This window comes from Pseudorasbora parva, chromosome 6 (genome assembly GCF_024679245.1).
Source record: "Pseudorasbora parva isolate DD20220531a chromosome 6, ASM2467924v1, whole genome shotgun sequence".
Taxonomy (NCBI): domain Eukaryota; kingdom Metazoa; phylum Chordata; class Actinopteri; order Cypriniformes; family Gobionidae; genus Pseudorasbora; species Pseudorasbora parva.
This window is the reverse complement of record NC_090177.1, coordinates 39,770,421-40,058,778: the sequence shown is the minus strand read 5'-3', so window position 1 is coordinate 40,058,778 and position 288,358 is coordinate 39,770,421. Positions and strand designations below refer to the sequence as shown.

Here is a 288,358-nt window from a genome sequence, read left to right as displayed (position 1 = left end):
CAACAACCACGTCAGTGAATTACTGTCCGCCCCCCTTTTTAGCATTTTTCCTTTTAATTTCTCCCATAGGAATTAGCGTTATAAGCCATGAAGCGAGCCAATCAGCTGTGAGGTGAATCACATTACATGTTTCATTTGAAGCAAAAAAGTATGGGGACAAAAAGACAAAGGAACAAGTATTGTTAAGAGCATAGAGAGCGCGACTCGATTATTGGAGCTGTTTTGAATAATGTTGTTAACTTAACAGCTGCTGGACTTCCATCGCATGGAGTAAGAGAGAGAGAGAAAACATTTTTTTAATAAGGAAGTCAATGGAGCTCATCAACTGTTTGGTTACCGAAAACCTTTAAAATCCCTTCTTTTGTGCTCAGCAGAAGAAAGAAACTCATTCAGGTTTGAAACAACTTGAGGGCGAGTAAATGATGACAATTTTTATTTTTGGCTGAACTGTCCCTTTACCTTTCAATGCAAACAGACCCACAATGGGTACAAGACACCTGTTCAAACCAGAGGCTAACCCGCAGACAGTGAGTTTAAATACAGACCCCACATATAATGGACAAGACCCTCGACTTAGCATAAAAAAAAGACACTATGTACACACGCCGTCTATATACGGCACACACTTCTTCTGAGATGAATCTTGCTCTGTACACACAGAGGTTGTTTTTTTCCTAGAGTTACAACCTCATTCACATCTGAAAAAAATAAATTCAGGCAGTGATTGAATTGCATTTGCATTTACTTTTAAGAATGATACATGAAAGATTGACTGTATGTTTACATGTCCAATAGTCCATGTGTGTGTTTGACACCGTAACCAAATACAACAATAAGAAACATACACTAGTGTTTAAATGTTTGGGGTCGGTACGATTGTTTTGCTCACCAAGGCTGCATTTATTTGATCAAAACTACAGTAAAAACAGTATTATTGTGATTTATTATTTAAATTTAAAACAAACATTTATAATTATTATCAATGTTGAAAACAGTTGTGGTGCTTCATATTTTAGTTGAAACAGTGATACTTTTTTTTTGTATTCAATTACATTGTAGACGTCTTTACTGTCACTTTTGATCAGTATAATGTGTCCTTGCTAAATAAAAGTATTAATTTCTTTAAATCCTAATACTGACCCCAAACATTTAAACGATACAGATTATTATTAAAGAATTTAAAATGTATATATTTTAGAAATTAAGAATATTTTTGCAGCTCTTTTTATCCGGTGATAGTCGCCAAGCTCCAAAAAGCACAACAAGTCCTTTCAAAGTCATGAAAGGGGAACAACTCTGTTAAAAGCATTTCTGTTTAGAAGAAAACTGACATGTTTGGAATGATATGTGGTCAAGTAACTATTATATGATTTAGATTATGCCTGTGCAATATATTGAAATTGAAATATCGCAAATGTACATATCGCAATATGCATATCGAAACAGCACGCATTATCGGAATGACTTTAATACGCTACTACATTATGAAAAGTGTATGTTTTAGGTCGACGCATATAGCAGAGAATAGACTGGGCAAACGACTGACTTGCTTGATATTAAAGGAAGTGTGTGTAAGATTGTGGCGAAAACTGGTACTGCAGTCACTTTTAAATGACTGTAGATCGGTGTAGCCCCCTCCCCCTGACTCGAGGCTGCCAGATTGGCTGCAGGATCAGCAGGAACGTTTGTAGATCTGCAGCTGTGGTAACCTGAGCAGATCTGGCAACACGGAACACTACTGACTTCGGGATTGGTCGATGGGTGGAGGGCGGAGCTTCAGCCCAAAACACAACATGACATCATCAATGTCAGTTGAGCGCTGCAACAACTTTTAAATGACAATATCCTGGCCGGACTACTGTTGTCAGTGATATAAATATTTGAAAATAACAATTTCTTAATGTCTAGTGACCATTTTATGATTAATTGAAATACATTTCTTAAATACAGTTCCTTTGAAAAGAGTTATTAAAGGCAATAACTTGCGAAAACAACACATTGCAGTCTCGCGCTGTCTGACACACACACACACACACACACACACACACACACACACACACACACACACACACACACACACACACACACACACACACACACACACACACACACACACACAAAGAAACGTGCGCACAAGTCGCCGCTCTGAAAGCGTGATCTCTTCAGTTCCGTTTCTTGTTACACACTTCAACTGTCAAATACACACTCAGTTATGTCAAAATGGCTGTCTTGACGATTATCGATAAACACAATAAGTTATGCTTTAAGTGAACGATATCAGTTGGGGAAAGAAAGCAAATGCATGCCAATAATGATCTTAAAGTGACAGCCGGCTAATACAGTAAACCTGCTGCTATCTGTCAAACAACAAGAGAAAAATCACTGTGCTCTTGGCTGAATAACCTTTGTAGATTTATGCTGCATCCGTGTATATTTAATTCATATGAAGCCTACAGTTTTTAAATCTTATGTTTAATAAAGATAAATTAAAATAACACAACAAATCAGGAGTCTTTGTTTATGTTCTTGATGTTAAGTTTTACCTTGATATAACTATACATTACCGAGTCAATAGGGGTGGGAATCTTAAGGCACTTAAAGATCCGATCCGATTCTGGGAGTAACGATCCGATTCCCAAAACGTTTCCAAACATTCTTTTTTGGTAACTAAATATCCTGCTGTGCAAATACATTAACTTTACATTTTAACCTAAATTGGAGTTACTATGCTTTTTGTTTATAGTTAGAATATCTGTTTGGCAGTATTGCCATATTAAAAATAATTATGAAGATTTCTTTTAATATTTTTATTTTATTCACAAAGTTATATCAGGATTAAAAAGCTCTGAATGAAACATGGTAAGCCAATCATTGCAAAGAACAGTCATTAAGAATAAACAGTTCTAAATTTACAACTAAAGCCCCTTTCACACTGCGATTCCGGCAAATACACGGATAATGCGACCCGGCATTTGTTCCCGGGCCGCTAGATTTGGTCCATTCACACTGCCAGCGAAATACCGTAATATGTGCGCTTTCACACACAACCCGTAACGGTCCCGGGTCGAGTTGACACGTGACATCCGGATGTGACGTATAATGGCGAGCGATCTCAGCTTCAGCGCGGATAGTAAGGAGCTCCGTGGTCTCGACTTGTGTCCAGTTTGTACACGTTTCTGCTTGTTTAATCTTAGTTTCTTTTGTATACGAACACTCTCTGCGTTTAAAACACCGACGAGCTCTTCTGGCACTGCAGGGTTGTATTATTGAAAAAACAAGCTCTAGGAGTCGCACGATAACTACGTACACGTTGCGGCGTTAGTTTCGGCTTTTGTTCACACAGCGCTCGTCCCGGGTCAAACCCTGCAATGTTACTAGGTCCCCGACCCGGGTTTAGTTTGGTAATCAATTCCGGGACGTGGTGCTTTCACACAGAAGGCGACCCGGGAATATTGCGGGTCCGATTTGCAGTGTGAAAGGGGCTTAAGTGTGACTAGTCCTTAGTCTAAGTCTTTAAACAAAACAAAAAAACGTTATTTCAAGTCAAGTCAAATTTGATTTATATAGCACATTTAAAAGCAACAGAGTTACGCCAGGTAAGCAGGTCATAGTTTGTCCATTTTATCTTCAAATTCACCCTTCACAGCATTTTTTTTAGTGTTCAATCATGTTTATTTCATGCTACATCACCGTACTTGAGTTTTTGGTATTTAAATATTTGCATTACATTTTTTGTTTATTTACATTGATGTTAAAGTGATATTGTCAGATTTGTGACATAATTTTTTGTTGTAGTGATGCTTTCTTTTCCCAGAATGAATGTTAAAGACATAAATGGTATCATTCTCAGTTTTTAAGTCATTTTATAAAATATAATTGAAGCAGATTTTACACACTAATAGCAATATCATATCACAAATCGAATATCACATATTTCTTCAGAATTGCACAGCCCTAATTCAGATGTGTGTGCGTATGTCTGTGGGATAGGGAACGCGAGAGAGAGAGAGAGAGAGAGAGAGAGAGAGAGAGAGAGAGAGAGAGAGAGAGAGAGAGAGAGAGAGAGAGAGAGAGAGAGAGAGAGAGAGAGAGAGAGAGAGAGAGAGAGAGAGAGAGAGAGAGAGAGAGAGAGAGAGAGAGAGAGAGAGAGAGAGAGAGAGAGAGAGAGAGAGAGATTTGCATAACACCTGGCTGGTTAGCAGACTTGAGGCAGGTGGTGACCTAACTGACAGACAAACAGGTCAAACCAGATAGGGAAGAGAGAAAGAAAGAAAAACACTGAAAGAAAGAAACCAAGTGGGAAATATAGAAACAGGAACAGTTTAAAGAGTGAGAAATCGACAGTGCCACTGACAGTATGAGAGAGATGAAAATAAACCGCAGGGAGAAAAGCAGCCGTGACTGTAAACACATGACAATCGGTGCTGAGGAAGAGCTGGACGTTCACAGCTCATGTCCTGAGATTTACAGCGAGTGAGACGAGCTGAATAATGCGGGATATATGAGCAGGAGAAGCCAGATTAAGAATAACTGACAGTTCTGGGCTAAAGGAAACTGCAGTTTTGACAGGACAATTTCTGAGGACTCATGCTAGGATTTCATGTTATTTACGCACAAACGGTCGTCCCTCAACCCTGACATTAGCAGAATGAGAAGATGCTTACCCATACGGCCTCTGGATCAGGGCTGGATGAACCTGCTGAACTCCAGTGGAGTATCCTGTGACAACAAGAGAGGAAAAAACAGTGTTTTAAGAGTTAAATGGACAGTTCACATAAAAATGAGGGTGTGTAAATAATGGCAGAGTTGAATGTCGCTCCAAACCGAAGGACTTTCTTTTTTCAGTGGAACACAAAGTTCAATTTTCAAAAATATCTAGTGAAAAAAAGTTGTCCCATTGACTTGATTTTGTGGACGAAACAATGGTTTATAGTCTGTCAAGATCCATATTTCCTTCCAGGTGGGGTAAGGGCTTTCTGGTAACCGTTGTTTATATTTTAAATCACCAAAACAAGCACGCCCCTACCCCCAAAAGGGTCTAGGCCCTTTTTTGATAGCTCCGGCCCACTAGGGATGGGCATTTTCCCAAAATATTGTATTAGAATATTTGGGCTCATAAAAATCGAATATTCGAATATTCGTTTATTTAAATTAGGTATTTTAAGAAAATGAGAGAGATGTTTCTTTTTTTTCCTCGATATGTCGTCACCATTTCTGAACAAGCTTATGATTAGGCAATGTACACAACACGCTTACTTTATATCTTAAGGTTTTTAAAACATTAAACAGTGTGTAAAAAATGCCTAAAGAACAAAAGCATTATAAGATCAAGGAGCGCGAGCAGAAAGAAAAACGTATAAAGCAGAGCGTGTTTGTTTGCGTGCAGAACGTACACACACACACACAAACACTTTGGTAGGATAGAGAAAATGCGCCACTGATAGGCGTTGATGAGACATAGACAACTAAACGGTTAAGTGAAGTTTGAGTGTAGCACTTTGCGTTTTCTGTTCACAAACCCTCAAATAACTTTAAAGGAAGCATTTGTCTCGAGATCATTTTGCTATCATAAGTTATCGCGCCCTCACTCGGGGTACACATGGGCTTACCTGCACTATAACCTGCACTCCTGATCGCTCATCCACTGGTGTTTGGATGTCAGGGATTCTCGTTTGTGGTGGTGATATTATGATAACTCATTTTCAGTAATTGATTTCATCAAAAGTAACTCCATTTTGTAACATAATTTTCAATTTTCATCTAAGTAATTCCAAACATTGCGAGGCAGACAACAACATTGTTATCATATGCACTAAACGTATGAACCCGCTCCACAGCGCCACCCAGTGGATTGAGTTATAACGGCAAGATTTAGAGGGATTTCTCATGGATTCACTGCATTTAAAGCCAGCAAATCAACACAATAACATTCGAATAGTATTTTTAGTTTTCGAATGTTAATTACAGATCGAATATTCGACTATTCAAATATTCGTGCACACCCTTACGCCCCACACATACGTAACCCAGGCAACAATAATTTGTGTTACAAATCCAGGTCGAATATTCAATGAAAAAGTCAAAAACACAAACCGTTCTCATGAACAACTCAATGCACGAGCACGACAGCCCAACTAACGACATAATTACAATTATTTCCCGGATAAGGGTTATATAGATGAAAAGAGGACATATAACAAACATATATTACTGCGCGCGACTGCTCCTCCAAGTCAGTGACGGACAGTAATTATTTTTGTGTGTACCGATTGAAAGATTTAGTGGACTGTTTACATGAGACGTTATCTAAACCGATCTGGTGTTTACATGTGATGACTTTCAATCGCAATCATTTTGTCAGATGCAGTTTGTCTGCCGCATCAAAGATGTCAACGCTGTTTTCTCCAGCAGCTGGAGTGTGATTACTGTAGCCATAGCAACTCTTAACGGCCACCAGGACTAATACAGTATTATATAATAAGCTATTTATTTGTTGTAAAGTGTAATAATCATCATCTCAGAAAAAAAAAAAGTAAAAGTAAAAACTGCCTGGGGCAATATACTCTGTGTCATTATTCCAACATTATCTTCATAACTTACGAAATAAAAAGTTTCCCCGTTTCCCCGTGAGCTTTCCTCTCTTGTCAACATGAGCGCGGCGCGCGCGGTCACGTCATGTAAGGACGCACACTTAAAAGTAATCGGTCAGGTCGTTTACCTGGTAAAAAATATAGACTGTAAAAAAATAATAATAACGAGTATGGAAGAGATTCAAGCGGTGCTGCTTTTGCTGGTTATGTATAGGTTTACTAAAGAGGTAATTAACAACGACAGAATAGAGCACTAATATGCAGATTCAGCAGCATGCAGCATATTCAGAAAGCTTGTAAAGCTAGATTTAAAATGACAATGTATATTATCAGCTATTACTGCACGTGAGATGGCTGAGATGAACGCGCGCCATCAGACAGAGAGCAAGACTGATATTTACTGAACGCAGACCGAACCTCGCAAAAGACTTTTAAAAATGCAGAGTTGAAATAAAATGCTGCGTGAGCTCAACCAATCAGCATGTTCAGCACCCGAGTCCCGCCCTCGAAAGTTCCTGAACTTTAAAAAAGTACTACCTCGCGAGCAGGGCCGTTTGGAGGGGGAAATATTTACCCGGAATTTCATTCAGACCCTGGTTCCTGCGGTCTAAACACACAGAGTACCACCCCAAAGTTCCTGGGTAAAGTTCCTGTGGTGGAAACGGGGCTTTAGTGTGGGTTTTTTTGGTAATTTTTTGATTGTGTTGGATAGCCTAGAAATCTAGACGCACCCTAGCGGCAGCAAATTTAATCTGCCCGCAAGTGTCGTCTAGGAACTCTCAATACCCTTCTGAGCTGTATTACTCACAATCTGGACGGGCCAATCACATCGTGTATAGAGTCGGTGGGCGGGGCCATAATGACGACGGCCGAGTTGCGTTTGCGTGCTTCTAGTAAACACAGAAACTGGCGAACGGCGGTCTTTCGAATCAGCTTTGACCACGACTCTGGAAGACTTGGAGTTAAGCTTTTCTCTGAGAAAAGAACAAAGAGCGGCACTGAAGTCATTCTTAAAAAGGGAAGATGTGTTCAGAGTTTTGCCGAGCGGATACGGCGAATGTTTAATCTATCAGCGAGCTCTGCTTCACCTTCGTTGCTCTGGTTGGTGTAGCGCTATCCTATCGCGTGCAGAGCGAGTTTGAAAGACAACCGTTTATCCGCCCCTCGGATTGAGCTGTCAATGGTGAGTTTCCAGACCAAACATCTTGATGTGTTGGACAGAAAAGAACTGAATCCCCTTTTCGTGTTTCACTGATAAACAGCATACAAAGTTTGGAAAGGTGAGTAAATTATTTTCTTTTCCGTGAGAACTATTCCTTTACGGCCCTGACACACCAAGCTGACGGTTGGCCAACGTCGAGCTGTTGTTGAGAGTTGGCCGAACTTTGCCGGCCCGGTTTTTTGCGCTGTGTACCTCACCATCGGCACTAGCTGGACATTGTCGGGGGTATTTTTTCCGATTGAATCGATGTTGAATCGCCGTTGCGATGTCGTGAGAGAGTGAACTCTAATTGGCTGTTCAGTTTAGCGAATAAGTCAGTGTACAAGAATACAAACAAAAGTGATAAAAGCGAGCAAAGAAGTCAAGACGGCTGTTATAAGTCATCTTACTGAAGCATTTAAATATTGAGCATAAATATGAGCCGGCTGGGATGAAGAAAATCATTTGTTTGAGCTTTGTTTAAGAGTTGTCTATCTGCAGTCCTAGTTTTGATTTTCCTTTTTGAATGGCGAATATAGACTATTGATACCTGCTAGACAGTTTTTTACTTACACACAGATGGAGAATGGACATGCAGCTGGCAGTCGCCTGTAGTCCTTTTGGTGTGCTCAAGCACGCTTTTCAGTTGAGACGCAGCCGACATGAGACAAAACAACCGGCTTTGGTCGACATTCGCTCTTGTGTGTCAGCTTGGTGTGTCACGGACTTTACCGTAATGATCCAGATTCCACATTAACTAGGTCAGCCGAACCGGGAACACTTCCCGTAACACCTGATGTACTCGTTACATCATAAGAAGAGCGGCATCTACACTAATGTTAGTTTCTCTGTTTATCCTGATGTTTACAGCAGTCGGCCGGATCTGGGCCGTGTCCGGATCGGATGGTGGACCTCTGTCTGGATATGACCAATGCATTCCTGGAGTGTCTGCAGAGAGCGTCTCAATTAAACTCCCCTGTAAATGCCGCATCGACATGACATCCTCAATAAACCCGTCTCCGGAGTGACGACTCCAATCTTTCCAATAATCTTACGAATATCTGTTGATCTAATATGATTTCTGACCTGTAAGGTTGCCAGAATAATAATCATACACTGTTTGTTCATTGGCCAGATGAGAACTGGCACCCCGACTGAGCCTGGTTTCTCCCAAGGTTTATTTCTCCATTCTGGCTCTGAAGGAGTTTTGGTTCTTTGCCGACGTTGCCTTTGGCTTTTGGCTTGCTCAGTTGGGGACACTAAATATTCAACTAGATTACTGATCTGCCCGCATTGACACTACATGATAAATTTAAAATAAGCTGATAACGTCACCATTTTCTCCAGAGCGGCTGTACAGCCAAATCAAATTCTGCCAAATCTTCCTGTTAACATTGTGAAGCTGCTTTGAAACAATCGGCATTGTAAAAAGTGCTATATAAATAAAGTCAACATGACTTGAAGTTAAGCTCTTTCAATGGCATCCTGTCGATTACCACAGAAAATACTTTCACCTCATTCTTCAGTTTGTAAAAATTAACAAATATTGTTTGTACAGTAAAAGCGGAGTCCTGCACGGGTCCATTTTTGGAGACCCGCCCCCATCCATACCCGCAAGGTTTAGCACCAGATCCAACCCGTGAAAAAATAAAAATTAAATCCCCACCTAACCAGACCCGTTAATATTTGGCCCATTACCCGACCTGACCCGCGATAAAATCACACACGCTAAAATCATTCCAATTAAAAAAAAACCCATTTAATCATTGTTCAAATTATTTATAAATGTCACAATCCACCCGTTTTAGCAACTTTTATGCGGGTACCTGACCCGTTGCAGGACTCTACAGTAAAGCACTTATAATGGGAGTTTATGGGACAAGACATTGACAGGCATGTTAAAATACACACTATTTGGAAAATACAGCCACAAGACCTAATTATTATGTGTTAACATGAAACTAGTGTGATAAAATCACTTCAAAATCTGCCATGACCACATAGAATTAAATTGTATATTAAATTTTAGTGCAGTATGTGTTATTTACTATCTTTAATTAAATGACATGATATCATTTACATCAGCCATTGGCCACCCTGGCCTGATATCAGCATTGGCCCTGAAAAAATACATATTGGTTGACCATTAATAAGTACTATAACACAAATACAAGTTGCACATTTGTGCTTTTAAACCCTCTGAAATGTCTTGCCCGTGTCAGTCCAGTACTATATATGTGTTTTTTGCTGTCTCTGCTGTCGAAAGAGCTTCATTTAACATTGAGCCCAGAACACTAGACATCTTGGCAGTGAATTAAGCTTTATGTTTTGTTAAATCGCAGAAATTCAATGAAACAGATGACAAAATCTATAATTGTTTCACTATCATCTCTGGACATTTGTCCTTCGAGTCCTCCATTTTTGCATTTTCTACTTGCCCTGTATTTGACATTCATGATGCACTTTTATAATTCTGCGTCCTGCACAAACGCACAGTCTTTAGGCTTTAATTGGCACTCTTTCTCTCCATTCACCCAATATGCACTTCTGTTTTTTTCCGTTCTATTTTTCCGCTCTTCCTGTCTGTAAGCTCTTGAAGTCACTCATGTGAAAAACTCCAGGCTGTCTGTTCTCCAGCGTAACGGTGCATCTGCCCAGACACAGATCAGAAACATCTCTCGCCTGGATGCCCATTCCACACACACACACACACACACACACACACACACACACACACACACTTTACCTTTTACACAAAGCTTATGATTCAACTTGTGTTTTTATATCTCTAAGAAAAAAATCTCTAAATTATGTCCATTAAACATGGGTGAATGACTTAACCATTTTTTTTTTTTGCTGTCTGGACTGGTTATTGAAAAATACATAAACTACATAAAAAATGCAATCCATACAGAGCATGGCTTGAATGCACCTCTCTTATGAACTCTATCCCTGCCAGCATTTTTTTTTTAAGTTGCCAGCCAGCACCAGCATTTTATATTATTTTCACAAAACTTTCATAGCCCCCAGATTATAATTTTTTTGTATGCATATCTGAACGTTTCATTCAGTAACATGAAGCAGTTTTGATTTATACACGTTTAATGTCTGATGCTGATAGCGTTAACTTGTGTGTGGAAGTAGTACTTCGATCACTCGTCTCTGCATCTTCTTCACTTGTTTTTGGATCAGGAGATTCTGTAATCCTTCAGAAGATGTGTAATAGCATCCCAATAGTTTATTTTAAAAAAATAATGTTTTTTAATAATATGAAAAAAAATTGGTATACTCAACATGAGTGTTAAATAAAACTTAAAGGTCCCATGGCATGGATTTTTTACAATTATTTTATGATGTTTCCTGGGGTGTACTTAAAGGAAAATAAAAGGCATTTTTTCTGTACTGATACTAGCCCTCTGGCTTGAATGCTCTGTTTTAAGGGGCGTGTCTGCTACGAGTCTTCAGTGAAAACACCCACTGCTGTGATTGGCTGACATCTTTGCATTTGAAATGAGATTATGTGCTAAGGGGGCGTGGCTTAGGGAGGCACGAGCAGCACTGCCAGACGGAGAGCTGAGAAAGATTGCTGAGGAAGTGTTATTGTACCGAGTTTTTGAGAGCGCGAGTTTATTTTGTTTGTATCTGAGAGCTCTGAATAAACACGAGTGAACTTTGTAACGTTATTTCTCTGTTTTAAATAACATTAGTTTCATGCTGCTTACAGAAATGACATGAAGTTGATGGTTTTAGTCACTGGCTTGATTCACTGATGCATCGAGACGGCCAGCGGCGGGACGGACAGTTTTAATCTAGAAAGAAAGTCTGTGTGAACTTGAATGATTAGCTACACATCAGAACTCACTGATCCCAGATCAGGCATTAATGAACACTGCTACTTACTGTTTGTGGCGGTGCTGTCGAATCCGTGTGGTAAAGCCTGTGATGAGGCGACTGATAAACTGACTCCATTCTCTACTAATTCTCTGGGCGGGCAAAGCAGAAGAAGGGGAGGAAACCTTTGCTGGTATGACGTCATAATAGGGATGCGCGGTATACCGGTACTGGAAAAATACCGGTATATATTTTATTTCAAACGGTACGATATCATGATTTTGCACATTTCGGTATATGCTGCTGTTCCGAAGTTCACCGCTAGATGGCAGCGCGCTACCCAAACTGACCCGAAACAACCGGCAAATGTGACAACAACATAGACGGACAAAATGGATAAAGCAGTTGAATCTCAGAAGTGGAATTTGTAAATACTTTGCTTATAAAACTGATGAAGAACCATCAAACCTAGCCAAGAAGCATCTGTCACTATCCTGACTTTAAGACTTCTAAAGAGAACGACAGGTTAGTGAATCAAACCATCTCATTTAGACATTTATTTTCTTTTTACACTGATCAACGCACACACACAGCCTAACATAAGATCGAATATCACAATCTCCAGCTTTTGTTTCAACCAATGACATTTAGATCTCATTATATTTGCACGCGTACTATTGCACTATTTACATTCACGTTAGACACAACCGACTGTGTTTATGTGAATATTTACTAAAGACGGACATTTGTACATAATTCTGTGTATTTGACTGTTTAAGGAATTTTTTTTGTAATGTGCGAGCTCTACGTTACACGAGTGTGTGTGTCGTTGTTATGAGCTCATATCTCGTGTAACTTATTACGAAATGCTATATAATCACTTGCATGTTCAAATGATTTCCGTTCTCCATCCCGAGACGAGCGTGAAATGTTGAATCGGATTATGCAGATAGCTTTAGTGTAGTGCGATTTCTTTTGAACCCAGAAGCAATTTGCTAATTTTAAGAGATTTTTGCTGCAATTATTTCTCACAAGAAAGTTTTCAAATGACTGATTTGATGTGATAAGCTTTGCTGATTAATTTACTAATAAACATTTGTGGTGATTTTCCACTTTATAAACTCAAAACTTGTATAATTGTACTTATTCTTGTGCAATATACCCTGCGCTAATATCAGACCGTGTGGTATCGATTTAATATCGGTACTTCGGTATTAGATTGTGGTACCGTACCGAAGCCAAAATTGTGGTATCGAGCCATCCCTACGTCATAACAGGAGAATTCAGGATCAGTTCGTCTGAGCTCTCATTTTCTCAAAGGCAGAGAAAGACAGCCTGAACTCGATTACACCGATCAACATTTATAGCCACTTGGGGACAACATTCAGGCTAGGGGAACTCATATTAATTTTGAAAACCTCAAAATAAAAATGTCATGCCATGGGACCTTTAAACAATTTAAAAAAAAAAATCCTTTCATAGAAGCAAACCTGAAACTAAATAAAATATAAATATTATATGCAAATATGTAACTTGAAATAATAAAAGAATTATCATTCATTGACCTTTATACAAAAAAAAGGTGCATGAACAATATGTTTCCCAGAGTAACATATTAGTCAATGGAAACCAGCAGAGAAGAGAGCGAGAGACAGAGCGATACAGGACTGCCTATCAGACACGTTTGGATGAGAAGAGGCCAAAATATCCTCTGTTCCTGTGTGAATATGGTGTGTTAGGACAGGTGCACTCTTGACAATACCCTTCCTCTTTCCTGACATATTAGCCACAACACACACACACACACACAGAGGTTGAACGCACAGACAGACATGCTGAGTGAACATATATCACTTTCTGCCAACACGTTCACACAAATGCATAGATGCAAATGTAGGATTAGCAAAACATTCTTGACAGTCTTAAACCGTCAAACAACCTGATAAAGTAAAGGTGAATCTGCTTGTGTGTGAGTAGTATATTTGAGCAGAGAACAAACTATTATGATACTGAGGGCATGATTTGATTAAAACATACACCAGTTTTACCAATACGAGTCATTACAGAGAAACTGGCAACAACTGCTTTACCAAATAAGGGCAGAAGAACTTCAAACCACTTTAGAAATCATTTCTGAAAGGGGAAGTGTATCATTTCTTATACAGCAGAAGAGAATAAATCACTTTCAAAATGTTCATTTAAATATCCTGACCAGCCCAACATGGCAACACTCTCTGTGCCAATGGTGTGAGTTTGGGGCAGACTTATCTGTTTGACAGACCAATGGCAGAGAGGGAGAGGAAAACCAGTTTGAAAACAGACGTTATTTTAGCATTTCTATGGTACATAAATTACACACATTTCGCTTTTCAAAGTGACAGAACAATAGTTAACTAGAAGACTTAAAAGATAAGTACCCTACTTTGAACAAGTTTAAGGCTTATTACCTGTCAGTGGGCTGCGTGGTTTGGCCCCGAGGTACGCTAGGTTGACATTAGCTTTACGTCCATCAATAATAGGGTTGGGATCTTTACAAGCTCTCTCGGCTGCACTTTTATCTATCATAGTGACCTGAAAAGAAAAGAGAGATTAAAATACAGACACAAGTTTATGAATGAGTGTAATTTATTTATTGGCCATACAAGTCCTATCATTCATCATTCATGCTGACTGCTGAGTGAATGTGCAAATTCAGTAGTTTCCGGCACACAAGGTGGTGCTGCGCCACTTTACGCTTCTGACACTCGCTTGTCACACAGAAGAAGAGAGGCAGTATTTACGCGTTTGCCAAAACAATTCACACACTTTTTGCTCACTGTCAATTTTAGGGGCATTAAAAATGTAAAAATCGATGTACCTACAATAACAGACTAACTCTTGGACATATTTTAAAGCGGTGGAGGGTGCTATTTCATTCGGATTTGAACAAGTTTGTTTTTCGAGTATTGACCTCTGTATGAGGTCAAAATAGGGAGAATTGCTTGTATGGGCACTTCTCCCGGATCAGCGAGAGCAAGAGTGTGTCCATCGGCGAGCTGGGTTCGGTTTATGGGAGCAGCCGGCAAAGCTTTACTTTTATATCACAACATCAATAATGTCACTAAAGAACAGTGATGGGAATATAAATCACTGTCGCCTTTGGAGACACTATAATTATGATCAAAGTTAATCAACTAAATCAAATTAATTAATGAGGACATATTTAATTATATAAACTAGCCAAATCAAATTTTGTTGCAATATTGTCCTGTTTAACACTGTGAAGCTGCTTTAAAACAATCATACTTGTAAAAGCGCTATATAAATAAAGTGGATTGATTTATTGAATAAAGGCGTTATAGATAAATGGCATTACAAGCGGCGTTCACTTTTCAGTAATGAGTAATCAAACGAATTACCGTCTCCCCCGTTACCGTTACTGAGAATAAAATGCGGCATTACTGTAATTGAGCTCGCTGAAGCGGTTTTAATCCGAACAGGCACACTCTCTGTCAGCAGACCTGCAACCTGAGTGTGTGTGTGTGTGTGTGTGTGTGTGTGTGTGTGTGTGTGTGTGTGTGTGTGTGTGTGTGTGTGTGTGTGTGTGTGTGTGTGTATAAAATAAAAATCCACAATATGGGACCTTTAATTCTCAAAGAACGAAATAAAACTAGAAAAAACTCACTTCTCATCACTGAATAACTTTTTATAGCTTTAACACTGATTAATATACATGATAATTTATACAGTATATGCACTGTTATTTTACATTTGATTACTTTAATTTCTGTAGTATTGTTTACCTGAACACTGTTAGACAAACCTGAAAATCTTAAAGCCCTCAGGGTTTTTCCTACATTTGTTTGTCCCACCAAAGCCTTATTTGATGAGTTATTGTGATTTATAATTGATGTGGATGACTAATGCACATGACTGGCACAGGTTAACTGAGTGACGGAGAACGAGCAGAGCCCGCGCGCACTCTCTGTCTTCACTCGCACATATCAATCAAAATCAACTGAACTGACCCAATGGTAAAAGGTCGGAAGACTGACTCCATGCTACACGTGGCGCGTTCACACAATATTTTCCCTAAATTAATGCTGGACGCGAATTGTGATCAAAAAAACGCACCTCTTTTGACATACGTTTTGCACACGCAGCTGACATAAACCATATTTTCAAATACATGCAAAAATATCCTTATGAAGTGTTTTCTGTGATCGATCTTTTGCGTTGTTTTAAGAGTCTGGGTTCACACATCTGCTTTTGTCCGATTCGCGAACTAATGACTCATTTGAACCGATTCATTTGAATGAACTGATCTGTCCAACACTGAACTCACGAATCGGTGTGTAATGATTTACTCACAACAACTCTGACATGAGAACGCAAGCGTGATTACCCCATTAAACAAGACGGGTTAGTAAGAATTAGTCTTAATAATCCACAGTATTTTCCTGTATTTATTTTGAGTATTTATATTGATAATGTGTAGTAAATTACCCAAAATATTAGTTTAGACTGGAATAAGGTGAAAGCAGAACAACGCAAGTTGTTGATAGCCTATATTTTTACTAAATTGTATATGGTAGAGAATTAGACTATTTATTAAATTTTTAATGCTACTTTTTAATGATTGCTGCCAAAATAATGAATCAGTAAACCATGCAAATGTGTAAAAACGAGGAACTAAATAAACAAACATCAAGACATCATACATAATGAGATATCAAAATTAGATGAGCAACAACAAAACAAAAAAAATACATTCATTGTCAGTATTGGGCTCACAGATCAGGCGGGTAGGCACTTTTACTGTTGGTGTGTGCGTGTATGCGTGTGTGTGTGTGTGTGTGTGTGTGTGTGTGTGGATGACCATTTCTGACCCAGGCAAACCCCTGACTGATTGTTTTATTTGCATCTTCGTTCTGTTGTGTTTATTTAAACCATCATTTGGAATACATTCATTTCACTGGCATGTAAAATGTTGGCTTCATAACCTTATTTATCAAAATATGTAAAGAAAAGATTACATGGGTCAAAAACAATAAGAACAACAAAAATATATATCAAGATTTGTAATATTAGGTGCAATTAATTGTGATTAATTACAGAAAAAAAGTGTGATTAATTAGTTTATATGGAAGAGAAATCCTTTTCCACATTTCATTTTTTTCATATAGTTTATATTTTCCATTTTAAACGTCATGTCACTCTTAAAAACCTCCATAAATTCAGCCTTGATGAGATCTTATGTCATCCTTGAGCTATAATAAGAAGTAGGCTATCCTTAAGCTATAGCGAAATACTTCCTGATTGTAACATGAAACATGCTTTTCTGTTAAGCTGCTTTGAAACAATGTCTGTGTTGTGAAAAGTGCTATACAAAAAAACTGAATTAAAAAGAAAGAATAACCGCTTGGAAATGACTTTATAGAAACTCTGACATGACTGACCAATGTTGAGTTAATGCTTTTATCTTCTCGACGGATCACAAATCCGGTTTATTGTTCTACTGTCTACATTTAACTCATGTGGCTTTAATAGCATGTCAGTTTGCCTCAAAGTGTGTTTTAGTGAGGCACTGAGCAGCCTTTACTGCTGACTTCACAGCTCGAGTCTCTGTGCTGCTCATAGCTGGTCATGACTGTGCACGCACACACACACACACACACACACACACACACACACACACACACACACACACACACACACACAGACACAGACACAGACACAGACAGCTACTCTCACACGGCACAGACTCTCACACACACACACACATACACACAGATTCTCACACACACACAGACTCTCACTCTCACACACATGCACAGACACAAACTCACACATACTCAGAAACACAGACTCTCACACACAGACAAACGCGCAGACTCTCACACACGTACAGATGGCGCAGACTCTCACACACGTACAGACACACAGACTCTCACACACAGACAAACGCGCAGACTCTCACACACGTACAGACACACAGACTCTCACACACAGACTCTCACACACAGACAAACGCGCAGACTCTCACACACGTACAGATGCGCAGACTCTCACACACGTACAGACACACAGACTCTCACACACGTACAGACACACAGACTCTCACACACGTACAGACACAGACTCTCAGACACGTACAGACACACATACTCTCACACACATACACAGACTCTCACACATGTACAGACACGCAGACTCTCACACACGTACAGACACACAGACTCTCACACACATACAGACACACAGACTCTCACACACGTACAGACACACAGACTCTCACACACATACAGACACACAGACTCTCACACACATACAGACACACAGACTCTCACACACGTACAGACACACAGACTCTCACACACATACAGACACACAGACTCTCACACACGTACAGACACACAGACTCTCACACACATACACGGACACAGACTCTCACACACGTACAGACACACAGACTCTCACACACGTACAGACTCTCACACACGTACAGACACGCAGACTCTCACACACGTACAGACACACAGACTCTCACACACATACACGGACACAGACTCTCACACACGTACAGACACGCAGACTCTCACACACGTACAGACACACAGACTCTCACACACATACAGACACACAGACTCTCACACACGTACAGACACACAGACTCTCACACACGTACAGACACGCAGACTCACACACGTACAGACACACAGACTCTCACACACATACACGGACACAGACTCTCACACACGTACAGACGCGCAGACTCTCACACACGTACAGACGCGCAGACTCTCACACACGTACAGACACACAGACTCTCACACACGTACAGACACACAGACTCTCACACACGTACAGACACACAGACTCTCACACACGTACAGACTCTCTCACACACACACGGACACAGACTCTCACACACGTACAGACACGCAGACTCTCACACACGTACAGACACACAGACTCTCACACACATACACGGACACAGACTCTCACACACGTACAGACACGCAGACTCTCACACACGTACAGACACACAGACTCTCACACACGTACAGACTCTCACACACATACACGGACACAGACTCTCACACACGTACAGACTCTCACACACATACACGGACACAGACTCTCACACACGTACAGACACGCAGACTCTCACACACGTACAGACACGCAGACTCTCACACACGTACAGACACGCAGACTCTCACACACGTACAGACACGCAGACTCTCACACACGTACAGACACGCAGACTCTCACACACGTACAGACACACAGACTCTCACACACATACACGGACACAGACTCTCACACACGTACAGACGCGCAGACTCTCACACACGTACAGACACGCAGACTCTCTCACACGTACAGACACGCAGACTCTCACACACGTACAGACACACAGACTCTCACACACGTACAGACACACAGACTCTCACACACGTACAGACTCTCACACACACACACAGAAACACAGACTCTCACACACATACATGGACACACAGACTCGGACACACAGACTCTCACACACACACACAGACACACAGACTCTCACACACCTACAGACACACAGACTCTCACACACGTACAGACTCTCACACACACACACAGACACACAGACTCTCACACACATACACAGACACACAGACTCTCACACACATACACGGACACACAGACTCTCACACACCTACAGACACACAGACTCTCACACACGTACACGTACACACAGACTCTCACACACATACACGGACACACAGACTCTCACACACACACACAGACTCTCACACACGTACACGTACACACAGACTCTCACACACGTACACGTACACACAGACTCTCACACACACACACGGACACACAGACTCTCACACACACACACGGACACACAGACTCTCACACACGTACAGACACACAGACTCTCACACACGTACAGACACACAGACTCTCACACACGTACAGACACACAGACTCTCACACACGTACAGACACACAGACTCTCACACACGTACAGACACACAGACTCACACACACGTACAGACACACAGACTCTCACACACATACACAGACTCTCACACATACACAGACTCTCACACACATACACAGACTCTCACACACATACACAGACTCTCACACACATACACAGACTCTCACACACATACACAGACACACAGAGTCTCACACACAAACACAGACTCTCTCTCTCTCTCTCTCTCTCTCTCTCTCTCTCTCTCTCTCTCTCTCTCTCTCTCTCTCTCTCTCTCTCTCTCTCTCTCTCTCTCTCTCTCTCTCTCTCTCTCTCTCTCTCTCTCTCTCTCTCTCACACACACACACACACACACACACACACACACACGCCCCACCCAGTGGAGCCCCAGTGGCAGCTGTGATCCCCAGGGCCGGTGGAACTAGAAATACAGCCAGAGCAGCAGCGGAGCCGTTAGGAAGAGAATTCATGGGATCTGGTTTCTGTCAGGTAAACACCACAGTGTGCTTCACTTCTGAAGAGCCCTTAAGTGGAGCGCGACTCAGACTGAACACCAACAACACACACACACAGCTAAGACCATGTTATTATCTCAGTAGTCACAAAACGAGGATAGCAAATGAGCCGACAAGCCTCAGTGAGCGTGTTGGGAAAACATTAGGGTTGTGCTGTAATCTTCTGGGAACTCTTCTGGGAACCTCCCTCTTTCTGTCTTATCCAGAGTCCAGCTATTAAGACCTTCAGGCCTCCCACACAGGGAGTGAATCAGCCGGCATATTAAAGACGATCATTCACGACAAAACCACCCAAATGTGCTGCTCGCTCTCATACGGTTTCCTTCCCTTTCTCACTCCCTTGCTTTATCTAATGAGCATGTTTACACCTTAGCAGATGACGTGCCAAAAAAAGAAAGAAAAAAAAAGCCTGAAGTGAAACTGTGCGGCCTTATCTGTGCTCTCCAAATGCTTTTGAAGGCAAACCACGACACAGTTCTGTCCCAGTGAACGCAGACGCTAGTAGAGATCTCACAAAACCTGTTGACATGCGTCACATTTCACACACAAAACCCAAAAGAAAACAAGAACAAACTATATTTTACTTTTTTTTTTAAATGTTTTTTTTTAATTATACAAAAAAATGATTGAAAAAGAACTTGTAATGAGTTTAATGTCAAATGTTTAGATAATATATTTTAACCTCCTGGTGCCGCTGTCCTTGTATGAGGACATTATTTTGTAGCGAGTTTCTCTGACAGCACACACACGTCACAGTTTTAAGGCTGGGTGTCCTGTAAAGAGCACATTCAGGGCTTCAGAGATACCACATGTCCAATGTTTGGAGGTTTCACCCCAAGACAACATCTTCTTGGTCATTAAAAATGACTGAATTAAAGTTGGGTTGAAAATTGACAACTTGGGTTGTTTTTAACCCAGCATTTTTTTTTAGAGTGCATCACTCTTTTGGAAATATGATCATGTTAGTAATATTTAATCATTATTTAGATCTGACCATTTAAAAATATATATACAAACATCTCAGGAAAATATGATGGGGTTTGTAATCAAAATATGACTTTCTGTTACAAAACAGAGCATTGATTTCATACTCTAAAAAATGCCAGGTTAAAACAACTCAAGTTGGGTTAAAAATGGACAAACCCAGTGATTGGGTTGTTTTAACCCATCGTTTGGGTTAAATATTTGCTTAAAAATAACCAATTTTTCCAATTTCAACCCAACTTGTTTTTGGGGGTTTTTTTTAACCCGGCATTTTTTAAAGTGCATTCATGTCCACTGTAGAGGCCCCAGGACTTAAAGGGTTATTAACCAAGGGGGTAATCTTGCACTCAGAAAGCGTTCCACCCCTAGGCCATTGCTAACCAAGCCATCACCTGCTGTTAGCATCCCATTGACTCCCATTCATTTTTGAGTCACTTTGACAGTGAATAACTTTACATCTGAGGCGTTTAAAGACTCCATTTGTCCATTGTTTATTTATAAAGAAACGTCGTCAAGCTCAGTCTGAGCCTGCGCAGTTCGCTCAGCCATCAGGAAGTGAGTGCTCCTAACTGACCTCACTTTCCGCCGTTGAAGACTATGGGAATGCTCTGTCTTTTACTGTCTATGGTTAGTTCACCCAATAAGGAAATTTCTTTCATTAACTCCTCACCCTAATGTCGTTCCACACCCGGAAGACCTCCGTTCATCTTCACACACAGTTTAAGATATTTTAGTCCGAGGCCTTTCTGTCCTTTGAATGCAAGTGTATGCACACTATACTGTCCACGTCCAGAAGGGGAATGAAAACATCACAGTAGTCCATATGAGACATCAGTGGGTTAATTAGAGTCTCTTGAAGCGTCGACAATACATTTTGGCCCAAAAATATCAAAAACTGCGACTTTATTCAGCATTGTCTTCTCTTCCGCGTTTGTTTTTCAAACCTCAACTAAAGATTCAAACGGTTATGAATCAGCGGATTGATTCGTATCGCCAATGTCACGTGATTTCAGCAGTTTGACACGCGGACCCGAATCCTGAATCATGACCGTTTGATTCTTTATTTGAGGAACGCGGAAGAGAAGACAATGCTGAATAAAGTCGTAGTTTTTGTTATTTTTGGACCAAAATGTATTGTCGACGCTTCAAAAGAGTCTAACTAACCCACTGATGTCTCATATGGACGACTTTGATTGATGTTTTTATTCCCTTTCTGGACATGGACAGTATAGTGTGCATACACTTGCATTCAAAGGACAGAAAGGCCTCGGACTAAATCTAAAATATCTTAAACTGTGTGTGAAGATGAACGGAGGTCTTCCGGGTGTGGAACGACATTAGGGTGAGGAGTTAATGACATACATTTCCTTTTTGGGTGAACTAACCGTTTAAATCATGTGCATCAGGAGAAACAACAAGTGAGTGTAAGGGAAAGATATAGGCCATAAAATATTCAAAATTATTATGAAAATGTTGCCAGTTATTACACGTCTTTTTTTCACTACATGTGGCTCCAAGAACACATTAATATGCAAATTAGATCCAGAATAGACATGACATTGTATGAGAAACCCCATGCAAGGCCATTTTACCCACACATTGCATAAAGTAATGGTATATAAATTAAATCTGTTATCTATTTCATAACATAGTTGAGAATAATCTTTATACAAAGTTTGGTTTAAAAAATCCTGACACCTAAACAATGATTGGTTAATGGAGAAAAGCAAACAAACACTATTGTTTTTGTCTATACACACTCTTAAAAAAATGCTGGGTTAAAAACAACCCAAGTTGGGTTGAAAATGGACAAACCCAGCAACTGAGTCCTGGTGAGTTAAACCAGGTTCAACTGAGTTAAACATATGAGTCCTGGTCTCCACTTACGAGGACATATCATAACATGAATAACACATCATTTCCAAATAAAAGCGACATAATGCATGACAGGGAAAGCCACTCATCTGACGTTATAAATGTGGTCAGATACGCTGAAAGGACGGTCATTAGGGTCACTCAGCAGATAAACCCTTAGACCGGCCTATGCTTTCCACTTACAAAGCTCAAAAGAAGCATTTAAAGGGGACTCTTGACAGAAATCTGAGACCCTGCCTTCAAAAACTTCACCCAAGAGGCTAAGAAGATAATTGATGATTGATTTTAGAAATAATCCACTTATGCTGCCACATGTGACTCTCACCATCACACACACTTGTGGAGCAATGCAATGTAAGAACATATTGTGCTTCTGAAAAGCTCTCAATATCTAAGGATTACATTTAAGATCCTTCAGCACTAAATCGGACTGGGTGGAAAACCATTTAGGCCTATTAAAAAGGGCTCATAATAAGCCCACAGATCATCATTTGTTACTGGGATATGCTTTGCGGCAATTTAGAGCTCAAACGCGCAGTTCATTGAGTTTCTCCTACAGGTCTACGGGGGCTTTTGTTCCGCAAAACTGCAACAAAAGACATGCGCCCAACGGCACGCGACGGTTGCATTGTCACCTGGAGACCGCACGCGCACGAGCGATACATTCTAGTGAAGTTCGAACCAAATCTGCGAATCGGTTCGTTTGGACAGCTCGTGTTAAAAAGAGTCGGTTGAAAGAACAAATTCAGCTTTCATGTAACACCGCGCGCTCGTTATTATGATGCAATTTAAATGCGTGTTGATAAAAAGCGGCCAAGCACAAGTAAAAAAACAAACGAGGTACTGTACTAGTAAAAACTTAACTTCTTGCTTGGCTCATGTTCTTGCTTGACATGTCCTTTAGAGACGTTAAACGGTTCATTGAGTCAGTGAGTAGCCTAAGTTACGTTTGAAACGATTCGACTCATTCAAGAGTCGGTTCGCAACCGCTCAAGCACAACTGATGTCCACAACAGCTCAAATTCTCGTTTATTATTCTTTATTCGATTAAATGGGGTTTCTAAACTTCCATAACAATAACGTACACGGTCGGTATAACACACGCTTGCCCAGTTGTTAAACGTTGCGCGGAGTACATTATCGTTAAAATTTAAGCGAACTGAGCAGCTAAAACCCAACAAAGGCAAAGTGTTGTTCTTCGCGTTCATTTTACAAGCTGTTGAGAGTTAGCCCACACAAACATTCATACCAGCAACAACAAATTATACACGTAGCCTTCTTGCAAAAATATCTATTTATGTACTTACAAAGCCGTATCCTCTGGATTTGCCCGTTTGTCGGTCCGTTATTACCACGGCTTCGTCGATGTCGCCGAAAGTCTCGAAGTATTTTCGGAGCGAAGCGTCCGTCGTGTGATACGGCAGACCGCCGACAAAGATCTTGGTGAAAGTCGTGTCTTTCTGAATACTGGGATACATTGTTTCCAACGTCCCATTCACGAACTGATGTAAAAGCATCGGGCGCGAAATTCAGTGCAGTGTAGAGACGAAACGCGCGGGTTATAAATAACTATAAATAAACATAAATAGCGAACGCTTCTTCAGCTACTCTAACGATGTTTGCGACGGCAGTGAGGTAGATAGTCCTTTGGCTTGGGAAAACAACTGTGGCTCCCGTTGCTCTCCGTCATGTGCCAAACTACTCCACTAGTCCATGACCGGAGAAACAATGACGGCAGCAGGTGACCGACAGACCGACGCACGCTCGCGCTCAACTACAGCAACACACACCAGCGCGCGCGCGCAGCCTCACACACCTTCCTGCCTCCACATCCAATGCGATGCTCATCTCGTCAAACACACTCCTCCTCCTATTCCTGACGCCCATAGACCCTTCCTCTGCCTCACCTTGTTTCTAAACTGCACCTGTCTTTGTTCTGGACCTCTGAAGAAATAGTGGCTTTGCCCTCGAGTCTTCCGGTGTGGGTTTGAAGACAGACTCGTCTTCTTTTTTACAACCTGGCGCATTAGTAACCTGGCTATTTCTTTATGCAATTACCAACAGATAGTGGTCCATTTACATGCGTTAGAACCATACAATCTTTACATGAAAATATTGCTCTAGCATTCTGATGAAAAGAAAAACAAACGACAAATTATAACAAAATCATAATAAAAAATGACATTTCAGATTCAGATCAAAAGCAACTATGCTGATTTTAACATTGGCTTTTTTTTTATTGATGCAATACAAAATAATTTTCATTTAGGCCTACAGAAAAGACATTTTGCTGCATTATTTATTGAAAAGGCTGTCTAAAACAAAACCCAAAAAACATATTGGCCTAAACTTAGGATTTATTTATTTGAAAAACATATAAACAAACTAATTAACTTATGTGATGCATATTCATAAGGTAAACCGGTAATGTTTCTGCGCTCAAAAAAATAAAATAATAATCATGGCATATTTTATTATTAACTATTTGCATCTATTTGATTGTATTTAAATAATCACATTTTAAAAATAAATTTATTCAAATTGCTTAGAGAGACAGAATAAATCTGTTGTGTAAACATTTATTAATTTATAAAGTGTGAACATGATTAAAATATAACTACATGTGGAACAAGCAATATTCAATTAGACGGCAAAAAAAAAAAAAGTTTTATTGATGATAAATATCGAAACCGGGTTATTGTGCATTTCAAACTACAACCCCAAATCAGAAAAAGTTGGGACAGTATGGAATGGGCAAATAAAATAAAAAAGAAGTGATTTCTAAAATTACTTTGACTTGTATTTCAATGCAGACAATATGAACACAAAATATTTCATGTTTTGTCTGGTCAACTTCATGTCATTTGTAAATATGCATCCTTTCCTGTCATTCAGACCTGCAACACATTTCAAAAAAAGTTGGGACAGTAAAGCATTTACCACTTTGTAATGTTGCCATTCCTTTTCACAACACTTAAAAGACGTTTAGGGACTGAAGACACCAAGTGATGAAGTGTTTCAGGTGTAATTTTGTCCCATTCTTCCTGCAAACAAGTCTTAAGGTGGGCAACAGTACGGGGTCTTCGTTGTCGCATTTTGCGCTTCAAAATGCGCCACACATTCTCTATTGGAGACAGGTCGGGACTGCAGGCAGGCCAGTCAAGTACCCGTACCCTCTTCCTCCGCAGCCAGGACTTTGTAATGTGTGCAGAATGTGGTTTTGAAATATGCATGGACGTCCCTGGAAAAGATATCTTCTTGAAGGCAGCATATTATGCTCCAAAATCTCTATGTACCTTTCAGCATTAATGGTGCCTTCACAGAAGTGCAAGTTACCTTTGCCAAGGGCACTGACACAACCCCATACCATGACAGACCCTGGCTTTTGGACTTGTTGCTGGTAACAATCTGGATGATCCTTTTCTTCTTTGGTCCGGAGCACACGGCGTCCATTCCTCCCAAAAAATACTGATTCATCTGACCACAGTACACATTTCCACTGTGTGATGGTCCATCCCAGATGCCTCCGAGCCCAGAGAAGTCGACGGCGCTTCTGGACACTGTTAACATAAGGCTTCCTTTTGGCACAGTACAGTTTTAACTGGCATTTGTGGATGTAACTACGTATTGTGGTACTTGACAAAGGTTTGCCAAAGTAGTCCTGAGCCCATGTGGTGATATCGCTTATAGATGAATGACGATTCTTGATGCAGTGCCGCCTGAGGGATCGGAGATCACGGTTGTTCAGCTTAGGCCAACTTTTTCTGATTTGGGGTTGTAATTCAGTTTATTAGTACTACAAAAATCTGTATGTATGACACAGATATACATCATGTCACGTTTACTAGTTTATGCTAAAACTGTATAATCTAAACTGATGGAAATTTTATATGCATTTTTTTTTTTTTTTGGAGTGACTATTTTAAAATGATCACTAGGGGGAATCTCTCTAAACCGCAGTTAATCGATCATTTGTTTAGTTTATTTGAAGACCATCTCAAAATGGCTAAACATCGGCCTAGGTATAATCAAGCTATAGGTCTGTCAGAAAACTAACAATACGATTTAAATCCACAGTCTTTGCCTGGTTGGTGGCAGGTCGGCCAGTGAGTGTGACGAGGGCTCTGTTTAGGAGCTGATTTGCCAGTGGTCATGCGTCATCCATCTGTGCCAGCAGTGACCGTCCAGCCGTAAGTGAGTGCAGGAAGTGGCCTCAGGTGACCTACTGCCAGCCACAAGAGCCAGCATGCTGACCTGCCACACACACACTTACTAGTTGAAGAAAAAACAACCATTGCACTTTATTACAATGTCCACTTTAGACATTTTCCTAACTATAAGCAACTTTGCAACTACATGTCAACTAACTCTCATTAGAGTATTAGACTGTGTTCTGGTTATAGTTGACATGTAGTTGGAAAGTTATTTATAGCAGAATGTCTGTTGGAGGACCAATAAAATAAAGTGTTAGCAGATATTAAGTTGGGTTAGTTCACCCCCAACCAAAAAAAAAAAATATGTCAATAATTACTTATCCTAATGTCGTTCGACACCCGTCAGACCTCCGTTCATCTTCGGAACACAAATTAAGATTGAAATTTGTGAAATCCGACGTCTTTAGTGCCTTTATGGGTCTTGAGAGAGGAAATGACATTGGTGATAATGAAGGCCTTTCTGAGCCATCGGATCTCAACACTAATATCTTAGCTTTTGTTTTCAATCCTCAAAGATTCAAACGGTTATGAATCAGTGGATTGATTCATGATTCAGATCGCGTGTCAAACTGCTGAAATCACGTGACATTGGCGATCCGAATCATGAATCAATCCGCTGATTCATAACCGTTTGAATCTTTATTTGAGGATTGAAAACAAACGCGGAAGAGAAGACAATGCTGAATAAAGTCGTAATTTTTGATATTTTTGGACCAAAATGTATTTTCGATGCTTCAAGAGACTCTGATTAACCCACTGATGTCTCATATGGACTACTGTGATGATGTTTTTATTCCCTTTCTGGACATGGACAGTATAGTGTGCATACACTTGCATACACTCTCAGACTAAATATAAAACATCTTAAACTGTGTGTGAAGATGAACGGAGGTCTTACGGGTGTGGAACGACATTAGGGTGAGTCATTAATGACATACATTTCCTTTTTGGGTGAACTAACCCTTTAAATGTCAGAAGTAATGTCTTAAAGTGAGTATGTGTTGCCAAAGGTCAGCAGATCATGCAGTAGAGGAGTAATGTGAGCAGAAGGCCTGGTGGAGCTGAGAAGTCTTGAGCTGAGTTTTGAACATACCGTAACCTTGCAAAATGTTTTTTAGTAAGACCAAGAAATAGAGCATAGGGGTTGCTTATTCAGAACAAAGGCATAGTTTGACGACGCCTCGATTTCGCAGAGCTTTTATTATTTTGACGACGCCTCGATTTCGCAGAGCTTTTATTATTTTGCACTCGATGTGTATGTGTGGTAACGCAGCGCTGCTTCTTAGTGTGTTGAAATTTGTGTTATAATGCTACCCATGCGTTTGCTTGGCGACTGCTATGGGACTATGAGCTCGATTCAGGCACAGAACACATAATATATTAAAGCATTTTTGGTGTTTCCATGGTTTCGACATATTAAACCGGAAATCGACGGTAATCGTATGGTGTCATTATAGGCGACACACGGACACGGTCTGTATCCTGGTTAAAAACGCTTTTTTCTCTAGATTTTTTCTCAAACATTCTTGAAAAACATTTGGGATAATTTAAGTACACAAGTCAACAAAATATATAACATTGTTCAAGTGGCTTTTGGATATTTTAATCCAAAAATCGTACATAATGCGCCTTTAAACTAATACTCCAAATACTTCTAGTTACAAAGTTACTTATAGTTAGCAGACTGTCAAAAGTGCACCATCAAAATAAAGTGTTACCAAAACAAGATAACAGATTGTTAATGAATTTTGGTTTGGGAAAATATATAAATATGTATAGATCAAGGTGCACTTTTTTTGTGCTATAGGGACCTATGTGTGTTGTTCCTTAATCTAGGTGACAGTTTTATATGATGCTTGATCAAGGGGTCAAACGACATCAAAGAACTCAACACCAATCTGTCAGTCACTCGCATACTGTCATTTACATTTACAGTGTAGCCTCATGTGGGAACATTAACACCCTTGACACCCTCGGTCACATGAACTACAGCTCTGGCCTGAAGGCTAGTGGGGGAAACGTTTCTCACGCCTGCAGCCAGCAAGTCTGAAGGAGAGAGTGATGAAAGAAAGAGGAAACGTTTGAAGATAGTCGCAGGGAGGACAGATATGAGACGTTAGAACAGTCCCTTTTGACATTTTTGCATTCAGCATCTGTATATGGGTATATTCTTGTCATATCAGGAAGACATTTTTCTTAGCAACTAAAAATAAAAGTACTAAATGTTTAGCTTTTTTTTGGGCCTTTACCATTTTGATTCCTCTATTTTTTTGCATTATTTATATGCTGTTATTGTATTTCTTAATATTTTGAATGAGACATTATTTAAGATAATCCATTTAGAAATGTAATTTTTAGTAATTTAGCTTTTGTAATTTTTTTATTCGTTTTCTACACTGTAAAAAATTATTGTTGTTTTTTGTTGGTTTCACTTAAAAAAGTAAGTAACCTGGTTGCCTTAAAATTGTGAGTTTATTGAAATAAAAAATTTGAGTTGATACAATGAAGGAAATTTGTTTAATAAATAGAAAATCAAAATATTTTTGTATCTGAACCACATAAGAAATTTGATAAATCATGAAAATAGCACTATTTGGTATGTTTCACTGCGTCATCACAAATAAAACACACAATTACCCAATAAGCTTACAAAATCTTTTAATAAAGGTTGTCGAATCTCAAAAAAATTTCATTATATTAACTCACAATTTTAATTTCAATGAACTCAAAATTTTACGGCAACCAGGTAACTTTTTTTTCTAAATATTTTTTTTTACAGTGTAATGATATTTCTATTTGGCTAGTTTTATCTAACTCGAACTCCGTTTTCAGCTTTATTGAACGATCCCTTTGATATGCAGTTTTTAATGTACTTTTTGTGCACTGTGTGTACTTTTGTAGGCTACTTGTCTTGTGTACTTTTTGTATACATCAGATTAAACGTCAAGCACAATGCCAAGTGCCAGTGTCCAACACATCAGTCTAATATGCCACAGCAACAATGGTGCAAGTCACAGCGAGGCGCAGACAGGCTCCACACAGCATTGTGCAGCTTTCAGCCTCTCTCTCTTGCCTGAGCAATTGTGTCTTACAGTCCAGTTGTTTTGGCCTTAACGCTCTTGGCCAGACAGGGTGACAAGTAATTCATATTGAGAGGTTATATGCCCAGTATACAGTAAGGCTTCTGACAAATATGTTGAGAATAACAGAATAGTGAGATGTAAGAGTGACTTTATCAGCACATCTTTGCCAAGTATTAAGGCTTTGGTGTTAGAACATTGATCTATATTTCACACCTCCTCCAGTCTCAAAGACTGTAACGTGCAGATGTTCACACCTCTGAAACCTGAAAGGGATTGAAAGACCCTTTGTCTGCAGACAAACGCCTCTGTCCAATTACTTTAACCTCCAACTTAATAGTACTCCAGAAATCTTCTAATTTATAGGATTGCGGATTTTAAAATAGTGGTTAGTAAGTGTTACGACCCAAAATTTTGGCATCAATCTTGGAGTATGAAGTAGGCATTCTCATTTTGGTTAATTTTCCTGACCGAACAAACAATGCTCATTAATCGATTATTAACGATTAACTGATAAGATTATAATATTGGATTGTCGAGTGTCTGTGACCCGTTAAAAATACTTTTTTTCACACATTCACATGTTTATTTTATCGTGCAAACAGCATACATACAGAACTGCTCAACAAAAGAACCTGGATTCACATTAGCAAATGTTCGCGCACCTCCAGTATTTCTGACAATAGAGAACCATATAAATAAAAAGCATAAAATTAATAGCCCTACACTAAATATTTTCACTTAAAGAATTACCAAATTAAAATGACAAAACGTAAATACATTGAATCCGTTTGAAGCTTTGAATAACCGGAATAGTTTTTCATCAAATAAAAATAGCAGGCCTACCTCAATCCACACCTTGACTGGTTTTTATTTTGTAAAAAGTAACATGTCTACCTTATGAGGGTTAGTCTGGAGCACAGCCTGTTGACCGTTAGACCCGCAGCATAAAGCCTTGTTTATAATTTCGTCTGTCTCCGCAGCGCGAGCGCTTCTGAAGACTATTGGGAGCATTTATACTCGACGTGTTTGCCGTTGAGCTGTTCTTTGAAACAACAGAGAGGCGACTCTGAATAATTGTTCTAAAAACAATCAAGAAACTAGCCTAGAAATATAGACGCACCCTAACGGCAGCAAATCTAATCTGCCGTCTAGCAACTCTCAATACCCTTCTGAGCTGTAAAAGCCAAACTTTGGTCGGGCCAATCACATCGTGTATACAGTCGGTGAGCGGGGCTTAACATAACATCTTGATGTGGGTCTGGCTTGTCAGGCTATCAAGAAACAGCAGCGAGAAGAACATGCGTGACGATGTTTACTTTAGCAAACTTGACAAAAACCACACTACGAAACGCCTTAAACAAGGCTTCAGATGGCACTGCCTGGTGCCCAGGGAATACAGAGATAACGCCTTGCTAGAGCGGCCAGCCTCGGGAAGCGCCTTTCATTAGCTTTCCACCAGTCAAGAGTTTGTTCTACTGCTCTTAATACTATAATAGCAATTAAATAATAGCATATTTGCTATTAACTTAATCGCTATTTCTGTCAAAATGGTCCCTTACAGTAGGCTTCTTCTTTCTCATTAATTCATTTTCTGAAATATGTCTGTGTCGGCACGTGTGTTAACAAATACAGCATATTTTTTATTAACCATGCAGCAAACAAACAAACAAAATCTTGATGGTTAATCGGTCAATATGAGCATCCCTAGTATGAAGGAAAGGTAACATTTACAAACTGAGCTTCAGTACAAGACAGATTTACTGGTACAGTCCTGTCTTATATCCTTGGCCATGTCTTGTAGACTCTTATCTTGATGGATAGTATTGTTCCCGTTGTTCATGTATTCTCACTTTTTGTGTTTAGTTTGTGCCTTTTTTTCCCCATTGTTTACTTCATCTGTTACAATGGCAACTCGTTGCCTTCACCATTCTCTTGTTAGCCCCTTGTTACCTTGTACATTTAGGCCACATCCACACAAAGCCAGAGCTTTCCCTATTCGATCTTTATATTTCCTTGTCTCAAGAATAGTAGTGGTTTCCACTACAGCTCCTCCCAAAATTGTGGTGTTCGCTACAGCTCCTTCCGAGATTGTGGTGTCCGCTACAGCTTCTCCCGAGATTGTGGTGTCCAATACAGCTCCTCCCGAGATTGTGGTGTCCAATACAGCTCCTCCCGAGATTGTAATGTCCACTACATCTCCTCCCGAGTGGTGTCCGCTACAGCTCCTACCGAGATTGATGTGTCCAATACAGCTCCTCCCGAGATTGTAATGTCCACTACATCTCCTCCCAAGTGGTGTCCGCTACAGCTCCTCCCGAGATTGTGGTGTCCGCTACAGCTCCTCCCGAGATTGTGGTGTCCGCTACAGCTCCTCTCTAGTGGTGTTCGCTACAGATCCTCCTAAAATTGTGGTGTCCAATACAGCTCCTCTCGAGTGGTGTCCGCTACAGCTCCTCCTGAGATTGTGGTGTCCGCTACAGCTCCTCCTGAGGTTATGGTGTCCGCTACAGCTCATCCCGAGATTGTGGTGTCCGCTACAGCTCCTCCCGAGATTGTGGTGTCCGCTACAGCTTCCCCCGGGATTGTGGTGTCCGCTACAGCTCCTCCCGAGATTGTGGTGTCCGCTACAGCTCCTCCCGAGATTGTGGTGTCCGCTACAGCTCCTCCTGAGATTGTGGTGTCCGCTACAGCTCCTCCTGAGATTGTAGTATCCGCTACAGCTCCTCCTGAGATTGTAGTATCCGCTACAGCTCCTCCCAAAGTGGTGTCCGCTACAGGTCCTCCCGAGATTGTAGTGTCCGCTACAGCTCCTCCCGAGATTGTAGTGTCCGCTATAGCTCCTCCCAAGTGGTGTCCGCTACAGGTCCTCCCGAGATTGTAGTGTCCGCTACAGGTCCTCCCGAAATTGTAGTGTCCGCTATAGCTCCTCCCGAGATTGTGGTGTCCGCTACAGCTCCTCCCGAGATTGTGGTGTCCGCTACAGCTCCTCCTGAGATTGTAGTATCCGCTACAGCTCCTCCCAAGTGGTGTCCGCTACAGGTCCTCCCGAGATTGTAGTGTCCGCTACAGCTCCTCCCGAGATGTAGTGTCCGCTACAGGTCCTCCCGAGATTGTAGTGTCCGCTATAGCTCCTCCCAAGTGGTGTCCGCTACAGGTCCTCCCGAGATTGTAGTGTCCGCTACAGGTCCTCCCGAGATTGTAGTGTCCGCTATAGCTCCTCCTGAGATTATAGTGTCCGCTATAGCTCCTCCTGAGATTGTGGTGTCCGCTACAGCTCCTCCCAAGTGATGTCCGCTACAGCTCCTCCCGAGATTGTAGTGTCCGCTACAGCTCCTCCCGAGATTGTGGTGTCCGCTACAGCTCCTCTCGAGATTGTGGTGTCCGCAACAGCTCCTCTCGAGATTGTGGTGTCCGCTACAGCTCCTCTCGAGATTGTGGTGTCTGCTACAGCTCCTCTCGAGATTGTGGTGTCCGCAACAGCTCCTCTCGAGATTGTGGTGTCCGCTACAGCTCCTCTCGAGATTGTGGTGTCTGCTACAGCTCCTCCCGAGATTGTGGTGTCCGCTACAGCTCCTCCCAAGTGGTGTCCGCTACAGCTCCTCCCAAGTGGTGTCCGCAATAGCTCCTCCCGAGATTGTGATGTCCGATACAGCTCTTCTCGAGATTATGGTGTCCGCTACAGCTCCTCCCAAGATTGGGGTGTCCGCAACAGCTCCTCCCGAGATTGTGATGTCCGATACAGCTCTTCTCGAGATTATGGTGTCCGCTACAGCTCCTCCCAAGATTGGGGTGTCCAATACAGTTCCTCCCGAGGTTATGGTGTCCACTACAGTTCCACCCGAGGTTATGGTGTCCGCTACAGTTCCTTCCGAGATTGTGGTGTCTGCTACAGCTCCTCCCGAGATTGTGGTGTCCGCTACAGCTCCTCCCAAGTGGTGTCCGCTACAGCTCCTCCCGAGATTGTGATGTCCGCTACAGCTCCTCCCGAGATTGTGGTGTCGGCTACAGCTCCTCCCAAGTGGTGTCCGCAACAGCTCCTCCCGAGATTGTGATGTCCGATACAGCTCTTCTCGAGATTATGGTGTCCGCTACAGCTCTTCTCGAGATTATGGTGTCCGCTACAGCTCCTCCCAAGATTGGGGTGTCCAATACAGCTCCTCCCGAGGTTATGGTGTCCGCTACAGTTCCTCCCGAGGTTATGGTGTCCGCTACAGTTCCACCCGAGGTTATGGTGTCCGCTACAGTTCCTTCCGAGATTGTGGTGTCCAATACAGCTCCTCTCAAAATTATGGTGTCCGCTACAGTTCCTCCCGAGATTGTGGTGTCCGCTACAGTTCCTTCCGAGATTGTGGTGTCCAATACAGCTCCTCCCGAGGTTATGGTGTCCGCTACAGTTCCTCCCGAGGTTATGGTGTCCGCTACAGTTCCTCCCGAGGTTATGGTGTCCGCTACAGTTCCTCCCGAGGTTATGGTGTCCGCTACAGTTCCACCCGAGATTGTGGTGTCCGCTACAGTTCCACCCGAGGTTATGGTGTCCGCTACAGTTCCTTCCGAGATTGTGGTGTCCAATACAGCTCCTCTCAAGATTATGGTGTCCGCTACAGTTCCTCCCGAGATTGTGGTGTCCGCTACAGTTCCTTCCGAGATTGTGGTGTCCGCTACAGTTCCTCCCGAGATTGTGGTGTCCAATACAGCTCCTTCCGAGATTGTGGTGTCCAATACAGCTCCTCTCAAAATTATGGTGTCCGCTACAGTTCCTTCCGAGATTGTGGTGTCCAATACAGCTCCTCTCAAGATTATGGTGTCCGCTACAGTTCCTCCCGAGATTGTGGTGTCCGCTACAGTTCCTTCCGAGATTGTGGTGTCCGCTACAGTTCCTCCCGAGATTGTGGTGTCCGCTACAGTTCCTCCAGAGATTGTGGTGTCCAATACAGCTCCTCCCGGGTGGTGTCCGCTACAGCTCCCCCCGTGATTGTGGTGTCCAATACAGCTCCTCCCGGGTGGTGTCCGGCGCTACAGCTCCTCATGAGGTAGTGACATCCCTTCCTAAACCCTTTGCCTGTCCTGTTATGGCCAAGAAGGCTGTCTCTGAATTCTTTGACTGCCATGTCAGCCCAAATTCACCCAAGACAAGTGAGCAAAGTACATGGACACACAACACATTCAAAACTCAACGCAACCACTTATAAAGAAATTTCACCTGTCAACTTAATCATGCTGTCGCTGGTCCAAAAGATTCCTGATTATCAGATTGTTATAAACAGTAATAGGCAACACTTTATATTACAGTGTAATTTTTTGTTACATGAGGTTACTATAACGTTTGACTTGTGCACATTGTTTGTATAAAGTGTCATTTATTTCTTTAATCACATCACAATGAGGAAGTTTTCAGGCCACTGATGTCATCTGACCTCAACGTCTGAAAATGAGTCAAATAACAATATTAAAGACAAAAGACGATGCATGTCTTTACATTTACAAGCATTTCATAAGTCTGACATACTGCATAACATTTCAGAATCTACTTTTCTGAAATGGTACCTTTTAGTTTTTGCTGAGTATAAGAGTTGGCTTTTTTAAGGCACATAGTAAGATATAGTGAGGATATGAAACTCATACATGAGTTGTAAAACTCCTGAATTTCAATCAAAGGCCCAAACTGAGCAAAAATATGCAATTTGCTGCAGTTGCTGATATTTATATAGCAAATGTATTGTAAATCAATAAGGTCTTTATAACAGTATAGATACTTTCATAAAATGCATATAAATATCAATTATTACTCTATATCTCTCAATGTCTCCTAAAAGATATTTTACTTGCTAACAAAGTCTAAATGATCAATCACATGTAAGAAGGCATGTGGATTGTGTATAGCGTTTTCAGTAAAAACTGATTAGGTTGAGTTTGAGACATTTGAAATCAAATATGATCCTGTAGTAGACATTATTTTGTAGCGAGTTTCTCTGACAGCACACACGTCAGTTTTAAGGCTGGGTGTCCTGTAAAAAGCACAGTCAGGGCTTCAGAGATACCAAATGTTTGGAGGTTTCACCCAAAGACAACTTCTTCTTCTTTGTCTTTAACAATGACTGACATTAGTGATTCAATTTAGCACATTGATATTTTTTTCTTCAAATTGCTTGTTATAAATCAATATCTCAGGAAAATGTTTTGGGGTTTATAATCAAAATATGATTTTGATACAAAACACGGCACCAGGACTTAAATCATGTTTATCAGGCATTTATCAGGAGACACAACAAGTGAGTAGGGATATATATATGTCTTTTTTCACTACATGTGGCTCCAAGAACACATAAATATGCAAATTGGATCCAGTATAGACATGAAATTTAATGGGAGGCCATTTTACCCACATATTGCATAAAGTAATGGTATATAAATTATTTCCATTATATCTTTCATAACATAGTTGAGAATAATATTTATACAATGTTTGGTTAAAAAAATACTGAAATCACAAAAATTGGTGAATGAAAAAAGCCACATCTTTTCATTTAGCCATTTGTTTCTTATGCTCTAAACAGTGTAATGACAAAAAAATTGCTAAATTTAAAAAACAACCTGTCTCAAGAGGATATAGGCCTACAAGTTAAACTTGTTTTCTGAATAAATGGCGCCCCCTCATGCTAAATCAGCGTCATTACATTCATGACCTTATGATGCACAGGTCGGACGACTGACTGTCAACAAACAAGCGCTGCAGCGACTCATTTAAAATGAACAAACCACCCGTTTGGCCATTACATGTAAGAATCCAGTTTTTCTCAATTGCATTGGCACATTTTTCGAAACATTATCTAAACGGTACCTAGGTGTAATTGGCATTAATGTTCGCTGGAATATCAGTCTATGTTTGCAGAATGTAGTAACTTACCCAAAACATTTAATTCATTCTTCAAACTCTATTTTTGTGTCGTAAATTGCTGGGTTTTTGTCATCTCGTGAGCTACGTTGTACGATTTTGGAATCGGTTTGGGAATCCTGAAAGATTCTTCTAATCATAAGCCAAAAATCTTTTGATCGCTAATTTGACATGATCGCCAACAGCCGATTAATGATTATTGAAATCAAATTTTACCTCAGATGAAAATTCTGCCAGTGTCAGAAGTTTTGATGCACAGTCCTGTGCGACAAATTATTACTTGATCTACACACAACTTTGCTTTTTTCAGGCTTAAATGCCTACTATTCTTCTTGTTGTGTGCGTAGGGCAAAAAGGCTCCCGAAATGAACCGATTTGTACAGTTGTGTCTTTCTTTTAGCTGCGTTTACAGTTTTGGCACGATTCTGTCACTGACTTGAGTTTATAAAGCGCGAGGAGGAAGGCGGGTCCACCTTCTTCTGGAGCCAATCAAATGAGCTGCTCACTTACTCTCGATTTACTCTTATCTGATTGGTTTAAGAAAACCCTCAGTACCCTCAGTTTTCAATTCATCACCCCTTTAAATGAATGGCCGCAACAATACAATATTTGTGAATATGGCATATGTATGTGCATATTGTGAGTTTGTGTTTGAGCATGTCTGTATGTGCACATTCATATAGGTGTGTGTGTGTGTGTGAGCATTAGACTGGGGCTAAAATTCGCCTCTTGCAAACCCAGCCCAACCGGCCCATGAGTTTCCTGTGAATGTTTTTGCTGGAGTTGGGGCCTTAAATTTGAGCAAATAAATAAAACTATGGCAGGGACAAATAATTATGAATATTATCAAATTTACTGCAAATGCAGATAAACTTAATATTGCACGTTTGTCACACATAAATGCACTTGACAGTAAAGCACTGATTTTGAGCAAGGATGCAGTAAATATATAGCCTGACAACCCAGAACCACATCAAGATGTTTTTTTGTCAAGATGTTTGTCAATCTGAGGGGCGGATAAACGGCTGTCTGTCAAACTCCCTCTGCACGCGATAGGATAGCGCTACACCAACCAGAGCAACGACGGTGAAGCAGAGCTTGTTGACAGATTAAACATTCGCCGTATCCGGTCGGCAAAACTCTGAACACATCTTCCCTTCTTAAGAATGACTTCAGTGCCGTTCTTTGTTCTTTTCTCAGAGAAAAGCTTAACTCCAAGTCTTCCAGAGTCGCGGCCAAAACTGATTCGAAAGACCGCCGTTCGCCAGTTTCTGTGTTTACTAGAAACACGCAAACGCAACTCGGCCGTCATTATGGCCCCGCCCACCGACTTTATACACGATGTGATTGGCCCGACCAAAGTTAGGCGAATACAGCTCAGAAGGGTACTGAGAGTTGCTAGATGACACTCGCAGGCAGATTAGATTTGCTGCCGCTAGGATGCGCCTAGATTTCTAGGCTAGTAAATGTACTGCTTTTAAATAAATACTATCAACATTTACTCAATCTCATGTCCTTCCAAACCTGTATAACTTTCTCTCTTCCCTGAAACACAAAAGAAGATATTTGGAAGAATGCTGGAAACCAAGCCATTTTGTTTAGGCTACCATTGAATATTATATGGACAAAAAACAGACTTACATTTTTAATTTTTTATGTTACACAGAAATAAAATCATTTAGGTTTGCAATGACATTAGGATGAGTAAATGGTCACATTGGGTTGAACTACCCCTTTAAAAACAAGCATATTTTTCACGAGTAAACAGCTAATTTATGTAAGACAATGATCTTTCAAGAGGTTCTCATGAAAATAACATTTAGTTAAATGTCATTAGATATATTAAAAAGCTTTGTCCTTAATTTGTGGGATCCAGGCTTTAAAGCAATTTTATTGCATTATAATGACATTTTAACTGAGTTTAACTCTAGGCCAATTTCATTTAACTATAAGAGCATGGTAGTCGCAGGTAAAACCATGCTCCTCATATTCTAAAATATATAAACCATATATAATAAACTATTGAATTTGTAATTAAAAATATTGTAAATACATGTAGAAAATACGAAAACAGCCTCTAGGTATAAAAGTGATTTTTTCCCCCGCAATATTAATGTAAGTAATAATAGCAATTTTTTTAATAAATAAGTTTCTTCCAAAACACCATATTTCCTCACTGTTAGCTGCGAGGTTGTGCATTGTGGCTTTGCTAAAGTGACATGTTTGTAGTGTAAACTATTGCAGTTTTCCACTTTACCTCGTCATGCATTTTAAATAGGTTACTCGCGGTTGTTTCCAGCTAGATTCACCACAGAACCTGTAATGTTCCCATTTCACTCGATTATATAAAACAAAATTCGGAGTCAAAAAAGGTCAAAATTCGGAGTTCATCACTTTATAGAGCAGCAGAAACGCAGCATACGTTCGTCAGCGGCTGCGAGTGCTGATATTCAGTTTGCAGTTCCATGCGGCATGCGCTCAAATAATCATCATTTTTTTTAAACTTGTATCAAAGTGCGTCAGCCCATCGGGAAAATGCCCCGTATGCCAGATTACCAGTCCAGCCCTGGTGTGAGCGAGAGCAGATTAACATAAACATAGGCATTATGTAGAAGTATTAAAATAACATAAATGCTCTTAGTTGTATGTAAGTGAATGATTGTTTTACAACTCGTGTTACAACCTCGCCCGCCACTGTCACTCATTGTTTATCTGTATTAGCATGGGGCTTTGAAATTAACACGAGGTCGAGGCACCATTCTTTACTAGAGAAACTACACTTTAACCTGATATAACTCATACAACAATATTATCTGTTTGTTGTTTTTACTTTCTTACCTCAGAATTAGATTGTCTGCTGTAGCTTCAGGAGAGATCGCACCACAGACTGGAAAACCTCCATGTGGGATCGTAAAGTAAGCCAGAGGGAACTGATTCATGGAATTGGCGGTGTTACAACGATACCCAGTCTCCCCTACTATACAAGAATGTCAGTTTTGTCTATAGCTACAACAGTGTTGACAGAAGGTAAACATTTACTGGGAACAGTCAATAATGTAGGACACAAAAAAGATAACCAACATTTGTATTTATACAGTAAATTTATCGAAAACTGAAATTTGTGGCAGGGTGAAGCAGATGCTTGAGGTTGTCACTACAGGTCAACATTTAATATACAAGATGCCAAATGGCCCCAACACTCGACATAACATCAACACTCAACACAGGAAAAAAAAACACACAGAAGCAACATCAATTTTAAAATGTTTTATTTAGCATATTACTAGTTATTTATTTTTCAAAAGTAGCATATTTATTATATTATTATTTACATGTATTATTAAAATTGTATTATAATAGCCTGAGGTGTCAAAAGTTACCCTAAACAAATTGCAGGGAGTTTAAAATTCGGTTGCTAGAATCCTCACAAGGACTTTGATGAGATCATATCACTCCTGTTTTGGAGTCTTTGCTTTGGCTCCCGGTTAGGTTTAGGGTCGGCGTTACATGAGTTGGCATTGAGCTTTTAATTCCCTATACTCCGACGCGTAACCTCCGTTCATCAAGTTTTTCATTAACCGTTAACCGAGGCCCTTAGCGGTTAATACTCGGTTAAAGGACAACTCCGGTGAGAAATGCCCCTAGGGGTAATTAACAGATGGTTTCCGAGTAGATCCTTCTCTGGGATGAGTTTTCTTGAAAATCGAATGTAAAGAGTTTTATCTCTAAGAACAGATTAGCTTATAACGCTTGTCTATGGGGCACAGAGTAGTGAAATTAAATCGCTACTTAATACCACTAACAAGGCTCAAAATAGCCCCACACTAACACGGTAGCATAATGAGGGTCCCTACATGCAGACCGAAGCATTGAGAACTTTGTAAGAGTACAAACAGTTTAATAAGAAGATACGTTGTAAACATAGTGCCTTACGCGTTCACGGACAGGCACCATCTCGAAAAACAGTCTTGATGAATCGATCTACGAGCGCTGTTCTAAGTGAGCTGGCTGTCTGTAAACACATCATGTCTATAAAGTGTCTTCTTATTAAACTGTTTGTACTCTTACAAAGTTCTCAATGCTTCGGTTTGCATGTAGGGACCCTCATTATGCTACTGTGTTAGTGTGAGGCTATTTTGAGCCTTGTTAGTGGTATTAACTAGCCATTTAATTTCACTACTGTGTGCCCCATAGACTAGAGTTATAAGCTAATCTGTTCTTAGAGATAAAACTCTTTTCATTCGATTTCCATGAAAACGCATCCCAGAGAACGATCCACTCTGTAACCATCTGTTAATTACCCCTAGGGGCATTTCTCACCAGAGTTGTCCTTTAACCATAGTGTGCGCCAGGGTTATTATTTTTAGTTTATTAATTTGACGACCACCATCTCCGTAGTGAACGCGCCTATAGAGAGAAATGCACATCTTGGATTACATAATCAGAGAGTAGCCTATTTCTTTTCGTTTTAAATTGTTAAGACACTTCAAGCTTTTTCGGCAGAGAGTTCAAGCATCTGTGGACTCGTCCCTTCAGCTCTGGCCATCTTGCTTTCAGTCCGCGATTAGCTTTTTTGTTTTCTTCATTACAGTTAAAGTAACGTCTGCTTTTCTCTAGTCCCTCACAAGTTTCTCACTTCAAACTTTCTTTCTTCTGATCCGTTATGCACAGCGCGCGCGGCTCCCGCTCTGCTTCTGCCCTAATGCGACTTTTAGTCCAGTGCGACTTATGATATTTTCCTCTTCATGACGCATTTTTTGACTGATGCGACTCATACTCCGGAGCGACTTACAGCCTGAAAAATGCGGTGAGCACTGCATTGCAATACTTACATTTTGCCCCATCACTCTCATTTTTAAAGTGCTCCCACGCTTTGCCCGCTTAGAAAGCTGGTCTTCTTGTGGATATTACAAATGTCTGGGAGCGCTCTGGCAGTTTCTAGGGGTGCAAAAATATACTACAACTAAATTCAAAGCACTACATAGACGCCACTTAACCGAGCAAAATGTTTCACTCGGTTCCGCAATTTTTAACGGTTAATCGGTTAACCATGGACACCCCTACTCAATAGCTCCAAAATTATGGCGTTCCTTTCCGATTGAGATAAGGCAAGCTCAATCACTCTCGTCTTAAAACTGATTTTTATAGGGTAGCTTTTTTTTAAAGGTCCTGTTCTTCGCGTGTTTTCGAAGCTTTATGTTTACAGTGTGCAATATAACATGAGTACACAATTGACTTATCTGTACAGCGCTGTTTCCTCGGTCCTAAAAACGGCCTGAGGATTTCCTTGTTCTATGAAGTCCCTCCTTCAGAAATACGTAACGAGTTCTGATTGGGCCAGCGCTTCCCGTGTTGTGATTGGACAGCAGCTTAGCGACTTTGCCCCGTAATTGTCCCGCCTCTTACCATAACAAGCACTCTTCTCCACGTGAGAGAGCAACGAGACCACGCCCCCTGTTTTGCGTGTTCTTGTGGGCGGAGGGTTAGTCAACAAGCGGTTCTGGTGACGTCATTCCTGAAGGAAGTGCAGGGCTGTAGTCCAAACCGGCCGTTCGCTGTAGGCTTTGGAAGGGAACTTCTGTTAAATAAAATATTTCGCTTGGCATTGAACTTTGAGCTTTATAATTTTACAGGTATTATTTATGCTCTAACAGCAACATTTCACACTAACTAAAGTTTGAAAGATGGAATCGCGAAGAACGGGACCTTTACACATTTGTATCAATTTTATCTGTTTTGATTGCACATTCTTTTACTCGTATTAATTTTCCTCTTTTGTGTATTTGTTTTGTCCGTTTCTGTAAAGCGCTTTGGGATGTACATTAAAAGGCGATATAGAAACTAAAGATTTAATATTTATCATTTTAGTTGTAATTTTAATACTTTCTATCATAATGTATTCTTATTACTATTGTTTGTCACTCATCACAGCACGGGCAGATGTCGGCCTCCTTCCAGCTCCACCAAGCGGTCTGAGAACTGAGAAGCCTCTGATGCTGATCCTCTGTGAGGTCGAAACCCCAAGAGGACCAGCACCAAACCCCCCCCAGACAACCGGTTCACACTGGCCCTCAGCACAACAGCTCCCGAACGCGAGTCAGCCATCCCGCGAGAAGCTGCGCTGAACCCCATCCGTCACCCACCATGGAAGCTTCACTGTTGATCTTCACTGCTGTGAGAGAAATAAAGCAGCGTCTCGCTGTGGTAAGAGTGCTTCACTTGGGCGAAGAGTGGGTGCGAGTGTCACCCCACCTGACGCCGCGGGTCATTCCCATACATATGGTGCAGAGGGACACACACACCACCAACACCGTCCCACACAGACATCCCGCGAGAGGCTGAACACAGAGGCCCGTCACCTGCCACAGAGGTGCTTCATCCAGCTCTGTGATGAGTGAAGCTGCCAAATATTATTAAGGGCACATCCATCCATCCATATGTCTAGCCCATCCATCGCATACTTGTGCATGAGATACGTTTAATTTTTAAAAAAGCAACATTTTGAACAAATTTTTTCTCAAAATGTTGCTTTTTTATAAATTAAACGTATCCATTTTCCAAGTGTTGATAAAAAAGAATGCATAAAGCTAGAATAAAACTTTTTTGTTGTTTAAAAGAAGAGGGTCAGCTCTTTCTTTTGATATATTACATGCTCAGATATATTAATTAAACTAAATATTCAATGTGCCCTATTACATTTTGAAAATGGTCAAGAACCATGGCAGTGGCTGGCAACATAAGCTCATACACTACACAGTTCAGTACATAGCGCATAAGTGCATAGGACATGTTAGCATGCAATATGCTTAAATATGCAATTTTTGCAATTTGTAGATTTTTTTCCCCTTCCATTTTCTACTCACCACACCTCACGAGAGGAGCCGACCTCCTTCCAACAATCCCGCGCGAATCTGAACACACAGAGGCCCATCAGTCACCAGCGATTAAATCACGAATATCGCCCGCGGGATCACGTTCTGTGCTCTCAACGATAGTTTCCGCGGCGCTCAGTCGGTTGCGTTTCGCTCGTGGCGGAGAGAGGAGGAACTCGCGACGAGTCGACTACAGCGAGCACAGATTATATAGCAGTCCGGCGCGTGACGTCACAGAGGATAGTAGAAGAACACGCGTCACACGCATCACTGCTCATTTAATATTCATAAATAGCCTACGTATCTCGCGAATGTTGATTGGATGAAGAGAACGGCATCTTTTAAACAGCTCTGAGAGCTGTGCTGGGGTCCGTTGTCGTAGCAACAGATCCGCGATCAAACCTGCTAGCGAGCTGCTTATTTCATGTAAACAGGACTAGACTGCATCTGTCCCAGCCACTGCTACTTTATTACAAGAATGCCTTACTGGACCTGGGTTAATAATAACTTTAAATAATAATAATATAAACGTTTATTTTGAAATTAATATTATAATCTTGTGTAAAAGGTGCGTATAATACTTGATTGAGATATTTATTTGGGATGGAATTATTACTTTATAATTATATTGGAGGTTTACACACGTTGTGCAGCTAATCTGTGTCGGGCATCAATTTGAGTGATGACGGATATTATGGGATGGCTTTATGCAGCGCAAGAGATGCAGATAATTTGATCTCGACTGTTAAACTTAAGGGGGGTCAAAAAGGGCACTTTAACTTTAAAGTCCTCATGAAATCAAATCGATCTATTTACTTTGTTAGCACATATTACAGGTCTTATAGGGTGAATAATTAATCTGTGCAAGTCAATCAATACACAGAAAAAAAATTTGTTTGCTGTAGTAATCTTTAATCAGAATCTGAAGTTACTTAACGGTCTGAAAATGTCGTTCCTTCTCAGGTGATGTCAGTTGGCTTGCGGTTTAAAATGCGTAACCACTCTCCTCTACCGTTCGTCTGCTATGAGAGAGAGAGATGGAGAGGAGGAGCGCTGAGGTAAAAACTCTGCCCTCTGTTCAATATTCTGTTTCACTTGGAAATACAGAGCACTGAAGAAAACTCACTCGCTACTTCCGGTTCAGTATGACTTTAAAAGGACTTTTTTCACTTTCCAAATCCTATCTGTACAGTCGATACGGCTAATTTTGCCCTTCATGACAACTGTGTGGGGCAATTTTTTTATAACTAATTTGTTTGCATCAGGGGTCCCCAGACTCGGTCATGTAGGGCCGCTGTCCGGCAGAGTTTTGCTCCAACTCCAATCAAACACACCTGAAGCAGCTAAACAATGTCTTACTAGGGCCTATAAAGGCATTGATTAGCTGTTTCAGGTGTGTTTGATTGGGGTTGGAGCTGAACTCTGCAGGACAGCGGCCCTCCAGGACCGAGTTTGGGAACCCCTGGTTTACATTATATAAAGCCTTAAAGTTCTGCATAATTAAGGGCGTGGCCACTTTGATTGACAGGTGGATTGCCGTTTGTCCGCTGTCTGTTAGTAATCATGTCACCTCAGCTCCGCCCACGTCCCGCCTCTTTGCCCATTTTCTGTTATCCAGGCGATGATGTGCTGCCAAGATGGCGACGGCCAGCTCGTCTCTACTTTACACTTTAGAGCGGCTCTTCAGAATCCTATGGGTGACGTCACTACGTCCATGTTTTTTACAGTCTATGATGAATACCTGTTGGCTCACTCTGTTCTTCTTACGAGTAAAAACACGGATTGTTTTCTTGTGTTTATGTGGTGGCTGTTGTCACGGAAAAGGTAAACACTGTATAAGCCATGCTAGTGCAAATAATGATTTTTCAAATGAGCTGAAACGGATGTAAAGATGTTTCTGCCTTCATTTGTGCATTAAACTACAGGTATAACAATCTCTTTTTGCTATGCCTGTGATCTTTAAACAGATATTCACGGTCTCCCTCTTTCATTCCACACTTTATTCACATCATCAAACCTGAGCTGGGAACTGGATATCATAACTTGCCACAACCAATATAGAACTTGTTTATTTTTTTTAATGTAACCATATGTATATACACAACATATGTAGGCTAAATATGAAAAATATAAGGAAATATGTTTCTAATACAATGTAAACAGAAGAATACATACACACACTAACATAAACATAAGGGCCAGGTTGTATTATAAATGTATGTGTTTTCAACTAAGCAAAAAGCTAATGTAATACTTTGAATTAATCAAAAGTTCTGTAGGCCTTTTGAGAAATGAAGCGATAACCTTTAAAAGTGTAGCCTATAAAACATGGCAAGGGTTGTAGTTCCTCTGCCATGCCAGTTCACAGGCATATAGCTACTGATCTATATGATGACTTATTTCTAACATAATCATTTATATAGATCAGCGCATATGTCTCAAAAGGGCCAGCCGGTCGTCATGGTAACACAGGGTCTTCTCATATGCACATCAGTCTAAGAGGGCTGGTCAGAACCTCGTAACGCAGGGCATTTCCTGGAATAAAGAAACACTGTCAAATCAGATATGGGGCAATACAGTCTTGTATTAACAGTTAAAGGTAGGGTAGGCAATGTTTTTCATAAACACCTTTTGTTATACTGGTTAAAAATCTCTTCACATCCAGAATAGAAGTGGTCAAAATATTTAAACATGTATACAGTCGTGCTCAATTTTACATACAGGTTATCCTGGTGTATTTTCATGTTGATATGAAATATCATGTACATTTAGCAATATAGTTGGGTGTATTATTGTGGCAAGCAGCGAGGTGAGGGGCCGTGAGAGCGGGCCGGTGGCGAGTGATAAGGAGCGCCAGCTGCGCGACACACCGGTCTCATCTCACGGCGGAGTGACGGGAGTATAAAAGGAGGAGCGAAGACAGTGGAAGACGAGAGAGGACCAGGCCTGGACTTAACGTTGAGTTTTGTTATGTGTAGGGTTGGGCATCGAGAACCAGTTCTAACTTGGAACCGTTTAAAAAATAACGATTCCATTGGAATTGTTTAGAAAATTTGTTTTCGGTTCCGATCTTCGGTTCCAAACGCGCAAGTTTTGGTTTCCATGGCCACCTGATTTCCGGTGCTTGCGCGCCCGCTTGTTCTTTTAGCCATGGAAGCCCATTAAGCGGCTCTGAAGTGTGGATTTATTTCACTTTTAAAAGCCTGGGTCGGCACAGTGCAACTAGTGTCAGAAATATCGTTACTGAAATATCTGAAAATATACAATAGCCTGCTCAGTTTCTACAGTATCGATCCCAGCTGCGCTCTCCTCTCCTCTCCTCTCCTCTCCTCTCCTCTCCTCTCCTCTCCTCTCCGACCAACAGAGAGTTGACACGCAGCCGCATATTCTCATTCAGCCCGGTTAACCCTCTGAGCACGGTGGACGCGCGTTCTGCTGGACTTCTCCTTACGACAGCGTGTTAGTGTTAGTGTGTGTGATCTGTCTGAATTTCGCACGGGATTGCACATAATTCTACGAATCCCCGCAGATTTCAAGCTCACATCTGAAGCGCACACACACACATACCGTAATAAAGCCGCCTCTGAGATACAAGTGGAAATATTCGCTTCTTTTTCCAGCTTATTATTGGTCAAATACACTCAAACTAATTCTCAGAGCACATTTTGAAGAGTATTAATGTAAACACCGTCATAAACAATTCAGGAAGAAATGAAGAATGAGTAACAGGAGCAGTGTTCAGGATCCATGAGTGCGGCAGGTCTTAAAGGGGCCGCAGTTATTTGTTATTTAAAGTCAAACTACAAAAAGACAAACGATCACACTGCTCTTGACTGATCAACTTGTCTAACTTTAATGGTTTTATATGAAACTATTTAATTTTTTGCAAAAAACATTATCCAATGTTATTTTAAATTTAATTAGCCACTTTGCATTTTTTTATTCAGTTTCTTACCTGGATGTTAGACCTACCTGAAAAAATAAAGCAGTCTATTTCATTTATATCTTTTATTCTATTTTATTTATTTGCACTATTTTTTTGTAATCTGTTTATTTGTTCTTATTTTATGACTGTTTAGTTGTCTTTTTTAATTCAATTTACCATTCGAAATCAAGCTTACATGTGCTGTGTGTAAACTATTGCAACACAATGACCCCGTTGTAAAAAATACATTGAGTCAGGGGCGTAGCCATCTTTTCAGAAGTGAGGGGGACAGAAATTATTTTTTTTTTTTGGACCAATATAATTTATCGCATCTCTTGCTTTTAATTGGGCAAGATATCAAATACACTGCTGAACAATAACCACTAATAAATATCTATAATATTATTCTCCTGTTTTTTGTGCCAATTTTATGATTGGTTTATATACTAGCCTACAAACACTTGTGCATTAAGACTCCATAGATGTTATGCAATGTAAAAAAATATGTATATTATAATGTAAACCATGCTGTTCTCTATGTGAATATAGAAAAGTGTGATTTATTCCTGTGATCAAAGCTGAATTTATCCTCATTACCCCAGTCTTCAGTGTCACATGATCCTTCACTAATCACTCTCATATGAGGATCTGATGATCAACACACATTTATGATTATTATCAGTTGTGCTGCTCATGGTGATGCTTAATTTTTGTGGAAACCATCTAAACATTTGTGGTAAAATTAAAAAAGAGAAATTAATACTTTTGTTGATCAGAAATGCATTAAATTGATCACAAGTATTTAATATTACAAAAGATAATAATTTATTTAATGAATGCAAATAAATGCTGTCCATTGAACTTTTTATTCATTAAAGAATCCTGAAAAATAACATGTAGGCTATCATGGTTTCCACAACATTTTTAAGCAGCACAACTGTTTTCAACACAGATAATAATCATAAATGTTTCTTGATTATAAAATCATCATATGAGAATGATTAGTGAAGGATCATGTGACACTGAAGACTGGAGTAATGATAAATTCAGCTTTGATCACAGGAATAAATTACTATATTCACATAGGAAAAAACGTCCCCCGCGTAATCTACGCCCATGCATTGAGTTAGCAAATATTTGTGAGATAATTTTAATAGTAATTGATCAATATTTATATAGGAGAAAAAGCTTAAAAACTTTATCATATAAAGTGATCTCTTCAGAAGAAATGTTTGATTGCCTAGACTTTCAAAAGACTGACAAAAAAAAAAAAAATTAAAGCTGCGAGCAGCGATGACGGGCCCAAGCCGGTGGCACCACCACCCCGGTGGCTTCAGGCAAATTGTGCAAGACAGGCAATATGCATTTAAACAGGAGAGTATTTTAAAATCGCTCAAATATGCCACATTTACTGCAGCAGCTGGTGCCGCTATGACCACAAGCCACACCCATGATGTAATTTAAATATAGATGAATTCTAATGTAATATGATATAATAGGTAATTTTCAAATATGTGCAAAGTTATCTTTTGCAGCTCAAAATTTTGTAAGTCCAGAAGGCCAGTATTTAATTCATGGTCTTTTTATTTTATTAACACAATTGTTAAACGAATTATATAAAACTATATTGTTAGTGCCCTACAAATGAAGTTGGATTCACCACATTAACTGCAGCAGTTGGTGCTGCTATGACTACGAACCACAACAGCCACATCTATGAGATCAATTCAATTTAATGAATCAGTTTCATGTCAGATGATGTCACATCAATTTTAAATGAGCGCAGAATACCGTCCGAATGGTGATATTGTATTATCCTAACACTTCTCTACATGTGTTTTTGACCTATCTTAGCTATTTACAATCTTATGCAATTAAGCATGCTTTCATTTCAATATTTGTAGCATCCAATAAAAAAAATGTTAATTACAAAATTACCAATTGGAGCCAAATCACAGAAACTGCAGCAATGATTTTAATATTAGTGTCAGGTAAGAGTAAGATGCGCGTCTAAATTTTATGGAAGTTTATTATAAACTTTATTATAAAATTTACTTAGACTGACTGGGTAAACCCAGCCTGATCTGCCAGCGATTTGACTTCGCCCTGCAACACAGTCTGAAAACCCGTACATTCATTTCTACTGCTTCTGTTACACTTTTGCGGGAACAAATCACAGACTAACTTATTCACCTGGCACGCTATTGGCGAGTTTAGTAGTCTGTTTAGTTGACTATCCAATTGCATACAGAGTCATTCAAATAATGCTCATTGATCAAATCTTAAATTGAGCTTGGTCTGGTGATACCCAGACAACTTATAAACTAGAAAATCATGTGAAATTTACTTTTTAAATCAATTTGATTTTTATCAGTAAATAATTAATTTTAAGACATGTGTCTTTTCAAAAACAGAATGACCTTCTGTAAAGCCCATGTATAGAAAACACGCGCACGCGCACGCACACACACACACAAATACAAACACACACACACACAATTTCAAGCATGCTAAGTCTCAAAAACACCCAAAAAAATAATTAAAATGACACTTTGCCATAGCAACAGTTTATAAAATATCAGGAATCCATTCGTATGTCTATATCTGTCATGTTTTCACATTATACTGATGAAGTTTGAAGTAAATCGGGTGAAAGTAAGACAGTGATTTAAATTTTTTTCAAAAAGTGACACATCCTGCTGGTGGCGCTATAACTTTGACTGAATATTGGAATGTAGATGTCTTCAGGCCAGGACTCTTGTCAAACATGTGAAGTTTGAGGCAGATCGGACATTGTATGCCTGAGGTACAACAAATTCCTGTGTCATGGCGAAACATCAACATTTGTGAGGCCGCCACAGACACACCCTTCAGGGAAAACTCAAGATCTTCCCAATTTAACACCACAAAGGCCTTTAGATTAGACTGTGCAAATACAATGTTGATATGATTAAATCTCTAGGAGGAGTTTGTTAAAATACAACGTCTGGCAATGGCAAAAACTGCACCAATTTACCAAAGAAAATTCAAAATATCTCACTTCCTGTTGGTTTTTCAGATTTGGCGCCTCGGGTCTTTTTTGTAGGTATTGGGCTGCTGAATGCGTCTACCGAATTTTCATACTCATACATGAAACATAGTGCGAATGACGCTTAATTGAAATTTTGTAGGCGGCGCTATCGAACCATTTTGCCACACCTAATTCTGAAACCCATATCAGATGTATGTTTTCACCACTTCTGATGCGTGTGCAAAGTTTCATGAGTTTTCATGCGTGTTTAGGCCCTCAAAAATGTAATTCATTTGGGAAAAGAAAAATGATGGTTTTAGCAATTACAATAAGGTCCTCACACCTTAAGCCTTAAATATCTGAGTTCCTGTTCGTCGGAGCTAATGACTGTAAATTAGAAAGTTGTTCGGCTCAAAGAGAACAATATATATACAGAGTTTGATGACTGAAGATAAAACTAACCCCCCCACTTTTGACAAAAGATTGCATTACTTTTGTCAAAAGATGGCGCTACTGAGCTCCTCCACCATGCCCGTTTTTAAGTCTTTGCCCATATCTACTGGACAGCATGTCTGATGTGTGTGTTGAGTTTCATGTAATTTGAAGCATTTAAAGAGTCTCAAAAGCAGCGAAAAAGAATGTTATAGTTTGATGTGTTGCCGAAGAAAATTCAAAATATCTCACTTCCTGTTGGTTTTTCAGATTTGGCGCCTCGGGTCTTTTTTGTAGGTATTGGGCTGTTGAATGCGTCTACTGAATTTTCATACTCATACATGAAACGTAGCGCGAATGACGCTTAATTTAAATTTTGTAGGTGGCGCTATCGAACCATTTTGCCACACCTAATTCTGAAACCCATATCAGATGTATGTTTTCACCACTTCTGATGCGTGTGCAAAGTTTCATGAGTTTTCATGCGTGTTTAGGCCCTCAAAAATGTAATTCATTTGGGAAAAGAAAAATGATGGTTTTAGCAATTACAATAAGGTCCTCACACCTTAAGCCTTAAATATCTGAGTTCCTGTTCGTCGGAGCTAATGACTGTAAATTACAAAGTTGTTCGGCTCAAAGAGAACAATATATATACAGAGTTTGATGACTGAAGATAAAACTAACCCCCCCACTTTTGACAAAAGATTGCATTACTTTTGTTAAAAGATGGCGCTACTGAGCTCCTCCACCACGCCCGTTTTTAAGTCTTTGCCCATATCTACTGGACAGCATGTCTGATGTGTGTGTTGAGTTTCATGTAATTTGAAGCATTTAAAGAGTCTCAAAAGCAGCGAAAAAGAATGTTATAGTTTGATGTGTTGCCGAAGAAAATTCAAAATATCTCACTTCCTGTTGGTTTTTCAGATTTGGCGCCTCGGGTCTTTTTTGTAGGTATTGGGCTGTTGAATGCGTCTACTGAATTTTCATACTCATACATGAAACGTAGCGCGAATGACGCTTAATTTAAATTTTGTAGGTGGCGCTATCGAACCATTTTGCCACACCTAATTCTGAAACCCATATCAGATGTATGTTTTCACCACTTCTGATGCGTGTGCAAAGTTTCATGAGTTTTCATGCGTGTTTAGGCCCTCAAAAATGTAATTCATTTGGGAAAAGAAAAATGATGGTTTTAGCAATTACAATAAGGTCCTCACACCTTAAGCCTTAAATATCTGAGTTCCTGTTCGTCGGAGCTAATGACTGTAAATTACAAAGTTGTTCGGCTCAAAAAGAAAAATATATATACAGAGTTTGATGACTGAAGATAAAACTAACCCCCCCACTTTTGACAAAAGATTGCATTACTTTTGTTAAAAGATGGCGCTACTGAGCTCCTCCACCACGCCCGTTTTTAAGTCTTTGCCCATATCTACTGGACAGCATGTCTGATGTGTGTGTTGAGTTTCATGTAATTTGAAGCATTTTAAGAATCTCAAAAGGAGCGAAAAAGAATTTTATAGTTTGATGTGTTGCCGTGGCAACAGTATATACAATATCAGGAAGTGCTTACCAGCTTTATATCTGCTATGGTTTGACATTATACTGATGAAGTTTGAAGTAAATCGGGTAAAAATAAGATGGTGATTTCAAAGCATTTTGAAAGTGACACACTTCCTGCTGCCAGTTGGTGGCGCTATAACTTTGACTCACAAAAGTCATATCCATGTGATCAGCCTCTTACAACGAACACACAGCTGAAGTTTCATCAAAATGAATTAATGAATGCAGAAGTTATAACACACTTCCTGTTTCCCTTTTCTCGCCATAAATTTGTCTCCTCGCCACAGCCTAACCGTTTGAGATATCAAAAAGTTGCTCGCAATTTAGCATCCTCAGTGTCTTGACTTAATGCTGACTGAGTTTGGTGCTGATCGGGTTAATCGTCTAGGAGGAGTATCGCAAAATCCAGAGCATGCGTTTTCCGAACAACCCATAATAGCTCACTTCCTGTTGGGCTGACACATAATTTAGAGCACGAAAGTTGTTCGGCCCGATGAGCTCTATATGTGTACCGAGTTTCATATATGTACGTGCAAGTGTGTTTGATTTATAGACCATGTTTTCAGACCCCACTTTAGGGGGCGCTGTCGAGCCCCCCTGCCACGCCCAGGTACCAGCCTCAGCCCGGCCCTGATGGCCGCAGATTCCGATGTGTGTGCAAAGTTTCAAGAGTTTTCGAGCATGATAAGGGCCCCGAAAGTGCCCGAATAGTCGAAAAAGCTAAATTGTCCTTAGAAGAACAATAGGGCTCTGCGCCCTTTCAGGGCTTGGGCCCTAATTATATAAAAGATATCTAATTGACAGTATATGCAGTGTTTCCCCCCCGTGGTATTGAAAAGAGCATTGAATATCCATGTGACATGTTTTGACTCCACCTCTCAAAGAATCGGAATCGAAACTAAGAATCGGAATCAGAATCGTTCAAATCAAAACGATGCCCAACCCTAGTTATGTGTGTGCGGGCGGGCAGTCGTCAGTGAGGGGCTGCCTGTGTTTAGGTGTGTGTGTGTGTGGGCAGTCGTCAGTGAGGGGCTGCCCGTGTTTAGGTGTGTGTGTGTGCGGGCAGTCGTCAGTGAGGGGCTGCCTGTGTTTAGGTGTGTGTGCGGGCGGGCAGTCGTCAGTGAGGGGCTGCCCGTGTTTAGGTGTGTGTGTGTGTGCGGGCAGTCGTCAGTGAGGGGCTGCCTGTGTTTAGGTGTGTGTGTGTGCGGGCAGTCCTCCGTGAGGGGCCTGCCCGTGTTTAGGTGTGTGTGTGTGTGTGTGCGGGCAGTCCTTCGTGAGGGGCTGCCCATGTTTAGGTGTGTGTGTGTGCAGGCAGTCCTCCGTGAGGGGCTGCGCGTGTTTAGGTGTGTGTGTGTGTGCAGGCAGTCCTCCGTGAGGGGCTGCCCGTGTTTAGGTGTGTGTGTGTGTGCAGGCAGTCCTCCCTGAGGGGCTGCCCGTGTTTAGGTGTGTGTGTGTGTGCAGGCAGTCCTTCGTGAGGGGCTGCCCGTGTTTAGGTGTGTGTGTGTGCAGGCAGTCCTCCGTGAGGGGCTGCCCATGTTTAGGTGTGTGTGTGTGCAGGCAGTCCTCCGTGAGGGGCTGCCCGTGTTTAGGTTGTGTGTGTGTGTGCGGGCAGTCGTCAGTGAGGGGCTGCCCGTGTTTAGGTGTGTGTGTGTGCAGGCAGTCCTCCGTGAGGGGCTGCCCATGTTTAGGTGTGTGTGTGTGCAGGCAGTCCTCCGTGAGGGGCTGCCCGTGTTTAGGTTGTGTGTGTGTGTGCGGGCAGTCGTCAGTGAGGGGCAGTCGTCAGTGAGGATAAATGCTGTGTTTGTGGTTTGCAACAGCGGATCAGTTGCGGACTACAAACGCAGCATATGTAAAAGCACAACAGGGCGTGCAGATCCTGTACCGCAACGCGCACCTCACACGCACTGCAGACGGAGTATGACATGACATCAAAGCAACAAGAGGTCAACGAGATGTGCATTTATTAAATTGTTCGTTTTTGTTAATTTTCCTTTTTTGCTACAGTACTTGTTTTGTACTAGGCCTCAGTTACTAATACGTTTATTTAATTTATTTTAAAGAACGAATTTTATTTTATATTATTCAAAACAGTTTTTTTTTACATGTAACTGTTACAGTTTGTATTTTTGATAATAAATTAGTCTTATTGCTGTTTTTATGTTATTTTTAGCCTATAACGTTCCGGCCACTGATTTTTGTGTCCGTAAGCGCTGTATACTTTAAACGCTTTACTGTTTTAAAGCACTTCATTTTTATTTTGAACGTGCTAATATCATGCGTTAGCATTTTCTGTCATATGGAAGTGTTAAACTTCAACTTGGACTATACCTTTCCTTGTATATACGCAAGATTTATATTAATATCATAAATGAATGATTATTCGACTAATCGCTAAAATGCAGGAGTGTTAGTCGACTAGGAATATCTTTAGTCGGGGGCAGCCCTAGAGGAGAAAGAATGCTGCACCATCCCTACTGTAAAGCATGGGGGTGGAAACATCATGCTTTGGAGCTGATTTTCTGCCAAGGGACCAGGACGACTGATCCATGTAAAGGAAAAAAATAATGGTGCCATGTATCGTGAGATTTTGAGTAAAAGCCTTCCATCAGCAAGGACATTGAAGATTAAATGTGGCTGGGTCTTTCAGCATGACAATGATCCCAAAGACATCGTCCGGGCAACGAAGGAGTGGCTTCGTAAGAAGCATTTCAAAGACCTGGAGTGGCCTAGCCAGTCTCCAGATCTCAACCCCATAGAAAATCTTTGAAAATCCGTGTTGCCCCGAGACAGCCCCAGAACATCACTGCTCTGGAGGAGATCTGCATGGAGGAATGGGCCAAACTAACAGAAACAGTGAGTAAAAACTTTGTGGAGAACATTTGAGCTCTGTCAATGCCAACAAAGGGTATATGACAAAGTATTGAACTGTTGTTATTGACCAAATACTAAAATAAATTAGACAATGGGATTTTCTGGACTTTTTTTTTCTTATTCTGTCTCTTATAGTTGAAGTGTACCTATGATGACGATTACAGGCCTCTCTCATCTTTTTAAGTGGGAAAACTTGCACAATTTTTGGTGGCTGACTAAATTCTTTTTTGCCCCAATGTATACTTAGCTAATATTTTAGACTTTGTCTCTTTAATGTGGTATGTTGTTTGTATTATATTCTTGCAGTTCTGTAAAAACATTAGGTGATCAGATGCTGAAGTACTGCGCATACACATTACAAAACATGGGTCGGAATATCATGACACTTTTTTCTTTGTACCCGAGGTTGGTGTTTTTAGAACTGTCTGTCAAAAGATTGTTTTGCTTATTTATTCCATTATATTCACAGCCAATGCAAACATGACAGTCCAGAGCAGCTTCAACATAACAGCTCAGATGATGTATGACATATTCAAGCTCATAACTCATAGTCGACAGTGACGGTAAGCCAACATAACTGCACAGTATTAAATCATGCACTTCATGCTGCGTGTGTGACATACATATTCCAGTAGAGGGCGGCAGATGCTCATATCCAGCCTCCATAGCGCAGTTTGTTTGGCAGGTAGACTCGAGTGAGGAAATGAGGGGCGATAGATGCCAGGGACTGGATCTCAGCTTTCTGCTTCAGTCTCTGCATCGTTTCTACCTGAAAAATCACACAACACACATGGATTAGGTGACATCATACACATTCTTGGCCACTGTCACAATAACATCTTTGGTCATATCGTCTGTTCATTGCATATAGCCTTTGTCATATATTAAATTCACAGAAGCATGCATGAGGCACCTCTTTCTCCCATGCAGGTTGGCAGGTGATGCAGCTTCGCATCCTCAAGCTGTTGATTTTCTTCTCATCCGCTTGAGAAAAAGGAATGATCGCTTCCTCTGGCACTTTGTACCTGTGAGCCATTCACAGAGACACCGTGAGTCCTTATGCATTCATTATGTACACACACACACACATGATCTCAGCTATTTACTCTTATATATAGTTGCTGGGCACTTTATTTAGTACTAGTGTTAGTTGATACAGATGCTCAAGTGATCTGGGTTCAATACAGCAGCACATAATGATTTGTGCAAGATCATTTCTTTAAGCATTCAGACAGGATCATGAAGTTTTGTAGTTGGGAAGGAGTGTTATGTGAGGTTGGAAGTAGCACCAATCCTGAGAAACACCTGCCGTATTCACATTTTATCAAGCAGAAAAAGCAAGGCATTGTTCATAAGAGCATCTCTGAATACATAATCGTAATCAGTTCTGATCAGCTATCATACTACCAGATTAAATCAGAGAACTGAAAAACACAAGTCCATTTTAATTCAATACTTCTGTGAGCTGTAATCTTAATTTCCTGTAGATTTTAAGGATAGTGTGATGTTCTACAAATCCTGCTTTTACAAACATGACATCAGGGCACTGCAAAAGCGTGCACATGTGCAGGATCTCAGTCCGGCAGTGTTTTTGGGATGAGGTGGAGCAGGAAGCTGGCCGCATGAATTTGCTGATGCTGTCGGAATCAGAACGAAAATACCTGAGGATGTTTCCAGTGCTTTTTTCAATGCATGCTGTCATTCAGACGGGTGAATTCACTAAGCAGCTGACCACTTTTACATGCAGTTGTTTGTGCATTTCAATTCAAACACCTACAATCCAGGATCAGAATCTAAATTTGAACACAGTAGCTATGTTTCAATCCACCTATTTTTTCCCCCTCAAAATTTTGGTGGCATTAAAAAAAAATTGATGGAAACGCCAAGTTGTACATAAATTCTAAAAATGCACATCCCCTCACTCACATAAGCTAAGATGGAAAAACATTTACCAAACAAATCCCTCAATGCGGAACAACAACAAAAAACTTTGCCTCAACAGTGGATGAGATTAGATAACTGGACTAACCAGAGGAACAATTACATTGCACAGCATCTCAAATGTTTTAGTGATTCTGGAATGCCAGAGTCAAAGTTTATCATCAGAATGATTTGGTATAATGGTCTTAAACGACTGCGTTCCCAAACACCAGGCATCTGCTTTCCGAACCGGAGGCAATATCACATGACAGCGTTTATTACGTTTAGTCACAAGTAATTTATGATGTAGAAAAAAGAGTCAGTGGCTTTTCCAATTGTAACAACTACCATTTTTATAACAAATATTTTGAGAAAATTTCCCAGAAGTGAAATTTGCAACTTTTGAAAGGAAACGTACGTATAGTCGTTATTTTTGGTGCAAACACTGCACTTTGCTATAAAAATTAGGTATTTTATTAGGTATTTAATTATATGGAATTATGTCAGTGCATTTGTTTCTGCCAAAATTAAAGTTGCGCTGACTTGTCTACATTTTCTATGAATCATGGCAGCAGTTTTTTTAGGGGTGTGATGATACACTTGGCTCACAAGACGATGCACGATATTGTGTTCATTAATCTTCAATATTTGGCCACTTTTTTACGATAAAAATTGTCCAAAGAACATATGGACATCAAAACATGCAAACTCAGAGCGAGGGTTTAAACTTTTATTTTGACATAACTTGCAGCGCATACATTGCTTCCGGAAAGTTTTCACAGCACTTCACTTTGTCCACATTTTGTTATGTTTCTGTCTTATTCCAAAATTAAATAATTGTATTATTTTCCTCAAAATTCTACAAACAATACCCAATAATGACAATGTGAAAGAAGTTTGTTTAAAATCTTAGCAATCCATTTTCAGATCTCTCCAGAGTCGTTCAATCGGGTTCAAGTCTGGGCTCTGGCTGGGCCACTCAAGGACATTCACATTCATGTCCCGTAGCCACTCCTTTGTTATCTTGGCTTTGTGCTTAAGGTCCTTGTTCTGGTGGAAGAGGAACATTCACCCCCCAAATGAGGTCCAGAGCGCACTGGAGCAGGTTTTCATCAAGGGTGTCTCTGTACATTGCTGCATTAATCTTTTCCTTGATCCTGACTAGTCTCCCAGTTACTGCCGCTGAAAAACATCCCCACAGCATGATGCTGCCACCGCCATGCTTAAATGTAGAGATGGTATTGGCCAGGTGATGAGTGGTGCCTGGTTTCCTCTAGACATCATGCTTGCCATTCTTGCCAAAGAGTTCAATCTTTGTTTAATCAGACCAGAGAATTGTATTTCTCATGGTCTGAGAGTCCTTCAGGTGCCTTTTGGCAAACTTCAGGTGGGCTGTCATGTGCCTCTCACTGAGGAGTGGCTTCCATCTGGCCACTCTATCATACAGGCCTGATTGGTGGAGGACTGCAGAGATGGCTGTTCTTCTGGTTGGTTCTCCTTTCTCCACAAAGAAACGCTAGAGCTCTGTCAGAGTGACCATCAGATTTTTGGTCACCTTTCTGATTAAGGCTCTTCTCCCCCAATCACTCATTTTGACCGGTCGGCCAGCTCTAGGAGGAGGTTCCAAACTTCTCCGATTTATGGATGATGAAGGCCACTGAGCTCATTGGGACCTTCAATGCTGCAGAAATGTTTCTGTCTCCTTCCCCAGATATGTGCCTCGATGCAATCCTGTCTCGTAGGTCTACAGACAATTCTTTGGAGTTCATGGCTAGGGGTGTCGAAATTAATTGTTTCTTCGATGCAGATGTGGACGATTCGGTATCGGTTCAGTAATAGTTCATGACCGGTTATAATGTACTGATTATTTTCTGATGTCATTTGTCACACACGTGTATTGTCGCGGTAGCATACAATGGCAGAAGGAGGCGAGACGCGAGTGAGAGTGATTAAAAATGCTCCAACTAATTTAAAAGTAGACATCTGGTCACAATTTGAGCTTGTATGAACCTGCATTACCTGGAGAACACACGTGCTGTGTGTAAATCAAGCTATCTGATTTATCAAAACTATTTCATTTACACTAGGGCACATAAATGTTTCTCCGCAAAACAGATATGAATCTGTTCAATTCCCACACTATATGCAGATTTAATGGCATTTATGTCACCGAAAACAACAGATAAGCTGCGTTTTATTGATCCTCAGATAATTTCAAAATCAAAGACCGCAATATAAGTGACCACAGTCACAGCACTGGCAAGATCATTCAGTTTCTTTACTTTTAATGAATATGATTGCATGTTGAGCACCTACGACTTTACTTTTAGTTTAATGTGCATTTTTTTGCATTGGCTTAATGAAGATATACTCATCTGTGGCGATGCGTGCTACATAGCGCTGTCATAACTGGCTATAATGTCATATAGCCTATATAACACGGTCTCATACGGTGTTTTTCTTTTTTACATATACAACCAGATGCATTTAGACTTTCGTTTTGGCTGTAAGGTGGCCCAAAACCACCTCTTAAAGTGGCTTTTAGTATTTACTTCTGTGTATTTGATCTAAATGCTCCTGTTATCTTCTGTGCCCTGAGTTTTGTTTGATACATTTAAGAAGCTTCTTTTCTTTGAGCAGGTAAAATTAAAGGTTCAGTTCATATAACTGACTGCTTGTATTTATTGACAAAATTGTATACATGAGGATGCGGTGCATCGTCAATGCATCGTGATATTGAATTGAACTGAATCAATGACATGGTAATCGTAATCGAACCATGAGACCAGTGTAGGTTCACACCCCTATTCATGGCTGGGTTTGTGCTCTGACATGCAGAGTTAACTGTGGGACCTTATATAGACAGGTGTGTGCCTTTCCAAATCATGTCCAATCAACTGAATTTACCACAGGGGGACTCCAATCAAGTTGTAGAAACATCTCAAGGACGATCAGTGGAAACAGGAGAACCTGAGCTCAATTTTGAGTGTCATGGCAAATGCTGTAAATACTTATGTATAGGGATGTCAATTTTCACAAATTCCCATGATCGATCGTCATTTAAATTAACAATCAATTAATCGATTAATCGTTAACCATAATACTAAAATATGCGTGCACAGCAGTGGCTTACAGCCGACAGCATGACAGGATGTGCAAATGCTGCTCAAAACGCCATGTTCACCAAATGAATGAGAGGGATTTTTTATCTAAACAAAGAGCTATGGGATTGTAAAACTAGTCGATGTTATTTATAATTTAATTAAATGACTTATTTAATAACCAAATATAACACGAACGCCGCCTCAGATCTGATTATTCAGAATGTGTGGACGCTCTTCCAAGAGCAACGTGCTGAAACGTCACCTAAACCCAATTAATTCAAAACGATTTATTAAAATATTGTTTTCATTAATGTTATGTAATGTGACAGTCCCAATCATAGTTATTATTAGTCGTGCGTTGCTGTTTGAACTGCGCGAGCTGAAGCGGATGCGCTGAATCAACACCGGTAGTTAAACTGAAGCTCTTTGTTAGCGCATTATTTAACTCAACAAAAAGCTTCCTATATGAGATTAATCAGATTTATATAAAGTCACCAAAATATTACAAATTATATATCTTCACAAAATGATGCGAATGCACTAGTGAACTTGAATTGAGTTGCTGATATTCATATTCAGAATGGGAGACGCGCTTCCTGGAACAACGCTCTGAACACGGCACCTAAACCCAATGACTTTACAACCATTTATTAAAATAGTGTTCTCATTTCTGGTATATAATATGATCGTCCCAATCATCGTTATTATGCATTGCTCTGTATGCGCTAAAGCCGAAACACTGAATGAAAACCGGTAGCCATCACTGACTGAAGCAATTTGTTAGTGCGTTTTATTTCGCTGAAAGAAACGCATCCTATATGATTGATCACATATATAACGTTACAAAATAAATGTAATATTACAAATTACTTCTGCACAATCTGATGATAATGCACAAGTGAACTTTAACCAAGTTACATGCGCGAGTCAGAGTGCGTGACCGAGAACCATGTTGTGCACGCGCTCTTCCTGGATCAACGCAATGAAACACACAGCAAATAAACCCAAATACTTAACAATCAGAATGTTTTATTACAATAGTGTTCTCATTAATGCTGTGTAATAGCCTATGACAGTCCCACTCATAGTCATTATTAGCTGTGCATTGCTGTTGGAGCTGCACACTGAAGCTGATCACCGCCACGCTTTTACTACCGCTCGCCTCTGACGTTAATTATTAACCAAATGCATCCTTATGAGATAAATCAGCTATAGATAGGCCTGCACAAAATAAACACAATATTACAACTTACATTTGTACAAAACAAAAGGCTGCGAATGCACATGCAAGCTTGCGGTCATGATGAAGGTGTGACTCCAGCTGTAAAATGGTCCCAAACAGAACTCGGGCACGCTCGCTTCATTTTTCCTCCCGTTTCACGGTTGAGCCGCACGTACGCGCATGACCCTGCTTAATCGATGATCGATAAGTCTTATCGATCAAATGTCTTATCGACAATTAATCGATCATCGATTAATCGTTGACATCCCTACTTATGTACCTGTGATTTTTTTTGTTTTTTAAATAACTTTGCAAAGATTTCAAACAAACTTCTTTCACGTTGTCACTATGGGGCTTTATTTGTAGAATTATAAGGAAAATAATGATTTTAATCCAATTTGTATTAAGACAAAATGTGGAAAAAGTGGAGCACTGTGAATATTTCCCGGATGCACTGTATATTTATTTTCACAATAACACTACGAAATGGTTTTAATATATCGTGCAGCAGCTGCAGCCCAAAAATAATAATAATTTCGGTCTAATAATGCAGTCCTTTGAGTCTCGTCTGTGGAATGCACCACTTTCGGTATTTTGATGGTTAAACAACATGGATGAATTACAATCAAGGATTTTTTATTTTTATTTGAGTACTCAAATTTAATTGAGGAACTGTAACAGCCCTATCTTGTTATGAATATAATTTCAGTTCTACTTTCTGAGAATGACAACATAATACAAGCACTAATTTCTACTCATTTTGTCAGCACGGGGTCACATATAATGTCTTTACTGATATCATGAGCTTTTCACCTCGATGAGAAATATCGTTACATTTTAATATCGCGAGATCTCATAGCACGAGATCTAGTCACACCCCAATTTTTCTCAAATAATGACCTTGATTAAACAAAAGTCATCAAAATGTAGTCTTAACTGGTTCTATATCCAGACATGCAGTATAATCAAGTGCACTTTCTGCATTTAAAAAAACTGGGTTGATGTTGTGCAGATCCTGTAAAGTCTGCCAGATCATGGTGGTCTGCTGAATTCTTCAGAACTGGGCTGAAAGACGGGAAATTGCCAATTTATGATAGTGTGGCATTAATTAGTCTCCTAAAAGCACAAAAGAAAAGTAAGTGATACTAAATAGTGTACCTTGTAAAGTGGTCAGTGTTTAACATATCATGTACATGGTTAACATTTCCTTCTTCTGTAGTTTACGCTATTTTCCTAAAAAGAGGTTCTGATTTCTGAAGTCCATGACAGTTGACACATCCACTTAAAAATAGCTTCCAAGAGGAAGGAAATAAAAAACAGCAACAGCAACAAAAACCAAAACAAAAAAACCCCCAGAAAACGGAAACCAGAGCAAGCCCAGCCTCAATCACAAACCACAGAGCAGAGTAATGAGTTGACTTTCCCAAACCTCTGGATGTCTGAAGGCAGGAGGCCCAACCACAGCACACTGGGGACAGTCAGACTGTGGGCCTCGAAGGACATGGACTGCGGAAAAATCACAGTTAGAGTTCCTAAAGCTGGACGGCCAACAGACATTAAACAAGCCGACATGATTTAATAAGAGTATGCGTTCAGGCTTAAGTATATGAAATGTTACAGTCACTGCATGTGTACGTTTGAATGCGCTGGATGCTTTGAAACCCCCGCGAATATAACTTGCTTCTCAATATCAAATTTAATAATAAAATTGTAACTGAGAAGCAAAACTGTTTAAGATAAGTATTGTTTTCAGTGACATTTTGAATTAAAGGGGTGCCCTAGAATGAAAAATTGAATTAACCTTGCCATAGTGAAATAATAAGAGTTCAGTACATGGACGTCACATACTGTGAGTCTCAAACACCATTGCCTCCTCCTTCTTATGTAAATCTCGTGCATGAAAAACGCCACGAAAAAATAGGCGAATCTCAGCATATAACGTCAACTGTGATGCAATTGCTGGGATCATTAATATGAACGCCCCCAACATTTGCATATGGCAGCACATGTTCATTGTCAGGCGGAACTGCGCAACTTCTATCAGGTAAATAAGTGAGACTCGAGGATAGCGAAAACAGCTGATCATGGAAAAAAAAAGTGTTATGATCCAGGCTGTGCAGGGGATGTGAGGACTTTTCATAGACATCTCACAGATAAAAAATGTCAACAGTCATTTATTTACAATCGGATACCGCAACAGTTAAAATTAAAGTTGTTTGTTTGCTCAGCCCATTTCACCACAGAGTTTTTCTAACAATGGACAATATCAAGCTTTGCTCAGCGTCTAAAACTGAAGAAAGGGGCAATTCCAGCTATATTCCTGCAAGCAGTAAGTAGTTAGCCTGACAAGCCAGACCCACATCAAGATGTTTGGTCTGGAAACTCACCATAGACAGCTCAATCCGAGGGGCGGGATAAACGGTTGTCTATCAAACTCCCTCTGTATGGCGTGCACGCAATTGGATAGCGCTACAACCAACCAGAGCAACGAAGGTGAAGCAGAGCTCGTTGACAGATTAAACTTTCGCCGTATCCGGTCGGCAAAACTGATAACACATCTTCCCTTTTTAAGAATGACTTCAGTGCCGTTCTTTGTTCTTTTCTCAGAGAAAAGCTTAACTCCAAGTCTTCCAGAGTCGCGGTCAAAGCTGATTCGAAAGAACGCCGTTCGCCAGCTTCTGTGTTTACTAGAAGCACGCAAGCGCAACTCTGGCTTCATTATGTTAAGCCCCGCCCACCGACTCTATACACGATGTGATTGGCCCGACCAGAGTTTGGCGTTTACAGCTCAAAAGTGTATTGAGAGTTGCTAGACGACACTCGCGGCAAATTAGATTTGCTGCCGCTAGGGTGCGTCTAGATTTCTAGGCTAGTAAGTAGCGATTTTATCCACTTACAGTAACAATAGGAAACACCAAGTACCATGCAAAACTAAATAGTGTGTCTAATGACAAAGGTCAATATTATTTTGTATTGCAAAATACAACCGTAGATACGCATTTCATACTATGTTAGTTTAGTTGTAAATCTATGTAAGTTAAAACGATAGTCATTTCACAAGGCTTCTATTCATTTTGTAAAAATATATATACATTAAAAACCGGGACTGTCCCCGGGAAACGGGACGTCTGGTCACCCTATCTTTGATCCAAGTGATTGACAGGTAATGCCAGGCGGCAAATGAAAGGTTGGGTCAAACTATCTTGGTATAGGGGAGATTCAGGGTTTTAAGGATAATGAAATTGAATAGCCTACTGAACATAAAATTCATTTTATGAACTTATATTTTCCTGAAATATTTATGAAATTATTATTTTTAAAGGATTTTTGCATTGATGCTACTTTTTAAATATATGTAGGCTATATTTTAAAATCTCATGTACCCCCTGGAGTGCCTTCTTGTTAGAGGTCTTTACGGGGGACCCGTGGACCCAGGATCCGAACGGGTTTGGGTCTATATTTAAAATGGTCAGCCAGGTCCGGGTCGGGTCCCAATATATTGCTTCGTGTCCCGGGTCTGTTTAACGTTGTAGCCTATGTAATCGATAGGACCCGGAGAACACCTGGCCGTGAGAGTCAGCACGGCTTGTGAGTTTTGTGTAACTTGCAAAATGCTAAATTAGAAAGATACAACAAAAACACAAGCTCTCTCTCTCTCTCCCTTTTGCTCGCTCTCTCTCAGCCATTTAGAAAGCGGGCAGATTTAATGCATGCGCGCGGTAATAATGTACTCAAGAATATATTTCAAATCAGCAACAAGACCTCAGGTGAACTGTCACATAAATGTATTCTGTGATGCTCAAATTGGGTAAAAAAAGCTCATATTTCAGGTGCTCCAGCTGACGCATGAGTGCAGTCTCAAGCGCGTGTCATGTTTCTATAGCAACCCGAGCTTCCGCAGTGACTGTAATGACTTTAAAAATAATATGAATGAACCGTCTTGTTTAATCTCAAAGTTCTGCTCGTCAGACTCGGCTCAGAGAGATTATGGTAAATAAATAATGCTAACGCAAGCGGCCATGGCACTAAACGAGCAATAGTTATTAGTTCAAAAGGGCAAACAGTCAAAGTTATTATGTGAGTTAACTCATAAATCCGTCGCTGTGAAATAAAGTTGACTTTTACAGCTGAAATGATGAGTGAATTAAGCATGCTTGGAACAATTACAGAGGAATATTGTAATACATCACAATCAGGTACAAGGAAGGGAGACAACGGCTATAGTTAGGTAGGCTGACTGAGACAAAGTTATTTGTTTGAAGTTTGAAATAATAGACGGGTCCGGGTCAGTTCTGCGTAGAACATCGCGGGTCTCTTCGGGTCCTGTCAAGACCTCTACTTCACGTACCCCCATTTGAGAACCACTGGTCTAGATGACGCAAGATGCTTACAGTAACAATAGGAAACACCAAGTACCATACTGTGGTGTGACTGGCAGCGGGGCGAGGGACCGCGAGAGCGGGCCGGTGATTAGTTTTGACAAGTGCCAGCTGCATGACACACCGGTCTCGTCTCGCGGCCATGTGACCGGAGCATAAAAGGAGAAGCAAGGACAGCGGAAGACGAGAGAGGACCAGGCCTGGATTTTATGTTATGTTTTGTTTATGTGTTTGTGGGCAGTCGTCCGTGAGGGGCTGCCCCCGTTTTATTTTGTGTGTTCGCGGGCAGTCGTCCGTGAGGGGCTGCCCGCGGTTTATTTTGTTGTAAATTGTTTCGTTTTGTTTATTTATTTTGAATTAATAAATGTTGAACGTTCGCCGGTTCCCGCCTCCTTCCTTTCCAGCTACTAACTGCGTTACACTGGTGCCAAAACCCGGGGGGAAGGAGGGACATGCTGTCGAAGACCCCTCCCTCTCTCCCCTCTCTCGTCCGCGGGGTCCTCGTGCTCCCGTCTACATTTCTCTCGCCTCTCTGTCCTTACCCCCAGGTGCCGCGGCCGCCGTGATCGGCCCCCCCGGGAGAGGGGGTGGGGGGGAGTAGAGCGCAGTTTCGGGAGTGCCCCCCGGCCTGCGAGGGGCGATGGGGGTATGTGGTGTGACAGGCAGCGGGGCGAGGGACCGCGAGAGCGGGCCGGTGATTAGTTTTGACAAGTGCCAGCTGCATGACACACCGGTCTCGTCTCGTGGCCATGTGACGGGAGCATAAAAGGAGGAGCAAGGACAGCGGAAGACGAGAGAGGACCAGGCCTGGATTTTATGTTATGTTTTGTTGTACGTGTTATTATGTGTTTGTGGGCAGTCATCCGTGAGGGGCTGCCCACGGTTTTACTTTCGTTTTGTTTATTTATTTTGAACTAAATAGTGTGTCTAATGACAGGTTAATATTATTTTGTATTAACCAAAATACAACCGTAGATACGTTGCTTACAGATCGTTCACTCGATCCTTCCAGCAAACGCCACCTTTTCCACCATATAAGTTAAAACGACAGTCATTTGACAAGGCTATTCATTTAGTAAATATATGTATATTTATATTTTTGAGAACTGAAGTATGATGTTTTTTCATACTTGTATTAAGAGTACATCCCAGTCACTGCGTAGCCTTACATTGTGACTAACGTTATATAAATATCGTTGACGAAAAAAGACGAGTCTAAAATGTACTTTAAAAAATAAAAAATAGAACAAAAACCACTGGTTTTGGTTTTGTCGGGGGGAAAGAAGTGTGTTCGTGCTTGCGGTTGCCAGATTTCAGTTATTTAAATCCCCCAATCAGAGCTTTTCTGTGAAAAGAACCTGTATGCTATGTTTTACCTAAACATGTCCAATCTGGCAACCACAAGCACGCAAGCTCTCTCGCGCACGGGTGATCTGAAAACACCAATAAACAAGTAAGCTGCATTTCAGCAATTTCCATTTGAGATGTTCTGCTTAAAGTGTCATTCAGTCGGTCTGTGTTCTGTCAGGACGGTCAGGACTCACGAGCCGCTTCGCTGAACAACTGAACTGCTGTGAGCAGCTGAAATAAGCCAATCAGAGCAGAGCTCAGCATTAATATTCATGACTCTTCCAAATAAGGCATAGGGTTGTAAATGGACCTGAAAAACTGTATCTGGACAATTTTTGCCCTTAACCCTCTAGGCGCCACGGTTGAGTTTACTCAACAAGATGCGTCACTGAATAAAACGGCTGATTTTGTCAAATAGGGTGTCAAATTTCATTCAACCTCCCCTCTACTAGATGGTAGACATGTCGTACTTCATCCCTGACCCATACAAACATCATGATTCTATACAAAACATACGAACAAGAGCGCATTGAGTCAGTGCAAACAAAAGCGGAGCTGGTGTACGAGTGAGCCGTTTTATCAGAGCATTGTCAACGTCAGCGAGTATTTGCATTAGATTATTATTGCTATTATTATTTTCGAATGGCATCAATAAAGCTTTCCCGCAATGAAGTGTTGGGTCTTCCATTCGCGGACCCTGATTCTGAAGGGAAATTAACCCTAATGTTACACTAAGCACAAACGGTGGATCATTTGCCCAATGTAGATGGTCCTTTGCCCAATGTCAGTGGTGGGAGCAATGTTTCCCGGGGTCAGAGTGTTCATCGTGAAGCAGGTGTGTTAGTGTTGGGAACGTGTCGAGAACGAGGATTTTTGCCTCGCTCATAATAAAGCACATCTTCTGACCGCGTGCCTCTCCATGATCGCGACGACAGTATTGTGGTGGAGACTTTATCTAACGCCACTGGGTATTTTAGACGTGGTCGAAGTATTCATAGGGCAATTTGGGGGCAACGTGGAGGCAGGGTGGGGAGTCAAAATGACGATGATATTGGTCGTGGCTGTGCACACTTGGCGCGCGCGAGGCAGATCTGGACGCGCTGCTCATAGCAGGAGCAGATGCGGTGTGACACGGCAGAGGGGCTATTATTCATAATATATAATATATATGTGCCCCATATATGCAATCAGTGCCTACTGTATATTGTAAATGGAAAATCTCTACAGCAAAAGGCAAACCACTAAATGCTTTCAGTTTGTTTCTACCAATTAGTAATGATTTATACAGTTTGTTTACAATTTTCTATTTACCTGAACATTCAGTATTGTGCAATATAGCACACAGAAGGTGAGGGACATTTTGGGGGAAACATGGGGGAAACATTTAAACATGTGGCTTTTCATGAAAATTTGTTTGTTTTGAAACATCTGTAAATGTTTCTAATTTACAGAATGTTTCTATCTTTTATCACTTTTAAGATATAGCCTTTTGAAATGAAGATGTCAAAAAATGAACCTTTTAGGAAAAAACCTCTGCTGCCTAAAGGGTTAAATAAGCCACATACCCTCTATGGAGATATCAGAGAACAATTTAACATATTGTTTCAACTCATTCTAGGGCACCTTTAAAGCTTTGTTTTATCTTGTCGTGAATACAAACCTCAAAATTTTGTAAGACTTTTTTTTATTATTAAGAAACGCTAATAGTTTGGTGTCAGGTTATTATTTACTGTCAATTATATATTTGACAGTAAATTGACAGTAAATTAATTTATATTTTAAATTAATACATTATTCAGGAAAGGCTGCTTTGTGGAAATTGATTAAAAGGGACAATGAACTCATTTTACAATGTTACAAACAATTTATATTTCAAATAAATGATGTTCTTATGAACTTTCAAAGAATCCCCTTGTATTATGGTTTCCACAAAAAACATTTCTACCCCAAACTTTTGAATGTGTTTATTGTCCAAGAACTTAATAGAGAGCTTCTCAAGTAAATATGTAATATTATGTATATCATCAAAAACAATTAATATATGTTTTATATTATTTCTTAATTTAAATTATATATTTTAAACTGGAAAATGACCTTGAAGATTTGTGCACTGCAGGATCCTGTATCTGAAAGCGAGTTCAACAGCCAAAATGTAGCCACATACTCTGCAGATGTGTCACACACACACACACACACATGTAGAAACGCTTTACTTTTTCCACAGGCTAAATTTTAAGTTCATGAATGAGTGCTTCCTCTTTTTTGTCTTGCCACAAAGAGAGAAGAATAATTACATGTCGCCGCAATGCAAAAGTCTCTGCAGGCCTCACTGGAAATTGCACAGAAATAGTAGGAAACAAAACTTACCAGTGAGCCATACTTGTAGTTGCACATGATCTCGATGCCTGGGGGAGAGAGAGAGAAAGACTGATTCTGCAATCACCACCATACCCTTGCAATTATCTTTTGGGACAACTTAATTCACCCAAGAACAAAGTAAAGCATTACACATGTACAGAGAGCGCTGGAGTCATTGATAATGACAGTGTCAGAAATAGCAGGGGCCTTCATGTTCACGCTAAACTACCACGAATGGAAATCACTGCAGGATTGGTTAATCTCAGGGAGCGATCAACTCTGAGCATGCCTGTGTTTGTTGTCTTTGCGTTAAATGCATTTGTGTTCGTAGTTCAATGATTTAACTGAGTATAAATTACATTTACCAAGGAACGTGACATCTTTGAAGTGACCTTAACACTAAATAATATAAACCTTTTCATTGACACCTAGAGATATTTAATATAATGTAATGTCATTTCGATTGAAACTTCATGCATTTACATATATTTGTAATTACACATTTTTAAGGAGGAAGCAATTTAGAACATTAAAAATATATTAACTTTAATTGTAATATTGAACAATACTCTTCAGTTAAAGTGATAATCAAGTACTTTACACATGCTTGAGTATGTTAGTCAACACATTAAAATAGATTTAAAGCATGACATTATTAAAACAATTATTTGAAATGTGTTTAAAATAAAACATCAGACTTCTTTATAAATTTAAAAGTGTATTTCAGTGTGTTATGAAAAAAAGTCATGACCATCAGTGTACCCTCTTTAAGTGCACTTATCAGGTGTCTTATTTCATTCATATTATATTACCTGCAAATAACAATTACAAAAAAAAGTAATAAAGTACACTACAAGTGCACATTTAATACAATTAAGCACAAGGATGCTAAGGGTATTGTGGGTATTACAACGCAAGCTACATAATCAGATTACTTTTTCAAGCAACCAGTGAAGTAAAATTACTTTTAAATTTACAACAAAATATCTGAGATTTCAAATAAATGATGCAAGTTTTTCCATGTATTGACCGACAGTTCTCCTGTCCTCATGTCGAGAGAAATCATGAGTAAGTTCAGAGGCGTTGTGTTAACATGATGCTTATTGTAGTTCTAGACTAAATGTGAGCATTTACTCGTCTCACTTGCTCAAAAACAGATTCAGTATTCCTCTAAATTAATAAAAACAGTGAAATATAAACTCAGAAAATTCAAACTGTAAAAATGAAATACCTTAAATAACAAATATACTTTATGTATTTAATCTCACTTTATTAACCAATGCCTTTGCTGCTGGCTTGTAATGAATCAATTCAACCATAAGAATAAGCAAAAATGACTTTAGATAAACATCTTTTTTTATTCATTTATTGCTGAAGTACTTTCTTCTGCTTTGTCCTATCCTTCCATTATCCAGAATGGCAGCACAGCTGAAAGGTTTGAGCGGCGCCCTCTACTGTACAGATGTGAATTTACATTTCCTTCAGCCTGAGGCTTATTCATCTCAATTTTGGTGTAAAAAAGGTTTTTACATTTGACCAAAATCACAACGTAACACATTCATTTACATACAAACTAAGTAACGCAATGAGTTACTTTTTTAGGGAGTAACACAATGGGTCCTATCATACACCCGGCGCAATGAGACACCAGCTGTGACGGAAGTGTTTTTTTGCTTGTTTCAACCCAACACCTTTATCATTTTCTCATCCAGTGCCATGTTGTTTAAATAGCAAATGCTCTCGCGCACGTCTGTTCACCCATGGTCTGAAGACCAGGAGTGTTCAACCGCATTGTTGGTGTGTTGCTATTTTAAGGGGCTGAAAAACGGCTGACCATTGACAAACAAAAACCTGCTCTAAAGTCAATATCGCATTTTGTTTTTTTTGTTGGAGTACGTTAGTAATATGCACCTATAGGCGGGTCCACAACGTGCGTACACTCCTCATGATACACACACAGGGTTGCGCAGCAGCCTGTTTGTTAAAAACAAACATTTTTAAATTTTAAAAATAAAAAGATTCAATCTTTCCACTCGTAAATTCCAACATGTAAATAGTGAATCCACCATGGTGCGAGGGCAATTGGCTTTTAAAGGGAATGGGAGACGAGACTGATTGGTATATTACACGTTACGCTCAAAACCCATGACTCATTAAAGGGTTAGTTCACCCAAAAATGAAATTGATGTCATTAACTCCTCACCCTAATGTCGTTCCTCACCCGGAAGACCTCCGTTCATCTTCACACACAGTTTAAGATATTTTATATTTAGTCCGAGAGTGTATGCAAGTGTATGCACACTATACTGTCCATGTCCAGAAAGGTAATAAAAACAACACAACAAAAACTGACTTTATTCAGCGGTGTCATCTCTTCTATCGGCATTGTCTTCTCTTCCGTGTTCCTCAAAAAAGATTAAAACGGCTATGAATCAATGAATTGATCAATGATTCGGATCGCTTGTCAAACTGCCAAACTGCTTGACATTGGTCGATTAATTGATTAATGGCCATTTGAATCGTTTTTTGAGGAACATGGAAGAGAAGACGATGCTGAATAAAGTCGTGGTTTTTGTTATTTTTGGACCAAAATGTATTTTCGATGCTTCAAGAGACTCTAACTAACCAACTGATGTCTCATATGGTGACATCAATTTCATTTTTGGGTGAACTAACCCTTTAAGAGATTAGGCACAACCATTTTAGACCATGCGCCTGGCACGCAGACCGTTTTTTTCTGCCATTAAACTAGCAAAAGTGGATTCCATGCCCCAATATGTTACACATTACATATAACTTTCCCCCCTAAAATCCCTCACTCTTGAATGAGCAACATGATGCTTGACCTAATAAGCATTATAATTAAACGTGTGTGTGTGTGTGTTTGTACCATAAGGATCTGCATCCACCAGAGCAAAAACTGGGATGTGTAGTGCGTCCCACAGTTTCCTCACCATCAATCTGCTGTTGACATCAGGCACACCTTTACCCTGATAATCACACAAGATCAAACATTCAGGCCTTGAAAACAAAGACTAGCGTTGATCTAACCAAGACACTTACAGTTATTATGATGCAGGGTGAAAGTCTGGTACAAAAATCATCGTCCAGTAGTCTCTGGAAAGTTGCATCTTTCTCCACTATCAGAATGAATTTTGCAGATGATACAATGTCTTGTATGTTGCTAAGGAATGTAACTCAAAATATCTTATTTTGTGCTCAGCCAAAGAAATAAATCTTCTACAGGTTTAGAACAACTTGAGGGTGAGTAAATGATGACAGAATGTTTATTTTTGGGTGACCTATCCTTTTAAAAGCTCCAATTAACTTTGGTGGAGCAGTGAAAACTATATTAATGTGCATATTTTCAAACATTTCAGTGATTTAAACGCCTCCATTGTGCCAGAAATCCCACACATTATCATGCAGCACAACCATGAGGAAATTAGCAGAGGTCAGAAAGGATCTCCAAAACGACTCCTGCTTTAATTCTGCCTTTTATGTAATTGAATTGTCATTTAACTGGTGTTTATCTGATAACAGTATAGGCCAGGAGTTTTGTTTGTGGGTGGTGAGAGAAAAACACAGATTCAGACAGGACTAAAATCACTAGCCCCTGTAATCACTACCAGCTACCAGTTTTTAGGATGACAATTTTTTTAAAAGTAAAATGTATATGCTGATTAATTTTTTTAACTGCTCTGCCCTCAGTGGTCTAAAAGAGCTCATTAGGGCTGTCAAAATTGCTCAAAAATGACGTTCGAATATTCCCTGTAAAACAAACACGAATATTCGAACTATTCGAACACCTGGGCGCGCATTTTGTCAATGGCGCGCATTACGTCAATAACAGGACAAATGAATGCAAAGAGACATTAACTACTTGTATAGTTTGTCTATTTAAGTTTATACATATTTGACAACATATTACTTACACAAAAACAAGTAGATTGTTATTAAAAATTATATAATTATTATTATATATTATTAAATTAACTAATGGCCAAGACCGCAGAGGGCAGACCTCTCTCTCTCTCGCCCTCACTGCGGATAGCGGTTTAAATGAACACACTTTGAGTGCTGATCAAGAGTTTTGTGCAAGCATTTTAAGGTCGCGAGACTCACGACTCTTGTCCCAAATATAGCGGGCTTCATTCAGTGATTGAAACAAATATTATTAATATTAATTGAAGTTTTACAGCATATTGAGCGCTCCGAGTGAGCTGTGCTGTGCTAAACATGGAGCTTTTCCTTGACATGGTAAATAATCTCACCAGTGGAAGCAGTGCATTTATCCTTTATTCATGCGATATCTCTTCAGTCAGTACAGTAGCCTACACCAAGGTTATTTTCGTAAACGAAAACTGAAACTAAGACTAAAACTATTGGTCAAAAAACATTTTCGTAAACTGAAATAACATTTAAAAATCTGAATAAATTAAAAACTAAAACTAAACGAAACTAACTACTCTTACTAAAAAACTAACTGAAATAAAATAATAATTAGCAAAAATAAATATTCGTTTTCGTTATTAATAAGCCCTATTTAATGTGATGGAAAATCTGACTGTGGCGGTTGAGGGAGTGTCTGCGGGTGAAGTGATCTGAGGAGGAGATTAACCGCTGTCCTGTGACGGACGCGTGCAGACAGGCAACACATCGCTAGTCCTAAACGGCAGTTCACAAAGAATCAATGCGTCCGTGGCAGTGAAATGGGAAATAACACAAGGTAATGAGATGCACGTTGAACTTCTTTTAACTTAAGCTCACTGTTTTAGAATGCCGTTTCTTACGCGACGAGAGACGCAGGCACAAAAGTCAGCAACTAGTAGCAAGTACTAGCCTACTGTGCGTTTGAGATTTCATGTTTGCATAATATTGACAGGCTCAAAGGTGTTATCATAATCATTTACTGCTAATAAAATTATTATCTGTGTGGAGACATTTCCCCACAAAGTAGGGAATACCAGGACACACACACACACACACACGTTTGTTTCACTATATAAGTGAGGACATTGCGTGGACTTCCATTGATTTTATATCAGGTTAATGATATTTTATATCCCCTAACCCAATCCCTATCCCTAAACGTGCAAAACAATAGATTTAAATAAAAACATGTTTTGGCCGATTTATAAGCCTTTTTAACTAGTGAGGACATTTGACTGGTCCTCACTAGTTAAAAAGGCTTATAAATAATAATAAAGTTATTATAGTTTAATTATATATATATATATATATATATATATATATATATATATATATATATATATATATATATATATATATATATATATATATATATATATATTACTAGATAAATGAGGACACTGGTCCCCTTTACAATTATAGCACAACAAACACACACACACACACACCCACACCCACACACACACCAGTGTGTGTTGGCTGTATTCAGATGACTTAAGCTGTGGTCTTACACTGCTAGCCTACATTGTACTACTGAAGAAATTAAAATAAGCTTTTAATTGTTTAACAATATTTAATCTTTGTTATGAATGAGTTTGTCTGGAATTTATAATTTTTACTTTTATATTTTACGTTGCATTTATTTGGTTCTTTAAGATAGATCCTCTGAGTATTAGCCTATGTCAAAAATATAAAATATAATTTTTTAATATCAAAATATAATTTATTTCATTTTTAATCTCCAGATCGTTGTTTGTATAGGTCATAGTTTGACTCAAGCTTTTTTGCTCAAAGGTGAAGACCCAACTTTACGCATGTTTTGTAAGACCTTCCTGGGTTTAAACAATAAGGCTTGTTTATCAAGTTATTTCACTTAAGGATGTTTAGTAAGAATAAACTCTAATCTGTGCAAACATTAAACTTTGCTGAAATTAAAAACCCTGATTTGGTCTTTACACTTCATTATGGTAACTCTGCTAAACTATAATTACTAAAACTAAAACTGAAACTAAATAAATAAAAACTAAATAGAAATGTATTTTTAAAATAAAAACTAAACTAAAACTAGCAAAACCATTTGTAAAACTAACTAAAACTAAACTGAAATTTGTAGCAAAATTGAAAACGATACTAAAATAAAAACTAATTTCAAAAAGCAAAACTATAATAACCTTGGCCTACACTTTAGTAATGTTTCTGTTTAACGTTAAGTAAAATGAGGCATGGTATGCTAACTGTATCTTACATAGCTTGCATATAACTTTATATCGTGGCTCAACAATTTTACCTCCTACCAACCAAAATCCAACGGCCTTCCAGACATGGCTTTTTAGATTATGGAAATCTCTTTCTCTGCTGCGGTCGAGTTGGGCTCTGCATTTTCTGCCGTCTTCACTGCAAGACGCGTCCACTTTCAGCAGTGACAGTGCGACTCCTGTGACCTGTCCCTGAACCCCCATGCGCGCGCTCACTCGCAAAGCAGACAGCCACGCCTCCACTACCGCAGCAGGTGTTTTTTCCGCTTTTGAATATTTTTTTTTTAATTCGAATATTAATTTTCACCTTCGAAATTTGTTTTTTAAAAACTATTCGAATAAATATTCGAATTTGGAATATTAGTTGACAGCCCTAGAGCTCATACTCGTCAATGTCAAAATGATGGAGATGGCCAATCAAATTAAAGAAGGCGGGGCTTACTGTCATACTGTCACAACGCAATGAGTTTGTGGAAAGATGTAAGTAGATGTAAGTCTTAGACAACTGTGATGGAAATGTTCAGCTACCGACATCAAGAGACTAGCTAGTGATGCAAAATACGCAGATTTTTATGCAATTTCGCCGTTTTGAATCGAAAAATTGAGACCATGATGCATGTTATGCATTTTCTACATTACACACGAGTAAGAATGAATTTGTGCACATTTTGAAATAAAATATTATTTGCAAATTTAAATTGAAGACTTCATTAGCCTCCTAGAATTAGACCTCAGCTTCTTTTACCATCTTATTTATTTATTCTCTTAAACATTTAATTATTCAATTCCTTTATTATTAATAATAATGTAAATATGTGCCTCCCCAAGCACAGAATTGAAACTCCACCTATGAGTTGTTAAGTTTAGGTATTGGGTATGATTAAGAGATGTAGAATATGATTATGCAGAATAAGGCATTAATATGTGCTTTATACGTGCTAATAAACAGCCAATATCCTAGTAATATGCATGCTAATAAGTAACTAGTTAATAGTAAGAATTGAATCCTAAACTAAAGTGTCACCAAAATTGTTTTTAGTCATTTTAAATAAAGCTTAAATAGAAGAGCAATATTAAACATTTAATTATTTTTTAAATGTTAAAAAATGAAACGTAAAAAAATAGACAAAATATGAAAAGTTGCATCTACCTGAAATTAGGTTTAAGTTGTACTAAAGTGACTAAAACTTGATGACTATAGTCTTATGTAGAGTTGCTTATAGCTGAATTGAACTCAGTTTTGCAGCATTGACACTTATTGAACTGGCTCAAGCTGAATGATGACTGAAAGCCTTTAAGTTTCTTCACAGCTGAATTTGAATTTGCCTCATATTGGACGAAGTCTGATTCTGTTATTTTCCTTATTGTGAAGCTATTTTGAAACCATCTGTATTGTATAAAGCACTAAATAAATAAGGGCGACTTGACCTGACAAGGGATTAGGGTGGCATTCCTTTGACATGGTTTACATAAGCAGGAAGGATACTTCTGATCCCCTTAACATTGGAAGACACTGGGGCAGCCTAATGAGAAAAAAAAAAGACATTTCAAATCATTTCACAGCAAAAATAGTCTCGTACGGAAAAAACAAAGTCATTACTTCAAAGAGACCAAATGATTCAGAATGGTGCGTCAGACCAGTGGTCAAGTGGAACAGCGTTTGAGTTATACTGATGTGAATGTTTGACAGATACAGTCTAAAAATGTTGCCAGTCGAATTACAGATGAATGGCTTTGGGCAGAAGAGGATTATATAAATCACGCTCTGTCATACAGTACGCATTAAGTGAGCTTTACAGGAAGGTTGGCTGGCGATCTGGACTCACTCTGGAGCTGGAATTGCAGTCCACCTTTGTGCCATCTTCCTCCAAATAACACAGATCACCTGAGATGAAGCCTTTGGATGTTGCAAGCTGTGAGGAGTATTAAAATAAATGATTTACATTCTCTTTAAGTGCATTTGCAACCTATGCAAATGAGGCTTTAATCATACATGACACCGACTTTATTCGTTTTGCCTTTGTGTGAGTGTGTAAAAATCTCAGAAATGCTAATATTAGACTATGTGCACGTACAACATGAAGACTCCTACGAGGAACCTTGAGCATGCACGAAATGCAATCCACGATGACATCCAAGGTCCTCTGTGACCCAAACAGCTGTGGATCATTATAGTATATGTCCCTGACGGATAGAAGAGAAAACATTTCAGCGCACAGGTGCACTTGACAAATCACGTCATAAAAAAATCAAAGGTTCCACCTGCTCCCTATATCAGATGATTTATGATGCTGTTTGCTGATTTATAATCACTTCATCACTCATATACACAGGTGGTTTGAATGAAACGGTCTGCAAAAGCTGACAAAAATGTTAAATATTTAGACATGAAACGGATCATATCTAAAAGGCGCCAGAGAAAAACTTGCCAAAATGTAGACCTGCAGTATTACATGCTGTTCTTCATCTAAAACTATTGTAAACACCATTTTACTTTTATCATTTTTATGCATGCAAGCAATTTTTTTTTACTTCTTTTTACAAATGTATATGTCTTAACACAAGTTAACCATGTACATGATCTTGTGAAGGTAAAAAGTTTACCACATTACAGCCTATAGAGTTTGTGGACGTTTTTATACACCAATCAGGCATAACATTGACATAACCTAATGTTGTATTGATCACACTTTTTCTGCCAAAACAGCCCTGACCTGAAGGTGTGCTGTGGTATCTGGCACCAAGATGTTAGCAGTAGATCCTTTAAGACCTGTAAGTGGCAAGGAGGGGGGGGGGGGGGGGCCTCCATGGATCGGACATCCCACAGACGCTTGATTGGTTTGAGATCTGGGGAATGTGAAGGCCAATTTAACGCCTCAAACTCGTCCTTGTGCTCCTCAAACCATTCCTGAACCATTTTTGTTTTGTGTCAGGAGCATTATCTGCTGAAAGAGCCACAGCCACAGGGAATACCGTTTCCATTAAAGGATGAACATGATCTGCAGCAATGCTTAGGTAGGTGGAGCGTGTCAAAGTAACATCCACATGGATGGAGGACCCAAGGTTTCCCAGCAGAACATTGCCCAAAGCATCACACTGCCTCCGCCGGCTCGCCTTCTTCCCATAGTGCATCCTGGGGCCATGTGTTCCCCAGGTAAGAGACACACACACCCGGCCATCTACATGATGTAAAAGAAAACGTGATTCCTCAGACCAGGCCTCCTCCTTCCATTGCTCTGTGGTCCAGATCTGATGCTCACGTGCCACTGTTGGTGCTTTCGGCGGGGTCAGGGGTCAGCACGGGCACCCTGACTGGTCTATGCCGCCCCATACTCAACAAACTGCGATGCTCTGTGTATTCTGACACCTTTCTATCAGAACCAGCATTAACTTCTGGAGCAGTTTGAGCTCCAGTAGCTCGTCTGTTTGATCGGACCACAAGGGTCAGCCTTCGCTCCACACGTGCATCAATGAGCCGTGGCCGCCCATGACCCTGTGGCCGGTTCTCCACTGTTCCTCTTGGAGCACTTTTGATAGAGACTGACCACTGCAGACCGGGAACAGCCCACAAGAGCTGCAGTTTTGGAGATGCTCTGACCCAGTCGTCTGGCCCTAGTCAAACTCGCTCAAATCCTTACGCTTGCCCATTATTCCTGCTTCTAACGCACCAACTTTGAGGACAAAATGTTCACTTGCTGCCTAATATATCCCACCCACTAACAGGTGCCGTGATGAAGAGTTTATTCACTTCACATGTCAGTGGTAATAATGTTATGCCTGATACATGTATATATCCTAATCATTTGTTAACAATATGCATTCATTGCTTCAATAAGCTCATTGTTTCTGCCTTAAATTAATACATTGTTTAAATTAATAAATTGTCTAACTGTGTGATCTTCTTCTTTCGGCTTTTCACTTCAGGGGTCGCCACAGCGAATCATCTGCCTCCATCTAGTCCTATCCTCTGTATCCTCTTCTCTCAGACCGACTACCTTCATGTCCTCCTTCACTACATCCATAAACCTCCATTTTGGTCTTCCTCTTGACCTCCTGTCTGGCAGCTCTAACCTCAGCATCCTTTTACTGAGATTATCACTCTCCCTCTGAACATGTCCAAACCATCTCAACCTGCTGGCCTCTCTAACTTTGTCTCCAAAACATCTCACATGTGCTGTCCCTCTGATGTACTCATTCCTGATCCTATCCATCCTCGTCACTCCCAAAGAGTCTAACTGTGTGATATATTATGTATATGCACATTTCTAAATACATAACTTGGACACAGCCACCTCTGATAACGTAGTCATGTAGAGGCATGCATTTTTGAAAAGGTAATTGAAATATGTATTGTGCAAAGTGCTATACAAATAGGGGTGTAAGAAAATATCGATACACGTGAATATCGCGATATTATGTTTGGCGATACTGTATCGATTCTCAAAAACACTGTATCAATATTTATATATTTATTTATTTACATCCAAGATTCGTGGCTTTGTGTTGGGTTTAAACCACAGACTGTATAACACCCAACCGCTAGATGGCAGTGTGTTATCTCAGAACGCATAACTGACGCGGAGCCGGAGAAGCGCAAGGTGAAAGTGCGTGCATTGCTAGTGTTTGCATTAGCAAACCCAGCTCTCAAGACGATAGCATTATTCCGCTACTGCAGTATACAGAGCTGAAGTGTGGACTCCTTTTGGCTTCAGCTAAAAACAAGTCACTAAGGAAATCGACAAGAATCATTTTGTTTGCAAAATAGGCCAAGCTAAAATCTAATACTTGGGAAACACATTGAAACAGAGAGCTCGCTTAACATCCTGACGTCACCCGCGCTGCTGAGAAGTGTTTCGATAGAATGTCCTGCACGTTTTCCTCTCAGTAACAAAATAAACACACGCCAAAACTGACAGCGGTGGCAGGAGAACGAAAGATAATAGTGATGCGGATATGATGACCAGCTCTGCAGTTCAGTAATGTTACTTGAAATAGCACTTTATACAATAGACTGCTTTATAGAAAATAGCTTAACTGTATTAAATATATAACAAACAGTCATTCAGTCATGAAATGGACTGCACTTTCTGTTGTTAAATAGCCACTGTTATACTGTGAACCTTTAAAACATTAAAGGCCCTATTTTAATTAGGCCGTAGTTTTCCCTCTTTGAAATCTGCAATTGCAGTTATTCACAGAATGATAAACTTTACGTGAGTTGTGCCTCGGCTTGACTAGGGATGGGACGAAATATCGTTTGACAAAATATCGCGATACAAAACGTGACGAAACGCATCGAGGTCGAAAAAAATGTATCGCGAAATAAAGATAGATGGCACTGCTGCATGATTTGCGTAGAATGAGGTTGGGGTGCAGCAGCAAACATTAATAGGGAAAGAAAAGGGTTGACATTAGCATTAATATTCTAAACCAAAAATGCAGTTATTGCCTACATAAACTACCATATTTTCTGTTTAACTTTTATTAGACTCCAGAAAGAAAAGGGCGTTTTTTCACTGAGCACATTCTCTGCAGTCTGAGCGCGATGCACTGCAGCTCACTCTCGCTCATGTCTGAGGTAAATCATTAACACCATCACCCCGCTTACAGTACACGTGTTTTATTGAACTAAATACATTACAATCGGCTAAAACGAATGCACAGGTTACTTTCCTGAACAAGCGCGCTCCCGAGTCATCCGTGTTCTTCACACTGTCCACGTGAATCGCGGCACAGTTCGGCGCGCACGCGCAAAATACCGGCAGTTCAACAGGAAATGCGGATCTCTTAAAGGGGCCGCACTATATTCCTACTCGTGTAATATGGACCTCCTCCAGGTATGGTGTGGTTCTGGTTCGCTCACTGGTACACATTAACAATTTTTCATACGAACTTTGCCCTGTTCTGAATTAAACTGCCCCTGTAAAAACTCCCTTTATATTCTTAAAATGAGAGAAATCACTAACAGTTACTTACTCATTATTTTTAAGTTTAGGCTTAAGAGAACAATTTCTTAGATAAACATATCTATGACCTTTGATATGTCTAGTCTTCATACTGTATTGATTTATTATTGAATAAGTATGGTTTCACTAATAATAAATGTACATTTGCATAAAGCATGCATATTTGTCCATACCTATGTTGATTAGAGTATTAAAAACTTAATTTAAACTTAATTTAAGATACATTTACAATTGCTAAAAAGGTGCGATTTAAAATCGAGTTAACTCATGACAATCATGCAGTTAATCGCGATTCAATATTTTAATCGATTGACATCCCTACAGTGCCCTCCACAATTATTGGCACCCCTGTTTAAGATGTGGTCGCGGACTTCTAAAAATTCTCCTTTTTTTAAACAACATAGAACCAAAATGCAAAAAAAGAGAAAAATCCTACCGTTCGTTTAAGTACATTACTTTGGTGGTAAAAAAATCACAGATTTGAAAAAAATAAACATAAAAATTGATATCGTATCGTGACGTATCGTATCGTAACCCTGGCATATCGAGGTGTATCGTATCGTGAGTTTAAGTGTATCGTCCCATCCCTAGGCTTGACAGTATGACCTAGCGTAGAAATCTAGACGTTGTGTATAGAGTCGGTGGGCGGGGCCATAATGACGACGGCCGAGTTGCGTTTGTGTGCTTCTAGTAAACACAGAAACTAGCGAACGGCGGTCTTTCGAATCAGCTTTGACCACGACTCTGGAAGACTTGGGGCCCTATTTTAACGATCTGAAACGCAAGTGTCAAAGCGCGGAGCGCAAGTAACTTTGTGGGCGGGTCTCGGCGCTGTTGCTATTTTCCCTGCGGGATAAATGGCTCTTGCGCCCGGCACAAATCTAAAATGGATTGGTCTGAAGTAGCTTCATTATTCATAGGTGTGGTTTGGGCGTAACGTGAATAAACCAATCAGAGCGGCATCCAACATTCCCTTTAAAAGCAGGTGCGCAAGTTCCCTTATGGATCGCTATTATTATGGCGTATTTACCAGACGCATGCCAGGAGCGGTTCACAGCCGAGGAGACTGATGTTCTTGTAAGAGCAGTGAAAGACAGAGAAGTTGTGTTGTATGGGGATGGGAGAAACCCACCCAAAATAGCGTCGGTTAAACAGTTTTTTCAGTTTTTCAGTCGATTTTTTTTCCTGGTTCTTGACGGACAAACCAATTTGTCAGATGTCCTTATATACATATATGTCTTCCCACTATTGGGCAAACAGGTCTGACCCTTAATTACTACAATTAGCCTGAATAATTTGTAAGCTAGATTTATGCCTATTTTTTCACATCTTCTAGGCACACCACAATGATTTCCGTCATCTCATGTGTTAATATATTTTTTTAGTGTAACAATTTATGATTTGCAAAAAAAACTGTTGCATCTGTGTAGATTACATGAGCAAAGTGTATGCGCGTTGTGCACGCTATACATTATGGTCAAGCACGCCCCCTTAAAATAGCATAATGAACAATGCGCCGCTGACTTTAGACTAGGTTTTTTTCTGGTCAGTGGCGCAATTGTTTAATGGAACAGCAAAATAGCACCAGGGATTGTTTGCGCCGGAACACGCCTCCTTTTTTGCGCTGAACCGCCCAGGGAGCGCAAGTTCATTCACTAGTTTAGCGACGTGCTTCTGTGGAGGAAAAAGCGTGCTTTGCGCGGGTGCAAAATAGGAATGACACATGCGTCGGTGTACAAAGTCAATTGCGCTGAGTGCAAGATAGGGCCCATACACATAAAGAATATTGCAGTCCCTTTACTCAGACTGCACAAAATAGTGATGAGTGATATAAATTATACTGTATTAATTAAATAAAATACTTTGTCTCGTGTTTTAGGCATATGGTTGTGTTCTTTATTCTTTTAAATTATTTAAATAAAATAAAATAAAAACACACAAAAAATAAACATCGCAATATATTGCCTCTCTTACAATATCGCAATATATTACAATATATCGTATCGTAACCACTGTATCGTGATACGTATTGTATCGCCAGAGTCTTGGCAATACACAGCCCTATATACAAATAATATAAATTTAAGTAAACGTTCTGTGTGTTGACATGACTATTACTTACCTTTTAGTAGCATAGGAGTCACTTTGTACAAGTTTGTAAATAACAGAGAAGACCTTCAGAAACAGGGCTGCAAAACAACAAAAACATACCAGTTGAGTAATGGTAATTTTACATCACCACCACATTTCTATGTGCGGCTAGTTGCCAGGGTGTTACTACAGTATATGGTTTCTAAGATGTTTTTAGTGTGTTGCTATGATGTTCTGGGTTGTTATTTACTAGCCCAAGTCGAGAGAGCCTCTATGATGGTAAATGGACTGCATTTATATAGCGCTTTTAACAGACCCTATGGCCATCCAAAGCGCTTTACATTTTGCCTCACATCCACCCATTCATACACCGACGGCGGTGTCAGCCATGTAAGGCACCATCCAGCTCATCGGGAGCTGGGGTTAGGTGTCTTGCTCATGGACACTTCAACACTTGGTCAGGTGGAACCGGGGATTGAACCACCAACCTTTCGGTTTGTTTGTAGACAACCTACATGAACCACTGAGCCACTGCCGCCCCTATGATATGCTGGTCTCTATATACGGCTTGGTTTCCTGTATTATTGCAAGTCTATTTGCATGTCTGATTGTTCCCCAGGCAGAAAATGTATGTTAGATTACTTTGTGGGATGACTTACAAGTTGTCAAAAACAGATTTGTGTATTTGTATGGTAATTACTATTTTATTATTTGTAAATATGTATATGCAAAAGCAAATAACTCAGGGAGATCTTACCAAACCTCGGGGCTGTTATAGGGCAGTCACATCGGAGAGTCGTGTGAGAGGCATCTTCCTTCAGTACAAAACCAACAGACTTCTGAAATCTGAGAACGAAAGCAATGTCACTTTTGCTCGTTGCCATTTCCTTTTCCTCTTTATTCGCTTTGGTCGACTAATATTCAGAAAGTCATAACATGCCCTGATATATGCAGAGAAATGAAGATGACTTCAGGAGTTACTTCATGTCTGGCTGTACGGGTGAAATGTTTTGGGGAAAAACATCTCAATGCCTCATCTAAGAAATCTTATGATGATCATAACCAAATGTTGCTCTGGGAAATCTAAGTACTGAGAGGTTTTATAGTTGCAGGGGATGAAATTATTCACTTAAATTACTGTTTCATTCTCCTATCTGATATTAAAACTATCAGTCATTTTGCTTGCCTTTATAACAGCCATAAGCCAAAATCCAAGTCCTTATCCAAGTTGTCAGGCCCCTGGCCTTAAAGGGGCCCAGATGAAACGGGCTTTAAGCTTTAGGGAGGTTTGATGTCGATCTGAGCAGACAGTTTTCTTTGTTGTGCACAAGAGCTATTACAATGTGCACAGTGAAAACCCCTTCAGAGGATTATAAGAGTGTACGAGAGAGAGAGAGAGAGAGAGAGAGAGAGAGAGAGAGAGAGAGAGAGAGAGAGAGAGAGAGAGAGAGAGCTATTTAGGGTCAGTAAGTTACTTCATTTGAAAGGATCAAGGTCCAGACAAATAGGGAGACAAACAGGCACAGACAGACGGACTGACTGACAGACAAACAACAAGATGGATGGATAAATGGATGGATGGATGGATGGATGGATGGATAGATAGACAAACGACAAATAGATAGACACACGACAGATAGATAGATAGATAGATAGATAGATAGATAGATAGATAGATAGATAGATAGATGATAGATAGATAGATAGATAGATAGATAGATAGATAGATAGAGAGAGAGAGAGAGAGAGAGAGAGAGAGAGAGAGAGAGAGAGAGAGAGAGAGAGAGAGCTATTTAGGGTCAGTATGTTACTTCATTTGAAAGGATCAAGGTCCAGACAAATAGGGAGACAAACAGGCACAGACAGACGGACTGACTGACAGACAAACAAACAACAAGATGGATGGATAAATGGATGGATGGATGGATAGATAGACAAACGACAAACAGATAGACACACGACAGATAGATAGATAGATAGATAGATAGATAGATAGATAGATAGATAGATAGATAGATAGATAGATAGATAGATAGATAGATAGATAGATAGATAGATAGATAGATAGACAAACGACAGATAGATAGACAGACAGTTAGACAGACAGATAGATAGATAGATAGATAGATAGATAGATAGATAGATAGATAGATAGATAGATAGATAGACCTATTTAAATAAATGACTATAATAATAATAATAATAATAATAATAATAATAATAAATTTTATTTATAATGCACTTTATATCAAACAAAATCTCAAAGTGCTAAAATTGCTTCAAAGAGCTCAAAGTGCTTTATGACTATACACATGAATTAGGCTGTATAGACAAACATGAGGCACACACACACACACCTGGCATTCTCCCATGTGGATCTGTTCATCACTCTCAGCACAGGTGCTTCACCTTTAGATACACTGACGACCATCGTCTGAATGACACTCTCAATGCGCGACAAAACATCCTGTCTGTGGATGGGAGCGGAAGTTACATTCAATTATAACAGGCAAGAATGGAGGCAAACTTTAAATTAATCAGCAAAGCATCATATTCCTGCTCGCGGTCTCACCTGCTGATGTCCTCCTGGTGGTGAATGACGGCCGTTTCCAGACTCTCGCGCAGCGTCTCCGTTAAACGATCTACCTCAGTAAACTGGGCAGCCATTTAAATAAGTGGTCTAGTCGATTACAATCGAAATAGTTACAAATGTTTTGCTTTGCTGCTGTTGTAGATGTCGTTTGTATTTGTGTAACGTAAGTTAACGTTAAGAGGGAAACAGTTTAACGTTTGGAGCGAGTTAACCTAGCAGATTAGCGTCAGAAAAGGCGAAGGCTAGCGGGTGTCACCTTTATGGACGTTAACGTTGACGGTGATGAAATACTCGAAGATTATAACCGCGGAATATGTTAATCAAGGTTTTAGTTTGTATTTTGTTAAAATAATCAACTAAGTTAGTCAACACGTCATACGTAAGCAGATAACGGCTGTGCGCGCGCGCCTGCGCAGATATCAACCGCGCGCTTGTAAAGATTCTCTAGTTTAAAGCTTAACGCACGACTGAAAAAAAATACAAAATACCACAAAAAATAAATATTCTTAAAAAGTTCACCGTTTGTGTTATACAGCCGAAAGAAAGCCACGTGGAAGATAGAATACATGTTTAGAACATCATGCAGTTTGAAAAAGTAACTTTAGCAGCATATTAGGCTAAATATTTGAATATGCTACTTACAAAAATAATAGGCTATAGTTTAAAAGAATATAGCCTCAAGTGTGAACAAAATGTTTTGGACACTTAATTTTATGTTAATTGCAACTCAATTAATTGAACTACAGTGTTTCTGACCAGCATCTTAAAGGCACAATATGTAGGATTTTTGGATTAAAATATAAAAAAAAACACTAGAACAATGTTATGTATTTTTTTATTTGTGTACTTATCCCAAATGTTATAAAGAATGTTTAAATCCAGAGAAATAAGCTATTTTAACCAGAACATGGACCGTGTGCGTAGCCTATCAATGACATCCTCCCCGCGTTACTCTCGATTTCTGTATTTTGTTGAAAGACGGGTCAGCAGCTGTTTGGGTCATTCATCTTCAGTAAACTAATGCTTGTTCTCCAGCTCAACACAGTTAGTCTTATTGTTTAAATCTGCTGTTCTTGATTGACCGCGAGTACCATGTTTAACCATGTTTCCTAATATCCGAGCTCACTGCAGGGAACAAGAGTCTCACATTAGCGCTGAGTGAACTTAACTTCCAACACACTCAAATCTGTGTCATATGATAAAACAGCACTGCGTTACCGCACATGAGTGGAAGAAACAGAAGAGTTGCCTGTGGCAGAATAAAAGCAATTTGAATTCATTACAATTGTTTTTTTGTTTTTTTTTTACATATGGGTTTAAGTAATATTCAATTTCATAATTACGTCTATTGTCTTTAAAGTGCACTGGTGAAATGTACTGTATGTCATGATGAAACTAGTATATTAACAATGACAAAGTTGCAATATAGGCCATAACTAAATATATTTATCTAGATAACTTCAAATTATAAGCAAATACTTTACTTGTCCTTTAGTATGTTAGTCAACACATCAAAATAAGTGGACTCTTCTTGACAATTAAATCATGTTGGTGTAAAATGAAATGTTTGATTTGAAATGATCACATGCATTTAAAAAAAAGTTCTTAAGTGTTAAAAAGTCTCTTTAAATACGCAGTCATTTCTTTAATATATTATCTGTACGTTTTTTTGTTTGTTTTTTTACAAATATAGAATTTACGAGTAATAATAGTTATCTGTTAATTAGTAATATTTCAAGTAAAATACATTATAATCTGTGATTTTCTCTATATATATATATATATATATGGCTGCTCAGCAAGCACTGAGCGATGTATAAAGCTAGTTTGAAGTGAGTTTCAGAATTGAAATGTTAATTAGGTCGTCAAGAGAGGGATCTGATCTTGCTGACAATGTGTGGAAAAATTGTGCGACTAAGGGAGACAGAAGGTCCTTGCCCCTGACCTGACCTGAAAACCTCCACACGGCTCCTCACGGTGCATCTGGGCATCTTCTCCTCTTTTCTTGAGTGACATTGACAAGCCGTTTCCGTAACACTTGAGTTTAATCTGCAGATAATTGCTATCTCACCAAAACCAACACAGCAACACCTCACGGCCTGCTCTAATAGACTGTGAAAGGGTACAAAGAGGCAGACTATGCCACTGTCGCCTTTGCCTTGGCCTGCTCAGTTGGGGACACTACAATTATGATCCGTTATTCAACTAAATATACAAATACAATAAATTCATTAGGTTTTATTTAATTCTATAAACTATAATACCGATCTGCCAACATTGTCGCTCTATGATAAATGAAAATAAGCTGATAACATCACTGTTTTCTCCAGAACGACTGTATAGCCAAATCTAATTTTGTTGCATTATTGTCCTGTGTGAAGCTGCTTTGACACAATCGTCATTGTAAAAGCGCTATATAAATAAAGTTGATTGATTGATCTCTCTTCCTCTGGGCTGAGGTAGTCAACCTGACGTAGTGTGAGGCTCACGTCTCAGGGTGAGTGTTTGCTTTATTGGGCCGAAGTGCAGGGTTATAAGGCCGCAGAAGGGGGAGTTGGAGACTTTTTGAAGGGAGGGGGGTTGCAGGTGATGAGGATTAGCTGAAGCCAGAGGCCCCTACGAAACCAAATACAGATCTGTCAGTCTAATCCCCACAAATAGAAAACAGAGCTGCCTCGGCTCTGCCTCTCTCCTTCTCATTTGGCACATAACTCACCACTGCTTCATCTCTTTCACATCTGCCCTTTGCCAAACACTGCTTGCCCTCAGCCTGTTAATGGGACCCAGAGAAGCATCCCAAAGGAGGAAGTGACTGATCGGCCCTGGCAGTAATGGACAGCTCTGCATAACCTCAGAGTGATGAGATAAAGAATGGAGGAGGGCTTTGTCTCTAGTGATGAGAGCTGTGCTAAGGTCCTTGCTGAGTAGTTTACTACCAACCTACTCTTTCCACTGTATATAGTATAGTTGCGGTCAGTGTTGAAGTAACGCCTTACAATATTACTTTACACTCTAAAAAATTAACTAAAATATTGTTGATTTAACTTAAAAAAAAGTAAGTAACCTGGTTGCCTTCAAAATTGTAGTTTATTGAAATTTAAAAATTTGATCTGATACAATGAAGGAAATTTATTTAATAAATAGAAACTCAAAATATTCTTGTATCTGAACCACATAAAAAATTTGATAAGTCATGAAAATTTGGCATGTTTCACTGCATCTTCACAAATAAAACACACAATTACACAGTATGCTTAAAACAAATCTTTTAATAATATTTGAATAAAGGTTGCACTGTAAAAAAATATTTAGAAAAAAAGTTTCTTGAGTTCATTGAAATTTTGAGTTAATACAATGAACATTTTTTGAGATTCGACAACCTTTATTAAAATATTATTAAAAGATTTTGTAAGCATATTGGGTAATTGTGTGTGTTTTATTTGTGATGACGCAGTGAAACATACCAAATAGTGCTCTTTTCATCATTTATCACATTTTTATGTGGTTCAGATACAATAATATTTTGAGTTTCTATTTATTAAACCAATTTCTTTCATTGTATCAACTCAAATTTTTAATTTCAATAAACTCAAAATTTTAAGGCAACCAGGTTACTTACTTTTTTAAGTTAAACCAACAAAAAACAACAACATTTTTTTTACAGTGTCAATTCTCAAAAATGTTCATTGTATTAGCTCAAAATTTTAATGTCAATGAACTCAAAAATTTAAGGCAACCAGGTAACTTATTTTTTTAAATATTTTTTTTTACGGTGTAACTGCGTTACTTGGGCTGGCCAGAAAAAAAAAGGGGGGGGGGGATCACATCTGTAGAGGGCGCTGCTCAAAGAAACCTTTTAGCTGCTGCCATTCAGGAGGATTGCAGAAGAATAGGACGCATGAGAAGAAAGTTCAACACATTGCTGCATCTGAAATCACACTCAAAGTGATTTCTTCTAGACAGCTAAAAAAGTACATTTAATATTTAAGTGTGTGCAGTGTGAATGTTTTTAGGACGTACTATATTCGCCATGTTGTCATTATCGTGTGACCTACCAGCATCAGTTGCGTCGCTTCACTGCCATTCACTCAAAAAAATTATAATATTCAGGCCCTTCTTAGATATGACACATTTAAATTATGTTCACTTTACTTAAACATATCTAATTTTGACAGAACTTAATTGAATTGTGTTCAATCAACCTAATATATTTAAAACTGCTAAAAAGTTTACTTAATTAATTTGTGTTAAACTACATGAAATATTTGTGTTGACATAAAATGGGCAGTGGATCTGTAGTTCCCAGCATGCTTTGCAAGGGACTACATTATTTGTACATTTAAGGAAATGTTATTTTGTGTTTTTCTGTAAAGTGAAAGATCTTGTTAGTGTTTAATATTCAGTTGTGTTGGACATTTAGAAGAGTTTGTGTAATGTTTTTGAATTCTGTGGTTACCATTATGCTGAAGAGTGGCGTCTGTGCTTCGGCTGTGGGCACTCAGTGATCTATGCCAATGTCAAGAGTTACACTAGCCTTTTCTTAAATTTTCATTAAATACATTATGTATGATGATAAAAGTTTGACATGTTCAAAAAAGTCATATAAGTATGTAAATATTATTGAAATTGTATTTGATAAAATTGAGTTGGTCCAACTCAATTACATTTCATTGCATTAATTAGATTTGTATGCTTTAAGGGCTACACATACTATGGTTTTATTATGGTTTAAAATTAATTATTGGATGGAAAACCTGCCCTCAATTGAGTTTGTCCAAATGAGTTATTTTGTGTGTGTGTGTGTTCATAATCCTCTCCTGTGGCCTCAGGGGAGAGCAAAGTGTCCATATGCACACTACAGAATCTCACCGGAATAAGTCATCAGGATACATTTTGCCTACTCTTTTATGAGTACTGTGAATTCGGACATACTTCTTTTGTCACATACGGTTTTGTGAAGAAGGGAAGTATGTGATTTCGGATGCAGCCTCTTACTTACCTCTTATTAAATGCAAATTTGATGTTTAACATAAAGCCATTTTTGTTGTATGGTTTATTTGCTCAAAGGTCAAAGGCTTTTAAAGGACAACTCCGGTGAGAAATGAACCTAGGGGTAAATAGCAGATGGTTACAGAGTAGATCGTTCTCTGGGATGCGTTTTCATGGAAATCGAATGTAAAGAGTTTTATCTCTAAGAACAGATTAGCTTATAACACTAGTCTATGGGGCACAGAGTAGTGAAATTAAATCGCTAGTTAATACCACTAACAAGGCTCAAAATAGCCTCACACTAACACGGCAGCATAATGACGGTCCCTACATGCAGACCGAAGCATTGAGAACTTTGTAAGAGTACAAACAGTTTAATAAGAAGACACTTAATAAACATAGTACATTACGCGTTCACGGACAGGCGCCATCTTGGAAAACAGTCTCGACTCATCGAGCGACGAGAGCTCTGCTAAGTGATGAACTGTGACTTGGAATATCATATGGTCCGTTGTTTCCGGAAGAAAACACTGAACACAACAGAGAAAATAAATAAATAAAACTAAAAATGTCCATGTTATTACATTTCACAAACTTAATTCCTATCGACCAGCTCACTTAGAACAGCGCTCGTGGATTGATTTGTTGAGACTGTTTTCCAAGATGGTGCCTGTCCGTGAACGCGTAAGGCACTATGTTTAAAAAGTATCTTCTTATTAAACTGTTTGTACACTTACACAGTTCTCAATGCTTCGGTTTGCATGTAGGGACCCTCATTATGCTGCCGTGTTAGTGTGAGGCTATTTCGAGCCTTCCCAGCAAACATTGGTCCGACGGCAACGTCGTGTCCCTGGCCAAAAATAGTCGCGGTAGGACGGCATGAATCAGTAAAAATGTGTAATACAGAAACATTTCTTAAAAATGTATTCAGATACGTTTGTTCATGTCTACAGTTCTCTGGAGTTGTATGTATAATTATTACTTTGACTTTTAGCTCCGTGTAGTTCAATATACATCCTGTTGTGATTCGGTTGTGAGAGGACGTCACCTGGCGACGTCTTTTACACGTGCAATTATAGTCCAACCTGACCCGTTATGAAATCCTTGTGAAATATGCAAAAGCTGTGCTTACCTTATACATTGGTTAATACTGCAATAATTCATTTAAGTGCACCAAGTATTTTTTAAGAGGTTGTGAATAAGACGTCCACTGACGTCAAGCGAGATAGCAGGAAAAAAACTGAAATTATCTTTATGAAATACACAGTTTGCATGCAAAATAAATATATTTACTTGATCTCATTTAATTAATTATAATCACAAAGTGCCCATGTGGTTAAGTGATTGTAAAGCTGCATTTTAGTAATTTTTTTCCAAGGCTATTCGTTTTTATTTTTATGTAAAACAGATACATTTCCATTCACCATTTAGGTCTGAGTTGGATGAAGATAGCCAAAACTGTGCTGCCAAGATGTAGTAACAATATATAGTAATAGTGCGTTATAAATAAAATCTATTATTATTAATACATCTTGCGATATTACAAAATCCCGCGATAGGATATTATCTCGCGAGATATGCTCTCCCGGAAGGCCGGACAGGACCGTTGAACAACCACGAGGAGAGGAATTGAGGAGTTGTATCGATATATTATTAAAAATCTACTGTTGGGTAAGTACATTTTGTGTTATTTAATTAACATGCTTGAGTGTTACTTTTTTTTACACGAATGAAATGGAAGAAATTATGCTACATTGAACGTATACATAGAATACCGTTGTATAAGTATGTTAAATGATACAGTCAAAGTTATTACTGTAACTTATTAATGTATCCTTTATATGATGTACTTTATATGATGTACTTATATTGATGGGCCATATGCCAATCAAAAAAATATTTTTTTCCTTAATATAATTTTTATTGGTACCATTTATCTATTTAGGGGACATCTCAGCCCACCTGTCTTTCACTTTCTCACAGACACAAACCTAGTTAAGGGTATTTCTCACAGACACACACCCAGTTAAGGGTCCTTCTCACAGACACACACCTAGTTAAGGGTCTTTCTCACAGACACACACCTAGTTAAGGGTATTTCTCACAGACACACACCCAGTTAAGGGTCCTTCTCACAGACACACACCTAGTTAAGGGTCCTTCTCACAGACACACACCTAGTTAAGGGTCTTTCTCACAGACACACACCTAGTTAAGGGTCTTTCTCACAGACACACACCCAGTTAAGGGTCCTTCTCACAGACACAAACCTAGTTAAGGGTCCTTCTCACAGACACACACCTAGTTAAGGGTCCTTCTCACAGACACACACCTAATTAAGGGTCTTTCTCACAGACACACACCTAGTTAAGGGTCCTTCTCACAGACACACACCTAGTTAAGGGTCCTTCTCACAGACACACACCTAGTTAAGGGTCTTTCTCACAGACACACACCTAGTTAAGGGTCCTTCTCACAGACACACACCTAGTTAAGGGTCTTTCTCACAGACACACACCTAGTTAAGGGTCTTTCTCACAGACACACACCTAGTTAAGGGTCCTTCTCACAGACACACACCTAGTTAAGGGTCCTTCTCACAGACACACACCTAGTTAAGGGTCTTTCTCACAGACACAAACCTAAGTTTTTTTTTTAGGGCAGCACAGTGGTATTGAAGAGGGAGCGGACAGATGCTGATCCCCCAACTGATGGACCCATCTAACACCCATTTAAAGCAGAGCATCTTTTATACAATAAAATAAAATGTAATGCTTTTATGTGTTGATTGTTTTTATTATTATATCATTTTACTTATTTTTATTGATTTTTGTCATTTTCCCATGTAGCACTTTTGAGATTCTTCGGAATGAAGTGCGTTATAAATAAAATGTATTATTATTATTATTATTATTTTTATTATACATGTTGTTCCATTGTTTTTTTATTTTGCTGTACTCCATTAAGCTATTTTGAGAATAAATGCATGTAACTTACCTCACATTTTCCCTTTTATTCATTAAAAATATATATATATATATATTCTCTTCCCTCAGATGCTGTGAAGAGGTGGAACCCGAATGCTCCAGACTCTGAGATTGATGCAGCGATGGAGGAACACCTGAAGCCCTATACAGGAAGAGCTGGGGTGGTGCTTACAAAAATGAGCCAAAAAACTTTAATGTGTTTAAGCCAGGGATAGTTCACCCAAAAATGAAAATTCATTGTTATCCCTTTCAATGTTCTGCTGTACACAAATATGTTTGGAAGCCAGTTTGTAACCAAGCAGATATAACCTCCCATTAACTAACATTATATTATTTGCCTACTTTAGTAGTTAATGTGTTGAGATCTGTTCGGTTTCAAATGTTCTTCCAAATATCTTTGTGTTCAGCAGAACATAGAAAGGTATACAGGTTTGAAACATGACAGAATTTTCATTTTTGGGTGAACTATCCCTTTATATAGGCAGTAACACTTTACAATAAGGTTGTATCAGTTAACATTAGTTAATGCATTAGTTAACATGAAACGAGCAATACATTTGTTACTGTGTATTTGTTAATCTTTGTTAACGTTAGTTAATAAAAAATACAGCTGTTCATGTTAGTTCACAGTGCATTAACTAATGTTAACAAGATTTTAATTATGCATTAGTAAATGCTGAAATTAACATTAACAAAAATAAATAAATTCTTTATAAGTGCAGTTCATTATTAGTTAATGTTAACTTTGAACCTTATTGTAAAATGTTATCTTAAAGGCTAATAATTCAGTATTTTGAATTTGGTATTTTAGTTTGGTTAACAGATGTTAAACAATGATGCAAAATAAATAAAGAGGAAAAGTTGTGGCTGTTCAAAACAATAAAATGTTGTGGTAAATCAGAACATGCTGTTTTTTTTCTTATGTCCTCAATGTGTTCTTGTTTGTGATGCACGTGATTAAAACGTTGTATGGAGGTTCAGGTCTGACTGGACCTATTTTGGACCTTTTTTGAACCTTTGTCAAGATGTGTTAAACCTCACGCCATAACTGATTGCTTTTCACGATGTTACATAATGGGTGTGTAATTATTTTATATATGCAGGCTTATAAATACACGTAAATTATGTAGCAACACATTTAAACAGCCAGAAGACGTCGCATTTAGACGTCCAGGGACGCGCAGAAGAGACGTGCAGTTCACGGCCAGATGACGTCAAAGACGTCGGTTCAACTTTCATTTTGGAACTATTTTTCAACCGTGACGGGACGTGTAGGATTGACGTCTTTTCAACGGTCATTAAACGTCCAAATGTTTGCTGGGTTGTTAGTGGCATTAACTAGCGATTTAATTTTACCACCCTGTGTCTACCCGGTGCCCCATAGACTAGCGTTATAAGCTAATCTGTTTTTAGAGATAAAACTCTTTACGTTCGATTTTCATTAAAACGCATCCCAGAGAACGATCTACTTGGTAACCATCTGTTAATTACCCCTAGGTTCATTTCTCACCGGAGTTGTCCTTTAATAAAGTGAGTGATGTGTTTGTGCTTTACATAAATAAAGTATATTTTGTATTATATAGATGTTCATTGCAGGTTTGCAGAATGTTGTTTGCATTTCTCTGTTTTTTATCATCACACTGATGTTCACACAGCGCACACAGCACCTCTGCACTTACTCACGATTCGCTTAACTTGGTGACAGGAGAGCTGTAGTCAATAAACAGGAAAGCAGAGTAACGTGCATTACTTATTTGAAAAAGTAACTTTTGAACTTATTTGAAAAAGTAAAGATATTTTGTTGTAAATTTAAAAGTAATGCACTGCTAGTTACTTGAAAAAAGTACAACTCACATTAGGTATACTCACAGCGAAAATCTTTTCTTTCTCACAAAGAAATGCTTTCACATCTCTAGTTCGGTTCATTTGGTCCGAACCAAGGGCAAACAAATATACATTGTTGCATTTTTCAGCTTTTCTGGTTCCTTTTCACACCACACTGATTGCTTTGGTCCGAACCAGTTGAAACAAACCCAAACGCAGGCACGTGACAACATCCACATCACTCATTGGCCGTGCCGTATTTCCTAAACTGCTTTTGATTGGTCAGAATTGACCTGTGGGAAAATTCCAACAGAAGAGGAAAAGTCAGCAAACTACACACCTATGGAGAGACGACTGCGGGCTGGTTTTGTCCCTGGCCATAATCATCTACATTGTGTGTATTTACCACAGTATGCACACAATACCTTTCTATAATGAAGCGTGGATGCGACTTGAAAACAACGTTAATGCACTGCAGATGGCGAACGCGCATCTCTCGTCACTTCTAGCGGAGGCGTGCATTCATTATTATTAACTCTGACATGCGCATCTACCGGAAATATTGCCAGCGATCAATCAGGTAATGTCAAGCACGTAATGTCAGCGCAGCTGACTACGGCAGCTGGGTTAGTCCAAAAATGATCAGTACTTTTGCAGTTGGTTCTGTTTGAGGTCGGATCACGTTCTCACCACAAACGAACCGCTCCAGAGTTTGTTTGAAAGCGTACCAAGACCAACTTTTCACGGTGCGAATGCTGCTTTCACACCTGACCAAACGAACCGCACCAAAGACGGAAACGAACTCTAGTATGATTCAGCCGAACTAAATGAGGCAGGTGTGAAGCACCCTGCATTCCCACTTGTCATGTTTGGTTGGATTAAAACAAACCCCGGTGCGATTGCTCGGTTAGTGCGGTTTATTTAAACATATGTGAACGCTGCCATCCGAACCCTGGAGCGCACCAAACAAGCGGGCCGAGACCGCTAAAAAGATGGGTCCCGGTCCGCTTCCAAACGAACTCTGGTGCGGTTCAATTGATACATGAAAGCAACAATCAATCAACTTTATTTATATAGCGCTTTTACAATCATGATTGTGTCAAAGCAGCTTCACAGTGTCAAACAGGACAATATTGCAACAAAATTAGATTTGGCTGTACAGTCGTTCTGGAGAAAACAGTGATGTTATCAGCTTATTTTAATTTATCATAGAGCGACAATGTTGGCAGATCAGTATTATAGTTTATATAATTAATTAAAACCTTATTCATAAATTTTATTTGTATAATTAGTTGAATAACTTTGATCATAATTTTAGTGTCCCCAACTGAGCAAGCCAAGCCAAAGGCAACAGTAGCAAGGAACCCAAACTCCATATGAACATGCATAAAATGATGGCGTTTAATCCGCACACAGCATTGGTTTAAATGTTCAGTAAGCGAGCTCCTACGTCATATAAACCGACCAATCAGGTTGTGACCGTATCCCTATGCTATTGGGTCGGCAACTTTAGGTTCGCTGTTAAAAATGCCAGTGTGAACACTAAGCGGACCAGGACTATATGTTTTTTTTGTTTTTTGGTCCGGACCAAATGAACCAAACTAACCCAACTACAAGTGTGAACTGTTTACCTAAGAGGTAAAACGAAGTTCAAAATGCATGAGCAGCGATATAGCGAACATCTGACGCCGCCCACATTGCTGAGAATGATGTTCAGAAATATAAAAATATGTTGTTGGGATGAACAGGAGTAATGAAGTCTCCACCCACACCTACCTATTATGTAATCGCCATGGACCAATGGGAGTACAAAGGTATTTACCAGCCAAAGGGGACTTTTACGGAAAGTTCGCTTTGGCAAGATTTTTTGAACTCCCAACACAAACTCCAAAAACGTTCATTCTTCGATTTCGCTTGAAGCCTTAACACTGGTTATGGTTGTGCAGGCTAATTATAACCACAATGAAAATACAGGGGGCAAGTCCATAAAACATGACCAACACTCATAGATGGTGAACAGGGGCACTCACATTAAAGTGCAAAGGGTGACGAACACTAAAAGTGTTACAAGGTTACATTTCACAATTCTCATTTATATAGCCTCAGAATGGCATGATATAGTGTCGCAAATACGATTTAAAAGTCAGATTTGAGAGATACTGTCAGGACACACGCACTGGACGAGGTTAATGCTGAACACAAGAAGACTTTATTTGGATCACAGGACAGTGAATGGTGAATTAGAGAAGAGCTGAGACAGTCTTACGGCCGGAGAGGGAACACAGGTGAAATGGAAAAGCCAGCGGCTGTAGTCTTTGACGATGGGAAGGTAGGTAACCAACACTTTGGTAAAAGTTGTAAGATCACTCAGGAAGATTCGGAGAACAGGTAAGTGGGCCTTTCCTAGTTCGAGGCCAGACACTGACTGAGGGTGAGGACTGGTGTTTTTTGGTGAGTGGGGATGAAGTGATTTGAAACAGGTGTGTGATCGTGATCGCTGTGTGAAGGAGGTGAGGGAATCAGAACACAATGTCTGAATTGTGTGAAATAAAGTCAAAATGTGACTTTGGTTAAGTGTTAACAGTTTAACATTGCAAATGAAATGTTAAACTATTGTATGTTATATTTTACTGTCAAATATGCATTGTTTTTGAAAGTAAAAACTATGAATTACAATAGAATTCACAGTGAAAAATAGTTCAAAGTAATCCCCAAAATTCCCTGCATGACACATCTATTTTTTTTTTTTACAGATCTTTAGAAGCTAAAAAAAAAAATGTATTTTTGTACCATGAACATAGTTTTAGCTCTGAGTCTTTGGGGAGTGATCTCAGAGGTAAAAGTGTAGGAGATTTCATATGAATCCATACAATGTGAATCACGCAAATACATTAAATGCTTATTAGAAGAAAGGAAAGCATGAAGGTCCGGCCCTTACCCCTAAGCCTACCGTCACAAAGGCATATAATCATATGAAAATGTATTAATGAGATTGTATGAATACGACTAAATGCAAAATAGTTATGAATTGCCATGAAACTGTGCTGGAAGTAACAAGGACAATTATGTGGCTGATTGATTCACTACATTTGGGCAAACGCTTTCAAAACCCAACGTGAATGAGGAACACACTGTAAGCATTAAGCGGTCATGTAAAGAGTAAGAATGTTTAAAATACTGCAAAACAAAGTTAGAGGAAGTGCAGGACTCAAGAATAAGTGCACAAAGTTAAAATCGTTTTGTAAAACATGTCAAAAGCATGGGAAACTAAAGATCAGAGAGCTAATGCAATAACACACAAACACATGAGCGGAAACAAGCATCTCTCCAAGCTTTTAAACATCTGCCTGAGTGGCCATCTTGCACAAATATGTAAAACACAAGGCAGAAATGCAGTGCTACAGTTGTTGCATGTGAGAAAGGACAGAGATCTGAAGCCGCCTTCTCTTTTTTCTTGCTTCGCCTTTTCACAGCTGTGTCTCATATGTTCGCGCGGCCTCTCGCAGTGTCAACTTTTGCTATTGCTCAGTCCCACCTGGGCGCCAGTGTTTTAACAGCCTGCCGTGATGCTGGGTGCTCACACCCAGGGTGTCCCGAAAGCCTAGACGAGGCGTAACGGGTGGAGGAACACGCTTTGCCCTACTCGACCCTCCCCAAATCTCCACTGCTTCATTTGAGGGTCCGTTTACCCTCAAAGAGTTTTACTGTAACCTTCACAGGGCCGCCAACTGTTTCCCATCCCGCTGCCTTCAAAAGGCCGCCCCCCGCCTTGAACCAGACAACATGCGAAATAAATATTACTCTGACCCATGTCTCCAACTCTTGGTGCCAGAGTCAAACAGAGCGAGTGAAAGGGGGAAAAAAAGAGAGAAGATGTAGAAGGTCTTTGAGGTGGTGTGGGAGAGTGTCCGTGTGTGTCAGTTATTTCATGCTGGAATTAAAATATATTTTGGATCTTTTGAATCTTTTCCATTTCAATTGTAATCTTTTGAGTCTCTCTGTAAGATGATTATGACTAATGCCTGGCTCGCACTACAGGAGTTTTAGGCCGATTTATGCCCGATTTTCCCCTCCCGAGACTCTGAGACAACATCTTTTCCAGGACTCGATCGGTTCCGATGTTCGGCGCAGATCATCTGGTAATGTGAGGCGTTCACAGATCAAATCTTGCACCTCTCGTTCTGCTCTCACGCAAATCGGGCTCGTCCCGATCATATCAAACATGTTTGATATTTATCGGGATGAGCAAGATTGTAATAACGTCAGTACTGTCACAATAGCCAATAGGAAACAAGTCTACAACGGACGGACATTTCGAAATGGCGACCGCGAGAGCATTTCTTGCTTTTCATTTGACAGCACAAATCTACACTGTAACAGGTGACGATCGCTTTTGAACTAGGCAGCGTAAACATAACGGTAAACATTGTAGCACACTAGTGTGACCTAGCGTTCGTGCTGGGTTCGCCTCAAATACTCAGAAATAAGAAACCAATAAATGACAGTCGTTTGAACGTTCCTTCACTTTATTCTCGATCACACGCGTAATAACCAGCCTGAAAAAGTACAGTATGTGCGCATGCTCCACCTTTATACGGCAAGCCCCGAGGGGAAAAATGCATTGTAAACACACACAACAAGCTCCAGAACGACAGGATCAAATAAGGTCAATAAAATGACCTCACTGAAGAACTGACAATCCATGTTGAGCCCGTCTCCCCAACCATTGTCTAATCCACACTGGTTTATTCTCACGCTTTTAGTTTTTTCTCACAGCAAATGATCATTATTGATACAGCAGGTTTTCATGCTACAGTAGGCCTTTCCATTTAGTTTTCCCGCTCACGATCTGCTGCGTAGATCACGTGACGCACTTCCTCTGGCATGATGATCTTAATAATATTTTGTATTGTATGATGCTCCTCGATTTTCGAATCTTGTAGTGTGAGCAAGATTTGAGTAAAGAAAATCTGCAAAGATTCTCCTGAAGTGTGTGCTGCAACCAGACTTTACAGTCGGAGAGGATTTTAAAACTCCTGTAGTGTGAGCCAGGCATTAGGAAGAGAGATTCATGCAGCACAAATCCCTAACGCTTTTTTTCTTCCAAGCTTACAGTACTGATTTATTTTTAAGTAAACTGAACTGTTTTCATTGTTTTGAGTTTTAAAAATGGATTTATTTGAACTTAACTTAAATTAAGTGTAACTGAAACTGGGATTTCTGTTTCCCAGCATGCTCTACCATGACACTGGGAAGGAAGAGAAAATGCTAAAATTAAGTGTTATATAGGGGGTGAGGTCAGCTAAAATGGGCCACATTTTGGTAAATGACTTATAATACCATCAAATAAGCTATGTATGAGATCTAATGATATTTTTTATAAACTTGCATGGGTCTCTGAAATATGTATATACATTTTAAATGTGAAAAAAGTATAATTGTTTTATGAGATTAAATTATGAGAGTTAGAGTATAAGCTGGTACCTTCTCGAGCCACGGTATAACATTCAGGTAAAATGGGCCAATATAAAAAGAGAACAAAACACTTAATTTTGGCTGAAATAATTACATTTTTAACAGTGAAGTGACACTACTGTCTAAGCACCATAAAAAGCATTTAATTAAACAGAAAGTCGAACAAATATTTCATTTAAAATATGCAATTAAAAATGAACTGATCATATTGTATAGGTTTGTGTTTCTGTGCATTAGTGTCTTTTGTATGCATGTATGCTTGTCAAATATTTTTCAAACATTTTGTTAAAGATTAGAACATCTTTGACAAAAAAATAAAATAATAATTCTGAGTAAAAGTGTATGCGTGTCTATGCAGCCCATAGCTGAATACTGTGGCCCATTTTAGCCTAGCCAGCCATTTCTGCATAAAAGGATCCCTTTCACAAAAATCGAAGTTTCTTTTTTAAATTAAACTTTTTTATTTGAAAGAGCATGTCAAAACATTGTTCATAAACCTTTGCTTTGTTGGTAGGCTTACTTATAATTGCTTTAGTACCCTTATTTATGATGGATGAAATGTACCATGTCAGGCTCACTTACCTTACTATTTCTCTGACAAGCTTCATGTAACTCTCTGCTCTGCCTACCATAAAAAACTCAGACCAATCAAAACTATTGTTACATGTCAACAAGTGTTGAAGTAACAATGCAAGATCAGTTACTGTGATTGGCTGTAAAGGTTTTAAGAGATATGATGCTACAATCTTATTTGGCCCATTTTACCTGATGGCCCATTTTAGCTGAGTTCACCTAATGTTTTTTTTCTTTTCTTTTTTTGCTTCTTTTTTGTGTGCAAGATTAATGTTAAGTTGGAGATTTAGTAGTGATCAATGTTTTGTTAAAAGAGTTTCTGTTAATATGGTTTTTTGGAGAGTTACCATCTTGGTGGTGCATGCAGCTTTGTTTGAGAGCAAGAATGTGCTTTATATTACTGCACTCATTTAGCAAGTGCTATACCATGCTATTGTTAACATGTTAGCTAATTCATTCTGAAAGAGGGTTTGCGTGGAAGAAGAGCTGCTGCATGACTGGAGTTAATAGGGGAAAATGAGAGTAAAACAAACGGTTATCATCTAAAGGTTGGACGCGATATAGCGTTCCTTGCAATTTACCAAAGATCCATGAAAATTGACATGCAGCCAGTAATCGTGTTTTCCTGACATGAGCCGGATTTCGATACATATATATATTTATCACTGTCAGTCATCACAGTTTCGAGAGCGAATCCCGCATGCGGATGGGCCTGTGTATTGAAGTGTGTAGGTGGCCACTTGCCAAGAATGCAAAACTCTTATTTATGTTACGTCTACACGCTGTTAGAGAAGGTTTGCGTGCGTGCAGAACTCAGCACTGGACAAAAACTCGAGCGGTCATTCTAACTCCAACACCTGTGATTGGCCATTGCGTTCAAGAAATCAACAAACATGTCCGTGATTGGCTAAATTACTCTCCAAATCAAAAACGGGCAAAAATGAGCGCAAATACAGCTACGCACTGGATCTTTTGCAAACTCTCTCTCTCTCTTTTTTTTGTTGTTGCTAATAATATATTATAATTATGAAAATGACAGATCCTAGACCAGCAGTTATTTTTCCTAGACCGGCAGCTTTTCCCTCTAAAAGCAATCAGTAGCAGAAGCAGCCGGCGGCAGAGGTTTGAGGGGGAAAAATTCACGCTATAAGTCCGTCGGCCAGAGCTCCCAAGCCCGAACACCTCAGCCCCCAGGATTTTTGGATCAATGTATAAATAAGTGTACTAAAACATTTCAAGTTAAGAACGATTAAAATAAATACATACATACAAAAAAATCTGCCAGTTCTGCGCACTTGAACTTTAATTTCTTAACTTAAAAAATATGAGGCAACTGATTGAGGAACTGACCAACTTAGTTGGGTTTACAGTGCAGCAATGGATGGAGTTCGAAATAAATGTCTTTTTAAAAATAGATTTGACTGCAAAGACTATCCTTCTTTCTTCACTTGATTACTCAAATTTACATCACTCAGCAGTTTGAGCTTGTTTAGACTGAGGAGAACTGTGACCTTTTTATCTTGCTTTTAAGACATGATGCAATGCGAGTCCTCCATAGTGTGTAAACAATCAGGAAAGCTTCATTATTTTTGCTTCATGTGATCAGAGTGTTGGCTAACCATGGACAGTCAGGGAAATGCTTGGCATGTAATCACATTTGTATTCCAGTGTCCAGATATATTAGACATAATGTCTAATGTATTGAAATTTTGACCTTATTGAATCCCTCCCATGTATTTCCAGCTGTCTAAGCATCTGTTTTTAATACAAGGAGAGTGGATTGTAACAAGATATATTCCTGAAGACACACGAAAGCTTTTTATAAAGTAAAGACTGAAATCTAAGCTAATTTTTTAAGCTATCATTCAATTATCATGCCCTCTGTTGTAGGTCTTATATCCCATTTGTGGCTAAATTTTAATAATTGTCATGTCGCATTTGGTCAAGTGACATGAAGGAAACAAAGTACCTTTATGCACTATTAGTCATAAAAAATAAAAATGTATATACTTTTTAACCTAAATTGCTCATCTTGCACCGCCCCAAGCGAACATGCGAAGACAAGCGGTCTTTATCAACAGTGTTGTTTTACCTTTTTTTGCTAAAGGATCTTTGTGTTAAACACGCCGTTGGCACTTCTGCCTACGTCTAGCGTGACTTCATAGTTTTAAAGTTTTATATTATTGCGACAAGTAAACATCCATCCGTGTTAGATCTACATCCGGGTCGCTAAAGACCCAAGAATGTAATAATGATTGGCGACGCATTCACACATTCAAGGGTTAAACATTATTGAGAACATGCGTGAATTTTACCACAAGCTTAAACACTCATGCATTGCAATCTTTTTTTCCTCATCTCCTTTGCGTAAATGGCTGGCTTTTGTGTACATTCCCTGCTAATAAAAGTCTGTTTTCAAGAGGGTGAGTGAGGCTGAGAGAGAGAGAGACTGTGCTTGAAAGAGAGAGAGAGTCATTGGGAGATATCAGGGTGCTGTTCTGCTTAACTTCCCCCGGTCAAAAGCTCCTCAGTGTGGCTATCCAGGCCGGCAAATCAGCCTGTGCCCGCTGTTTACTGTGCTGGTCACAAGGGCCACCGGAGCTGGAACAAAGGGGGGTCTGTTCCTATTGTCCTTCCCCAGAATGACAGCTCTCTGTTGGGCCGAGAGGGGGACCGGGGGGCCCTGTCTCCCACATACAGGAGGGAGGACAGTTTTAACTGAAACCATGTCCCTTCCTTTTAAGTCCCCAATCAGATGCTGCCTCAACATAAACACCTGCAGCCATTCCCTGATTCTATCTAATGCAACCGGAAAGCGCTGTTGACATGGTTCAGGCTATTTCTAATAGGCATTTAGCACTGATCGAGGTATAAACGGATGCTAAGTGCAAGAAAACCCAATGCAGATGGATTAACCACATTTATTTTCATTGCAAATCAAAGGACTGAAAGCATTCCTAAATAAGAAATGAACACAATAAGGGGCGTAAGGCAAAGAGTGACTTCCTCTCCATCCATCTTCCCAAAAGCTAAATCAAAGCAGCTGTTGTTTCACATCTGGGACTGCCCTGTTCCCCTGGCGCTGAATCCACTTTAATGAGTGTACCTGACACCTGTGCTTAAGGCAAAGCCGATTATGAAAACAACAGGCCTATCTCTCCAACTGTACATGGCTCTTAACTGTACGGGGGTTAATGTGGCCGGGTGACAGAATAAACCGCACAGGCGTGCTTCAGAACCATCGCGTTAAAACGAGTGTTTAAGAGGTGCTGAGCCATAAGGGGCAGGTAGGATTGGCCTCACACAACAGCTGTCCACCATCTGAGTCCATACATTAGTCATTGTGAGCATTTTTATGAATCACGAAGGAGTTCTTTGTAGAAGCACCTTCATTGTTTCTAACAGAAATGAGATTAAGGGTGCGTTCACACTTGTAATTCGGTTAGTTTGGTTCGTTTGGTCCGGACCAAAAAACTAAAACTAAACATATAGTCCTGGTCCGCTTAGTGTTCACACTGGCATTTTTAACAGCGAACCTAACGTTACCGAACCAAAGGCACAGGGAGACGGTCACAACCTGATTGGTTGGCTTATATGATGTAGGAGCTCGCTTACCGAACATCCAACACAATGCTGTGTGCTGATTAAATGCCATCATTTTATGCGTGTACATATGGCATTATTTTTACCCGCTGAGAACTCATGAAGAGCTCATAAAATGTTTAAAACATTCAAAACAGCAGCAGGAGCATTATATAAAGCCTTAAAGTTCTGCATAATTAAGGGCGTGGCCACTTTGATTGACAGGTGGACAGCCATTTATCTGCTGTCTGTTAGTCATCACATCACTTAAGCTCCGCCCACGTCCCGCCTCTTTGCCCATGTTCTGTTATCCGGGCTTAACACGCTGCCAAGATGGCGACGGCCAGCTCGCCCCTACTTTACGCTTCAGAACGGCTCTTCACAATCCTATGGGTGACGCCACGGACACTACGTCCATATTTTTTTACAGTCTATGGTTTTTTCGCATCATAGTTGCGATGTTTCCAATCACAGTTTGGTACAGAAAGAACCGCGACGGAGGGATTCCTGCCACTGTTTTGACTCCTTTGCACATTTTTTTACGCTCTTCACGAGTTGTCAGCTGGTCAAAATAGCATCATATGTAGATGACGCATATACAACAAGTGCATTTATCCAAGCATACAACATTGTTATGTAATATACAAAATAAAAGCCGACCAATCAGGTTGTAAACATGTTCCTATGCCTTTAGGTTCGGTATCTTTAGGTTCGGCGAATGTGAATGCTACGCGGACCAGGACTAAAGGTTTTTTTTTTTTTTTGGTCTGCACCAAACGAACCAAGCGAACTGAACTACAAGTGTGAACTCAGTCCACTTCCAAACAAACTCTGGTGTGAATGATATATGAATACAACACAATCCAAAGAGACCAAAATGAACCAAATAGAGGAAATGTCACAAGATGGGACTATAAAAAGGACAGAATGCTCAAGCATACATGTTTTTTTTCTCGTTGTAGTCATGAGTACTCGTTGTAGCTGCCCTTCACAGTTCGGTACAGGCGTCAGAACCGCATCTCATTGCAGCAGCTCTTCATTGTGTGTGTGTGGGTGTGTGTGTGTGTGTGTGTGTGTGTGTGTGTGTGTGTGTGTGTGTGTGTGTGTGTGTGTGTGTGTGTGTGTGTGTGTGTGTGTGTGTGTGACAAAGGAATTCCTGCCACTGTTTTGACTCCTTTACGCAATTTATAAGCTCTTCACGAGTTCTCAGCTTGGCAACAATCCCTTCACACAGCATTGGTTTGGATGTTCCACAGGTTCAATCTCAAAATATATGTCATAAAAGACGTTTTTTTTTTAGGTTCAGTGTAAATAATGTGTGTGAAAATGACAGTGTAAACACTAAGCAATCCAGGACTAAATGTATAATATTCTTTTTTGGTCCAGACCAAAAGAACCAAGAGAACTGAACTATACAAGTGTGAACACACACTTAGAAGCGATCAATGTCTCAAACTGTGCTCAGATTTGTCAAACAAAGGTGAGTATCAGAATCCATTATGAAATACCCTTCAAAGGCCACTGGTGAAGTGTACATGTTTTGGAAACTTAAAGAAAGTAATTTAGCAGTTAATGTATGGTTGAAGTGTCGATTCATTATTTGAGTTAATTCTGTTTAAAAACCAACTAATATTCCTTACATTTTCATGTTTGCTTTTATCAAGAATTAGGCCTAATAGACTACATTGTTTAAAACTGTAATGAAACAGAAGTAGCAACAGATATTTTCTTCTAAATGTGAAGTATAGTGAATTATCGATAAAGGAAAAAAACAAAAAAATTGGTTCTGTGCACCGGTTGTTGATTTAAATTTGAGATGTGAGTTTTGCAGGTGAACACAGGCTTGCAAGGACTGGTTTAAACAAACTAAATGCTTGGAAAATCCCACACACACACACCACAGCGAAAAGTTTTCCATTTTCACCAGAAGGTCCAGTTATGACATTTTGATTAAACAGGCTACAAGGTAAAAAAAAAAAAAGTTATGCAAAAATTTGCATGCATGAATTATTCACAATAATATCTAACATGCATTTAGAAAATAGACAGTGAATTTCCATTTCATACCGATTTTAAAGTCAACAAGAGGCAACATTTGAAATTAAAAAAAAGGTTGCTACAAACTTAAGAGTTGACGTCATTTAAATTAAAATCATAATCTGCACTAGTCCAGTGTCTTATGAGTAAGGTGTTCCCACCTCAGATCGAGCTGTCAGAGGCATGTGTATACTTGCAGCGTGCAAATTATTCAGTAACAAGGCATTTCAGTCTGCTGAAGTTTATCTTAAAGGGTTTTTGTGAGACATGAGCTGTAAAAATCTAGTGATCGCTAATAAAATGACTCTATTTCTATAATGTTCTTCGACAGTGTTTTGTGGATGCACTGAACAACACCTAACCAAAAACGCCATGGTTGCCTCTGCAGGCGAACTCTTCACATTTAGTTTCTGGCGTTTGTGCGTAATAAACGTTCAGGGCAGACAAACCTCCCATAGGTCACAGCCAGTGTTTTACTAATGTACTCTCCTCGCTTTTTAGATGTTCTGATTGTAATCTGTGCCCTAAAGTAAGATCTCCAGCTAATAACAGCATTATAATTCACTCTCCTTGACATGTTGCAATGAGACGCGCGTCAGGGCAACATTGTCGCCGCAGGTGCATTTCTGGAAACGGGCATCCACGAAGCGCGTAACCAGCCTCCGCACAACATTACAGTTCAGAGACAAGCATCTGCGGAGATAACCCTGTCGTTATCAGCCGCCTGCGTTCGCATACCTCCCACTCTCCGAGCCGTTTTGTTAGCGGGGTTTATGCGTCTGCGCTTCGCTCCTCCTCCTCCTCCTCCTCCGGTTTGCCATCTGTACGCGGACTCCGCATCGCGCTCCGTGCGTCTGCAGGTTGAAGAAACGCAACAGGTCAAAGAATCTGAGTGGGAATTCTCTCGTAGGCGAAATGTTAGAACAAAATAACTGATTATACCAGTTTTAGTCCTCACCTATATTTGGATTTGGCTCATTTATTTGTGTGAAACTCTGCGCGAAAGTTCATCATGGTCTCATTGCTGGATTTAAGCGCTCTTGCTCTGTTGCTCGTGTGGGGATATTGCGTCCTGGCAGATACGCTCTTCACAAACTTTACTCTGGACAACGAGGTCCACTCTAGTTTCATCCACCGGCGCTTGAAGAGCCAGGAGCGCCGGGAGATGCAGCGGGAGATCCTGTCAATCCTCGGGTTGCCGCACCGGCCGCGGCCGCACCTCCACGGCAAGCACAACGCCGCGCCGATGTTCATGCTGGATCTGTACAATGCCATGTCCACCGAGGGCGACGAGGAGGGCTTCTCGTACCCGTACAAGCCCGTTTTCACCACTCAGGGACCGCCAATCGCGACTCTTCAGGACAACAACTTTCTGAACGACGCGGACATGGTCATGAGTTTTGTCAATCTAGGTAAGATTGTTATCTAACCCTACCCTGGCGCGCACTGACAGTTCTGGGATGTCAAAGGCCACATTTTAGCCCTCTTTAAATTGTCCTAAACTGCACCCACCTGCGACTCTTACACTGAAACCATCAATAACTAGCCTACTTGTTAGCCTACATTGGAGCTTGTGTGACTCTTTTATTGAGTCCTAACGTGTAGGCTAATGATAACAATTGAATATACAGGGTTGCCAACTTTTAACTTCAGGTTGGAGTGAGATTATTCTTTAGTTTTTTCCCCCCACATCTCCTATTTCGATCTTAATTTAGTATCAATTCATATGTAGCAGCCTATATAGCGTACTGCACATAATACAGAAAAAATAGTTTGTCTTAGCTCTATTTTAAACGTTTCTTGGGTCAAATTATGTGCTCGTATTCATTAATATTCACTTATGTGTGTGTGCTTATATCATTTATCATTATTCATTAAAAATATTAGGACGCTAAGTCCTAATATGATGCATAAGTTATTAACGTTTTAAAATCTCTAAAAAATCTAGTGTTTGATCATATCTAAATATGTATTAAAATGCAAGACTAGATTAGATACATGTATATTTATTAAAGAGCCATAAGGGTAAACCTACTGGGTAATGGCATTACAAATTAACATGATTATTTTTTAGCCACAAAATGACTGTAATTTACCTCTTTGAATTGGAATGCTCTATTTTAACCATGGTCTTTCGTCATTTGAGTAAAAAGAAACACTAAATAACTTTTGGACACAACTTGACTTCAAAAGGTGTCCTTTATTATAAGGCTCTCTGTAATACTGGACTCTAACTGGTGAACGGATCGCTCATTTTTTGTTTTGTTTTGTTTATAAAACGGATAGTTCTGATTGGTCAGCATGGCTTTGCAGCTGTGTTATTTTCCACATCATAGTGGACCAGCTATGACACGAAACACCTGCTCACCAATCACAGCATTCTGTGAAGTCAGGGACTGGGCTGTGTGGAGGCCCCTTCATGAATGTGCTTACTAAAACAGCCAGGCCCCAATATTTATATATGTAGTAATCGTTTGATAAAACCCATAAAGCACTTCAGATCACAATAAGGTTAACTTACTATGAAGGAAATAAAAAAATAAAAGTGTTTTAGGAGAAAATCACACCCAGGGGTCCCATTGTTGGGAATATTTTGGGGTCAAACTTGATAGTTTTACAAGAAACAATATAAAGCTGCATAACATGCATATCTGAAAATGTTTCTTTAGATGTTCCTGACAAAGAACTTGCCACAAATCTCCAAAAAGTGCAACCGATGAGGTACTTTCTGGAAGACAGAGAGTGACTAATGAAACTGTAGATCTTAAATGTGAAACATCATTGGATGTTAAATTTCTGTCCTATCTGAGGCCCTGTTTACACCTGGTGTTAAGATGCTTTTCGGTCGATCGGATCACAAGTAGACGAGGGAGGCACATTTTCGTTTACACCTGGTATATTATATTTCGAAAAAGTAATCTGATTACTCCTTTAAAAGTAACTTAGTTACTTTACAGATTACTTGATTGTAAAAGTAACTAAGTCACATGCCTGTCCTGTCTTGTGCGCACATGTGGGTTTTGTTATGTTGAGCATGTGCTCGTGTCTTTAAGATTACTTCATCAGTTACATTCAGCAGTTGCCGAACAACACCCCTATCTCCTCAACATAGAAAGGACAACCGTTTTTGCCAACATAACTTTATTGGAAGTGCATTTTTAACAGTAACGGCAGCAATGTATCGCCTGACATTACTTTAATCTGATTACTGGTTTGGAAATAGTAACACGTTAGATTACATTAACATTTATGCATTTGGCAGAAGCTTTTATCCAAAGCGACTTACATTGCATTCCAGGTACACATTTTTACATTATTGTCAGTTTTTGCTTTCCCTGGGAATCGAACCCATGACCGTGGCATTGCTAGCGCCACGCTCTACTGGTTGAGCTACAGGAAAGCTTCAGCCGACAAAGCTTTTAGATTACTTGTTACTGGAAAAAAGTAGTCAGATTAGAGTAACGCGTTACTAAGGAACCACTAAGTTTTGTCCACGTTCAACCACTTCTGTCCTGATTTCTTTGAGGGGAGGGTCTTTGGGTGGGTAAATGTATGTTTTTTTTCTCCAGATCTTTCGATCTAATGCATGCAATTTACTTACAAAAGTGCCCGTAGATGACAGAGTAAAAAAATCATACAGAGAGCATCAGCTTTCATTTCAGCTCTGACAATTGCAAGATTGCTCTGAACGCTGTGAGTGTGTGTTTGAAATCAGGAATGGTTAGAGAACATTGTGCCTGGTACGTTTATGTCTTCAAACCCAACTTGGGTCTTCAGCCGACAAAGTTTGAATCCATAGGCATCTTTTGCGCCTGTTTGAACACTTTCGACCAGCGTTTTCACTACGAAAGCGATCCAGTCGAGTGCGTTTTAAACAACCTCTGAAAGTGGACAAGCTCGAAACGTTTTAGATCCTCTTTACACCTGTATTTAGCGCTATCCACTTGTGATCGACCAAAACGCGTCTACATTGCCTGATAGTCTGTTAGCAAACCTTTACTAAATAATAGCCAACCTTTACTCAGTCTCAGATTGATCCTCTTTCTCTTCATGTTTTTGGCATTGACAGGAAAGATCTTCCACAGAAATCAGATAATAACAGGGCTGAGTGAAAAATAACAGGCCAAAGAATGGGGATTTTCCCCCCCGAGAGTCTTAGATATTTTATTTGTTCCTGGGCCAAATAGCATGCATAGTTCTCTCCTCCATTGTTTGTTTGATTTTATTAGGCCACTTATCTGCGGAAAGTCTTAACCTTGGCGTGATTTCCAAGCCCCTAATGCTGTTGAACGCAAACCTATATTTGCATTGTGTGTTTTGTGCAGTGATAATAAAGCGCTGTCACATTCCCAAGCGTCTGCTGTCTCAGCGCCAGCTGTGTCCTCTGCTAATATTCAGGTGTTCAGGGCTGGCTGTCTGGGAGCTCAACAGTCTCTTTATCTTCAGTTTTTTTTTTCTTCTTTGCAGTAATGATATCAGCTGACAGAGGCACAAGTGTTTTGCTAAGTGCAAAGTACGTCTCATGACTCGTTTGCTCATCTAAAATGAGGAAGCCTATGGAAGCTCACACTTATTCTTGCATTCAAAAGTGAAAACATAGTAACCATAGTTTCTGCCAATAACATTAGTTGTTGCTACTGTAAAACTAGGATACGTCATATGTACATAGTGCTCAGAATATTTCTGTCACTTTGATTTATGTCTTTTCCCCCCACTGTTTTATTATAAAAACAATAACTGTAATAATAACTCTGGGATTTTGGCAACACGTCTTGAGTGAACGCTCCCAAGTAGCTTTTAGTCATCCGGTTTTACCTCCACCTAAAGCGCAATCTTTGACACCGCCTAACTTGGCTTGGCTGAATGTTTCATAATGACCTGGCTTGTCTTATCAGCGAACCTGTTAGTTTCCTCATTAAAGCGTCATCATCTGCACGCAAGCACAACACGGCCATGCAAAGTGTGATTTATTGTCTGATAAGAGCAATTATGTTGTTAAGGGTGTGATTTGTATCGCTGTTTATTGGTAAAATGGATTGTAAGAGGTTAGTAATGATCTGAATTCCTCTTAACGTCAAAATGATATCAAAATCCTTATTTTTGTAAAGTGAATACGGCAGGATTTATAATAAATAATGCATCTGTGCACATTATGTTTTTTTTTTATTATTGATGTTCCCTCATAATCTTTAATTACAATCACCTCTCGCGGTGAAATCTCTTCTCTGATGATGCGTTTAGTGGCATGAGGGCGGGGCTATAGCCTGTCACTCACATGAGATCAACCAATAGCAAACAACAAACATGCAATCAATTCCCCACGGACAAAATCAAGTCCCACCCTACATATTTTCTTGTTCGAGAAGCATTTTACCCAGAAATACATCACAAAAAGGAAAGAAACGACGAATGCAACTTCCGTTGCATGCCGACTTTACACTATAAAGTCATGTAGCCCTCCTTGACCTTCTTTATCCGTGGAGCACAAATAATTTTTTGCGTATGCGATATTAAAAATCATACAGGTTTGGAATGACATGAGAATGTGTAAATGATTTTGGGGTGTCGTATCCTTGTGCTGATCACAGTGTAAAAATATGGTTGGTTTAACTTAAAAAATAAGTGAGTTTATTAGTGAGTTTAAAAAGTGAGTTTCTTAAAATTAAAAATTTGAGTTGATACAATGAAGGAAATTGGTCTAATAAATAGAAACTCAAAATATTATTGTATCTGAACCACATAAAAAATGTGATAAATCATGAAAATAGATTTACAAATAAACAAATAAAACACATACAAATAAAACACACAATACACAATATGCTTAAAAATCTTTAAATAATATCTGAATAAAGGTTGTCATTTCTCAAAAATGTTCATTGTATTAACTCAACATTTTAAGGCAACCAGGTAACATTTTTATTTATTTTTATTGATTTTACAGTGGAATGAAAAAACAAACTAATGATTAATCTGAAAATGACTAGCGTGTGTGTGAATCAATGTGAGTGTATGACTGCAGGGAGGGAGGTGACAGTGTGTCCTATTCTGAAATGTGTAATTATCCAGAGGACTGCTGTATTGTGCCTATTTTGGACAAGCACTGACACAGATGGATTTGACCACATAGACTTGCCTCTCGCGCTTTCTGCTCTGCTTTCTCTCTACCCGAGAAAAGAACATCAGCTTTAAATGAAACAACCTGCCGTTCAACCAAATCAAACTGCCACAGCACACCTTTTATATTAAATAAGCCACAATGTCAGCAGAGACGTCCCCCTTGGGCATTTTGCAGAAAGAATGTGCAGATGTATATTTATTTACTTAATTTTCACAATGGTGGTTACACATAGTTGCTATATTGCATTAGGCCCAGAGAACTCTACATGGACGCCATATGATACAAGTGTTTCGCCTCTTTCACTGAATCTGCGACCCATAAACCTGACAGTCAATCATAACAAAGATGCTTTACACGAACACAAGGAAAACAAAAGAGTTCACAGAAAAACCGTATGAGATCCAATACCACATAAAGATTTTTTAAATGTTTACTGGAAAAGGATTTCGCCCAAATCCGATAAAATTATGAAAATCCTCTCAGTGAACGCATCCCAAACTCGGTTGTAGCTTGCAAAGTTTTATTCTTCAAAAATAAAACCTTCTTCAGGCATTTTCCTAAAAAAACGGGGCACATGTTGACCGGATGCATCTCGCTCATGTGCCCTTTTACAGTATCTGATTATCTTTGCTTCATGCTGCATTGCAGTCGCTTCTCTGTGAGAGAAATGCTGCTTTGTGAGTTCAGTGCCTGAACCTCGTGATTTGATCAGACTTATTGAATCTTTTCCGAGCCAATTTGAGAAAAAAAACGAGCGATTTACAATTATAAACACATGCTATGTTTCAGAAGCAACAGAAGTGTCAGTATCTGTGTCTTTGCTTCCTTAGTACCGAGCTATTCAGCGAGGCAGCATTTGTTTTTGTTTTTTGAATGAACGTCATCGTGTCTAATGATATCGAACAAATTACAACTTTTTACGTATAACCAAACCGCATATTTAATGTGTACATCTCTCTCTCTCTCTCTCTCTCTCTCTCTCTCTCTCTCTCTCTCTCTCTCTCTCTCTCTCTCTCTCTCTCTCTCTCTCTCTCTCTCTCTCTCTCTCTCTCTCTCTCGCTGAAGAAATGGATTCATCTCAGCTCACAGGAAACATTCTCAGAACTTTGGCTAATGTTCTGGCAAGTTACGAGCAAACATTCTTAGTCATGTTTATAGAGTGCATTAGTGCCCGTCCACTTTGGTTCCGGAAGTATTGTTTTTTCCATTGCTGTCTCTCATAGGGATTTCAAAATGGTCTTTGTTAAAGCATCATGAGCCATGAACCAAGCCAACCAACTATGAGGTGAATCTCGACATTACAAACTTTGATTTGAAACAAAAAAGTATTTGAAAATCGGATAAAAATATGAAGGTACAAGAAAGCACCTTCAGCACGGGCACCCTGACTGGTCAGCGCTATGCCGCCCCATACGCAACAAACTGCGATGCTCTGTGTATTCTGACACCTTTCTATCAGAACCAGCATGAACTTCTTGAGCAGTTTGAGCTCCAGTAGCTCGTCTGTTTGATCGGACCACACGGGCCAGCCTTCGCTCCCCACGTGCATCAATGAGCCGTGGCCGCCCATGACCCTGTGGCCGGTTCACCACTGTTCCTCTTGGAGCACTTTTGATAGAGACTGACCACTGCAGACCGGGAACAGCCCACAAGAGCTGCAGTTTTGGAGATGCTCTGACCCAGTCGTCTAGCCGTCACAATTTGGCCCTTGTCAAACTCTGCACAGGTTTTTCTGCTCCTAACACATCAACTTTGAGGACAAAATGTTCGGTTGCTACCTAATATATCCCACCCACTAACAGGTGCTGTGATATATATATATATGTGTGGTATATATCATTGGAGTGGGCGGAGCTAAAGATATATTTTGGCACATTTTATTAGTAATTAACTTAGACTGCACAGAAATGGACACTGAACTACAGGTAGCCCTAATACACATTAAATGCAGTCACGCAATGCTGATGTTAAAATTAACAATTTGAAAACAAAATCATTTGCACGGTTTGATATGATATTTGATATGATGAGGGATAGATTTAATCATCACCGTTTTTTGCAATGGTTTTTTCCTTTAGTTGGTCAGAACAAAAGTGGATGTTAGCTTCTTGTTCAGATGACATTATTATGTTGGTTCTTCTTTCAAACAGTCGACTCTGTGATTGTGAAGTGCAGTATCCACACCGGCGTGGTGACTGACAGCCGCACATTCTCCTCAAAACATTGGGTTCATCCACACTGAGCCGTGCCAAGGCAATGTTTATCAGTCCATGAATAACTGCTGATTTCGAACAGAGATGGCGACAAACATGAAAAACTACAGGCTGCAGCTTTAATATAAGCATTAGCAAAATGTTCTTTGAACATTACCTGGGATATAGTGAAAACATAGGTGAAGGGATAGCCTAGAAATCTAGATGCACCCTAGCGGCAGCAAATCTAATCTGCTCGCGAGTGTCGTCTATAGCAAATCTCAATGCACTTCTGAGCTGTAATCGCCATACTCTGGTCGGGCCAATCACATCGTGTATAGAGTCGGTGGGTGGGGCTTAACATGATGACGGCCGAGTTGCGCTTGCACGCTTCTAGTAAACACAGAAACTGGTGAACGGCGGTCTTTCGAATCAGCTTTGACCGCGACTCTGGAAGACTTGGAGTTAAAGGTGGGATAGGTAGGACTGATCTAAAACACTTTTGTCCAAATTTGTTTAAACTTTCTTTATATGTCAACACATAATTAAAATGTAAGTTCTCTGAAAAAGAGAGTATAAAAATCAAGTAACTCTAGACTTTTTAATCTGCAATAAACACCGCTCATTATTTTCGTTCGGGACGAAACAAATGATTGGCTTGGGCGACTGTCACGCTCTCTCACTACCATGGCAACCACCACTTTCGCTACCATGGCAACCACCGCTTTCCGCCCTCACATGCGTGCACCCCTAGGAAGAGCAAAAGCATTCAAAATGCTCGGTGACGAGTTTTGCAGTCAGCGAAGGCAAACAATGCAAAAAAAGAAGGAAGACAGTAGGCCTACATGTTAAGGCAATGCACAAGAAGTCTTTGGATAAACAAAGAAATCAAACACGAGTAAATTTCATCGTGGCTTTCCAACGATGTCGAACTGAGGGACCTCAAGGACCTGAAACACGACTCATTGCTGGCTGTATTTTTGCTTGACAGGTCATCTTTCATTTTGATTATACATTTTTTCGGTTTATGTTTTCAAGAAGCATGTATCACTAGCACTTGTAGCTGCCTAATATAGCTAACATAACATTACTTAGCATAAAGCTACAATATTACACTTAGCCATTAGTAGAGATGATAAATACTCAATATGCTTAGTTCAAGTTGATCGCTGTTGTGTTGAATTGTGCAAAATTTAACTTTAGATACCAAAATGCATGTGTAAAAGCCAGTACACCGCATCCTAGGGGTTGAACGACTTCCATTTTTTTAAAGTCGGCATTTATGTGATGAAAGTCGAGTCGACGTCGACTAGTCGCTGATGACGTCATTAAAGAAACAAATAAACCTGAACCTCGAGCTGAGACGCGAACTCAGCTCTTCTTGTGCCCAGGACAGCTATGGCATATGACTATGGCAAACTCTTACATGCAAAACACAGTATATGTTATGAATCTTACACGAAATTCATCTTCATACAGTATAACTGATGTTATTGGGGAAACATGATGCTACCCGTTTTCTTTGCCTTAGAAATATAACTAGCTTGTTACCGAATCAAAGTAAAATATATTTTAAACTTTACCAGTATCAGTATTCTAGCTTGACAGTGAGTACTAAAAGACATCTTATCTGTTTATATTCATACTGATAAAGTTCGATGTCTTGGCTTTGGAAAGAGCCCAGAAGGGAGAAGATGGAGTGAATGGAAATAATGAGCTGGCTTTAAAACAGTCGTGAGAGGTCTACAGACACTCAATTTTTATACTGTCTTTTTCAGAGTACTTACATTTTAATTATGTACTGATATATAAAGAATGTTTAAACAAATTTTGAAAAAAAGTTTTTTAACCAATTCTTACCTACCCTACCTTTAAGCTTTTCTCTGAGAAAAGAACAAAGAGCGGCACTGAAGTCGTTCTTAAGAAGGGAAGATGTGTTCTGAGTTTAGCCGACCGGGTGAATGTTTAATTTGTCAGCGAGCTCTGCTTCACCTTCGTTGCTCTGGTTGGTGTAGCGCTATCCTATCGCGTGCAGAGGGAGTTTGAAAGACAACCGTTTATCCCGCCCCTCGGATTGAGCTGTCAATCGAGAGTTTCCAGACCAAACATCTTGATGTGGGTCTGGCTTGTCAGGCTACTGAATGGACATTTTTAAACAGATTTACTAATTTCAACGGCCTTTAACTGTGTTCATAGCTATACATACCATTTTTTTTTTTTACTTATTTGGAAACATTTTTAGATAACATCTACCTGTTGTTTCTCATAAATGGCTGAAAGAAAGTGTACTTCTTGTGCCCTCCTCCATCTTGATTATCCATATTCTTTCCTTCTGAGCGAAGCTGGGTGGCATTCGCCCCTTCTAAAATATTATGACAACAGTTGTGGATCTGATTTCACAGATACTCCTCTAAAGCACGGTGGGGAGGTCTGCTGAACGACAGGCTCTAAAGAAGCTTTGTTTGACATGGCCAGACCCTCTTTATACCTACAAATGTTTCATACGTCTGGGGCACAATTTACGACAGACATGTGGGTGTCTCACACGCTCCAAGAGAATTCATCTTTTTCCGTCCGTCAAATGAAGTGTGTTTCAATCCGACACAGGTGTGACTCACTAAAAATGTTTGTAGTAGCACTGTAGGCAAGGCTTTGTACTTGGCATTCAGAGTTTTATAGAGCCAGCTGTTTCAGAGTTACATGTTTGTGACTTGAGAAAGATTTGAGATATAGATCGGTTGCCTTTTGATGATATTCAATATGTCTACTCTTGTGATAAAGAAGTGCGTTTAATTGTATTGAATGTGCACTTACATTTTTAAAAGTATATTTTTTAGAAACCGTACTTGCAGGTAATATAATATTAATGAAATAAAAGGCCACTTAAGTGTACTTAAAGAGAGTACATGAGACTATATTTCTTTTAAAAGTGAACTTTTTAATAATGTCAATTTAAAGGTTTTACTTTAAAGTACACTTTAAATTATTATGTTTTAATGATATTTTGATGTGCTTTGAAGAAGTACACTTATGTGAAATGTAAAATACTTAATTATAATTTCAACTGTTATTATATTACATTTAAAGTCGATATTTTTGAAATGAACTAAATTGCAACTTAATAATTGCGTATATTTTAGTTTTCCATAAATGCTTGTATATTCTGCAGTACCATATTTCAAAGACAATAATTATAAAAATTACATATAAAGATGCACTTAAGTGGGTCAGAAAAACAATTTTAAGTTCACATAATTGCATTTAATATAAACTGACACTATAATGCCAATATAATTTTTTTTTTCCAAAATTGAAAGTCATGGGCTTTTGGACAAAAACAGTTGAACCATTCATCATCTTTGTTCTCTGCATAAGGAAGAAAGTCATACAAATTTGGAACAACATGAATAAATTATGGCAGAATTTACATTTTGGGTATAATATTTTGGGTATATATAATATATCAATTTATTGAGTATATCTCCCAGCTCTAGTTGTGTAAGTCAAATATTGTGTGTCATCTGAATGGCCCTGTTAGGTTTAGCGATAAGTAGAGTAAGTGGGTGGGTCTCTAATTTGTTTGGACCCCTGAGGCACGGGACATTTTGTCTCTGAGTCACCTTAGTAAAAATCCCAGCTGTGTAATGGCTCACGGCATGTATGTAAAATGTAAATGCGACACGCAACACGAGTCAACACTGTTGAGCGAACGCTCCAGGAGTCTAGAACACGTTTTTTAGTGTGTGAAATACAGCCACTCCTGTACCCAAATAAAATCACACAATAGCTCAACTCAATATAGACGCCAAGCAGAATGTTCAAGCTGCTCTTTTCCAAGTTGGTGAAAATCAAGTACCTCAAAGGACATCTGATCTACTGGTAAAAAAAGAAGAAGAAATAAATATTAGAAGCTATAGTGTCATCAGTGTCTTGAAGGAAGTTCACCCAAAGATGGACATTCTGCCATCAATTACTCGCCCTCATGACCCCAAACCTGTATGAGTTTCTTTGTTCTGCTGAACACAATAGAAGATATTTTGAAGAATACACTCTCAGAAAAAAAGGCCCATTGCTGTCACTGGGGCATCACCCTAAGGTACAAAAGTGAAAAGGTACATCTTTGTACTTTACTCACTCCTAAATTGTACATATTAGTACCTTAAAATGTACATATCAGTATTTTAAGAGTGCATATTACCTTAAAGATACATATTAGTACCTTTTTTGTTTTGTACCTTAGGGTACCACCCCAGTGACAGCAATGTACCTTTTTTCTGGCAGTGTATAACCAGTGGATGGCACCTATTGACCTTCTCAGTAGGGAAATAAATGTCAAGGATCAGGAAGTGGAGGACCCAGATGCAGAGTGAACAAAAGGACAGTTTATTAAAAAGACAGATCAACAAGACACAAGAGGGTAGTGGATGAGTGACAGTCCAAACACCAGGGCAGGGGACAGACACCACGACGACAGGCAGGGGAGGATGACCACTGAGACCAGTCCAGGCAGCCAATGAACTTGACGGCAGCTCGTGAGGCAACACCAGGCAGGGCGATGGTGGACCAATCCAGGCAGGAACCAGGGGCTTGAGGGTCTCACAGAATCAGCTCCCTTCTTGGCTGAGAGGCAGTGGAGACAGCGGCCAGGGAAAAACTTAGGACAGAAAACACGGGACACACACACAAGACACTAGACAAGACAACAAGAAACAACAGACAAACTAAGAACTATGACTAAATTAAACAAAAACTAAAAATAATAACTGGAGCTAGAAAACAAGGAAAAATAAAACAAAACCAATCTCTATAAAAAGACTTAACTGAGAAATAAAAGTGGAAAACAGGAAAAATAAAAATGTAAGCTATCGAAACCAAGAAAACTAAACAATAAGGCTAAAGAGAAATGCCAAAATAAAACCTGGAGAGAATGAGCAAAATAAAGACAGAAACTACACTAGACTCAAACTCAGGAACAAAGAAAAAACTGAAAATAAATGCAAAGCTAGAAAAACAGGAGACACTAAAACTAGAAAAGGCTAGACTAAGCTAGACAAGGAGCTAGAGACATGTACGCACAAGCAAACGCTCACAAACATACACAACGAACCAGCAAAGACATGAGGGAAGGTAGCACAATATAAAGGGACCAGAGCACATGAGGAACAGGTGAGCACAATTAGTGAAACGAGGACTAGACCAGACTAAACAAGGGGGCGTGGTAACAGCAAACAAGGAGGTAGGACAAGAGGAACACATGACAAACACAGAGAGAGACAGATCCAAGTACTAAGACACAAAACAAACATAGAAACATTAAACAAAGACAAAACAGACAGAGCTGCCAGGGCAAAACCCTGACAGTACCCTCCCCCCAATGGACGCCCCCTGGCGTCCAAACTAGGCAAGGGAAACAAAGGCGGTAACACTTGGGAGGGTGGGCGGGGAACAAAACTAGGAGTACCAAGGCAGACAGGAAACATGGGAGGCAGAACTGGGGAGGAAAATAATCTAGGGGAGTGGTTAGGGGCTGACCAGGGGGGTGCCGACCTAGGGAACCCACAAGGACCAGGAAACAGGGAGGGTGGGATGGGAGGGGTATTAGGCACACGACCAACAAAAGCATGGGGCCTTTTCAATGGTGGGGACCTCTGACAGGACATGATTACTGGGACAGACTTAGAGACACCTTCTGGAACTGCAGAGATATCCTCCAGAAGTTCAGGGACAGATACTGGACTTGACTCGGGAGCGCCCTCCTGGGCTTGACGGGCGTGCTCAGGGACTGACTCGGGAGCGCCCTCCTGGGCTTGACTGGCGGGCTCAGGGACTGACTCGGGAGCGCCCTCCTGGGCTTGACTGGCGGGCTCAGGGACTGACTCGGGAGCGCCCTCCTGGGCTTGACTGGCGGGCTCAGGGACTGACTCGGGGACACCTTCCTGGGCTTGACTGGTGGGCTCTGGACGGCCTCCTCTGAAGCGGGCTCTGGGACGGCCTCCTCTGAAGCGGGCTCTGGGACGGCCTCCTCTGAAGCGGGCTCTGGGACGGCCTCCTCTGAAGCGGGCTCTTGGGACGGCCAGCCTTGAAGTGTGCCCTGGGACAGAAGGTGAAGCCCTCACTGGGTTAGGAACAGGAGATGGAGCCACTGGACTCCGCTCTGGGGCTGGAGCCGACACTGGACTGCGCTCTGGGGCTGGAGCCGACACTGGACTGCGCTCTGGGGCTGGAGCCGACACTGGACTGCGCTCTGGGGCTGGAGCCGACACTGGACTGCGCTCTGGGGCTGGAGCCGACACTGGACTGCGCTCTGGGGCTGGAGCCGACACTGGACTGCGCTCTGGGGCTGGAGCCGACACTGGACTGCGCTCAGGGGCTGGAGCCGACACTGGACTGCGCTCAGGGGCTGGAGCCGACACTGGACTGCGCTCAGGGGCTGGAGCCGACACTGGACTGCGCTCAGGGGCTGGAGCCGACACTGGACTGCGCTCAGGGGCTGGAGCCGACACTGGACTGCGCTCAGGGGCTGGAGCCGACACTGGACTGCGCTCAGGGGCTGGAGCCGACACTGGACTGCGCTCAGGGGCTGGAGCCGACACTGGACTGCGCTCAGGGGCTGGAGCCGACACTGGACTGCGCTCAGGGGCTGGAGCCGACACTGGACTGCGCTCAGGGGCTGGAGCCGACACTGGACTGCGCTCAGGGGCTGGAGCCGACACTGGACTGCGCTCAGGGGCTGGAGCCGCTTGATTCCGGCCCTCCTGGAGCAACAGATGAGGGGCATCTAGAATGGCAGCTGACTTGCAGGCATGGGCTCTCCTCTTCTTCCGCTTTCGAGGGCATGACAATTTGTAGTCGACTGGCTCTGGCCTGACAGGTGCGGGCTCGACGGGCTCTGGACTGGCCGCTGCGGGCTCGACGGTCTCTGGACTGGCCGCTGCGGGCTCGACGGTCTCTGGACTGGCCGCTGCGGGCTCGACGGTCTCTGGACTGGCCGCTGCGGGCTCGACGGTCTCTGGACTGGCCGCTGCGGGCTCGACGGTCTCTGGACTGGCCGCTGCGGGCTCGACGGTCTCTGGACTGGCCGCTGCGGGCTCGACGGTCTCTGGACTGACAGGTGCGGGCTCGACTGGCTCGGGTGGTGTCAGGATCTGCCAATCCCTGCGGTGATGCAAGTAATTGGAGAAGTTCCAAAAATCCAGGATCCTAAGTTGTTCCATCTCCCACTGTGGTAGGGGGTCATCCAGACAGATGTTGAAGGCATCCTTGAGGGCTGCATCATCATACTCAAGGCCCTTAGCAATTGTCCAGAAGAACTGGGCGAAGGACCGCACTTCTCGGCCCTGTTGGCGAAGAGAGGCCATACCCTGCTGGAGTGCCAACCTCTCTTGAGCAGTCGCAGGAGGAACGATACGGAAGCTCATTCTGCTGGGTCCGATCTTGGCTGGTTCGTTCTGTCAAGGATCAGGAAGTGGAGGACCCAGATGCAGAGTGAACAAAAGGACAGTTTATTAAAAAGACAGATCAACAAGACACAAGAGGGTAGTGGATGAGTGACAGTCCAAACACCAGGGCAGGGGACAGACACCACGACGACAGGCAGGGGAGGATGACCACTGAGACCAGTCCAGGCAGCCAATGAACTTGACGGCAGCTCGTGAGGCAACACCAGGCAGGGCGATGGTGGACCAATCCAGGCAGGAACCAGGGGCTTGAGGGTCTCACAGAATCAGCTCCCTTCTTGGCTGAGAGGCAGTGGAGACAGCGGCCAGGGAAAAACTTAGGACAGAAAACACGGGACACACACACAAGACACTAGACAAGACAACAAGAAACAACAGACAAACTAAGAACTATGACTAAATTAAACAAAAACTAAAAATAATAACTGGAGCTAGAAAACAAGGAAAAATAAAACAAAACCAATCTCTATAAAAAGACTTAACTGAGAAATAAAAGTGGAAAACAGGAAAAATAAAAATGTAAGCTATCGAAACCAAGAAAACTAAACAATAAGGCTAAAGAGAAATGCCAAAATAAAACCTGGAGAGAATGAGCAAAATAAAGACAGAAACTACACTAGACTCAAACTCAGGAACAAAGAAAAAACTGAAAATAAATGCAAAGCTAGAAAAACAGGAGACACTAAAACTAGAAAAGGCTAGACTAAGCTAGACAAGGAGCTAGAGACATGTACGCACAAGCAAACGCTCACAAACATACACAACGAACCAGCAAAGACATGAGGGAAGGTAGCACAATATAAAGGGACCAGAGCACATGAGGAACAGGTGAGCACAATTAGTGAAACGAGGACTAGACCAGACTAAACAAGGGGGCGTGGTAACAGCAAACAAGGAGGTAGGACAAGAGGAACACATGACAAACACAGAGAGAGACAGATCCAAGTACTAAGACACAAAACAAACATAGAAACATTAAACAAAGACAAAACAGACAGAGCTGCCAGGGCAAAACCCTGACAATAAATACTAGTTAATACTAGTCAATACAATCAAAGTCAGTGGGGCTCATTAACAAAATACCCATATTCTTCAAAATATATCTAACTCATACAGGTTTGGAACAACTTGAAAGGGTGAGTAAATGACACAATATTAATTTTTGAGTGAAATTCCTTTAAGTACATTTTTTACAATTACACGTTTACTTGTATTGTCTGTTGAAATATGATTAAAGTGTATTGCCAAAATGTACTGACAAGCATTTATGATAAATGTAATTTTTATTGAAACTTGTATGTCATGTATTTTAAATACACTTTTAAATATACTACATTTGTAACGATTTGAAGTTGCAATTTATTACATAAAAATCTATATAAAACATAAAAATAACATTTGCTTAAAATAACGTTAATCAACACATCAAACTACGTGTACTTCTTTAAAGCACAGTAAAATATTAGCATATTAAACCACAATGATTTAAAATGTACTTTAAAATGTGTTTACTTTTAAAATTATTTTTTTAAGTAAGTGTTAAGAAGTGTTTAGGTGCATCCCAATTTTGTGCACAATCCTATAACATTTTTAAGTACACTGTAAATTTTTTTTGTTGGTTTAAAGTTACCTGGTTGCCTTCAAATTTTATTAAGAGTTTATTAAAATAAAAAATTGGGTTGATACGATGAAGAAAATTAGTTTAATAAACAGAAACTCAAAATATTATTGTATTTGAACCACATAAAAAATGTGATAAATCATGAAAATAGCACTATTTGGCATGCTTCACTGCGTCATCACAAATAACACACACAATACACAATATGCTTACAAAACCTTTTAATAATATTTGAATAAAGGTTGTCGATTCTCAAATAATGTATTAAATCAAAAATTTTATTTCAATGAGCTCAAAATTTTAAGGCAACCAGGTAACTTATTTTTAAAATATTTTTTTACAGTGTATAAATAGTGTGAGTAGTGAGTTCACACAGAAAATTCCAAAAAGAAAAGGTGCACTTTAATCACCCGGATGATGCACCAAATTAACGGAAAATAACGAAGTGTGAAATGTTGGACACTTCTTGCACTTGACGGTCGCAGCTTTAATTAGACAGTGAAGTGGGACGGGCTATCAAATTCCAGTGCTTAGTGACAAAATGACCATGTAAAGTTCATGGCTGAGTACATAGTGCATAAGTAGTGTATAAGTTCGTCATGTGGGACATAGCCATTCAGCTGAGTGCACTCCTTTTTCACAAAGCAGGGCAGATATCAACGTTGTCTTTAATTCAGTCTGTCAGAGTCAGACCACCTTGTTGTTCATTTCTTTAAAGTCAGAGTTACATTTTTAGATCTCTGCGCGTCAGGGCACATACGGGCATGTCCAAAGGCAGAACTATAATTCTGGCCACTACAATATTCTCTGAGGATTCATTGTCTCTTCTCATCTAATTTGGAAAGCCATGAGAATGAGGCATTGGAGGCAAAGATGTGCTGCAAATGACTGAGAGAGCTAAAGAGGCTTCGGATCAGGGCAGAGTGGACGAGCCTTACGAAACAAAAATATATTGCAATATATTTGAAAATATCATGCAATATATTCACATATATGGGATTTAATATTTATATTTTGCAATATATTGCAATACATTGAAAGTGGCAATCATTTGTATATTTTCCTTTCATTGTTGTGCAGTCATTTCTCTTTATGTTTTGTAGCTTGCTATGTTTTGACAGCCCATATTCTGGTCTTAATCTACACAGATGGCTGCAAACAAGCACTGACAACTCTTTTAACAATTTTTTACAGGAACCCCCAGCAATTTTTAAGTATAATATATAGAATGTGAATTTCTGTTTCAAAACCTAGTGAGCTGCCTTACATTCTACTGTCTACTAGGGCAGCCCTTATGAAAATTAACCATGGTTTTGTTATATTAAAATTGGTATAAATCAAGCATTCTGCGTTATTTCAGACAGGTCACGTAGTCAAGCTCCGCTATCAGCTGATTGGAAAAATTCTAACCCCGTGTATATCAGGTGATCTGATTCCTGTGCACTCAATTCTCAAACAGGGTGTGTCCCACCTCCTCCCCAGCTCCTCCTTAAACTGTGTTTAACTTAATCAATGTTAGGGGTGTCCTCCCGACAGAGGATTTACACATTCGAATCAGAATTGTCGAATCTTTCTATGGTCGACTGATAGTCGAATAATAAAGCAATTAAAACTGCCTGACGAACTGACAATGGCTTTCTTATTTAGGTTTAAATAAAAGGTAATGTGGTGGATAAACATTCGTAAACCGTTTTCTCATAACATTTTAAAGCAGCGATCGAAATACAGAACATCACACAAATATATAAAAGAACATTTTGATGAATTAACCTAAAAAAAAAAAACCTGCCTAGAGAGGAAAAGAGCACTTTGAGTGTGTTTACTGCAAGTTCTTAAGCCGATTGTGCCTAATCGGGGTCTCACACCGGACTGAAGCTCAGCGCCGCCTCAGGATCTCACACTGGACCGAACATTATATACACGTGAGCTCAATTTTGAATCGACTTCTGACAGAAGAGCTGCACGATGAGTGTATCTTGTAGCACAGGGTGAAATCAGTACATTCACGATTTGAGGGAAATGAAATGGCACTTTGTGGCGCAGCAGGATTTTAACTGTCACTGTCACTGATGGTGGATCTGCTGAAGAAGCTGTCGGAGAGCTCAATATTGATTCTGAAGATGTTGAAGATGATAGTTTTGAGAATATGTTTGAGATGGTGAATATGAGGCAGATACTGAATGAACTCACATGAGCTCTGATGAGGACAGTGATGATGATGATGATGATGATGATGATGATGATGATGATGATGATGATGATGATGGGATAACACATCTGCTCAAACTGAACCCTCACAAGCTACAAAAGGTCACAAAATATGCTTTATTTTATTCTTCTGTAATTATTACTCTAATATCAGGAGAGTTTTATATTATCGCAACAGGTAGAGATCCATCTGTGTTAGATATTGATCCGGGTCACTGAAGACCCCAATATGTAATAATCATTGGCGAAACATTCATGCATTTAAGGGTTAAGAAGTTACAGGTATTGTACATTGTATTTAGAGGTACAAGGTACAGTTCACAAATAAAGGGAAAGAAAGAATTTGCCTGTTCGCTTTCAATTCTAAAATAGTCAATTTTTAATTATATTAAACTACTTTTACCTATACCTTTTCTGAATCACAATCTCAAATCACATTTTGAAACATTCTTCAATTCAGGTGTTTTGGAACAGAACAATTTTTTGCTTTGAACCGACAGTGTCTCAAAAGCCAGGTCAAGACTTCCAGCAGGAGTTAGTCCTGACGATCGAATGAAGATCTCATCCATTATGAGCTAGACTGCTTCTTTCTGTGAGACTTCCAGCAGTCTGAGAGTAAGATGGAGAGAGGTGAAATGAGTTTGACCTGACCTGACCCCCGCCGTCAGCTCAAGCCCACCCCAACACCTTCCACACATCGGCCGCCCCCGTGCCGAGAGTCCCGTCGCGTGAGGAAATGGCCTGTCTGCTACCTGCCACGGGAAAGAGACGTCATTACCCCATCAATTTTTATGGGTCTGTTTTCTGTCTTTTGGCCTCGCTAATGCGCCATTTAGAGCGTTAGTCATAGGCCGCTCTCATGCAGTCCTCTGGTTAGCTGCAAGTGGAATCTCAGACGGAGAGATGGATGAGAGGGAGAGCGGAAGGAAAGAAAGACTTAATACCACACTTGTGCGGGGGGTTGTTAGCTATTAAGCCTCTAATAGATTCCTCTTCTTTTAATAGGTCACATTTACATCACAGTTTCCGGAAGATTCGTAAAATAAAACACAGCTCCCGCCCCGGCATCATGAGCCACACTTTCAAACATGGCGAATAAAGGTGAATGAACGCGTGTGTTTTACCATTAATACTTAGCAGATGTTTGAGGAAACAGACAAAGGGGATTAAGAAATGCAGAAAAAGCACATCAAAATCTACTCTGCTAATTCACTGACTGAAAAACAAGAAATGGACAGGTTACAATTTTTAAAAAAATACCATTTTAATAAAAAAAACGACTCTGTAACACTTTACAATACGGGTGTGCTAATATGCTGAGTTCATGTATTACTAATGGTGAACTAACCCATTTATTAATGATTACTGCATCAGCAACTAATGAAGATTCAACATGATTAATAGATTAAGTTTCATGACATATGACATTTAAATTTATGCATTTGGCAGACGCTTTTATCCAAAGCGACTTACATTGCATTTTAAGGTGCACATTTTACATTTTTGTCAGTTCTTGCTTTCCCTGGGAATCGAACCCATGACCTTGTGTGTGTGTGTGTGTGTGTGTGTGTGTGTGTGTGTGTGTGTGTGTGTGTGTGTGTGTGTGTGTGTGTGTGTGTGTGTGTGTGTGTGTGTGTGTGTGTGTGTGTGTGTGTGTGTGTGTGTGTGTGATGGGTAGGTTTAGGGGCAGGGGCAGTGTAAGGGGATAGAAAATACGGTTTGTACAGTATAAAAACCATTACGCCTATGGAGAGTCCCTGTAAACCACATAGACCAACATGTGTGTGTGTGTGTGTGTGTGTGTGTGTGTGTGTGTGTGTGTGTGTGTGTGTGTGTGTGTGATGGGTAGGTTTAGGGGCAGGGGCAGTGTAAGGGGATAGAAAATACGGTTTGTACAGTATAAAAACCATTACGCTTATCGAATGTTCCCATAAGTCACAAAAACAAACATGTGTGTGTGTGTGTGTGTGTGTGTGTGTGTGTGACCTGGTAATCCCTGCATTATGGGGACAAAATGTCCCCACAAAGATGGCAATATCCGAAATCCTTTTCCTTGTGGGGACATTTTTTGGTCCCCATGAGGAAAACATCTTATAAATCACACAGAAGGAGTTTTTTTGAGAAAGTAAAAATGCAGAATGTTTCCTGTGATGGGTAGGTTTAGGGGCAGGGGCAGTGTAGGGGGATAGGATGTACAGTTTGTACAGTATGAAATCCATTATGCCTATGGAAAGTCCCCATTAAACATGAAAACACGACATGTGCGTGTGTGTGTGTGTGTCAGTGAGCCTCTCCTTAATGCACAAACTCTCTGGAGTCCCAGTACAACAATAGTTAATACTCCTGGAAGTTGCTTTCCTCCTCACACACACATACACACAGATCTCTGAGGACTCTCTGGCTCATGGCTGGCTCATGTTCGTAATCTTTTACAGTGACTGGCAATCGGAAAAGCCTTGTTGGGGATGCATGATGCAATAGGTCAATTTGTTAGGATTATCAATGTGTCATTAAAAGACGTCTGACTCAATGCACATCCACAAGTGGACACATCACACTATTGATTTTCTGTGTTTTACATTGCATGTTTACATCTTGGAAGAATACACTTTATTTTCACTGTGTGCTATTTAACATGTGTATTTTTTCTGAAAAATATCTAAAAACCGCCAATGTTATATTTTTTGCAATATCCCAAATGTTTCCAACTATTTGTAAATTGTGGGGCTGGGTGGCAGAAGATCTGCTGCATGACTAGAGTTAATGGAGGAAAACACGAGTAGAGCAAACGATTATCAGTTTAAACTAAAGGCTGGTCTCGATATAGTGTTCCTTACAACTTACCAAAGATTCAGAGATCCATGAATAATGACATGCAGCCAGGAATCGTGTTTTCCTGACATTTTGATGAGCCTGATTTCGACATGATTATTTATAACTGATCAGTCAACACATTTTTCGAGTGAATCCCGCATGTATATGTGGATGGGTCAGTGTATTGAAGCGTGGATGTGGCCGCTTGTCACAAGTGGAAAACAAAAGTTTTATTCAAATTCTGAATATATTATTGAACCTATTAATAACAAATAAATAATCATTATATTGCCCAGACAGCGTGCAAAGGCTGCTCCCTTTATAATCACTAAAAGCTGTCACTCACTCAATAAACACAATCTCACAGATCTCCGCAGCGAAGCTGGTCTAAAATGAAGCTTTTATTTCCCTATGTCTGCACTTACAGACGCACGGGATAACTGAACTCACTCGAGTGGTGAGTGGATTCCAAATTCAACTCCTGTGATTGGCCAACTGCGTTGTGGAAATCTACACACATGTCTGTGATTGGCTACATTACTCAGCGAGGCCAAAACACGGTGGAAATGTAATCATTTGTCGAGTGCAAATACAGATACACACTGGATCTTTTGCTAGCTCCTTTTCGATAATAATACGCTACTATTACGAATTCTTACGGAGGATTACAGATCCTAGACAAGCGGTTATGGGCAGGGTTTCCCTCTTAAAGCAGAAGCAGCAGCAGGTTGGTTGCGGTTTGAGTGAGAAAATGACAAGGTATTGTCAAGTCCGTCTCAGGCTCGGAGCAGCGATGTCCATGGGGTCCTTTTCCGATTCTTTTCCACCGGCTGTGAGGTGAAGACCACATGTCCCAAGATGTCATCAAACTACGCCTTTGTTTTGAACAGGCGCCCTCTAGTGGACGGAAAAGTTACATTGTGCACCTTTAACCCCAAAGAAAGTCATGCAGGTTTGGAGCATCACGAGGGTGTGTGAAGTTTAATTTTCAGTTGAACTACCCCTTTAAAGGTCTGGACTTGTTACCAAACCCTTGTGAATTAATTATATTGAATGAGCTCTTGTAGTATCTTAAATATTTGTTAAAAACTGTACTTGCAGATAATATAATATTAATTAAATAAAATGCCACCAAGTGCACTTTAAGAGAGACTGTGTTAAGAAACAGCCATGAAAGTGTACTAAGTACACATTTAAAAAGTACATTTTGAAATAATGTCAAATTCAAAGTACAACTTTCTCAGTACTTACATTGCCTTTTGTTTTCTGGATCCAATCAAGCTTCCTTCAAAACGCTTTAAGACTCAAAGCATAGTCTGCAAAGCATCCTGAGAGACCCCGTTAAATTACCTCATGTCTCAAAGCACATGACACTATAATAATAATAACCGTAAACAACTTACAGAGCTCTAGTTGTACCACCTGACTGCTGCAGATTTATTTCGCTGTTGGTAGTTTGGCCATAGGAACATTTATATGTGATTTTTCCAATCTTTACTTAGGCCCAGAGGCCCAGAAATGTTTTTAATACAACCCTACAGTAAAATGTGTCACTTTGATACCATGCCAGTCAGTCTTCACTGGTCACCTGGCTCAGTGTGTGCTAATAAATGTTCAGTGTAATTGTGAGATGGTCAGTTATGGGATAGCTGTTGTTGCTAAAACAAAACAGAGTTCTGAAGCAGAGTGCCTTTCTTTCAGCCGCCGTCTTATCCCTTTCTTCTTTGTGCCCCTTTTCCATGTCTGTCTGTTCTTTCTCTGTCTCTGTCTCTGTGGAAGGGCCTTCCTAGCATTCCTTCTCTCAGCAGGCTGCCCTTGGGACACTGCCAGAGGTTAATACAGATGTTTCTGTGCATCTGCTGGCCAAAGCAGCTGTACGGGGAACTTTATCTGCTCAAAGTCCAAACTGACACACACACACACACACACACACACACACACACACACACACACACACACACACACACACACACACACACACACACACACACACACACACACACACACACACACACACACACACACACACACACACACACACATGCAGCATTTATTTTCCAAGCCTAGGCTATAAACTGTAGATCTAGACAGGTCAGTTCCTTCATTCTGTGAAGGATTTGTGTTGCTGGATGTTGTTGTAGATGGACACGTCTTGGAAGTTATAACAGAAGAGAGTGAGTGAGAGCCATTGGCCTGCCATGGCACCAAATAAAAGGGAAGCTTTTGACAGAAATTGTTTCCTCTTGTTGAGTTTGATTAGAACTCTTGCCTTGACATCTTGTCTTGACATGTTGTAACTGAAGTGTTACTTTTCTACCACTTGGAGATTTTTGTTTTCTATATTTAAAGGTGCACTATATAACTTTTTTTTTGTTCAAAATTATGGCGGCACACCCTCAATCCTTTTTCCAAAACGTGTTTTTGTCACTATGGTTAGCCTGTTACAAGTGTTTATATTTTAGACCTGATGGGATGATTTTCTGGGAAAGTACTGACACACGTCCATCCTCTGTGCGCATCTCGTCATATCCGTAAATAGAGAAAAGTTGCTTTGGCTACTTTGATGTGAGCATGGTATGAGAGTGGCATAGGTAAGTTTTCTTGAGTGACAAAGGTTGACACGGTCAGGCTAAATCTCCAACCTCAGGTGAAACACCCCTTTTAAACAAAAGTTGAACATAGGAGAGTCTGTTGGCAAAGAGAGAACGTGACAGAGCTCGTAATAAACAAGAATCAACATTGGCTTGGCTTTTCGTATATAGTGAGAACTGAGGGATTTGAAAAGTTGTAAAAACGATTAAGATGCAGAGAAGCCATTTTTATGACTCAACAGGTGATTAAGGTGTTTTATTGAACAGATTAATTACCATATGTAGCTCTCTAACAGAGTTCATTGTAAAGCATTATCTATTGTGAAGGCTCATTTCATTATGGTTGTAGTGCTGTGCTGTAATTGATTTTCAAGGAAGTACCGTGTCTATTAATGAGTAAAGCTACAGTAACGTCTTCAGATAGTCAGCTTGAGATCCTTTCAGTCTAAACTGGTTATATCTCTTAATCTTATATCTCTTTCCGTCCGCTAGAGGGCGCCTATTCTAAACAAAGGCGGTGTTTGATGACGGCAAGTGTGAGCGCAGCATCTTAAGACATGTGGTCTTCACCTCACAGCCGGTGGAAAATAGGACTCGGGCAGAAATCATGATCATGGATGCGGTTATTAACGTTACTGTAGTGAAGCAGAGCAGGACAGAGTGTTGTGGAGCTGAGCACAGCCGCTGGAGTGATTGTTATACAAACACACGGCTCGCGAGCAGCGGGACTTTTAATATCGCCGGGCGCCTGCACTGATCCGCTCTTCCGGTTATGATTATGAGGTAATGCAGCTCTGTTTATCATATTAGATACATTTAAGTGTGTTTAAAATGATGTTATGACGTTACTCCGTGCGTTCACTTGTTCACACTGCTAAGAGTAAAGCGCTCCTGCCAAATAAAAGCCGAAACCGAGGGTAACGCAGATATGACGAGATTGACAGGAGACTCCCTCAAACGCAATGCTGAAACGTCCCGGTCCTTAGTTAAAATAGAAATTTTCTCACAATTTACAAATAGTTGGAAACATTTGGGATATTGTAGGTACTCAACTGAACAAAATATATAACACCGACCTAGTGGTTTTTTGATATTTTACTGCAAAAATACTACATAGTGCACCTTTAAGCCGAGTAGTGAATGTTTTATGAGCAATAGGAGGACCGTATTCATAACACAGAGCCAGAGCACAAGCAAAACAATCTTCTGCCGCAAAATGTATGCAGTCTTGTTTTTTAACTGCTACAGGGCCAAAAGTTACAGTGTAATTTTAATGTCTTTATTTTTGCATTTGTTTTTTTTTAAAATCATTTTTGTCCTTTTCTCTTTGTGAGGGGAAAAAGCCTAACCTGCCCATTTGTTCTTGGTGAGAGTGCAGTTCCCCGCCTGTCCCGTCTGCACACAGCAGAGCATCAACATTGTGTAACGCAGATCTGGCTGTGCTGGAAAATATCAGACAAAGTGCAACAAAAGATTCCTCTGCTGTTTTCTTTAGTCCATTCAGCACAACATAAACTACGAGAAGAGAAGAATGTGAAGAACAAATGAGAGGAATGTCAGTGCACTGATGTCAATTTTCAGTCATTTCAGTCTCTTTAAAGGAATAGTTCACCCCAAACTGAAAAACCATTGCCATTATTTACTTTATTTTACAGTGTCCTTGTTACACATTACATGTAGTTACTATACTGCACACTTTATTACAGGTCTTACATTGATTTTGTGATGCTTCATCTTTGGTGTGAAGTACAATAAACTCATCAGTAAAGTTTTGGCCATCATTTGGACGCGGTCCGCTACAACAGGCTTGTACTAATACTGGATAAAACCAAGATGACAAATAAGTTATAACCTTAATTAAACAAAACTATACCTGTTATGTCTCCATGAGGAGGCATATATATATTCTCTGGCTCTGTAAGCATTATTGTCCACACTCCGGTTTGAACTGAAAACCGTTACTGACAGTTTTTGACATTTTCGGTGTGTGAGACTATCCTGAAACCGGAGCATGAGCTCTTGAAGCCCTGCCGTCTTCTTGACAGCTCATTTGCATTTAAAGGGACACCCACAAAAACAGCACGCAATTTTACTTATTTTATAAGCACTTTGGTATTTAAAACTGTGCAGACCTTTTACATTCACAAACAACCATATTTCACAGTACATGAAGAGCAATGGGCACTTTAAGGCTCGCTCAACATTAGAGAGAGCCCTAAAACCCAACCAGTGACCCGATAACGGATCACAGACATTAGAAAAATAAACACACACACACACACACACACACACACACACACACACACACACACACACACACACACACACACACACACACACACACACACACACACACACAAACTCATCGACTCTTCACAGCTGAGAGCCAGAGAGCCAGAGATAAAGGATGTATTAGTAGCACTGGTTTGTCCTTGAACCGATGCCAAACCCTGAGATCCACATTTCTCTTGGAAGAATAGAGCTTTTTAAAACAAACAGCTTCTATAAAGAGAAATTTTACCCGCCTAAAACCCTAATCAAAGTTCCCGTGTGACATGTTGTGACAGTGTGTCTATATTTGCGTGTATTCCTGCGTGTGTGTGTGTGTGTGTGTGTGTATAAACAGGATCGTGTTGAACACAGAACCCCATAATGCATCACAGGATGTTAGCACATGCTACGAGCCAAATAAAAGCCCATTACTGTACAAGCTGAGCAATAACTGCGAGGCATCATTTATGAGAACCTGAAATGTGTGACAGATTAGTCTGAAAAATGAATACGGCAAATATTACATCAGTTTATTAAGGAAACGCTTAAACCGCAGGCAGCTCGGGGCTAAACAGGATTTTCATTAATTCACTGAAAGTTTCTGGATCTAATTAACTAAATAAACAACAGTGCAACAGTACAACCCAAACACACTGTGATGTGTGTGATGGGGCCTTTGCTAATGCGGATTGTTGTTTATTTTCCATTTCTGTGTTCTCATACTTTATTGATTGTACATTTGTAACAAGATGAGAAAGGTATATATTGGGGGTTTCTATGGCCTCAGCAAAACACCTGCTGGTTTATAGCATGCCATTATTCATTCATTGAACCATCTGCAAGGTGTTTGACTGAAGTGATTTCAGTGGCTTTGGCTAGGACGTCCTTTACGATATTAATCATTGAGATTAAAAGGAGAGCAATGAGATTTTGTGTAGGTAGAATTACCAATGCACATATTTGTAATTACACATTAGTAATGATGTGTACCGTTAACTTTAAATGTAATATCGAATAACACACTACAGTTAAAATGATAAACAAGTACTCTTTGTGTCTTTCTAACCGTGTAATTGTACATTTATGGACGGAGTAATACTAATTAACAACATGTTAATTACAGCCTGGTCTCATTGGAAAAACGTACCAGTGGCAACGTTTTTGCAAACCACGAAATACGTACCAATAGGTACATATCGCGACAGTTTAAAAGTGAAATGTCCTCTGGGTGGCGCTAAATGCTTAGTTTTTTTCCGGAACAGATGTGCGTCAGTCTGGCATGTTTTGTTGCACTGTTTTTTTAACGTACACCCACACTAAACCCTAAACCTACCCGATAGTATAAATAAAAGCAAATGTGACAAAAATAAGACTGTATCATGTCATTTTATCTTGAGTTTTGAACTCATCTTTGAGCTCTTTTATCATGACCTGTTTTTCGCGGGATTTGTTCCCTAACCTTTCCGTATTGCAAGTACAAATCTGTACCAGCTGAGCTACTGAGCAAGCTTAATAGGTCAGAAAATCCGAACATATGGAACTGGTTTAGTGACGCAAACTCCAAAATGTATTCGTTTACAAATCATGGACAATGAAAAAAAAAAAAACGATAAAAAAATACTGCTGTTTTACTGCCTCTAGTGTTCATTTCACTTTTAAACTGTCGCGATATGTACCTATTGGTACGTATTTTGTGGTTTGCAAGACCGTGCCACAGGTACGTTTTGCCAATGAGACCAGGTTGGTTAATTAATATAAATGATATTACTATAGGGTTAAGGTTAGAATTAGGGTTTGGTTGAGGGTTAGTTGCATGTAATTATGCATAATTATACTGTTATTACTGCTGTAAGGACACTGTAAAATAAAGTGTTACCATAAGTACTTTACAAAATGTCCTCCAAAAAAATACGACTCTATAGGTCGTTTTTCAAGCACCTTATTACGACCTATATTTACGTTTTAAAGTCATGTGCCCTCTAGCTGCCGTAAAGATAATGACAGTGACGTTACAAATCAAAATAGGTGTTCATTTTAATGCAATGTGTGGATTTTTTACCACCATTTGTCATATTTCCATATAGAAAAATATATTTAAATTTACAACTACACCCACCCCATCCCTAAACCTACCCAGAGATTTATGTTGCATACACACTTTATGAGCACATGTGTTCCCTGAGATCGAACTCATGCGATCGCATGATCACGTGTTGTTGTTGTAGTGCAATGCTTTACCAACTGAGCTGTGCAAAACCTGAAATATTAAGCAGATAAAAGGGGAAAATGCTTTAAAATGAAAGTGAACTGCTGTCAATAGGAGGAAAACTTTAGTAAACGCTCCTCTGTGTCCGTATTTCATGAATAAAAATATTGCCAATAGGGACGCAACTTTAGTAAACACTCCTATGGGTCGTATTTCAAGGACGTGACAAACAACCTATACCCATAAAGGCGTATTGGTTGGAGGACATTTTGGTACTTTACGTGTGCTTTGATATGTTAGTCAACACATTAAATGAAGTGTACTTATTTCAGTCTAGCATACAGCTCTGCAAGAGAGACAAACAGGAGAAGGGGAATGTAACATGGGGAGTGTCAAGGACGGCGAAGGACAGGATGGAGAGAATCTGAGAAAGAAAGAGTGAGGGATGGATGGAGAAGGAGTTTTTCGGCGTCCTGCTGAGAAGAGGAAGAACACAGGTCGGGGCGGCGGGTGTGAGGGCGGCTGACGGGCGTGCGCACTAATCTGCTGTGTCAGCGCGGCCTCTCCTCTCATCCTGCCTCAGAGGTGTCAACCTACTGAAACGTGTCACACTTTGACAAGGCCCTCGTTTGCCCCACCTGCTCCCTGTGAACCCACAATACCTTGCTACAAATGGACTGAGAGGGTTGTGTTTAACTCCACTTTTAGACACATGCTTGTAAACCTGAGCACTTCCCTCGAGGGAATCCCTGCCGCCATTTTGAAATGCGATCAACTTCATCAAGGGTGAGGGAAGTTTATTTAGACGGACACTTGATCACTTGATTTGGACTGAGAGATGAGTCTACTCAGTATTGCTGCGTCCCAGTTCGCCTACTTATACTACGTCTTAAAAGTACGTACTCTTTTTGTGAAGAAAAAGTATATACTTTGGAGTGCGTAGCAGAAGATTAAGCAAGCTTCGGGACATAAGTTACTTCTTCATCTTTAACGGACTTTGTCGCTTTTACTCAGCATCCCATCAGCGTTTAAACTGCTGTCAATCATCACACAGTTCAAATCCTCCACATTCAGTCTAATCTCCTGCCGTATCGGAGAGAAATGTAGCCGCTCGCTGATCTGCCGTGTGTGTGTCTTTAATGCAGAGACTCTCCTCATGTGTTTGCAGTTTAAATATAATGATGCTTTTAAAAGTTAATGGCCAAACGTGTCCTTACAAAAGTGCTCAGTGCTGCTGCAGGTGAAATATAATGTGGACAACACTGAATAAATATATTTTTGTCAGGTTAAATACTGATAGTTAGTCCCTCAAACCCCTTTATCTAAACTTCTCTACACACAGAAAAATAGTGTGTCAAAATTGCACCTTTAGGGGTACAACAGCTTGTCGCTGGGGCAGTACCCTTAAAAGGACAACTTTGTACCTTTTTTACTCCTAAAAAGTGCATATTAGTACCTTTGAGTACAAATGAACCTTTTTGTGGTAAAAATGGTACAAAGTTGTCCTTTTAAGGATATTGCCCCAGCGACAAGCTGTTGTACCCCTATAGGTGCAATTTTGACACACTATTTTTCTGTCTGTACTTAACCGTCATAATCGCGCATCCATCATGTTTGTAGTTTTTTAAACTCTTTTTATCTGTGTTTGTAGTTCTTATCGAATCCTCGTCCATCTCGCAGTGGGTTGTGGGTAATATCAGCCGTTAGAGTGCGCGTCGATCCGCACTTCGAATTCGGACTGGAAATAGTAAACCATCCGGGTATCTTTGGAAAACTCTATTCAGCATACTACGATTTGGGACATACTAATTCTTACTTCGAATACTATTTAGTATGAATAGTATGCGAATTGGGACGCAGAGTATGTCCATTTCTCAACATGTCCTCCAACCAATACGCCTTTACAGGTCGTTTGTCACTTGCTTGAAATACGACCCATAGGAGCGTTTACTAAAGTTGCGCGCCTGTTGACAATATTTTAATTAATTAAATACGACGCGCAGGACTGTATTGTTAAGTTGCGCTCCTATTGACAGCAGGACGCTTTCATTTTAAAGCATTTTCCCCTTTTATCTGCGTAATATTCCAGGTTTTGCACAGCTCAGTTGGTAAAGCATTGCACTACAACAACAACATGTGATCATGCGATCGTGAGTTCAGTCCCAGGGAACACATGTGCTCATAAAGTGTGTATGCACTATAAATCTCTGGGTAGGTTTAGGGATGGGGTGGGTGGGTGTAGTTGTAAATTAAAAAAATTATTTTTGCTAAATGGAAATATGACAAATGGTGGTAAAAAGTCCAGACATTGTATTAAAATGGACACGCATTTTGATTGGTAACGACAGTCATACGTCATGTCATGACGTCAGACGTAACATGGCACTGTCATTATCTTTACGCCAGCTAGAGGGCGCATGACTTTAAAACTTAAATGTAGGTCATAATAAGGTGCTTGAAAAACGACCTATAGAGTCGTATTTTTTGGAGGACAGGTTGACATTTCTGGCAGATCCATTGACCACATTGCGACATGACTCTGACATCACAGCAGATCGCGCTTAATTTAAGGGTTAGATTACCCCCCCCCCACACACACACACACACACACAAACCCACACACACACACACACAACTCTAAGTGTATGGCGTTGGAGTTATTGTGACATTTAACTGCATTATACTTGTGAAAGCTGACTGTTTTTACACAGTTACAGTTTATCGCATTGTTATGATTTTCGATTTTTTATGTCATGAACTGACCAACCGCCAGTAGTCCTTGAAGAGTGATTGGGTACTTGAGTAATGATGCATTTTATTACTTTATTCAGAGTAACAAAGGACAATTTTTAAGAACTACTAGTGATCTAACAATGTTTTCCACTTTAAAATAATGGTCCAGATCACTAGAAGTTCCTGCATAATGACGTAATTAGTGATGCATTTTATGACCACGTTGAGAGTAAAGAAAGATAATGTCTCACATCTCAGACATGTTAATGTTGAGATTAGTAATCCATTATTATAATCTTCTTTATAATTCTTCCTTGTTATCTATTAGTTACTAGTGACGCCAGTCTCATTCAGTAACTATTAATTACCTAATAAGGAACTATCTTAGTCCTGATTTCAATATTACTTACTGATCAGCTAGTTTCAAAGCTACACTGTGTAACATTTTTAGTTTATTCTTAGCTAAAAACACTTAGTTCTTTCAAAAATATATGTGCTCATTAATGTATATTTACTTCTTTCAAGTAATAAAGTATTCTCGTAAGTTTATAATATGCCATTGAAAACACATACGGGTGAGGGGTTCGAATGCCGGTCGCCATGTTGCCCCTCCATCTTGAAAGTACATTAGCCAAAGAGGGACATACCCATAAATTCAAGCTTCGCCTTTCGCGTTTTAACACTCGATGGCACCGTGTCGAATGTGAAGAGGGGGATTGCCATGTTAATCTTGGACTAAATCGGCCACCGTAGGAGTTAAAACGAAATCAGAATTGAGAGGAACAGAAACTATTATTCACTGGATGGTCATTTACCTTTACACCGCTAGATGGGGGGAAATATCACACAGTGCAGCTTTAATGTTGTGCTACTTAATAGTCCTGCATTACTTCCTGCATAGTTATCTATTAATAACGGACCATTATTCTATAGTGTTACCAATTTTTTTAATGTTTTTGAAAGATGTCTCTTATTCTCACCAATGCTGCATTTATTTGGTCAAAAATACATGTTGTGCAGTGAATATGGACACAGCACAGATCTGAAAGCTGGTTGCACGCTGGATTAAAGGGTGTTGTCGGGCGGATGTTGGTGATCTGTTTCGTGTAGGTTGTAAGTGATGAAGAGTGAGATCATCTCTGCAGTTCTTCTCCGTGTGTGTGTGTGTTACAGGAACAGCTGCGCTCAGTTTAAATGCGAGAGGTCTGCTCGTAATCCCACGACTAAACAGGGTGTGTGTGTGTGTGTGTGTGTGTGTGGAGGAAGTGCTTGGTGAGATGCTCAATAGCTCCAGTGCTTCTTTCCTGTGGCCAACACATGTGAGAGACTGAGACCGGCTGCCAAATTGAGCAGTTTGAGCATGTGCCCTTTAGAACAGCTTATTACGGCAGAAAAAAAACACACACAGGAAATGTACCTCATACTTTAAAGAGCAAAAACAATGCGGCGACAGTAATTTAATAATAACAATGAGGGGAATGTTAGTGTGTGTATGAACAAGAGACAAAGAGAATTAGAAAGACACGGGAGATAAGTAATGTGTGTTTTCATTTGTCTATGTTTGACGGCATGTTTCCAATTAGAGTTCACATTCATCTCATAATGGCGTTGTGCACGCGCACGCACACACAACATGTTGCGTTTTCATGTTTTTTTAGGGGACTATTCATAGATATAATGATTTTTATACTGTATAAACTGTATATTTTCTATTCCCTGACCGTAAACAGCCATCACACAAAACTTTCTGCATTTTTACATTGTCAAAAAACCATCACTTAGTGTGATTTATAAGTGATTTATGAACCAAAAAATGTCCCCACAAGGAGAACGGTTTCAGATACACACACACACACACACACACACGCACGCACGCACGCACGCACGCACGCACGCACGCACGCACGCACACACACACACACTGCCCCTGCCCCTAAACCTACCCATCACAGGAAACATTCTGCATTTTTACTTTTCAAAAAAACGTAATTTATTATGTTTATAAATCCATTTACATTGTGGAGACTGCTGGCTGATTTCAGGTTTATAGTACATTGTATTATAAACTGTACATTGTACACAATGTAAAATAAACAAGTACACACATACACACACACAGAGAGTGTGTGTGTGTGTGTGTGTGTGTGTGTGTGTGTGTGTGTGTGTGTGTGTGTGTGTGTGTGTGTGTGTGTGTGTGTGTGTGTGTGTGTGTGTGTGTGTGTGTGTGTGTGTGTGTGTGTGTGAGATGAATGGGTTTTGGTCTGGCTGTATTGATGTGGTTCAGTAGAGGAAGGAGAGCTTGAGTTTTATAGTAATTAAGTGCAGCACATCACAGGAAAATTAAATTTGTAACCTAATTTTTTCAGCATTTGTGCACAATGTGCGCCACAGAAAGCAGCCGTCAGTACCGACTTCAGTTTATCGTTGCGGTTTATCGTGATTTGAATAATTCATCATCCTGTGTTCTGCTCTATCATATTTAAGCAGGCCTGCACTGCACGGATAGCCTGGCTCTGCCCTCCTACGTACTTCCGCTCAATTTTCATTTTCCTTCAGTACTACGTCTGGGACTGCTGTGTAGTCTTAGGTTTTCTCCGAACAAATTTTTACCGGTCCAATCAGCGAACAGAGGGAGTGGCTGAGAACGATGACGTTGATGTCGAGCGCTAGTTTGAGATGTAGTTCAGTAATGGCGGTGGAGAAAGATGCAAACTAAACCATTCATTGCATTGTGGCACCGCTGCCGAATATCCAGAAGTTAAAGCCGGAGCAATAACAGTCTCTGCTGGGGTTTGTTGGTGGCCATGATGTTGTGGCCCTCCAACAGGGTAAATTCGGGAAAAGTTTGATTTTCCATATCGCTTCGTTAGTGATAAAGGAGTTGGCTGAAGCTATTCGGACGGTAACTGTTTCTCGTGGGGTCGGAAGGTATTGCCATCATTTAATTTACAGGGACTGGTCAGTTATTTTATTGCCGTCCGTCTCTCACCACCCGCGTAAAAAGCCCCGGCCGAGTTACCTACTGCTTTTGACAAACGCAAGGTCGTGTTGATGTAATAGCTGTCCGAATCCACATCTCTGAGTTTTCAACAATATATCACTTCAAAATTCACTGTTTGTATGTTTGTAACAGTGTATTCACTGTTCATTTTTGACCACTGCAGAGCACCGTACGGTTGCTTTGCTGTTATTAGAATGCATTTCTATACTTGTATTTCCCTAAAATGCTGGCAAGTACATTTCAATACATTTCATCACCGCTTAAACAAATTAAAATAAAAGCATTTAAACATTTTAATTGGTCCGTTATTTATAGCAGCATTTATTATCATACCAAGCATATGACATTTTATTTACAGCATACAATGATGTTACGGACCACGTGATCGGCGCGTTCCCGATCACAAAGCTCTCCTGTCCACCGTGGCGTGAATAAATCACAATCCGAATGCACGAGTTTTAGGTTTTATCCTATAGTTTTATCACTGAGGTGGCATGCACAAGTGCACTTTTATTTTGTCGAATTTCCATGAGTTAAACAGGCGAAGGGCGCATGACATACGTCACGACCAAATGATAGCGATTGGTTATGGCAGATCCAGAGTGGCTCAGGGCAGATCCAATAGTTTTAAACCTCAACAGAGTACCCGCCTTCGCGGAAATAAACCCTTGTCAATGGAGAGTGGCCAGACTCTATGTACAAATGAAATGTACGAGAGTCTGGTAAAACCAGGCTACTGCACGGATACATTTACAGATAAACTATATACAAACATCTCTATTGATTGATGTAACGGGGTTCTTTGATGGAAGGAAGGAGGCGGGAACCGGTGAACGTTCAACAACTTTAATTCAAAATAAATCAACAAAACGAAAGTAAAACCATGGGCAGCCCCTCACGGACGACTGCCCGCACATACACACACATAATCAAACGCGGGCAGCCCCTCACGGACGACTGCCCGCACACACACACACATAATCAAACGCGGGCAGCCCCTCACGGACGACTGCCCGCACACACACACACATAATCAAACGCGGGCAGCCCCTCACGGACGACTGCACGCGCACACACACACACACACACATAATCAAACGCGGGCAGCCCCTCACAGACGACTGCCCGCACACACACACATAATCAAACGCGGGCAGCCCCTCACGGACGACTGCCCGCACATACACACACATAATCAAACGCGGGCAGCCCCTCACGGACGACTACCCGCACACACACACACATAATCAAACGCGGGCAGCCCCTCACGGACGACTGCCCGCACACACACACACACACATAATCAAACGCGGGCAGCCCCTCACGGACGACTACCCGCACACACACACACACACACACACACGCATAATCAAACGCGGGCAGCCCCTCACGGACGACTGCCCACACACACAAAACAAAACGTAAACATAACATAAAATCCATGTCTGGTCCTCTCTCGTCTTCCGCTGCCTTCGCTCCTCCTTTTATGCTCCCATTACTCGGCCGCGAGACGAGACCGGTGTGTCGCGCAGCTGGAGCTCATTACCACTCGTCACCGGCCCGCTCTCGCGGTCCCTCGCCCCGCTGCTTGCAACAATTGACATTTTAATAGTGCCCAACACTTTGAAAGCCCCTGGTCTAAACAGTAGACGTATCAATACATCTTTCATTTCCTTGTGACTATCGCTGACATTTACGATGACGGAATAACACAACCGTATCCGCGACTATTTCTTTCACAGATCGACCCAGGACTTTTACTGTGCTTTTTAAGTATGAAAGGGATAAATAAGGAGCACATGCACTCAATCTGCAGAGCTCCAGGTGGACGACAGGTTCAGCAAGCCTCTGGGGTCTCGATCGGTACCGCTCATACAAAGCAATCATATGCTGTGCACGTGTGTGAGACTGCAGACGCAGGAGCGATGCTAAGTGCTACTGGGATTGTTTGTGTTTGCGTGTATTGGGATGAAAAGGAAAAGCAGTGGAAACGGGCAGCTGTTCAAATGCCTGTGGATTGAGTTCCCCTAGCTGCTCATATAAATGATGTCTCTCTCTCTCGCTCTTGCTCTCTCTCAGTAATGTTTATTTTACACAGGTAGGACGACCATGCCGTAAGCCACTTGTTTCCTCCCAGAGGAAGTCATAAATGTGCCCGCTTGGGTTTAACTGCGCCCAGCCCTGCTGCTAATGACTGCCATTCATATGTAGAGGAAGAGAGATAGAGAAAAAGATGGAAATGAAGGGATGATAAGTGAAGGGGTGATGTTTTAGAAGCTGCAGGCATCATGGAAAGCTGAGGAGATTATTCCAATGGGTTTGTTCTGGTCACCACCCAGAAACAACATGATCTCTCAGACCAGTTTTTATCCAGACTTCTTACCCTGTCTTGAGGAATTTGGGGAGTTTGCACAACCCACAAAAAAGCTTCAGTTTAGCTTCGGCAGATGTGATAGACAGATGAGAAGACACTTTGTGCTGGAACTAAAGTAGCAGCAGATCTTTTCTTCTGGGTTGTGATGTACATCTGAGTGTAACGGATTATCAAAAAATAAAAATGTGGGATGAGGACTTGGTTCTGTGCATCAGTTGTTGAGTGGATTTTTAGATGTGATCGTTGCACTCAATGAACATTAGCTTGCAGAGGCGTGCTTTAAGTGGACTAAATGATTGGGGAATACGCCATGAGACTGTCGACAACGCCCAATATATATAAACCAATCAGGCACAACTTTATGAGCACTGACAGGTGAAGTGAACAAGTGATTATCTCTTCATCACGGCACCTGTTAGTGGGTGGGATATATTAGGCATCAAGTGAACATTTTGTCCTCAAAGTTGATGTGCTAGAAGCAGGAAAAATGGGCAAGCGTAAGGATTTAAGTGAGTTTGACAAGGGCCAAATTGTGACGGCTAGACGCCTGGGCCAGAGCATCTCCAAAACTGCAGCTCTTGTGGGCTGTTCCCGGTCTGCAGTGGTCAGTCTCTATCAAAAGTGCTCCAAGAGGAACAGTGGAGAACCGGCCACAGGGTCATGGGCGGCCAAGGCTCATTGATGCACGTGAGGAGCGAAGGCTGGCCCGTGTGGTCCGATCAAACAGACGAGCTACTGGAGCTCAAACTGCTCCAGAAGTTAATACTGGTTCTGATAGAAAGGTGTCAGAATACACAGAGCATCGCAGTTTGTTGCGTATGGGGCGGCATAGCCGCAGACCAGTCAGGGTGCCCGTGCTGACCCCTGACCCCGCCGAAAGCACCAACAGTGGCACGTGAGCATCAGATCTGGACCACAGAGCAATGGAAGAAGGAGGCCTGCTCTGAGGAATCACGTTTTCTTCTACATCACGTGGATGGCCGGGTGTGTGTGCGTCACTTACCTGGGGAACACATGGCCCCAGGATGCACTATGGGAAGAAGGCGAGCCGGCGGAGGCAGTGTGATGCTTTGGGCAATGTTCTGCTGGGAAACCTTGGGTCCTCCATCCATGTGGATGTTACTTTGACACGCTCCACCTACCTAAGCATTGCTGCAAACCATGTTCATCCTTTAATGGAAACGGTATTTCCTGTGGCTGTGGCTCTTTCAGCAGATAATGCTCCTGCCACAAAGCAAAAATGGTTCAGGAATGGTTTGAGGAGCACAACAATGAGTTTGAGGTGTTTACTTGGCCTCCAAATTCCCCAGATCTCAATCCAATCGAGCTTCTGTGGGATGTGCTGAACAAACAAGTCCGGACCATGGAGGCCCCACATCGCAACTTACAGGGCTTAAAGGATCTGCTGCTAACATCCTGGTGCCAGATACCACACCACACCTTCAGGGGTCTAGTGGAGTCCATACCTCAACAGATCAGGGCTGTTTTGTGAGCAAAATGGGGACCAACACAATATCGGGAAGATGTTATGCCTGATCGGTGTATACTATATATATATATAGTGTGCGCCTAGCGGCACAGAACAGAACTGCAAAACATTTTGAGTTGAGTTTAAGAAGCATTAGGAACAGTTCTTACAGTCCAATAATGGGATCAGCTTGAATCACTTTCAAATAAAATACATTTTTGTTACATGTTACTGCATATTCAACATGTCCTGCCCCAAGAGAAAATAAACAATGTTATGGGGTGTTTAAAAATAACGCAATCCAAAAGAGCATCACAGGACTTTTGTGAAAGAACAGAAGACTGCAGGAGGCTGGAGAGGAGGCTACTTCACATCTGCTCCACACAGTCGATAAAGCCCTCTTTAATGTGGAAGCCTTGACAGAGAGATTAAGGGCCTGCCGTGGCCCAAGCTCAGAGAGGCTGTGTCTGTCCACAGTGGGAGCGCACCTGCGGCGGGCCACGGGCTTGGGGAGCAGGCTGGATTTGGGCTTTTGAGGGCTTTATGGATGGGCGATGCACGCTTACTTGTGTCATCACTTCTGGCTGCTCTGAGCCTGGAGATCTTATTTATTGGTTACAGGGTGGAACAGAACAACTGCTGCAATCATTCACTCTCTCTCTCTTTCTTTCTCTCTCTCTCTGTGTGTGTGTGTGTGTCCACGTTTGCAGATGTTTTTTAGAATAGACTTGCCATGATGTATCTGTAGCCACGTGCCTTGTGTTTGTAGCCGTGTGCTGTTTTGAATATTTGTGTGTGTGTGTGTTTGTAACTGATATTTCCTACATTATGTGGACCAAATGTCCCACAAGGATAGTAATACTAGTAAATGTTGACCTAACTGAGGCATTTTTCAGTCTCCATGACGAAAACAACTTATAAAATATATTAATTGTTTTGAAAATCTAAAAATGCTGAATGTTTTTTTGTGGTGGGTATAGAATATACAGTTTGTACAGTATAAAAAGCATTACGTCTATGGGAAGTGTGTGTGTGTGTGTGTGTGTGTGTGTGTGTGTGTGTGTGTGTGTGTGTGTGTGTGTGTGTGTGTGTGTGTGTGTGTGTGTGTGTGTGTGTGTGTGTGTGTGTATGTGTGTGTGTGTGTGTGTGTGTGTGTGTGTGTGTGTGTGTGTGTGTGTGTGTGTGTGTGTGTGTGTGTGTGCTTGTGTGTGATCTCATTTGCTGTGAGGCCGCACATGTGCTCAGACAATGAAGCCAAATGAACTAGGGGAAAAATGTGAAGAGACTCTTATTAAATAGCTCAACTATGACACTCGTCTGGTCTTGCTCTGCTGATGCCATTGATGAACAGGTGGCCGTTTGAATCATTTGTTTCTGGTTTGGTCGAAAGCGTTCGGAACACTGTGTAATTTTGAAGATGTGGCCAAATTGCCCGTCACCTAGATTCCTGTTCTCAAAGGAAAATGAACAAACCTAGAGATGCACGAACACAGTAGATCTAAAAAGTATTTGGACAGTGTAGCAACACTAAAAATGAAGAGATGTCATTGCTTTAGATGACAAACTGTCTGTTCAAGTAGCATCAGAACCATATGATCATATTATCCAGCTAGTGTAAAGGGTTTTCTGGTGAATGTATGCAGTCAGTTCTCTCAGTTACCCCAAACATACACACGAGCAGAAGAAGCTTAAGCGGTGACTGTGGAATAATTAAAGCTCGGCATAATCAAGACGTCGTCAAGCTATGCCTTTGTTTTGAATAAGCGAAATCTAGCGGCGACAAATTACATATTGTGGCTTTAAATATATTATTTTAATGTATTTTTTTTGTGACAAAAAGCATTCTTTTGAAAGTATGCTGAAGTGTACTTTACATGTCTCCATGGTCATCTGTGCTCTGGTCTATATTATCAGGAGCCTGTGTGTTTGTTTTTCAAGCACATTCCTGTAGGTATGTTTTAATGGTTTAAGGGTGAAGCAATGACAGCTTAGTGCACGTCATCCATTAAAATCTGCAGAGAAATGGAAAAGCACTTAGCCCAAACTGTTTGATCTTCCCTGACAGAGAAAGAGTCAGGGAGAGAGGGAAACAGGAAGAGTGGTGTGTGTGAGACTGAGCAAGGCACAGAGATACAACTGTAAAAGAAGCGTTGCTTTGATACGCAATTGTGGTCCAAGTTAAGTGATGACTTCAGAAAGGAAGAAAGAAAAATCAGCATGCACCTGCCAAATTTGTAGCCTTGTCCATGTGCTCATTTTTGCATTTAAAAGACGTCTAATAACCACCCGAACACAGCCCTGATGTCTAGGCTAACAAAGCCAAATTTGGACTGTCAATGAAAATGTAATAGACGTTTAATCATAGCCCAAGAATAGGTTAGTTATCTAGAACATAACCATGTCAAAGAAAAAACAAAACAAAAACCGATGACTTTGCTTACAATAAAAATACTGGAAACTCTAAGCAGCTTTTTTCTACAGTAAGCCGACGTTATCTTCATCCACTGAAACCACAGTGGAGCGATGCAACAGCTTCATTTACTTTTTTAGATCTAAAGTCAATAGCATCTGCTCTTCAATATCTGGCTCTTCCTGCCTGTATCCCCTGTCCTCCAACCACTCGCCCAGGAGATTGCCATCCCTTCCACACTTTACTAAGGTTCAGCAGAGCCACGTTGAGGAAACCATCAAAAAAAATGAAGCCGTCCACCTGCACCTTGGATCCCATCCCGACTGTTCTGTTCAAGTCGTTCCCATTGTCAGCGCAATCATCACCCAGTTTGTTAATCGCTCTCTCAAAACTGGTCACGTCCCTCTTGCCCTTAAAGCTGCTGTCATCCGTCCTATACTTAAGAAATATACTTAAGAAACCAACCCTACACCCGGAGGCCCTGGCTAATTATAGACCGATCTCCAACCTCACCTTCCTGTCAAAGGTTCTAGAGAAGGAAGCTGCCTCTCAGCTCCACAACCTATTTTATATTTTTCAATCCGGCTTTAGCTCGGCCTACAGCACAGAAACAGCTCTGCTCAGGGGGAAAAATGACCTTCTTATGACAGCTGATTCAGGGTCACCATCACTGCTCATTCTTCTCGACCTAACATCGGCATTCGACACTGTGAACCATACCATCCTCCTGGACCAACACAGATGGACTATCTGGAGCAGCACTGCAGTGGTTTCAGTCCTACCTTTCTGACCTTCCGCAGGGGTCTGTTCTCGGCACAATCTTATTCATCCTCTACATGCTTCCCCTCGGTCCTGTCATCAGCAGGCATGGACTATACTTTCATTGTTATGCTGATGACACGCAACTTTATATCAAAACATGCCCACAAACCAGCCTCAGTCACAAACCTAGGGGTTCAGTTTGACCCCCAGCTGACCTTCAATGATCACATTAAACACATCCTCCTTCCACCACCTTCGAAACATTTCCACACTCCGTCCCTTCTTAACCTTTCCAGATGCAGAGAAACTTGTCCATGCCTTTGTCTCCACCAGGCTGGACTCCTGCAACGGACTCTTCAGTGGGATATCTGGCAGAAATATCCAGATGCTTCAATACATCCAGAACAGCACTGCCAGAGTCCTTATGAGAATCCGTAAATATGATCACAACTCCCATCCTACACTCATTGCACTGGCTTCCCGTTTCATCCCGAATCGACTACAAAATCCTCCTACTCGCACAGGAATGCATCACCGGACATGCACCTCCATATCTACAGGAACTCATCAGTCTGAAATCCTCCTGCACCCTCAGATCATCAGGCCACCTGCTTCTTCAAGTCCCCACCACCAGGCTTCGTACCATGGGGGATCGAGCTTTCTGCTCCGCTACACCACAACTTTTGGTAACCGCAGTGAGCTGAGAGCAGTACAGAGCCTAGTTTAAAGCAGACTTTTCTGTTCAGAAAGGCTTTTATGTGTTGATTGTTTTTATTATTCTATATCTCACAAGCTATTTTGGCAAAAATTACATGTAACCAAATTCAGTGTTATTTTGGCTAAAAAATGAGTTACTCATAGCCGGACTATATTGGGTCTATAGGTATTTAAGACATTGAAAGGACGGCTATTGCTTGCTGGGTTGAGCGAAGTGAATTCACATTTAGCTTGCAACATTTTCTAATTCCAGTTTCAAATGTTGGATCTGCTGCTTAGTGGTTAGCATTTGTGTTTCATCATATTAGGCTATGGTGCTCATACAAACGACGTGAGTTTGAATCTTGCTAGCAACCTTTCCTGTTGTTATCCCTCTTCTCACCATCATTTCCAATCCCCTCTAATATGATCTAAAGCTCTGTCTGAAAGTGGACCTTGAAGGCTAGAGTTTATGCTTTAAAGGGGTGGAGGTGGGGGGTAGTCTAATGTTATTTCATTCATTTTGACTTATTTACACTGTTAAAGAGTTCTCATGATAAACATGGCCCAAATGTAAAAAAATGTATTGCCCTTTAGGACATCATAAAGGGTGGAATGGCTTGTACGGCACTTCTCCCGGATAAACGCAGCCGTCGGCAGTGCTGCCATTTCATTTTTAGACCACAAAATCAACAATGTCACTAAAGAAGTGTAGCCTAGAAATCTAGCGGCAGCAAATCTAATCTGCCCGCGAGTGTCGTCTAGCAACTCTCAGTACCCTTCTGAGCTGTATTCCCCTCACTCTGGACGGCCCAATCACATCGTGTATAGAGTCGGTGGGCGGGGCCATAATGACGACGGCCGAGTTGCGCTTGTGTGCTTCTAGTAAACACAGAAACTGGCGAACGGCGATCTTTTGAATTGGCTTTGACTGCGATTCTGGAAGACTTGGAGTTAAGCTTTTCTCTGAGAAAAGAACAAAAAACACCTTCGTTGCTCTGGTTGGTTGTAGCGCTATCCTATCGTGTGCAGAGGGAGTTTGAAAGACAACCGTTTATCCGCCCCTCGGATTGAGCTGTCAATGGAGAGTTTCCAGACCAAACATCTTGATGTGGGTCTGGCTTGTCAGGCTAAAAGAAGTGTGTTTTGGTTATTTAGCTTCCAAATAACCCAGCTTTAAGGAAAAAGTGGATGCAGTTTGTTTTTCTGAAACAGCAAAGGAGTTCTGCCGGTGTGTGTGTGTGTGTGTGTGTGTGTATGTGTGTGTGTGTGTGTGTGAGCCTGTTTATGTGGTTTATGAGGACACAAATTTGTGTAACTACATGGTATTACACTGGTATTACACTATAAAGGTGGTTTATGAGGACATATCAAATGTCCTCATAATTCAAATGGCCTTAAAAACATACTAAATGATGTTTTTTTGAGAAAGTAAAAATGCAGCATGTTTCCTGTGATGGGTAGGTTTAGGGGTAGGGGCAGTGTAAGGGGAAAACCATTACGCCTATGGAGAGTCCCTGTAAACCACATAGACCAACATGTGTGTGTGTGTGTGTGTGTGTGTGTGTGTGTGTGTGTGTGTGTGTGTGTGTGTGTGTGTGTGTGTGTGTGTGTGTGTGTGTGTGTGTGTTGTCAATCAGTGGGTAAGTGCATATAATGTCAACAACAAGAACGTACAGTGAATCGAAAGTTATCCAGGGAAAATACCATGATGTATTTTGTACGAGTTTGGCTGTTTTCGTAAAGAATCAGTACAGCGTATCTGTATTTTATAAATATAATAAAACTAAAGACTCTTCAGAGATAAAGGATGCAATACTACTCTAGGTACTCAAGATTTACATAAGACTGGCAGAAATATGTTATGCATCCTTTAAAGTCAGATGAGGTTGATATTGCTTTGAAAGTGATTCTATTGATTTCTGTTATATACGATTGTCTGCTGGTGTGAATGCTAGTATATTTATCATTATAGTTATCTTTGTATTTATCGTTCTTGGTGTGAACGGGCCTTTAGAATCCATATCAGCAAGTGTTGAATGATAAAGTTAGTGCAGCTGTCAGGTGTGCATGATCTCTATTCAGGGTTTGTTTTCTCCTGGCTTTGAACCCATAGAAGTATTACATTATAAGAAAGAGCCATCTTTGTTCGAGAGGCTTTACTCCTGTAGAGGTCTAGGTGTCTCTGTTAGAGCCGTCGCTCTGTGCCAAGCGGGCACAGGTGGCCCTGGTGTTACGTCTGCCCTGCGAGGGGGGCACCCTGGGGGTTCAATGGAAGGGCAGCTCTGAATTAGAACGGTGTGTAAACAATTCCAGTCCTCTGAGAAGAGTGGGACAATGAGACACGGAATAACCCCTGCTAATCGTCACTGCTGGGTAACTGGATCCATGCGCGCTCTCCCTCTCCCGCTTTTACCTTACTCACAGTAGGGCCTTTGTGCTGTTTGCCGCCATTCTAAAGGCGGTATGAAAGGAGGATGAGGAAAGGTAGTGGATGGAGAGGGCAAAGGATGGGTAGAAAAGATAATGAAAGGATCTGGAGGAGGAGATGAGAGAAGATGAAGGGAGAAAGGGATGAAGAAAGTAACTGAGGATAAATGAGGTGAGCAGGTAATAAACCAATGCTTCATGAAAATGGGGGTCTGTTACAGTCATCAGGGAAAGGTAATGCTAAATGCTAATAATTACATGAAACCATAAAATAATGCATGAGTCAGCGAAAAAATACACCTTTTTTTGTTGTTGATTTCACAGGTTGTGTGAACTGAGATAACCCCTGATCTCTCCTTCTCTCTCGTTTGTTTTAACTTTTTATGTCAAAAGTTTTGAATTGTATTATAAAATAGCTACCTTTAATACATATTTAAAGAAAGGCATTATTATTATTTTAATTTTTTTAGTTTACATTGATTTGATAAATGGGTCAATATACAGTGACTTGAATACACCTTATATGATTATAATGTTTTTAATCTCTGATTTAAAATGAATGAGGTTGAAAAATGAAAGTGTTTCAGCGTTAGATACAGTGCATCCGGAAAGTATTCACAGAGCTTCATTTTTACACATTTTATGTTACAGCCTAATTCCAAAATGGATTAAAAATCGACCTTTTTTTCCTCAATTCTACAAACAATACCAACAATGACAACGCGAAAGAAGTTTGTTTGAAATTTGTGGAAATTTATTAAAAATAAAAAACAGAAAAATCTCTTGTACATAAGTATTCACAGCATTTGCCATGACACTCAAAATTGAGCTCAGGTGCTCCTGTTTCTACTGATCGTCCTTGAGATGTTTTTACAGCTTGATTGGAGTCCAAATGTGGTAAATTCAGTTGATTGGACATTATTTGGAAAGGCACACACCTGTCTATATAAGGTCCCACAGTTAACAGTGAATGGAAGCAGTTTGGAACCACCAAGACTCTTCCTAGAGGTGGCTGCCCGGCCAAACTGAGTGATTGGAGAGAAGGGCCTTAGTCAGGGAGGTGACCAAAAACTTGATGGTCACTCTGAAAGAGCTCCAGCGTTTCTCTGTGGAGAAAGGAGAACCAACCAGAAGAACAACCATCTCTGCAGTCCTCCACCAATCAGGCCTTTATGATAGAGTGGCCAGTTGGCACATGACAGCCTGCCTGGAGTCTGGATTCTCAGACCATGAGAAACAAAATGATCTGGTCTAATGAAACAAGGATTGACCTCTTTGGCCTCAATGGCAAGCGTCATGGTTGGAGGAAACTAGGCACCACTCATCACCTGGCCAATACCTTCCCTATAGTTAAGCATGGTGGTGGCAGCATCATGCTGTGGGGATATTTTTCAGCGGCAGTAACTGGGGGACTAGTCAGGATCGAGGGAAAGATGAATGCAGCAATGTACAGAGACATCCTTGATGAAAACCTGCTCCAGTGCGCTCTGGACCTCAGACTGGGGCAACGGTTCATTTTGACCCTAAGCACAAAGCCAAGATAACAAAGGAGTGGTTATGGGACAACTCTGCGAATGTCCTTGAGTAGCCCAGCCAGAGCCCAGACATGAATCCGATTTAACATTCCTGATGGAGCTTGAGCGTTCCTGCCAAGAAGAATAGGAGAAGCTGCCCAAAAATATGTGTGCCAAGCTTGTAGCATCATACTCACAAAAAAATAAATAAAAAAATTGAGGGTGCAATTGGTGTCGAAGACGCTTCAGCAAAGTATTTAGCAAAGGCTGTGAATACATGTGTACATGTGATTCTTTTCACTTTTTTTGTTATTTTTAATATCTCTTTCAAGATTTCAGACAAACTTCTTTCATGTTATCATTATGGGGTATTGTTTGTAGAATTGTGGAAAAAAATTATGAATTCAATCCATTTTGAAATAAGTTTGTAGAAGAACAAAATGTGGAAAAAGTGAAGCGCTGTGAATACTTTCTGGATGCACCGTATGTAACCTAGTTTCACGAGATGGGAGACTCAACATCATGGTGTTGATGCTATGAGAACATGCTCAGGCGTGACCAGTGTCTAAAGCATGTGTGTCACATGCAGTGCCTGTACTTATAAAAGGGCGGCTGCATTAGACATCATCAGCTTCATTGTCTGAAGGAGACAGGCAGGCATGCCCGAAGCATGGCAATGTGATAGAGTATATCGCAATAACCAACTATGCCATGCTCTAAAGCCCTATTCGGACTGGATTAGTTTAACATGGGGACATGGGGGTAAAGTCATTTTACCTCAGGACATCTGTAATATTAATGGCCAATTCGCACGGGATAAGACATCTCAGTAAAACTAGCAGAAGTGGGAGGAGTAACTCGCTTTACGCACCTCCTTGACGTCATGTGCGTATGACGTTACCGTTATAACGTGAGCAAACACACAACCTGAGCTGAGCGCCAGTCTGACCTCCGTCTCCAATATATATATGTGTTTTAATAAACAGTTAGGTCCAGTCTAACGATTCTGATTGGATTATGTTGGTAATTTCCTAGAGCTAAAATAAGTGTTGTGCCTCTAATAAGTGCTTTTGATCTTCTTTTTGCTTTAAATGATATGTGGAAAATACTGGAGATTTTCCACAGATTTGTCCCACCACCTACAACGCAACCGAAAGCTCCAAGCGCCTCCAAGGTTGCAAAATGCGCTTTTTATAAAACGTTTAAACAGGAAATTATGGAATTTTACCATACATTTTTACAGCAGGTCTATTCGAACGGGATTAGTATTACCCGAGGTCATTTTTCCAGACCTTTTTCCAGAAGGTTAAAGTCTCGGTAATCTTTACTGACATTGTCCGTAATGATTACCGAGATGGCACATTCGGACGGGACTAAAATCACAGAGAACCTCTGGTAATAATTACTTTACCCCCACGTCCCCATGTTAAACTAATGCAGTCCGAATAGGGCTTAAGAATCTCTGCTGCAGCTAAGTTGTGAACAGTGCACAACCATAGTGAGCAAGGCATAACAACTCCATGGTCGAGCAAGGAGTTGATCATCAACAATTCATTGCATCCTATGCAACTTATGCAACAGCCTTATTCCATGATAGACAGTGGCAACAGATGCTAGGAACAAACCTCAGAGCTCCATGCTCCAATACTTAACGTATCCCTTCTTTAGCAGAGGAACTCTAGCACAGGTAGACCGACTTCCGAAAGCAGTACAGGCACCGTCCTAGAGCTCACGATCAGAGCTGTCCAGGCAATTACATAACAAAGTCATCACTAGTAGTTCCAGTAGTATGCTTAGTCCATAGACCAAGCAAAAGCTGAAATCCAGAGTAGCCCTCTCTTGCCATTTCACCACATTAAGTGACCCTCACACAGCAGAGCAAACAACCCTACTCAATAATTGTAATTCAACTCTACACCTTACTTTCCCCTTAGAGTGGCTTCACAAAAAGGGGCACACAAGGCACATTTCAGCATGTCTAGTTTAAACTGCTGTACAGGGCAGCATACAAGGGGATGTTAGTAATGTGACACAGCCCATCCTCAGCTCTGCCAAACACATAGCAACCGTCTATTCACCTAAGAAGGCTGTTAAAGCAACCCATCCACAGGTGAGTGTAACACCATACATAAACCCAAACTAATAATTAGGTAGGGAGACAGAATAAGAAATTGGGATACTATGTTACCAGCCCATCCCATTTGTCAGCTCTACACCCTCGGAAAAGAAGATCTTTAAAGAATAGTTTTTCTTTTCTATTCACTGACTTGGGCAGCAGACTGAATTGAAGGATACTTTCCTGAAGTGATCTGCCTCTTAATGTTGATTCTCCACAGACCATCAGCGAAGTCACTGATCGAAATGTTTTTATTAGTCCACCCTAATCGTAAATAAAAGTATTTTTACAACTCAGCACGCCAGCGTGCCTCATACTACTGGAGGAGAGCAAAACTACACCATATTCCAGCTCTCAGCACCGTATATTATGAAGGAGCGTACTGACACAGAAAATATATTTCCAACTGTCTAGGCACTGTTTACAGACGCACTATACAGGCGACAGAGAGTGTGGGTAAGCACATAACTTCCTACTGCAAATGCTTCACCACAAGAGCCGAACACGCTCCATGCAAACGCTTGAAAATCAAGCAAGAATGAAAGCACATACATCACAACGAGCGCATCCAGCTCCCTCGAACGCGCTTAAGTTTTGAAACTTAAATGCACATACTGTACAAACAAAACAGCCCCAGGAGATTAAAACGCGAATGACCTCTAACGCAGATGCACTTTTATACGCATGTGCGCTCCATATGACGTCATAGCATTGCCATCGACCAATCAATATTGGTGTGTTTTATCCATGCTTCAGACACCGGCCACGCCTGGACACGTTCCTGTAGTGTCAACACCATGACGCAGAGTCAAGCTTCCTCAGAAGGAAACTTTATTTCTTGAAAATGTTCATGTTCAAAGTTGGCCAGCATGCAGAGAAATGCAGGAAAAAAATGAACACCAAACAGGATATGATATCCCCTTGAGGACCCCTGCAGACCCTCATGACTATGTCAAGGTCAAAAAATCTCTTGAAATATGAGGTCATTTTACCTTTATTGCACTCTAAAAAATGCTGGGTTAAAAACAACCCAAGTTGGGTTGAAACTGCACCGACCCAACAATTGGGTTGTTTTAACCCAATGGTTGAGTTGTTTTAACCCAGTGGTTGGGTTAAATGTTGCTTAAGACAACCCAATTGCTGGGTAAGAACAACTCAACCATTGGGTTAAAACAACCCAATTGTTGGGTCGGTGCAGTTTCAACCCAACTTGGGTTGTTTTTAACCCAGCATTTTTTAGAGTGTGGATGAGGCAATGCTACTTCAAGAAGAATGATGTCATGTGGCATGACATCAAAAAAATTAATAAAATGATAAACTTATAAAATATATTTTTATGATTTTTATTTATATTTTTTATGAATGAGGGTTAGTCAACAAACGGTTCTAGTGACGTCATTCCTGAAGGAAGTGCAGCGGTGTAGTCCAAACCGGCCGCTCACTGTAGGCTTTGAAAGGGAACTTCTGTTAAATAAAATATCTCGCTTGGCATTGAACTTTGAGCTTTATAATTTTACAGGTATTATTTATGCTCTAACAGCAACATTACACACTAACTTAAGTTTGAAAGATGGAATCGCGAAGAACGGGACCTTTAAAGATAAAGAAAATAACATCAATACAAGGACATTTCTAAGAACTAGACAAAATATGTCTTTATTATGAACAGTCCACAAATAATTTAATACTGTGTTGGGTTGCCACTTGATGTCCAATGTAAAACCACCAGTTGAGAACCAGCAGAGATCATAGACTCTGGGAATCAGTAAAGAGAGACATACAGCTTAATTTTCACACAGTTCAGTCTCTTCAGACCATGATTCACGGCTCTCAGTGGAGCTATGAGGATGACAGCTGCTCTCACTGGCTCCGATGCACTGACTGCAGAGTCAACAAGGCTTCTATTGTCTGTGTGTGTGCAGTACTCTCACACAGTGGTAAACGACAGAAGAGCAGCCAGAGAAAGAGCTAGCTTCAGTCCTTGACAGGGCTTATCAATCAATGAAAAGTGAGAGTCCGACACATTCACGACACGTTCTTCACGTGTCTTCTTATAGTTTATTTGAAATATTGCTTACCAGACTGAAACAAGGTTTATTTGTTTATCCATAAATAATGATTTAGTAAGATAATTCAAATGTAAATATGATCCATCAATCTTTTGCAGAACATTTTTGTTCATCTCTCTATTATCATTGTTTTGCATTGAAATATACTGTGTTTTGCCCCCACAATATTTTTTTTTATTGTGTCTTACTTATACATATTATTGGGAGATATAGAGTTTCAACTGATATTATTTATATGCATTTTATGCAAGTAATCTGCTATACAGTTATACATATCTCAATTATTTACATTCCTTAAAATTTCATATTGATTCATTTATTGATTAAGCTTCTGTCACGTCAGTTTGAAGTTATCCATTTTTGTAATGTTAAAAAAAAAACGAGATGAAGGCAAAGATGATTGTACACTGTCTGAAAAGGGGGCAAAAACTGTACCTTTAGGGCTAAACAGCTTGACCCCTTGTCCTCTTAAAAGGAAAACTTTGTACCTTCCTAAAGGTGCATTTTAGTACCTTAAGCCCTGTCCCAAATGGAACCCCAAACCCTCGCATTCTTCCTACACACTTTCGTGATGTGACGCCACTTTGACTGAAGGATAGAATTCTGCCGTGGAGTTCGCTTCAGTGTGAGCTCGGTGAAGTGTGCATCCAGGGTGCATATAGGCCGCAATGGGGGCGCTTTGAAAGGGTCTTTTAGATTCATGGAAACTCATGTGGCGATCCACAAGAGCACAAGAAGTGTGTCACTTGAGACAGGGCCATAGAGTAGGAATATACACTCACCTAAAGGATAATTAGGAGCACCTGTTCAATTTCTCATTAATGCAATTATCTAATCAGCCAATCACATCGCAGTTGCTTCAATGCATTTAGGGGTGTGGTCCTGGTCAAGACAATCTCCTGAACTCCAAACTGAATGTCAGAATGGGAAAGAAAGGTGATTTAAGCAATTTTGAGCATGGCATGGTTGTTGGTGCCAGACGGGCCGGTCTGAGTATTTCTCAATCTGCTCAGTTACTGGGATTTTCACACACAACCATTTCTAGGGTTTACAAAGAATGGCGTGAAAAGGGAAAAAATCCAGTATGCGGCAGTCCTGTGGGCGAAAATGCCTTATTGATGCTAGAGGTCAGAGGAAAATGGGCCGACTGATTCAAGCTGATAGAAGAGCAACTTTGACTGAAATAACCACTCGTTACATCCGAGGTATGCAGCAAAGCATTTGTGAAGCCACAACACACACAACCTGGAGGCGGATGGGCTACAACAGCAGAAGACCCCACCGGGTACCACTCATCTCCACTACAAATTGGAAAAAGAGGCTACAATTTGCACAAGCTCACCAAAATTGGACAGTTGAAGACTGGAAAAATGTTGCCTGGTCTGATGAGTCTCGATTTCTATTGAGACATTCAGATGTTAGAGTCAGGATTTGGTGTAAACAGAATGAGAACATGGATCCATCATGCCTTGTTACCACTATGCAGGCTGGTGGTGTAATGGTGTGGGGGATGTTTTCTTGGCACACTTTAGGCCCCTTAGTGCCGATTGGGCATCATTTAAATGCCACGCCCTACCTGAGCATTGTTTCTGACCATGTCCATCCCTTTATGACCACCATGTACCCATCCTCTGATGGCTACTTCCAGCAGGATAATGCACCATGTCACAAAGCTCGAATCATTTCAAATTGGTTTCTTGAACATGAGTTGACTGTACTAAAATGGCCCACACAGTCCCCAGATCTCAACCCAATAGAGCATCTTTGGGATGTGGTGGAACGGGAGCTTCGTGCCCTGGACGTGCATCCCACAAATCTTCATCAACTGCAAGATGCTATCCTATCATTATGGGCCAACATCTCTAAAGAATGCTTTCAGCACCTTGTTGAATCAATGCCACGTAGAATTAAGGCAGTTCTGGAGACGAAAGGGGGTCAAACACAGTATTAGTATGGGGTTCCTAATAATCCTTTAGGTGAGTGTATATCATAATGTTAGCCTTAAGGTACCGGGAATTTTAATGGGTAAGTAAGGTACAGAGGTCACTTTAAGGGTCCTACCCCAGTCACAGTGACAAGCTGTTTTACCCCTTAAGGTAAAATATTTGCTAATTGTTTTCTGAGAGTGTGTCTGTTTAACCGTTGAACCCCCAGTGGTTGCTTTCATACTGGCTTATACACTCTTAAAAATTCTGGGTAAAAAACAACCCAATGTTGGGTCAAATATGGACTAATCCAGCTATTGGGTTGTTTTAACCCAGAGATTGGGTTGTCTTAAGCAAATATTTAACCCAACTGCAGAATTAAAACAACCCAATCGCTGGGTTAAAACAACCCAATTGCTGTGTTAGTCCATATTTGACCCAACATTGGGTTAAAATAACCCAGCATTTTTTACAGTGTACATGTTTGTGTTCTGCCAGGGATTGGATATAACTGAGATGGGCAACTGGTTTTAATGAATGCAAGAAATTGGAATGCTATATATGGCCGCTCTGGTAAAATAAGTCCCACCTTCCAAATAAAAGAGCCAATCGGCAAAGTCATCACCTGGTCTTTACGTAAAACTTGCGTTCAGCCTTTGCTTTGCACTGCACATTCCATTGGCTGGACCAACCTAATATTTACAGTCGTTTTACGGGATACCGTATTTGAAGAAACAATGTTTATGATACTATTCATGTCAGATTTTATTGCTGATTTGAAATATATATTTCCACATTCAATTAGAAAGGTGCTGTAAAATATCTGTCTGATTGAACATTCCTCAAAACATCTTTCATCCAACGAAGGACGATCAGGTTTGCAAACACATGAGGTTACACATGAATAAATGATGACAAAACTTTCTTTTTGTGGTGGAAGAATATCTTTATTTCCACTTCCTTGGCTACCAAAGCACCCGAGGCTCAGTATCAGAATCTGCCCTCTTCACAAAAAAATATTCAGGCAGTTTTCACAATGGTAAAATGTAAACACAATTTGATTAGCCAGTTTTAATCAAGTCCCAAGCTCACAAAATGCCTTGTGAGAGAGTGTGAATGTGAGAAAGTCCAGATGATGGAGGAAATAATGGAAAAGATTAAGAGGGAAGGGGCTTGAGAGACATAAAGCTGTCTGCAGGACTATGTCTCAATCAGGGGCTCTGGAGAGTTCAAACATCTGTCTAGAAATGTGCTCTGTGTTTATCCATGAAAAACCAGAAAGGGGTGGCTTGACTTGCCTGCAGGCAGCAATAGCGCAAACGAAGGTGGCATTGGAGTTCAAGTGTAAAGAGTGTAAATTTCAAGCTAACCTTTCACTGCGCTGGACATGTTTGATATAAAATGGATGCATCTCTTTATCTTGTACAGTTGAACACGATAAGGAGTTTTTGCCCGTGAGGCGCCATCACAGAGAATTCCGATTTGACCTGTCCAAGATTCCCGAGGGCGAGGCGGTGACTGCTGCAGAGTTCCGGATCTACAAGGACTTTGTTCCAGAACGCTTTGACAACGAGACCTTCCTCATCAGCGTCTACCAGGTGCTGGAGGAACACTCAGACAGGTACATCTACATCATATACCTTGATGCAGCATTTATAAAAAAACAATCGCCAGTGTTTTTGATCATTTTCACGAAAATGTAATAGCCCATAGAATAATTACTTTTGTGAATATCTGAGCATGTAATATATCAACAGAAAAAAAAGGTTTCATTCTAGCTTCATGCATTGCTTTTTTTATCAACACTTGAATATGGGTACTTATATATGAATATGGGTTTCATCAAAAATTGACATTTTGAACAAAAAGCTAAGAAAATCACGTTTTTGTGAAAGACTACATCCAGATCAGATTCAGAGATGATGATCAAACACAGATGGAGGAGATCGAGACCATCAACACCTCTAATGCTTTACAGTCCTGTAGCTCATCCTGGGTCCACATTTCATTCACTAACATTAGATAGTTTTGATTTATATGCTGTTTAATGTTGATGATCACGCTATTTTGCATATGCATCTGCTGAAAAAATCTCATTTTTGTGAAAGACTACTGTGAAACCCGGAAAATTGTTTGGCTGGGAAGCGTTTTCTCACAAATAACAGAAAATTCTGTGTTTGGCTGGGAAGCGTTTTCTCACAAATAACAGAAAATTCTGTGTTTGGCTGGGAAGCGTTTTTTCACAAATAACAGAAAATTCTGTGTTTGGCTGGGAAGCGTTTTCTCACAAATAACAGAAAATTCTGTGTTTGGCTGGGAAGCGTTTTCTCACAAATAACGGAAAATTCTGTGTTTAACTGAGAAGCGTTTTTTCACAAATAACAGAAAATTCTGTGTTTGGCTGGGAAGCGTTTTCTCACAAATAACAGAAAATTCTGTGTTTGGCTGAGAAGCGTTTTCTCACAAATAACGGAAAATTCTGTGTTTGGCTGGGAAGGCATTTTCTCACAAATAACGGAAAATTCTGTGATTGGCTGGGAAGCGTTTTCTCACAAATAACAGAAAATTCTGTGTTTGGCTGGGAAGCGTTTTCTCACAAATAACGGAAAAATCTGTGTTTGGCTGGGAAGCATTTTCTCACAAATAACGGAAAATTCTGTGATTGGCTGGGAAGCGTTTTCTCACAAATAACAGAAAATTCTGTGTTTGGCTGGGAAGCGTTTTTTCACAAATAACAGAAAATTCTGTGTTTGGCTGGGAAGCGTTTTCTCACAAATAACAGAAAATTCTGTGTTTGGCTGGGAAGCGTTTTCTCACAAATAACGGAAAATTCTGTGTTTAACTGAGAAGCGTTTTTTCACAAATAACAGAAAATTCTGTGTTTGGCTGGGAAGCGTTTTCTCACAAATAACAGAAAATTCTGTGTTTGGCTGGGAAGCGTTTTCTCACAAATAACAGAAAATTCTGTGATTGGCTGGGAAGCGTTTTTTCACAAATAACAGAAAATTCTGTGTTTGGCTGGGAAGCGTTTTCTCACAAATAACAGAAAATTCTGTGATTGGCTGGGAAGCGTTTTTTCACAAATAACAGAAAATTCTGTTTTTGGCTGGGAAGCGTTTTCTCACAAATAACGGAAAAATCTGTGTTTGGCTGGGAAGCATTTTCTCACAAATAACGGAAAATTCTGTGTTTGGCTGGGAAGCATTTTCTCACAAATAACGGAAAATTCTGTGATTGGCTGGGAAGCGTTTTTTCACAAATAACAGAAAATTCTGTGTTTGGCTGGGAAGCGTTTTCTCACAAATAACGGAAAATTCTGTGTTTGGCTGGGAAGCGTTTTCTCACAAATAACGGAAAATTCTGTGATTGGCTGGGAAGCGTTTTTTCACAAATAACAGAAAATTCTGTGTTTGGCTGGGAAGCGTTTTCTCACAAATAACGGAAAATTCTGTGTTTGGCTGGGAAGCGTTTTCTCACAAATAACGGAAAATTCTGTGATTGGCTGGGAAGCGTTTTCTCACAAATAACAGAAAATTCTGTGTTTGGCTGGGAAGCGTTTTCTCACAAATAACGGAAAATTCAGTGTTTGGCTGGGAAGCGTTTTCTCACAAATAACAGAAAATTCTGTGTTTGGCTGGAAAAGAGTTAAGCGCTCCAAGCACAAAACACTCAGGCAAGCGAACACACATCTGTCGGACAGTACTGTATATTACTCTGAATCCTTGGGACAAACTCTCAAAATAATGTTCTTGTCAGTTTTGTTTCTGCCTATACATTTATTTCAAAACCCCTACTTTTGTAATGCCTCTTAGGCCATTCATCTAACCTTCATCAAATTTGAAACGGGAGAATAGGAAATTGGCAAAAATAAATTTGAGTCAAAAGAAGTGTTGAAAACTTAACGGCACTTAATGAAACTTTATACACATAAACAAAAGGACTTTGAGGACACACTCCAGATCATGCCAAAATTGCAGAACTGCTGCAACTGAAAAGCCTTAAAGGTGCCCTAGAATGGAAAACTGTATTTACCTTGGCATGGTTGAATAATACGAGTTCTGTACATGAAACTGACCAGTGGTGACCTTTCACAAAAACCATAGGCCCTTCTGGCCATACAACAGCATTCCCAAATAATAACATTATCTTAAAATGTGGACAAAATTCACTAAAAGAACTTAACAACAGACTTAACAACAATGCAAATACTGAAATATATATAAGCCTTCACTGTGTCCTAACCAAATTCGACATGTGAGAAAATATATATTTATTTTACTGTTCTTATTTCTGCAGCATTGTGGCTGGAACAACATACAAAATATGACAAGTGCAGAACAGATTATGTGCTTTATTTAATGTAAAAAATAATTTAAAGCAAGCGTTTGAAAACAATGTTTATGTAAACTTTTTAGACATAGCCTTACTGAAAGCAGTAGTGGATAATTTACCTCAGATCTTGAAAATAAATGATAGGAAACAACTGTTCAAGCTGTCAAGGTGAACACACAAGTATATTCTATTATTTAAAAAAAAAAAATCAGTCACTCAGTGTGTAATTTTGATCATGCTAAAATTGTGTATGATTTAATTTAGGAATTCCATATTGTACTTATCAATTTTGTTGCAAATGCAGTCAATGCGCTTGCAGAGAGCCCGCCCACATGGTCTTCTGATTGGCTGTGATTTTTGATTGATCTCGGATTGAGTCTGGTTTGCGGTTGAAAATCTTGCTGCATCGCGTCTGTTTAGGACACGGCGTTAAGATTACATTTACTTTTCAAAGCTGCAACAGAACTACCGAGAAGCATCATAAGCCGTTTATTTCTCCTGCTTGTCTATATGCTAGGGTATGGAAACTGCAATACCCTGACATACGCAAACGCCGCCCCTGGAACTAACATACCCTGAGCCTCAAACACCACTGTTTCCTCCTTCATATGTAAATCTTGTGCATGAGAAAGATCACTGAAAAGAGGCGAATCCCAACATAACACCGACTGTGATGTAACAGTCGGGATCATTCATATTTATGCTCTCAAAATTTACATATACCAGCCCATGTTCAAGGCCAAGCAGAATTAACGTGATCCTGCACCGAATCAACAGAACTTGTGCAGGTATTGTGCAGATGAGGACAATACAGTGAAAACAGCCGAACATGGATATAAATGTTATGTTTCAGGCTGTGTAGCAGATGTGAGGACTTTTCATAGCCTTCCAGGCTATGGTAATTACAGTTATGTTACAGTTATGAGAGTTATGTTAGTGCATATTACTAACATAACTGTCAACAGGTAAGGTTGATGTTTAAGGATTTACTTCATTAATTTATTGTTCATATAACACCAATTTAAATAATTGTTAGTTTGCGGTGTTTAACTTCAATTTGTGCAATCTGGTAACCTCGTGCACACACGCTCTCTCTTACGCGAGCGGATGATATAAAAACACCAATAAACAAGTAGGCTGCATTTATCAATCTCCATTTTGAGATGTTCTGCTTAAAGTGTCTTTCAGTCGGTCTGTGTTCTGTCACGACTCACAAGCCACTCGTGTTGTTTGTGCGACTAAAGCCAGAGAACTTATATTAACTTATCTTGTCTTCTATAATCCTTGCTAAACTGACATCAAACCTTCTCAGTGATGAACTATAATAAATTATTTGTGACTATTTGCGATTGTGTTAGCTGAATAACTGCACTTGTGTGAGCTACTGAAATGAGCCAATCAGAGCAAAGCTCATTATTATTCATGACCCTTCCAAATAAGGCCATTTCACTCTAGGGTCAAATCCTAGGTTGTAAATGGACCTGTAAAACTGTATCTGGAAAATGTTTGCCCTTACCTAAGCCAAATAACTCTATGTAGATATTGGAAAACAATTTAAAATATTATATCAATGCATTCTATAGCACCTTTAATAATGCCGTAACCGTATGATATGTGAATTTAAAAATTGGTGTGGATCTTCTTTGGTACACATACCAACAGATCCTCTAATATGACTCATAAAATAAAATGGCTGCCAGCAGCCAATCAAATTTCAACGGAAAATAACGTCAAATATGATTGTTTGTAAAGATCCATAACGTTTTTGCTAATAACTCTAGTACTGAAAATAAAAAAAGTCTTTCTTCTGAATTCTACAGTTACCCGAAAACTTTGTAACACTTTAGTTTAGGGTCCAATTCTCCCTATTAACTAGTTGCTTATTATCATGCATATTACTGCACTGTAAAACATTATTTAGAAAAAAAGTTACCTGGTTGCCTTAACATTTTGAGTTCATTGAAATTAAAATTTTGAGTTAATACAATGAACATTTTTTGAGATTCGACAACCTTTATTAAAATATTATTAACAGATTTTGTAAGCATATCGGGGAATTGTGTGCATTTTAGTTCTGATGACGCGGTGAAGCATGCCAAATTGTGCTATTTTCATGATTTATCACATTTTTTATGTGGTTCAGATACAAAAATATTTTGAGTTTCTATTTATTAAACAAATTTCCTTCATTGTATCAACTCAAATTTTTAATTTCAATAAACTTAAAATTTTATGGCAACCAGGTTACTTACTTTTTTAAGTTAAACCAACAAAAACCCAAAAAAATTTTTTACAGTGTGGTATTGGCTGTTTATTAGCACTTTAAAGCACATATTAATGCCTTATTCTGCATAATCATATTCTATATGCCGCAATCCTAAACTTAACAACTACTAACTATTAATAATCAGTAATGAGGAGTTTATTGATGCATAGTTAATACTAGGTTAATAGTGAAAACTGGACCCTAAACTAAAGTGTAACCCAAAACTTTTCTAGCATTTTGCTCTTTTTTTTTATATCAGCATCAGAAATATGAAAAATGCCTGCAGATTCCATGTGGGCCAGCATATAGTTTACTGTTTTTTATGGTGGGTGTTTCTTGCCTGTTAGTTGGTTTCCAAGGAAAACCCATTCCTCTTGAGGGCCGTAACGCTCTCAACCCCTCTGGTGCATAAACGCTGGACACATTTGATTTGTGTTTCCTTTCCTTCTATTTCTTTTTTTCCGCACACACACAGTGCTCAGTCTATCTAACCATCCCAATGCAAACTTTACTGTTGTACCACACCATGTTTCCTATTCCGACTCAGTGGCTCCCTCTCAAAGAATCAGTTGTGCACCACAGGGCTTCCCTTCACCGCACGTTCGGGACCTTCTAGAATATCGCCGTGACCCGCGCTGTGAAATGGGTTCAAGAACAACTAGCTCCTCCTACGTGCAGCTCGACCCCTCCTGAAGGCCTCTGTCGCCTCGTTGGGTCTGTGGGGAACAACACACCTCATTGTGCTCCCATCAGGGAGAGAAAAGAGACAAAATGGAGTGATAAAGAGACTGAATTAGACCGAGGCAGCAGATGTTGAGCAGGACAGGTGTTTGGATCACACACACCGAGCACCTGAACTACTTTGAAACTTCTGAAGTGTGTTCATGTGTGTCCAGTCTTTCTCTCCCTGCAGCGTTTCCACTTGTCTTTGGTTGTATACTGCTCTTCAGTCCCTTTCTTATACGCTGTCTTCTTGACTTGCTCTAAATTCCTCTGTTTGATTTAGAGCAGGGCAGCCACACTGTGAGATCAACAGCCGTTTATAAAGCCATTATTGTCAATTAAGGAAATGAAGTGCTCCCGAGGGCCTTACCATCTGGAGCAAGCGCTCTGTTCATCGCTCTCCCATTTCTCCACTTATTTCACTTTTCCCCTCTGTTTCACATTATCCGCCACCTTCTCCGTCTTTCACTGTAAGGCTCATTCAAATCAGTCGTTTCCATTTTGAAAATTCAGTCTGCAATTAACAACAGTTGAGGTTAAGTTTTAATTTTTTCAAAATGATTGACACAGAACCTGTGGATGAAATGTTTATATAAAATAAACATAAAACAACAAACTTTATTAGGTACAGAGGTGGAAAGTAATGAATTACATTTACTCGCGTTACTGTAATTGAGTAGTTTTTCTGTGTACTTCTACTTTTTAAAGTAGTTTTAAAAATCTGTCATTTTACTTTTAACTAAGTACATTTTAATTAAAGTATTGTACTTCGCTACATTTTAAACCACACTCGTTACTGAGTAAAAATAAATCATTAATGCAAAGAGGGGAGGAAAAACATGCGTTCCGGAAATGACTATATTGAATAGAGGGCAAACACGCAAATATCAGATGGAGACGAACAAGACAGACGTCAGTGACGCAGACCCAGGTGAAAGCAAAACGCCGTCATGAACTCCTGGCTAGGATGGAAATGCTTTGGATATAGAAAACAAATAAAGTGGTGTTGTCCTGGAGGATAAATTTGCACAAAATGTGGATGCAAATGAAGAAACACATAAACATGTTCAGGAACGCATCCCTCTGTGCAGATAAAGGTATGTTTATAACTTAAGGCCGATTGATTTCTGTGACGCAGAGGGAATCCCGGAATCCAGTCATGAACATTAACTTTACATTATAACGTAGATTTCACGTAATACACGCAAACTGGATGAACGAAAAAACTCAAAAAGTAGAGCTGGAGGCCTAGAACAGCTTTTCCCAACCGGAAAAAGATCAAAACCCCCACTTGATCAGGTTGAAACCCCTTAAGTCCCAAAGCAAAAACGGTTCAGGAATGGTTTGAGGAGCACAACGAAGAGTTGAGCTGACTTGAAGTGTTGACTTGGCCTCCAAATTCCCCAGATCTCAATCCAATCGAGCATCTGTGGGATGTGCTGAACAAAGTCTGATCCATGGAGGCCCCACCTCACAACTTACATGACTTAAATGATCTGCTGCTAACATCTTAGTGCCAGATACCACAGCACACCTTTAGGGGTCTAGTGGAGTCCATGCATCGATGGGTCAGGGCAGTTTTGGGAGCAAAAGGGGGACCAATACAATATTAGGAAGGTGTTATGCCTGATCGGTGAATATATATATATATATATATACACTGTAAAAAAAAAAAAGTTGAGTTAACTTAAAAAAATAAAGCAACCAGCTGCAAAGCATTTTTGAGTTTACTCAACTTCAGTGGTTGAAGTTATGCCAAATCATTTTTGAAAGTTCACTAAACTTATTTGATTAAGTTAATTATACTTTACTCAGTAAGTCCATCTAACTACCAGTCCAACTCAAAGAAACAAGTTAGCACAACTTCAGAGGTCTTGAAGTTGAGTAAACTCAAAAATGCTTTGCAGCTGGTTGCTTTATTTTTTTAAGTTAACTCAACTTTGTACTTTTTGTAAGTTGGTTCAACTTTGAAACCAAAAAGTTGGTTCAACTTTTTCAACTTACCAGTCCAACTCAAAGAAACAAATTAGCACAATTTCAGAGGTCTTGGAGTTCAGTAAACTCAAAAATGCTTTGCAGCTGGTTGCTTTATTTTTTTAAGTTAACTCAACTTTGTACTTTTTGTAAGTTGGTTTAACTTTCTTCAAATATCTAACCCAGCTACTTGTGTACCCACCACATTAAGAATCCAAATGCAGCCAGAACAAACCACACTGAAAATACAACACAATACAAAATACATTGCCATCATTACAGAAACATTTTATTGACAATTCTGCAAAACAGCATTTTCTGTCTCCAATAGGTACATTAGAAGGTGATGAACTTCTACTCCACTCTTCAATATTTATAAACAAAAAAAGATTATACACTAAATTAGTAGGGATGCACCGAATGTTCGGCAACCGAAATTATTCGGCCGAAAATAGCCAAAAAAGCACTTTCGGCATTCGGCCGAATAAGTAAAAAGGCCGAATAATTTTTGCCGAACAATGACGTTTTTAATGACGCGATCAAAAAGTATCCCACGTAGAGTGAGAGCCGCGTGCTTTATGCAGCAAACATGTCAGCAGTGTGGAAGCACTGTTTAGAGCTGCATCTCATGTCATCGATGAGAAGAGGAACTGACTTTCATGTGAGAAAGCAGAGAAGCTACTTTTCATAAAGAAGAACCTGACACTTTTCCTGAAGAAGTAGGCTAAGTAGGCTTATGTCTAGGACAGTTATTTATTTGTTGTGGGTTCATCCACATTTTTTGCACTATTCAATGCACATTTGTTGTTGTAGACATACAGAGTTACATTCTTTCAGCAGTCAGTTATAGGCCTAACATAGGCTATTCAAGAAGGGGGGCTTCTAAGATGGCCAAATAAAAATATATTTTTTATTTTACTATTTATTTATTTAAGGTTATGTTGTGCTTAGTTTGTATAATATCTGCTGGAATGTTAAAAAAAATTCAGTGTTAAATATTTTGAAATTGTATTTTTGTTATTTGATTTATTTCTCAGAAAAGCAACACAAAATAGTAAAAAGCAAAAAAAATTTAATTATTGTAATGGTAAAAAAAATTGCCAAATAAATAGAAAAAATGCGCAACACCGCGTTCGGTATTCGGCCTTTGGTCTTCGGCCAAGCATTTCATTATTATTCGGTTTCGGCTTCGGCCAAGAATTTCATTTCGGTGCATCCCTATTAGAGTACAAATTGAAATAAATAAATGCTCAACCTTATGATTATCCATAGACTGCAGCAATTTTTTTAAGGACCAGACTCTTGCTGAGCACTGGGGGTCAAGAACATTAAACACTTTTGAAAAAAATATTTAGTAACAATTGCAGCAAAGGTATTGCACATTACCTGGTCCAATCTGCTCTTAGTACTACAGAGGGGCACCTTATATTTGGGTTTGAGTGGATGGTGGCATCATTTTCAAAGATGGTTAAGATCCTCATCTTCTCCCTTTATCCTGGCTCTATGTCCTGCAATAGAAATAAGCATAAAATTAGGGATTTTCCAGTGGACCACAGTGTTCAGTGTGTTCCTAAACATGCTCATGTAACTTTATTTGAAAAGTAAAGGTGGCCCTGATTATAAAGGGTTAGTTCCTCACAAAAATGAAAATTAGACCATGATTTAATCACCCTCAAGCCATCCTAGGTGTATATAACTTTCTTTGTGTCAGAGTTATATCAGAGTTATACATTAAAAAGCGCATTTTTACCTACCCATCCATCAGCTATTCTATCCATCATATAACTGCCCCACACACAAGCGCATGTTGACTTGCATACCGTTGGAAGCTAGATATTTTAGTCTATACAGTTTTAAGTATGGATATTTTTCTTACACAAACACGCTACTTCGCTTGAATGAATGAATGAATGAATGAATGATACACTTTTATGATGGATAGATGCACTTTTATGGACTTCAAAACAGAAACCACCATTCAATGCCATTATAAAGCTTTGAAGAGCCATGATATTTTTTATTTAACTCTGCGTATATGAAGAATGTCCTATACACCTAGAATGACTTCAGGGTGAACAAACCATGGGCTAATTTTCATTTTTCGTTGAACTAACCTTTTAAGCTTGTTCAAATTCAGCCATTGAACTAAAACTGATAAACATATTATATTTCCCAAGCCCAAACACTGCCACACCTGAACCTGTGCTGTTAGAAGCCATTTCAGCATTGATGTAATTGCAATGCTGATTCAACAACAACTTGTTGAATTTGTGCTCTCAGATGAAATCAAACTGATCACTGAGAAAGTTTCAAATATGATTTTTCAATTTAGTATTTTTTACCATGACTTTGTACCCTGCTTTCGTCTCTTTACTCTGCCTTTTGGCTGACAGAGAGCAAATGATAAGTTAAGGACCTGATAAACAGCTGAACAGGTAAAGTATTTCAGGCATGAGTGTATATGCTGATGATGAAACACATCATCTTACCAGGCAAGTCTTCAGGATGTTTCCAAACTTTTCTCTTATCTAAAGGTCCCTCTGAAAGTTGTGGCCTTTCTTTGAGCAAGTACAATGGAGTGACTGAAAGACAGAAAAAACAAATATGGAACAAGTTATATCCAAGTTAAATCCAAAGAGAGGCATGGGACTTAGCTTGACAGAGAGATGACACCATTCAACCTTTAATCAAACATATATCACATGCTAAACAATTACCTGATGTTCATGTTGGTCTAGTAAGAACTTCATCTCATCTGCATTCTCTGTACAACTAGATGTGTGTTCATCCAATGAAGGGAAAAGGTGCTCTCCTGTAATACTCAGTACAGACCCTGAAAAAAACAAAAACATTGTTATAACAGTAAAAATTAAGTGTACACTTCATTTAGATCTAAAAATAATAAACTCACCTGATCTTTCAAAAGGTCAAATTTTTTGCACATCTGCCAGATTTTTGTCAATGCATCACTGATGTTTGATGTTGTTGCTTTTTTTCTTTTTTTCTAGACAGGACAAATACAAAAACAAACACAAAAGCAGTTACAGTGTGTTAATTTAACGCGTAGCATTACAGAAATGGAATAAAACAATGTGAAAACAACCCAATGCATAGTCTTCACTGTATTAATTAAATATAAATGTATTTATAAAGATACAAAAGAGCATTAAGTGATTTTGTCTTGTTGTTTGAGTAACAATAAGACAGCAGGTACATAGATTGCTGTCCCCTTAAGAGCTAAGGCACATATCTAATCCATCCTACTAAAAAATCTTGGATTAACTAAATTATTTATGTTCACTTAAGACATAACCTACTGTGTTTACGGTAATGCTACCCACTGTGAGCTATTTGAAAAAATAGACCTGATAAACAGGTGAACAGGTGAAGTATTTCAGGCATGAGTGTATATGCTGATGATGACACACATCATCTTACCAGGCAAGTCTTCAGGATGTTTCCAAACTTTTCTCTCATAAACAAAGGTCCCTCTGAAAGTTGTGGCCTTTCTTTGAGCAAGTACAATGGAGTGTATGTGACTAAAAGACAGAAAAAACAATTATGGAACAAGTTATATCCAAAGAGAGGCATGGGACTTAGCTTGACAGAGAGATGACACCATTCAACCTTTAATCAAACATATATCACATGCTAAACAATTACCTGATGTTCAAGTTGGTCTAGTAAGAACTTCATCTCATCTCCATTCTCTAGATGTGTGTTCATCCAATGAAGGGAAAAGGTGCTCTCCTGTAATACTCAGCACAGACCCTGAAAAAAACAAAAACATTGTTATAACAGTAAAAATTAAGTGTACACTTCATTTAGATCTAAAAATAATAAACTCACCTGATCTTTCAAAAGGTCACATTTTTGCACATCTGCCAGATTTTTGTCAATGCATCACTGATGTTTGATGTTGTTGCTTTTTTTCCCTTTTTTCTAAACAGGACAAATACAAAAACAAACGCAGTTACAGTGTGTTAATTTAACATGTAGCATTACAGAAATGGAATAATAACAAGATATTACAACCCAATACATAGTCTTCACTGTATTAATTAAATATAAATGTATTTATAAAGATATAAAAGAGCATTAAGTGATTTGTCTTGTTGTCTGAGTAACAATACACAAGACGGCAGGTAACGTACTTAGATTGCTGTCCCTTTAAGAGCTAAAGCACATATCGAATCCATCCTACTAAAACATCTTGGATTCACTAAATTATTTATGTTCACATAAGACATAACCTACTGTGTTTAAGGTAATGCTACCCACTGTGAGCTTTTTGACAAAATTGGGTATATGTTTCACTATCAAATTGCAATAAACACAAAAAATTAGCACTTACATGCTGTCTTTAACATTTTTAACATCATGCACGTCCTTCTTATTCTTTTCTCGTTCAAACATGTGTCCTCACACTTGTCTAAGTTGTCAATAACGTTGAAGCTGTAACTTTTGGCGCGCGTTAATCAAAACAAAACGGTGTGCATGCGTCTTGCGGAAGAACATTGTAGTCGGAACTACTTCTCTGTTTATGTCTATGAGGACGAGTCACGCCGAAAGTACTGTGCTACTCCGCATCGACGCCGACTGAGCTAAAATAATCCCAAAATAAACATGTATTATAGGTGTAGCGTAATGATTCAAGATAAGACAAAAACATGGTTTGAAAAATGGATTCATAAAATACTTGTTCATTGTATCTATTTAGTCAATTTTGAACATAAAAAACTGTTTACAAAGTGCAGCTTTAAATAGACGTTACTGTGCTACGTGGACAATCTCTAGCAATATAGACCTACATTTTATATAGTCTCCACAATAATATAGTCCATCCAGCCATACTGTAGCTGTATATGTACGTACCTTCAAATGTTAACAGACTGCTAAAAGCATCACCGAACATAACAGATAACAAACAAGATAACTAATCACCACATGCTTTAGTATGAGTTTAGTATTTTAACATTTAACAAACAAGGTGTGCCATGTACCTTAATTTATTCATAAAGCTTAAAGAAAACTTACCTCAACCAGATGAAATCCAGTCCCTTCCAAAGTGTGGTTGAAGGAGGAAACCCCGTGCAAGGTACAGCGCTGACATTCTGCGCATGCGCGATGACGGGAAGTTATGAATAAATTAAAACATTACGTTTTCTCAACTTACTTGTTTGTGTTCAGTGGACGACATATTAGTAAACTTGCAGTGAAATCGTTCTTATAAGTAAACCCAACATTGTGGTCAAAAATTTGTCCACTCAACTTAAAATCTGAAACTGAGTCAACAATTTGCAAGTTGGATTTTTTACAGTGTATATATATATATATATATATATATATATATATATATATATATATATATATATATATATATATATATATATATATATATATATATATACTAGATCAGTGAAAATGACTAAAAAGGCTGTTAAAATGCATGCCAGATCAGTAGTTGGCGATGTCACTTTGTCAAGAAAAACCCTGCGAAGGCGTAATACGCATGCGCATGACATCAACATTTTCACAAATTCACTTTTATGGAGATGTTTAAGGGCATCGTCTTCAAAACCATGAATTTTGAAACCCTCCAAAAGCTTTTTGAAACCGGTGTAAACACCCTTAGTTTGCTTGCCTTTGTTCCTATGTTCCTGCCATCACTGTTACTCATTATGTTACTAATTAGAGCACACCTGTTTTGTATTGCGTTTGTTTGCCTGTGTACTTAATTCCTTCAGTTCTTTCCACTCATTGACTGGTGTTGAACTTGTTTCAGTACACACTACTGCTTTGTTTTTTCTGTTATATTGTTGAATTAAAAGCTAATTCTACTATTTACTCTAAATCTTCCTCTTTTTGTAATCTTTTGAGGATTGTTTTTTTTTGAGAAATGTTTATTACATAAACTTTTAGGCTACAACATGATTTCTTTTTAATAAGTTTCATCTGAATTGGCATCTAGATTTACAGACCATTTACTCAGAGGTGGCATGAAAGCATTTACACTGCTGTTACAATTAAGTAATGCCATGAGAGTCATGGGTTTTAAAGGTATTAAAGGGATAGTTCACCCAAAAGTGAAATTTCTGTCATCATTTACTCTTCCTCACGTCGTTTCAAACCTGTATGACTTTATTTATTCTGTGGGACATAAAAGAAGATGATATGAGGGTGGGTAAATGATGACAGAATTTTCATGTCAACATTTTCAATGTTTTTTTAAATAATATGATTTATTTTTATTTTTTTATTTTTTTGGTGAACTGATACTAAGGACTGGAAAACTAAGATACTAAGTCATTGAAACATCCAACATTAATTCGATTTGTTCAAACGGCGGATTTATTCAGAAATTACTTCTATATACAGTGTATACATACACCAAAAGTATTGGGACACCTCTCCAAATCATAAAATTCTGGAGTTCCAATCACTTCCATGGCCACAGGTGTATAAATCAAGCTCTAGGCATGCAGACGCCTCTACAGACATTAGTGAAAGAATGTGTCGCTCTCAGGAGGTCAGTGAACTCAAGCGTGGTGCCATGATAGGTTGCCACCTGTGCTATAAGTCCATTCGTGAAATTTCCTCACTACTAAATATTCGACGGTCAACTGTTAGTGGCATTATAACAAAGTGGAAGCAATTGGCAACAACAGCAACTTATAGGCCACATAAAACCACAGAGTGGGGTCAGCACATGCTGAGGGTCACAGTGTGTAGAGGTCACCAACTTTCAATGAGTCAATAACTACAGACCTCCAAACTTCATGTGTGTCCTTCAGATTAGCTCAAGATCATTGTGTAGAGAGCTTCATGGAATGGGTTTCCGAGCAGCTCAAGCCTTACATCACCAAGAGCAATGCAGTGGCGTAAAGCAGCCGCCACTGGACTCTAGGAGCAGAGACGTGTTCTCTGAGTGATCATTCACGCTTCTCTGTCTGACCATCCAATGGACTGGGTTTAGTGATTGCCAGGAGAACGGTACTTGCCTGACTGCATTGTGTAAAGTTTGGTGGAGAGGGGATTGTGGTGTGGTGTGGTTTTTCAGGGGTCGGGCCTGGCCCCTTAGTTTCAGTGAAAGGAACCCTTAATGCATACCAAGAAATTTTGGACAATTTCATCCTCCCAACTTTTTGGGAACAGTTTAGGGACGACCCTTCTGGTTTCAAAGCATGGATAAGCGTGTTTGGTGTGGAGGAACTTGACTGGTCTGCACAGAGTCCTGACCTTTGGGATGAATTAGAGCGGAGACAGAGAGCCAGACCTTCTCGTCCAACATCAGTGCCTGACCTCACAAATGAGCTTCTAGAAGAATTCCCATAACACACTCCTAAACCTTGAGGAAAGCCTTCCCAGAAGAGCTGGAGCTGTTATAGCTGCAAAGGGTGGGACGACTCCATATTAAATCCTACGGATTATAAATGAGATGGTTCATGTACATGTAAAGGCAGGGGTCCCAAAACGTTTGACAATATAGTGTATAATCAATCGTTTTTTAAGGGTTGGGCTTGGCCCCTTAGTTCGAGTGAAAGGAACTGTAAATGCTTCAGCATACCAAGACATTTTGGACAATTTCATGCTCCCAACTTTGAGGGAACAGTTTGAGGATGGGCCCTTCCTGTTCCAACATGACTGTGCACCAGAGCACAAAGCGCGGTCCATAAAGACATGGATGAGTGAGTTTGGTGTGGAGGAACTTGACTGGCCTGCACAGAGTCCTGAGCTCAACCCGATAGATCACCTTTGGGATGAATTAGAGCGGAGACTGAGAGCCAGACCTTCTCGTCCAACATCAGTGCCTGACCTCACAAATGAGCTTCTAGAAGAATGGTCAAAATCCCCATAAACACACTCCTGAACCTTGAGGAAAGCCTTCCCAGAAGAGCTGAAGCTGTTAGAGCTGCAAAGGGTGGGCCGACTCCATATTAACCCCTATGGTTTAAGAATGGGATGGCATTAAAGTTAATGTGCATGTAAAGGCAGGCGTCCCAAAACTTTTGGCAAAATATGGCACATCTTTCCCTACATTTCCATACTTGCTTTAATCTGTGATACGCTGTCCTTTTTGTGTCATGTGCTCTCTCTATTAGGGATTCAGATTTGTTCCTGCTGGACTCACGGGTGATCTGGGCAGCAGAAGAGGGCTGGTTGGTGTTCGACATCACAGCCACCAGTAACCACTGGGTGCTGAACCCGGGCCGCAATCTGGGCCTGCAGCTGGCTCTGGAAAGCTTGGACGGTAAGTGGACGTGCAGGCACCACAGGTTCAAAATAAGAAATGTACATTGTGTTGCATCAGACATCACAGTTGCATCAGTTTGTTTTGCCTTCGCTTTTGTGTGCCATTTAGATTCAGTGCAGTTCAGTTCAGTAAATGTTTACAGTCTCTGAAGGGTAGTTTATTACATTGCATTTAAAAGGCATTCAGGGAAAAACATCTACAGTGGGGGACCAAACGTTTGAGACCATTAGCACAGTGTTTTAGTATATTTTGTATTTTTATAATCGCATTAACTATATTGAAAGCAGCACTTTGAGCTGCATAAACTCCACAATTTTGAGTCAAATCTGATGATCATATTCTCCAGCATGACTTGAGATACAAAGAGCATCCCCTAAAAGAAGTACACTTTTAAAAGACTTTAGTTTAAAAAAGTAGATATTATGGGAGTATGACCTACATATAATGTTTTTGGACACTTAATTCCATATTATTTGCCATTAAATGAGAATTATAGTTAAATTAAATGCAAAATTTAGAGTGTTTTTGACTCACTTAAAGGGATAGTTCACTCAGAAATTCAAATTAGCCCATGATTTACTCACACCCATCCTAGGTGTATACGAGGTTCTTCTTTCAGACGAAAACAGGTCGCTGTATTTTGTGCTCTTTATGTAGCTGTGTTCATCACTAATGCTTAGTCTAGAGTTTCAGCTACTAACGGTGAAGTTTAGTCTAAGATCAATGCTTGGTTTGGATGTCCTAAATAAGTTCTAAGCAATGCAGAATTAAACCTACCATGCTTTTCACTCGCTCACTTTATAGCCAGCCGCAGTGGGAGTCTGGGAGTGTGTTTTGCACCATAGCTGCATGATCGGAAGGTGTGTGTGTACAGGATGTTACAGGTTTTAAGTGTTAGCATGAAAACAGGTGCAGTGTATTATGGGGCTTGTGTAGATCAGTGAGCTTGTCGAGACATGCTCGCGGGACGCCTGCCCTGTCGCCGTAGGCAACCGGCAACCCAGCTTTACCTCGGCGCACAGACAGAGAGAGCATTCCTTCCTCTTTGTAAGGAACACACACACACACACACACACACACACACACACACACACACACACACACACACACACACACACACACACACACACACACACACACACACACACACACACACACACACACACACACACACACACACACACACACACACACACACACACACATTAAAGCCGGTGTGTAGGTAAAAGGAGTCCAGGATGGCACAGAAACAGATGTAAGTGCAGGAATTCTCTGAGTAAACTGAAGTAAAAGCACTCTTGAGAGCGAGCGGGAAAGATTACACAAAATAAACAACAGAAATTGCATATTCTTGGAGAACACACACACACACACACACACACATACCCACACACTTTATTACACAAGCCTCTTGATTTATAAGACTGTGACCGTTGAACTGATTATTATATAATGCATATTATGCGATTTATTAGGCCACAGGGCTCTGACAAAATAAAGGCTTGCTAAACTATCCCGTTGAGTGATATGTGGGGTGTTTAAACAGTCTCTCTTAAGAATTGATTCACAGAAATACACACAGAAAAAAAATCTTGCTACGCAGATAAAAAAAAACATCTTTCAAGAGTCCTGTATAACTTCACAGAGATGTGACTGCTTATCTTTTGGGATTTGTACTTGTTAACACATTTTTACTAACAGTTCCAAGATGTATTTCCTCGTTTCTGATAGTCGTAAATGAATGGTGTAAATGCTGAAATCTGTTTGTCTCCCCCTGCAGGACAGAGTGTGAATCCATGGGTGGCAGGGCTGGTGGGCCGCAGCGGCCCCCAGAGCAAACAGCCCTTCATGGTGGCCTTCTTCAAAGCTACGGAGGTCCACATCCGCAGCATCCGCTCCGCACAGGGCGGCAACAAGCAGCGCAACCCCAACCGCTCGAAAACCGCCAAGGGCCAGGAGGCGCTGCGTGTAGCCAATATTGCAGGTGTGTGCGTGTGTGTGTTTTCAATATTGAATACAAAAGTGTGAAGGCAAGTGAAAAGAAACACAAATTTAAAGAGAGCAGTAATAAAACTCAAAGAAAGTTTTTTTTAAATAATACCATGGTACTACCAAGGTACATTTTTTCTATGGTTCCATTTCCAAATGGAAGTGACATTGTAATTTTGTCTTAGTGATGAAACTAAGGCTGTGTTGGAAATCGTCCCCTCATTCCCTATTCCCCACATTCCTCCACTACTATAGTCCACTTGAAGGAGTGAATGAAAGCGAGTGAGTGAATACGGACACTGAGTGCCGGAAGGGCTGCCGCTTTTGCAAGGTTTGTTTTTGCTGTTTAACAATCATTTGAAGCTTAGCAAACTGGCAGCTTCAGTAATAAAAAGACTATCTGAAGCTCTGCAGTGGAAATTAGCATTTATAAACGCCTCGGTTACGACTGTAACCTCGGTTCCCTGAAGGGGGAACGAGCGTTGCATCGAAAGACGCTTATGGGAACGCTTGCGTGATGAACTCATGAAGCACATGTGAAATCAGTCCAATAGTGTGAGGGCACGTCAGAGGCGGTGACGTCACCAGGAAGTATAAAGCCTGCCCAAAACACAACCGCGCTAGCTTCGAAGTCTGAAGTAGTGCTTTGACAGGCATGTAGGAGATATGGCAGTACGATGCAACGCTCGTTCCCCCTTCAGGGAACCGAGGTTACAGTCGTAACCGAGGCGTTCCCTTTCAGGGGAACTCCCGTTGCATCGAAAGACGCTTATGGGAACGTCATACCAACGCCACGATAGCGAGACGTGCCTGTCCAGTGTGCAGAAAACAGCACTTAGAGAGACAAGACCCCAGACCCTGGAGTAGAGTCTAGGTCCAGAGAGTAAAACCTAACGAATGTGTGCGGTGAGGACCAGCCCGCCGCATCACAAACGTCTTGAAGGGCCACTCCTGAAATAAGAGCCTTAGAGGCCGCCATACTCCTCGTAGAGTGAGACCGGACGGCCAAGGGGGAAGGCCGTCCGACCGACTCATAAGCCAGTGAGATAGTCTCAACCACCCACTTGCTCATTCTTTGCTTAGATGCCGGTGCTCCCCTGTTTGGGGGCCCAAAGCACACAAACAGTTGGTCAGTCTTACGCCACAAGGCAGCTCTGTGGACGTAAGCATCTAAAGCCCTAACTGGGCAAAGCAAATTACTGTTCTCCTGGTCCGGATTGAGAAAAGGTGGAGGGCAGAAGGCCTGCAGCACAATAGATCTAGCTACATTAGTAGGGACCTTAGGAACATAACCTGGCCTAGGATGAAGGAAGGCCTTGACCATGCCAGGTGCAAATTCCAAGCACGAGGGTGCCACTGACAGAGCTTGAAGATCTCCTATCCTTTTAAGAGAAGAAATAGCGAGAAGGAATAACGCCTTAAACGTAACAAACTTGTCTTGAACCTCCTCCAAAGGCTCAAAGGGAGCCTGGGAGAGGCCCTGGAGGACCGTTCCCAGGTCCCAAGCCGGCACCCTAGTGCGAACTACAGGCCTCAGCCTAAGAGTACCACGAAGGAAACGAGACACCAGTGGATCTTTACCCACCGACATACCACCCAGAGGAGTGTGGTAAGCACCAATAGCCGCCACGTACACCTTTAAGGTGGAGGGGGAAAGACCTGCATCAAACCGTTCCTGCAGGAACTCCAACACTGTACCCAGAGGGCAGTGAACTGGATCCTGGTGACGGTTCCTACACCAGGAAGTGAACACCGTCCACTTCAGGGCATAGAGCTTCCTCGTGGAGGGAGCCCTAGAGTGCAGAATGGTCTCTACCACATTGGTAGAGAGACCCGAACTCATGAGCTGGGCCCCTTCAGCGGCCACGCCCACAGGTTCCATAATTCTGGACGGGGATGAAATATTGATCCCCCTGCTTGGGACAGGAGGTCCCTCCTGACTGGCAACTGAAGTGGATGCCCATCGAGGAGAGAGACTATATTGGGGAACCAAACCCTGCCCGGCCAACGCGGGGCTACTAGAATAAGGCGCACCTGGTCCCTGCGAATTATCTCTAGAACTTCCGGGAGTAGAGCGACCGGGGGAAAAGCATACAGATGCAGCCTCGGCCACGCCTGTACCATGGCATCCACCCCCAGCGGAGCTGGATGCGTGAGGGAAAACCAGAGTGGACAGTGAGACGTCTCTCGAGACGCAAACAGATCCACTTGGGCCTGGCCAAACTCTCTCCAAATCTGCTCCACCACGTCGGGGTGGAGCCTCCATTCCCCGGGCCTCAACCCCTGTCTCGACAGTGTGTCCGCTCCTATATTCTGGACCCCAGGAATATAAGCCGCTCTGATAGAGAGAAACTTCCCCTGAGACCATAGGAGGATCTGGCGTGCCAGCTTGCATAGCGGACGTGAACGCAGACCCCCCTGGTGATTTATATAGGCTACCACTGCCGTGTTGTCCGTGCGGACTAGCACGTGCTGGCCCCTGAGGTCTGTGAGGAAATTCCTGAGGGCAAGAAAGACCGCCAACATCTCCAGGCGATTGATGTGCCATGAGAGATGACGGTCCCCCCACAGACCTTGAGTCGAGCGACCCTCCAGGACCGCTCCCCACCCCGTGAGAGAGGCATCTGTCGTTAGCATCCTGCGACGACCAGAAGCCCCTAACACCGGACCTAGGGCCAGAAACCAAGGTTTCTTCCACATAGACAGGGCCCGTAAGCAGCGCCGCGTGACCCTGATCATGCGAAAGGGGTTGCCCCTCGGGGAAAACCCCTTGGTTCTGAGCCACAACTGTAGGGGTCTCATGTACAGCAGTCCTAGAGGTATCACGTTGGATGCTGCTGCCATGAGACCCAACACTCTTTGAAATTGTTTTACAGTAAGTGACTGGCCTAGTTTTACTTTCTTTACTGCTGACAGTATGGATTCTATGCGTGCTGGTGACAGGCGTGCCTGCATCAGCACAGAGTCCCACACCACTCCCAGAAAGGTGGTCCTCTGAAGTGGAGAAAGCACACTCTTCTTGGGGTTCAGCCGCAAACCCAGCTCTTTCATATGAGCGAGAACGACATCTCGATGCCGAACCGCTACCTGATGCGAATGCGCTAAAATCAACCAATCGTCGATGTAATTCATAATGCGAATCCCCTGGAGACGCAGAGGCGCCAGGGCTGCATCTACGCATTTCGTGAAAGTGCAGGGTGAAAGTGCTAGACCGAATGGAAGCACCCTGTATTGGTACGCTTTCCCCCCGAAAGCAAACCTCAGGTACTTCCTGTGATATTGAAGGATGGATATATGGAAATATGCGTCCTTGAGATCTATCGTGACAAACCAATCCTCGGATCTGATCTGTGGCACGATTTGTCTCAGGGTTAACATCTTGAATTTCAGTTGCATGACCGCCTCGTTCAGCACCCGAAGATCCAAAATGGGACGCAGACCCCCACCCTTCTTCGGAACTATGAAGTACCGGCTGTAAACGCCGGCTTCCCTGTCTGAGTGAGGTACATATTCTATGGCCCCTTTCTCTAACAGGGCTTCCACTTCTAGCTCCATTACCAGAACCTGCTCGGGGCCCACCACAGTAGGTAAGACCCCCGAAAACCTGGGCGGGCGAGACCCGAACTGTATCTGATACCCTTTCTCTATCGTATGCAGGACCCAACGAGAAATATTTGGCAGTAGCTTCCACGCCGCCAAAAAATTTTTTAGAGGTACCATCCTCTCGAGAATGGCTTCTGGTTTCTGTTGAGCTGCCAGGACGGCACCCTGTAACGGCGAACCGGCAGGGAACACCTGAACTGGCTGCTCTAGGACCCTCCTTGGAGGGGGCGTGTTCCCCAGGACCACTACCTTTCGGGGTGGACCCTGGGACGCACGCTCGTCGGAGACTGCTGCGCCCTGTAACACCAGAGGTGGCAGGGTTGGCAGAACGGCCCCCGGAGGGCGCCGAAGGGAGACAGGCACCGTATAATGAGGTGTACTCTGCCTCCCTTCGGGGGAGAACGCCCCCATAATCCTGACCCCTCGGGCGTCAGGACTTCTTTTTAGCAGCCTTCTTGGACGCAATGACGGTCCGTAGATCCGTCTTACCCCTCGAAGGCTGCGGCAGACTGCGCTTCCCCTGTCCCCAATCTTTTTGAGGGGGAGCACGAGAAGCCACACTCTGCTTTTGTGTGGCACGGTATGAAGAGCCAGCTTTTGATGTGTGGGGCTGCTCTCTGTGCTCAGCAGCCCCAGTGAAATGTGAGCGGCGGGGGAGGAGTTTCTGGAACGCTACCGCTTGTTTGGATGCCTCCTGGAACCTGTCGACAACCGTGTTTACAGTGTTGCCAAACAGGCCCGAAGGAGACATGGGCGCGTCCATCAGAAAATTCTTATCTTTCTCCTTAATAGAGCTCAAATTCAGCCAGAGGTGTCTCTCAGTAGCCACCAAGGCTGCCATAGAGTGACCAATAGATTTGGCCGTCTCCTTGGCGGCCCTGAGAGACAAATCTGTGGCCCGACGTAGCTCACACACTACTTCGGGCCCAATACCCCCGCCCTCATCCACATCGCTCAGTAATTCAGCCTGGTAGGCTTGTAGCAGCGACATCGTGTGTAAACATGCCGCTGCCTGACCAGACGCTGAATAAGCTTTACCCACTAAGGCAGAGGTGGTGCGTACTGGCTTAGTGGGTAATGCCGGGGCCTTTAGGGAAGATGCCGACTCAGGGGATAAATAGCTTGCTAAATTATCTTCTATTTTAGGCATCTCCCCATAACCGTGCTCTTTATAATTCATTATAGTGGAATAGTGTGATGTTTGTGCACTATACACCCTATATGAAACCGGTTTTTCCCATGATCTTGACACCTCGGTGTGAAGATCAGGGAAAAATGGTAGACCCCGGCGTTGAGGCTGTGACCGGGTTGGAAAAAACCGTTCGTCCAACTTGCTTTTTGAACGAAGGTCCTGCCTGTCTGCGGGCCAGTCAATGTTTAATCTCTCCACAGCCCGAGTCAAAATCTCAACTAGCTCTTCAAATGCTTGTGATTGAGGAGGCGGATCCTCTACTTCTCTGACACTAACACTCTCCAGCTCCTCAGAACTGGAGAGCTGCATCAGAGGTGCCTCCCTCGGGGTGGAAGTAACCGCAGTGCGTGCTTCCAACCCCAGAGAAAAGGCACTGGATCTATCAGGTGAGGGAAGAGATAAGGCTGAGCCCGTCTCTATCCCCGCTGATAGATCCACTTGCGAACCCCAGGACTGTAATCGCCGCTGTGCCTCGGCAGCAGCGGGACCAGGGCCCCGGGGAACGCGAGCCCGAACGTCCTCGCGAAAGAACGCCAGGCGGGATCGGAGCGTCCGTAAAGGAAGCGCTTCGCAGTGCCCACAGCCAGCGCCCTCGAGCGCTGACCGTGCATGCTCCTCTCCCAAACAAGCAACGCAAAGACTATGTGTGTCCCCACCCGAAAGGAAGCGAGGGCAAGGGTGCACACACACTCTAAACTGCTGCTTTTCCGCCATAGTGTTGAATAAGAGTTACTTTACTAACTATCAAAACACTGTATTTTCACTGATCACAAAGCGCTACTGAAGACAACAGAAGCTAGCGCGGTTGTGTTTTGGGCAGGCTTTATACTTCCTGGTGACGTCACCGCCTCTGACGTGCCCTCACACTATTGGACTGATTTCACATGTGCTTCATGACTTCATCACGCAAGCGTTCCCATAAGCGTCTTTCGATGCAACGGGAGTTCCCCTGAAAGGGAACTTAATTAAACATTTTAATAATCAATAAAAAGGAATGTATGATCTTGCGCTGTATCCACATTGGACCAGCACTCTCACAGTGCATTATGGGTATTCTCTGGCCGTTGAGTTTACATCAGTTGGACACTCATTGCGATGCATTGTGGGATTGAATAGGTGCACTCGATAATGTCCACTATGGTTTCAGACACCACTACAAATGGCTGAAGCCTGTTTAAGGGTATAGGGGGCGATTTTGGACTCCCTTGTGATAAAGACGTGTGCTTAATTATATCGATTTTGTACTTGTAGTGTTTTCAAAAAAACTTTTATCTTTTATAAACTTGTATTATCTGTACATGCAGATAATATAATGATAATAAAATATCACTTTAAATATCACTTTTCATATACAGATTTTTAGTGCACTTCATATATAATATCAAAGTTGTACTTTAAAGATAATTTAAAATCTTTTGTTTTACTTTAAAGAAGTACACTTATTTTGTGTTGACTAACATACTAAAACACATGTACTTGATTATTAAACCCTTAAATGCATGCATCGGGTCTTTAGTGACCCAGAACGTCATTCCTCCTCGCTTGTTTTTTAAAGTTAGACACCAACCTTCTTCTTAGTATTCAATTCATTATAAACAATATATCAAGAAAAACTTATACCCATTCATGTTTTTGTACAAACTGTATAGGTGTGTAACAGTGTAAGTATATATTTTTTCTGCACAACAATAATTGATTATTTGATGACTGAATAAGTGCAGTTCACCGTTATTCCTTAAATAGATAGTTTACCCTAAAATGAAATTAAAGCCATCGTTTACTCACCCTGCTTGTCCTTCAAAACCTTTCGGACCTCAAAAGCAGTAATTTTAAAAATAGTTCTGCACGCGCTCCTTCCTATTATGGCAGTGGATAGCGACCAGAGTATATATGGAAAGTGTCCAGGAGGCATGCCAAAAGGTCTTGTGAGAAATAAACTATTCATAGATGCCACCTACGTCACTACCAAATAGAATGCCGCCATATTTACGACCGATCTCGCCCGGTGGCCGGCCAAACTGCCTATTTGAATGAGAGAGAGACACAGAGATACCTGGAGAAAATGTCTATTTTAGGCTCCGATCCTTATTTGTTACCCCCAGTTTTCTTTTGTCCATTATTATGTATAATATATCTTGTACATAACCCCTACCCATACAGTGGGGATCGCTAGAAGGCTTTCAAAGGTACAGATGCATATCAATATGCTGTGGCTTTCAATGTGTCAGCGGGAAATTTTTCGGCTCCTATTATCCCTCATCAGTTACAGATGCAGCGTTTAGACTGAACCTCTTCTACTTCTGCTGCAAGAGATGAGAACACATCTTTACTTTACACATGTTTTCTGGGTCTTAAAAGAGTCTGCGTTTGTGATATATTATTTCAGGCAAAATGCTCGCTCACTCTGTCTGGATGCGTTTACATCTGCTCTGAGTTTGCGTTTTTGTCACCTATCACACATGCGCACTTCAATAAGCCGACAGGAAGCAGGTTAATGCGTTAACATGCCGCTCGAAATCAGGTAAGAGGCAAAAAACTACCTGTCCCGCCCGGTTTATGCTTACGCCGTTTACGGCTTATTAGGCATAATCTGAACGTACATGTAACCCACGGGTCCGCTGTCAGTTAAATTAGCGTGCTTTTCTCTACTCCCAAACCAAATTAATCAAAACCGAATTTCCCTGACTTTTCCTGATTTGATTAATTGAAACATCGAACATCAGATAATCTCAATCAAACACTTGAGCTCATAAACGCACGGCAGTATAAAGCCCTCAAAGAGAACATACTAAGATACAATTCACCCATTCATTCAGACACATACAACATTGTCCCTTTATGATAGTACAGGGAGTAGGCTATGAAATAATAATATTTATTATTTAACACTTTGTTCTTCATAAAATAATAAAATACCAGTTCGGGTTTCCTCTTTCGACTGTTGTTGCAGCCAACTGCACAACATATAGCAGGCATTACTGAGACCGTCTGTATTAAAGATGGTGGCCCAAAGCTACAGTAATGTCATGTGACCCGAATGAAATATCCAGTCAAAACACTAACAGCTCAGCCGTTGTCATGACACATCCTGTCCGCCTGTGAAATCGTGTCCGCTGGTAGCGGTTTTAAATACCTGATTAAAAAGTTGTTATACATGGTTCTGGACAAGCAATTGTTTAAAAATATACTATGAATTCATTGCCATACTAGAAACACACACACACACACACACACACACACACACACACACACACACACACACACACACACACACACACACACACACACACACACACACACACACACACACACAAAACATTTATTTGATGTAATTAATTGCTATAATGGGAGGCAAAACATGTTCTGCTAGATCTTTTCTGAATGTGTTTAGAGGCTGAGGACTTACTCGATGTCTCTACAGATCTTCTGTCTGAATTGTTTCAACTGATAAACTAAGTAATACTACCAATGGGGGTCCTATAAGCGGACACGATTTCACCGGCGGATAGGATTTGTCATGACACCATAGGCGTTTCTCAATGTCAAGGAAGGATCCTCGGAAGGACTGATCCTTCCAATTCACTTCCTTCAGAGGCTAGGTGAGGCTCCTCTTTAGCATTCGAAGAACACGTAAATGGAGCAGGCTAGCAAGTGCACGTCATTGCGTCATTACGTCAGTGAAAAGGTCCGTTGGCCATCAATAACGTTATGTGTAACGTTATTTGTATATTTTTTTATATCAATACAGTAGTAATTTGTACCGGCATTTAAACGTTAAACGAGGACGAGAGAGGACCAGCCCTGGACTTTATGTTATGGTTTGTTTATGTTTTATTATGTGTGTGCTGGCAATCGTCCGTGAGGGGGTTCCCGCGTTACTTTCGTTTTGTTTATTATTTATTATAAAGTTGTTGAACGTTCGCCGGTTCCCGCCTCCTTCCTTCCCATCTACGAACCCCGATACAAGCATATTTGCCCCGTTCATGCTCCGATTCCGCGAACGTCTGAAGTTAGCGAAGCTGCGTGCATAGGATTGTGGGTGATTTGAGAACGCGAAGAGCGCGAAGGCTACTCATATGCATCCTTTCCTGCATATGACATATTTTACGAACGAAGGACTCAGTCCTTGGTTGAAATTCCGAGGATCCTCAACATTGGAACAGTCCTTCGTCGGATGTCGATGACGAAGCATCCTTGGAGTTCTGGCTTCCGAGGATCCTTCCTTGACATCGAGAAACGCCTTCTGTGCTTGCTCCTGTCAGCATGCGCAGCGCTCATGCTCTCACACTGTTGTCATGGCAACCAAGATAAACACACACAGCAACATTTAGAGAAATCAGGATGAACACAAAACAGAAACTTTGACGAATCTTCTTAGCTCAAGCTCCAAAACAAAAGATAATTAAATACTAAAATATATCATAAAAGTAGTCCATGCAAGTCTTCTGAAGTTGTATGAATGCTTTGTGTGAGAATCCTGCAGGTTTGGAACAACGTGACAAGTAAACCATGAATGAATTTTCATTTTCAGGTGAACCATCCCTTTAAGGCAAAGGAGAACCAGAGATAGAATTTGTGCATGAATGTGTGTCCGTGTGTTCATATGGTTCCTATTACTGTGTAATTCTCTGCAGGTTATTCTGCACAGTAATAGCATTAGAGTGTTAAATGGATATTAGATGAATCTGGGTCGATGTGCTGCATAGGTATGAGGGTTGGTTATAAGGATTGCGGCAAACTCCAGTGACCTCTTCTTCATATTTCTCCATGTTAGCCTCAGCTTCAACACCTCGTCACACATTTAAAGTCAGACAGTGCTCACATTTGAAATGTTTTCAGCTGTTTGAGCAGAAATATTAGTGTAAAACAGCAACGACAGCATTTCACCTCATGTGGGCTATACATCCCATATTTAAAAAAATATCAAATAACCTTTGGTTGGTGGCAGAAGGAGATAACTTTTATTAAAATAAAATAATAGAGTCTTTTATTTACAATATTTTTGATTAAATTAATAAAATAAAATATTACAATATTACAGAGTATTTTAGTACATGTTATAATAAGTATAATAATAATTCATTATAATAATGAGTTTACACCTACAGACAGGATGAGTCATTAATATGTAAGCTGGGAAGAGAAATGTCAATGCGCTAAATGTTTTTTTAATGATAATTATTTGGAAAACCATTGTTCTAGCATATATTTCACACTAAAAATAACAGATATAGACTTTAACGTGCAAGCCATTATCATAAGTGATTATCATATCTGAAAAAGTCTCTCTCTTTCTTTTCAGAGAACAGCAGTGCTGATCAGAAGCAGGCCTGTAAGAAACACGAGCTGTACGTTAGTTTTCGAGACCTTGGATGGCAGGTGTGATATTCCTCTTTTATTGTTCTTCACCCATCTATTATGGTTATTGCTTTCTCTATCTCCCCCTCATATATCCTCTTTTTGGCCAGAAACATACAGTGCTCTACCCAAGAAGACAAATGTGAATTCTTGGCCTAGCACAGCTTGGTTTGCAAGTATACATTCTGGTTGTACAATACACACTAATATATTTTATAGCTGACCCGGAGACGGATAATTAGCTGGACTACTGATTAGACCAGGGGTCAGAAAATGATTCAAAAAGGGAAATATATAAACTACCGTACAAAAGTTTGGGGTCGGTAAGATTTGTAATGATTTTAAAAGAAGAAGTGTCTTATTCTCCCCAAGGCTGCATTTATTTGATCAGCGATACAGTAAAACAGTAATACTGTGAAATAATAGTTTTTTGTATTATATTGTAAAATGTAATTTATTCCTATGATCAAAGCTGAATTTTCAGCATCATTACTCCAGCCTTCAGGTGATCCATCAGAAATCATGATAATTGGCTGCTCAAGAAATAATTATGTTACAAACTTAAAAAAAAAAAATGTTGTGGATATCATATATTTTTAAAGGATTTTTTGATTAATAGAAATGTCAAAAGAACAGCATTTATTAGAAATATAAATCTTTTTTTTTAAATAATTTTTAAATGTATTTGCTGTCACTTTTGATCAATGTAATGCATCCTTGCTGAATAAAAGTATTAATTATTTTAATAATAATAAAAAAAATTAAAGCTGCAAGCAGCATTTAGCGGGGTTCAAGCCTTTAAGGCCTTTTAAGCACATAGGCATTAAAGACATTAAGTTTTATTTAGCAAGATTTTAAACACTAAAATAATAGATGGAAAAGTCCATTTACAGCCAAAATAGGCAATTTACCATAGGAAATGCATGGTTTTTAAAGCTTTTTAACAGTTATAGCGCCACATATAGTCCGATCTTTGTAAAACTTTGCATGCTTCATCAGCATGGTATGCCACATATACCCAACAATTTTCGTGAAGTTTTGAGTTTTCCCTTAGGATTTATAGGCTTTTGAGTGTATTTTGCCACGCCTCTTTTCTAACTGGCCCTGTTATAGCCATCCAAATGCAAAAGTTCAACTTTTTTTCAATGAATATTTATCTAGACAGTCTAGAGAATTGACCTAGAATGGTTTGGTTCCGGTCGGGCAAAAAACCAGGGACTAGTTTGCAAAAGTAGGTTTTTAACATAATTGCAAATATTTAATTAATGATTTGATTGACAGCAATGGTTCTAGAGGCAAAGTTGTTCAGCATGAGGATATCTATCAAATGATATGCATATTTTGCCAATGTGTGCAACACCACGTGATTACAGCACCATAAAACTCGTTTGCGCCAACTAGTGGCCGATTTCTTTCAAAATTTTTACAGTCCTCTAGGACCATGAGTCAAACATGCCCACTGAGTTTCGTTCCGATCGACCTCCATTAACCCCGTCTAATAGGTGCTCAAACTTCATTGGCCGATGGCGGCCATGTTTTTTGAGATACTCCAATGTCCTCATATACATACATGGGGCCTTGGGCCAAGACACTGCATACCAATTTTCAGGTCAATCGGACTAGCGGTCGTGTGGTTATAGCTATTTTCATGTTTTTTTCACATTATAGCGCCACCAAGTGGTCAATCGTCGCGATTTTTTTATCGTGACCTCAAATTGAGCCCATACACACATGTACCAAGTTTGGTGAAGATATCTCATTTCATTTTTGAGTTATAGTCTTTTTAGTAAAATAGGCTCCGCCCTGAGCGTCCATTTTGATCCCCTTATCTTCCGTGAATCGAAATTTCAACTTTTTCTCAATGAATGTTGATACTCAGACTACAGACAACATTTTGGCACTGGTTTGGTTCCGATCGGTCAAAAAACCAGGGACTAGTTCGTAAAAGTAGGTTTTCAACAAAATTCAAAATGGCGGAAAATTTTTAATGACGGAAATGAAATCGGAGATATACGTTTTGTTCGCCAAGGTCTCAGCTTTCCAATGATATAAGACACTTGAGTGTGGACCAAACGGTTTAGGAGTTATGAGCCATTTTGCGCAATTGATTGCTATAGCGCCACCTATAGGCCAATCTGGCTCATAATTTGATAACCTTTCCTCGATTTTTGTACTACCTATTGACAAAGTTTCAAGTTTCCAGCCCTTACGGTTTGGTCTGCACGATGCGTTTTTCGGCTGAATAATAATAATAATAATAATAATTAAAGCTGCAAGCAGCATTTAGCGGGGTTCAAGCCTTTAAGGCCTTTTAAGCACATAGGCATTAAAGACATTAAGTTTTATTTAGCAAGATTTTAAACACTAAAATAATAGATGGAAAAGTCAATTTACAGCCAACATAGGCAATTTACCATAGGAAATGCATGGTTTTTAAAGCTTTTTAACAGTTATAGCGCCGCCTATAGTCCGATCTTTGTAAAACTTCGCATGCTTTATCAGCATAGTATGCCACATATACCCAACAATTTTCGTGAAGTTTTGAGTTTTCCCTTAGGATTTATAGGCTTTTGAGTGTATTTTGCCACGCCTCTTTTCTAAGTGGCCCTGTTATAGCCATCCAAATGTAAAAGTTAAATTTTTTTTCAATGATTATTGATCTAGAGAGTCCAGAGAATTATCCTTGACTAGTTTGGTTCCGATCGGGCAAAAAACCAGGGACTAGTTTGCAAAAGTAGGTTTTTAACATAATTACGAAAATTTAATTAATGATTTGATTGACAGCAATAGTTCTAGAGGCAAAGTTGTTCAGTATGAGGAGATCTATCATATGAAATGAATATTTTGTGGATGGGTGCCACACCACGTGATAACAGAGCCATAAAACTCGTTAGCGCCAAATAGTGGCCAATTTCTTTCAAAATTCTTACAGACCTATTGGACCATGAGTCAAACATGTCCACTGAGTTTCATTCGGATTGGCCTCTGTTAACCCCGTCTAATAGGTGCTCGAATTCATTGGCCGATGGCGGCCATGTTTTTTGAGATACACCAATATCCTCATAGACCTACATAGTACCTTGGGCCAAGACACTGCATACCAATTTTCAGGTCAATCGGACTAGCGGTCGTGTGGTTATAGCTATTTTCATGTTTTTTTCCCATTATAGCGCCACCAAGTGGTCAATCGTCGCGATTTTTTTATCGAGACCAGAGAATTAGCCCATACACATCTTTACCAAGTTTGGTGAAGATATCTCATTTCCTTTTGGAGTTATAGTCTTTTTAGTAAAATAGGCTCCGCCCTGAGCGTCCATTTTGATCCCCTTATCTTCCGTGAATCGAAATTTCAACTTTTTCTCAATGAATGTTCATATTCAGACTACAGACAACATTTTGGCACTGGTTTGGTTCCGATCGGTCAAAAAACCAGGGACTAGTTCGTAAAAGTAGGTTTTCAACAAAATTCAAAATGGCGGAAAATTTTTAATGACGGAAATGAAATCTGATATTTGCGTTTTGTTCGCCAAGGTCTCAGCTTTCCAATGATATAAGACACTTGAGTGTGGACCAAACGGTTTAGGAGTTATGAGCCATTTTGCGCAATTGATTGCTATAGCGCCACCTATGGGCCAATCTGGCTCATAATTTGATAACCTTTCCTCGATTTTTGTACTACCTATTGACAAAGTTTCAAGTTTCCAGCTCTTACGGTTTGGTCTGCACGATGCGTTTTTCGGCTGAATAATAATAATAATAATAATTAAAGCTGCGAGCAGCATTTAGCGGGGTTCAAGCCATTTAAGGTTTTTAAGCATTTGACACCTTTTGCATGAAAGGCTTTTAAGCACTGAATGAATTTGAGAGATATCAGGTGAAATGAAGTGATAAACTGACAAAATGTGATCTTAAATATTATAATAATGACTTTATAAAGTCTAAATATGAATTGATCAGGAGAGTGCAGAGAATCATACTGCTGTGGTTTGGTTCCGATCAGGCAAAAAACCTAGGACTAGTTTGCAAAACGAGGTTTTTAACATAATTGTGAATATTTAAATAAAGATTTGATTGACAGTATTGGTTATAGAGGCAAAGTTGTTCAGTATGAGAAGATCTATCATAATATATGCATATTATGTGGCTGTTTTAACGCCACCTGATTACAGAGATTCACCATAGGGAATACATGGTTTTCAAAGCTTTTTAACACTTATAGCGCCCCCTATATTCCGATCTCCATAAAACTTTGCATGTGTCTTCAACATGTTATGCAACATATACCCAACAATTTCCGTGAAGTTTTGAGTTTTCCCTTAGGATTTATAGGCTTTTGAGTGTATTTTGCCACGCCTCTTTTCTAAATGGCCCTGTTATAGCCATCCACATGCAAAAAATCTACTTTTTTTTGATAATTATTGATCTCGAGAGTCCAGAGAATTGTCCTAGACTGGTTTGGTTCTGATTGGTCAAAAAACCAGGGACTAGTTCGCAAAAGTAGGTTTTTAACATAATTGCAAATATTTATTTAATGATTTGATTGACAGCAATGGTTCTGGAGGCAAAGTTGTTCAACATGAGGAGATCTATCATATGATATGCATATTTTGCCGATGTGTGCAACGCCACGTGATTGCAGAGCCATAAAACTCGTTAGCGCCAGCTAGTGGCCGATTTCTTTCAAAATTCTTACAGACCTCTAGGACCATGAGTCAAACATGCCCACTGAGTTTTGTTCCGATCGACCTCCGTTAACCCTGTCTAATAGGTGCTCAAATTTCATTGGCCGATGGCGGCCATGTTTTTTGAGATACGCCAATGTTCTCATAGACAGACATGGTACCTTGGGCCAAGACATTGCATACCAATTTTCCAGTCAATCAGACTAGCGGTCGCGTGGTTATAGCCCTTTTTGTGTTTTTTCCATGTTATAGCGCCACCAAGTGGCCAATCGTCGCGATTTTTTTATCGTGACCAAAGACTGAGCCCATACACATGTGTACCAAGTTTGGTGAAGATATCTCATTTCTTGCTGTAGTTATAGCCTCTTTAGTAAAATAGGCTCCGCCTTAAATGTACATTTCCACGCCCCTTTTCGTTCATGAGTCAAAATTTCAACTTTTTTTTGATAATTATTGATATTCAGACTAGAGAGAACATTTTGGCACTGGTTTGGTTCTGATATGTCAAAAAACCAGGGACTAGTTTGCAAAAGTAGGTTTTTGACAAAATTCAAAATGGCGGAAAAATTTGCATACCGGAAATGAAATCGGAGATATACGTTTTGTTCGTCATGGTCTCAGCTTTCCAATGATATAAGACACTTGACCCTTAGGACGAACGGTTTAGGAGTTATGAGCCATTTCGCGTTTTTGGTTGCTGTAGCGCCACCTATTGGCCAATCTGGCTCATAATTTGATAACCTCTCCTCGATTTTTGGACTACCTATTGACAAAGTTTGAAGTCTCTAGCATTTACGGTTTGGTCTGCACGATGAGTTTTACGGCAGAATAATAATAATAATAATAATAATAATTAAAGCTGCAAGCAGCATTTAGCGGGGTTCAAGCGTTTAAGGCCTTTAAAGCACATAGGCATTAAAGACATTAAGTTTTATTTAGCAAGATTTTAAACACTGAAATAATAGATGGAAAAGTCCATTCACAGCCAATATAGGCAATTTACCATAGGAAATGCATGGTTTTTAAAGCTTTTTAACAGTTATAGCGCCACCTATAGTCCGATCTCTTCAAAACTTTGCATGCTTCATCAGCATGTCATGCCACATATACCCAACAATTTTCGTGAATTTTTGAGCTTCCCTTTTTGGTTAGCGCCAACTAGTGGCCGATTTCTTTCAAAATTCTTACAGACCTCTAGGACCATGAGTCAAACATGCCCACCGAGTTTCGTTCCGATCGACCTCCGTTAACCCCATCTAATAGGTGCTCAAAATTCATTGGCTGATGGCGGCCATGTTTTTTGAGATACTCCAATGTCCTCATAGACTTATATAGTAACTTGGGCCAAGACACTGCATACCAATTTTCAGGTCAATCGGACTAGCGGTCGTTGTTTTTTTCACATTATAGCGCCACCAACTGGTCAAACGTCGCAATTTTTTTATCGAGACCAAAAAATGAGCCCATACACATGTGTACCAAGTTTGGTGAAGATATCTCATTTCCTTCTTAAGTTATAGCCTTTTTAGTAAAATAGGCTCCGCCCACAACATTCTTTTTCCACCCCTTAGCAACCAGAAATCGAAATTTCTTCTTTTCTCAATGAATATTGATATTCAGACTACAGAGAACATTTTGGCACTGGTTTGGTTCCGATTGGGCAAAAAACCAGGGACTAGTTCGCAAAAGTAGGTATTTAAAGCATTTGACGCCTTTTGCATGAAAGGTTTTTAAGCACTGAATGAATTTGAGAGATATCAGGTGAAATGAAGTGATAAACTGACAAAATGTGATTTTTAAATGTTATAATAGTGACTTTACAAAGTCTAAAGTCTATGAATTATAGAACAAAATGACTAATTTAACCAGTAGGGTGGCAGCAGAGAAACATTCATTGGCTCAGTTTCATTTACCATGATTCTATTATGATTTACCATAGTTTACCACAATTTACCCCATTCTAGTATGATTAACCATGATTATTTTGTGATTTACTATAGTTTACCACAATCTAGTATGATTTACCATGATTTTATTGTGATTTACCATAGTTTACCATGTTGTATTATGATTTACCATGATTCTAGCATATTTTACCATGATTTACCATGTTCTAGCATGGTTTACCATGATTTACCACATTTTAGTATGATTTACTATGATTCTATTGTGATTTACCATAGTTTACCATGATTTACCACGTTCTAGAATGATGTACCATGATTCTATTGTGATTTACCATAGTTTACCATGATTTACCACGTTGTATTTTGATTTACCATGATTCTAGCATATATTACCATGATTTACCACATTCTAGCATGGTTTACCATGATTTACCACGTTCTAGAATGATGTACTATGATTCTATTGTGATTTACCATAGTTTACCATGATTTACCACGTTCTAGTATGATTTACCATGATTCTAGCATATATTACCATGATTTACCACATTCTAGTATGATTTACCAAGATTCTAGCGTATTCCATAAAAAAAATGATTTACCATGATTCTAGCATATATTACTATGATTTACCATGTTCTAGTATGATTTACCATCATTCTAGCATATATTACTATGATTTACCACGTTCTAGTATGATTTACCATGATTCTAGCATATATTACCACGATTTACCACGTTCTAGTATGATTTACAATGATTCTAGCATATATTACTATGATTTACCATGTTCTAGTATGATTTACCATGATTCTAGCATGGTTTACCATAGTTTAACACGATTTACCATGTTCTGGCATGGTTTACCATGATTTACCACGTTCTAGTATGATTTACTATGATTCTATAGTGATTTACCATAGTTTACCATGATTTACCACAATTTACCACATTGTAGTATGATTTACCATGATTCTATTGTGATTTACCACGTTCTAGTATGAACAAATTAATTGGTCAACATTGTCAAAATGTCATTTGCAATGTAGTTATAATGATTTTCTAAACTGGCTTACTGACCAGAATGAACCAATGAGTGGTCTTCTGCTGCCCTCTGGTGGCCGTTTATTATAGCAATTTTTGGGAACACACCATTTAAAGCAATGGTACCTCATCACATTTCTCACTTTTATAGAGGCATATATTGCCCGATCTCCATGAAATTTTTCATGCTTCTTTAGAGTAATATTCTGCACGTGCCCACCTATTTTTGTGAAGTTTGTAGTTTTCATTCAGGATTAATAGGTTTTTGAGCATGCTTTGCCAGGCCCCCTCTTTTTAAATGACCCTGTTATAGTCATCCAAATTCAAAAGTTCAATTTTTTTCAATGAATATTTATCTAGAGAGTCTAGAGAATTGCCCTAGATTGGTTTGGTTCCGATCGGGGAAAAAAACAGGGACTAGTTTGCAAAAGTAGGTTTTTAACATAGTTGCAAATATTTAATTAATGATATGATTGACAGCAATAGTTCTAGAGGCAAAGTTGTTCAACATGAGGAGATCTATCAGGTGATATGCATATTTTGTGGATGGGTGCCACACCACGTGATTACAGAGCCATAAAACTCGTTAGCGCCAACTAGTGGCCGATTTCTTTCAAAATTCTTACAGACCTCTAGTGCCATGAGTCAAACATGCCCATCAAGTTTTGTTCCGATCAGCCTTCGTTACCCTTGTCTTATAGGTGCTCAAATTTCATTGGCCGATAGCGGCCATATTTTTTAAGATATGCCAATGTCCTCATAGACATACATGGTACCTTGGGCCAAGACACTGCATACCAATTTTCAGGTCAATCGGACTAGCGGTCGTGTGGTTATAGCTATTTTCATGTTTTTTTCACATTATAGCGCCACCAAGTGGTCAATCGTCGCGATTTTTTTATCGAGACCAAAGAATGATCCCATACACATGTGATCCAAGTTTGGTGAAGATATCTCATTTCGTTTTTGAGTTATAGTTTTTTTAGTAAAATAGGCTCCGCCCTGAGCATCCATTTTGAATCCACTTATCTTTCGTGAATCGAAATTTCAACTTTTTCTCAATGAATATTCATATTGAGACTACAGACAACATTTTGGCACTGGTTTGGTTCCGATCGGTCAAAAAACCAGGGACTAGTTCGCAAAAGTAGGTTTTCAACAAAATTCAAAATGGCGGAAAATTTTTAATGACGGAAATGAAATCGGAGATATACGTTTTGTTCGTCATGGTCTCAGCTTTCCAATGATATAAGACACTTGACCCTTAGGAGCAACGGTTTAGGAGTTATGAGCCCTTTCGCGTTTTTGGTTGCTATAGCGCCACCTATGGGCCAATCTGGCTCATAATTTGATAACCTCTCCTCGATTTTTGTACTACCTATTGGCCAAGTTTCAAGTCTCTAGCCCTTACAGTTTGGTCTGCACGATGCGTTTTTCGGCTGAATAATAATAATAATAATAATAATAATAATAATAATTAAAGCTGCGAGCAGCATTTAGCGGGGTTCAAGCCATTTAAGGTTTTTAAGCATTTGACACCTTTTGCATGAAAGGTTTTTAAGTACTGAATGAATTTGAGAGATATTTTAGGTGAAATGAAATGATTAACTGACAAAATATGATTATAAATATTATAGTAGTGACTTTATAAAGTCTAAATATGAATTATAGAACAATATTAATAAATTGTATGACGAAATTACTATTTTACTTTGCTAACATGATAAACATGTTGCTAGGTGGTTGCTAGGTTGTTCTTGATGGTTGTTATGGTGTTGCTAGGCAGTTGTTAGCTGTCACAGATGGTCACTATAATGTTTATAGAGTTCTTACTATGTTCTTTGCCTGATTTAACACTTAGCTAATCACTGCTAGCATGTGTAGCATGTTGGAAGTGCTGTTTGCTCGAATGACAAACAGACAGACAGAGACACACACACACACACACACACACACACACACACACACACACACACACACACACACACACACACACACACACACACACACACACACCCCACCTATTTTTGTGAAGTTTTGAGTTTTCGTTCAGTATTAATATGCTTTTGAGCATGTTTTACCACACCTATTCTCTAAATGATCCTGTTATAGCTACCCAAAGTGTAAAGGTCAACATGTTTTTGATAACTATTGATCAGGAGAGTCCAGAGAATCATACTGCTGTGGTTTGGTTCCGATCAGGCAGACTAGTTTGCAAAACGAGGTTTTTAACCTAATTGTGAAGATTTAAATAAAGATTTGATTGACAGTATTGGTTATAGAGGCAAAGTTGTTCAGTATGAGAAGATCTATCATAATATATGCATATTATGTGGCTGTTTTAACCCCACCTGATTAACGGGATGGAAAATACCATTTACAGCCAATACAGGCAATTCACCATAGGGAATGCATGGTTTTCAAAGCTTTTTAACACTTATAGCACCCCCTATACTCCGATCTCCATAAAACTTTGCATGTGTCTTCAACATGTTATGCCACATATACCCAATAATTTCCGTGAAGTTTTGAGTTTTACCTTAGGATTTATAGGCTTTTGAGTGTATTTTGCCACGCCTCTTTTCTAAATGGCCCTGTTATAGCCATCCAAATGCAAAAGTTCAACTTTTTTTCAATAATTATTGACCTAGAGTGTCTATAGTATTGTCCTAGACTGGTTTGGTTCCAATTGGGTAAAAAACCAGGGACTAGTTCGCAAAAGTAGGTTTTTAACATAATTACGAAAATTTAATTAATGATTTTATTGACAGCAATGGTTCTAGAGGCAAAGTTGTTCATCATGAGGAGATCTATCATATGATATGCATATTTTGCCGATGTGTGCAACACCACGTGATTGCAGAGCCATAAAACTCGTTAGCGCCAACTAGTGGCCGAATTCTTTCAAAATTCTTACAGACCTCTAGGACCATGAGTCAAACATGCCTACTGAGTTTTGTTCCGATCGAACTCCATTAACCCTGTCTAATAGGTGCTCAAATTTCATTGGCCGATGGCGGCCATGTTTTTGGAGATACGCCAATGTCCTCATAGACAGACATGGTACCTTGGGCCAAGACATTGCATACCAATTTTCCAGTCAATCGGACTAGCGGTCGCGTGGTTATAGCCCTTTTTGTGTTTTTTCCATGTTATAGCGCCACCAAGTGGCCAATCGTCGCGATTTTTTTATCGTGACCAAAGACTGAGCCCATACACATGTGTACCAAGTTTGGTGAAGATATCTCATTTCTTGCTGGAGTTATAGCCTCTTTAGTAAAATAGGCTCCGCCTTAAATGTACATTTCCACGCCCCTTTTCGTTCATGAGTCAAAATTTCACCTTTTTTTTGATAATTATTGATATTCAGACTAGAGAGAACATTTTGGCACTGGTTTGGTTCTGATATGTCAAAAAACCAGGGACTAGTTCGCAAAAGTAGGTTTTTGACAAAATTCAAAATGGCGGAAAAATTTGCATACCGGAAATGAAATCGGAGATATACGTTTTGTTCGTCATGGTCTCAGCTTTCCAATGATATAAGACACTTGACCCTTAGGAGCAACGGTTTAGGAGTTATGAGCCATTTCGCGTTTTTGGTTGCTGTAGCGCCACCTATTGGCCAATCTGGCTCATAATTTGATAACCTCTCCTCGATTTTTGGACTACCTATTGACAAAGTTTGAAGTCTCTAGCATTTACGGTTTGGTCTGCACGATGAGTTTTACGGCAGAATAATAATAATAATTAAAGCTGCAAGCAGCATTTAGCGGGGTTCAAGCCTTTAAGGCCTTTAAAGTACATAGGCATTAAAGACATTAAGTTTTATTTAGCAAGATTTTGAACACTAAAATAATAGATGGAAAAGTCCATTTACAGTCAATATAGGCAATTTAACATAGGAAATGCATGGTTCTTATAGCGTTTTAACAGTTATAGCGCCACCTATAGTCCAATCTCTTTAAAACTTTGCATGCTTCATCAGCATGTTATGCCACATATGCCCAACAATTTTCGTGAATTTTTGAGCTTCCCTTTTGAGTTAGCGCCAACTAGTGGCCGATTTCTTTCAAAATTCTTACAGACCTCTAGGACCATGAGTCAAACATGCCCACCGAGTTTCGTTCCGATCGACCTCTGTTAACCCCATCTAATAGGTGCTCAAATTTCATTGGCCGATGGCAGCCATGTTTTTTTAGATACACCAATGTCCTCATAGACATACATGGGGCCTTGGACCAAGACACTGCATACCAATTTTCAAGTCAATCGGACTAGTGGTCACGTGGTTATAGCCCTTTTCATGTTTTTTTAACATTATAGCGCCACCAAGTGGTCAATCGTCGCGATTTTTTTATCGAGACCAAAGAATGAGCCCATACACATGTCTACCAAGTTTGGTGAAGATATCTCATTTCCTTCTTGAGTTATAGCCTTTTTAGTAAAATAGGCTCCGCCCATAACATTCTTTTTCCACCCCTTAGCAACCGTGAATCGAAATTTCAACTTTTTCTCAATGAATATTGATATTCAGACTACAGAGAACATTTTGCCACTGGTTTGGTTTCGATCGGTCAAAAATCCAGGGACTAGTTCGCAAAAGTAGTTTTTCGACAAAATTCAAAATGGCGGAAAAATTTTCATGACGGAAATGAAATCGGAGATATACGTTTTGTTCGCCAAGGACTCAGCTTTCCAATGATATAAGACACTTGATTGTGGACCAAAGGGTTTAGGAGTTATGACCCTTTTTGCGCATTTGGTTGCTGTAGCGCCACCTATTGGCCAATCGGGGTCATACTTTCTGAGGTTCTCCCCAAATTGAGGACTACCATCTGACAAAGTTTCAAAGTTCCACGCTTTACGGTTTGGGCTGCACGATGCGTTTTAGCGGAGAATAATAATAATAATAAAAATCAGTACAATTACAATAGGGTTTCAGCACTTCGTGCTTGAACCCCTAATAAAAATCAGTACAATTACAATAGGGTTTCAGCATTTCATGCTTGAACCCCTAATTAAAGCTGCGAGCAGCATTTAGCGGGGTTCAAGCCATTTAAGGTCTTTAAGCATTTGACGCCTTTTGCATGAAAAGTTTTTAAGCACTGAATGAATTTGAGAGATATCAGGTGAAATGAAGTGATGAACTGACAAAATATGATTATAAATATTATAGTAGTGACTTTATAAAGTCTAAATATGAATTATAGAACAATATTAATAAATTGTATGACAAAATTACTATTTTACTTTGCTAACATGATAAACATGTTGCTAGGTGGTTGCTAGGTGGTTCTTGATGGTTGTTATGGTGTTGTTAGGCAGTTGTTAGCTGTCACAGATGGTTACTATAATGTTTATAGAGTTCTTACTATGTTCTTTGCCTGATTTAACACTTAGCTAATCACTGCTAGCATGTGTAGCATGTTGGAAGTGCTGTTTGCTAGCATGACAAACCGACAGACAGACAGACACACACACACACACACACACACACACACACACACACCACCTATTTTTGTGAAGTTTTGAGTTTTCGTTCAGTATTAATATGCTTTTGAGCATGTTTTACCACACCTATTCTCTAAATGATCCTGTTATAGCTCCCCAAAGTGTAAAGTTCAACATGTTTTTGATCACTATTGATCAGGAGAGTCCAGAGAAACATACTGCTGTGGTTTGGTTCCGATCAGGCAAAAAACCTAGGACTAGTTTGCAAAACGAGGTTTTTAACATAATTGTGAATATTTAAATAAAGATTTGATTGACAGTATTGGTTATAGAGGCAAAGTTGTTCAGTATGAGAAGATCTATCATAATAAATGCATATTATGTGGCTGTTTAAACGCCACCTGATTAACGAGATGGAAAACCATTTACAGCCAATACAGGCAATTCACCATAGGGAATACATGGTTTTCCAAGCTTTTTAACACTTATAGCGCCCCCTGTACTCCGATCTCCATAAAACTTTGCATGTGTCTTCAACATGTTATGCCACATATACCCAATAATTTTCGTGAAGTTTTGAGTTTCCCCTTAGGATTTATAGGCTTTTGAGTGTATTTTGCCACGCCTCTTTTCTAAATGGCCATGTTATAGCCATCCAAATGCAAAAAATCAACTTTTTTTTGATAATTATTGATCTAGAGAGTCCAGAGAATTGTCCTAGACTGGTTTGGTTCTGATTGGGCAAAAAACCAGGGACTAGTTTGCAAAAGTAGGTTTTTCACATAATTGCAAATATTTATTTAATGATTTGATTGACAGCAATGGTTAGAGAGGCAAAGTTGTTCAACATGAGGAGATCTATCATATGATATGCATATTTTGCCGATGTGTGCAACGCCACGTGATTGCAGAGCCATAAAACTCGTTAGCGCCAGCTAGTGGCCGATTTCTTTCAAAATTCTTACAGACCTCTAGGACCATGAGTCAAACATGCCCACTGAGTTTTGTTCCGATTGACCTCCGTTAACCCTGTCTAATAGGTGCTCAAATTTCATTGGCCGATGGCGGCCATGTTTTTTGAGATACGCCAATGTTCTCATAGACAGACATGGTACCTTGGGCCAAGACATTGCATACCAATTTTCCAGTCAATCGGACTAGCGGTCGCGTGGTTATAGCCCTTTTTGTGTTTTTTCCATGTTATAGCGCCACCAAGTGGCCAATCGTCGCGATTTTTTTATCGTGACCAAAGACTGAGCCCATACACATGTGTACCAAGTTTGGTGAAGATATCTCATTTCTTGCTGTAGTTATAGCCTCTTTAGTAAAATAGGCTCCGCCTTAATTGTACATTTCCACGCCCCTTTTCCTTCATGAGTCAAAATTTCAACTTTTTTTTGATAATTATTGATATTCAGACTAGAGAGAACATTTTGGCACTGGTTTGGTTCTGATATGTCAAAAAACCAGGGACTAGTTCGCAAAAGTAGGTTTTTGACAAAATTCAAAATGGCGGAAAAATTTGCATACCGGAAATGAAATCGGAGATATACGTTTTGTTCGTCATGGTCTCAGCTTTCCAATGATATAAGACACTTGACCCTTAGAAGCAACGGTTTAGGAGTTATGAGCCATTTCGCGTTTTTGGTTGCTGTAGCGCCACCTATTGGCCAATCTGGCTCATAATTTGATAACCTCTCCTCGATTTTTGGACTACCTATTGACAAAGTTTGAAGTCTCTAGCATTTACGGTTTGGTCTGCACGATGAGTTTTACGGCAGAATAATAATAATAATAAAAATCAGTACAATTACAATAGGGTTTCAGCATTTCATGCTTGAACCCCTAATAATAAAAATCAGCACAAATACAATAGGTGTTCAGCACTTCGTGCTTGAACCCCTAAAAATCAGTACAAATACAATAGGTGTTCAGCACTTCGTGCTTGAACCCCTAATAATTAAAGCTGCAAGCAGCATTTAGCGGGGTTCAAGCCTTTAAGGCCTTTAAAGTACATAGGCATTAAAGACATTAAGTTTTATTTAGCAAGATTTTGAACACTAAAATAATAGATGGAAAAGTCCATTTACAGTCAATATAGGCAATTTAACATAGGAAATGCATGGTTCTTATAGCGTTTTAACAGTTATAGCGCCACCTATAGTCCAATCTCTTTAAAACTTTGCATGCTTCATCAGCATGTTATGCCACATATGCCCAACAATTTTCGTGAATTTTTGAGCTTCCCTTTTGAGTTAGCGCCAACTAGTGGCCGATTTCTTTCAAAATTCTTACAGACCTCTAGGACCATGAGTCAAACATGCCCACCGAGTTTCGTTCCGATCGACCTCTGTTAACCCCATCTAATAGGTGCTCAAACTTCATTGGCCGATGGCGGCCATGTTTTTTTAGAAACACCAATGTCCTCATAGACATACATGGTGCCTTGGACCAAGACACTGCCTACCAATTTTCAAGTCAATCGGACTAGTGGTCACGTGGTTATAGCCCTTTTCATGTTTTTTTAACATTATAGCGCCACCAAGTGGTCAATCGTCCCGATTTTTTTATCGAGACCAAAGAATGAGCCCATACACATGTCTACCAAGTTTGGTGAAGATATCTCATTTCCTTCTTGAGTTATAGCCTTTTTAGTAAAATAGGCTCCGCCCACAACATTCTTTTTCCACCCCTTAGCAACCGTGAATCGAAATTTCAACTTTTTCTCAATGAATATTGATATTCAGACTACAGAGAACATTTTGCCACTGGTTTGGTTTCGATCGGTCAAAAATCCAGGGACTAGTTCGCAAAAGTAGTTTTTCGACAAAATTCAAAATGGCGGAAAAATTTTCATGACGGAAATGAAATCGGAGATATACGTTTTGTTCGCCAAGGACTCAGCTTTCCAATGATATAAGACACTTGATTGTGGACCAAAGGGTTTAGGAGTTATGACCCTTTTTGCGCATTTGGTTGCTGTAGCGCCACCTATTGGCCAATCGGGGTCATACTTTCTGAGGTTCTCCCCAAATTGAGGACTACCATCTGACAAAGTTTCAAAGTTCCACGCTTTACGGTTTGGGCTGCACGATGCGTTTTAGCGGAGAATAATAATAATAATAATTAAAGCTGCAAGCAGCATTTGAGCGGGGTTCAAGCATTTAAGGGCGTTTAGGCACTGAGGCATTAAAGACATTACGTTTTATTTAGCAAGATTTTAAACACTGAAATAATAGATGGAAAAGTCCATTCACAGCCAATATAGGCAATTTACCATAGGAAATGCATGGTTTTTAAAGCTTTTTAACAGTTATAGCGCCACCTATAGTCCGATCTCTTTAAAACTTTGCATGCTTCATCAGCATGTCATGCCACATATACCCAACAATTTTCGTGAATTTTTGAGCTTCCCTTTTGGGTTAGCGCCAACTAGTGGCCGATTTCTTTCAAAATTCTTACAGACCTCTAGGACCATGAGTCAAACATGTCCACTGAGTTTCGTTCCAATCGACCTCCGTTAACCCCATCTAATAGGTGCTCAAAATTCATTGGCTGATGGCGGCCATGTTTTTTGAGATACACCAATGTCCTCATAGACTTATATAGTAACTTGGGCCAAGACACTGCATATCAATTTTCAGGTCAATCGGACAAGCGGTCGTTGTTTTTTTCACATTATAGCGCCACCAACTGGTCAAACGTCGCGATTTTTTTATCGAGACCAATAATTGAGCCCATACACATGTGTTCCAAGTTTGGTGAAGATATCTCATTTCCTTCTTGAGTTATAGCCTTTTTAGTAAAATAGGCTCCTCCCACAACATTCTTTTTCCACCCCTTAGCAACCGTAAATTGAAATTTCAACTTTTTCTCAATGAATATTGATTTTCAGACAACAGAGAACATTTTGGCACTGGTTTGGTTCTGATTGGGCAAAAAACCAGGGACTAGTTCGCAAAAGTAAGTTTTTAACATAATTGCAAATATTGAATTAATGATTTGACTGACAGCAATGGTTCTAGAGGCAAAGTTGTTCAGTATGAGGAGATCTATCACATGATATGCATATTTTGTGGATGGGTGCCACACCACGTGATTACAGAGCCATACAAATCTTTAGCGCCAACTAGTGGCCGATTTCTTTCAAAATTCTTACAGACCTCTAGGGCCATGAGTCAAACATGCCCATCAAGTTTTGTTCCGATCAGCCTCCGTTAACCTTGTCTTATAGGTGCTCAAATTTCATTGGCCGATAGCGGCCATGTTTTTTGAGATACGCCGATGTTCTCATAGACGTACATGGGGCCTTGGACCAAGACACTGCTTTCCCATTTTCAAGTCAATAAGACTAACAGTCAGGTGGTTATACCCCTTTTTATGTTTTTTTCATGTTATAGCGCCACCATGTGGCCAATCGTCGCAATCTTTTTATCGTGACCAAGGACTGAGCCCATAAATATGTGTACCAAGTTTGGTGACGATATCTCATTTCCTTCTTGAGTTATAGCCTTATTAGTAAAATAGGCTCCGCCCTGAACATCCATTTTGACGCCCTTTAGCAAACATGAATCGAAATTTCAACTTTTTTTCAATGAATATTGATATTCAGTCTCCAGGGAACATTTCTGCACTGGTTTGGTTCCGATTGGTCAAAAAACCAGGGACTAGTTCGCAAAAGTAGATTTTCGACAAAATTCAAAATGGCGGAAAAATTTTCATGACGGAAATGAAATCGGAGATATACGTTTTGTTCGTCATGGTCTCAGCTTTCCAATGATATAAGACACTTGAGTGTGGACCAAACGGTTTAGGAGTTATGAGCCCTTTCGCGCTTTTGGTTGCTATAGCGCCACCTATGGGCCAATCCGGCTCATAATTTGATAACCTCTCCTCGATTTTTGGACTACCTGTTGACAAAGTTTGAAGTCTCTAGCATTTACGGTTTGGTCTGGACGATCGCTTTTACGGCAGAAGAATAATAATAATAATAATAATTAAAGCTGCGAGCAGCATTTAGCGGGGTTCAAGCCATTTAAGGTTTTTAAGCATTTGACACCTTTTGCATGGAAGGTTTTTAAGCACTGAATGAATTTGAGAGATATCAGGTGAAATGAAGTGATAAAATGACAAAATGTGATTTTAAATATTATAGTAGTGACTTTAAAAAGTCTAAATATGAATTATAGAACAATATTAATCAATAGTATGACAAAATTACTATTTTACTTTGCTAACATGATAAACATGTTGCTAGGTGGTTGCTAGGTTGTTCTTGATGGTTGTTATGGTGTTGCTAGGCAGTTGTTAGCTGTCACAGATGGTCACTATAATGTTTATAGAGTTCTTACTATGTTCTTTGCCTGATTAACACTTAGCTAATCACTGCTAGCATGTGTAGCATGTTGGAAGTGCTGTTAGCTAGCATGACAGACAGACAGACAGACAGACAGACAGACAGACAGACAGAGACACACACACACACACACACACACACACACACACACACACACACACACACACACACACACACACACACACACACACACAACCTATTTTTGTGAAGTTTTGAGTTTTCTTTCAGTATTAATATGCTTTTGAGCATATTTTACCACATCTATTCTCCAAATGATCCTGTTATAGCTACCCAAAGTGTAAAGTTCAACATGTTTTTGATAACTATTGATCAGGAGAGTCCAGAGAATCATACTGCTGTGGTTTGGTTCCGATCAGGCAAAAAAAACAAGGACTAGTTTGCAAAACGAGTTTTTTCACATAATTGTGAATATTTAAATAAAGATTTGATTGACAGTATTGGTTATAGAGGCAAAGTTGTTCAGTATGAGAAGATCTATCATAATATATGCATATTATGTGGCTGTTTTAACGCCACCTGATTAACAAGATGGAAAACCATTTACAGCCAATACAGGCAATTCACCATAGGGAATACATGGTTTCCCAAGCTTTTTAACACTTATAGCGCCCCCTATACTCCGATCTCCATAAAACTTTGCATGTGTCTTCAACATGTTATGCCACATATACCCAACAATTTTCGTGAAGTTTTGAGTTTCCCCTTAGGATTTATAGGCTTTTGAGTGTATTTTGCCACGCCTCTTTTCTAAATGGCCCTGTTATAGCCATCCAAATGCAAAAAAATCAACTTTTTTTTGATAATTATTGATCTAGAGAGTCCAGAGAATTGTCCTAGACTGGTTTGGTTCTGATTGGGCAAAAAACCAGGGACTAGTTCGCAAAAGTAGGTTTTTAACATAATTGAAAATATTTATTTAACGATTTTATTGACAGCAATGGTTCCAGAGGCAAAGTTGTTCAACATGAGGAGATCTATCATATGATATGCATATTTTGCCGATGTGTGCAACACCACGTGATTGCAGAGCCATAAAACTCGTTAGCGCCAACTAGTGGCCGATTTCTTTCAAAATTCTTACAGACCTCTAGGACCATGAGTTAAACATGCCCACTGAGTTTCGTTCCGATGGACCTCCGTTAACCCTGTCTAATAGGTGCTCAAATTTCATTGGCCGATGGCGGCCATGTTTTTTGAGATACGCCAATGTTCTCATAGACAGACATGGTACCTTGGGCCAAGACACTGTTTACCAATTTTCAAGTCAATCGGACTAGCGGTCGCGTGGTTATAGCCCTTTTTGTTTTTTTTCCATGTTATAGCGCCACCAAGTGGCCAATCGTCGCGATTTTTTTATCTTGACCAAAGACTGAGCCCATAAACATGTGTACCAAGTTTGGTGAAGATATCTCATTTCTTGCTTGAGTTATAGCCTCTTTAATAAAATAGGCTCCGCCTTAAATGTACATTTCCACGCCCCTTTTCGTTCATGAGTCAAAATTTCTACTTTTTTTTTGATAATTATTGATATTCAGACTAGAGAGAACATTTTGGCACTGGTTTGGTTCCGATATGTCAAAAAACCAGGGACTAGTTCGCAAAAGTAGGTTTTTGACAAAATTCAAAATGGCGGAAAAATTTGCATACCGGAAATGAAATCGGAGATATACGTTTTGTTCGTCATGGTCTCAGCTTTCCAATGATATAAGACACTTGACCCTTAGAAGCAACGGTTTAGGAGTTATGAGCCATTTCGCGTTTTTGGTTGCTGTAGCGCCACCTATTGGCCAATCTGGCTCATAATTTGATAACCTCTCCTCGATTTTTGGACTACCTATTGACAAAGTTTGAAGTCTCTAGCATTTACGGTTTGGTCTGCACGATGAGTTTTACGGCAGAATAATAATAATAATTAAAGCTGCGAGCAGCATTTAGCGGGGTTCAAGCCATTTAAGGTCTTTAAGCATTTGGCACCTTTTGCATGAAAGGCTTTTAAGCACTGAATGAATTTGAGAGATATCAGGTGAAATGAAGTGATAAACTGACAAAATGTGATTTTAAATATTATAATAGTGACTTTATAAAGTCTAAATATGAATTGATCAGGAGAGTGCAGAGAATCATACTGCTGTGGTTTGGTTCCGATCAGGCAAAAAACCTAGGACTAGTTTGCAAAACGAGGTTTTTAACATAATTCTGAATATTTAAATAAAGATTTGATTGACAGTATTGGTTATGGAGGCAAAGTTGTTCAGTATGAGAAGATCTATCATAATATATGCATATTATGTGGCTGTTTTAACCCCACCTGATTACAGAGATTCACCATAGGGAATACATGGTTTTCAAAGCTTTTTAACACTTATAGCGCCCCCTATACTCCGATCTCCATAAAACTTTGCATGTGTCTTCAACATGTTATGCCACATATACCCAACAATTTTCGTGAAGTTTTGAGTTTCCCCTTAGGATTTATAGGCTTTTGAGTGTATTTTGCCACGCCTCTTTTCTAAATGGCTCTGTTATAGCCATCCAAATGCAAAAAATCAACTTTTTTTTGATAATTATTGATCTAGAGAGTCCAGAGAATTGTTCTAGACTGGTTTGGTTCTGATTGGGCAAAAAAACAGGGACTAGTTCGCAAAAGTAGGTTTTTAACATAATTGCAAATATTTATTTAACGATTTGATTGACAGCAATGGTTCCAGAGGCAAAGTTGTTCATCATGAGGAGATATATCATATGATATGCATATTTTGCCGATGTATGCAACGCCACGTTATTGCAGAGCCATAAAACTCGTTAGCGCCAACTAGTGGCCGATTTCTTTCAAAATTCTTACAGACCTCTAAGACCATGAGTTAAACATGCCCACTGAGTTTCGTTCCGATTGACTTCCGTTAACCCTGTCTAATAGGTGCTCAAATTTCATTGGCCGATGGCGGCCATGTTTTTTGAGATACGCCAATGTTCTCATAGACAGACATGGTACCTTGGGCCAAGACATTGCATACCAATTTTCCAGTCAATCGGACTAGCGGTTGCGTGGTTATAGCCCTTTTTGTGTTTTTTCCATGTTATAGCGCCACCAAGTGGCCAATCGTCGCGATTTTTTTATCGTGACCAAAGACTGAGCCCATAAACATGTCTACCAAGTTTGGTGAAGATATCTCATTTCTTGCTGGAGTTATAGCCTCTTTAGTAAAATAGGCTCCGCCTTAAATGTACATTTCCACGCCCCTTTTCGTTCATGAGTCAAAATTTCAACTTTTTTTGATAATTATTGATATTCAGACTAGAGAGAACATTTTGGCACTGGTTTGGTTCCGATATGTCAAAAAACCAGGGACTAGTTCGCAAAAGTAGGTTTTTGACAAAATTCAAAATGGCGGAAAAATTTGCATACCGGAAATGAAATCGGAGATATACGTTTTGTTCGTCATGGTCTCAGCTTTCCAATGATATAAGACACTTGACCCTTAGGACGAACGGTTTAGGAGTTATGAGCCATTTCGCGTTTTTGGTTGCTGTAGCGCCACCTATTGGCCAATCTGGCTCATAATTTGATAACCTCTCCTCGATTTTTGGACTACCTATTGACAAAGTTTGAAGTCTCTAGCATTTACGGTTTGGTCTGCACGATGAGTTTTACGGCAGAATAATAATAATAATAATAATAATAATAATAATAATAAAAATCAGCACAAATACAATAGGTGTTCAGCACTTCGTGCTTGAACCCCTAATAAAAATCAGTACAATTACAATAGGGTTTCAGCATTTCATGCTTGAACCCCTAATTAAAGCTGCGAGCAGCATTTAGCGGGGTTCAAGCCATTTAAGGTTTTTAAGCATTTGACACCTTTTGCATGAAAGGTTTTTAAGCACTGAATGAATTTGAGAGATATTTTAGGTGAAATGAAATGATTAACTGACAAAATATGATTATAAATATTATAGTAGTGACTTTATAAAGTCTAAATATGAATTATAGAACAATATTAATAAATTGTATGACGAAATTACTATTTTACTTTGCTAACATGATAAACATGTTGCTAGGTGGTTGCTAGGTTGTTCTTGATGGTTGTTATGGTGTTGCTAGGCAGTTGTTAGCTGTCACAGATGGTCACTATAATGTTTATAGAGTTCTTACTATGTTCTTTGCCTGATTTAACACTTAGCTAATCACTGCTAGCATGTGTAGCATGTTGGAAGTGCTGTTTGCTCGAATGACAAACAGACAGACAGAGACACACACACACACACACACACACACACACACACACCCCACCTATTTTTGTGAAGTTTTGAGTTTTCGTTCAGTATTAATATGCTTTTGAGCATGTTTTACCACACCTATTCTCTAAATGATCCTGTTATAGCTACCCAAAGTGTAAAGGTCAACATGTTTTTGATAACTATTGATCAGGAGAGTCCAGAGAATCATACTGCTGTGGTTTGGTTTCGATCAGGCAGACTAGTTTGCAAAACGAGGTTTTTAACCTAATTGTGAAGATTTAAATAAAGATTTGATTGACAGTATTGGTTATAGAGGCAAAGTTGTTCAGTATGAGAAGATCTATCATAATATATGCATATTATGTGGCTGTTTTAACCCCACCTGATTAACGGGATGGAAAATACCATTTACAGCCAATACAGGCAATTCACCATAGGGAATGCATGGTTTTCAAAGCTTTTTAACACTTATAGCACCCCCTATACTCCGATCTCCATAAAACTTTGTATGTGTCTTCAACATGTTATGCCACATATACCCAATAATTTCCGTGAAGTTTTGAGTTTTACCTTAGGATTTATAGGCTTTTGAGTGTATTTTGCCACGCCTCTTTTCTAAATGGCCCTGTTATAGCCATCCAAATGCAAAAGTTCAACTTTTTTTCAATAATTATTGACCTAGAGTGTCTATAGTATTGTCCTAGACTGGTTTGGTTCCAATTGGGTAAAAAACCAGGGACTAGTTCGCAAAAGTAGGTTTTTAACATAATTACGAAAATTTAATTAATGATTTTATTGACAGCAATGGTTCTAGAGGCAAAGTTGTTCATCATGAGGAGATCTATCATATGATATGCATATTTTGCCGATGTGTGCAACACCACGTGATTGCAGAGCCATAAAACTCGTTAGCGCCAACTAGTGGCCGAATTCTTTCAAAATTCTTACAGACCTCTAGGACCATGAGTCAAACATGCCTACTGAGTTTTGTTCCGATCGAACTCCGTTAACCCTGTCTAATAGGTGCTCAAATTTCATTGGCCGATGGCGGCCATGTTTTTGGAGATACGCCAATGTTCTCATAGACAGACATGGTACCTTGGGCCAAGACACCACATACCAATTTTCAAGTCAATCGGACTAGCGGTCGCGTGGTTATAGCCTTTTTTGTGTTTTTTCCATGTTATAGCGCCACCAAGTGGCCAATCGTCGCGATTTTTTTATCGTGACCAAAGATTGAGCCCATAAACATTTGTACCAAGTTTGGTGATGATATCTCATTTCTTGCTGGAGTTATAGCCTCTTTAGTAAAATAGGCTCCGCCTTAAATGTACATTTCCACGCCCCTTTTCGTTCATGAGTCAAAATTTCACCTTTTTTTTGATAATTATTGATATTCAGACTAGAGAGAACATTTTGGCACTGGTTTGGTTCTGATATGTCAAAAAACCAGGGACTAGTTCGCAAAAGTAGGTTTTTGACAAAATTCAAAATGGCGGAAAAATTTGCATACCGGAAATGAAATCGGAGATATACGTTTTGTTCGTCATGGTCTCAGCTTTCCAATGATATAAGACACTTGACCCTTAGGAGCAACGTTTTAGGAGTTATGAGCCATTTCGCGTTTTTGGTTGCTGTAGCGCCACCTATTGGCCAATCTGGCTCATAATTTGATAACCTCTCCTCGATTTTTGGACTACCTATTGACAAAGTTTGAAGTCTCTAGCATTTACGGTTTGGTCTGCACGATGAGTTTTACGGCAGAATAATAATAATAATTAAAGCTGCAAGCAGCATTTAGCGGGGTTCAAGCGTTTAAGGCCTTTTAAGCACATAGGCATTAAAGACATTAAGTTTTATTTAGCAAGATTTTAAACATTTTAAACAGCCAATATAGGCATATTACCATAAAAAATGCATGGTTTTTATAGCTTTTTAACAGTTATAGCGCCACCTATAGTCCGATCTCTTTAAAACTTTTCATGCTTCATCAGCATGTCATGCTACATATACCCAACAATTTTCGTGAATTTTTGAGCTTCCCTTTTGAGTTAGCGCCAACTAGTGGCCGATTTCTTTCAAAAATCTTACAGACCTCTAGGACCATGAGTCAAACATGCCCACCAAGTTTCGTTCCGATCGGCCTCTGTTAACCTTGTCTAATAGGTGCTCAAATTTCATTGGCCGATGGCGGCCATGTTTTTTGAGATACGCCAATGTCTGCATACCAATTTTCAGGTTAATTGAACTAGCGATCGCGTGGTTATAGCCCTTTTCATGTTTTTTTTCACATTATAGCGCCACCAAGTGGCCAATCGTCGCAATATTTTTATCGTGACCTCAAATTGAGCCGATATACATGTGTACCAAGTTTGGTGACGATATCTCATTTCCTTCTTGAGTTATAGCCTTTTTAGTAAAATAGGCTCCGCCCTGAACGTCCATTTTGAAGCCAATTAGCAAAAATGAATTGAAATTTCAACTTTTTTTCGATAACTATTGATAAACAGAGACCAGAGAACATTTTGACACTGGTTTGGTTCCGATCGGTCAAAAAACCAGGGACTAGTTTGCAAAAGTAGGTTTTTAACATAATTGTGAATATTTAATTAATGATTTGATTGACAGCAATGGTTCTAGAGGCAAATTTGTTCAGAATGAGGAGATCTATCATATGATATGCATATTTTGTGGATGCGTGAAAAAACACGTGAATTCAGAGCCATAAAACTCGTTAGCGCCAACTAGTGGCCGATTTCTTTCAAAATTCTTACAGACCTCTAGGACCATGAGTCAAACATGCCCATCAAGTTTCGTTCCGATCGGCCTCTGTTAACCCCATCTAATAGGTGCTCAAATTTCATTGGCCGATGGCGGCCATGTTTTTTGAGATACGCCAATGTCCTCATAGACGTACATGGGGCCTTGGACCAAGACACTGCATACCAATTTTCAGGTCAATCGGACTAGCGGTCGCGTGGTTACAGCCCTTTTCATGTTTTTTTCGCATTATAGCGCCACCAAGTGGCCAATCATCGCGATTTTTTTATCGTGACCTCAAATTGAGCCGATATACATGTGTACCAAGTTTGGTGACGATATCTCATTTCCTTCTTGAGTTATAGCCTTTTTAGTAAAATAGGCTCCGCCCTGAACGTCCATTTCGAAGCCAATTAGCATAAATGAATCGAAATTTCAACTTTTTTTTGATAACTATTGATAAACAGAGACCAGAGAACATTTTGACACTGGTTTGGTTCCGATCGGTCAAAAAACCAGGGACTAGTTTGCAAAAGTAGGTTTTCAATAAAATTCAAAATGGCGGAAAAATTTGCATACTGGAAATAAAATCTGAGATATACATTTTGTTCGCCAAGGACTCTGCTTTCCAATGATATATGACACTTGAGTGTGGACCAAACGGTTTAGGAGTTATGAGCCTTTTCTCGCAATTGATTGCTATAGCGCCACCTATGGGCCAATTGGGGTCATAGCTTCTCAGGGTCTCCCCAACATGAGTACTACCATCTGACAAAGTTTCAAATTTCCAGCTCTTACGGTTTGGTCTGCACGATGCGTTTTAGCGGAGAATAATAATAATAATAATAATTAAAGCTGCGAGCAGCATTTAGCGGGGTTCAAGCCATTTAAGGTCTTTAAGCATTTGACACCTTTTGCATGAAAGGCTTTTAAGCACTGAATGAATTTGAGAGATATCAGGTGAAATGAAGTGATAAACTGACAAAATGTGATTTTAAATATTATAATAGTGACTTTATAAAGTCTAAATATGAATTGATCAGGAGAGTGCAGAGAATCATACTGCTGTGGTTTGGTTCCGATCAGGCAAAAAACCTAGGACTAGTTTGCAAAACGAGGTTTTTAACATAATTGTGAATATTTAAATAAAGATTTGATTGACAGTATTGGTTATAGAGGCAAAGTTGTTCAGTATGAGAAGATCTATCATAATATATGTATATTATGTGGCTGTTTTAACGCCACCTGATTACAGAGATTCACCATAGGGAATACATGGTTTTCAAAGCTTTTTAACACTTATAGCGCCCCCTATACTCCGATCTCCATAAAACTTTGCATGTGTCTTCAACATGTTATGCCACATATACCCAACAATTTTCGTGAAGTTTTGAGTTTCCCCTTAGGATTTATAGGCTTTTGAGTGTATTTTGCCACGCCTCTTTTCTAAATGGCCCTGTTATAGCCATCCAAATGCAAAAAATCAACTTTTTTTTGATAATTATTGATCTAGAGAGTCCAGAGAATTGTCCTAGACTGGTTTGGTTCTGATTGGGCAAAAAACCAGGGACAAGTTCGCGAAAGTAGGTTTTTAACATAATTGCAAATATTTATTTAACGATTTGATTGACAGCAATAGTTCTAGAGGCAAAGTTGTTCAACATGAGGAGATCTATCATATGATATGCATATTTTGCCAATGTGTGCAACACCACGTGATTGCAGAGCCATAAAACTCGTTAGTGCCAACTAGTGGCCGATTTCTTTCAAAATTCTTACAGACCTCTAGGACCATGAGTTAAACATGCCCACTGAGTTTCGTTCCGATCGACCTCCGTTAACCCTGTCTAATAGGTGCTCAAATTTCATTGGCCGATGGCGGCCATGTTTTTTGAGATACGCCAATGTTCTCATAGACTGACATGGGGCCTTGGGCCAAGACACTGCATACCAATTTTCCAGTCAATCGGACTAGCGGTCGCGTGGTTATAGCCCTTTTTGTGTTTTTTCCATGTTATAGCGCCACCAAGTGGCCAATCGTCGCGGTTTTTTTATTGTGACCAAAGACTGAGCCCATAAACATGTGTACCAAGTTTGGTGAAGATATCTCATTTCTTGCTGGAGTTATAGCCTCTTTAGTAAAATAGGCTCCGCCTTAAATGTACATTTCCACGCCCCTTTTCGTTCATGAGTCAAAATTTCAACTTTTTTTTGATAATTATTGATATTCAGACTAGAGAGAACATTTTGGCACTGGTTTGGTTCTGATATGTCAAAAAACCAGGGACTAGTTCGCAAAAGTAGGTTTTTGACAAAATTCAAAATGGCGGAAAAATTTGCATACCGGAAATGAAATCGGAGATATACGTTTTGTTCGTCATGGTCTCAGCTTTCCAATGATATAAGACACTTGACCCTTTGGAGCAACGGTTTAGGAGTTATGAGCCATTTCGCGTTTTTGGTTGCTGTAGCGCCACCTATTGGCCAATCTTGCTCATAATTTGATAACCTCTCCTCGATTTTTGGACTACCTATTGACAAAGTTTGAAGTCTCTAGCATTTACGGTTTGGTCTGCACGATGAGTTTTACGGCAGAATAATAATAATAATAATAATAATAATAATAATAATTAAAGCTGCGAGCAGCATTTAGCGGGGTTCAAGCCATTTAAGGTCTTTAAGCATTTGACACCTTTTGCATGAAAGGCTTTTAAGCACTGAATGAATTTGAGAGATATCAAGTGAAATGAAGTGATAAACTGACAAAATGTGATTTTAAATATTATAATAGTGACTTTATATAGTCTAAATATGAATTGATCAGGAGAGTGCAGAGAATCATACTGCTGTGGTTTGGTTCCGATCAGGCAAAAAACCTAGGACTAGTTTGCAAAACGAGGTTTTTAACATAATTGTGAATATTTAAATAAAGATTTGATTGACAGTATTGGTTATAGAGGCAAAGTTGTTCAGTATGAGAAGATCTATCATAATATATGCATATTATGTGGCTGTTTTAACCCCACCTGATTACAGAGATGGAAAATACAATTTACAGGCAATTCACCATAGGGAATACATGGTTTTCAAAGCTTTTTAACACTTATAGCGCCCCCTATACTCCGATCTCCATAAAACTTTGCATGTGTCTTCAACATGTTATGCCACATATACCCAACAATTTTCGTGAAGTTTTGAGTTTCCCCTTAGGATTTATAGGCTTTTGAGTGTATTTTGCCACGCCTCTTTTCTAAATGGCCCTGTTATAGCCATCCAAATGCAAGAAATCAACTTTTTTTTGATAATTATTGATCTAGAGAGTCCAGAGAATTGTCCTAGACTGGTTTGGTTCTGATTGGGCAAAAAACCAGGGACTAGTTCGCAAAAGTAGGTTTTTAACATTATTGCAAATATTTATTTAACGATTTGATTGACAGAAATAGTTCTAGAGGCAAAGTTGTTCAACATGAGGAGATCTATCATATGATATGCATATTTTGCCGATGTGTGCAACACCACGTGATTGCAGAGCCATAAAACTCGTTAGCGCCAACTAGTGGCCGATTTCTTTCAAAATTCTTACAGACCTCTAGGACCATGAGTCAAACATGCCTACTGAGTTTCGTTCCAATCGACCTCCGTTAACCCTGTCTAATAAGTGCTCAAATTTCATTGGCCGATGGCGGCCATGTTTTTTGAGATACGCCAATGTTCTCATAGACAGACATGGGGCCTTGGGCCAAGACACTGCTTACCAATTTTCAAGTCAATCGGACTAGCGGTCGCGTGGTTATAGCCCTTTTTGTGTTTTTTCCATGTTATAGCGCCACCAAGTGGCCAATCGTCGCGATTTTTTTGTCGTGACCAAAGACTGAGCCCATACACATGTGTACCAAGTTTGGTGAAGATATCTAATTTCTTGCTGGAGTTATAGCCTCTTTAGTAAAATAGGCTCCGCCTTAAATGTACATTTCCACGCCCCTTTTCGTTCATGAGTCAAAATTTCAACTTTTTTTTGATAATTATTGATATTCAGACTAGACAGAACATTTTGGCACTGGTTTGGTTCCGATATGTCAAAAAACCAGGGACTAGTTCGCAAAAGTAGGTTTTTGACAAAATTCAAAATGGCGGAAAAATTTTCATGACGGAAATGAAATCGGAGATATACGTTTTGTTCGCCAAGGTCTCAGCTTTCCAATGATATAAGACACTTGAGTGTGGACCAAACGGTTTAGGAGTTATGAGCCCTTTTGCGCAATTGATTGCTATAGCGCCACCTATTGGCCAATCTGGCTCATAATTTGATAACCTTTCCTCGATTTTTGGACTACCTATTGACAAAGTTTCAAGTCTCTAGCCCTTACGGTTTGGTCTGCACGATGAGTTTTACGGCAGAATAATAATAATAATAATAATAATAATAATAATAATAAAAATCAGCACAAATACAATAGGTGTTCAGCACTTCGTGCTTGAACCCCTAATAAAAATCAGTACAATTACAATAGGGTTTCAGCACTTCGTGCTTGAACCCCTAATTAAAGCTGCAAGCAGCATTTAACGGGGTTCAAGCCTTTAAGGCCTTTTAAGCACATAGGCATTAAAGACATTAAGTTTTATTTAGCAAGATTTTAAACACTGAAATAATAGATGGAAAAGTCAATTTACAGCCAATATAGGCAATTTACCATAGGAAATGCATGGTTTTTAAAGCTTTTTAACAGTTATAGCGCCACCTATAGTCCGATCTCTTTAAAACTTTGCATGCTTCATCAGCATGGTAAGCCACATATACCCAACAATTTTCGTGAAGTTTTGAGTTTTACCTTAGGATTTATAGGCTTTTGAGTGTATATTGCCACGCCTCTTTTTAAAATGGCCCTGGTATAGCCATCCAAATGTAAAAGTTCAACTTTTTTTCAAAGATTATTGATCTAGAGAGTCCAGAGAATTATCCTAGACTGGTTTGGTTCCGATCGGGCAAAAAACCAGGGACTAGTTCGCAAAAGTAGGTTTTCAACATAATTACGGAAATTGAATTAATGATTTGATTGACAGCAATGGTTCTAGAGGCAAAGTTGTTCAGCATGAGGAGATCTATCATATGATATGCATATTTTGTGGATATGTGCAACACCACGCGATTACAGAGCCATAAAACTCGTTAGCACCAACTAGTGGCCGATTTCTTTCAAAATTCTTACAGACCTCTAGGACCATGAGTCAAACATGCCCACTGAGTTTCGTTCCGATCGGCCTCCGATAACCTTGTCTAATAGATGCTCAAATTCATTGGCCGATGGCGGCCATGTTTTTTTAGATACGCCAATGTTCTCATAGACATACATGGGGCCTTGGGCCAAGACACTGCATACCAATTTTCAGGTCAATCGGACTAGCAATCGCGTGGTTATAGCCATTTTCATGATTTTTTCACATTATAGCACCACCAAGTGGCCAATCGTCGCGATTTTTTTATCGTGACCTCAAATTGAGCCCATACACATGTGTACCAAGTTTGGTGAAGATATCTCATTTCTTGCTGGAGTTATAGCCTCTTTAGTAAAATAGGCTCCGCCCTGAGCGTCCATTTTGATCCCCTTATCTTTTGTGAATCGAAATTTCAACTTTTTTTCAAAGATTATTGATATTCAGACTACAGACAACATTTTGGCACTGGTTTGGTTCCGATCGGTCAAAAACTCAGGGACTAGTTCGCAAAAGTAGGTTTTCGACAAAATTCAAAATGGCGGAAAAATTTTCATGACGGAAATGAAATCGGAGATATACGTTTTGTTCGCCAAGGTCTCAGCTTTCCAATGATATAAGACACTTGAGTGTGGACCAAACGGTTTAGGAGTTATGAGCCCATTTGCGCAATTGATTGCTATAGCGCCACCTATAGGCCAATCTGGCTCATAATTTGATAACCTCTCCTCGATTTTTGTACTACCTATTGGCCAAGTTTCAAGTCTCTAGCCCTTACAGTTTGGTCTGCACGATGAGTTTTTCGGCTGAATAATAATAATAATAATAATAATAATAATAATAATAAAAATCAGTACAAATACAATAGGTGTTCAGCACTTCGTGCTTGAACCCCTAAAAATCAGCACAAATACAATAGGTGTTCAGCACTTCGTGCTTGAACCCCTAATAATAAAAATCAGTACAATTACAATAGGGTTTCAGCACTTCGTGCTTGAACCCCTAATAAAAATCAGTACAATTACAATAGGGTTTCAGCATTTCATGCTTGAACCCCTAATTAAAGCTGCGAGCAGCATTTAGCGGGGTTCAAGCCATTTAAGGTCTTTAAGCATTTGACACCTTTTGCATGAAAGGCTTTTAAGCACTGAATGAATTTGAGAGATATCAGGTGAAATGAAGTGATAAACTGACAAAATGTGATTTTAAATATTATAATAGTGATTTTATAAAGTCTAAATATGAATTGATCAGGAGAGTGCAGAGAATCATACTGATGTGGTTTGGTTCCGATCAGGCAAAAAACCTAGGACTAGTTTGCAAAACGAGGTTTTTAACATAATTGTGAATATTTAAATAAAGATTTGATTGACAGTATTGGTTATAGAGGCAAAGTTGTTCAGTATGAGAAGATCTATCATAACATATGCATATTATGTGGCGGTTTTAACCCCACCTGATTACAGAGATTCACTATAGGGAATACATGGTTTTCAAAGCTTTTTAACACTTATAGCGCCCCCTATACTCCGATCCCCATAAAACTTTGCATGTGTCTTCAACGTGTTATGCCACATATACCCAACAATTTTCGTGAAGTTTTGAGTTTTCCCTTAGGATTTATAGACTTTTGAGTGTATTTTGCCACGCCTCTTTTCTAAATGGCCCTGTTATAGCCATCCAAATGCAAAAAAATCAACTTTTTTTGATAATTATTGATATAGAGAGTCCAGAGAATTGTCCTAGACTGGTTTGGTTCTGATTGGGCAAAAAACCAGGGACTAGTTCGCAAAAGTAGGTTTTTAACATAATTGAAAATATTTATTTAACGATTTTATTGACAGCAATAGTTCTAGAGGCAAAGTTGTTCAACATGAGGAGATCTATCATATGATATGCATATTTTGCCGATGTGTGCAACACCACATGATTGCAGAGCCATAAAACTCGTTAGTGCCAACTAGTGGCCAAATTCTTTCAAAATTCTTACAGACCTCTAGGAACATGAGTTAAACATGCCCACTGAGTTTCGTTCTGATCGACCTCCGTTAACCCTGTCTAATAGGTGCTCAAATTTCATTGGCCGATGGCGGCCATGTTTTTTGAGATACGCCAATGTTCTCATAGACAGACATGGTACCTTGGGCCAAGACACTGTTTACCAATTTTCAAGTCAATCGGACTAGCGGTCGCGTGGTTATAGCCCTTTTTGTGTTTTTTCCATGTTATAGCGCCACCAAGTGGCCAATCGTCGCAATTTTTTTATCGTGACCAAAGACTGAGACCATAAACATGTGTACCAAGTTTGGTGAAGATATCTCATTTCTTGCTGGAGTTATAGCCTCTTTAATAAAATAGGCTCCGCCTTAAATGTACATTTCCACGCCCCTTTTCGTTCATGAGTCAAAATTTCTACTTTTTTTGATAATTATTGATATTCAGACTAGAGAGAACATTTTGGCACTGGTTTGGTTCCGATATGTCAAAAAACCAGGGACTAGTTTGCAAAAGTAGGTTTTTGACAAAATTCAAAATGGCGGAAAAATTTGCATACCGGAAATGAAATCGGAGATATACGTTTTGTTCGTCATGGTCTCAGCTTTCCAATGATATAAGACACTTGACCCTTAGAAGCAACGGTTTAGGAGTTATGAGCCATTTCGCGTTTTTGGTTGCTGTAGCGCCACCTATTGGCCAATCTGGCTCATAATTTGATAACCTCTCCTCGATTTTTGGACTACCTATTGACAAAGTTTGAAGTCTCTAGCATTTACGGTTTGGTCTGCACGATGAGTTTTACGGCAGAATAATAATAATAATAAAAATCAGTACAATTACAATAGGGTTTCAGCATTTCATGCTTGAACCCCTAATAATAATAATAATAATAATAATAATAAAAATCAATACAATTACAATAGGGTTTCAGCACTTCGTGCTTGAACCCCTAATAAAAATCAGTACAATTACAATAGGGTTTCAGCACTTCGTGCTTGAACCCCTAAAAAAATCAGTACAAATACAATAGGTGTTCAGCACTTCGTGCTTGAACCCCTAATAAAACACTTACTGACACTAAACTTTCAAGCATTTGTGAATCTAACAGAGCCCCTTACATGATGTGTGGAAAAAAATATATAAAAAATATCAGGTGAAGGTGAAGTGAATAACACTGATTATCTCTTCGTCACCTGTTAGTGGGTGGGATATATTAGGCATCAAGTGAACATTTTGTCCTCAAAGTTGATGTGTTAGAAGCAGGAAAAATGGGCAAGCGTAAGGATTTAAGTGAGTTTGACAAGGGCCAAATTGTGACGGCTAGACGACTGGGTCAGAGCATCTCCAAAACTGCAGCTCTTGTGGGCTGTTCCCGGTCTGCAGTGGTCAGTCTCTATCAAAAGTGCTCCAAGAGGAACAGTGGAGAACCGGCCACAGGGTCATGGTAGCTCCATGGTAGCTCCACCAAGGCTCATTGATGCACGTGGGGAGCGAAGGCTGGCCCGTGTGGTCCGATCAAACAGACGAGCTACTGGAGCTCAAACTGCTCTAGAAGTTAATGCTGGTTCTGATAGAAAGGTGTCAGAATACACAGAGCATCGCAGTTTGTTGCGTATGGGGCGGGATAGATCAGTCAGGGTGCCCGTGCTGACCCCTGACCCCGCCGAAAGCACCAACAGTGGCACGTGAGCATCAGAACTGGACCACAGAGCAATGGAAGAAGGAGGCCTGGTCTGAGGAATCACGTTTTCTTCTAAATGACGTGGGTGGCCGGGTGTGTGTGCGTCGCTTACCTGGGGAACACACCAGGATGTATTATATATATATATATATATATATATATATATATATATATATATATATATATATATATATATATATATATATATATACATATATATGTATGTATGTATAAAAAGAAAAAGGAAAAAATAATGTAGTAAATGTCAGCTTGCTTATTTTGCTCAAGATAACGATTTGTTAGAGGGCAACTCCGGTGAGAAATGACCCTAGGGGTAATTAACAGATGGTTACTGAGTGGATCGTTCTCTGGGATGCGTTTTCATTAAAATCTAATGTAAAGAGTTTAATCTCTAAAAACAGATTAGCTTATAACGCTTGTGTATGGGGCATATGATAAATAAAATTAAATCTCTAGTTAAAGGTGCACAATGCAACTTTTCGTCCACTAAAGGGCGATTATTCTAAACAAATGCGTAGTTTGATGACGCCAAGTTTGAGCGCAGTATCTTGGGACATGTGGTCTTCACCTCACAGCCGGTGGAAAATAGGACTCGGGCAGAAATCACGTTCATGGATGCGGTTATTAACGTTACTGTAGTGAAGCAGAGCAGGACCGAGTGTTGAGGAGCTGAGCACGGCCGCTGGAGCGATTGATATACAAACACACGGCTCACGAGTAACGGGACATTTATTATGACGGGACACAGTCGCCTGCACTATCTCCATTTTTCCAGTCATGAGTATGAGGTAACGCAGCTCTGTTTATCATATTACATACATTTAAGTGTGTTTAAAATGATGTTATGACGTTGAGAATAAAGCCGAGGGTAGCGCAGATATGACGCGATTGACAGGCGACTCCCTCAAACGCTATCCTGACACGTCCTGGCCCTTGGTTAAAATAGCAATTTTCTCACAATTTACAAATAGTTGGAAACATTTGGGATATTGTAGGTACTCAACTGAACAAAATATATAACACTGGCCTACTGGTTTTTGGATATTTTACTTCAAAAATACTACATAGTGCACCTTTAATACCACTAACAAGGCTCAAAATAGCCTCACACTAACACGGCAGCATAATGAGGGTCCCTACATGCAAACCCAAGCATTGAGAACTTTGTAAATGTACAAACAGTTTAATAAGAAGATACTTTATAAAGACAGTCCATTACGTGTTTACAGACAGCAGCCATCTTGGAAAAAAGTCTCGACGAGTCGGGCCACGAACGCTGTGCTAAGTGATGAACTGTGACTTGGAATCTCATATGGGACGCCTTCCTCCCTTGTAGTTAGTCAACCATATATAATAAACAGATATAACTCATGCATTTCCATGTAATTAGATTTCACAAACGCAATTCCTATCGACCAGCTCACTTAGCACAGCGTTCGTGGCTCGACTCGTCGGGACTGTTTTCCAAGATGGCTGCTGTCTGGCAACACGTAATGTACTGTGTATAAAACTCTTTACATTCGATTTTAATGAAAACGCATCCCAGAGAACGATCCACGCGGTAACCATCTGTTAATTACCCTTAGGTTCATTTTTCACCGGAGTTGCCCTTTAAGATAGCCTGACAAGCCAGACCCACATCAAGATGTTTGGTCTGGAAACTCACCATAGACAGGGCTCAATCCGAGGGGCGGGATAAACGGTTGTCTTTCAAACTCCCTCTGCACGCGATGGGATAGCGCTACACCAACCAGAGCAACGAAGGTGAAGCGGAGCTCACTGACTGATTAAACATTCGCCGTATCCGGTCGGCTAAACTCCGAACACATCTTCCCTTTTTAAGAATGACTTCAGTGCCGCTCTTTGTTCTTTTCTCAGAGGAAAGCTTGACTCCAAGTCTACCGGAGGCGGGGGCAGAGCTGATTCGAAAGACCGCCGCCGTTCGCCAGTTTCTGTGTTGACTAGAAGACTGTGTTACTAGAAGCACGCAAATGCAACTCGGCCGTTGTCATTATGGCCCCGCCCGCCCACTCTATAGCCTACACGATGTGATTGGGTCGTCCAGATTCTGAGGAATACAGCTCAGATAGGAATTGAGAGTTGCTAGACCACACTTGCGGGCAAATTAAATTTGCTGCCGCTAGGGTGCGTCTAGATTTCTAGGCTACCTTTAAAACCAAATGGCATGCAAACAAGAAACTCTGCTTCTAACCACAGCCCGAGAGCTGTCGCTGCAACCACACAAGTTTGCGATGCTGTTTAATCAGATGCGAATGTTCTTGAACTATGGTTTTGGAAAAACACAGACTCGTTGAACTATGTTGACCACAGTTGCTTTTGGGAAACGCACAGATGGTTAGGGCTGATAGACCACCAGCTTACAACTAGCTATAATTTTCCAAAAAACAGCCTAATCAGGGTTGGCCTGATTTTTTATTTATTTATTTTTTTGCAGGTTTTCTCTCACAGCTCTGTTCCTTCTTCTCACTCGACATTCCACTTTATCTCTTACTGTGTTTATGGCTCAAACCATTTTATGAGTCTGTGTAGCTCAGGCCGTTCGCTCCATTAGGCTCAAGAGCACGAGCTACAGCAGTCAAGCAGAGATAGGAGAGCCTCGTTTCTGTTTACACACCGATAGTCTTGCCACCTGTAGCATATCTGTCTCTCCTACTGGATCTCAGCACATAAACACTCGCTCAGAGCAGCTGGCGAAGACTCAGAGACCCAGACTGTGCCATGTGGGTTTATACCCCCCCCAAAAAATCCCTTTTGAGCCATAACATTTTACACATACCTCAACCTACACGTTATTTTGATCACAGACGAAGCGATGCATCATTAAAGTGATGAGCATATGGTTGGTAAAGGTCGTGCTCAGGCTTTATGATTGAAGGTAGATGTTGCGTTAACAGATCTGTTCTCTGTCCATCTTTCAGGATTGGATTATAGCTCCTGAGGGTTACGCTGCTTATTACTGTATGGGAGAATGCGCCTTTCCTCTCAATTCCTACATGAATGCCACAAACCACGCCATCGTACAGACATTGGTAAGCCTGCCACCATCTAGACATCTAACCTAGGTACAAAATGTTCTTTATACTACAGCTGCCAATGATAAATACCAGACATAAATGTTTATAATGCTGCTTCTTTAAAAAAAAAAAGAAATTAATACTTTGCATATATTCATCAAGGATGCGTTAAATTGATCAAAAGTAGCAATAACAAAAGATTTATGATTCAAATAAACACTGTTCTATTCTCAAAATATCCCGACAAATATGAAGCAGCACAACTATATGATAATAATCATGAATGTTTCTTGAGCTTTCTTAAACCTTTGCTTTTTTCCCCTCTCAGGTTCACTTCATCAACCCCGAAACGGTTCCAAAACCATGTTGCGCCCCCACACAACTCCACGCCATCTCCGTCCTGTATTTTGACGACAGCTCCAATGTCATCCTGAAGAAATACCGCAACATGGTGGTCAGAGCGTGTGGCTGCCACTAGAGTCCAATCACACACACACACACACACAGTATAGACAATACACACAGTCACACATCTGACTGCTCTTCATTTCCTTATAAAAAGGAGCACTCACAAGGTCCTAAAAACCATATGAAGATCTCAGGCCAATTCCAGGATTACTTTTACCATGGACGATGTGCAAAATTGTCTTACATGTAACAATTAATGTTTAAAATATGGCTCAAAAAAAGAGGATATTACCAGAAAAGACCCAAGCAGCCAACATTTGTATGCACACATATACATGCTCACATGTACACACTTTTATATGATACTTGTGCTTTCTACTGTGTAAATAGTTTTTCAACAAAAGAAACAAAAGTGTATTTATTTTCCTGGTCTAAACATGGAGTCTAAACATCCTTGTCTTTTTGTCTGTTTTTAATGTGTCCTCCACACTGTTGAAAAAAAAGGCATTTCACCCTTATTGTTTTTGGACCATAACACTTGTTTTTCATACAAATGTTAATTAATTCATGCATGCCATAAAATTACAACATATGGGATTAACAGCTGCCATATACAACTACAACAATTCAAAAATGTTCACATTTTTAGGACTTTGATTAATGGATTTGCCAAACTATGCTAGCGTAGTTTCTTCACCCTTGTGAAAAAGAAGTACACTTCTGACTAACAAAAGCCCATGTTAAGTACTTTATTAAAATAGTAACCATATTGATATTACATTTAAAGTTACTTTAAATGTATTAAATCACAAATGTGTATTTAAATGTTTCAATACATGACATACAAGTTAGAAGTGACTTTTAAAGGGGTCATATAATGTACATACACTTTTACAAGTTGATTGTATGGAAATGTGTGTGGCAGTGCCTGTACACAACCATCCTATAATGATAAAAATCCATCAAGTGGTTTTTTAAACCTCCTTATATGTTTTCTCCTGTCTCAAATCAAGCCGTTGGACCATTTGACGTCACACACACACCTCTCCCATGATTGTTGATTGACAGCAGCGTTTCAACACAGACCCGCCCTGAGCGAGCTCATTGTGTTGTAACAGTTATTACACTGCATAGTTAACGTAACGAATCACTAACAAGCCTAGATTTACAGATAACAAGTTTTTATTAGCATTAGCTGTAACATCAATCTGTCAATGAACTAACGTCAGTAAACACATAGCATTCGTATCTCACTATGCTAACGTTACCCTGCCAGATAGATCAAAGTGACATTACGTTAACCAACCATTCAGAAACGTCCTGTTCGAGCCTTAATTGTCGAATTTCGTTGGAGCTGTCATCTTGTTCCAGTCCGACTCTGACTCAAATTGATACGGTTGCACAGATGTGTCCTCAGAGACTCCTGTCGCCATTCTTTCCCCTCAACTGTTGTCAAGGCAACAGTGTATTTGTCAAAGCGCCCCACAGAACAGAGGGTGAGCAAAGCTCATTAGCATTTAAAGCCGTATGCACTGATATGGCTTGCTGAAAACAGAGCTGTTTTTGACCTGGTAAAATGAGTGTTTTCTTACAATACTTATGAGAATTTTTAATTAAAGTATATTACAATGTTTTCATTTAGACACTAAATCATACTAACTTGTACAAAAATGGCATTATATGACCCCTTTAAGAATGCTTTATTTACTATAACAATATCATTATGAAATTACATATAAAGCCCTTCTTAAAGGGTTACTTCTGCGATTAGCAAATGGCTTTGTATCAGTAGAAACTCTGGAGTATATTCAAATGATTGTGCTTCAAAGGAAAACATGACGAAATAGCTCCCTCTGCTGGCTGTAGTCTTTAGCCTATGGCCAAAAATTCCTCCAATGATGCAAATTGATGATATTTGCCTCATTGGAGGAATGTTTGGCCAAAGGCTAAAGACTGCAGCCAGCAGAGGGAGCTATTTCCACATGTTTTGAACCCGCGCATGGGGGATGGAGATCACACTCACAGCTCAGCTCAGCTGCAGGCACTCATTTAAACAGAGCTATGGCGAGCAATGTAAGTGTTTTAACTTCTCAAATTAATTTCTATGAAAGTTAAGCTTCCAAAGGCATGAACTGAAAATGCGCAAGACTGAACACGTGCTGTGAATGTATGCTGCGAGTGTGGTCGCGTTTACCTCAGCTCTCATCACGAGAGCTCATTCATGACAGAATGTAATCTGACTCCTGCAGCATTTGGGCTGTGAGACTCGCGCGGCGACTCGATCGTTATATTGAACAGACACGTTCAGTATTTAATTGTGGAGTCTGTTCTCCAACTCAGTCACAGTAATCCAGTAGCGGTGGCTTTGGGAGTGGCCTCACAGGGCAGCGAAGCATTCTGGGAATTGTAGTCTTTCATCCCCATGAGACAAAAATACATTTTCTAGAAGGCACCAAATTCAAAAATAATTTCACATTTCTACTAAATTGATGACCCAGTTTAAATACAGATTCATCTTACCAGCGCTGATGTACACCTTTAAGTGGTTCCAAAAAGTCTAAAGTTCAGCTAATAGAGTGGTGCAGGTGTGACATCACTTTCTAGGCGAACCGGCCATTCACATCGCACTGGTTCCCTCAAGAAAACCCACATAGGATTTTCCCATAGGCTTTTGGATTACCCCCCCCCCCCCCCCAAAAAAAATAAATAAATAAAAAAATAAGCGCTGTTATCAACAGAAGTTTATGACACTTGCACGTTTTCCCCATCAAGATCATTTTCACAGCTGAACTCAACTTTTATGAGCCTAAATGCAGTCGCCAGAAGTAAAAAGCTTCTATCTTTTTTATCGCAAAAGATTTTCCCAGAGCGTTTGAGTTATACTAGTTCATAAGAGTCAAATTATGAGCATAATGAGGCTGTTAAAGCTGACAGAGTTCATTTGTTTGGTGTGATTAATTGACAGCCTCTATAGTCACATTTAGACACTTTAGACACATTTAGACCTTTTTCAAGACACGTAACAGCTTCAATTACGAGTGGAGTAATACTGATGTATTTTATGCCGTAGAATTAAACGTGAAAGTGTCTTGAACTTGTTTTCACCACAGACCTTATTTCAGCCATTTAAACGAAACCCCATAAAAAAAACCCATTGACTTCAGGACGAGGGAACCGTAATTGCTAAACTGCTAACTCACTTCTGCATTTTGACCAACAAATATACATTTAAACAACAATAACATACAATTAAGTGCATTAAACTTTACATTCTGTTCACACTTAAGTATATTATTTCCGTAAATAATCAGCTTTTTACAAGAATGCTAAAGTGTACTTTGTCACAAGGACAGATTTTCTTCCATACGGTTTGTAAGAGGCACTTAGTATACAGACAAAACTAACCTTCTGCCAAGCCAACAAGTGAAATAAGAAAATGCACTAGTCATAATGAATCTGATAAGAGGATGAATTTGATTGGTTGACTCCTGCACTGCCTTTCAAGTCTCACCTGGTTCCTGTCATTTTGCTGAAGGCACAGCACATTCCCTTCTTCTTCCCCCCCCCCCGCAGATGGGCATTTATAAGGAGCATATGAGGTGAGGATATCATTCCAGACTCTGATAGTGTTTTACTGCAGGCTTAGCCCAATAAATAAGTCTGAATAAACACAGGCTGTCCTCTCCGTACAGCGAGCACCTCTTACCCCGGCAGTTACCCCAAGGCCTGCGGCGTCCACATGCGTGTGTATGTGAGGACACACACACAGAACATCTCTCAGTTTACTCTGCTCTCATTTTCCTTTGACAAAAAAATCCCACAGGAATGCTAACGGCATTTATATCCATCTATAATTTGCTCAGACCCTTATAGGATCAACACAAATCCTTTAAAAATATCTTAGATCCTGTTGGATAAACTGAAATCCAATTTCTGATCTTTTTTACAGCCATTTTATTCTCACTCTCTAGTTGGTCAACAGGTGGTGTACAAATGCTAACGAAAAGCGAAACACTAACAAACATATATTACTAAGGGTCAGGTTTGCCTCATATTCTGACAAGCAAAAGAAAGTTTTCATCAACTCACAGTTCATTGTAGCAACAATGTGGGGGAGCTCAGTTTTTTCCCCCTTTTATTTGGCCAAATTTTCATGTTATAAAAACATGAAGTGCCACACACAGGCTATTTAACACGGTATTGGCTCTAACTCCACTGCAAATGCTAGACTAAGACACTCTTCTCCGCTCCACAAATACATATAGCATAGCCTTTTGAATATCTGTTTCTTGACTAAAGAAAATGCTGTACTTATCCAAACAACCGGTTCTTCTTTATTATTTACCTTTGCACTGCAAACAAGTAAAGATGGTCCCAACTGTGTGGAGCACGTCAGTTCATTCACAAATGAGGCAAGTTTAGTTATGAGGTTTGACTGACAGTTTGAGAATCCAATGGAGTTAGGTTTAGACAATCTCTTTTCAATACTTTTCATTGCGACAGAGGCACAGAGAACATTTAGGCCACATACACAACAGGGGAAAACAATCCAACCCTCTCCACTGACTTTGTATTGCGTGAAGTGGACTCCTTGCCAAAAAACCGAGCGTGGAACAAAAGTGGATCGCAGCCATCTTTGAAACATCTCTCAGGCAGGGAGATGCAGCTCCTCTCTCTTTGAATGAGGAAACATCAAATTCTCCAAAACTGTTCGCCAAGCTTTCGATTCAGTTTCATATTTGAAATCACCAGTGAAATCTGACAACAACTGTAATATAAATGTTGTTTCTAAACTCTTGAATCATGACAGAAAATGTATTTTTCAGCCTGGACAAACCTAATGTGCATGTGCAGTTGCAGAGTCCTTAGGGCACATCTCAGAGCTCTGCCTATTTCAATGGCTCTGATGTGCATAGACAGTAAAAGAAATGGACAGAGCGTTCCCATAGACTTCAACGGCGGAAAGTGAGGTCAGTTAGGAGCACTCACTCCTGATGGCTGAGTGAACTGCGCCGGCTCAGACTGAGCTTGAGGACGTAGATGTGACGTAAGCAACCGGTCGGACAGCTGTAGGTCTTCTAGTAGTTGTGGAAAGTGAAATCTGAATCACGTTGTTTAAATATTTTCTCCCGTTGCTTTTGGCTCACTGTCGGCTTCTCCCCATTCTTCTCCCTTGACTTTATCAGACTTTATGTCTCTACGTCCCTCTGACTTTCTCATAGACAGTAAAAGATTGCTTCTGAGCATCTCCTCAGGTCTATACGGTAATTTCTCAACTGTGCGACAGAGTCGCGTTGGTTATGACGCAATAGTTAGCCTATTTTGACAAAAACAGCTTCTGCGGGGCGATAGTGTAAGATACAAGGTAACGGAGCCTTTTATGCATTGTCGTGTTTCTTTAGAAATAAACAATGGACAAATGGAGTCTTTAAACGCCTCAGATGTAAAGTTATTCACTGTCAAAGTGACGCAAAAATAAATGGGAGTCAATGGGATGCTAACAGCAGGTGATGGCTTGGTTAGCAATGGCCGCCCCTATGGGTGGAACGCTTTCCGAGCGCTAGATTACCCCCTTGCTGATATGACGGCTGATGACAGCAGGAGGGCGTGGTTTGGTAGCAAAGTCATGGAGCATGCACCGTTTACATGCTCCGAAAATACCGCGAAACAGCCCTAGAGAAGCAACGGCGATCAGGTTACCTGAAGTTGTGTTTAATATTGCCTTTTTGTTCAAACATTAATTATCAATAATGTCATCAAATCATTGCTGGCAAAACAGAAGTTAATCTGTTGAGTGAACGTGCTAATCACCTAGAGGAAAAAACTATTTGCTCATTGGTTGCTAATTTTTAAGCTCAGGAGACAAAGGGTGCTTCCCATTTCTTATTTGTGCATCCTCGTTTCCTTTCCTCGCGCCTTAGCTCCACCCCTTCAGGACGCGAGGGAAAGGCGTGAGGAAAAGATACGAGGGGGAATTGAATCAAGTGAATTGATATATCATTGCTCCCTTTAACGTCACTTCAAAGCGGCGCCAATTAATGATGACACCGCTGGATTTAGTCGGGATTCTTGAACATTATAGATAACTATTTATATTGTAAGCTTCAGCCTCCACAAAATTCCACATTTGTCCATATTTTAAACAATATTACCAGTTATTATTAACAACGAATTCTAGTTATTAACTGCTTTTTCGTTGTATAATATTAGTTTCTATTTGTTCCTTTCATTTTCTTGCGCTTTGATATAATTTTGCAACTGTCAGGTGTTGTTATTTGACAAACATTTGTGTCTTGTACATGTAAACATAATAATAATGATTAATAAACTGGCACGATGTGAAGAGGGAGGAGAATTAATGCTTGAGCCACCTTTAGTCGATAAAACACTTCTGCAAAGGATACTCCAGTGTATCCTCGCTCACGACTCCTCAGGAAGCCTCCTCACTCCTCCATCCTCACAGTGCAATTAGAGAATTGAGATCTCCTACAAGATGGCTGAGCTCCATCGGTTTCCGGGTCATAGGATGGAGGACGGAGGAGCGAGGAAACGTGGAGGGATATTGAGAAGCACCCTATAGTTGTGATTCTCCTATGTTTCTTGATCAAGTGTCCACTGTTTATCAGATGTTTCTCCTAAAATACCTTAGGAGAAACAAATATAGACACAAATGAGAGCTGTCTAAGAAAGTCAAAACTGAGATTGGTTAGAGAAGCTTGGAAAATCTCTTTATTGTCTAAATTCGGTGTCAGCTTTGACTTCCCATGTTTCTCCTAAAATCCATAAGAAGAAATAAGAGTAGACACAACTGAGACATGAGAAATATCCGAGACTTAATTGAGATTCTTATTTAGCTCTTGTTGTAGTATCAGCAGTGTCTCAGATGTTTCTCCTAAAATCCATCAGGAGAAATAAGAGTAGACACAACTGAGACATGAGAAATATCCGAGACTTAATTGAGATTCTTATTTAGCTCTTGTTGTAGTATCAGCAGTGTCTCAGATGTTTCTCCTAAAATCCATCAGGAGAAATAAGAGTAGACACAACTGAGACATGAAAAATATCTGAGAAAAAGGAGTGTAAATTGAGAAACATGGGTGTTTTCTTTATTGTCTTGCTGTTTTTTTATTTTTTCAATGACATTGGGGTTTTTCACCTATAATGGACAGGACCGTACTATAAGAAACCGGAAACAATGTGAGAGGCGAGAAGGGAACAGGAGCAGGAAAGTATACCTTTAGCTGGGACTTGAACTCGTGCTGTCTGAGGTGCTGCTGTGCCTCAATGTTGATGTGCTGTCCACAAGGCTATGGCTCTGACAGAGCGTTCCCTAAGCTCAGAATACTAAGGGCTTATTATCTCTTATATGTCTCATTTACGTATCAGCTTTGCCTTCTACTGCCAGCTGCATAAACTTTGTCAAAGAAGTTCATACGTTACTATGCAACTATGCTAAGTAGTAGTTAACCAAAGGGCAATCAATCTTTCTTTTGCAATTGAAATTAAATTACCTTTTCATGTAACTGACTTAAATAAGTTATTACCAGGCTTGGGGGAAAAATAATTCTTGACTACCTTTTGCGACTAGTCTAAGAAGTTTTTCAACCAACCCCAAATGTCTTAAATTGTACTAATGTTGTCAATACTGAAACTATAATTCAAAAAGCATGATGTGTTTCAGAATATCAAGGGTTATTCATTAAAATTGATCTTCAATGCCCAGAAATGAATATGCAGTGCTTACATTCCAAACAATGATCAGATAAGTGTATGGTGTTTAGTCTAGATAAATAATTTCTTTAAAACAAATGTAATACTATAGTGTACCAGTGCTTCATGGTTTCTGTAAACAGGTTGTTTTGTTCTTTGCATGTATTGTGCTTGATTGAAATGGCATGGATGAATCACATACAGTATAAGCTACCCAGAAGGGAAAAAACCCTTTAACAATTCAAATGTTTCTGCGAGACATAAATGAGGCTACATTAACATTAAATGGAGACTTTTGCTTAAGTCTTCTGTTTCTCACACTTGTCTCCTGAGACAAAAACTCTAACATTCTCATATTTGTCTCCTTTAAAGATTTAGAAGAGATCTCAACAACATCACACACTGTGCTCAGACTTTTCTCCTTTAGCGAGAAACACTGGAGCTCTCACACGTCTTCTCTGAAGATTCATAAGAGATCTCAACATCATCACACACTGTGCTCAGATGTTTTTCCCCTCAGTAAGACTCTGAAGCCCTCACATGTCTCCTCTAAAGTTTAGAAGAGATCTCAGTTAATAAGGTAAATTGTTGATACAATAAGAAAGCTGTAGTTTATGTGCGTAGGGCACATACTTTGTTTGACAAAGGTGAGAGTGCCGGAGTCTTTAACTAAGGAGAATAATCTGAGCTCAGTGAGTAATCCCAGCTGGCATTTTAACATTGAGCCACTGTTGAATCAACGTCAGGTGCCAGTGTTGGATAACCGTTGAATTTTGTTTAGATTTTGCAAATCTAATCAACGTTGAAATGGCAACGTCATTCCAACGTCATGTTTGTCAACATAGGTGAATTTGCCAACATTGAAACAATATTGATTTTAGTTTAGATTTTGCAAATCTAATCAACGTTGAAATGGCAACGTCATTCCAACGTCATGTTTGTCAACATAGGTGAATTTGCCAACATTGAAACAATATTGATTTTAGTTTAGATTTTGCAAATCTAATCAACGTTGAAATGGCAACGTCTTTCCAATGTCATGTTTGTCAACATAGGTGAATTTGCCAACATTGAAACAATATTGATTTTAGTTTAGATTTTGCAAATCTAATCAACGTTCAAATGGCAACGTCATTTCAACGTCATGTTTCTCAACATAGGTGAATTTGCCAACATTGATTTAAGTTTAGATTTTGCAAATCCAATCAACGTTGAAATTTCAACGTCACTATAAAGTCCTGCTTTTCAACATAGTTTTTGTTAAACTGTTTTCACTGAAGTATTGATGTGTTCAACAGTAACACCAAACACCTTGAAATGGATACATAAACACTAAGTTTGCAAACACGCACAGTCAGCTTGGAAGAAGCCAATTGGTCAAAGGAAGACCAGGAAGAAGATTAATAAAGACATTTCACTGACGTAGGAAACATGCTTTATTACATAGCTGCAATTGTGCCAACCTTTCACATCAATTGTACACATGTCAAACTTTTACTTTACCCAAAAATTCTGTCATTAAAGGGTTAGTTCACCCAAAAGTGAAACTGAGGTCATTAATGACTCACCCCAATGTCATTCCAGACCCGTAAGACCTCCATTCCTCTTCAGAACACAGTTTAAGATATTTTATATTTTAGTCCCAGAGCATTGTGGCGATCCGAATCATTGATTCATGGCTGTTTGAATCTTTATTTGAGGTTTGAAAACAAACGCAGAAGAGAAGCCAATGCTGAATAAAACCGTAGTTTTTGTTATTTTTGGACCCAAATGTATTTTCGATGCTTCAAGAGACTCTAATTAACCCACTGATGTCTCATATGGACTACTTTGATTATGTTTTTATTCCCTTTCTAGACATGGACAGTATAGTGTGCATACTGCATTATGCTCTGGGACTAAATATAAAATATCTTAAACTGTGTGTGAAGATGAACGGAGGTCTTACGGGTGTGGAACGACATTAGGGGGAGGAGTTAATATCAATTTCATTTTTGGGTGATCTAACCCTTTAAATGACTCGCCTTGTCGCTCCACACCCGTAAGACCTTCGTTCATCTTCGGAACACAGTTTAAGGTATTTTATATTTAGTCCAAGAGCTTTCTGTCCCTTCATTGAAAATGTATGTACGATATACTGTCACTTTTTATGTTGTTGTTATTTTTGGACCAAAATGTATTTTCATTGCTTTCATTGCAAAAATTCTATCCAACCCACTGATGTCACATATGGACTACTTTGATGATGTTATTATCTTTCTGGTCCTTCTGGACATGGACAGTATACCGTACATACATTTTCAATGGAGGGACAGAAAGCTCGGAGTAAATATAAAATATCTTAAACTGTGTTCTGAAGATGAATGGAGGTCTTACGGGTCTGGAACGACATTAGGGTGAGGAGTAAATGACAGAATTTTCATTTTTGGGTGAACTAGCTTTTTTTAACCTTTAAAAAAAACGGCCCAAACATTGGGCAACATTAAACACAGCTGGTTAAGTCTTCCTTTCTTGTTACTTCTTTCTGCTACCGCCACCAGTCCTCTCAGGTGCATATTTCAAGTCTTTGGCCATGTATTCGTCTACTTTCATTGGCTTTAAGCTCAAGACCGCATCTGATGAGAAAAACAAAAAAAACAGATCAGTATTAGCAAACACTACTCTCTCAAATTAAAATATTTAGCAAATATCAACTTTTGTGGCATTGCCAATGATCAAAGTATATAAATTAGTATTGATCAACATGCAAAGTCATTGATAATCATGTGCTTGAGCGAGCAACAAAAGGCAGTTGGTAGTAACCCTTGCTGCAGGTAGAGAAGTTAGTCTAGAGCCCAGAATGGAGTATTTTATTTATATATATATACAGGGGCGTAACTACAGACAGTGCAGGCAGTGCAGCCGCACTGGGGCCCGTGCGGCAGGGGGGCCCGCAGCGCACACGGGCCCATGCCCACATTGCAAACGGGCCCATGGCGACAAAGTGACTCCGAATGAATATTGTGACACTCACATTTCAAATGAAAATCACTGGTTTCAGATTTCACACGGCTGTCGCGCTCTACCGTCACGCTTAGGATAGGCTACTGACCACCTTTTTCAGCGTGTGAGCGGAGCACAGTTGCGTGACGCTCCGCTAGATATTCCGCTCTATGCCAGTGAGCTCCACAATTCACTATAAAATGTGAATTATTTGATTTAAATCTAGCGATTTCAAGCTTTCTTTGGGCGTATGTTTCATGTTTATGTCATGTATTCACCGAGTTTCAGATTCTCGCAGATAGGCCTAGAAAGCGCACCTTTTTTATTTATTTTACTAAAGCACAAAGTTTTGTTGTTATGTGAGTGTACACAAATAAAAGTGGACAATTAGTATTTATAATTATGTCTCACATTTATCTGTATGGCCAAAAATTACGGAGTATTGCGAGTTATAGGCTATCCCCCGTCATGACTCGTGAGGGGAAAAAAACAGCCGGTACGTGCGTTCTTCAGCCAGAGGGTTAAAGAAACCGTAGCCTATTTAGTTTCATATTTATGTTTAAGTAATAGCCCATAATATAATTTATTATTATTATTAATATCAAATATTCGGGCGAAAATGGACCAAGTGCATTCTCTCGGTGCCTTCTTGGCCGAAAGACTTTCATCACCGAAACAATACGTCCGAAATGTGGGCTTCGTCCCGTTTTTTAGCCTGTCTCTCCAATCCGTAGCGGCTCTGAGCAGAGCGCAGCGCACGTCAGAACCAGAGGTGTGTGTGTGTGTGTGTGAATCTGAGCGTCATTGGTCTGTCACCGCTCGTCAATGTCAAAATATTTGATAAAACCAATCAAATCAGAGAAGGCGGGTTTTATGGTAACACAGAAACTGCTGAGGCTGAGCGCACATTTTTTTTTTAGGAGCGCAACTCGACGTCAAGTAAGATAAATGCAGTTAAACTAAACATTCATGTTTGACAGCTGCTGCTTTAAGTCAGAAATGTTAATCAAAAGAAAAAAAATATTTAGGCGAATGAATAAACTTGTTGTGTCTAATTTTTAGACATTTTTAACTGGAAATATGCCTATGTGATTCATAATGTAGGCCTAATTAACGAACAAGAAATATTAACAAAGCCATTTTCATCAGATTAGGCATAAGATTAATAATAAATGTGTATATATTGTAAATTAATATAATTCTATTTTTAACATTCAGTAAATATATATATTTTTTTTAACTCAGCTTTTTCAGCCTGTATTGGGCATAAGATTAGTATTGAATGTGTTCATATTGTAATTTTAATAAACTTAAAACTTTGATAAATAGTAAATTAAGTAAGTAGATTATCTTAAAAGAACATCTTAAAATGCTCATATGTAGATCATAAAAATCAAAATTTTCTCGGGGGGGCATGTTAGAACCCCCTAAAAAACTCACAAAAAAGTAGCCTATGTCAACATGTCCATCTTGATGAGTCTTTAGTAATATTGTTATCTACTTTTTTTGGCCTTCAGAACATCTTAAAATGCACATATGTAGATCCTAGAAATCTAAATTTTTTAGGGGGAGCATGCCCCCGAACCCCCCTAAATAACTCACATTTGGAATCTCACTGATTATAAAAGAGTGTCTTTTTTATGATTAAGGGATGTAGGCCCTACGGTGACACAGAATAAGCCATTAATATTTGATTTGTAAATTATAATAAACAACCGATATCCTGATATAGAAATGAAACATGACCCTAAAGTGTTACATATGCTTGGTTGGGGGGGGGGGCCTAACTGCATAGCCTGCACCGGGGCCCATCATTAGTAAGTTACGCCACTGTATATATATATATATATATATATATATATATATATATATATATATATATATATATATATATATATATATATATATATATATATATATATATAGTTTGGACACATTACTATCTGTAATGTTTTTGAAAGAAGTTTCTTCTGCTCATCAAGCCTGCATTTATTTGATCAAAAATACAGAAAAAAAATGTAATATTGTGATCTTATTACAATTTAAATATTTGGTTTTCAATTTATTATATGTTAAATTACAATTTATTTCTGTGAAAAGCTGAATTTTCAGTATCATTCCTTCAGCGTCACATGATCCTTCAGCAATCGTTCTCATATTCTGATTTATTATGAGTGTTGGAAACAGTTCTGCTGCTTAATATATTTGATGAATAAAAGGTTTAAAAGAACTGCATTTATTCAAAATAAAAACATATTTTCAAATAATATAAATCTCCTTTACTATCAATTTAACACAGTGTTTCTCAAACTTTTTCAGCCCAAGGACTATATCTTCCAATTTTTTTCTGAGGACCACCTACAGAATCCCACTCTAACACGCCCCCCAAAACCAACAAAATAGGAAGGATAAGCTAAATTTAAGTTTAATATGCAACTGTTTCAAGTCAAAAACGAATCATTCAAACATAAATGCAATAATTTGATCAGAAATTATTATATACATTTTATATATAAAAAGTCTTCCACATAAACCTGTATTTAAATTTTACAAAAATGTAACAAAAAAAAGTTAAGGGTTAGTTACTTTCAGATTCAAATAGATGGTTGGGTTAGGTATGGGGACAACTTAACGTTAAAGGAGACTTTCAGGTCCAAATTTCTGGAAAAAAGAAGAAAGAAGAATGTGACGTGCTAAAGATGTATAGATATTCTTATGCCTCTCCCTGATTGGGTAACGGTAGTACAAGACAAAAACATTCAAACTGATCTAATATGTATAACGTTAGCTTCATGGAGCGTACACACATTCACGCCGGTGGAACGACGGACTAACGGCAGTTCGCGGTTAAACTAGTCTGCCCGTAACGTTACACTTAACGGTGGTTCGCGGTTAAACTAGTCTGCCCATACGTCTACACACACACAGATAAGAACGGGGTTTGACGGTTAGCTAGCACTAACTCCGGTTCGCGGTTAAACTACGTTAGTCTGCCCATATAAACACATAATTAATTAACACAATACGTATATGGACCAGAGTCAGGCACACTCAACATTTATTTAGGAATTTTCTAGTTATAAAATGTGACTTCAAAAACTTTGCTTACCGTCTGAGCTGCTCCGCCTAAAATTCAGTCGAATCGGTCCAGGTCAGAACCTGCGAGGCTGACGATGACGACACAGACCCACTTCGCGCACGCGCAAGCAGGTGTTGTGTGGAACCGTCAGAGCCTATTGGCCTTTGTGTGATGGACAGTTGCCGTCCTCCAATCAAGCCATACATCTTGTATTCGTATGTGTCTATATATATATATATATATATATATATATATATATATATATATATATATATATATATATATATATATATATATATATATATATATGTGTGTGTGTGTGTGTGTGTGTGTGTGTGTGTGTGTGTGTGTGTGTGTGTGTGTGTATGTTTGTGTGTTATTTTTTTTAATTTTAAGCGGTCTGTTAATTTTTTTTCCAGAGCTGTGTAGGATATATATATAGCTCTGGAAGAAAAATTAAGAGACCACTTAATATAAAAATTTACTTAATATATACAACTTAATATATAAAAATTAAAATCCACCAGAATGCAGGAAATCACATCTACAAAATTTAAAATTGTATGGGGGAAATGTATATCCCCAGACCCCCACACAAACAGCCCCACATATAATATTTTCACCAGCCGCCACTGCATATATTGTTCTTGTATGGAATGACTAACCAAAATGATCAATCGGACTTGCTGTCAAAGTAAGCCATAAGATGTAGAAAGTGCTCAACAAACGTTTAATTCAGAGTTGATATTTCAACGTTGTATCATTATTCATGTATCAACTCTTTTTCAACAGTTAATTGATCAGCATTGTTTGGACGTTGTTCCAACGTTATTTTTCTACTAAGCTATTTCAACAAAATTTTTAAAAGTCATGGTTGTAAAAATAATGTTGATTTGACGTACAACTCAAAACTTGTTGATATTTCTATGTTGAATTCTTAGTGAGTTAACAACACCAATTCAACTATTTGGTGTTCAACGTTGTTTTGACGTTGAAACAATGTTTTTTCATAAACTGACATTATTTCAACTACATTTAAACGTTTAATGTCAGTTGAATGCCAGCTGGGATGTTACTGAGATCTCTTTTGAACACAGCAAAAACTCCAGTGTTAAATTAACTCTCCTCAGAGTTTATTTGGCTCCACACTCAAGAGTGTTAAAGATAACGAGATAATTAAGAGATTAATTAAGTGTTGATTGGCCATTAGTGATGACACCTGATGATAACAAGCAGAATCACTGAAGGAAAGAGTCACCATTTTTAAGTCACCATTATGGAGATCAGTGTTTGCTTTAGTTGGGCTCTTGACCCTTGGCTTTTGGGGCAACTACTTTGTTGCGTTAGACACTCACAGACATCAAGAATCAGTGAACGAATCTCAACAATGGTGACAAACAGCCTATCAGATACACAGATCAACTCTGAACATCACAAAACAAGCTGTTAAAAAGTCACATAAAACAGCAAAAAGAAAATGATGAGAATAGAAAGAAATCGATAAATCAGTTCATCTTATAATTTATGCATGCTGCAATGCATGCTGGGAGTCATGGGCGAGTTTGGATTGGTGCACCCAGAATCCACTGCAAAAGCTTTTTGATGGACACCATTGTTGAGATTCATACCCTGATTATTGATGTCTCTGTGTGGCTGAATGACAAGAGATTCAAACCTTTTTTTTTTAGAACAGAATAATTTTTAAAATCCCTCTGATTATTGTAAACACCAGAGTTGCTATAATCAACAAAGTAAACCTAACTCAAAGATTAGGCTCTAAAAGACATCAGTGATTCAGCTCATGATGATTATATCAAAACTTATGACACGGCTCTGTGAAATACTTGATTCTGATTGGTCAATCGCGCATTCCAGTGGTACGTTATTTCCAGATAACACCCGCTCATACGGGTATTACGAGTTACTTGACCGGTACTACTTCTTTGCTTAACGCTGGCGCCATCTTGTGGCTTAAACAGCCGTGGGTTACAATGGAAGACTTCAAGGCAGGTTTCCTTTATAATGTTTTTAATATAGATATTTTTCTTACACAAACGCATCGATTTGAATCAGAAGGCTTTATTAACCCATCGGAGCCGTGTGGAGCACGTTATTTGACGGACAGCTGCATTTTTATGGACTTCAAACACAACTACAACTAGGCTACTGCTTGGATTAACGTTAGCCTGGACTTTTTAAATATAACTCCGATTGTATTTGTCTGAAAGAAGAATATCATAAACACCTATAATGACTTGAGGGTGAGTAAATCATAGACTTGGTTTCATTTTTGGGTGAACTAACCCTTTCAGCATTCATTTTCAACATTTAGCAGCAATAGATAAAGGCTTAAAGCAGGTTGGAACTGTTTTTCTTCGCGGAAGCTTTGCGTAAGAACTAATAAAATATTTAATCTCAAGACAATATTTTGTGTCTAATAATTATTTATTTGAGAATAGTAGCCGTGTAATAAGCGGGATAATGTACACCCAGCCGGTTTTTATCGCAGAATAAACCCCGACAGAGTGATCAGGACCCCGACGCGAAGGTACATTATGTACATTATCCCTTACATAACCATCAACACTTGGTCACATTTTCATGGCTGCATTAAAGCAGCCAGACAAAAATGTTATAAAGACAAGAGCCCAACCACAGCAAACAGTGATCTCCATAATGGTGACTTAAAAATGGTGACTCTTTCCTTCAGTGATTCTGCTTGTTATCATCAGGTGTCATCACTAATGGCCTAATTGGCACTAATTAATCAACACTTAATTCATCTCTTAATTATCTCATTATCTTTAACACTTCTTCAGAGTTACTTTTAACACTCTTGAGTGTGGAGCCAAATAAACTCTGAGGAGATTTAATTTAACACTGGAGTTTTTGCTGTGAAGCTTTAGAGGAGATAAACGTGAGAGTGTGAGCGTCTTTGGTTAAGGAGAATAAACTGAGCACAGTGAGTGATGTTACTGAGATCTCTTATGAAGCTTTAGAGGAGATAAATGTGAGAGCGTGAGAGTGTGAGTGTCTCTGGTTAAGGAGAATAATCTGAGCACTGTGCAAAATGTTCCATAAATGAAGTTTCTCTTATGAAACTTTAGATGAGACAAACATGAGAGAATGTAATTTTTTGTCTCAGGAGAAACATGTGAGAAGCAGGAGATTTATGAGTCTTATGTCTCAATTTGATGTTCACTTGATCTCATTTCTGTCTAGGAGAAAGATGTGAGTTGAGAAAGAGATCTCATGTTTGATTTTCCTTTCCTCTGGGGTGGTGTCTCAGGTTAGATGTTAGGTGTCTCAGGTTAGATGTTTGGTGTCTCAGGTTAGATGTTAGGTGTCTCAGGTTAGATGTTAGGTGTCTCAGGTTAGATGTTTGGTGTCTCAGGTTAGATGTTTGGTGTCTCAGGTTAGATGTTAGGTGTCTCAGGTTAGATGTTAGGTGTCTCAGGTTAGATGTTTGGTGTCTCAGGTTAGATGTTTGGTGTCTCAGGTTAGATGTTAGGTGTCTCAGGTTAGATGTTTGGTGTCTCAGGTTAGATGTTAGGTGTCTCAGGTTAGATATTAGGTGTCTAGCGCACCCTGTTCCGGTGGTCCCGTTGCTGGTGGATCGTGTTCCGGTGGTCCCTGTGTCGGTGGATCGTGTTCCGGTGGTCCCGTTACCGGTGGATCGTGTTCCGGTGGTCCCGTTGCCGGTGGATCGTGTTCCGGTGGTCCCGCTGCCGGTGGATCGTGTTCCGGTGGTCCTGAAACGGAGGAGGAGAAGGAAGTCTCCCTCCGTGCCTGTGCCGGTGGTCCCTGTGCCGGTGGCCCCAGTGCCAGCGGATCGTGTTCCGGTGGTCCCAATGCTGGCGGATCGTATTCCGGTGGTCCCAGTGCCGGCGGATCGTGTTCCGGTGGTCCCAATACTGGCGGATCATATTCCGGTGGTCCCAGTGCCGGTGGATCATGTTCCGGTGGTCCCTGTACCGGTGGATCGTGTTCCGGTGGTCCCTATGCCGGTGGACTGTGTTCCGGTGGTCCCTATTCCGGTGGATCGTGTTCCGGAGGTCCCTGTACCGGTGGATCGTGTTCCGGTGGTCCCCATGCCGGTGGACTGTGTTCCGGTGGTCCCTATTCCGGTGGATCGTGTTCCGGAGGTCCCTGTACTGGTAGATCGTGTTCCGGTGGTCTCTATTCCGGTGGATCGTGTTCCGGTGGTCCCGATGCCGGTGGTCTCTGTTCCGGTGGATAGTGTTCCGGTGGTCCCTGTGCTGGTGGATCGCATTCCGGTGGACGCCGCTGGGCCGGAGATGCCTCCCAGGCGTCCTGCTCTCACCGCGCCTCCCAGGTGTCCAGCTCTCACCGCGCCTCCCAGGCGCCCTGCTCTCACCGCGCCTCCCAGGCGCCTTGCTCTCACCGCGCCTCCCAGGCGCCTTGCTCTCACCGCGCCTCCCAGGCGCCTTGCTCTCACCGCGCCTCGCAGGCGCCTTGCTCTCACCGCGCCTCCCAGGCGTCCAGCTCTCACCGCGCCTCCCAGGCATCCAGCTCTCACCGCGCCTCCTAGGCGCCCTGCTCGGCCCGCGCAGCTGAGGCGTCCTGCTCTCCGTGCGCCGCTGAGGCGTCCTGCTCTCCGTGCGCCGCTGAGGCGTCCTGCTCTCCGTGCGCCGCTGAGGCGTCCTGCTCTCCGTGCGCCGCTGAGGCGTCCTGCTCTCCGTGCGCCGCTGAGGCTCCCTGCTCTCCGTGCCCCGCTGAGGCTCCCTGCTCTCCGTGCGCTGCTGAGGCGCTCTGCTCTGCCTGCGCCGCTGAGGCGCTCTGCTCTGCCTGCGCCACTGAGGCGCCCTGCTCTGCCTGCGCCACTGAAGCTTCCTGCTCTCACCGTGCCTCCCTGGCACCCTGCTCTACCCGCGCCGCCCTGGCTGCCTGAACTCTGCGGGCCGCTCCGGCCACCTGGACTCGGTGGGCCTCCCGAACTCGGCGGGCCGCCCTGGCCATTTGAACTTTGTGGGCTACCATGGCCTCCTGAACTTTTTGTTTTCCTTGTCCCTCCCTTGTCTGTTCCTTCCTTGTCTGTTTCCCCTGTCCCTCCCGTCCCACCCTGGTCTGTCCCTCCCGTCCCGCCCTGGTCTGTCCCTCCCGTGCCCCCCTGGTCAGTCCCTCCCGTGCCCCCCTGGTCAGTCCCTCCCGTGCCCCCTTGGTCAGTCCCTCCCGTGCCCCCCTGGTCAGTCCCTCCCGTCCCGCCCTGGTCAGCCCCTCCCGTCCCGCCCTGGTCAGCCCCTCCCGTCCCGCCCTGGTCTGTTTCTCCCATCCCTGTCCCTAGTGGAGCGTCTGGTAGCCGCTCCTTAAGGAGGGGGTAATGTCACATGCCTGTCCTGTTTTGTGTGCACATGTGGGTTTTGTCATGTCTCCGGTCTACTGTCAACCCCGCCCTTCTTGTTATCTGATTATTGGTTAATTTGCCCCACCTGTTCCCTCTTGATTTCTTCCCCTTATAAGCTCCTTGTGTTTGTCAGTCTGTGTTGGATCCTTGTGTATGTCTCGTCTACGTCTCTCAGTTCCCCGTGATTCCTTTGGTTTGAGTCTTTGGTTTATGTTTTATGATTATGTGTTTTTTCCCCCTTGTGGGTTTTGTTTTGAGTTTATGTTTATTTTGTAATAAATTATCTTTCTTTGCACCTGAGTCCTCGCACCAGTTTTACTTCGTGTTTAGACGTGACATTAATTGTCATCAATTTAATTCCGTAAATCCTGTTTTTTTGTATTTTTTTTTTTTTTTAAAGTGTATGTACATTTATAACCTTAAATTTTTTTATTATATTACTTTTGCCACAAATTACAAAAAAAAAAAAAACAACAACAACGAATCGCTGCTGTGAGTGTGTTTCTAATACAGCATCTATGGGAGTGATGGTAAAAATAACATCTTTCTCTTTTCACTGCCGTTAAAGTTGTGAAATTACTAATGTTGCGTTTTTCTTTTGCTATTTGAGCAGATGAGGACACACAAAAAATATATTTAATGTATGCTCTCATTCAAAAACCCAGAAATGTGAAAAGGGTCTATTAGGTCCCCCAATATAAAGGCATGTGTCTACAGGCATCTGCTTAGAATGTCTATGCATAAATTCAGCATAATAGTAATACTTAGTCTGTACTCTGGGGTGGCAGGGGCTCAGTGGTTCATGTAGGTTGTCTACAAACCAAAAGGTTGGTGGTTCAATCCCCGTTCCACCTGACCAAGTGTCGAAGTGTCCATGAGCAAGACACCCAACCCCAGCTGCTCCCGACGAGCTGGATGGTGCCTTACATGGCTGACATCGCCGTCGGTGTATGGATGGGTGAATGTGAGGCAAAATGTAAAGCGCTTTGGATATAAGCGCTATATAAATGCAGTCCATTTTACTCTCTAAACACGTTTTGAACACTTAATTAAATATGGATGGAAGTGAGAACTAAAGTGTGGCATTTGCTTGCAGGATGTTTTATGTGCTAATCACAAATGTCTGTTTGTGAAGCATTACCATAAGCTCGTCACCATAAAGCTTGCCCAGCAGTGCAGTTGTGCCGACAGCAGATTGTGCACATGTGCGATGCCTCTGCATTAGCAAGAAATATAACTATTCCTAAACCTGAGAAAGTGAAAAGTTTGTAATGTTAACTGAAAAAAGAAGATAAAAACTAAAGTAGGACATGTTTATCGGTTTATATATGGTGTGTGTGTGAGTGAGAGAGAGGAAGAGTTATGTATGGCACCCTGTTTCCCTTTTTTTAGCTACACGTCGAGAAACTTTTGGACAAAGTACCCACATTTCTTTCTACTACAAATAGTACAAAAACTACATCACAGACTTTGTGAAATGATGACAAATACTGATTGGTCCTTTGTTACAACACTGGGGTAAGTTGTAACAGGCAGACAAAATGCACAAAAACTAAAGGTTCTCCAAGTGATATGCAAGAACAACAGTTTTATTTTAAATGAATGGCTGCAACAATAATATATGTGTAAATATAGCGTGTGCATATTGAATGTGTTTGTGCATGTCTGTACTTGCACATTTATATGTTTGTGAGTGCGTGAGTGAGAGCAGATTAACATGTATTTAAGTCAACACGATCTCATGCGTGAGTGTGAAATCTCGTGGAATGGATACGCCAAAATGAGTTTTGGTGTGCAAATGCTACACAGTTTTTCGCGTGCATATGATTCGCACTTTATGGTGCGCATATGACACGCTCTTGGGTAGGTTTAGGGTGGTGGGGTGGGGGGTACGTATGTATAATACGCCATAAAGCGCGTATCATATGCACACCAAAACTCATTTTGGCGTATACATTCCATGAGATTACAAACTCGTACTATTTATACGCATTTTTGTGAGATCGGGCTCATTTAAGTGGATGGTTGTTTCAAAACGTATTACAACCTCGCCCGCCACTGTCACTCATTGTTTATCTGTATTAGCATGGGGCTTTGAAATTAACACGAGGTCGAGGCACCATTCCTTACTAGAGAAACTACACTTTAACCTGATATAACTCATACAACAATATCTACAACGGTAGAAGTACTAGACGCAATATTATCTGTTTTTTGTTTTTTTTTGTACTTTCTTGCCTCCGAATTAGATTTTCTGCTGTAGCTTCAGGAGAGATCGCAACACAGACTTGAAAACCTCCATGTGGGATCGTAAAGCAAGCCAGAGGAAACTGAAACTGTCATATGAAGGCTGCGTCATTGGTTGCTAGGCAACGTGGGGGAGAGGACGCTGGCGTTGTCTGTTCGCCGCTTCTCCACCCACAAATGATCATGTTAATGTACTATTAGATTTACATTTTATTTTATTTCCTTATGTTTGTGACTAGTCTAACAGTCAGAGCTACAATTGGGACTGTTGCTGATTGCTGGCAGCCACTGAGAGGTCGTTGTTCGTCGTTTCGCCGTTTTCAACCGCTTCTTTAATGTTTACGTTTGAATTGCTGCGGTTGGTTTCTGGTTTGGAGGACATTTGATGTTTCTCGCCGCGGGTGCTCACTGGTGGTCTCCCTTGAGCTTAAGCTGCATGGTGGCTGAAGTTTGCACCGGGCTAGCGTCATCCGGGCTCTCGTCGTCGGCGTCCGGCATGATGTTGGGATGTTCTGCTTCTCGGCTGCGCCGCTGTTCCGTCCTGCGTTGCGACCGTGGAGCGACATCTGCGCCGGCCCCGGTGTGTCCACAGAAGTGCCCGGAGGAATGTTCTGCCTCCTGCATGGTGCTGCAGCGATCCCCATCGTTTGAATCATCATGAAGAAGACCCATCATCTGGTTTTCAGCTGTCGTGCCTCGGCGATGTCATCGGGACACTGCCGCTGGGAGAAATCTGAAACATGGAGTGGACCACAGTGTGCTGCGGAGCTAACAGAGACTTCCACCATCAGCTGTTTTCTGTCCACCATCAGCTCTGTTTCTGTCCACCATCAGCTCTGTTTCTGTCCACCATCAGCTCTGTTTCTGTTCACCATCAGCTCTGTTTCTGTTCACCATCAGCTCTGTTTCTGTTCTGTTTTCTGTTCACCATCAGCTCTGTTTCTGTTCACCATCAGCTCTGTTTCTGTTCTGTTTTCTGTGTTGGTTGATTGTTTGTAGTATTCTATATTTTTACTTGTTATTCATTTTTTGTTGTTATTTCCCCCCCCCCCCCCCTCTGTTGCACTTTGAGATTCTTCGGAATGAAAAGTGCATTATAAATAAAATCTATTATTATTATTATTATTATTATATGATTCCTATCTTTTCCCTGATTCGTGGAATTGGTGGTATTACAATTCTCCCCATGTGACAACTACACCCAGTCTCCCCTACTAAAATAAAAATACAAAATAAGTATAAAATAAAAAAATTGCCACATATAAAGTCATAATGATATATATAAATAAAAGAAATATAACATTTTAGTTATGGGATATAAAATCTAAATTATGAGAAATAGTCACACTTGTGAGGAAAAGTGATTATTGTGAGATATATATAGTATATTGACAGTAGGAGATATGCTGCAATTTTTTTTTGCAATTACAAAAAAACTAACTAAATTGCAACTATGAGATATAAAATCACATTGTTTCTATAATAAAAGTACATTTTAAACTGAAATATAAAGTTGTAATATATATATATATATATATATATATATATATATATATATATATATATATATATATATATATATATATATATATATATATATATATATATATATATATATATATATATATATAATTGCAGTTATCAATGAATAAAGTTGCAATTGTGGTACATAAAGTAACATCTTGTGTCACACACACAAAAAAATACATTTGATATGAGAGATAGTCAGAATTGTTAAACTTACCAACATTAATATAATTGCAATTGTGAGAAATAAAGTCTGTGTGAGATGTAAACATCACAGTTACGAGAAATTAGTCACAATTGTGAGATATAAAGTCACTATGTCACAAAAATAAACTCTAATAATTTGAAATAGATATAAAGTTATGATACATTTATGATAATTGCAATCGCTTAAAAAGTTACAAAAAATAAATAAAGTTGCAAATAAGAAAAGATACTGCAATTATGATTATTGCAACTGCGACAAATAAAGCTGAAGTTTTAATATATAGTCACATTGCGAGACATAAATGTCACATTTTTGAGAAATAGAGTCACACTTGTGAGATGGCAAGTCATAATCAGAGACGTAAATGCCACAAAAAGTGAAAAAGGCGAAAGTTGCGAGATTTAAAGTTACAGTTACCTTTTTATTACTTTTTACTCTGAGGCGGAAACAAGCTTCCATAGTCATATAACTCAGAGAGAGTGAAAACAGAGACTGATGGAGAGTTACAGGAGAACTGCTAGATGGATTGACACCTTTACCAGGACAGCCTCTTCTTTCTGCTTTCTCTCTCCTGTCCTCTCTCCAACATCCTGTTTATAGCAGAGGCTGTTCCAGATTAGCGCTAGCTCTGTGCCACCCGCAGACATCCAAATGCAGAACATGTGTGTGCGCGCGAGGTCACGGGGCACACTCCCCACTTTCTCTTTCTCTGAGGCCAGGGGCACAAGCTTGGCCTCTTCTTTCCTCTCATCTCACGGGGTCAGAGGTTAATGGGGTGGTAATGTGGGACTAAGAGGGGAAATCTCTACATCGCCCCCCCCCCCCATCAACTCCCAGAAACCATTAACATCGCAGTCTCGCAAACGCTGCCATCTTTCAGCACAGCTAACGTGGACTTCCTCTAGGTGTCATGTTGTTTTATGACCTCCTCTTCGGCAAACCCATGGGTCTCCTGCTCGCTCACAACGCAGATGAGGAGAATGAAAAATGGAGAGTATTTATTTCCACTTCAAGAACTGATCCTTGACCTCTTCAAGTCCAAGGAAAGAGACACACACACACGCACGCACGCACACACACACACACACACACTGCCCCTGCCTCTAAACCTACTCACCACAGGAAACATTCTGCATTTTTACATTTTCAAAAAAACATCACTTTCATAAGATGTTCTCCTCATGGAGACCATAGTGTCCTCACAAGGACAAGGATTTTGGATATTGCTATCTTTGTGGGGACATTTTGTAGGGTTTACCAGGCCACACACAAACCTGGCTAATAAAACAACATTTTAACATATCCTTACAATTGGAGAGAACTTTAAGTCTGTACTTTCACCTGCCAATGAAATCATAAAGGTTAAATATTTTGAGGGTGCTCTGGGTGCTGCTTGGTCCGGCTTGATATCTATCTATCTATCTATCCATCCATCCATCCATCCATCCATCCATCCATCCATCCATCCATCCATCCATCCATCCATCCATCCATCCATCCATCCATCCATCCATCCATCCATCCATCCATCCATCCATCCATCCATCCATCCATCCAGTATTTTGGTTAACTGGTACAGAGGATTAAAATAACCAGCCAAATCTTTTCAAAAGGTCAAAAAGATTTTTGTGGAGAGGACAATGCTGTCCTCTGCTGGTCAACATACCTCACTGTGTGTACTTATGTTCATGTGCTTTACTCAAGATACAACAGTACACAGAGTTTACAGTTTTTCTCAGTCGCTTTGGTACATTTCTCGAATCAAACTCACAATTTGCAAAACAATAAGTGCATTTCTCAAAACAATTTGTACAAATAGAAAAAAAGCATGGATTACCTGCAAAAGCCCCTCTCTTACTCAAAATCTTTCGTTCATCTCTCAGAAGTAAATATCTGTGTCAATGAACATGTCAGTGCCATCAGAATGACAAGTCCTTGTGTCATTGTGTACGGATAAGACAGTCAGATTGTTTAGTCATGTTATCAATGTAACAGTTTTCTCTGGAGGGATGTTCTGGTGTAAACTACGGCTAAAGTTTTGATGACAATTATTGTCAATTGTAATTTACATCTTAGTGTATGTGTGAGTGTATAATTGCAAGAGAATGGAAAAGATTCAAATTTACACTCTTACTGTTTGTACTGTATTTTATTGACAGAACATGTCATTGAGATACAGAAATGAAAAGACTGAATAGCACACACACACACACACACACACACACACACATGTTGGTCTATGTGGTTTACAGGGACTCTCCATAGGCGTAATGGTTTTTATACTGTACAAACCGTATTTTCTATCCCCTTACACTGCCCCTGCCCCTAAACCTACCCATCACAAGAAACATTCTGCATTTTTACTTTCTAAAAAAAACATCATTTAGTATGTTTTTAAGGACATTTGATTTATGGGGACATTTGATATGTCCTCATAAACCACATTTATAGTGTAATACCAGTGTAATACCCATGTAGTTATACAAATTTGTGTCCTCATAAACCACATAAACAGGCTCACACACACACACACACACACACACACACACACACACACACACACACACACACACACACACACACACACACACACACACACACACACACACACACACACACACACACACACACACACACACACACACACACACACACACACACACACACACAACAAAACCTAAAGAAGAAATGTGAACAAGGAAAAACTGTACATGCAGTGCTGTAGAAATTACATTAAGGAATTACAATCTTCCTACACCTCTTGACGATCCTGTCTGTTGGGCCACAAATTCCTTGTCCTTCCATTGTCAAACATTGACAGCCTGCTAGTTGATGTTTCATGAGAAGCACCTTCGTTAGAGAAAGTCACGATTCACCTGGGAGCAATTCACCAATTCAGGACAGATTTAGAAAAAAGTCTATTGGAAATATAGAAAGTATAGAAATATTCTTGACATATTATGATAACTTGTTCAACCATTTTGCATGTAAAGACTTATGCTATGAGCTTGTGCTTAAATGTTGTGGGGAGTGAGACTTTTCAACAGAGACCCAATATAACACCTTTTGATCAACATGACATAAGCAACTGATAATGTAGGGAACAGCAGAGAATTGGACATAATCATTTGCATGGATGTACCAAAGCATTTGCAACTTGTTCAAAGAAATGAGAAACTGCTTTTTGGATGTGCACAATTGACACAATGATGTGAGAATTGAACAGGTAGTTTTGAGAATTTCGAAAATATTTTGAAATATATATTAGAAAACAATATATAGTCAAAAAAACAAGACTGTAGAAGATTGAAAACCTCTTTAAAATACACTTACATATGTAACCATCAAATAAAAAGTATTTTCCGTACACCTGCAGGTATTCTACCTGAAATTAAATCATTCTTTAAAAAAAATGTTATCAAGCTCAAAAGATTTAAACTACTTATCCCCCCCCCCCCCCCACACACACAGTGTTCTTGTATCTGTTCTGTCCTACTGCTATTTAATCTCCTCCCTTGAAAGTCACTCTATCCTGTGTCCTGTCTCTCCCTCCCTCTATCCATCCATCTCTCTCCCTCTATCCCTTCTTCTCGTAACCGCTGCAGTCTTTCCTCTGCAGACATCCGCACGGGTCTTGTAGTATCAGATAGGACGATGCAAGACTGTCAGCTCAGGTACAGTATTCAGCCTAATCTCTCGCCTGCTTTATCTCCCTCAAACAGCTGCATGCCCCTCCTTTATCACGGGACATCAAGCACCCCTTCTGCTGCTGTGATGTGCAACCGGACCGGCTCGCCACTGTTCAGTGTCTGATCTGACGGAGGAAACACTCGTGTCTTTTACAGTACACTGCAGTTAAGAGTTAAAGAGACACTTTCCTTTAACAGCATGCTTTCACTTCTCTGATCTGAGTTTACATCTTAGGAAATATATGAGGTCTCTTGTAAACTTTATGAAGACTTGTGGAATTCTGAGGGGATTGTTATTCATAATATTAAAATATGCATTATATTATGTTCTCTTTGCATGCCAGCAGTTTGAACAGTCAATTATGCATGAATGTTAATCATACTATTTACATTAATAATTTTATATTATTTTGAGGGTGTGAATGTTATTATAAGATGCACAATATATTTGTGATAATATATATCATCAATAATACTGGACAATATTTTATTTGTTATTATATATTATTACCACATATTATTAATATCATTAGTAGTAGTAGTAGTAGGAGTGTTATTATAATAAAAATTTCTGTTATTAGTCTTATTGTGACACACTGTTACATTTAAGACTCAACCTTTTTAATGTTTGGTATATATATATATATAAAAAAATTATATATATATATATATATATATATATATATATATATATATATATATATATATATATATATATATATATATATTTTTTTAATATTTATATTTTTATTAATTATTTAACATCAGGCCATAACATGAAAAATGAGATATGTACAACTTTTTTGTGCATTCAGAAATGTACTAAAACCGAAGTGTGTTTTTAGAAACGCATTTAGTTTTCTTTATTTAATGTATAATTAGATGTAGGTTATAATCGTCAACACTTGTGTTTGGAGAATGAGCAGATGGAAAAATGATGCTCTGATTTGGTCCTCTGGTTAAACCGTATGGCCACGCTCATGTCGATCAATAACACTGCTGAATGGGAAGGGTGGGGAACATGCAGTGTGCTAAGTGGTCTGTTTTTGCAATTAGTGCTTACTCATCTCTTTGGGACAGTATGTCGTCTGGCCTCTAGTGCTTTCAGTGGGGAAATTTTATACTTACAGATATTGATCTTCTCGTGCAGCTCGAAACATTCTGTTCAGAGCACAGACATCACTGGGTCAATCTCACAGATCCTGTCAAGAACATGTCCGGCTCATATTTCACCCCACAATCACAAGAAAGAAATAAGAAATGTGTTAGTAGAATAAGGCAAAATGTGTTTAAGTGTCATGAAATAATGGCACTACAAAAAAGTCTCTATGAAAGGCTCAGGCTTAATATTCTTTATGCAAATAATAATTTCTTATGACCTTGTGACCTGGTCATGTTTTTGTGAGATTCATCGGCAACACTTTACGATAAGGTTTAATGTTTTAACATTAGTTAATGTATTATTGAACATTAACTAACAATTTGCAATACATTTGTTAACATTTACTTTGTTAACATAGTTAATAAAAATACAGCTGTCCATTGTTTGTTTATGTTAGTTCACAGTAACAAAGATTTAATAAAGATTAATAAATGCTGTAGAACAACACTTCAATTCTAGTTTAGCTAATGAAACTTTATTGTAAAGAGTGTGTTTGTACAGTATATATATCATTTTTCAAAAGTTTGGGGTTGGTGCGATTTTGTAATCTTGTCTCTTATGCTCATCAAAGCTGCATTATTTGATCAAAAATACAGTAAAACGGAAATATTGTAAAATATATTACAATTTTAAAAAATAACTATTTTCTATTGTAATATATTTGTTAAAGGGGTACTTCAGCGCTGGGAAGATGAATCTGTATTTAAACTGGATCATTAATGTAGTAGAAATGTGAAATAATTTTTGAATTTAGTGCTTTCTAGACTGAGAAAAGACAGAAAATGTATTTTTGTCTCATGGGGATGAAAGACTACAATTCCCAGAATGCTTCGCTGCCCTGTGAGGCCACTCCCAAAGCCACCGCTACTGTGACTGAGTTGGAGAACAGACTCTACAATTAAATACTGAACGTGTCTGTTCAATATAACGATCGAGTCACCGCGCGAGTGTCACAGCACTGAGCACTAACTGCAGGAGTCAGATAAATGAGCTGAATGAGCTCTCCTGATGAGAGCTGAGGTAATCGCGACCACACTCGCAGCATACATTCAAAACACGAGTTCAGTCTTGCGCGTTTCAGTTCATGCCTTTGCAAGCTTAACTTTAATAGAAATTAATTTGAGAAGTTAAAACACTTACATTGCTCAGCATAGCTCCGTTTAAATGAGTGCCTGCAGCTGAGCTGAGCTGTGAGTGTGATCTCCATCCCCCATGCGCGGGTTCAAAACATGCGGAAATGGCTCCCTCTGCTGGCTGTAGTCTTTAGCCTTTGGTCAAACATTAAATGATAAATGACAGATAAATGGCTATCCACTTGTAACCACGCCCTTAATTATATAGAACTTTAAGGCTTTATATAACGTAAACAAATGAGTTATAAAAAAATTCACCCCCCTACCAGTTGTCATGAAGATCAAAATTAGCCTTTATAGGTCAAAACCACAATTTTGTACCAGGCTGTAAACATGTTTTTTTTCTGCTGTAAAGTTCAGAATTTTAACATGGGGCTCAACGAGATTCTGCTCCTTCTGGAGCCTGCCTCTAGTGGCCAGTTAAGGAATTACAGTTTACATTACTTCCGTATTGGCTTCAAGAGAGATCGCGGGAGGTTGCCGCTTCTTTGAAAGAGGCCACATAATCACAGCCCAATGGAGCATCATCAGACTCATATTCTGACGAGAATTGAGTATGACCATGTCAAGCTATAGGAAACTCGTATTTACGATAATTCTGAGAGCATGTAAATGCAGCATAAATGACAAGCAAAAAAAAAAAAAAAAAAAACACATTGTGTGCTGCTTTATATTTTTGTGGAAAACATTATACTTTTTTTCAGGATTATTTGATGAATCAAGTTGAAAAGAACAGCATTTATTTGAAATATAAATCTTTTGTAACACTATAAACATCTTTACTGTTACTTTTGATCAATTTAATGTGTGCTGGCAGAATAAAAGGATTTCTTTAAAACAATCTTACTGTCCCAAGTTCTCTGCTTACATCTTATCTAATATCTAATCTAACTGATATTGATGTTGCAATAAATGTATGACTTTTATATCTACTAGTTTGCCATTACAATATGTACACTAAAACAAACCATCCAATAACTGGTAATCAAGGCCAAAAATAACAACTTAAATATATAAAATCTGATCGTGTTATATATATATTTTTTTCTTTTTCTTTTTTTCACTGCAATGAAGTAGGCCTATTTTCAGTGTAATCTATATTTATCAGTCCTTGTATCCTGTCTCAGGACACACATGGTCCCAGTGAGAGATGAGGAGGCAGAGTCTCAGAGGAAGGCCAAATCACGGCAGGCCAGACAGACTCGAAGAGCTACACAGGTATGATATAAAGATAATCATATATATATACACACTCCTTCATTGACCTCTGATCCACAATTGGTGGCTGACTAAATACTTTTTTGCCTCACTGTTATAAGTTGTTGAAGGATCCATTTTAAACAAAACACCAAAATAGCTAGGCTACATCTAATTTCACAAATGTTGTTCTGATAGCTACAGGCTATTATCACAGCCCATGTTTCAGCCCATTTCAACAGCACAAACAAAAATCTATTTACGGTAGTAAAATATTGTGTTGGCCTTAATAGCCTACTTTGATAAAATATTGACTGGATTTGCGTTTTTTAGTCCAGTCAACATTGCAATTCTAAATGTTAAATATACATTTAAATATATTTCTACAGACTTAATATAATATATCTCCTTAACTAAGCAAAGTTTATATATATATATATATATATATATATATATATATATATATATATATATATATATATATATATATATATATATATATATATATATATGTATGCTTTTATTGTTACACAATAGTACTTACACAATAGTAGTTACACAATAGTAGTTACACAATAGTATATATATGCTTTTATTGTTACACTGGATTACCTATTATCTAAAATATGTCATGTAAAGGCAGACAGTAGATAAGTATTTTTACTTTTAGTAGAAAGTACATTTTCTTACTCATGCAATCTTACTTTATCATGTTGTTTTTTTTCTTTTACTACACTGCATTCCAAATTTTTTTTACCTTAAACACTTTCTACTTTGTACTCAAGTAAAACTTTAAATTACTTTTACTTAAGAAAGAAGAAATAATATTCAATATGAAATGTAGTGCAGTAAAAAGTATATATATATATTATGCTTTGGAAAGTTGTGAAGTAAAAGTTTTCCAAAGAACAACACTGATAAGAAGCCATATTTACCACAGCCAGTAACGGTTGCGAATCGCAAGATGGCGCAAATTTGTTAGTTTAACTTTCATTCGTGTAAGAAAAAGACAGAAGAACTAGCCTACAGAAGAACACAAGTGAATTCGGGAAAGCTGCGCGGGATGTTGACAAAAACATTAAAATGTGACCGTCGAGTTTGATCAATCAGAATCACCGTCGTGACTTGTACACCTGCTTCAGATACATTTTCTCAGTTTAAATTATCTTACTTTTAGGGAGTTACCCTCTCAGAGTTGATGGAGGCAAAAAGAACCTTCAGCCCGTCCAAACTGGACATACAAACAGGTGAGGTGTGCAGGTCCACAGAGGGAAAGAGTGTCCAGAAAAGACTCCTCGAAGACAGGACAGAAACCAGCCCGTCCCTGAAGCAGGAACAGCAGTCTGAGGAACGCCTGGATGAGGTGAACATCACACAGCAGAACCACATGCACTTTACTCAAAACAGCAGCTATAAATAATGTACAAGTCTATCAAAGCGATACAAAACACTAAAATCATATTTAGTGATCCCAATACACGAGTCAATGTATGAATGTCAGTGTTAATGCTAAATACTTTTCACGTTTTGCATCAATCTGCTGGTGTTTGTTCAAAACTAATCTTTTTTTTCAGTTGGAGGATAAATCATTCACTTATCCTATTAAAAAAATAATTAAAACTAGGGATGCACCGAAATGAAATTCTTGGCCGAAGCCGAAACCGAATAATAATGAAATGCTTGGCCGAAGGCCGAATACCGAACGCGGTGTTTTGCATTTTTTCCATTTATTTGGCAATTTTTTTTTACCATTACAATAATTAAATAATAAAAATTTGCTTTTTACTATTTTGTGTTGCTTTTCAGAGAAATAAATCAAATAACAAAAATACAATTTCAAAATATTTATTTAACACTGAATTTTTTTTTAACATTCCAGCAGATATTATACAAACTAAGCACAACATAACTTAAAATAAATAATTAGTAAAATAAAAAATATATTTTTATTTGGCCATCTTAGAAGCCCCCCTTCTTGAATAGCCTATGTTAGGCCTATAACTGACTGCTGAAAGAATGTAACTCTGTATGTCTACAACAACAAATGTGCATTGAATAGTGCAAAAAATGTGGATGAACCCACAACAAATAAATAACTGTCTTAGACATAAGCCTACTTAGCCTACTTCTTCAGGAAAAGTGGCAGGTTCTTCTTTATGAAAAGTAGCTTCTCTGCTTTCTCACATGAAAGTCGGTTCCTCTTCTCATCGATGACATGAGCACTAAATTTCAGCACTAAACAGTGCTTCCACACTGCTGACATGTTTGCTGCATAAAGCACGCAGCTCTCACTCTACGTGGGTTACTTTTTGATCACGTCATTAAAAACGTCATTGTTCGGCCAAAATTATTCGGCCTTTTTACTTATTCGGCCGAATGCCGAAAGTGCTTTTTTTGGCTATTTTCGGCCGAATAATTTCGGTTGCCGAATATTCGGTGCATCCCTAATTAAAACTAAGCAAATGAAGAAGTGTGGTTAATTGCATTGAATGTGCAGATTACAGTAAGTGCTCATGTTTGTAATCCCACTTAAGTACTAAAAAGTGTGCTTTGTAATAATGTCAATGTAATAATGCACTTTGACATGCATTTGAAATATACATTTTTAAATATTTTAAATGCTTTAGAGTAGCAATGACGCAAATATATACTCGAATTTCCTGCGGAAATCCACCAGTACCACTGTAATTAAACACTTTATCACAAGCATACCGTTGTAAATCGAGGTAAGCATATAGTTTTCAACACTGGCTGGTTATGTATTTGCTCAATTTATTTTGGATATTTTTTTTTAACCCAAAACAGTTACAGACTGCAGCTTTAAGTATTTTCAAAAACAACAGTCACAGTAATGGTATGAATTGTAGCTTATAGCTGTTGATGCATGATGTCCACTGTAATGGACAGATGATTAATCAGAATTTTCTCCCAATCTATACCAGTACTTGGAAAATGTAACTGTGATATGACTTATTAGATAATGCTTGATGCTACAACATTTTTAAAAATGTATTTTTTTACCGGCCAATATAGCCTGACAAGCCAGACCCACATCATCAAGATGTTTGGTCTGGAAACTCTCCATTGACAGCTCAATCCGAGGGGCGGATAAACGGCTGTCTATCAAACTCCCTCTGCACGTGATAGGATAGCGCTACACCAACCAGAGCAACGAAGGTGAAGCAGAGCTCGCTGACAGATTAAACATTCGCCGTATCCGGTCGGCTAAACTCTGAACACATCTTCCCTTCTTAAGAATGACTTCAGTGCCGTTCTTTGTTCTTTTCTCAGAGAAAAGCTTAGCTCCAAGTCTTCCAGAGTCGCGGTCAAAGCTGATTCGAAAGACCGCCGCCGTTTGCCAGTTTCTGTGTTTACTAGAAGCACGCAAACGCAACTCGGCCCTCGTCATTATGGCCCCGCCCACCGACTCTATACACGATGTGATTGGCCCGGCAAGAGTTTGTCGTTTACAGCTCAGAAGGGTATTGAGAGTCGGTTCGAATCCCGCTCGGGGCGGGTCGACTAGGATCGGTGAGACCCAGTAAAAGTGCGGGGGACGAAAATACATTTTATTAAAAGTGCGTAATCGCCCATGTACACTAGGGTCTACTGTAAAGGTTGATGGGCAACTAGGCCATTAAAACCGTGCATATGCAAGAAAATGCTTTTTGAATATTTTATTGATTGATTTATTCTCCAAGCAAGGAAACTGGAAAAGAAGACCAAGAACCAAACCTGAAAGGTCTTCCTTTTGCATCTCATCAGTTAAGGGAGCGTGTGGTTTCACTCCCAGTCTAAATGGCCACAGCACCTCCATAGGTACTATAACACCTTATCTGGGAAAGTGCGTAGTACTAGAGGCATCGTCATCATACTTAAATATGGTGTTTTCTGCTGTTCTCTCTGAATATAGAGTCTGAATGGACAGATGAAAATGACAACATCCTTTATGGTTCCTCTGATGCATCTCTGACAAAGCAGCTGACCGAACACCGTGGTGTAAGTGCTGACCTGACCGGCCTGCTTACTGAGGTACATTTATCATGTGTGTCTCTCTGCTATTGCTGTTACTCAAACATAATTGTTATGTTTTTATTAGTGCTTTCAATCAAATTAAAAAACAGTGAATTAATCACACATTTTTATCTGTAATTAATCATGATTAATCACAATTAAAAACAGAGTTTTTAATATTTTTATATTGTAATAATATTACAGTTACTCTCCAAGAGAGTAAGAGTTGTAGAAACAACTTTAAAACAGTGTATTTTAAATATTTGTTGTAATGGCATTTTTTTTTATGAATGAAGGCCAGGATCACTGACACTAACGCCGGCTTCACACTGCACGCGTAAGCAGGGCGTAAGCAGCGCGTATTTTTTTCGGCGCCCATGTTAATCAATGAGTGCATTCACACCGGCAGCAGCGGCGCGTAGCAGGAGCAGAGCAGAAGCGTCAGTGCCGCGATCGTTTCGGCGCCAGGTCTATTTTTGACGCACTGCTCACGATGAATTAAAGCCACAGTGCATTGTTCTGATCAAAATTAACCTGGTTAACATGAAAAATAACACATTTAACCATTAAATAATTTAGTGAAGTGTTCCGTGTGTTTCTCAGTCACCATGACATCCGGCGCTGTGGGGAAAAAAAGTTCTACACAAAAACCGAAGTCACTGCCATAAGTTTTTTTTTTGCCTGAACTACAAAACTAATTTTAAATAATGTATGCCAGTTTAGCTTAAATTAAATATGAATTAAATTATGTATATATTATAACTATATGCTGGCATAAAAACAGAAACGATGAACAAAAGCACGTGGTGTCACAGGCAGTGTTCTTCAGAGTGCACCTGGAAAGACAGCAATGGACGACACTTGTCTCATGGTGAAGGTTGAGAAGCACACAGTTCTCTATGATCTACACAATTTGCTTTATAAAGACTTGCAAGTGAATGAAAAGGCATGGGAGGAAGTTGGTGAGCGTGAGCGGCTCTTGGTGCTGATGGTACGTCATTTTAAAGTGTTTTTGACAATCTTTCGTTGTCTCACGAACGAAAAACTAAATATGGATAGGTGAATAGAATATACACACATTAATATAGCACACATACAGTATAGACATGTAGATAGACTATGATGTGCGTTATTTTGTCATTTAAAAAAAAAACGTTTTTAGATAATTTGCTCATTTAGCCTACAATATATCATTAAGAAGTTTCCTCTTAGTTATTACTGTCATTTATGAATTATCTTTAAGAGGTTTATGATGGGTAATGTAAATTTGATGCCTATCCAATATTTCAAGAGACAATTTCCTGTGAAGTTTCTCTTTTTAGCAGTGTGCTTTTCATGGACATATAGTGCGATGGCCTTTCTTCTATCAAAAACTCGCACTAAACGAAATAAAAAAAAACATCAGAAACAAGTGAAACGATTTTTTAAAATAAATTAGCTTCATGAGAAATCTTTGCTTTATTTCCATTTCAAATACATTAAAGAGAAATGCAAATGTATCCATTATAGGGTAGCCTACTCTGTACACAACTGCGCGTGACAACTGCGCGTGACAACTGCGCGCGACAAACGCTGCCTGTGTGAAAGGAAAAAGTGCGCGCGCTGCTACTGCTTTACACACGCGCTGCTTCGGCGCTGCCTACGCCCTGCTTACGCGTGCAGTGTGAAGCCGGCGTAATACTGCTACTGATATCTCTATGAAAGTGATTTCAACCATTTGTTTTTAATAATGATGGACATACAACAAAATTGAAAGCTATCAATGTCAACATTTATTAGGCTTTAAAAAATAACAGCTTTTAACTAGAAGGAAGTTCATGGATCTGTTCATGAGCACCTTTAACTGAGGCGCTACAGCGACCTGTCACCACACATTAAAGGGGAACTATGTAAAAAAATTCAGTAAAATATCCAATAACCACTAGGCCAGTGTTATATATTTTGTTAAATTAAGTTCTTACAATATCCCAAATGTTTCCAACTATTTGTACATCATGCAAAATGTGCCTTTTTAACCGAGGAGCCGGGACGTCTGAGGGAGTCGCCTGTCATATCTGCGTTACTCTCGGTTTCCGGTTTTATCCTGCAGAAACGCTTTACTCTTAGCAGTGTGAACAAGTGTCACATCAGCCACCGAGCAAACGCAGAGTAACGTCATAACATAATAATATCATTTTAAACACACTCAAATGTATCTAATATGATAAACAGAGCTGCGTTACCTCATAATCATGACCGCAAAAGCGGAAATGGCGCTGGCGACTGTGTCCCGTCATAATAAAAGTCCCGCTGCTTGCGAGCCGTGTGTTTGTGTATCAATCGCACCAGCAACCTTGCTCAGCTCCTCAACACTCGGTCCTGCTCTGCTTCACTTCAGTAACGTTAATAATCACATTAATGAACATGATTTCTGCCCGAGTCCTATCCCGATACTTTTCCACCGGCTGTGAGGTGAAGACCACATGTCCCAAGATGTTGCGTTCAAACTTGGCGTCATCAAACTACGCCTTTGTTTTGAATAGGCGCCCTCTAGTGGATGGAAAAGTTACAAAGTGCACCTTTAAAGAGCCACAAAATGAATTTTTTTTATTTTTTTATTTTTTTAAAGCACACAATTTTAGAGCTGAGACTTTGTTTCATATTAAAAGTAACTTGTTCTGTCCTGTCTGTCAGTGCGTGTTCAGTGTCTTCTTTGCTCTGCGATGTGTTTTCACTGTGTGAGAATGTGGCTGTCTGTAAAAATAAGTTTGCTTGCTACCTCAGTGATAAAACTTGTGCATTCAGATGTGATTTATTCAGATGCAGCAAATTTTGTAAGCCTACGAACCCGAGAACGCGCTGCTCACGTGGTCAGTCCCGTGGTTGTCAGCTGTAAATAAAATGCCATATGCTTGGAATAATACAATTAATTCATATTTGATTTATTAATCGGAAAATGATATCCTAATTATTATTTATTTATTTAAATCTCCTGTTTAAAAAATAGGAAGATATAGACACATTATACTTAAAAGAAAAACTTTGTCTTGTATTTTATCTCAAAATGATGGACGTCATTTTAAAAATGTGAAAATAAAGCGGAAATAAGTTAATACAGGCTCTTGTTTAGGCTACATGTGGTTAAAATAATGCTGCTTGGTTATTTTAACATCTACAATCGCTGCCGTAATAACAGCTCATTTCAAATGTTTACGTGCTTTTCTTCTCCTTCCCTTTTGAGCTGTGTTGAAATATTGTTCTTGGAAATACTTTCCAGCTTTTCAGTAATAAAAGTAAAAAAATATATTATCTGGTTTGGAGCAAATGCTCAATTTTTTTTTCTAGTTTCTTTCTAAAAATGTCCTCTTTTTACTCATTTAACATTTAACTGAGCTTACAAGCCCATCAAATTATGCTGCAGGCTGAATTTGTACATTCATTTTACATTCATTCATACAATGTAAAACTTATGCGGTCATGACCACATGTCCTTGAGAAGAGTTGTCTCATCAGTCACCACAACACTAGTCTCGCCTTCAGACTGAAGGTCTGGACTCCATCACAGCTTTCATTGGTCAGGGACCGCCCAAAAGGACGTTTGACTGACATGTAACGCAACCAATCATGTTATGTTTAGAGGCGTGAAATGTAAAGTCGATGTCCCTGCAATAACAGACCAGAGGCGTCCATCTATAAATCTTTATTTCAACACCATCATCCAAGTTTACTGCATCAATGGAGTCGTGAAATTCACATACCAAGACAATGGTTTTCCACTGAAGTTAAGCAGAAAAATAGGAGCTGCTGGTAGAGGTGTTAGTGAGGCCAGCAGGGGGCGCTCACCCTGTGGTCTGTGTGGGTCCTAACACCCCAGTATAGTGATGGGGACACTGTACTGTCAAAGAGCACCGTCCTTCAGATGAGACGTTAAACCGAGGTCTTGAATCTCTGTGGTCATTAAAAATCCCAGGATGTCCTTTGATAAAGTAGGGGTGTAATATTGGCATTCTGGCCAAATTTGCCCATTGGCCTCTGTCCATCATGGCCTCCTAATCATCCCCATATCCTGATTGGCTTTATCACTCCGTCTCCTCTCCCCCAATCAGCCGGTGTGTGTGTTTTCGGTGTTCTGGCACAATATGGCTGCCGTCGAATTATCCAGATGGTGCTGCACATTGGTGGTGGTGGAGGAGATTCACCCCCTTCCATGTAAAGCATTTTGAATGCCTAGAAAAGCGCTACATAAATGTAACAAGTTAATTATTAAATTATACTTTTGGAAAATCCAGCGTTAGTTGATCCCGGTAAGCGCTCATTGTCACGGTTGTAAACACAGCGACGTTCTTCTTCCACGAGGGAGTTTGGCGTCACAGCATTTGTTTCCAGTCAGACCGTTAAAGAGCGCGACACACACACACACACACCTCGCGGACATCCTTCGGAAATTAACCAAATCAGATGATGACTTTGAAACTCCTGAAGTGTTTCCAGTGTGCCGTACGCCAACGGTCAGTGAGCGTGACGTCTGAGACTGAGTAGTTTACAACAGTCTTTGGTCTGAAGCGACAGGTTTAATTTAAAGAAGTTGCTGAAGATGGATGAACTTAAATTTGTAATGTGAACAACACATTAAATGTTCAGCCTTTGTAAAGAACTGTATTCCACTGTCAAACTATAAAGTCAACTATTACTAAAATAACCACAAGTATTAGATGGTTATTGTGCTTTCACGCCACGAGATGGAGCTGCTGCATAGTTCTACTCTAAATACTATGAATGCTTTGTCTAGGTAGAAAAATCCTGTAATGAAGTAATCTATTATCCTTACATTTGCACAATTTTAGAAGGATTCATTTTTTCCTGTCATTTTTTTCATGTACAGATGGTAAAGATCTGTCGGGCAGAGCTAAGAGAAGCGATCTTGCTGTCCGCCCTTAAAGGGATAGCTCACTTTGTCATCCTTTACTCGCCCTCAAGTTGTTTCAAACCTGTATGAGTTTCTTTCTTCAGCTGAACACAAGGGAAGATATTTTGAAGAATGTCAGTAACCAGTTACAGTAACAGTTAACTGGAGCCATTGACTTCCATAGTATTTTTTTCCTGCTATGGAAGTCAATGGCTTTTGGTTACTGACATTCTTCAAAATATCTTCCCTTGTGTTCAGCTGAAGAAAGAAATTCATACAGGTTTGAAACAACTTGAGGATGAGCAAAGGATGACAGAATTTACATTTTAAAGTGAACTATCCCTTTTATGTACCCGTGAAGCGTGTCTGAGGTATCCTGACATTCCTTACCATGTAGGGCAGAAATCCCAATCTCCAGCCTCGGTTCCCACTCTTAAACCTTCAGTACTATAACCTTAATACATCACCTAGAATAAAGGATACTAATGAAAACAAATGAGAAAGAGACGTATAAGGAAGCAAAGTAGGTGGAGGAGAGAGAGTCCAAGGAGAAAACCTATATGTGGCAGTGAGCTTATCCTTGGAAAGGTACAGTGAATCCCTCTCTCATTCCCTCAGCTGCCTCTCCTCTGATTCGAAGCGCTGAATCACTCTGGGGAAGCCGGTGTGTAATAGGAGAAAGCTTCTGTGCAGCTGCGGCCTATATATGTACGCTGATAATTAACACTGATACTCGTCAGATTGTGCTCACTGCCTGCTTCAGCATGCCGCATCACTGCAAACTGAGTCGTAGTCATATTACTGTTGACTGTTAAGGGATGGTTACCCTTGAGCTGGTGCGTAAATGTATGCGTGTGTGTTTAGTAAATCTATTTATATGGGTTTTATATGCAGCAGTGCTCATTGCCAGCTTGATGGAACATGTTTCAATGTGACTATCATAGTGTATGCCGATATCAAACTATTTTAATTAGTTTTAGTTATTCCAATTTTAAAACTTGCCTTCAGGAAACCACATTATATTATATTATATTATATTATATTATATTATATTATATTATATTATATTATATTATATTATATTATATTATAGTATATTATATTATATTATAGTATATTATATTATATTATAATAAAACATGACAACATAATATATTATGATAGGTTATGTTATGTTATGTAATTATTATATTATATTAAATTAAATTAAATTATATTATATTATATTATATTATATCATATATTATATTATATTATATTATATTATATTATATTATATTATATTATATTATATTATATTATATCATATTTAGTGCTGTCAAATCGATTAATAGTGATAAAAATATATGTGTGTGTACTGTATGATAATTATGTATATTTGAATACACACATACATGTATATATTTAAGAAATGTTTGCATGTGTGTGTATATATATATATATATATATATATATATATATATATATATATATATATATATATATATATATATATATATATATATATTTATTTATTTATTTATATGATTTATACTATTTATAAATCTTTTATATATAAACATATTTCCTAAATGTATATATGCACGTGTGTGTATTTGTATATAGATAATAATTATACACAGTACACACACATATATTCGTCGAGGACGTCGAGGGGAAGAGCGGCTCGGCGTAGTAGCCCGTCAGCGGCATTACGTGAGCACTTCCATCCTGTGCTGCGTTCCAGTTCGTTTTTGTCATGCCCTTCACTCGCAAACTTCCCTCCGTCTCGTTCACTCGGATGTGCGTCATGCCTACGTTGCATGAGTGCCCACTACTGGCGGAAACTTTGCAAATGGACTGAACTGGAACGCCCTAAGCCCTTGATCACTTGGAATCCACTATGGAGTTGATATATTATTTATTTTTTACCTTTACGAAATTGTTTAATGCAGCATTCTATATGTATATGGATGTGTTTGGGTTGTTTTAAATGTTTTTAAAAATAGTTATAGTTGTTTTTGGTGGGGTAAATTAAACGTGATATGTGGTGACTTCACAATCGCGTTGCATTGTGGTACATGAAGCTGCCTGAAGTGTACATATGAAGTAGACTCGCTCACTCTGTCAAAATCGAGGGAGCAAGGGTCTGTCCATATAAACTTCCCTTGTCCACTTCACGAAGTGGAACGCACTTCAAAATGGCGGCAGGGATTCCCCCAAGGGGAAGTGCTTAGGGAAGTTTGCAAGTGCGTGTCTTAAAGTGGAGTGGAACGCAGCACTGGACAGCAGGGGAGTCCCTCCGCGCTCCCTTCGTGGACCTCCGAGGACACCAGCGTGCATGCACAAGGGGAGAGGCCGGCCCCCTGGAGAGAGGCACGCTCAGCACTTAACAGTGGCGGTGATGAGGCTTCATGATACTCAGGTGTGCCTCATCACTCACAGCCATTTCTCAATTCTCAGTAGTTTCAGCTCCCCTCCTCTCTCTATTACCCACACCAGTCGGGAACCTGGTGAAGGGCGGCGATTTCAAAGACGGGGTGGTGCTGATCATGTGGGAGTGGCAGTCGCTTCGTCACAATATATATATATATATATGATATAAATGCAATATCCTAGTGTCATTAAATTAATGATACATGCTGGAAGCAGCCCAAACTGTCTGCAGGGTCCTAGAGCACACAGGGCCTGAGTTACACACTTTCAAAAATTAATTTATATAAAAAAATAAAAATAAAAAGTATAAAAAGTGCCTAATTTTTTTGGGGGGTTATTACAGCTTACACAACATATACTTACATGTTTATCACTTTTAGCAGTGTTTTATGTAACTTTAAAGGGTTTCCTGTAAAATGACACCAACATTTTGAACCTAGACCACTGTATGTGTGTATGGGAGGCTTTTCAATTTGGGTAGGCCAAATCCAGGTGGAAATGGCACCAGAGTAATTTAGTATAAATACATTACTTTGTCTAAAACAAATGCCAAAGTGATGCATATCTCCAGAAAGTAGAGACTCTAGGCTTTCAAATGGTACCACATGTGAGGTCAGAGCTCCTCCAGAGATATTTAAAATAGACAGTATATACATGACGATGTCATTTCGGACCCTGTGCAGGGTCCACAGAGTTAAAGTGGATTTATCTGTAATTTTATTATGGATTAGTCGCGTCTGTGCGCTGTGATAGGAAACCATCAGCCAGTCACGTTGCTTTGCCATAGTGAATAATATTCTTCTTTGGACAAAACATTTGAAAAATAGCAGAGGACACAGTTGAGCTGCTGCGGGAAAGGTACATGATCCTAGTTGTCTGAAACATGAGAATGCTTTATATTTTTTTAAGCGCTTCAAACAAAAGCATAACCCTTAACAGGTGCACGTGCAGTTTAAAGCCTCTATAATGTGTTTTCACAGTGATGCCATAGAATAACTATTTTTGGTTCCCCAAGTAACCGTTTTGTGAAAGGTTCTTTAAAGAACCATTTTTTTCCGAACCATTTTAGGCTAAAGAACCTTTTTGCACTACAAAAAACCTTTTGTGCAATGGAAAGTTTCTTTGGCTATTAAAGGTTCTTCATGGAACCACACACCCTGCCAAAGAACCATTTAAGAACCTTTATTTTTAAGAGTATTGGAACAACTCGAGGGTAAGTAAACAATCACAGCATGTACATTTTTGGGTGAACTATCCCTTTAAAGGTGCCCTAGAATGAAAAATTGAATTAACATTGCCATAGTTAAATAACAAGAGTTCATTACATGGACATCACATACTGTTCATCATTGCCTCCTCCTTGGAGACCGATCTCACGAAAATGCGTATAAATAGTGAGAGTTTGCAATCTCGTTAAATATATACGGCAAAACTCATTTTGGCGTGCATATGGTACACGGTTTTTCGCGTGCATATGATACGCACTTTATGGCGTATTATACATACGAACCCACCACCCTAAACCTACCCAAGAGCGTGTCCTATGCTCGCCATAAACTGCGTAGCATTTGCATGCCAAAACTCATTTTGGCGTATCCATTTCATGAGATTTCACACTCGTACTATTTTTACGCATGACCATGAGATTGTGTTTCCTCCTTTATATGTTAATCTTGTTTGTCAAAATCAACACGGAAAAGCAGGCTATTTTCAACATAACGGCAACTGTGATGGAATCGCTGAGATCCTAATATGTATGCCTCCAACATCTGCATGTCAGCCCATGTTCATTTTCAGGCGGAGCTGTGCAGTGCGCAGCCGTCGGGAGTTCAGCAGATTAACAAGCGACTATAGCGAAAACGGCAGATCATCACAGATGTCATGTTCCAGGCTGTGCAGGACTTTTAATAGCCTTCCCACAGATAAACAATATCAACAGTCATGGTTAATGTTTATTTACAATCGGATACCGCAACAATTGAATTCAAAGTTGGTTTGCTTGGCCCATTTCACCACGGAGAGTTTTTCTAACCTGGGGCAATGTAGCAGGATTCGCTCAGCGTCTGATACTGAAGAAAGGGCCGAACAGTAAGTAGTGATTTTATCCACTTATTAACTGTCGAACCCATTTCAGATTCAATTGAAAGTTTCTTAGTAAGATAACATTACGATAATATCCCCCGTGTTTCCTAGATTCAACGTGCATGCTAGTATTGGAAACTCCAAGTAGCTCACATAACAGTGTTGTCATAAAATACAACAGTAGATATGTATGTCGATCCCTTTTGACGGATTGAAATCTACATAAACTTAAAAAGTAAGTAACTTGGTTGCCTTAAAATTTTGAGTTTATTAAAATTAAAATTTTGAGTTGATACAATGAAGGAAATGTGTTTAATAAATAGAAACTCAAAATAGTATTGTATCTGAACCACATAAAAAATGTGATAAATCATGAAAATAGCACTATTTGGCATGTTTCACTGCATCATCAGAAATAAAACACACAAAATTACCCAATATACTTACAAAATCTTTAATAATATTTTAATAAAGGATTCGAATCTTAAAAAATTGTCATTGTATTAACTCAAAATTTTAATTTCTATGAACTCAAAATTTTAAGGCAACCAGGTAACTTTTTTTCTAAATAATTTTTTACAGTGTACTGTTTACTTGCTTACAGATCTCACTCGATTCTTGTAGCTAACGTCACCTTCTCCACCATCTAAGTTGAAACAATAGTCATTTGACAAGGCTTCTAGTCAATTTGTTAAATAAATATACATTTTTGAGAACTGAAGTATGATTATTTTGCAGCGGATGAGTAGTAAACATGACACTGACTATTGTGGCTTCTACATTACTTCGTTTGGCTAAATAAATCGACTTTTAAATCACTACTCTACGGTCAAACTGTAACGTTACTGTACAAACAACTTATTTCGGGCTATCCAGTTTGTGATTCAAAGTTGAGAACCTATCATTGTAAAATCAGTGCCATGATGGTTGGTATGTGTTAGCTGTCATTGAGCAGCAGTGCAGTGAAACAGCCAATCAGAGCAGAGGCCAGCATTATTATTCATGACCCTTCCAAATAAGGCAAAAACAGAGCATTACATCCTAGGGAAAATTTATAGGGTTGTAAATGGACCTGTAAAACTGTGTCTGGACAACCTTTGACCTGAAACAAGCCACATACCCTCAGATATTAGAGAACAATTTAACATATTGTTTCAACCCACTCTAGGGCACCTTTAATTCTCCATTTACTATATAAAATAAAATAGGTTGTGTTTAGTCAAATGGAAAAGACAAAAACTCAAAGATTAGCTTCAAGATCTTAATTGTCACACAAAGCTACTGTACAAATTATTTAGGGCAGCTTTTTCTCAGTTTACAATTTTTGCTCCATAATAAGACGTGCATTTATGGTTGTTTTTTATTTTCCTAAAAGGACACACGCTGAAAGAGAAGGCTAGAGTTAGGTTTGAGATAGAGTATTATAAGTATGCTGAGATCTTGGAAATGATCCAGAAAGATGCTGTGCTTAGCCAAAAACTCTGCCTCTTCTCATAAAAAAGCTAAATGATCCGACAGACCAGCAAAATGTGATCACTGTGTGCATGTGGACTTCAATATCGGAGTGTGTACTGTGTGCGAGTGAGTGTGTGTTTTATGTATTTATGTAGAAGCAGCTGAGTTTGTTTGTATTCATTCAGCTGTGATTGTCTATATTTGGTTACTGTGAGTTTACAATGTTATAAAGGATCTGTCTCTGTATGATTGTAGTAATAGATGACACAAAGTGTGTGTGAGTGCTGCTGTGTGTGGGTTTATGGTGTAATGGCCTTTGTGACCCCAGCAGAGAGCAATGGAAGTTTACTTTCTGCTAGAAACATTTCCATACGTGCACGTGTCTCCTTTCATATTTTCCACACAGCTCTGATGTTTCCTGCTGTTTCCTTTAACATACACTTCTCCTCAGTTTTATATCGTAAGTGCTGTGTTTCTTTTTTTGAACCTCCACGGAGGTGGACATGTTGTTTTAGCTAGCAATAACATGCATTTCATGCATACTGAGCTTTTTACACTGTTAAAGACTTGGATTCCCATCCTAAACATAGACAAGTTTCAAAAACTAATGTTGGACGTTTGATGGAGTATTTCTGTGTCAAAAATACTCCTTCCGGTTTCTCACAAGGTTCGGAGAGTTTTTTTCGAGTATGGGTCGGCTTGACGTTAGTAAGAGCGGAAGGTCCTTGTATGGGCTGTACGGGCTCTTCTCCCGGAAGGGTGCGCGCGCGCGTGACTAGAGCGAGAGAGGAAATGCACGCCCATAAATACTCCGCGCCGCGCTCCACTTAATTCCTCTGGGTGACGTCGAGCGACTTCAACGCTTCAGCACAGCATTCCGGGAAGGCCGCGCTGCATTTGAACCGATTTGAACGCAGAAATGACGAGAAGCTTCACAACATCGCTTCAGTCGCGTCACAAAGTGGATCTCCACCGTTCACTGCTGTCAGGACATCACCAAATCATACCAAAGAAGTGTGTTTTTGACGGAGCGGTCCCAGCGAAAAAGGTTCGGTCCTGCTTTGGAAGCAGCCGGTGAGTAAAACTGCTTCAAATGTCTCTGCTATTGGCTCGTCGCGTGAGTAAACATCAGTAAACGACACGATCGCGTGCTTCGTCGTTTAAATGCGCTAACGGACTCTATTGTTGTTCTATGTAAGTTATAACGTTACACTAGTCTGACGTGCAAAACCGTTTTGCTTGCTACTGCTAAGGTTTAGTCGCATACAATAGTCCATAAACCGAATCATGTCCTCATAAACTGCGAGTAAAGACACACAAATGTTGACAGGCCACTAAATACAGTCCATACCACAGAGATGGATGTCCTGATGTTGCTGTTTCTCCTGTTCAATTTATTCTGGATCATTATCTGTATTAGCTGAGATCGATAGCCATGGGTTTCTCCACGCTTGAGGACGTCACCGCTTTGCGCGCTCGTCATTCTTTAGCTCCGCCCACCCGATACGCCTCCAGGCGTTCTGTTTTTTCCGGAAAGACTCGGTACAGCCCATATTACTTTTATAAATATAATAAAACTAAAGACTTTTCGGAGATATGAAGGATGCAATACTACTCTATAGGTACTCAAGATTGACATGAGATTGACTGAAACTGAGTGTTTCACCCCCCCTTTAAATAAATAGTAAGTGTGGCATTATAAATACAACATTGTTTCCAAATTTAAATTGGCTGTAGTTAATGTTGGATGTATAAACCTGAAGAAGAACATTTTCAATTAAAAATGATTTGCAACTTTCACAATAAATGTATGTAAGCAGCTCACGTACAGCATTGAGAATACTGCTTTACAACCCCAGTGAGCGAGATAAAGGGCACTATAGTAAGAAAAACTCAATAAAGATACAAAGCAAAGATACAGGTATACAATTCTGGAAAGTATGTATACGCCAAGAAATGAGAGAAACATTTAGAAATGAAACCGAATGTTTGGTAGATTTTGTCAATTTTTTCTTTGTCTTTTTATTCTCTTAAATTTTCTGGGGCCCTCTTTGAACCTTCTGGAGGACCCCCGTTTGAAAACCTCTGATTTAAAGCAAAAGTAATAATTTCTTTAAAAAAAAAAAAAACACCTTTGAATGGTAGTATTCTCCAATGGCATTTTTGCTACTTAAGTTTAAATCATATTTTAGAAAAAATATTATCATTCAAATGTAAGCTGTGAGACAAGAAATGATCGCAATAGTGAATATTCAGATATATTAAATATGACAGGTCTTCAAAAAATTGCTTTTTTTCACCTCACTGTTGGGGTGCAGACCTCGGAGATTCGTTTGTGTCCTGATTCAGGAGGACAAGTAGAGGACAAGCACTGAAGCCGAGTGCTCGCGGATATGAATGTTCCAGTTGGAGAGTCATAAAAAGAAGTATAGGTCAAGCCTGCTTAACCCGAAACGCAGATGCAGCTATTGAAACTTTGGCTTCCAGACTGAAATCCACTCTCTTAAACAAGTCTCCCAAGGCCCGTTTCCACCTGCTTACTCCGGTGGAAAAGCACAGGCATTGTGGCCGATGTGATGAGGTGCACGCCGTGGCTCGGGTTCACCTCTGCAGATGGCTTTGAGTTCTTGAGTTCATTATTAGGCAGAAACAGACAGGAAGAAAGCATGGGAACTGTTTTTAGGCTTTTAGAGTGTGGACCAGGCCCAACACTTATGTGCTTGAGAAGGATTTGAAGAAACTCTTAACCTTAAAATTAAACTTCAGCACGTAATTCATCCTGCTTCGTTTATGCTAGAGACATTAATGAAAGCGAATGCCACAGATTCTGTCTTGAAAGATCGCGCAACCAAAGGTTTAAAGCAAAAAAGTTATGCTAAAACTAGATATACTGGTAACACTTTATTTTAAGGTTCAGTTACTAACTATTAACTAGCTGCTTATTAGCATGCATATTACTATATTACGATATTGGTTGTTTATTAGTACTTATAAAGCACATATTAATGCCTTATTCTGCATCCCTTAATCATAACCAATACCTAAACTTAACAGCTACGAAAACTACCTTACTAACTATTAATAAGCAGTAAATTAGGAGTTTATTGAGGCAAAAGTCGTAGTTAATAGTGAATATGTGTTCCCCATACTAAAGTGTTACCAATATACTCTTCAAAATTAAGACAACGTTTAATAGTTTTTACTTTTTGCTTTTTTTTTTTTAATTGTTTTTAATTAGCATTTGTATTATCAGTGTCAATAATGTAAGTGCAGGAGAGGAAATGTGAACTTTGCTTCACTGTGACAGAGGTCTAACTCACTAAACAGAGCCTCTGGCAGTTAGCCTCTTCATTCAAATGTCATTGCAAACCCATTCCTCGACACATATGGCACGGAAATTGTTAGTGGGCAGATGGGGCAGGGCCTCTGCCATTTTTGGGCCTTTTACAAAATCGTTCATGGGTGTTTCTTAGTATGTGTCAGTTCACTTTAAAGTCTGCATTTACAGTTTGCACAAACTGTAACACTGTTAAAAATAGTAGATGTGGTTGTCAAAGTCAAATTCACTGTAAATAATACAGTGCCAATGATTTAGATGTTATATTTCATACTTCAAAACTGCATGTAGCCTACTATATAATTCACTAATATAATTTTAACATGACAATGAAATTGAAAATATGCATTTTAATGAATGTAATATATTGATAATTGACATAATATTACAGTTGATGTAAAGGCATCATTTTCAAAAGCTTGGTCCAAAACGCAATTGCTGTGTAAATGTACAGCCAAAATGCATAAAAAGTTTTCAGTTTTTTAGTTGAAAACTGTGTCCTGTAAACACCCTGAGAGTACACAGTAACTGAGTCTGTACACAAGGAGATTGCTGGAGAATTTGAATATCTCTGGAGGTAAGTAAAAACTCTCTTGCATAGCAAGCGAGAGGGTCTTGTTGATCCCTGGTTGGCTAGTGCCCACTGATGACTGATTCCATGAGTGGAAAACATTGAGAGGTGGGAACAAATGTCTTATTCACAAGACAACCCAGCAGAGCACGCTCGGTGGTGGCAGCCTCGCAATGTGATTGTCCAGGGACCACTAAATGGGACTGAGGATGATTTCAGAAGCTAAGATGGCACATTGTTTTTTAGGCAGGGGTGTCCAAACAAAGTTTAGTCAATTGGAGCAGGATTGGACAACCCTGTTCTAAGGGCTCGTCACGTAGAGGCAAGACAAAGCATCAGCTCTGGCCCCTGGATGATATGATATAGATAAATTAAAGTGGGTGAAGAAGAAGGCCCGACATGCTTGATTGAGACTTAAGCAGCAAGCTTCTCAAAGGGACTCTGTTACGGTTATCCGTTAACACCAGGAAAGGATGATGGGCCCCCTCTGGCCAATGCCGCTACTCCTCCAATGCAAGCTTGATGACAAGAAGTTCTTGGTTGCTGATTTCCGACATGAATGCCTCTTAGAGGCGTTGGCCTGCTTCTGGGGTCCAGAAGGCCTGGGCTTAGATGTGAGCAGGGATGTTAACAGAGCAGTGATGAATGTATAGTTCTGGATGAATCGGTGATTGGCAAAACCTAGGAAGCACTGAAGTTCCTTGATGGAGAAGTGAATGGCCAGGATTGATCTGCTTCCACCTTCCAAGACTTTGGCTTTTCTCAACAGCTCTAGGGCAGCAGGGACGAGGGGAAGAGGATACCGGGAATGGACAGAGATTCTGTTGAGTAATCAGTAGATGATGCAGGACTGTAAGCCTCTGTATGTCTTAGCCACAAAGACAACATTTGAATTAGCAGGGGAGTTGGATGGTCTGATGTAGCCATATTCAAATGCCTCCACAATGTACTCCTCCATGGCCTTCTGTTCGAGGATGGAAATTAATTGCATTGCTGTCACTGGGGCGGTACCCTAAAGCACAAAACCGAAAAGGTACTAATATGTACCTTTAAGGTACAAATACGCACTACAAAAATGAAAATGATGTCATTAATGACTTATATTTCAGTAGGGATGGTGCAACTCAGCATTCTTTCTCCTCCAAACACAACGAGTTAAGTTTTTACCAAAATTTCTGTTTTTGTTTCATCTGACCATATGACAGTCTCCCAATCCTCTTCTGGATCATCCAAATGCTCTCTAGCAAACTTCAGACGGGCCCGGACATGTACTGGCTTAAGCAGGGGGACCTGTCTGGCACTGCAGGATTTGAGTCCCTGGCGGCATAGTGTGTTACTGATTGTAGCCTTTGTTACTTTGATCCCAGCTCTCTGTAGGTCATTCACTAGGTTCTGGGGTTTTTACTCACCATTCTTGTGATCATTTTGACCCCACGAGGAGAGATCTAGCGTGGAGCCCATTTTCTAATAATTGCTCCCCCAGTTGATTTCTTCACACCAAGCTGCTTATCTATTGCAGATTCAGTCTTCCTAGCCTGGTGCAGGTCTACAATTTAGTTTCTGGTGTCCTTTGACAGCTCTTTGGTCTTGGCCATAGTGGAGTTTGGAGTTTGACTATTTGAGGTTGTGGACGGGTGTCTTTTATACTGATAACGTGTTCAAACAGGTGCTGTTAATACAGGTAACGAGTGGAGGACAGAGGAGCCTCTTAAAGAAGAAGTAACAGGTCTGTGAGAGCCAGAAATCTTGTTTTTTTTGTGGGTGACCAAATACTTATTTTCCACCATAATTTGCAAATAAATTATTTAAAAATCAGACATGTGATTTTCTGGATTTCTTTTTCTAACTCTGTCTCTCATAGTTAAAGTGTACTCATGATGAAAATTAGAGGCCTCCCATCTTTTTAATTTGGAGAACTTGTAAAATTGGTGGCTGACTAAATACTTTTTTGCCCCACTGTAACTACAATATAAAACGTGTGTACACAATAAATGCATTGTATCCAATGATTAATTTGTCAGCACAGTAGACACTTAATTTAAAGTCCATGGATCTGTAACAAAGTTTGTAGAAACGGGAAGGAATGATGCGGGAACCAGCGAAAGTTTAACAACTTTATTTTAAAATAATAAAGAAAACGAAAGTAACGTAGGCAGCCCCTCACGGATGAGTGCCCGCACACACATAAACACACACAAACATAAACAAAATTCAACGTAAAGTCCAGGCCTGGTCCTCTCTCGTCTTCTATTGTCTTTGCTCCTCCTTTTATACTCCCGTCACTCTGCCGTGAGATGAGACCGGTGTGATCGCGCAGCTGGCGCTCATTATCACTCACCACCGGCCCGCTCTCACGGTCCCTCGCCTCGCTGCTTGCCACAGGATCTAATAATTTTTCACATTTTTGAAGAAATGTAGTTTGCTCCTTTTCATAATTACAGTCAGTGGGGACTGAGACTTCAAACCCCATAAAAGTGCTTAATATGCCACATGCTTAATATTTCAAATAACTAGCATTTTTACTATATATTCTGTTTAGTGTATTCAAATGTAAGAGATATAAAATAAAGCCCCTCGTACTGAGCCAGAGAAAGAGAAGCAGCACCAGAGAACACTAAGTGGAGAGAGAGAGAGAGAGAGAGAGAGAGAGAGAGAGAGAGAGAGAGAGAGAGAGAGAGAGAGAGGGAGAGAGAGGGAGAGAGAGGGAGAGGGGGGGACGGAGCTGAGTGGGACCGAGTGAAAACAGTTTTGTTCTTTCAGTGTTTGTGTGGAGTATTTGTAAGTAGACAGAACAGTGAGGGAGGGCTTTCAGCCATCTATAAAGTTAACAAAGAAAAGTCCTCTCCTTATTTAGCTCTCTTTGTGAGTCTGCATGAATGAGTGAGTGTCAAAGAGAGAACATCAGCCGGAGGAGACCGCGACTGTTGTTTATGCGCTTGTGAGAGAGGGAGTGGGACAGAAATAGAGATAGAGGGAGTGGAGATAGCGAAGTGTAGAGGTGCTTCCAATTGTTTTCATTTTTCTGTAATGACCACTGTGCCTCGCGGAGTAACGGAAACACAGATCGCCTGTCAGTCTCAGTGTACACACAATCTGAGTGATCCTCCGGACCTATACTTCTGCACCTGTTGAGCGTATCTACTTCACGTCCAGAAGTCATGGCCGTCTCCACAGCTGTGTGAACCGGTGCCTGCGTTTGTCAGGGATCTTCCTTTTTATCCAGGAGAGAGATGTCATCGCTCTATTCGCGCAGCAAGGACCTTTCCTCTCGCTCCAGAAAGTCCCTGTCGGACTCACCACCCTCCTCTCCGTCCCCCAGCACCAAATCATTCAGAGTAAGAGCCAGCTGTGTTAAGTGTTTGTCACGTTAGAACACAGACATTTCAATAGGCAGTATTGTGTTCAATCTGATGTAATATTGTCAATTGTCACTGGCGGATGCCAAATGTTCATGTTTTTACATGAATTTACTGTATTTTAGGCAATTTTTTATGTCTTTAACAGCAGGCAAAGCAAGTTTTACAGGTTAAAACATTAAAACTAATTTTCAAGTGCATGAAATAGTGAAGTCCAAAGTCCACATTGAAAATCTGGGATTTAGTTTTTCATTTAAACCTGGAAATAACCAGGAGTGTTTTAGGATTTCGGGCAATTTAAACCAAAGAAAAACTTCTTAAATGTCAGATTCTGCACTATTTATAAGTCAACAAATTAAATGAGTAAATTTGTGACATTGATCGTGTGACTGTTTGCACAGTCTGATGTTCTCCTTCCATTGATGGTCTTTGGATCATCTCAAGTCATGCTGGAGAACACGATCATCAGGTTTTACACAAACTTACAGAGTTTATGCAGCTCAAGTGCTTAGTGCTGGGCAGAATGACCAACAAATGATATCGGTTTCACGGTATATGAAGGTATTTTTTTCCTCATGCATAACCGGTTGTTTACCACATTTTCTACTGATTGAGAGAGGAAATACTGCAGTAGATTGACAGAATGCCATATTTACTGTCATGGTGAGTGAATATTGTAGAAAAAAGCACTAGTCTCTGAACAAATGACACGTCAGTTTACACAGAAAGATTACAGGCATAGTTACATTTGTTGCCCATTCATCTTTGAATTTTGGGTCCAAATCATTGTCTTTTCGGTGTATCAGAATAATCCATTGTGTCATCGTGTTCATGATAAGATGGACATCTATATCAGTGTCCTTATTTGCACATAATATTTCCTTTTAAGGGACCTTATTAAATACACTTACCTAAAGGATTATTAGGAACCCCATACTAATACTGTGTTTGACCCCCTTTCGCCTTCAGAACTGCCTTAATTCTACGTGGCATTGATTCAACAAGCTGCTGAAAGCATTCTTTAGAAATGTTGGCCCATATTGATAGGATAGCATCTTGCAGTTGATGGAGATTTGTGGGATGCACATCCAGGGCATGAAGCTCCCGTTCCACCTAGGGGTGTCCATGGTTAACCGATTGACCGATTAACCGTTAAAAATTGCGTAACCGAGTGAAACATTTTGCTCGGTTAAGTGGCGTCAATTACGTGCCTTGAATTTAGTTGTAATATATGTTTGCACCCCTAGAGACCGCCAGAGCGCTCCCAGACATTTGTAATATCCACAAGAAGAAGTCATGACCAGCTTTCTAAGCGGGCAAAGAAAGCGTGGGAGCACTTTAAAAATGAGAGTGACGGGGCAAAATGCAAGTATTGCGATGCAGTGCTTACCGCATTTTTCAGGCTATAAGTTGCTCTGGAGTATGAGTCGCATCAGTCAAAAAATGCGTCATGAAGAGGAAAATAACATACGTCGCACTGGACTAAAAGTCGCATTAGGGCAGAAGCAGAGCGGGAGCCGCACGCGCTGTGCATAACGGATCAGAAGAAAGAAAGTTTGAAGTGAGAAACCTGTGAATGACTAGAGAAATGCAGACGTTACTTTAACTGTAATGAAGAAAACAAAAAAAGCTAATCGCGGACTGAAAGCAAGATGGCCAGAGCTGAAGGGACGAGTCCACAGATGCTTGAACTCTCTGTTGGGAGAGGCTCAGCCGCGCGAGTCAAACGCTGTCTGTGTGAATTGTCACGGCTGCATATTTTACTAACGTTACATGCTCTAATCGTGCAGGCGCCCTCGCGGCCACTTGCATTGCTCGTGAACTGGAGCGCATCTCATCCTAATTTAACGAAACTCAGCGTACGCCTCGCAGACATGAAATAGATCTTAAGAAACTTAAAATGTCTTTTAACAATTTAAAACGGAAAGAAATAGGCTACTCTCTGATTATGTAATCCATGATGTGCATTTCTCTATATAGGCGCGTTCACTACGGAGATGGTGGTCGTCAAATTAATAAGCTAAAAATAACCCTGACGCACACTATGGTTAACCGAGTATTAACCGCTAAGGGCCTCGGTTAACGGTTAATGAAAAACTTGAAAACGTGCAGCCCTAGTTTAGATGCAATAATTAAACGCAATTAATACATTTAATTATAAACTCAGTATGTCTCATTTAGTTGGTAACATTTAAATTGGCCACCGTGTGAAATGACTCCTTGTCAAATGAACTTGAACAAACAAATGACTAGGCCTATAACATTGTGTTGTGTCATTTTGGCTACTTTTTACGCTTTTTTGCAGTGCTGAATTGTGCAGCTGCCGACTTAAAATCAAAAGTTCCCAGTGTCTCTCCAAAACTTGCAATGCGCTTAAGCCGCGTAACCTTGTTCTCCGCAAGGCGACTTCGCTGCTTCGTCTTTAACCGATTCTGCAGCGAGAACCCCCTCTCTGCAGGAACACTCGAGACAGGGATTACACAAGCTATCTTGGCGAGCTTGGTCCACTCTGCATACATTTCGTGGAAATCACATATGAGGACTTTGCAGGCTGTGGAGAATTGCAATCCTCCATAGCCACGGAGCGCTGTCATGACAGCGAGGGCATCACGTCACAGGCTTACGGTATCGATAAGAGGCAGTTTTAATCTGACAATTTGACCGAAAAGATTTCATTTTGTTGGACATTTAATTTGTTTCCTGGCCAATGTCCAGTAATTACTGGACAACGGAAACCCTGGCTGGAAGTAGCCATCAGAGGATGCGTACATGGTGGTCATTAAGGGATGGACATGGTCAGAAACATGCTAAGGTAGACCGTGGCATTGAAACGTTGCCCAATTGGCACTAAGGGGCCTAAAGTGTGCCAAGAAAACATCCCCACACCATTACACCACCACCACCAGCCTGCACAGTGGTAACAAGGCATGATGGATCCATGTTCTCATTCTGTTTACGCCAAATTCTGACTCTACCATCTGAATGTCTCAACAGAAATCGAGACTCATCAGACCAGGACACTTTTTTTCTGTCTTCTACTGTCCAATTTTGGTGAGCTCGTGCAAATTGTAGCCTCTTTTTCCTATTTGTAGTGGAGATGAGTGGTGCCCGGTGGGGTCTTCTGCTGTTGTAGCCCATCCGCCTCAAGGTTGTGCGTGTTGTGGCTTCACAAATGCTTTGCTGCATACCTCGGTTGTAATGAGTGGTTATTTCAGTCAAAGTTGCTCTTCTATCAGCTTGAATCAGTCGGCCCATTCTCCTCTGACCTCGAGCATCAACAAGGAATTTCGCCCACAGGACTGCTGCATACTGGATGTTTTTCCCTTTTCACGCCATTCTTTGTAAACCCTAGAAATGGTTGTGTGTGAAAATCCCAGTAACTGAGCAGATTGTGAAATACTCAGACCGGCCCGTCTGGCATCAACAACCATGCCACGCTCAAAATTGCTTAAATCACCTTTCTTTCCCATTCTGACATTCAGTTTGGGGTTCAGGAGATTGTCTTGACCAGGACCACACTCCTAAATGCATTGAAGCATCTGCCATGTGATTGGTTGATTAGATAATTGCATTAATGAGAAATTGAACAGGTGTTCCTAATAATCCTTTAGTTGAGTGTATGTGTGCATACAGGGTGCTGGTTTAGAGCACTAGAATATATGAATTATGTCCTTAAAAAATGTATACATGCTCACTCTGGTCTGTATCTGATCTATATGATCCATGTGGTGAGCGTTGTTAAACTCATGCTGGCTCTTCGCCCATAAACCGCTCTCTCTGCGTGTTGTTTGAATTCTCCGCTGTTATGCGATCTCAGCTGTGTCCTCACTACAGTGCAACAGTAAAAAGGGACCCCTCTCAAACTGTGCCGCATTTCGAATGTTGTTTAAGCGACATACATCGGTGTTGCGGTATAATAAAAATTCATATCATAATAAACACAAACACCGATATTCGTGTGAACCAGTATACTGCTCAGCAATACAAGTGCTGTTGTCGTTAACCCTGTAAAGTCTGACATTAAATAAAAGTCAGAAAATATGTTTTTTTTTTTAAGTGAAAATTTTATTGAACTTTTTAGACAAAATATAAAAGCAAATCTAAAAAGTTTGTGTATGTGTTTGTTTGTATCACATTTGATATATAAGGCTTTTATGATTTGTGTAATATGAAATAGTGAGAATATGGAGCTCATATTCGAGGAGGAATAAAACACCTCTTTTTTTATTCAGAGGCCCAAACTGAGTAAAAATTTGCTATTTGGTACAGTTTTTTATTTACAGTATATGGCGAAAGCTTGTAGTGTACATCAAGGCAAGGCAAGTTTATTTATATAGCACATTTCATACACAATTCAAAGTGCTTTACATTGAAACGAATTAAAATAGGGATAACAAATGCATAAGAAAAATAATACAATGTATAAAAATAAAAATAGAAACAGTTGTATACATTTGTAAAGAGAATTAAATATAATGAAGTGATGAAACTAAAACAGTTATAAAAAGAATAAAATCAGTAAGGTTGTTAGTATAACAAAAATGTTGCATTTATGCAAAATACAGATAGCTATCAGTTGTCTCTCTATATCTCCCAATATTATGTCCAATAAGATGATATACAAATGCTTAGTTTTATTATCACAGCTCTGTAGTTTTTATTGTGGAGGTCAAAATGCATGTAATGCAATGTGATACAATTATGACTGAGAGATGAACAAACAAGCGTTCCTCGAAAGCTGGATATATAATATTTGATACATTCACACATGATTAAAAAAAGAAAAAAACAGAAATCAAGTATAATCAAATAAACCCAAGTTGTTTTAGTCCAGTAAATGCTCATCTTGAAATATTAATAACAATATGAAATAAATTTTATAAATTTGCTTTATAATAAAAGTCACATGTACAACGATCTGGTACATGTGGACAATTGTACAGTTATTTATATTATTATTTAATGGGATAGTTCACTTTTTTTTTTTAAATTCTGTTATTTACTCACCCTCAAGTTGTTCCAAACCTGTTTGAGTTTCTTTGTTCTGCTGAACACAAAAGAAGATATTTTGAAGAATGTTTGTAACAAAGCAGACAGAACAACCATTCACTACCATAGTAGAGAAAAAAATGCTATGGTAGTGAATGGTTGTTCTATCTGCTTTGTTGAACATTCTTCAAATTATCTTCTTTTGTGTTCAGCAGGAAAAAAAAACCTCATACAGGTTTGGAGCAACATGAGGGTGAGTAACAGAATTTCCATTTTTTTGTGAACTATCCCTTTAACGGCCTTTTACTTGCTAAAAAAGTGAACTCAGTCAGACAACAGCAGGTCATGTGCAGCAAATGTTTTTTATAGCAAAGTTTTGATTGTGTTGATCACTTGGAGACCTCATGTATCAAATATTATTCATGGTTTTGTAGGGTATAATGTATAATCATGTAATTCCGCTCCTGTCTTGGTGCTTGTATTACAACAGGGCATGTTTGTGAGCTGATGAGATGGTGTTGTTGTGCTGTGAATGAGCAGAGCTGCAGTGTCTGTGATGTACACACTCTTTCAGGATGCAGTGGGAGTGATTCCCAGCGCAGCGGCTACGGTTCACTCCGTTTTTAATTTACTCTGGCCATGTCCCTCAGTGCTTTGCTAATAATTATTGCAGGGCATAAAAAGTTTGCAGTGTTATCAGAAAAGACTAAAGAAAATGTATTTTGTTTATTTATTTTATATAGTTGATGGTGTATACAGGTAGTTGATAAATATCACGGTTATTATGGTCAGTTAAAGCCATAAAATAAATAGTTTGGTTACTTGCAATAAAATTAACAACTAAAATAAATATATAAAGTAGAAAATGAATTTCAGCTACTGTACTTGCCAAGAGAACATTTGTCATTTTACATAATTTAACTTAAAATAACAAAAAACAACAACAACCCCAACACAATATATACATAAAACTACAACAAAATGACTAAACCTTTAACTAAAATGAAAACTAAAAATATAAAAGTAATTCAAACTATAGTGACTATAGTATTAAAACTATAGTATGTCAGAGATACTGTTCAGGTTTATGATCATTTGTATGGACTTCTGTTTAGTTTCGGACCCCTGTTTCAGTTCAGTTCTCGTTTGTGATTGTCTTTCCCCTGCTATCTCCTGCGAGTCACGGATTTATAATAAAACTGCATCCTGCATCTAGTTCGTTCATGCTGCAAGCCAACCGTGAAAGAGAGAACCGACCAAAAAACTGAGAAAGAAACTATAAAAGCTGGATTTACTGGCTGTTCACCTTTTACTCCTCAATCAAGCGGAGGTTTTTTATAGATTTTTTAAATAGATTTTTTAGACCAGGCTGCCAAATTATCCAGACCGCTCTCTTTGTGTGTTTTAATTCTAGCCCTAATGAGCGGTTTAAAGCCTCATGAAACCCCTATTTTTGAGATGTAAACAGATATGTATAGGCTGCACATATTTGAAAACTACTAAGGCTACTCATTAATGCTATTCATATGTGAAAAATAGTTATTTTTGCATTTTTCAGAGCGATTTCTGTCTTCTGGTTTGAAAAGCTGAGTCGGAGCAACGTCACAAAATCTGACGTCAGCGTGTTTTCTCGAACCATGAATGAGCTGGTGGGAACATGCTGATGTCGACCGTTTCGAGTGATTCTCGATATATATTCATGACATAAAGCTCATTCAGTCCAATCACTGCGCTGTAGTATGCATACAATATAATTGAGCTGTTATGCATGAGACAGTCTCTTCTTGTATTCGTAAACAACAATGGACGTCGGGACGCAAGAATTGATCGTTTCATCTTGTATAGTGTGTCATGGTATACGACGACCGAATCCGCGTCTGCGATAGTTCACGACGTCATGACAGAAAGACTAGCATGTTTAATTATTTTTTGCAGTCCTTCACGACGGGTTCTGTCACGTGTGACGCTGAGCAACCGGAGCACAGACA

At 39.8% G+C, this 288,358-nt stretch overlaps 4 protein-coding genes and 3 long non-coding RNA genes across 14 annotated transcripts in view; 3 read left to right on the top strand and 4 right to left on the bottom strand.

Moving 5' to 3' along the window:
- Positions 1–24,786, bottom strand: part of rbm38 (RNA binding motif protein 38) — a 35,048-nt gene extending 10,262 nt beyond the window's left edge. Inside the window, exons 1-3 of the mRNA XM_067446915.1 lie at positions 24,288–24,786; positions 14,070–14,193; positions 4,665–4,719 (exon numbers count right to left, since the gene is read on the bottom strand). Of these exons, the coding sequence (XP_067303016.1) occupies positions 4,665–4,719; positions 14,070–14,193; positions 24,288–24,497 (389 nt within the window). The 5' untranslated portion in view covers positions 24,498–24,786. The remainder of the gene's footprint in view (positions 1–4,664; positions 4,720–14,069; positions 14,194–24,287) is intronic.
- Positions 24,787–36,976: 12,190 nt separating this feature from the next.
- Positions 36,977–43,629, top strand: LOC137079413 (uncharacterized). Its single transcript, XR_010905501.1, has 3 exons — positions 36,977–37,053; positions 40,013–40,196; positions 43,101–43,629. It is a non-coding gene; the product is annotated as an uncharacterized lncRNA (long non-coding RNA).
- Positions 43,630–46,142: 2,513 nt separating this feature from the next.
- spo11 (SPO11 initiator of meiotic double stranded breaks) lies at positions 46,143–87,444 on the bottom strand. Its single transcript, XM_067447372.1, has 14 exons — positions 86,993–87,444; positions 86,778–86,891; positions 85,178–85,266; positions 84,452–84,518; positions 78,439–78,547; positions 78,190–78,276; positions 77,850–77,886; positions 73,239–73,348; positions 73,066–73,165; positions 70,185–70,222; positions 63,518–63,594; positions 56,756–56,867; positions 56,466–56,611; positions 46,143–46,576 (listed from the first exon to the last, which is right to left on the bottom strand). Exons 1-13 carry the CDS (start codon positions 87,085–87,087, stop codon positions 56,492–56,494), a joined length of 1,155 nt encoding a protein of 384 aa, XP_067303473.1. The 5' UTR covers positions 87,088–87,444; the 3' UTR covers positions 46,143–46,576; positions 56,466–56,491.
- A 21,856-nt stretch (positions 87,445–109,300) lies between these two features.
- Positions 109,301–230,023, top strand: bmp7b (bone morphogenetic protein 7b). The gene is made up of 7 exons (XM_067446914.1): positions 109,301–109,892; positions 162,888–163,080; positions 178,857–179,005; positions 180,789–180,992; positions 191,095–191,171; positions 228,464–228,574; positions 228,888–230,023. Exons 1-7 carry the CDS (start codon positions 109,493–109,495, stop codon positions 229,035–229,037), a joined length of 1,284 nt encoding a protein of 427 aa, XP_067303015.1. The 5' UTR covers positions 109,301–109,492; the 3' UTR covers positions 229,038–230,023.
- Positions 172,081–175,462, bottom strand: LOC137079006 (uncharacterized). Its single transcript, XR_010905391.1, has 7 exons — positions 174,604–175,462; positions 174,418–174,525; positions 174,193–174,293; positions 173,666–173,758; positions 173,472–173,587; positions 173,244–173,336; positions 172,081–172,262 (listed from the first exon to the last, which is right to left on the bottom strand). It is a non-coding gene; the product is annotated as an uncharacterized lncRNA (long non-coding RNA).
- An 8,072-nt stretch (positions 230,024–238,095) lies between the features above and the next one.
- On the bottom strand, positions 238,096–242,837 carry LOC137079002 (uncharacterized). Of its 2 annotated transcripts, XR_010905386.1 has the most exons (3): positions 242,769–242,802; positions 242,246–242,320; positions 238,096–239,292 (listed from the first exon to the last, which is right to left on the bottom strand). It is a non-coding gene; the product is annotated as an uncharacterized lncRNA (long non-coding RNA). The 2 variants fall into 2 exon arrangements; XR_010905387.1 differs by lacking the exon at positions 242,246–242,320 and having other exon boundaries at positions 242,769–242,837.
- A 17,463-nt stretch (positions 242,838–260,300) lies between these two features.
- Positions 260,301–288,358, top strand: part of LOC137079001 (protein phosphatase 1 regulatory subunit 12B) — an 81,980-nt gene continuing 53,922 nt past the window's right edge. For 6 of the 7 annotated variants that reach the window (XM_067446907.1, XM_067446906.1, XM_067446910.1 and 3 more), the window contains exons 1-3: positions 260,301–260,629; positions 262,968–263,085; positions 263,180–263,298. In XM_067446907.1, coding sequence (XP_067303008.1) covers positions 260,465–260,629; positions 262,968–263,085; positions 263,180–263,298 — 402 coding nt within the window. In that variant the 5' untranslated portion in view covers positions 260,301–260,464. Of the gene's footprint in view, positions 260,630–262,967; positions 263,086–263,179; positions 263,299–280,768; positions 281,361–288,358 lie in introns of those variants that run through there. The other variant, XM_067446913.1, reaches the window with a different exon arrangement.

Excerpts from the sequence above, each read along its gene's own strand:
- spo11 (XM_067447372.1), bottom strand. The coding sequence starts at position 87,087 with ATGGCTGCCCAGTTTACTGAGGTAGATCGTTTAACGGAGACGCTGCGC. Across the intron at positions 77,887-78,189 it reads ACTGCAATTCCAGCTCCAGA|GCTGCCCCAGTGTCTTCCAA; the intron begins GTGAGTCCAGAT and ends TTTTCTCATTAG. Across the intron at positions 70,223-73,065 it reads GGTGGATGCAGATCCTTATG|GCATCGAGATCATGTGCAAC; the intron begins GTACAAACACAC and ends TCTCTCCCCCAG.
- bmp7b (XM_067446914.1), top strand. The coding sequence starts at position 109,493 with ATGGTCTCATTGCTGGATTTAAGCGCTCTTGCTCTGTTGCTCGTGTGG. Across the intron at positions 109,893-162,887 it reads CATGAGTTTTGTCAATCTAG|TTGAACACGATAAGGAGTTT; the intron begins GTAAGATTGTTA and ends TATCTTGTACAG. Across the intron at positions 180,993-191,094 it reads GCGTGTAGCCAATATTGCAG|AGAACAGCAGTGCTGATCAG; the intron begins GTGTGTGCGTGT and ends CTTTCTTTTCAG.